Raw genomic sequence first — 288,358 nt, forward strand, 5'->3', positions numbered from 1 at the left:
GCCTGTTTTCTGCTTCATTAAGTTTAGCCAATAAGAATGCAGCTATGAGAGATTTGAGATGTCTCGGGGTACAATAGTTCAATGCCTCAATTACTTCTCGGACTGACCAGTTCCATGCACTAAGATTGTCAGGGTCACTATGGAGATACAGCAGAAGCTCTGCCAAAAATCTGACAGATTGATTATTTACACATTTTTAGAAATGCATTGTCATGAGGCCTCAGTTTGAAGATCTCAGACCTTGACTCGAAGCCCAAAGGGACCTCCTGCTGGCTTTACTTCTCCACAAAACAAATACAAATGCTTCATATTTGTGGAAACAGCTCTATTTCAATAAATTCAGGTTTGCTTTAGCCAAACTGTGGTATTACTTCCAAATGGTAATTGCAAGCTGTCTCTGCCCTAAGCATATGTAAGAGTTTGCTACCTGTTTTGATGAAAACTGAAATTTCTCCTATCTTCCCCCTGGGTAATCTGCCCTTGTTTACAACCGTTGCGCTGTGTGCCCTGTTGCCACTGAAATATTGCACGAGAAGCCTGTAAACATACACCTTACAGATGTTTCCTTCTCATCTGTGATCTCCAGAGAGCCTGTAAGCTTAACGCAGGGGCTAGTCAGTATCTGGATGCAAGACTCGGAGGACAAATCCAGTGTGCAGTGACAATTAAAGCTGGGAATCTGGTCAACGAGGGCTTCTTGAATTCTTTCACGGAACGGCTTGGCTGGCAAGCTTCACCGCAGTGCCTCGTGGGGTACCTGTCAGTCACCCTCGATGGGGTACCCATCGAGAGCCCAGCGCAACAAGCGATTGCGTGGGAACACATGCCGTCAGGAAACAAAGTCTCTAATGGTATTTAATCCAACAAATACTCTGTCCATTTTGAGGAAAGCACAATTTAGCACTGAAACAGCTGAAACAGTAGGACAGCACTATTTACTAAATCAAAACACTAACATCCTGGGTCTTCCTTCTCAGTCTCTGAACCAGACTGAAATACACTTTGTTTGCAAGAGCTGAAATCATAGCTCCAGATGGGATAGCTATGAGCAGCTGTATCCAAAAAAGAAACTTGTACTAAAAAATGCTTATTTTCAGATATTGCAACAAGGAGACATAAATATTGTGTGAATTTACATTACAATCAAACTGAAGAATCACCCAGGGGATCCTACCCATGCTGACATCAACAGCAAGTTTCCCACTGACTTAAATGGATAGAATGCCAGTTTTTATTTAGTAGTGGTATACAGAAAAATTGCACTTTGTTGGTGGGAGGGGTATTGTGGGGTGCTCTGTGTTAGGCTTTTAAACTGCCTGCTTTACCCTGATACCTGAACACCTCTGAGCCACACCTGAGTTCTAGTGTGTTTAAGAAAAGGCTTTTTGCCAGCAATCTTACAGGACCTGTAATGGTTTACAACAGCAGTGAACTGAAGGCAAATCTCTGAAATCTTTGGCAAGCAACCCAACCACCTTCTTATTTTGTATCACTACATTCAACGCCTTGCAGAGACAAGGAGTCACACGTTCATTTTGGTTTCTGGATTCTCATACATTAATACAATTTTTTTAATGCCTTTTGTTTGAAAAGCGTGATAAAACCCAATTTAAAATGTATTTACTCCTAGATTCAGCAGCAAAGAGATAAGCCATTTTTCCAAATTTGCTGATGAAGAGAGGGAACAGACATTTAGTTTCACAAAAGAAAATACAGTGCAAATCAAACAACTCAAGCAGAAAAATAATTTATCAGCTTATCCTCCTAATGAGAAAAGAAAGATATGGAAGTGCACATTTTTGGCAGCGTAACAACATTAGCTAGAGAACATTAAGTAATTAGTTGGCAGTGGTGGGCCTTTGATTCAACTTCTTTGCTATGAATGAGTTTTGCATTGCAAAGCATGTTTGTAAAATTTAACAGCATTTTCACACCATAAATTTTTTTCTTATGTTAAGTATCTCAAAATTAGCTGGGCTCACTGGACTTTAATGCTGTTGCACACTGGTAAAATAAAAGGGGAGATTTTCAAAGACACAAATGGAAGTTCAACATCCAGCTCCTGACTTTCAGCATGACTTTCAATGGGAACCAAGTATTTAACTACTGTTTATCTAGGAGAAAGAAAGTGTAACATGTACAGTGAAGCACAGCTAAAAGACGCCCTCCTGCAGATGTGGTAGCTCTTGCCGTATACCTCAGGAGGTGGTCAGGCTGTTCTGTCTGGACCATTGAAACACATTATTACTCCAAATCCCTTCTCAGCTGCTTGACCCATCCCTTGCTTTTGCTGCAGCATGACACCACATATAATCATACTCTAATGTTTTCCTGACAAAACGATCAATTTAAAAAATCCACTCTACTAAAAACATAATCTAGATTATTCTGAATGATTTGTGTTAGAAAGCAGCTTCATCTAGACGCACGTGCCAGCACACCTAAGAGGAGAATTGCCTCCAATAGGGAACGGTAACCAGCAGATGGACCATGCTGGAAAATAATCTCTTCAAGCTGGCCCAGGAGCACCCCAAATACAGCTTTATTTTTGCACAGCTGCTTCCAGGCCAGTGGAAGGGTCAGCTCCAGGAACATCTATTCCAGAGCAGTCACAGCTGCGTGCAGAGTCGTCAAACACAGCCTCCAAAAACTAGAGAGCTGGAGAACTTGAGACACTCGTGCAAGAAAAAGAAATCCCTGTTCCCTTCAATCTACAGTTCATGCCCCCTCATTACTGTGAAGGGCACAACCACCCCTATGACAAGACAATATCAAAGCTGAATTCACAACTCCCCTTCACAACAGAATGCTTGATGCAACAAAATTTATGCTTTTTTTGTACTTGTTATCTGGGTCTACTTCTATTTTCATTTCAGAACCATTTGATTTTTGTGAGGTGATTTTAAAAAAGCCTGCTTTTCATTTTATGTTGTGGTGACAGATCTTTACATTATGACACAAGAAACCAAAAATCTTTCCAAAAGTTCTATTAATAAAAATTAATAAAAATCCTCCCAGCTGATCAGTTAGCTTCACTAAGATTTAGGAAGAAAGCCAGTCTTCCAACTGTGATTTGGAAGCAAGCCTATAAATGGTCTAAATACCAACAAATCCAGCTGTTCCCCCTATCCCTGGAAGTCCATCCCATGAAGCTGTCAAATTGTACCATCTCAAGACCAGGCATGATGTCTTTCAAATATCTGATTGCTTCTCACTCTCAAGTACCTCAACCACATACCAATTCCATCTTCCTGCACAGCACACGTCCTTAAAATAGTGCCTGACCTAGAGAAACATAACGGGGAAGTGTGCTGAGAGCTGATGACATGTATTGCTCGAGACAAAAGCCAGCCCTGTTCTGAAATGTACTGCTTTGAGAAAACAGATTGTGATACATTCCCGTTGTACTCACTTATCACAGACCTTGAAGCAATTCTTGGTTATATCAAAAACATCCCTCTGTCTTTGTCTCAGAATAGGGGCAAAACGCAAAAGGTTTTCATCTGCAAAATCTCAACTGAATTATAAAAAAGGAAAATCCTTACTGAAAGCAGTCCAGCACTAGAATCACAGAACCTGTCATTTATTTTTTTTTTGTTCTCTTTCAATGATAAACTAACTTCATATCATGAACATGAAAATAAACTCAAAGCATGAGTATGGCAATTAGATTTCACAGTGAAATGTTCATAAACTGTTAAACATCAAATCATTCACCTCAGTTGCATAGGATTCCCCAAATCCCAAAGATAATTCAAACAAAATTCTAATAATAAAAAGGAAAATTAACTATGAATTGGCTCATTTAAGTCTATAATTTGACTGCTATGCATCTGTAATATTTTTCCCATTGGGTCATGTTAGTTTAATGGTTTCACTTACGCAAGATAGAAGAGATGCAAGTTATTTTGAGCACATCAGTTGCAGATTTTGGAGTTCGTAACTGGATTTCTGCATCCTCTGCGCCTATTCAAGGTCAGGTTGGACGGGGCTCTGAGCAACCTGATTTAGTTGAAGATGTCCCTGCCCATGGCAGGGGGGTTGGACTAGATGACCTTTAGAGGTCCCTTCCAACCCAAACTATTCTATGATGCTATGATTCTACTACTACTTTGTCAAAGGCAGCATGTTCTCCATAATAAAATGTTAAAAACTAGCATGAAAAATAAGGGAATAAGCAGCTTATATTGAGAAGGTTGAAGAGTGTCTAAAACAGTTCTAGAAAGTCAACTGTGTGATGAAAGGAGAGGAAGAGATAGGTTCTGGCCAAGCTCAAACCTCCCAACTCAAGCGACTTGCTCCAAGCGTTCATGGTAGAGCCCCGAGCTGCTCCCACTGAGCACCACAGCAAACCCCTTCAACACATCTTCTGTACAGTCCCCGCCTGAGACAGAACGGCAGCAGCAGCCACAGCATCTTCTATTTCCCTAAAAGGTGGAGCGTATCAGCTTTCACCTTGGCCACACTAAAGGACCCATTGCTCAGCTCCCCTCTAGGATGCACAAGCAGCTGTGACACAAGAGTGGTCCCAACCATCAGGTCACAAGATGATAGCCTGAGAGACAAAGGAAGCTGGCATAAATTAAGTTATGCTTAGGTGGCTCTAATTTAAAGGCTTTTTGAGCCCAAGATGTATAATCCTGTTTGAATGTAACAAATTCTCACCTAGGTGAGTCCAGGAAACCAGTCTAAGTTTAGAAACAAAAGTATAATGTCTACAGAAGGCCCTTCTGAAATTAGTAGGAAGCTATTCCTGTCAAAGGGAAAAGTAAGAGACAGCTTTTTATGTAGTTCATGAAAACATCTGTAAACCTATTTCTCTTCAGCATCAACAGTAGTACAAATAAAGACAGGTTGTGCATCTATTAAAAAAAAAAAGAATTGGTAATTTAACTCTCTACAGGAAGTGCTTTCTTCCCCCAAAAAAGATTCTTTTCCTATTGGCATTAACCTCAATCAATTCAGTGCTGTCACCCGTTTTATGAACGACATGATTCCCAGAAGCAAATAATGGGAAAGGGAAAACTTTCTCAGAAAAAAAAAGGAAGGATAAAAGCTAGCTTTTTCAGTAACAGTGATGAAATTTGTAATAAAGATCAGCTGCCACCGAGTTCTTTTACTATTCAAGAGATCAGTTGAATCCACCTTACGTTACACATATATTGTTATTTATATCTGCTGCCTGTCAGTACATGGCTAATTTCTACAGAGACGGCGACGTGATTTACTAGGCACGCTGAGGTATGCGGCGCAGCTGCGCAGTCAGGAATGGAAGTGCTGACTCTCTCGTGACTTTTAAACAACCGAACCACTGAAGGACTTTGTAGTCTTGAAGGTCAGACAGACACTACGCAATAACGTTAGAACAACAGTTTTCCCCAACGTTAGAGGAGCAGCCGTAAGCATACGGCAGTGAGGAAGGAGAGCTAAAAACCACTGGGGTGTTTGGCACTCACTTCAGGATAGCCTTACACTGCATTACTGAAAGAGCCGAAGATGATGCTGTGCAACGGTGGGCTAGCATGAGCACCCCAGCCAGTGCTGTTCCTCAGTCAAACGGGATCAAACGGATGAGGTTTACTCGGGCAAGTTAGCCTAGCAAGAATCAGGCCTTCAGAAGGACGCAAGTAAGATTATTACAAGGTTGTATTTCAATGGTATTATAATTCCATGTATCACCAAAAGGAAATTTAGTGTCTATACAGTAATAGAAAAGCTTCTACAAAATGTATGCGTCACTGCTGCAAACCAGCAATTTAGACAGAAGATACAGCAAAAACAATCCGAGAGAGTCGGTCTGAACGAATTGCCGTGGATGCATAAAAGCTGAGCCAGCTGTGCTACTTGTTAACTACAAGATGCAATGGCTGACTGATTATTCAGACTGTTTGTAAAAATATGATGAACCATTTAAAAAAATAATAAAAAAGACAGTGTTATCACTATGCAAATCAAAGAACACGGCAACCTAAGTCACTTTTCCATATGTGGGATACTTCTCCATGCTACTGAAAAGCAAAAGAAACCCAGTAAAGAAATGGGAAATCAAGGAAACTGCTTGTCTCAAATATAAACAGCGTATGACAAAAGTGACTCTTTAGAGGGCTGTCTGCACTTACTGTTACTGGTTATATCAATTGATATGGACTGTTGCTAGGACAGTAAATTGGAGCACAGTTTCAGCACAAGAAAGTCAGGTTTTGAGGCAACCTCCCTGTAGAACAAGTAACCTAATTAGTTTAAAGATGAAGCCTGGTAGATTTATGAATGGTATCATAGGCCGCAAGTTCCCATAACAAGGACCTGGATTTAATCACACGAGAATCCCCTTTTGGTCCTGCATCGCGAAGTAAGTGGGGACTAATTTCTTGTTACGTGCCTATAAAGTGCCATGGGGCTGCTACTCAGCCCTTCCACAAAAGTCACAGAAAACAGTAATAAAGCAGGTTTACACCACGCTAACAGAGTGGCAAGCCCCTTCTGGAGAGCTGGGCAAGGATATTTCTAGACTGCACAAACTATTTACCTTTTTAACGTTCTTTTCTAAGCTCTTGCTAGGTAGTCTGCTGTCACCGTTCCCAGGCCACTTTTAAACCATAAGAGGCCTGCAAATCACACTGCTTCTTGGTAGTTAATACTACACCTACACGTTAAGGTGCCATTTCTGAAAGTTTTATGAATCCTTGGGAGATGTATTATGATGTATATAAACAGCAGTGCCGTAGGACAGTATGACAAGGTGTTAGATAGTTTCATCTCATAAGCAACTTACTGACTTACTAGAATCTACTAAGTTTATCAACTACAAAAATTCTCCTTAATATCAACCTGTAGCAAAATATCAACAATGAAACTTTAGTAAGTGTGACAAAAAAATGCAAATTCTTTTCTTCTGCACCTGTACCAAGGTTCCTACTAGGGATTTTCTCTTTCAACTCATACATCTACTTCCAAATGTTTATCAGTCATGTAAAAAAAAAAAAGCACCTAACATCTTTATACACTGATGTATTCAAGCTCTATCCAGGGTATTCGAGCCAATGTATCATACCATACTATTTTGATACCTCAGCTCCACTGAGACCTGGGTCTTGGCTTGCCTTTTGTTAGAATTTCCAGTCTGAACCCTGCTTGCATATTGAATAGTTACATTAAACAACTTCATCTCTTTCTAGAGTCTTATGCCCTCATCTCTGGAAAGCAGGGACATTTCAGACACGTCGCTCTGCAAATTGATTCAGCAGGAAGTAGAGTACATAGTTCACTTGATTTGTTAATTCTAACATTTGCTGTTTAGTGCCAAACATCTACAATGCCTTTTTTTTCTTAAGTAGCATGAGTCAAGCTTTTTTGATTATGTCAACCTAATTAGCAATCAGAACCTACAAATACAGAATGAACCCTCCATCATAAAAAGCTCAACAAAAAGAAAATCCAACCCTAAGAACTTGAACTTACTGATTTATATGTACGTCTCTTTACACTCAGTCACCCTAAATAAGAAACAATTCCCATAATGTTTCACATACAGAGGGAAAAGATGAGAAAGCTCAAACGTACTTTCAGTTCTGTTGGACAGGAAAGATGTTATTTATGAATGTGAATTTATGTGGTACTTCTGTTCTGTGAGTGTTAATGACACATTCATGATTTACTGTTTGGTGACCCTACCTGTGCTACATATAATTTTGGCTGTAGGAGGATATTACCATTGTCTTTCACCTTCAAAGTGCTTTCTTAGACAGTCTTGGGCTTTTCATCCCGTTATATACACCTTATATTCACGTTAGGAGATATTTGATTGCCTGTAAACAAGGAAATAGAGTAAATTAATCTTTTAGGCATTCATGTAATTTTGCCTCCATTAGTTCCGTCTTACTGACTTCCTACTAACCTGGAAAAGTTTAAGTGGGGGTGATGGAGGGATGGAAATGCTGCTTAGAGAACAATGACTGGAATTGCTTTAGCTGGTATGCAATTCCCATAAGACCATATCACTGTTTCTGCACAGAAACTCTTATGACTAGAAAAACAGTGGGAAAACCATGTTTCTGTGTAAAAAGCTGCTTTTGATAGAAGGGGGATAAAATTTCATCATGAAAAGACATATTTGCGCCTGAACAAATTCACCGTTTTGCCCAGAGGGAGAAGTTCAGTCATTTACACCATGAATAGGAGTGTTGGCTGGCAGAAAGAGCAAACTATACACTGGATCAAGTTTTCACATACTTGCAAAACTATCAGTTTTCACATTAAGTGAAAATTGGTAGTTTTCTATAGCTCTGTTTTCAATATTCTCGATCACCATCAGTCCAGGAACCAGAAAGCCCAAGGTCAAGAACAAGCCCCCGCTTTCAGAGTCAAAAGTTCAGAATGTCCTTTTACAAAAACAGGCATCTTTTCACTAGTCCCTCCAGGTCTCCTGGAGTTACACTGCTTTTTCACAACGAACCATTTTGTAACAACTTCAAATTAACAGGCTAAATAACAGCTCTGTTAAATAAAATCAGATATTACAGGTGGAAATGCTTTTCTTCCCACTAAGACTCCTAAATCTTCGAAAACTAAACCAAGAGGAAGCTAAATGAAGAATTAGTTTGACTACACCATTCACCTGACTTAGTTTGCAGAAAGTTAATTTGCATCTATTAGTAGTAACCTACAATATTCTGCATTAATTGGGGCCTGCTTATAAGGCAACTGACATTCCTCTCAAAAGGTGTGCGTCTGTGGCTCACACAAAGAGGTCCCAATCCAGGACTAACACTTCTCAATGTTAGGATGATAATATTGATCATAATCCAAATTCCCTCAATACAATTCAATAAGAGGCTCTAGCTGACTTAGCGAGTTTTTAAAGCATCTCGTATTATGGTCGTGTCATCAGTCCTTTTTGTAGAAACTGAACAGAAAAAAATAGTGGTAATAAGGAGCTGAACCACCAACATCCACTCCAGCAGGCCTCCTCAGTCAGGCTCTCATGGGTTGCAAACCTCGGTGGATTGGATTTTTTTAAATTTGATTTGTGCTCATCTGAAAGTGTTAGCTATTAGATTGACGGTTGCGTTCTTGAACAACAGCAATATCTTAATGTCTTTTGACTAGTGGCAGTTTGGGGCTTTTCGATTTGGGGATAGCAAGTAATTATTTCTTTACAGAGGCTGATAGAGATGCAGCTGCACCCCTGCATGCTGCAGTAATTTCTACCTACAAAAATCAATCAATAATGCCAGGAAGAGAGTAAACGAAGGCTTGCATAAGGTACAAACACATGTAGCACTCTCACCATACCCTCTCCGCCCCTACTTGTTTCCTTCTGTTGCGTATTCGCTTTAAGCGCCTGAGCACAATCTTAACATATGCTGACAGAGCGCTCTGGCAGAACAGAGTTGAACGAGGCGCTGGTGCTCTCCCACTGCAATACAGTATTTTCTCTATCCGGAGTCCCCTTTAGTCGGTGTTTTCACACACACTAGTTGAAGTTTGTCACATCCTACACCTGCAGAAGTCGTTAAGACCACAGTATAAGGAACCAGACAAAATGTAGCAGCGTCGAGATCTTAAACTCTGCTTGACAGAACATTACTATTGACCAAAGCTAACAGAAGGACAAACTGCTGGTATCGGGCACAGCAAAGGACTTCAGCGCTGGTAAGTCAGTTTGCTGCTTTGCTGGTTTCCTGTCCTGAGAAAGGACCGTGAATTCAAAGTGAAGTTCCTGAGGGCCCATGTGGTCAGCATACAGGCACGGACAGTACAAGATTTCACAATCCTAACGTAGACTAAAGCCATCAAAACTCTGAATATTCACATATATCTGTATAGAGCAAAGGAAGAGCAAATACTGAGGCAAGGCCATAACCTCCAAACCCGAGGAGACCACTGATGCAGTGAGCACTATCTGTCCAGTCAAGGTAACAGCCAAGAACTCACCTGGGAGATTGGATGCACTTTCTTTCAAAGAACCCCAAGCAAGGCAGACTGCTTTCTGCCATGGGAAGTGGCACAGCAAATCAAAGTCTCTCCTTCACTAGAGGAAATTCAAATGCATAAAAGCTCATTTATGTTGGAAGAGACAGTCTCAACTTCCAGTGCTAAAGTGGAGCTGCTGTGCAGAAAACAAAAAAGTCTTTGGAGAAGGGAAGTCAAAAAGCGTGCATAAGAAAAATACACTTCATGGCAAAAGACAAATCACTCCTTGGGAACAAAGCCTTGATGTTATTCTTTGTTCTCCATTTTTGCCAGTGACTTGAGTAAAGAGGCCAGAACCAGCCAGCACCATACCTGTCTCCCTCCTTTCTTTTCTCCAAGTTCTCTGAATTCTTTACAGCTGTGATACATGCTGGAGAGGCAGGAAAGGTTCCTCTGACCCAGGATCAGCCTGTCACACACTTTTGAAAGGCAACAATCTTCTAGACAAGAAAAGGAATTTTAATTTGGGTCTCCTCTGTCTTCCCTGAGCACTCTTACCTTTATTTTATTTTTCTAAAGCAAAGTAAAACCCACTCAAGTAGAATGACACCAGCCATAGCAGTAAGGAAAGCAGCAGTCATTCCTTGCATTTTATTTCATACCTATTTCCAGGCCAAGCTCGTTAAGGAACCTGAAAAAAGGAATGCTAAGTTTCAGTATCTCAGTTGAGCTTAGGGCTGAGCTGCATGTTCCTGTCCCACTGAGGCATTTGTGGATATGAGCAGAGAATAATTTCCAGATGTTTGGCAAAACAAAATGCTGGGGGATTTCTGCAGTTCATCTACTATCAAGACGATGCAGCAAGGAGTCTTTGGCAAAACATAAGTGCCTAAGTCTCACTTTATACACCCAAGCCCTTTTTAGTCTATAGCATCAAGTGTCCAGATAGGTCCTCTTCAATCCCTAAATTTAAAGATTAAGTAGAAGAGGTTTTTTTTTAAGATTAAGTAGAAGAGGGGTTAACTGTAGATTTTACCTGTGCTGCATCAGAAGGAGGTATCTCTGTTTTCACACAACTACACTGTTGTGGTGCTTTCTATTCATGTTGAATGATGTGCTGACAGCAACAACTTGTAGAGTACCTAAGACTTTTCACAAAGGTGTTTGTCAGTAAAGTTTAAGCTTTGGTTACAGCACTGGGCATTTAGCCATCTGAAATCCATCAACTACAAAGGCTTACGCTTTTGCATAACTATCTTCTCTCTGGTCTGTAATGCCTGGAAACATCTTGGCTTCAGTGCTTATGCTACAAAGGAAGCTCTCCAGCTCCCAAGTTACTTAGGGCTGACATGCTGCTTTGAGAAACAAGCTCTTTCCAAGGGCTCAGAATAGCAAGGCAAAGCTCTTCCATCTTGTGCAGCTTGTTCCATCAAGTACAAGGGAACCTGGGCATGCAAATTACATAAAGCTAAGTTAACCAAACTCTTCATTTTGATATAAAATGAAAGAAGGCGATTCTTCTTAAATCAACCATTAGAAGCTGCACTTTAATCTATCGTTTTGATGTAGTACAGACAACTTCAGACATGGGGAGAAGGGCGCGAGTAAAGCAGGGCCTGTTGCGATAGGACAAGGGGGAATGGTTTTAAACTAAAAGAGGGTAGATTTAGACTAGATATAAGGAAGAAATTTTTTTACAGTGAGGGTGGTGAGGCACTGGCACAGGTTGCCCAGAGAGGTGGTGGATGCCCCATCCCTGGAAACATTCCAGGTCAGGTTGGACGGGGCTCTGAGCAACCTGATCTAGTTGAAGATGTCCCTGCCCACGGCAGGGGGGTTGGACTAGATGACCTTCAGAGGTCCCTTCCAGCCCAAACTATTCTATGATTCTGAAGTTTCTCATTTGCAGTCTTCCAGGAAAGAGACATTGTATCATGAGGACTTAATGATCGTTATGTTATGCTGCAGTACCACCAAGTCCGTAACAAAATGCTGCAAGTTTGGTACATGCTGAGGCCTGAATGCAATCATCCATCACAGCTCAAGAAAAACTGCAACATTAATCAATCTATTCAGTGATGCCTTCATCCAAACACTCCAGCAGACAGCTAATATTGACATACCACGTGTGAAAAAGCTCTGGTCTACATGCTAGGATCTACTGCATACAGCAATATTCTTCTTATTTCAGTGCAAATTTGCTCTTTGACTTCTAAATTAACACCACACAACTTCATCCCTAAACCTACTTAGGCATACTAAGCTATTTTCAGAACACTACTGTTAGACTATTCCCTGCTCTGGAGTGAGCTGATAGTTCATTTTTCCTTATGCAAATCTTCACTGACTAATACCTCCATTTTTTTTTTCCTTTTGTCTTGGCCTTAATTTCATGTAAGAGTGAATTAGCCAGGTTCAGTATGAAAACCATTCAGCCTTCTCTTAGATATAGCCCACCTCATTTTTCTCAGGGTGACTCTGCTGACATTCCGCTCTTACCCTGCCTTTAGCAGAGACTACCAGGCTTCTTGCTCAGTCACAAGAATGCTGTTTATTCTGTCAGTCAGCTCAGGTGGTTTGTAGATATCACTGTCATAGAAGCTTTTTTTGCAGTGCTGACTTCAGTTTTCTTGTAGAAAAACTGATGTACTTAGGTAATCTCGCTTTCTCCATCCATTATCCCTTTTAACACCAGAAGTCTGCAACTCAAACCATACAACCACTCACAAGGAAATAAGCATCTAGTAAATAGATGCAAAGTCAAACCATGAGGAGAGCTAGGCAGTTTCTTTGTTCCTTGTTAACAGTTTAAACCCACCCCCTTCTCCAATTTACTTTTGTATCTAGCTTCAGCAAAGAGGGGCAACACTGAGTGTGCCAACAGGCCTAGGAATTGCTGCAGCTTTATTCCATCTCCCTTCAAAGTTACATTTGGACACAAGGCTGAGGAGAAATCAGATATTAGGAAAGTTCCTCTACTCATTCCCCAGAACATGCAAACTAGAAAGACTGGATATAATTGAGTAGGATGCATATAGTATGTCATACCATACAGATTTCAGCTCAGAGCCTCATTCATCCCAGGGACTCAAATAAGCAGTTCAAAGTCATAGCAACTCCCTGTTTTCTCCAGGTACTGTCTCTTTGTCTGTATCCTTCTTTAGGAAGGGATTTACAGCGCTGAATCCCAATGTTATTTCAACTTTAGGAAGGAACGGGAAGCTTGGCAGATACTGCCACCACACATTGCCAACTCTCCATAATGAATAACGAGAGGTGTCTTTCATGGCTAGGGAGGAATAAAGCTCTAAGTTTCTCAAAGATTTGTCTGTCTTGAGATATTTGGGAAGAGGGGGTGGTTATGTCTTTTGGTCTTTTTCAGTAAGCCAAAACCCTCATACTTTCTTACTTATCTTTCAGTGTCTTTTCATGTCTTTCATCTCTAAAAATCCCATCCCTCCCAAATTAATTCTGCACACCTTTTCAGGGAGGGGGGAAGAGTGAGGTAAGTGACAGCCCAAGTAAAAAGCTCAGATCCTGAGAATTACAGAATGCTGTCCCACAGAAATACCCCGTCATGTCCGAGGACCAGTCTCCCTGCCCTGCCATAAGAAAACAGTTTTTTACCCTGGGAAAAAAGGTGATGGGAAGTAAGTATAGTTCTGGCTGAACTGAGCTATGGGGAACTGCAAGCACAAACTGGTTCACCCCTGTGTGGTTAAGGCATTTCAGTGTGTGTGGTTTTAACAGCTCTAAGCTGCTGTTGCTCGAGAGGTAATATTCCATTTACATCCAAGCTATAAAGTTTTGGCAATAGTCCCCTCAGTTTATAACAGTTTGGGACTAGGGCAGATATTCTTCTCTCTAATGGGGAAAGGTCAATATTTTTTATACTGGTTTTGTGATTTTTTTTTTTTTTTTAGTATTGCAAAGAAAGCACTTTAAATCTTTGTCTATTGCCTGAATGAATTAGGGAATAATATTGGACCACCCTACAAGCATAGCTGGATGGTTGTCATTTTTCAGTATTTTCCCTCAACTAGTCTCTTAGGAAAATGTGTGAATGACAATAGATCATTCTTGTTTCAAGTAATTCAAACCATATTCCCATGTCTTTAAACATATTCAGCACAAATCCAGCTGGAGCTCCCCAAAGCAACTTGCAAGTCATTCAATCACTGTGAAGGCCAGGAAACGTTTGTAGTGGCAGAGCAAGGTAATATAAACTCTGTAAACTTTTACTGATAGCTACATTTCAGAAGAGACAGAAGGGAAACAAATACCTCAAGGAATGACAGAATGAAAGCACCCGAGAACTATCAGTAAAATTCACCAGCTTAGAAGCAAATTCTGCTTGCCTGCCTTTAGCAGCCAGAGGGAAAAAAGTTATCTGCACATCATTAAGAATTATTTCCTGTAGGAAACAATGTTTGTGGACAGTGAAAGGAGTAACAACAGGATACGTGTCTTTAGCTATTTCCAGAGGATGAGGAAGGAAACCCTGATTTCTTCCCCAGACCACCTCTTGCTCCTGGATATGGCTGAAAATAGGGAATGCCTAGGGAAATCCATTGTGACTTCCCACAGAATTCCGTGCAGAATGTCCCACCCTCTGGGAAGAGATTCACACTTACTGGGGTTTCTTAGTAAGAACAGAGTTGTTTTTTTTTTCAGCAGTCACTTCCTTTTTCTATCCAAAGGATAAACTACAGAAACTGGAGAGAATTTTCTCTCAAGAGGTGTGCTCTCCCTTCAGTATCTGTATCCACAGGGCTCTCACCGACACTCATTTTTACCCGAAGTCTACTCCGAGTGAATATTGAACAGTCCTGAGAACTGGTCTTTTCTCTTTAGAACAGGGCAATCTGAGTCCACAAAAATGTTTCTATGGACGTTATCCTGGAGAGGCTGTTGAGGAGCTAGAGACAGCACAAAGCCAGATGTGGCCCTGAAAAGTATTCATACTATTACCTTCTCAATGGAAGAATCTGTCACAGCTAAATTGGGATAAAAATTCTGCAAAGCTGTACTTGGAGATCTTTATTCCCTTAGGGTGGGAATTGCTGGCAAAGGGGACCACTTTTTCCATTATCTTAAAAATACTGTTACACATCTAACCTCAGATGATGAAAACAATAATAAAACCAAATCACACATTGCCTTCTCATTCCTTCTGGTCTATTTTTACATGTTTCTTCTTGTTATGGCAAGGACACTACTTACTCTTACTCTAACTCAGATGTGTCAAAGTAACTTCCAGATTTTTTATGCTTTCCAGAGAAATTCTTAACCTGTAACTTGGAAAAGACAGCTTCTCACCAACAAGTTCCCTCGAAACATTTATGACACCTCCACTCATTATTCCCAAATCCTTGCTTAATGCAGAAACTTGCCTTCACTACATAAACAGTTTGCATACAGACAGAGTTAGATGTCACCTTGGAAGTGCTGGATTTTCCTTCTGTACCCATTGCTGCAACACTCCCTCATTTTACCTTTAGCCAAAGCCTAACCTGAGTGACTACAGAATGATTTCATGGGAGTCTCGCTGGACCTTAAGGATGTGAGATGGCTGTTTCTAAAGAGGATGAGGCATGTTTGTTGTCGCAATCCATTTTACATCTACAAAATCCTTTCCCTGGGAAGCTAGAGGAAGACAACTGTATGCAACAGGAATGCACTAAGTTGAACCAGCCCAGAAGGACGTTCCCAGTAACATTTATCCCAAGTCAAAACAGTAATCAATAATATTAAGAGAAATGGAAAAGGGGACGGACTGATAGTTAGGTAATTTGTATTTAACTGATTAGTTTGGAACATACTGTATGAACTCATTAAACTGCAGTACGGAACAGGAACCAATACAACTAAATGTAGCAGGAACAAAGTAACAAACAAGGATAAAATTATTCATATTAGTATAAGAATTGGCAAATTTCAGTCCCAGTTTAGGTCAACTGAAGTAGATTTACACCAGGAATCTCCTTGACTCCTTGCATGCTCCGTGAGAAAGCCATGTATTCTTTCCTAACGTCTTGGCATACAACAGTGTCATTCCTCAGACTCTGACAAAAATTTAACACTTGCAGAAAAGCAACATGTGGTATAAGACCTGGAAAAATTCAGATCAGCAACAAAATATATGGTATTGTTCAGTTAAAGTGATAAACTGCTTAAAGATAGATGTATGAAGGGAGATGTTGGAAAGACAAGTTCTTGGTATCGGTTGATCGGGAGAAGCTGGGGGGGGGCAGGGAAGATGAGCCCTAGTTCATCTTTTCTATAAATCCTCCTGAGAGAAGCCACGTGCACCCCACAAGCACAGGGTGATTAACTCCATCATAAACAGAGAGCCTAATCCTTATTAAACACACAGAAGAGATCATTTAGGTTGCCAGATCACGCATCCCTTTCACGTGCTGTTCAGGCACTCTGAAGTGCCTGCCTTCCTGCTCTCACTACTATTTAAGACTGTTTTGCATTGATCATTAAAAGCTTTCTTACATTCAGGGTAGATATAATAACAGCCAGCAAACAGTTCTTCATTTTGTAGCAGCAGGTCTTGTAACTTAATGCTTTCTCCCATAGTACTGAGTTTTTTCGTATGTAAAACCACCATATCCCTTTTCAGATTCTATTAGGTTAAGCTACAGTTTTATGCTCTGACAGGATACGCACACTTCTTTCCCTGATCAATTTTTATAACCTTCTCTTTTTTATAGCTGTGATGAACCAGAGCTGTGCACGTACCCCAAGTTAGGTGAGCCCAAGATTTGTACATACAGTGCTGTTCATGCTTCCCTTTAGCATCCTGGAACTGTATTTTTTTTTTTTTTTTAAGTAAGACGAGTAACAGTGATCATTATTGAACAGACTATACCTGGAGTCTTTTTCGTCTCTCTTCTCCAGCTAAGGAAGTGACGCTCCTGGCCTATAGCAAAAATTCTCATTAGTATTTTGTAACTGATTGAATATGCATTTTGCGCTGTTATTTAATCTTACTTTGCTAGTCATAGCAATCTTTTTTTAAAAAAAAATCATATTCAAAACAGTGTACTGCAAATTGTTTCAAATTGGTCATCCACAAATCACACTAATGCAGCCCAAGTCTTTCTGCCAAAACCATTGACAGACATAGTAAATACAATACCAAGACCAATTCTTGTAAAGGTCGTCTTCAGAGGTCATCAAGTACTTGTAGTATTCACTACCAATCCAACAGCTCCCATTACAAAACACTTTCTCTTTAGCTAAGATCTTACCCATGCTGGAATATCTAGAGATTTCCTTTGTGGCTCCACATCAGATAGTTCCACAAAAAACATATGGATTGGATCTCCTGCATTTACTTAATCTAAAATACAGATGGGTCACAAATAATCATCAGCTTATTTCAACATCATCAATTCTTCCTTATTGGCCAGTTACCGTATGTCTATAACATACTTTGCAGAAGAGGGATGTACTTAGAGCTCTGCTTGCTACAGACACGAGCCTGTAGTTTCCTCATTTAATTGTTTTCCCTTTTAAATACTGGTACTACATTACCTAGTCTCTAATTACATAGTGACAGTCCTAAATTCACAGAATCTTTAAAGTATTTTCTGCCACACTTGCGCATTGTATACCCGTTTTCAGAATTCTGGATGATGATCAAGTCTCAGAACAGACTGCTTTGGATTTTGTTTACATTCCAGATACAGTAATTTCAACATTTACATCCTTGGTCCGATCCCAAGTGTCTGCTGCAGGAGCAGGATTAGGAAAAGCTACCAACTTCTAAACAGCCACAGTTAAGGGAGGAAACACTCCCTTGGGTAGAAGTCTACCCAGAATTAGCAGTAAGTTTCACCATCTGGAGCTTGTCTCTGAAAGCTTGTCATTAACTTCACACAATTCTATCTTTAACAAGTATTAGCGAAACCAGTCTTAAGAGCATCCCTTGAAATATTCCATCTACAAAACCAGAAGCTCCTCCTCTCCAATATATCTTCCACAGTTAAACACACTGTTTTGTTTGCATCAATTTGCCCAGGAGAACTAGATTCCTGCCCTGGCATTTCCTGCCTTTGACAGAAGCTGTGCAAGAAGATAATGATGTTCTGAGTCAGCACAAAGCACACTGGCTGGCAACAGCGCGGAGAAGATGAGAGGAGTATTTGTCTTCAGAAGTACCTTTTTATTTTAGTGTTAAGTGCATTACCAAATTCAAGGGCTTTCTTCTGTGAAAGAGATCATTGCTAAACCTCACACGCTTTTAGGTTGCATCTACATCAGACTACACTACTGCATTGATGCCAAGCCCTAACTCAATTAGGAGTTTAAACATACCTTCATTTTACATACATGCTTTTTGTCCAGGGCAAGTTTAATTACAACCCCTCCGGCAGAAGGGGTTGTAAAGCAGCACGAATGTCAAAACATCCCCAAACACTTAACCTGAGCTCTGCCCTGCCAATCTGCCTCTTTCAGAGAGTTAAGTGGAAGATCAATTACAGACAGTTACAATTATGCCAGTTACGAGACATAATTTCAGATGTGTCAGGGATAAGCACACTGGTTGCCTGTACCAATTCCAGAAGACTGATCACCTCTAAGCCTGGCTGACCTGGAAGCCAGAAAGCCTTAGAAGCAGAGCAAGGTAGGTCAATTCACATTAACACCTACTGGAAGAAAAGAAAAGTTATCACAGATGTGCTGTTTTAATGCAAGTTTTGAAATAGTTCTGAATAGCTGAAAGAATCAAATCAGAGGCATCAAGCCTGGCTCCATATTAAAGGCTGCAAAGGATTCAGTTCCAGAACACACACTGACGGGAAAAAAATGCAGCACACAATCACCACCAAACAAAACCTACATACACATTTGCAGAATGATTTCTGAGGAAGTTCTGAGGACAGACTTCAGATCAAACAGCTACTGTTAAGAGAAACAAGATCTAATAATGTTTCAGATTCAAGGACTTGGTTATAACTGCACATGCAATTAATTCTGAACATTTTACGGAATTACTGCCCTTCATTTTTCTCAGCAGTGGTTTGTGCTAGCTGGGACTTGAAATGGATACGAGTTTTCTGATCACTAGTTACTGAATCTCAGTTGACAGACAGTAACAGTTCTACAGAAGTAACAGTATTCAAATCCAACTGCAAGAACACATCCAACTAGTTTAAGTCATCCATGAACCCCTCTCCAAAAATAACATATTATAGGTACAATACAGATACATTATTTTCAGCTACTGTAAAATGGCACAAGATGAAGTGATTCACTGGGATCTCCTCTGAATTGCTCATTTTTAATCACAACTGTCCAGGCACTGGTATATATCAATAATAAAAAAAATTAAAAGGTTAAAAATAGCATACAGTTTAGCACAGAAGGCAACGTTTGAATAGAAGCACATAATTTTAATTCGCTTTGAAGTTTAAAGCAATCCAAACAAAAAAGTTAACTATATAAATACAGAGTAAATGCACATAGTTTACAGCCAACTACATGTATGCAAGAATAATAGCAAACCTCACATGAGCACTGAAGTATTCTCAAACTGTCACTTGTGAGTGTTTAGCTATGACTCCAAGGGCATAATTATGTTCACATATGCAGGGTAGGCAGACTCTCAAATAGAAGAACTGAAAACTTACATAACTGAGTCTTAACAGACAAAGTTGAAAGAAGTAGTACATTTACCCAGGCACACTGCAGTGTTCAGCTTGTTTTCTGAATTTAAACAGTTTAAACAGGAAGCAACATTTATAAAGGCTCTCCAATCTTTTGTCTCTGGAAGCATTCTTTTAAAATGCTACAGTCTGAGGAATGTTACAAATGTCATTATAAGAACAAAAACAGAATAGCAGAAACTGTCATTAATAAACATCTCAATCAGAAAGGAAATATATGGAGTGCATTATGTAAACAGGGAACTAGATAGGTGCAATGTCAATGTACAAGTGGACAGGTTGATGTTTCAGTTACTATTAAAAGAACCAAAAAACTCCATAAATCCCTAGTGTAAACCTACTTAAAACAACACAGGCTAGCAGATTGGAAACTCAGACAGAAACAGCAGATATGTCAGTCGGTTTGAAGGCTGGGCTCAGCCCTCTGCAACACAAAACTCGCCTGTTTTTATACGGCGCTACAGGGACCAAACGGGTAATAGAGGGGCTGTGAAATGCAACTGCATTCACTGAAATCTGTTTTTTTTATGGCTTTCCAAACTCGGGCCACCCTTGCCACGTCCCCCCAACATGCCACGGGCACTCAGTGACAGCCAGTGCACCGTAAGGCACCGAGCTGGCCAGGCCCTGGCAGAGGAGCCCCTTTTCCCTCCGATGAATGCATGCTCCAGTGCCATCTTTTGACTGCTTCGGGAAACCGCAGTCTCACAGTGTTTCCCAAATCTAACCGGTTGCCGAGTCAAAATTAACAGCTCGCAATAACATTTAAGTTTTGTCTAGGCAAGGGAAATATGAGGAAACCAATTAATTACTGAGAGTTTTTCAGACATCCAAGACCTTTGCCTCTAGCACAGAAAAGTATGACATAAATACACTACATTCAAATATAAATCAGGATGACCATCTAAGTTACAAGAAAGTTTAAATGCACTCCTTTCAGTTCTGTAGTTAAGGATATTACTGAATGTAGCATCTTCTTATTCCCTTTGAGTTTTTATAATAAATATCAAGAAAATTATATAAATAATTTAAAGATCTTTGGGAAATATTTCAGAGGTAACTTTGTATGTACTGGTAGTTTAAAAATAACAAAAAATCTCAAGAGACTTTGGGTTTATGTTTTGTTATGTAAAGCAAGCCAAAAAGAAGATCACCCCTGAAGTTTAAAACACTGCTTAAACACCCATTAAAAAGGTGGAATAATAAGCTGATTGTCTATTTTTAGCTGTTGTCTCCCATATTCAGTTGTCTTAGTTAAGATTTTCTACTTAGCAACTCCAGGGGGTCTGTTCTCACCCAGACAAGGCACACACACGGTACCCAGTGAATTAATGGGAGATGAACACGTAACCAAGGGAGAACATATCCAATAAACAGAGGAGAGTAACTCTCATGAAGCCTAGGCTAATCCAAATGTTAATTGTATTCCTGAACTTCACAGCTGAATAATGTCTTTGCCAATTTACATTTTGGCTATGGCTGAATAATCTGGATAGCCTGAAGAGTACATCCACTTTCTACAGAACAAAAATTACAGTAAGTAGCTATTCCTGCACTTAGTTATCTCAACAATGGCATCACAGCAAGACTTAGCTCAAAGTCATGAATACTCCAGACTTTTCCTAGAGAGATCACTAGAAAAAGCCCACTTTAGAACACGCGTTTAAGCACTCCCCTCACTTCTTTAAAACAATCAAGTTCACCTTTGGTCACATCACAGACCATGCTATCTGTCTTTAAAAAGGTAAGAAAACATTTTCCAAGGAGAAGGACGTCAATACAGCCAAGCCTCCACGGCAAGGTTGCTGTACATACTATAGGTGGCTTTTAGAAGGATGAGCAATTAGTACAGAGAATTACATGAAGTACTCAAATACTCTGACACTGTGTGGAGAACATGACAAGGGTCAAAATAAAGGAGAGCAAGTGAGAAAAACCCAGACTGATTGTTCTGTAAGCTTTGAGCTTTTACATACAGCCTACAGAACTACTGCAACAGAGATGCTATGGATCTAGAGCATAAAATGTTTTACCCTGCACAGCTTACACAGAAATCAAACCACATGCTTTGTTTAAAACCAAACTGCATGTTCTGAACACAGATTGACTACAGATAACCAGTAAGAGGAAGAAAAGTCACAAGCCATAAGAAGGCCACAAAGTGCATAAGGAGTCATTCATAAAATAAAGCCATTGCACACAACGCACAGTTTAAATGTACTGAAGTACCACACTGGAAGAGTTGATAGCACAGTTCTGTCCACACCAGTGTAGCAGCATTTATATGTAGAAAGCTATTGCCCCCAATTTATAATGATCATCTTCCTCATAAGGATCATGGATGCAGACTGAGAAGTACTCAAGGTGCAGATAAAAGATAGATATCTGTTTGGAAAGCTGTACAAGTTCTTGTAACATTAAGCTTCTGATTTTGACACTCCAGCTGTATGGTTTTGGAAAACCCTGTAAATTATGGCAGAATAAACTAGCTAAGCCTCACTGCTGAATGCAAAGCATTGTTTTGCAATTGCCTTATAGAACAACAAAAACAATGCCTGAACATTCAGATAATTTGGAGGACAAGGTTATACTGTCAGCTGCAGTTCAGTACACAGGCTCAAGTTGGAAGAAGTGATACAGCAATTATCAAGGGGAATGCTTACAAGAAAAGTCTTAATTACAATTTTCTCCATTGTTCTACACAGAGGCTGTCTGCACTGAAAAGATCACAACTGTTTTCTGCTTTCTGGTCACCTTAGCCATGGTGATGTGTTCTCCCATATAGATACTGGTAATCCCAGTCAGGATTTGCCAGACATTTTAGGGTAATACAGCTTGTTCTTAGGTAGCATGAAACTATTTGAGTGAATCCTGTCTTCACAAATAGTAGGCTGGACTGGTTGAGATTTCTCATCACATTACGAATCCTTAAAAAGGCTATGAAGTAGCATTCAGCAGGTTCTTCCTTAGCTGTGTGAGTGACCTGACAGATTGGCAAGGAAAACTGATGATATAGGAGAACATTTCATAGGTGTCTCTTACTTAAAGAAGGAAAGTTCCAGAAAAGAAAAAGGATGATGTGGCAGAACTAAAAATCCACATACACCAATTTTAACAGATTGATAGCCTGAAGAGTTCAACAGTCAGATCCTCTCTCACTAACCTACAATACTGCTCAAACTTAAAAAAAAACAAAACACAAGTATCACCTTTTGTAGTGAAGAAATAACTCTGTTTGGGTCCCTGCGCCATATTTTGTCTTGAGGTAGCAACATGGAAAACTTTACACACTGACTACTACCTCAGTCTCTTTATGAATCTTCAGAGCAACTGAATGGAAGTTTTAGGTATGGAAAGGTATAAAAGTACTGTCTTCCCCATTCTTCCAACAGGTTACTGTGCAGTAAAACAGAACAAAAAGGATGTAGTTGAGAGCAATCACTAAGAGAAGTGAATAAGGCTGCCCAAGAATATATTTTACGCCCCCTCCCTCACCCATCAGGTCTCTGAAGATGACTGAATGGCCTTGTCTAGACTAACAGATGAAAAGAGAGTAACAATTTTGAATTAAGAGATGTATAAAGGCATTCCCTAAGGGGCAGTTCCCATTTGTCACATTGCCAAGAGACCATACAATAAGGCAGCAAAATTATTCAGTTGCCCACAATCAACCTTCTGTTTTGTCCATAGCTGCGTGTTCCTGATACAACTTTCCTTTTGCCCACCACATTGGCATTGACATTCAGTGGTCCACTCCAGTCTTTCCATCTTCCACCTTCTTCTAGGAAGCCTTGTCACACTGCTATCCATCGAGCAAGTAGACTACCACTTCATAGGTTGACATCATGATAGCCGTGTTTGGAATCTGTCTGATCAGATGTGTAGTTAAACCTCGGTAGAGGGATCCATACCCTTCTTCTCGCACAAGCAAAGATAGTGTCTGGAAGAAAGCTCTGTATTTTGTTCCCTCTTCTCTTAGTCTTGTTCGTACAACCTCTGTACAAAGAAAACCACATGTGGTTATGTTCACCACTTTTCAGACAAAGAAGCAAACCAAGTATGTGTAAGGAAAACAAGTTAAATTTTTGGCAGTATTAGATATCTAACTAAGCAAGGAAAGTTCATTTGCTTAGTTAAAATCCAGACTGTTGTTTGGGCTTACGTTTTAGCTTGGAAGTTACCACTAACGAAGTACTCAATCCATTAACAAACAATGTATACGCAACTACTTTGCAGGAAAATTAAGTGCAACTGAAAGTGAAACTAGTCTGGAAACAGGCTGTCAAGAACTTGCTGGCAAATTATGTGAAATTGCTGAGTATATAGAGAGATTGCAAATGAAAAAGGTACCTTCTCCTTAAGTACTTGGGCCATACCCTGGCAAATCCTTTGGAAAAAACAAACATCGCCTAAGAAGAGGCAATGCTAGATATCCACTTAAACATACTCCCGTTTCTGAATACTATACTCACGTGGACTCGTTGAATCTGACGAGAAAAACTTTAGACAAAGAAATAGTTCTTGAGCAAGTGAGCCAAAGTCTGCTACAAGTATCACTGAAAAGACTCCCTTTGATCAATTTGATTCAGGCTCTCAGCTGTACATGCCCCACTTACCATGGGGATACGCTATTGATGTTGCACAAGTTTTGGAAGTGGCAGCAGCCATCATCATTCCAACAAAGTCCGAAGCTTCTTTTGCCGATTCATCCTCATTGTCCATGGCAGAAGCAGTCTTATACTCCAGTAGTTTTCTCTTAATACTCTCATAAATAACAAAATGAATAACAGTCTCAGATATGCCTGCGTAGGATGCCGACATTCCTCTGTAAAAGCCTTTAATACCATCTGATCGATAAACTTTTCGGACACATTCAAAAGCACTCATTCGCTTTTCTCCACGATTCCTAGAAAGGAGAAAACAGGACAGACATCAAGCTAGTGCAACTTGAGACTGGAAAATAATTAAACAGTTCTGCCTGAGTGACAAGAGGACTTGGGAAACATCTCACACTGATGCTGAGGGGCTCCAGTTCAGATACATATAAGAACATGCAGAACTTAAAGTGAAAATCTCAAAGGCCTTCAGCACTAAACACAGGTGAAGCACTACACTGAATCCAAGGCAAAGTTCGTATGGTGACTAAAGAGTATCACGTGGACAAGCTGAACAGCTCTAGGCCTCCCCAAGTCTTACGGAATAAAGGACTAAACTGCTTGAAAACAGACTCCCAGATGTCAATGTCAGTGACTCATGAAAGAAAGAGACCGTTTTCTTCTGCATAATGGGAGTGGATTTCCCCTAAATTTTGCCTCAAATAAACAGCTCCATAGCATGTAATTACAGTGGCTAAGAGTTCGAACAGCAGGCCTCATAGCATCACAGCTATCAGCAAATAACTAGCACATCCAAAAGGAGCATACCAACCAATACAACACAGGTAGCTGTTATTTGATTCAACTAAGCCACTGCTGATGTCAAGGAAAATACTCATTAGACATGACTGTATCAAGCAGTATTTGGTAAATAAAAATCCTATTCCCATTTTTAGCTTGCTCACTGAATTGAATCATGCATATTGAAATACTTCGCATACTGTACACAGCTATGCAAAACCATTACAACACTGCATAAAATATGCTTCATTGCAGCAGCAAGTACAGACACTTGAAGCATATGGATTCTGCCAGCAGAGGTCTCCCGAGCGAGCAAGTCAGAATAAAACAGCAAATAACCTTGTAAGAAGTTACGGTAACTCATATGGATACTGTCAAAGCAAGACAGACAGTGGCAGCTGCTATCATGTAAGTAGCATGAGGCATGACTCGATGGCAGAATTTAAGTCCTGATGGTTTGAACCTGCAATGTCAGACAGCAATGAAACAAGGTACCAAGCACAATTTCCGATTCTCTCCCCCATCCCACTGGGGGGGAGTGAGCGAGCGGCTGCGTGGTGCTTAGTTGCCGGCTGAGGTTAAACCACGACAGTCCTTTTTGGCGCCCAACGTGGGCTCGAAGGGTTCGAGATAATGACAGGTTTGATTGGAATGTGCTAGATCGAATTTATACCTGTTATAGCTGTTTAGCTATTAATTGGCAGGCTCCTGTGCTTGCCATGGGGCTTGCTTGCCTTACTGTATATTAGAGTCCAATGCTCGTAAAAATGCAAAAATGCAAAATGCAAAAATGCTCCAATGCATCGCAAAAAAAATCTCACGGTAAAACTAGTTCTGGGACATATTTACCGTGGTCACCTTGCAGCTGACAATATGCCTGCTAAGAGGAAAAATGCTAATATGCACTCAATACAGAAAGTCCAACAGATCTCCAAAATAGGAATATGTGGCTCAATGTATTTAGGATGGCTGAAGAAAGGGTTTTATATTGCATGCTAAGTTTTCAGTAAGAAAGTCTATAAAATGAAGAGAGTTGCACTGAGACACTTGCATCGTATCAGTCTCTCCCTACAGTTTTAAATAGATGGGAATATAAAGGTCTTTCTTCCTCCCTGTTTGCATAGAATTCTACTTCCTTACAAGTTTCGTAATAATAAACAGTTTCTGTAATCAATTCTGTAATAAGCCCAAACAACTTCTAATGACTGTCCTGCATTAGGACAATTCCTGTGTTTTGATCCATGAAAGCAGTCTTCCCCTTTTTATAAGCTAGAGCTCATTGTATGTAAAAAATGAAAACCAGGATGTTTCAGGCATTTTTCTAAACTTTGTTAAAATACTTAAATCCTTATTTCAGGAAGGTTTAGCTCAACAGCTAAAAACAAAGAGAATGTATTACTGAAGGAGAATGTAAGCATATGGTTGGTAAAACATTATTTTAATAAGACTGTTAACCTTGTAATCAATTCCAAATTTGCTGGCCAGTCTACTGTAGGGCCTCAAGCATGCTTCAGAACAGAGACTAAAATAAAGAAAAATGATAGTCTAATTTGTAGATACATCAGCATCAACTTTCCAATTCAAAACATTGGATATTTAAAGAATCATTCCATTTTGGGATGCAGAACAGATTCACAACATTTAAGCGAAATCTTATCACAGCAGTGATATTTCCAATTGTCACTATACCTTGCATCAAGCTGTAATCGTGTCTTTACTAGCCAAATGGGATTAGTTGTTGTGATCGCAGTAAAACCTAAAATATTTAAAAAGAAAAGTTAGATGTGATAGTATCACAAGAGCAACTGCATCTAAGTTCGAAACGCACAGAGTAAGGTACAGTGGATGCAAAAACTCGGACTATACTGATTTTTAGAAAGTACCCATTGTAGCCCTTTACTGATATTTTATGAATCCATACAGCCAATAAATATTTAGCTTATTTTTTTAATTTTACATTAATGTTGAGTAAGTTTGATTCTTAGCAAGAGACGCCCCATATAAAATAAGCCCAATTGTGTACATTTCTCTGCCTACCTAATCATACCAACCCTGTTTTGACACCACAGAACAGCAAAGCTAGCTAGACTAATATTAGCCAATTTGGCAAACATGTCAATAAGAATGCATTGCGGATACAGCTATAGCAATTTGAGATGGTATAAAACATTGTGTCAATTTAATTTGCTACCTGAAATACAATCCGAGTTTAAAAGCATGCAGACTGAATAAATACTACTTTAGGTGCAGTTAAAAGGCATGTATTACTGTAAGTTAAGAGACCTTTTAATACTGAACTATAAAGAGCAGTTAAATTTGAGTGCTAAAGTTTTATTTAGTATTCAAAGCAGCGACTGTTGGTTGGCCTAGGAATACTTTTACAAGCATATGAGTGTTTAAATTGTTAAAGTAAATAGTATGTCTTCTAACTATCCAGACAGACAGCAACTATTCAGGCTTGCATAAGGGCTAAGGGTTAAAGCTTTGATTTTCAGTCCACTAAAGAAAAAGAAAAGGAAGAAAGAGAAAAGGAAACAAATTAAAAAAAAAGAAAGAAAAGAAGTAAGAATCACTCTTACTTCTGCACAACCGTGGAGAGAAAAAGAGCAGAGTGAAAGGCAGCTCTGAAAAAAAAAGTAAAATAAAAGACCATCTAGAGTTGTAATACCACACATGCACCATTAATGAGGTGTCATGTCTGCAGGAGAGAAGAGGAAGAGGGAAGAGCTGGAACATGGCCAGGCAAGAGATGATAAATTTAGACACTTGCTTTCTAAGTGACACACATCACTTGTATATCACTACAAAGACATGCTGCCCTCCTGCAAGGGAATGGACTGGGGTTGTGGGAAAGCAACAAAGAGTTACCTTGTTCAGTGCATATCTGGTGCACAATACTTATACAACGAACAGGCTATTGATAAGCTTGTTTATGGAGATCATTAACAGCTTACATATATATATATATTTAGCAGAACTGCTTGCATACATGTTACTTCTGTTCAATCACAATCCAGGTTTACATTGCACACAAATGACTGCAATACTCAGAGAAATGCCAGGGGATCTTAACTGTTTTAAGGTTTGTTCTACCCCGCTCCCAAATATTAAATAGGTCATTATGATTTTCAGTTACAGTTCTAAAGACAAACTACACAGTTTAGCAGCTACTAAGATTTAGCTATATTTCTGTGCCAAAATAGCAAAACCACGTTACAGATTTCAGTTTAATCTTTTGATTAAATAGATTTTTAAACTGACTCAAACCTCTTAACTAACTTCCTGTGGCAGATAACAAAGGTTTGGGGTTGGCTTTTTTTTTTATACACTACTCATTTTTTTCTATGACTAGGTACATATATAGCCCTTCATGTGATGGAGTGAAATGCTAACAAGCCAGAAGTGTTTTATATCTACATTTCATGTAGGTAAATAATTATATAAAAACTCAAAGCATCAGTAAACTACTCTGCCATAACAAGGCACGGATGTCTTTAAAACATACAGCATCCGCAAAAAAGGTTCTGTAGTTCAACTAGCCACAGCCCCTCTGACCTGCCACTTAATGGCATAAAAACTCCAGATTCCAACAGCACTTGACCCTGGGTGGAACTAAACTGAAAAGAAACATTGTTCTTGCATTTTTTATTTGTTTATGCTAGCACTAAGAAAGCTTTAATTTTCTTTTACTTCAAATCAGAATCCTTCCATATCTATAGTGCAGTGAAGGGCACTAGGAACACACAGGACTGCAACAAAGGCTTTGAAATAAGATGGGGAAAAATTACTAACTTCCCCTACCAATACATTTTCCAGGAAAGACTTCTCTCTACAAAACAAAATTAGTTCTTAAGTCCCTCCTAGTTCTTAATTACAAGTGAACAAGACCAAGAAATCTTTTGCATTCCTATTTAAGTTGCATGCTTTGGAATTTTGTTACTGCTAGGCTGTACGTTACAAGCATTATCTGCTCAGCCCTTTCTCCTTCCTATTCAGCCCAAAACCACAGGCTCTGTAGATCCTGAATCGGGAACAGGAAGCACACAGGTGAGATCAGAGGCAGCGTCTGCGCAGCAGCAGTGACTGTATTCACCCACAGCAGCAGCCTGGTACTTCTAGGCAGGCTGGGAAGAGTATATTGGGAATTGCCAGTGAAGGGTGGTTGGCACAGGACGCAGCCTATTCTGTCCGAACTTGTACTTCCTGGGTTGCTCTGAACATTATTTAAGCATAGCACCCCGAACAGTAGGATCAGACGCTTAGCACCATAGCCAATTTTTTCCCCTAGGGCTGTCATAAGCCTAAATTGCATGACAGTTCAAACCAAAGCTTTCAAATCAAAGAGCCTTCAATAATTCAGGTTTCAAGATGAAACTACTACAGCTCAATTCTTACAGGTAATGTAGTAAATACAGTTAGTGGAAGAAGAAAAATAAATTAAGAGTTGAGTGATGCTGACGCCAAGGAAAGCACTCCAAAACACAAAACATACCATTTCGGATCTTTGATAAGACAAGCTTTTCTTTTTAAATACAGAAAATCTGTAGCAAAAGGACTTGTTAAAAAATAAAGGTGGGGGGCTTTCAACAACTAGTATGAAGCTCTATCAATTGTTTCATTTTTCTTTTTTTTTTTTTTTTTAGAAGTCTCAGTGAACTTTATAATGCTTTACAATGCTTATCAACATGTTGTATCCTCAAGAAAGATTCTGGATTCCTTAGAAGTGTAGATCAATTTGGCAATACCAGAAACTCCTGTACTTCTCTATGTTTTATTTTCTTCTATGAAATTGTATCCCACTTTCAGACAGAAAGAATTATCTCAATCTACTTTTTCAGCTATACCAGCTACTGACAGGTAAGATCCCAGGTATTCCTATTATGCATAGTATTTCAAAGGTTAGAGGTTTTTTTTAAATCTATAAGCCAATGTAATTGATACAGACGCATGTGAATATGGAAGGCTGAATTAAAAATCCAAAGTAGTAAAATAAAAACAAACCAAAAGAGAAAACAAAGAGACAGAAAGGAGATTACATACATATTAAAAAAGAAAAAGAAAAGAGGTCTTTGAAATAAATGTGACAACACAATATCAGCTGCAGCATTTTAAAGGCAGCTCTGGGGCACTGGAAAAAAAAAAAAGCCTTGTTTAACCCAATAGGGACTTTCAATTAGCCAGAGCTAAGTAAAGTAGCAGCTATCAGTGAAAGGTATTTTCCACCTTTCCCTGAACTGCACAGAAAAAAATAACTCTTAACAGAGTTAAGGAGAAGTGATGTCTTTGCACAATGCACATCATCTGAGTTCAAGATAATGAAAGTGAATTCCCCTTATTTTGTTTATTTAATAGATATTACAAACCCAATGTGTGGTTCTTACACTAGAGGCTGCAAGAGACGCTCAGTTCAGTACTCACGAGGTTTAAGTTAGTCCATATTTCTGCAGGAAGTGACCTGCGGATGGGGAGCATGAGATGACACGATCTCACTCTTTTCACGGGAGAAATGTACAGTAAATGCCTAAAATAGACACAGGCTTTTCTGTATCATAACAACAAGCAGTGACCTCATCAGACACACGTGTACAAATCGAATCCCATTGGAAGGATTTGTGAATTAGTTATCGTGAGATCTAACTGTTTTCAGGTAAAAGTTTAGGAAAAAAAGACAGAAAAATAATCAGAACAGGCCACAGATATTAAAATAGTTGTGTAAAATGCACTGAGTACTGAAATTTCTGCTCATTTGCAGCAGTTCAATTTTATATCTCCAAATACTTACCTATATATCAAATTTACAAGTGAACCCTCCTCCTTCCCCACTCCGTCCCAAATATCATTCAAAAAAAGCTAGCCTTGTCTTAGGACTGAAAAAGCAAGATAGATGCCTTATGAAATCAAACTTTCTAGTATCAGTAATCAATGAACTAAATATGCATTTTATTTGGTATTAAGTAGCTGTGTACATACTACTAAAAAATTACAAGAGTAATAAAGTGGTCCCAATTTTTTTTTTAATAAATTAAAAAATAATCTACATTTGGGTTGGTTTGCCAGTAGAGTTCTAGAAAGAACAGCAATAGCATACAAGGCAAAGTAGTTTTGCAGCAGATTTGCAACCATGTTGTCTGAATGAGGCTATGAATCATTAAAAAGGCAAATCAGAAAGCCATACAGGAATTCAGTATCTCATTCAGTTTTCTCCAGTTTTTACTCTGTGGCAAAAGAGGTTGAATAAGTGCAATGAGAAGGCAGAGTTTGCAGTGAATCTAAGAATTTAGCCTGACTTTGAAATGTACAGAGATAAACTATCTTCACACAAGCAAACGCTCTCATTCTTGTAGTACGCTTCAGATATATTCACTGTCCAAGTTTGCGAAAAGAGAACCATGTGATATGCCGAGTAGTAAGCAAAAAAGATTGCCGAGTACTTATTCATGTCAATACAAAGATATTTTAGGTATGAAGGTGATGTGAATTATATGCTGGAAGCTAGCACGCAGCAAGAGAAAAACATTAATTTCTAATTGCATAAGGCATCGGTTATAATATGTAGCGTAATTCATCCTCCTTGGGATAAAACAAACTTACTAAAAGAATATTAATAAAACCAAAAATATATGTTTTATCTTGAGAAGGAAGAATCAGGCCTAAAAACAACAAAAAAACCGCTTAAAATACCATACCTCAGCTTCTCACTCCCAAAAATGCCATGTGCATAAAATAATCCTTATTTAACAATGACATCAGTCTAGCCTGAGATACTCATGTATTAACATATGATACAAGTAAACAGTATTTAAAGTTGACTAAAGTTCACTACTTACAGTACTTTCATAAAACAGTAAGTTACAGATTTTTTTTTTAAATTGTATTTTTGCATCATTTTTGTATTTTGCAACCTACAGGAAAAGCTTTGGAAGTGCAAACACCACCTCATGCTCCTTAGGTATTAGAAGCCTTTATGCAACAGAAAGGTCATATCCAAACAAACCCCCCCCCTCATTTAAGACTGAATTACTCAATTCCTTACTGAAACCAATGGCAGCTGCAAAAGAAAAAACCAATACTGATTATTTTTTGCTAATTATTAGAAGCGTTTATCTACCTTGCCAATTTTGAAATCTTAAGTTCCAAAGCAAATATTATGGTGATCTTCTGTGTTAACCTGTTTAAGTCAACCAATTAAGAGCTCACATTTGATCTTGTCCCTGTTATTTTGCCATTTCCTTAAGTTGATTTGCATCATATAGCAATACAAACCTTGCAGGTAAAACTGTTAATAGCTGGTTTAAGTGCATTTTCTGAAATATATTAGAATTACAAAAACAAGGTTAGCATATTCCCAAGAAAGTACTGTTAATTTTAACTGCAGTCCTTTTCATATAAATCAGAATAGCGCCAGTACTGAGTATCAAGAAATCATTTGTCAAAGAACCTTCTTTTAAAGGTCTTCCAGAGAATGTCTGTAGTACACAGTGCCAAGACATTTCAGGAGAGAAAGTTAGTTGTGACCTGTAGTGTGAACCCGCACTGGGCATTCAGTTTCATTGGCTATATGGTTTAGAAATACAACTGCAGAACTAGGTAAGTGTGAGAAAGGTAACAGCCACAAAAGTTGTTCGATATTAAAACTTGTATACAGATGTAAAAAAAGGTCAACAGCAATTACGGCTCAAATACATTTACCCCAGTCTCCTGCAGTCGTAAGTACAAATGCGTAATACCAACCTTCTGGAAGGGAAGCAAGTTAATAAGCAGATACAGAACTCCTTGACAAACTACAGTCTGTGTCTGCAAGCACTTGGGAAAAGTCACTACAGCGCACCTGCATAAATGTTCTTTTCATTACAGAATGAGGGCAGTAACTTCCAAAGATAGGGAACACCGAACCTTCGTTTGTCTGCAGCACTGCATGAGTTACACAAGTTGTCTTCAATTGAGGAAAGACTTGTTTCTATTACCCATATTCCCCCCCACCCCAAATTTAAAGACATGTTTTATCCCCTTGACAAAGAGCTGAAGACAATTCATTTTTCTTGGAGCAATTAACTGATTAGGATGAACTTTTCATGAAATCCCCTTCCATCCCATTCCCCATGCTGTTCATCTACAAACAAACCACACATTTCCAGGTGATAAAAAAATACTGCGTCATCTGAGCACCTTATTTTGCCCATCTAAGACAAAACAGTTCTCCTTACATCTCTAAGAAGATTAAAAACTGACATCGCATTTCTCATGTGCTAGAGATGAGCGTTAGTATGTTATTTAAGTACAAAGCTAATGTAACTTAAATTTTCTATGCTATGTAATGATTTCTTTGTATCAGATTATTAGCAAGTATTAAATAGAAAACTAATCCTATTCATTATTCTGACATCACCTTTGGCAGTCCATTCCAGATTGCTATTACTCACATTATGTACAGTGGTTGTAAAATTTGACAGGAATTAGAAACTTCAACAGGCTACCATAAAATTGTCAGAATTCATCTGTGAAGTGTCTATGGCCTATACAGAAAAAAAACTTTTGAAAATTTGCTTTTGTGTAGGAAAGACACAGGCAACAATAGGTAAAGTGTTGCCAGCCCAAGTTTTGATTTCCCCAGCACGAGTCCGTGACCATAACTCAGTTCAGTTGCCTTTAACTCCCCTTGTTAATGATACCAAAGCACAGAACATACAAATCAAGCAACAAATATTGGTAGCTGCTAAAATATACCAAAGTTACACTGCTGATATAAAATAGGAATTTATTTCCAGAGATCAAAGTATATGAAAACTACAGAAATCTGCTCTTCTATGTCACTTTAGTGGTAGAGCAAACTTCACAGACTGGTATTTGAACAAAGGAGAAGGGAGCGTTACATATACAAGTATCTGCAGACGTTTTTCAGAAAGACAAAAATAAGTTAGATATACAAAGCTGTAACAGAAAGTCATGGTAAAAAAACCAGATTAAGCAGCATTAAACCAGAGTTCAGTGCAAACAAGGTTGTTCATAGCTTGCAGAGCAAAAAGTTACTCTTTTGGAAGTTTTCATTTTACATTTCACAAATTTACAACTGAAAAAGCAGGCATGCAAGTTTTCCTAGAAAAGACTATTCACACACACAGTTAAAGATCTTCATTAACACTAAGTACAAAGTTTCATGCACATATTCACCAGATAGCTTGTTTAATGAGAGGCCAAAGAAGGTAACCACTACAAAAAGAGATCGTTCAATCACTGAACATTTTCTGTTTTGTTTCGTTTTCTCCACATTTATTGCCACCTCTCATTTGTAGATATGGCTCTAGAATGAAGCTAAAAAGTTACAGATCCTTACCTGCCACACCAGCTGAAATCATGTGTACCTGGGTAGAATCTGGATTGAAAATATTGTTCAACTTTTCCTTGCAGTTTGAGTAAGCAGCAAAATATATGGCTCTAAAATTAGAACAAAATCCAAGTTATGTTACATTTTATGTGTTGATACCCTTATGAGCGGTGCCATTAACTTCACTAACTCAAGATGATCTTGGTTCAAGTCTTGCTTCCTCAGTAAAAAACTACTCAAGGAATAACTCTTGCAAAGTAGCACGACTATTCTAGGAATGGTAAAGAAAAAAACCAAATCATACTTTACAACCTTTTCTTCCACAACAGCTCCAATTAACAATTAGTGAGGGGAAGGATAGATAATTAGAAATATGGCGGTGATTTTTGTGACACTAGGAAGTTTAGCCAGGGAAACAAAACACTGCTGAACTAAGAACTGAAGTTACAGTATTCTGTATTTCTTTAATAAGAGATCACATTTATTCTAATGGACCTAAACTCATTTCAACAGCATCATAATTTCAAGAGAACTAGCAAGTATCTAGCATTTTTTTAGAAAACCAAACAGCACACCTAATATTTATATTATTCTAGCATTTAAGATGTAAATATTGATAACTTGTGGTTATACTTTATAACTTGTAGTTATAAATATTTATATTTTACATGCTAGAACAGCTGTGAAGCTGGGATCCGCATTTTGTTTCTCTAGTTCTGTATTTGGAATAGACCAATTTTTTTCCCTGAATACACTACCAAAAAATTTGTAAACTTGTAACTACATTCAAGTCTGAGCTGCTATCAAAACAAAGCTAGACATAAAAGCATGCCAATGCAATATATTATGAAAAATGCCTGTTTTCACTCATTAAAACAAAAAAAAAATTATTTTAAGCACATCTAAACCTCATGTTTAAGGTTGTAACCCAGTTTTTTTTTAAACTTAGACACCCCTCTACAAGAGAAAAAATGAACATGCAAGTTTTCATGAACAGAACATTAACCTCATTAGCTGTGCAAACATGTTTTTCTTTATTATAAAAAAAGATAAAATGCTTTCTTCATGGGTGTAATTTCTAAAATGGAATCTGAACTCAGTTAAGTATACTGGATGTGTTATGAAACATGCTTCTCTACAGCTTATTTAAACAAAGAGCTGCTGTTAAATCCACTTAGCTAATGCTTAATTGAAACGAAGTACTGGATAAAGACTGAGTCAGCTGGAGGGGAATGAGGATGTGCTTATTTGTAAGACTTCACACATTATCCCAAGTTGACATTTTTAGTATGGGGCGGGGGGGGAGGACGACAAGCTAAGTATTTCACATGGGGGAAGAAGGGAAGGGAATTAGAAGATTTAATGAGCTTTTTGCAGTTGAGGATATTTTTCATTGAGGATAGTCCCTTATAAAATGGAATCCATTGCTGTATAAAAATTGCTGTTAAAAAGGTAGTATCAACATTGAACATTCAGACCAGACTGGACTATCAAACAAAAGTACAGGCTCTTCAGATTAGGAAGTGCTGATACCCCACAGGTGTCAAGAACAAAGAAAGCTACTAGAATTACTTCAGCTTCTCCAAACAGCAATGCTAAGTCAGTGATCAGAAAACACCTAATTCCTTAAAAAGTCTGCTAAAATAAAAGCACTCCAATTCCTGAATTATGTTTTTCTTATTCATGCAGACGATCTACAGAACACCACCTCATCTGTCAGATCAAGAAGACAGATCAATGCTGAATGGGAAGTCCAGTTTAATAAAATTTTCCAGAAGCAGCCAAAGACCTTAAACCAGAAAAGTTAAGATACTCTCCAGCTGGGTGTGCAGGAGACAGGAATGTCTTCTCTTCAGACAAAAAAAAAAATAAAAGCAAGCAGGGCACTAAGTCAAGGGAAGAATAAAACCTTTGTGGAATATATTCCCTCTGCATAAACACTCTTCTCTTAAACAGAATAGAAGGGAATAAAAATGGGCCAGAAAACAACTATAGCCTCATCCAGGAATAAGTAGTTATATTAGTTTTACACAGCTTTGTTTCCATACTCTTCCTTAGGTATTCTCCTATTTTTGGACTGAACTTAGGCTAACACTTGTACGTAAGGATCAATTCAGCCTGGCATAATCTGTACCTCACTGACTGCCAGCACCAGCCGAGTAGCTAGAGTATTTGTACTGATGCAGAGCAACTGACAGCAGCAATACCACTGCCAATTAGACCAGATTTACACCCTCGTTTGCTGCACTCTGACACTGCCCCAGTACCCTTTGGAGTCCAGCCCACTGCTGGATCTGCTTTCTCTGGGACAGCTGTTAAGTGGGTCATCCTACCCAGTCTTGTCCTTTTTGAAGTTTCAGAACAGCCCTCCTACTGCGGGGGGACAGTAGCCAGTGCTTCACCAGAATTCAAGAAGAAAGACCCAGTGTTTTGAGGCCACAGTCACACAATTGCTTCCTGAAGATTATGGATTAACTGAAAACTAAATCTACCTTTGTATTTTCAAAGGTACAAACTTCTTGTTTACATGTGCAACTCCTTAAGCATATTCCTTCTTAACTGGACAAAACTCTGCATAAGGGATAGTACACAACAGTAAATACTATTACAGTAGCATATAGGATAGTAAATGATGAGACAGTTGGTGCAGGGATGCGGGACTGGAGCTGCGGAGTACATGAGTAGCTCAATTTCTCAGACAATGAAATTACCCCAGGAACCAAAGGTTATTTGCTATTAAGTATTTACAACTGCAGATGCAAAACTCTCTTCAAATAAACCTTAAATCCCTTACATAATGTACAGCAACCTAAATTTCATCAAAATTATTTCATTTACTGTACACGTTTGTATTTACCTGGAAGGAGCAACGCCTACTAAATTAGGACCCAGCCCTCTGAACAGAGAACGAGGACCTTCCTTTTGCAAGATCATCCTAGAAAACAAAAAAAACGGCAATACTGTAACATTCACATCAAAATTAAGGAATGCACTTACCACCATAACTACATCATTTTAAGCTTCACTCTGTGTAAAACTTTCATAATAACTGACAATGCAGTGCTAACCACAAAAAATTAGTCATTTCCTAGAATCAGCATAAAAAAATTCCATTATTGCTTGGCATACCACAGAAATCCAGGAACTAAATGCAGAAGTAAAGCCTTATGATGTCCATACAGACTTACCTCAAAGATAGGAACACATACATACATGGAGTTATCTGTCATTAGGAAGTTAAAGAAAGTGTCCTTTTATCAGGGAGAAAATACTAAGCATGGAAACGTTCACATTCCTGTAGGTTGTAGATTGTTCAGGAGACAAAAATATTTGATTCTATTCTACATCCCTTTCATCACTCTTTAGCTCCCAATGTTTGGGAACTTTTTTGGGTGGGAGGGACAGGGGATGAAGGGCAAGAGAGGAGGAGAGGAGAAAGACTTACGAAGGTTCAGTTACGGCAAGTCATATGCCTTCTGAGAAGAGCTCAGGAAGATGTTAGCTCTACTGCTCATCATGCCCAGCCAGAGATATCTTCTGCAATCTGTTATCCACTATTCTCAAAAAGACAGAAACCTCAACATGGCTTTGCATGTGCTACCCTGGTTTGATCCTACACAACTCCCAACAGCACACTAAGTTACATGTCAGAAGTTAGAGGAAAGCAGCCTTTCAGATACAAAGCCCCGCCTTCCCCATCCCTGTAAATGATTTAAATCCACTAAGCATTCAACTAGGAACCCATTCTTAGCTTTATTCTTTCTGTAAGATACGGTGATTATTTTGACTACAGTAAAAGGACATGGAAACCTCCGATGTGCAAAGTGGCCCTTCCTCGAGGCTGGCAGGGATTCCCTCCTATCAGTTCTGAACGGCTGCCTGTGTGCTACTACCCAAGCACTGCTGCTGGGCTGTGGAGCCAGCGGTTTTTCCTTTTCAGCTCTTTCCAGAAAAGACAATCCTCACCTCCTCATGCAAGGTAACTCACTTAAGTTTGAGATTAACTGAAAAAGGAATGTAACCCATGCAAAGAGTACCAGGCACAATACAGCCCTAACATCTTGTGGTACCAGGTCCACTATAAACGCAGCTCTGGAAAGACTGCTTGGGTAGCAGGGGGGTGTCACCTCCCATCTTTGTGGGATTTACAGAGAAACAGAGATACGAGCAGTGAATTGAGACCTCAAATGAGGCATTACTAGTACTTAAGTGTTTGGAATACCGATCCCATGTAACTGTGGTTTTAAGAAAGAGTTGAAAATCACTATGCAGCAAGGTACACTGGCACAGTAAGAGGATATCCATTAATACTCAGTTTTAATGAAATCAATCTGTCCAACAATCTAGATGTTAATCAGATATGGTATTTTTATAAAGTGTGGTAGGACATGGGAGGAGAAACAAGGACTATCTGCATCCCATCACTGCAAATTGCTCTAGCAATTGCTTTAGAACCAGGTTTAAAGTTAAGAATTAACTACTTCACTAGATGTTGCAAAACAGAACTCTGTGCTTATTGATTTATAAACACTGGCCAATACACACAAATAGTTCTCCTGTATATTTCTTCTTCAAAAGAGACATGCAGGTTAATGACAAGTCAATTACTCAATAAAGCAAACTACCCTTCTATAAATGGCTAGTTTGCTTGGAATTTATTATCAGAACAAACAGGTGAAAGCCATCTATAGCACTGAAGGAGATTCCAAACCTATTCTGATTTCCAGCAGCTGATTCACCACAGTTCTGCTGCTAAATCAAACTGAAAGTTTACATTTGTTTTGAGTAAGCAAAAATAAAATGGTGGTTCTGCAGAGTCACCATCCCTATTTAGGAATGCTGGCATAGAATTATCCAGCAACATCTTAGCTTCATGTCCATAAGAATTAGATACGATTTCACTACATGGGTAGCGTTGCTGCACAGTAATAATTGAAGTATTGAACGCATACTCAAAAGCACTTTGGAAATACAAATTACTTAGACATGTCTGTCATCCTGAAAACATTTCTAACACTTACGGAAGGAATTATTAAAAAAAAAAAAATCTTACCATATTCCAGAGCTCAGCATGGGCACAGCATCAGATTACAGCAAAGCTGAACCCAATTAACATGATCTGTGTCCACTTAAAACACTACTTAAAATCACTATCACCACAACATCATGTGTTACACATGTATATATGCACATATAACATATGCATGTATATGAAGCAGCAGGAACCTCAGTGTCTTAAGAGAAACTTAGGCGTGAAGTGTACCAGGTCTGTTTGTTTCTTCTGGATCTACAATATCCCAAGACTTGACAGAGCAACAAAGGGTTAAAGAGAGGTTGCAGCAGACAGGATTATAATGGTGGTAGTTACTGATGCTCTTCTGCATTCACAGACACCAGCTGGAGGAGTTCCAGAGCCTACACTGAAAAATAAGACACCAACTTTTTGCATTAAAGAGCAGATTCCAGAGCTCGCACTGTTTTGAAAACAGTAAATACCAAATCCATGGTTGGAAGAGCAGCACAAGTGCTCCATATGGCCTCAGCTGACCTGCTTATGTCACATGGGGAAGCCTGCACTGGGAGGCAGGCAGGTCAGATTTCCATTATCAAGACCTCAGGTTTAAACTCAGCAAGGTTAGCTACGAGAGGCATCCGCAACATGATATACACCAGATATTTAAGAATAAGGGAATTCGCTTTTGTTGCCAGAGAATGCAGTCACCTGTACCAGTTCTTCAATGTTTGTTTCCTGACAGACATGCCTTTGAAGTCACCTCTGTTGACACTTAAGATGCAGAAGTGATTCCACAGCAGTCAGTTAATGGAAATTCTGACATTATTTGCCTGATTCACCCTGCTTTTAGACTGAGTATTATGAGCCTTGGAGCACTGCACCGAATTTGGTATGAGAAGAGACAACCAAACCCTGAAAATATCAAGTGACAGTAAAGGTGTCAGTAAAGAGTGACAGAGGGATCCAGTTTGATTGCCTCACTAAACAGCCCTAGTCCCTTAACTAAGAATAATTATGTCCTGCACCTATGTATTTTTACTGTCATAGTCCATTGCCATGTCATTTGGGATTTTTTTCATATTTGCTCTATTTAAAGAATCTAAAACCCAGAAAAGTTACTTGGCATCTCAGTTGTTTGATACTGACCTGGAAGAAAACACATCTAAGCAAAGAACAAAAGCAGCAAGAGAGACATATTCTTGTATCACAGATAAACAAACAACATGTCTAAGAAGCAGAATTTAAAAAAAAAAAAAACAACCACAAAACAAACAAGCCCTACCAATGAAGTTCATCATGGACTACCTCTACCTCAGTCTGAATTTGCTTCCTGGGAAGACCAAGCTATTTTAGGTTTTAGGGATGGGTGTAAAGCAAAGCAGGCTTCTAGCAGAGGGGCATACGAAACAAACATCTATTCATCCTGCTATTCATTCAGATACATTTCTAAACAGAAGATAAATTCATAACCAAACATTCAGGGAAGAAGCTGAAGGGCTCAACTTCCATCAAGAGAAGCCAATAAGGCAAGCGTTTTGGATAGAGCTCTCCTTCCTTGTCACAATTTGAGCCCTTCCTTCCCACATACCTGTTCCCAACATGTTCATCCATCAGACTCTTATACGTAAAAAGGCTCTGAATCAAAACTTCCATGGTAAGAACTATCTTCCATTCAAGGACCTATTTGGGTACAACCTCCATTTAAGCAAATCCTATCCTCTAACCAGATTAAGCCTAAATCCTACACTGCAACTGCCAGAAGGGGCTCTCTACAAACTACTTCTCACTGATTAATTGGGGATAGAAGATAACTGGTCTGAGTCTTATCAAATTCTTTCTAATGCAAGAAGCAGTAGCAGGTCCTTTCTGGAGGAAAACTCCCCTCATTCCCAAATACCAAATGCACCTCCCCATAACCAGCTAGCTTGAGTCCCCCAGAGTGAAATAAACCCTGCCTGCAGTCTGTACTAGCAGTTTAACCGTGGCCATACAACTTTCCTGCTGGCTACTGAACATCACAAGCACTGGTGGCAAGGAGAGGAAAGGCAATCCCCGTTCAGTGAGGTGCTATGCAAACAAAATGTCCCAGATCATGGCAAAATCTGGCCTTACGTATCTCTTACTAGCTTTAAAAGCGTTACTAGTCACATATCCAGCAGAAGATACCAAAAGGCAAGGAAGGGTATGGAGTGGTTGAGAGAGACTAAGAAACTGAGTTAATTTTCATAGGGCTTCTTGCCTCCATATTCAACAACATCTATGATTTGGACACAAAACACAGTTTAAAAAGTCTTATACTAACACTTTTTCAGGATGAAAATAGAGTCTGGCACTTAAGCGTTACAGTACTCCCAGTGAGTTCTGGGGACAGAGTTTGGAGCTGTGAATTGTACAGGGTATACATGCTCTGGATAATTCAAGGTACAAACTCAAGCATGACGGACATTCGGAAAAGTGGAATGTGAAACTTAATTACAGATAAAAGGCAAAATATGGAAAGTCATCTCATGGTAGCATCATGACAGACGTAAGTCTTAATCTTTCATATGGATTTGTCCAACACACCTCCCTCCTCCTCCCTCCCCAAAATGAACCAAAAACCTAGTAACATGTACACTCACTTCAAACAATGGAGAGGTCCAGGAGAAACTCTAGTTACTCGATTGACGCTAGCACCATTCACAGTGTTGAGATGGACTTCAGAGATGTAGAGAGTCACAGAGGAGGACTGCAATCGTGTTTTCACAACTTCCAGTGGACATGTCAGAATTGCACCAACAGTACCTCCACATCTGCAAAAAGAAATAGGATCATCACATTCTTAACTGCAAAGAAAGTGAAGCACACATTCACATACAATTAACATTATGCTCAACACAGTCAAACTGCAAAAGGTGAAGGAACAACTGGAACATGCATGACAATGCTGCAGTTACTTGCCCTTGAAGGCAAGCAAACTGTTAAGTCAGTTTGTTAACTCCACAACTTGGAGTGAAAATTTAAACAGACAAAAATAAAGTTTCCCAAAGTAGTGAAGGTGCACAGTCTTCAGTACATGCTGTTCAAATCAGTTCTGGAAAGTAGCTCAGTATCTGAAATGTTTAACTTCTTATGGTAAATTTTAACTTTTTTTGAATGTTTAGTGCACTCCTGACCACAAACAAGGTGCCAGAAATACTTAAGGGTAGAAAAGATTTATGCACTATGCACACAGGGCTACATGTAAAAACTAACTGTGGTATGGCAATTTAATAAAATTAAAATACTTATGAAGACATCTTCAAAACCCCATTTGTATTTTGGGCATTGTACCATGAAAGCAACGATTCTCTGAGTGTTTCCTGAGTTCTGCCCGTTACAGCAAGACAGACTAGATACTGTTGAGTAGAACTTGGGAAGACAAAAGAGCTTTAAGTGGCTAACCAGGTGAAGACTTGCAGGTTTTGCTTCAGTCTGCCACTTGTTTCCATGAGCAAGCCAAGGCAAGCCGTGCATGACTTGTGCTGACAGTGGAGTTACTCCCATTCTGACAGAGCAGAACACAGCCAAGAACATACTGCCTTTTAGCAGCTCTGCTCAGAGAATTCTTCTGGTGCTTGTTCATAACCAATTTATTAATATCTACATTCCTATCTGTTTAGCTACGATCACATACGGCCTGTGAGAGAAAAAATATCAAATCCACAAGTTCTGATTCCAAAGACAACTCCAAATTCCTTGGCCTTACCATTACAAGAAAAGTGCTTCTCTTGAACCTTCCCTGAGATCAGTATTCTTCACTTTGCCAAATACTCTTCTTAAAACTATGACCAGGACACTATATGCACCCTTTAAAAAAAAAAACCCACCACCAAGCAAAAACAAAAAGCCCCCAACAAAACAAAAAAACAAACCCAGATATGAATTAGGGTATTAATTAATGCTACCAACAACTCAGTCTGAAATCCACTAACACAGAAATACAATTCATACTAAATTCAAAGGGCCCAGCATTCACTTCTCCGACACAATAACTAGAGCTGGTGATTCCAACAAGATAGTTACCAGGAGCATTTCAAACACCCCTAAAACCTTTAAAAAGCTGTAAGACTTGTTCAATAGTATTTTTGAAATAATGTCTTCCAAAACACAAAGGAGAGTTCAGTACAAATTAGGAGTAATAGCTAAGACTCAAGATCTCCTTAAACTTTCATAGGAAGGTTGCTTTTAGTCTGTTGAATCTCTTCTACTGCAGAGAATACCAGAAATAATGGTAGTTGTTAGCACAGCACTGCATCCTAAAAAACTAATCTGTTTGTATGAATTGAACTGACAATACCAAACAGCGGCAAAGTAGGATAATGTCTGATGATGTTCATTTAACACTGTTTAAACCTAGTGACCTAGAGGTATCCTATTACTAAGACTAAAGGCATCTTGTCCCACCCCTAACTCCAACATCAGACTGAATTCTACTCTTCAAGTTTAAATTGAGGAAAGAAATCAAGTTTCTTTGTCAGTCTGGATAAAGTGTTCTCACAGGAAGATCGAAGACAGTCTTCCAGTGTGTGCTGTACACATGCAGTAACAGACTGATGCAGCTTTCAGAGTAGCATGTTTAAAACACCTCTGAATGAGCAATTCACTTGCTTACTCTTCTAATGGTAAGCCACAAATAGACTTTTTAAAATAAGAGTTGCAGGAAGAGACAGACTAGATGTGCTGATATTTATTTTAGCCAGTGTTGGAAGCAGTAGGAGCCTGTAACATGTTAAGGTTCATGACATGAATACCACATGAGAACCACAGGTAGGCCAGCCCTCAAAACAACTTGATGCAGAGCTTTAGAGCTTGAGCATCTTCTAGCCAGACAGCAAGTGACTGTGTTTCCTGCAGTTCAACAGCAGACACTGCTGTACGGTAATGTGCCTGTGCAGGCAATGTAGGAAGTTGGCTTTAGAGTTTATTTCCTTTCTTGCAACCCCTCTGTTTCTGACCCCCTCGAGCCTACTCTCTTTAAGATCTTTCTGCATTTGATTTTGGACAGGTTACATGAGGACTTGTTTTCAAGTAACAGCAAGAGAAAGCACGTGGTATGGTTTGTATTAATGAGGTAAATACTATGGAAGGGAGAAGAAAGGAGGAAGAAAAAACTTGGCCCGCATTCTTCAACAGGGCTCGGAATTAGGAGCCTTTAATGCTACTGGCTCCACAGCTATGTTGCACTGGAAAAATTTTCCAAAGTTGAAGATTAACACTGACCTGGAGCTTGTATCCTGCATGATCCCCTGCACCACACCCAAATCACCACAAGGGATGCCTGACTGCAACAGCACTTCTGTCAGACATTCACTGTGGATAGGTTAGAAATACTTCATTCAGAAATGGATTACTAGATTACTAGGGAAGAGGGCAGACATACAGCTACTCAATGCTTTTTCTTTTTAAGTCTGCCTACACCAAGCATTGTTCAGTGATAACCAGCTGATTTAACAGCAGCCAGCACGATTTTTACATGCATCATAAGGAAGCAGCAGACCACCCGCCTCCCTTTAAGAACTGTGCACCCTTTACTTGCACCACACTCTGCCATTCAAGCAATTTCAAATAATCAGCCTTCTCTGCAGTTTCTTACTGTTGGGTGGTTTGTTGGGGGTTTTTTGTTTTTTTTTTGTTTTTTTTTTTTTTCTCTTTAAACAGTTTAAGATGTCTCAACTGAACCTGAGAATATTTTGAATGTTTTCCACTAACTATTGATAGTTTGGATTAAAATTCTTCTCTGTCCCCTTATCTTCAAGATCTCAAATTGCTACTTACAAATGAAGAGAGCAGAGAAAGTTTTATAGTGCTATGTGGTTCTGTATTGCTCACAAACAAGTCTGCAAAATACCCAATTTCTACTTCTGTCAAAATGTAATACCTCACTCTCCCAGGCCTCAAAAAGCCCCATATAATAGAGAAGGAGTGAAAGAAAATGTCCCCAAATGTTGAGGAACCAGATCTTGCTCAGTAGTCACAAGATCCACTGAGTTTGAACTGAACCACTAAATGAAAGCATAATCCAGGAACTACACCGATTTATCTAGTTCACTTGAACTTTAAGATAAACACTGCAAGGCTTGACAAAAATCTGTTTATGAGAAACCGTCAGTAAACATAGTTTGTAGGTAAACAAACAAGAGAGACAATTCAATAACTATGCACCCTGTACAAATAAGCAACTTCTAAGCAGCATACCAGCTGTTCTGTCACCAGCATCAATGACAGTGTATTTTACTTAGAAATATATTTCCGGCCTTGCTTATTTAACACACTACTAGAAATACTGTGAAAGAGACAGCTACTTCTTTGTGCTCCAAGTCCTGGCAGGCCATTGACAGACAGCCACCAGCTCCAGCTTCGCAAAAAAGTGTTCTATAAATTGCCAGTAGACTGCCGCCACCATTCCTGCTACCCTACCCACCGGCTCAAATTAAGGGGAGTTTTTTTAGTTTGTGGCTTAACACAAATTAGGGAGTAGCACAGTTTGGAAAAACATTTTTTAAGACTTAGAAAATTATCAGATTTCTTCTCCTCAATAACACAGGTGGGATTTTGTAAACTACTTAAGAAATTTCTACTACCTAAAACCACTCTGGGCTTCAGCATCTCCAGTCATGTACTAGCCCCCAACAACTGTGACTTGTGAGAACACTTACTGATGGGTAACTTCTTCTCCAGGATCAGATGAGTTTCAACTGGTAGAATGAGTAGGTAAGCAGATACACTCCTCTGAGAGTATAAACTGGAAGTGAAGAAGGGCAAAACCCAAGACACTCCTGTGTCTGAATGTTTACAGCAGTTTCTAATGAGTGCTGTTCAGAAGACCACTTGCTCATCTTACCTATCCTGAATTTGACATTTGCCTCTAATCAATGTTTACTACAAGCCTTTTTCAGCTTTGCCAAGCAAGTATAAGACAGACTTGCAAAGCTGACTTTCATCAGAAACACCTGATCATACAAGGCCATGAGAATCCACCTGTAGGCCCCAAGTAATTTGAAGGGCAGAAGAGCAAAGATCAGTAGGTAAATCCACAAAAACAAACACACAGGTAAAAAAGGAAGATTAAAATCCCACTACTATTAACACAGTCAAGTTAGAGAGTTAAGTCTGCAGCTTAAACTGTACAAGAAGGCACAAGAGACATTGCACTCAGTGAAACAGAGACCTGTAGTTATCATCCAACCTGCAGGATTGTGACAAACTTAAAACTACAACAGTAAAACTAAGAACAGTTGTCTGCTTGACATCTCTTGGACAGAAGAATCTAGGAAGATGGCAATGCTCTCCTAAACTGCAGCTTATTCCAGAGAGCACCCATGAAAGGAATTAAATGATTAAAACCCCAACATTTAATTTGATCTCTAATGCGCATTTAGAAGTCCATCACCTCACTGGATTAACAGAAACAAACCTGGAACTATTTGGGCTTTAAACTCTGCTAGCAATTCAATACAGATACAGTACTGACAACCATTTTCCCCAGATAAACCTGTATTATTTGTGAGACACTGCAAGGAAAGAAATACGCACATGCTTCAAAAACCTAATCCTGTTTGGCATTTAAATCCCAGGTTCTATTTCCAGAGACGGCTGCACAAGAAAACCTTCTTTTATTATTGCAAGTGGAGGGTATCTGCTAAGGAATCACTGCCTTTGTCCAGAGTAGTTGAGTATCTTCTACTGTTACCTTACACCCCTGCAAGTAAAAGCAGAGACAGCTCCAGCATGGACATGGGTCTCAACTTCAGCCACTGGACTGTCCATAAATGCTCCAAAGCAGATTAATATTCCAATGCCAGTGTCAGCTGACATAGAATTGAAACTGTCAGTGCAAGAATTTTTTATTCCTTCAGATAATTATGTATTTTATACAAATAAAAGACGAGGCTGCATAGTGCTTGTCTCAGATTCACCTTTCACAGTATTTGTAACCACAGCCTCAAAGACTCAAAGATAACCCTTGACCCTGTTATCTCGGGTCTACATTAATTCGTGTATTTTACCAGCTGTTTCTCTTTCCTGTATGAAAATGAAAGTTCCATGCAAATACTGGTCGCAAAGAGAAACAGCAAGAAAATTGAGCTCAAAACTCTGTCAAAAGAAACAAAACCCAAGCCACTTGCAAACAGAACTCCTTCTAATCTCTTCACCAGTTACTGCAAATTCAGGTCCCAAATCTATCAGCAATTTCATAGAGCAGTCTTACAACACGAGTAACTCACATCAACAGATAAAGTTGCAGGTTTGGATATTAAGTTTACAGTATCCCTCTTTTTTGAGGGTATTTAAGGGCTTTAGCAAGCACAACTTTCAGAAACAGCAAGAATATATCTCATTAATCCCGAATTTTCAGGGTTTTCCTGTTACCGTACTGCTAGACTTGTGTATTATACACCTTTCCATCTTTAGTATTAATATGATGACTAGGAGTACTGGCAGCCAGAAACCCTTAACCCCTTTATTCACCCATTAAGTTTCTTTACTGAAACTTAGAAAGTATAAGTTAAGCTAACATCCTTAAACTAAAAATACTAATCAAACTTGCTATTTCTAATTAACAGTGTAAAAACATAAAATTCCCCTGATGTGCTGGCATATAGAAACCTACAAGTGAAAACAGGAAAAACACCACAAGGCAAACAAGCAGCACTGGGTACCATTATCCAAAACAAACATCAACATGTACAGTGTAGCTTCTATTAGGAACCAGGGTAAATAAATATTTACAATGACATTTGTATTAAGTAAAACCAGCTGAAAACATCGGTCATCTAGAAGGAAATAAGAGAAACACACAAGTTTCACAGTTTCTCAAGTACTGACAGCAATTTCCATGCAATTTAGTAACCTCATGGAGCAAAACCCAAACTACTCAGTGCTTTAAACAAATGCTGCCTTATTCCCCACAGAAGAGTATCAGAACACAAAAATAACCTGAAGTTTGGACAGGAAGGTACTAACCTTCTCCTGTGCCTTACAACAGGAAGAACTTGTTCTGAAAGACATCCAGGGTTATGGCAGGAATGTATTTTAGGGTAGAGGGGAGTCCAAGTGCTTGGCAACTCATTTATGGCTCAAGTGGCTATTTTCTGAAAGGGAGTAAAAAAAAGCCCCTATCATCACACTACCTGCTACATTATTAACTAATATCTTCTAAATCAAAAAACCCCAAGGGTCCTTCACCTTTACTCCATACATTTCAACAGTGTCTGATCTTTCTGAAGAATTCAAACATTTATCTTAAATATATTTCGGCCACTGCAGGGATTTGCCAAGAACCTCTGTCAAAAAGTGATTTAAGTTACAGATCAATTTGAGACAATTCTATAATCAGGACAAATAAACAGAGACTCCTCCCTGTACTCCCTCACACATTAGAAATCAGCCAACTTTCTGCAAGAAGCACCAAGAGTAAAGAAAGAATTAAGAAGTAAACCTGAGACTGTCCAATCCTGATCTCAGAAAAGCAGCTGTCCACCTCCTAATCCAAAACGGTCCCTCCTTTTGCTGAGGAAACAAAGCCCAGGCAAGTTCCCATGCCCTAATGGAAGTTTGTATGATACAGAATTACTGTCATAAGTTTTCTCGAAATGAAGAATAAATCATGAAAACCTGGAAGTTATTTTTGTAGCCAACACCTGAATTTCCATTCGATGTACCAATTATGATTGCAAGCAGGTACATCCAAAACATATTAATCTTCCCTATAAAGCAAAACATTAAGGTCTTTCTACTTTTTTTGTTGCTTTAAGTAGTCCAATCACTAGAAAAGCATGAACTGTGTAACTTACATACTTGAACTAAAATGTTCATCTAAAGCCTACATTTCAATCAGAAGACTTTATAATTTCAGGATGCAGAATGTTCAATTGATTCTGCTTGGTTTGGAATAAAAGCACCTGAGTTTATACTACCAACATGCTGTCTACAGTGACAACAGTTGCTATTTGACTAGGAGATGGAAAAACAGAAGACATGCAAAAAAGCTACAGTACAGAGGAGTTCTAAGCAATGCAACCGAGCAGCTCAGAAGGAAAAAAAAAAAAGAAAAAAAAATCAAGTTTTATCTGAAGCACAATTTTGTATCATGATCCAACAGTACAGGCACCCAGCTAGTTCCTGCTCCCACAAGGACAAGATACTATTAGCAAACAGAGCTGTGGTAACTACACGGTTTGCGGAAACACAGCCTGACAAACAGGGGCATCATGACAAAATAGGAGCTAAGTAAGTGATTTCAAACCTGTCACAGCATGAAACTGAACTCCAGGTACACTATCAATCCATTCAGATACGCTCCCTGCAATTACTCTTCAGTACAGAGTGCACGATGGCAGTTTTGAATATAGCCTAGAAAACCACACTTAAGTGTCTTTAGGTGACAGCAAAGTTACTGCATGGAACCAATTGCTTACAAATTCTATCAGTTAAAACTGCTTTTCTTTAAGGAATGTGTTCTTAAAAGTTAGTAACCTTTTTTTTTTTAATCAAAAAGGAATTCTTTATTTTTCTACCTTATTTCCTGCAAATGTGATGTTCTTCTTATGCTATGTATTTCCTACTTCTAAATGTGATTGCTGTTATTTTTACATATCGAACTTCAGAGAATATCCTATTTAAAAAAGTCAAGAAGGTCCAAGTAGTACATGAGGGGGAGTTGCACGTAACACAGGGATATCCCACACCACATGGCATCATGCTCAGCATATAAACAAAATAGTATTTGTTGATGTATTGGCTAATGCATGAACTAGTCCAGCAAAATCATTTAGATGAGCTTTCTTTTCTAGGAAAAAAAAAACCGCACCACTTCAATGATGGTGCTAGAAACATTAAAGCCATTCCAAAAAGGAATACTAAATTATTTCTTTTTAGACTTAGAACTAGTATTTCTATCACAAAATATTGGTTGTATTTACAATTAACATGCAGTTATGAAACAGAGATGGGAATCTTAAAAATGAAACTACTTGAGTAAAAATTACTTTAGAAAAACAAAGCAAGTAGTAATTGCTGAGCAATTCCCTCACCATCACTGCCCCAGCAGCCAGCACTGCTAAAAGAGTCTATCAAACCTGTTGGGAAGGGGTAAGGATGCAGAGATAGGAAAACAGAAATGAGGGGAAAAAAATTATTAGAAATATGAAACTAACTCCCAACACAAACTTACAACAGCCCAGAAGTATTGCAGTTTGACAGCTGTTGTTGAATTGGGCATGAAACAAGCTAGGCAGCTACAGAAAAATCCCAGGATGGCCCCACCTACTACATTACTAAAACAGCAATGTCATCAGTTACAGTTTCATTACAGAAAGCAGGAATTGAAGACTGAACTTAGACATTACAAAGAAGGCCAGCAGATTGAGATAATCATGTTGTTTCCATACAGTCTCTAGTGAAACCTAAAGGAAAACAAAGCTTCCTTCCCTTTAAGTTTCACTGAAGACTAAAGATCACTCAGGTGATCTGTAGTCCACCATGCTCGCAAAGAAGTCATGAGATGACCCTGAATAACTTTTCTACTGCCAAATGCGATCAAATATACAGTTAGCTGTGCTGAACTAAGGTTACAGGAAATGTGTGGCTGGCACGTGAGGAAATAGCATTCAGCATTTTCCTCACAGTATAACCCCTGACCCAACTGGCCAGCAGCTAACCATACACCAGACTTCTGTGCAAAAAATAGGAATGAACAAGCTGAGCTGAGCAATCTTCATCTGGTCTTAAGTTCTGGGTTTATCAACCTGTCTCTATCACGTGCTAGTTTTGGCTGGGGTAGTTAATTTTCTTCCCAGTAGCTGGTATGGGGCTGTGTTTTGGATTTGTGCTGGAAACAGTGCTGATAACACAGGGGTGTTTTCGTCACTGCTGAGCAGTGCTGACACACAGTCAAGGCCTTTTCTGCTCCTCACCCCACCCCACCAGCGAGCAGGCTGGGGGGGCACAAGAAGTTGGGAGGGGACATGGCCAGGACAGCTGACCCCGACTGACCACAGGGATATCCCACACCATATGGCGTCATGCTCAGCATATAAAGCTGGGGGAAGAAGGAAGGAAGGAGGGGACGTTTGGAGCGATGGCGTTTGTCTTCCCAAGTCACCGTTAGGTGTGATGGAGCCCTGCTTTCCTGGGGATGGCTGAACACCTGCCTGCCGATGGGAAGGAGTGAATGAATTCCTTGTTCTGCTTTGCTTGTGTGTGTGGCTTTTGCTTTACCTATTGAACTGTCTTTATCTCAACCCACAAGTTTTCTCACTTTTACTTTTCTGATTCTCTCCCCCATCCCACCAGGGAGGGGTGAGCGAGTGACTGTGTGGGGCTTAGTTGCCAGCTGGGGTTAAACCACGACGATCATTACTGAGCAGAATCATGCATAATCTCCCCTGTGCAGAGCTATCAAGTTGAAGTGCTATGCGGCATTCCTTCTACTGCTTTTCTGAATGTTTACAAGGATGTGAATTCTGAAGAAAGAAGTACACACTACCACATCTTGGGCCTCCTGCTGCATAATCCCTCTCCTCTTAAACAGAGTGCCAGAAATCAGGGGGGTGAAAAAGCAACCCACATAAGCATTAAGTCAGGTGTGTAAGAGTGAAAACCTGCAAAGTGTGCCAGAAGCAGAGAATGTGCTCATGTCTGTCCAACTCACCCAGACCTCCTCAGAGTAAACGCTACATTCCTCTTCCATCTCAAACACCCCAGTCCAAAGTCAGTGAGTAGAAATGGAAATCTAAGCTTTCAAGCTGTCTCTTGGGATGCAAAGTATGTTCTCAGTCTGCCACTTTGCCCGCTTCCATGCAGCCGTGCTCACTACTCAAATACACTTTTATCATTACGCCAAACAGGATCCCCAGCTTCCTCTTTTAAGCTAGGTGCTCTTCCCACGTTATCCCTGGAGTGACCGCTGGCTGTGTAACAGCAGGCTGTGTAACCACAGACATCCCCAGCATTACAACGCTTAAAAAGATGAAGACAGACTAACACCTGCAAAGGTACAAGAGTTACCTCAAACCTAACCAAGGCTACAAGGGCCCCATCTTTACTTCTAGCTATAGTCTTCCCTCTGATTTCTTCTGTCTTCGTAGGCGGAAAGCTGCACGACCGTGTCAAGCCCCACACCTAAAAGCAGCACACACCAGAGCGTTGAAATGCATTCAGGTAACACAGCGGCCCTTCGACACTGGCGTTACCAGCTAGCCATCTGTAGACTGCCAGAGGACTGGCATGTTTGGGCAGCCTCTCCAATGCGGCGGGGGAGCCCGTGCAGAGGGCTCAGCGTGTTTCTCCACGGAAACGCCGGATAAGGGGCAAACTCCTGGAACGGCGATCAGAGGGAACGGGCTATTTTTAAGGGAAACCTTCACCCCCGCTTTCCCCAAGGGCCCACGTACCTCCCGCACGCTGCCCCTGACAAAACGCAACACCCGGGGCCGGGCCTGGCAGGCACCGCTCGCCCGCGGCGTGCCCAGGCTCCCGGCGAGGGCCCGCGGCGCTTGCCCGGGCAGCCGGAGCCCGCCACAGGGCCGGGCCCAAACGCGCCCGACCAGCCCGGGGCAGGCCCGGAAGGGCTTCGGGGCATCGGGCGGGCAGCGGCGCTCCGGGAGCCCCTCAGCGCGGCCCGCCGTCCCCCTCCCTACTGCGGGGACGCCTTCTCTCCTCCCCCGCGCCCCCTCAGGCACAGAAGAGGGGCAGCAGCGCTCCAGGGCCGCCTGTGCAGCCCTCCCGCCCCGGCGGGGCCCCCGCGACGCCACTGGACGGCCCGCTCCAGGCCGCGGCCGAGCCCCCGGCTCCCGCACGACGCGCGGCCGCCCCCTCCTAGGCCAGGCCGCGGCGGGCGGGCTCAGCGGCGGGCAGGACCCCCGTCGCCCCAGGGAGGGGGGGACGGGAAAAACCCCGCAGGAGCCATTTCCGCGGTTACAGCGACAAGGGCGAGCCACAGGGCGGCACCCACCACACGTCCCGCTCCGCTGGGGCGGCGGAGCCTGTGGGGAAGCGAGAGGGGCGGGCGGCCCCACCTGACAGCCCGCGCGGAAGGGCCGGGACCGGTACTGTGCCCGCTGCCCCGCCGGGCGGCGGCTTCACCTACCCGCCGGCGAAGAGATGCACCAGGGTGTCCCTCTGGCTCATCCTCGCCGCCTGCGCCCGGGCGGGAGGGAGAGAGGAGTGCCGAGCGCTTCCGCCCCGCGCTCGGCCGCGCCGCTCCTCGCGGGGCCCAGCATAAATACGCACCGCGGCCGCGCGGCTTCCTCCGGCGGCGGGGCGGGGCGGGGCGGGGCGGGGCGGGGCGCGGGCGGGGCGGGGCGGGCGGCCTCGCTCCGCCTCCCGCTGGGAGCCGCTGCGGCAAGCGCCGGGCGCGGGGGCCTTCCTCATGAATATGTAACGAGTCCTCCCCCTCCCCCCCCGAAGTAAACAGGGGCCGCTATTGGCTGAAGGGGTGTGACGTCACCGGCGCGCTCCGCCCTATAAGCTGGGCGAGGAGGCCGTTAGCGGTCGTCCTGAGGCGGGAGCTGGGCTTGCGTGGCGCTGCTTGTCTCTCTGGTGTGTGAGGCGTTTCTGCGGGGTCCCTCTGTAAACGTCTCTTTTGGGAGCCTCCCTCCCTTCTAGTGGGCTTTACGCGCAGCCCTCTGAGGCCCACAGCCCACCATGGCCGCTGGCTCCCCTCCTGAGGTGTGTGCTGGCCCTGGGGGAAGGTCCCATACAGCAGCCACAGAAACTATGGGGAAGAGGGGTGTGAAAAACAACCCCTCTGCCCGTGGCGTCCAAAAGCATTGCTATTAGCAAGGCATGTAGTGGCCTCAGTTTTTGATTCCTCTTGTTTTTGCATTATAGGTCATATCCCTGGCTACTGAAGCAATGTACCTCTCCAAAGAAGCACCCAAATACTGGCTCCTTGGGAGTGTTTCTGAAGTGAGTATCATGACTCATTGGATGACTTCTGTTTTTCTTCAAAAATACATGGGTAAGGGAAAATAAATAATGCTACACAGGAGAATTCTTAATGTTATGTATAAAATTGTTGTCCAAGTCAACACTTAGACAATCCAAGCACCTAAAAGCAAATAAATGACTAGCTAAAATCTTCATGAATGTCCACATAATAAATACTGCTTTTTTCCAAAATATAAAGAGCTATTTCATAATAGCACAACAGTTTTTAACCTCTCTATTAATAAAACAAGCATGCATTTTGAAGCGGTCACTTCTTCAAACAAAAACCTCTGAAAAGGTGAACAGATGTGAAAGACACAAACTACAAATGTAATGTGAAATTTTGCAAGAGTGGGAGTTGAGGAGGAGGTTGTGTGGGAGAAGGCTTGGAGAAACATGTGAGATGTGGAAATGCTGGGGGAAAAAGTAGTTGTGAACTGAGACAATGATTTTGCATTGCTACTCCACACAGTATGTAGTTGAAACTAGTGAACAAATGAGTGAGAATTGTTCCAAAATAAAAAGATGGGCAAGGCTTTCAGAAGCCTGTAGTATACATACATGAGAGATGTTAACATTCAAGAAGTGAGAAAGGCTTGTGCAGCTTGGCACAAGGTGTTGCAGGGGAAAGAGTAAATGCATTCAGGTTAATTGGAACAGTTAAATTAATTTGAGAGTACTGGAAAACTCTACCACTGATTTTTATTAAATGCTGCATGAAAGATGGTCATATGCCAAATACTTTGTTTGAGGTCATGAGTCCAAATTTTTTCCAATTCTCTTAGAAGCTTAAGAGGGAAGAGAAGATGGGTTTTTTGCAGGCCATGTGATGCCTTCTAGCATGCACATGTCCCGGTAAACTCAAAAGAAGATTAAATGCCAGGCAAAGACTCTGCTTTATTCTATCTCTGTATAGGTGAACTTCTAATCTGGGAGCTATTAACTTCATCTGGCACTTATGGCTTGCACTGTGACAAATGAAAAACTGTAATTTGATGATTTTTATGAATGCTTATCGTATAGTAAGAATAAGTAGAGCTATTGAAACACTTTATTTACATTATTAGATGTTTTGTAATTTTTAAAAGTATCTTTTTATAGAAAGTTTAGGTATTCCATTGACACATTTAAAAGGCCCGAACTGAAATATTTTCAGTTTTTATTAGGAGTCTGAAGCACTCTTCAAAATTATTTTGCAGCATTTCTTGAGAGCTGTCTTTAACGCTACTTTTTCTTCTGTTCTCCTTGCTAGGCTGGACTTTCTGGCTGGACTGCATATCCCGTCACGTTTGATGGATATAGAGTCTTAGAGTGCATTTCCCCTTTCATCCATCAGGAAGAGGTAGGTGCGGAGAGGAAATGCCATGTGGGGTCACACTTGAGAGCCCAGAACATAAATAAAAGCATCCAAATTGCATGACTTCCCATTTTCAAAAGATTTTATTCATCTGAGACTTTGTAAGATTCTATTTTTCTTCCATAATTTTATTGCAAAACCTGAGTAACTTTCCTGCTGAATCCTCTCTCATTTTTACCTCTTGATTCTTTAGAAATAATAATAAAAAATATGTTCTGTTGGGTTTTGGACTTACTTTTCCTATCCTCTCAGCGTAACTAAGGCCTGTAATAGGACTCAACAAAGTTGCAATAAAGAGAAAAATGTGTGACAAAAAATTAAGCCCTTGTTTCTGTGTTTTCTAGCTCTGAATTTTTCTCAGGATACCATCCACATAGCATGTGCTTCGCTTTTTCTCTTGTAGCCTTTGAACAGAAAACACCCCTTCTTAAATTTCATCAGTGGCTTTCTGTGTTAAAAAAAAAGAGCAGTAGAACAACTTTCCTACCTTTCCTGATACAGCTATTTTTTTTCCTGCTCTTTTATGGCAGCTTAAGGTGGGATAATATATTTTTCCCATGTAGCAGAATTTCTGCTGCTATTTTTCAATTAGGTTTCTAAAAATTGCATTTGTCTTTCTATTCTGAACTACTGTGTTGGATTCTTGCTTTTATTAGGGTTGTAATGACCCGCTATTCTAATATTTATATGACCACATTACACAAGTTTAAAATGTACATAATGAGATCATAACTCTGCATTTGAAACATAGATTTAGTGTAGTCATGGCTTGCTTTGCGCTTTAGTGTTCTTTAAACAAGCACTTGCTATCTTTTGCCAGTGCCAAGGTTAACCCTCATAAAACAATAGAAAACAATTCCCCTGTGAAATAATATTTATACTAAACTACCTATTTTAAAATATTTAACATTCTTTAGATGCTCTGTTTATTGAAGTGATACATTATTCCTTTTCCTGACCAAGCTCACAGAAATATATTTTCTCCCTTCAAGAAATGTGAAAACAGGGTTTATTCAGTTGGGAATTTTGATTCTGAACTATTTTAATCCACTTCTTTCTCCAATGAAATTCTCCTGCTGTGGGATAAAATTATTTATTGATATCATGCTGTAATGGATGTATGTATTACATCCTCATGTGGAGAGAGGGAATTTTGTATTCCTGGGGGACTTGAAAAGTAGGTAGGATCCTTCAGTTTCTGACAAATTCCTCAAGTTGGTGTGAATGAAAAAAACCAAACCCAGAACCAAAACCCCTTTCATGTTGATGATTAGAGAACTGCGGTTGAGGAACAGAAGGCAGTGAGGGAGCTCACCTAAGGCCCCAGCTCAGGGGATCTCACGTGAATAAGGCATGCTGTGTACAGCCTGCGGTGCTCCCGTGAGCTGGAGGCAGAGGCCAGCCACACTTTCAAGGCCTCATGAAGCACAACATGTTATCAACTTGCCGGCCCTGAGCTGCTGAGTAGCGAGATGAAAGAAACCAACTTCCCCTGACCAAGGCAATCTACAGAAGTTGCTCAAAACACAGTAAGAGGCACAGCTGTGGCATGCACGTTTCTTCTTCCTAGGAAATACTGTTTCCTAACCTCTTTTATGCTGCCTTCAAATGACCGTCCCATCCACCGTGCTCTGTTTCTCTCCAATCATCACGGAAAGCTAGAGGAGATGTCTTAAGGTGTTCCATTGAAATGCATGTATTCAGGAATGATAAGATGTGTAGAATTAGAAATTACGAATACTCAGAATTCAGGACTATAAAGTTAAGTTCTTATTCACTTCCTTTAGTCTTCCTAATACTTCAAGAGCATATAGAAGAACGAATGAATGTAGACTATTCACAAAATTGTGGCCACTAACTTAATGTTCTCCTTTTTAAGTATTTTTTTATTCCTAGGAACTTAACCCATGTGACTTGAGAAATCGTCAGAGCACTTTTCATTTGGTAGAACACAGCATGTTTTCTTTAAATTTCACAAACTAATACTTCGTGTAATTGCACTTGGTATGGGCTATCCTGAAGATACGAGGTTCTCCTTTATTTCTTTCAGAAGGAATAAGATTGATTGTGTTGTGCACTGGTCAGGGAATGAGGTGGGAGTGGAGAAGGAAAATGCCTGCTGAAAGGCACAGTTTTCCGGGGCTTGTACCCACAGCTGCTCTGTTGCAGGGCAAGAGTTAGTACAGAGTTACGGCGTGTCTATTCTTGAAGCATTATCACAGATGTTGGGTTTGGGGTTTCCAGGGGATTAAGTATTGGGAAGGTATCCTATTAGGGAATCCTCGCATTTGAACTTTCGTAATGTTCCCCTCTCATGGATGTCATTACAAAAGGAGGCTACGCCTGAATTTTTGCTGCTTTCGGCAGTAATATTATTAGGAATGTTATTTCTGATGTATTTGTTCTTCATCTGAATGCAACAGATTTTAATTTCAGTCAATCACGTATAGCATTTCTGGGCCCAGATTTATTCTCCTTCCTTTCACTATAACTCCCATAGCACAGAGCAGGCATGTCCAAAAGGTATTCCCCAGCACCTTACTTAGCTACTTGCCTCCTCCAACTACCCTTTACATCAGAAGGCAAAGCAAAATGCCTGTATCTTGTAGGATGAAAGTTGTATCAGTGAGAACTAAGATGGCCTTGAAGGTTTATATACGTTCAAGTCTATTTTCCCTGGCTTGTTGGTGAAAATAACAGAGAACTTGTTTTCTTGCACAGTCTTTGTGCAAGTTAGGAATGGATTTTAATATCCAGTCAGTTTCCGGTGGTCCCTTGCGCTGATGGGGTCCCTTCACGTTTATCACCTGCATGTTTAACAGCTACCTTCTTGCTTTAGTGTCAATTCATTTGAAGTGAATAGTAGTCAGCTGTAAGGTGAAGAATTGCAAAAGCATGAGGTAAGGATTACAAGCTAGATTAATTATAAGATGAAAGGCAAGAATTGTGTCCAAGAGTTTTCCATTGAGGTTGCTTGAGCATGGTTTCATCAACTTCTATAAAGGATTTATCGGCTTTGTATCAGAACTTAAAAATGGAGTAGTTCCTTTGTGGAGGAAGGGCCCACCCTAAGGTAAGTGTAAACTTGGAGCCTCAGAGTGCAAAAGTCCTAGATCAAAGAGGAGAGGGAGGCGCAGGAGACAGTTTAGCAAGTAAGGTGGCAGAGACTGTAGGTGGTTCTGTGTGGTAAAATGCTAAACAGTGGAAGTTGCTTAAGAGCCAAATGAGGAAACTGGTGGGAGGGACAAAAATGGCTAACAGTAGCTGGTACTGCAGGGTCAGCTGTGGCTCAGATGAGGCCTTGTTACAAGTACGCTAAGTGAAGTAAAGCCCTAGGGCTTGGCAGCAGCAAAGTGTGAGTGGGGTGTTACTCCAAGGGGGAAAACAGTGAGCTGATCTCACAAGGAAGTCAGAAAGGAGACTTTAAATTACAAGTTTTGTGCTTTGGAAAAGGAAGAGTGGGTGACTAAGGCTTCCTGTTTTCATATGCTTTTTTGTGTTCTATGAAGTGCATTTTTAAAAGTCATTTTATTCAACATTTGTGAGGGGATGAAGTACAGCTTGTTAAACAGCCAGCGTTAATTTCCCTGTAAGTCTGGCTGAGAAATGAGGCTTGACCTAGTGTTTATTAATGACACTGAGAAATTGAACTGCTTCATTACTGCTAATGAAGACCTGGCAGAAGGGTTAAATCTAGATGTAAACTAAGCCTCTGGGAAGAAACTGGATGGGTTTCTTTAGTACTTGGTATATGAGATCCAGACAAGTTTTGTTTTTCTTTTAAATACCATTTTCCTGATGTTTTATCTAGTTTGTTTCCATAAACTGTTCAAAATGGAGGGAGATGATGGTTGTGCTTTCACATACAGTGTTCCTTTTCTCTCTGCTAATATGTTCAGAGAGCCTTTCAATGAAGAGAAAAGAACTTTAGACAAATAAAACCCAAAAACTTAAGATTGTCCTATAAATAACTAGTTTTCTGACTTGTGCGACTCAGACTTGAGTGATAAATACCATCAGCAGAAATGACGGGATTAGTTTTTTTGTTACCAGGCGTTGGGCATATTTTAAGTTGTGGGTCTGGAGTCATAGCAAGGCATTACGAGGAATGCTTTTAGCTCATAAAGTGTGCTGATTCTGAAAGTGAATAAAAGAGTGTTTGTGTACTGCTCTTTTGAAATGGTAGAAGTGAATTGGTGTAATGGTGTAAAGTACAGTAGTTGGAGGACCTCTACTCCATCCTAGCAAAAGCTGACCACTTAACTCTGAGAAATTAAAAAAATGCTGTGATACTCTTCTATCAATCTGTATATGAATATATTTTTAACTCCATTTCACAAATAATGAAGCAGAATGAGACAAGTCAGATGTTTAACTGAAACGTTGGACAGATCACTGATGGATTTAGAAATAATCTTTTGACCAAGAAAGCCAGCAGGGAGACTGTGGTAAACAACTTCCTCTATATTTTGTGTAGGCCTTCTTTTTCCTGAGAATGGAGCAGCCTCTGTTCCTTGAGGACATGTGCATTTGTATGCCTATTGCTCATGCCTGTTTATCTGAAGTTTGTAGCTTACAGAATCTTGTCGGAAATATCCAGAAGATAAATCAGAAGAGGACAGGGAAAAAGGATAATAAGTAGGGAAAGAAGAGAGGACCAGCTGATGTTCTTAAGAAAGGGGTAGGGGTATCAATAGCATGAAAATGAGGACTGGGAGAGTGTTATATGTAAGACTGAGAAAGAACAGAAGGCAGGATGGTTTGCAAACAAAGCATGAAGACAGGATAGGTCATATCAATACCTGGAGGTGCCTGTTAGGGAGGGTATAAGCCCTAGGTGTTGAAAATTGGGTTTTAGAATTGGGAACATCCAGATACTTAACGGAGAGACAAGGAAGTAGTTAATTCTATTGTACTTGGCCCTTGTGAGAGCTGTGGAGAACACTGCATGACTTAGGCGGTCAGTTTTCAAGACAGTGGTATTCAAACTGAATCAGGTGTACAGAAGAGCAATTCAGGTTATCTGGAAAATGGATGGCTTATCATATCAGAGAACACTTAAAAGATTTGGTTTGTTTAGACTGGGTAAATAAAGGCTAAGACAAGATATGATGGCTGCCTATAAATATGTCAAGGGAATAAACTACAGGGACCAGAAAAGTAAAATACTACGTAAGCTAAAGGTCAATATTAGCAGAGTTACCAGAGGTCATGAATAAATTCAGGTTGAGAAAGAGAAGTGAGAGTTCGTGATGTCGTTTTCTACAGCACCTGGAGTCTAGAATGGAAGATTTGAAGTACTGTATGCACCCTATGCTCAGATGAGTCTCAAATTGTGAGAAGATGAGGTAGGTTACCCTGTCAAGGCATCCCTCTTCTGAAAGATGCGAATCCATCATGCAATTCTGTTTCAGCCCATCTCTAAAGCACAGGCTTCTGACCTTAGCTTGCTTTGAGGGCGGTGCGTAAACAATGTCCCGTGGATTGGAAATGAGTTTCCTGATGTGAAAATTTTCAAAGATCTGAGAAATTTACTCACTCCTAAATAGAATGAAGCAGAACCTCTGCAGTTTTTCATCAAAAGGCAAAAGAGAAACTCATTTAGAAAAGGTGAATGTGTGACTGCATAGGTTTTGCGCAGCTGGAGTAAGCAAAATCAGGGAGCTTAGTAGTAGTGTGGTTAGTGACGGCACCTCACTGTTGTGTTTATTGGAAGATGCTGGGTGTAAGTGGAGAGGAGGGATCACAGCAGCACATGTTGGTCTCTGTGGTGTGTTGGCCCTCGGTTTAATGTAAGCAGCCTGATTTGGACAACTGAGCAAATCCAACCGTCTTAGATGTGCATGAAGGCTATAGAAGTGTTTTCAGGCCACTAGAAGTTGCCTAGGGAGTCAGCCACCTTGCTGCTCTCACTTGATAAATGTGGCTTAATAATTAATTTCCATCTGGAGGAGATGTTACCTCTCTAGCTTGTCGAAGCCTGGACGAGGGATTTGCTGACTCAGGTGTACATTAGGGAGCTAAGCTTCATCGTTGCTAATGAACCAATTAAGTATTGCAGGGAGGTTTTGCTTTTTTCAAGAGATAATGCATTTGAAGTATTGGTACATAGCTGTACAGTATAGTTTTTGTTTCCTGGGTTGTACCCTGGATGATATGCATATGACACAAAGCTCAGAGCCTCAATTTTGAAGTGTAGCAACTGTAACTAAAATGAAAACTGCTAGATTAGCTGCTGCTACAAATGGGAGGATGTTGAGCATTGTTAATAGGTTGTTTATCCTAACGAGGCAAATATTGTTTCAAATTTTATTTTCAATATATGAAGTCTTCATTATTTTCTGTAGGCTATGGAAATGGCTTGTCATGTTCCAGATTCTTCTGACAGTCTCTTCATTTATTTCGAGAAAGGGGGTGGGGGGCTGGGACACACAAAGTTTGGGTTTTTTTAACAAGGGTGATAAGTTATCAGATTGTAGTTGATTTTCTGCCCCTGAACAACCTGTGGGAGTGATTCCTTTGCCTAGAAAAGGCACTTACAAGAAATGGAGAGAACCTACTTACAGTGTAAGCAATGCCAGTTTAAAAGATGTTTAACAGTGCAAAAAAGGAAACTTACAAGTTAATCTATTTTATTCAAGACTTTAGGGAATACTGATTTACTTGACCTTTGAGAACATCTTAACAAGATTATGATGAGTAATTAATGGTAGCTCTGGGACAGGGCATCAGGTCAAACAGATGAAATCCTCACTTGTTCTGGAGTTTATATAACACACGTAGGCTCACGTAAGTTCTGGGGATAGATCACGGCCCCAGATACAAAGCCCCAGTAACTCTTCCTTTCTCAGAGCTGTTATTTCCTCTCCTGTGGAGCACAAGCTCACTTTTTTTTAACCTGTTCTCTAATCAAACACAATCCAATCAAATGAGTTATCTTCCCCTAGTTCTTTGAAAATACTCTGGAAAATCTTTTGCACATTTTTTGTAAGTTTAGACACAAGAAACCTCAAGTAGTTGCATTCATATCATGCTGTAAGTCCCTTAGCCTTGGTGAAATTGCAGCTTGGATGAATTTGGTCTGATCAGCCTTGTGGAAACAGCAGTGGGTTTTGTGATGTGGTATCAGTGAGATCTGATGGAGGTGGTTCTGACAAATTATTCTTTCAAGTCTTGACTGGATTTGGAGTTAGGTTGTTAGTAACTGTGGTGGGAAGAATTGTATTTAATTTTTATCTATGACATAAAGTGATGAGGAAATTTCATTGATTATCTTGATTTCATGATAAAACATGTGTAACAGGATGTATTTCTCCCCATAAATCAAATAGAAATTCTGTATAGCACAGCGTGCTTGGTGACCTACGTTTCAAACCCCCTATTTTTAATCATACTGTGAAATTTTCCCTCTCTCTTTTTAAAAAGAATCTTTTCAATTTCCATCTCTCAAAAGACAAGAATTTCTGGCTAAGAATATAATCTTTATTCTTTCCCACAATGTTGTTCCAGTTATATTTGAATCTTATCTTAGTTTGCCATGTGAGCAAAGCAGTAGTCTATTATGTGTTCACAAAGCCAAGTCTGTGTGTGATTATGTAATACACATGTGCTTCAAGTATCTCCAAATAGAATTCAAATGTTCCTAAATCCAGCTGTGTAGTACAGTGCTGACTTTGTTTCCTGCTGTCCTTCAAGTTCTGAGGATAGATCGGTAGAAGTTTGATTCCTTGTCTGTTACTGTGTTTTATCCAGACTAGAGCACAAGGTTGAAGTTCTGAGGTATTTGGCCACATTTTTACATGAAGTGGAGTCTGATGGGAGGTTTGCTGTGTAACTTGAGGCTTATGTCTGTCTTCTGTTAGAATAGATGTTTTGAATTATTTTTTTATAAGTTACTAACAGTTGCTATAAATCAAGTTCTAGTTACTAGCCACCACCTGTCATTGCAAAGAAAGGAAGGGACAGCCCCACTGTAATAATGGTATAAACTTAATTAACAGAGTGGGTGAGAGGAGCCTCTGTGTTGCAACTTTATTTTCTTTAGAGGTGGGAAAGAATGTCAGAGAGAAAAGGCCGAAGTTTGGAGAACCCAGTATGAGTTTGAGTTTTCAGCAGTAGGTCCTAGAAGAGATGGCATGGATCCAGCTATAGGGCATACCCACCACCTACTCATGGGTCCAAAAGCCTTATCTAAGCTTAAACCTGGGCCTTCAATCTTGGCCTGAGCTATATCACAGATGTTGTACCTGTTCCCAGTCCTGTTCATGAATTATTGTTTGTATTTCCCAGTTTGACCTTGGATCTGACTTGTTACCTTGCTTTTGCCTGACGATCACTGGACCGTTGACAGGACCTGTTGTCATCATCCACCTTGGGTGCTGTGGGACTGCGCCCTGTGGGTGAGCTTGCTGCCCAGCCAGTGCTGTGGTTGTCCTCGGCTCCCCCCTAACCTTCCCTTAGGGAGCAGCCCAGCTCTTACTGCTCCATCCCACTGTCCTTCACAGTCTTTTACTGATTTTTATGGTGTCAATAATAAGAATACTGAAATGATGAAAGTCATCATTCTGGATGTTAGAATCATCCTCAGAAATGGATATGGTCCATTCTGATATGTGAAGGAGGATGAAGAGGGAAGCATACAAACTTTGTTCAAGTAACTGTCAAATTTATATGTAGACCCTGCATCCGTTGGATGGTGGTGGACATGTTAACAGCGGATTCTCATTTTGACTTTGTTCTGAGATAAATGTTAATAATAAAATGGCAGTTTGTATTTAGCAATGTGTAAAGATCTCTTTTAAATGGCTTTATCTTCTAGTGTTGTTTTTTTAAGGAACAAGCACTGAACAACAGTACTCGGGTAGTTGGCTTTCTTCTTACGAAACTGAATTCATAGTGTTTAGCGGAAAAGTTGCTGTCCATTCTGCAACAATTATTTCCAGAACAGTAAGCTAATGGTGAGTTGGACCTAAGATTATAATATCTGCTGCTTCCTTAAGGTAAACTTACACTTAATTTAAGAACATATTATTCTCAGAGCTTGGCATGTAACAAGGATTTATCACAGTAAGAACACTGCCTGTTGTTCAAAAAAAAAAAAAACCCAAAACAACAAAACAAACCCTCTAGGTTATAATCCAACTCCCCTACAATTATCAGGCTGAGACCCTATAAAAGAGCTATTGATGTAACCCTCATAAAAAGTATGTCCAAACCGCCTTTGAAATATATGTTGATGTTGAGGATGTTGAGGTGCTGGAGCGTGTCCAGAGAAGGGCAACAAGGCTGGTGAGGGGTCTGGAGAACAAGTCTGATGAGGAGCGGCTGAGGGAACTGGGGTTGTTTAGCCTGGAGAAAAGGAGGCTGAGGGGAGACCTCATCGCTCTCTACAACTCCCTGAAAGGAGGTTGTAGCGAGGTGGGGGTCGGTCTCTTCTCCCAAGTAACAAGCGATAGGACAAGAGGAAATGGCCTCAATTTGCACCAGGGGAGGTTTAGATTGGACGTGAGGAAAAATTTCTTTACTGAAAGAGTGGTTAAACATTGGAAGAGGCTGCCCAGGGAAGTGGTTGAGTCCCCATCCCTGGAAGTATTTAAAAGACGAGTAGATGAGGCACTTAGGGACATGGTTTAGTGGGCATGGTGGTGTTGGGTTGACGGATGGACTCGATGATCTTAGAGGTCTTTTCCAACCTCAATGATTCTACGATTCTATGATTCTATGATATGTGTGAAAAGCAGTTCAAAATATACTGGTGAGCATTACAAGAAAAAAGGTATGTGGCATTTACAGGAAACAGTCATTCCATATTATGCAAGAGAGCTACCAAAACCAATTGCAGTGATGTATTTAAATTGTTTGGGGGAGTGGAGGGTGGGAATCCTGAGATCTGAACATATGTTAAATGTTAGAAGTGAGACTTTCAATTTCACCTAACTTATATTTAGTGTGAACAGATGGGATTTTTGCTTCCTAATTCTGTGAGTTGCCTTTAAGAATGCCATCCTGGAGTGAGTCCAAGACACTTTTTTTTTTCCTGTGACTTAGTCACATATTAGAAAGGACTGGGGATCTGAGGATGTGCTGATACTTTTCCTTTAAGAATTTCATAGAACAGCAAATGAATTGTCTTATGCATGTGCAAATTTCTTCTATAAACATAATGAAAAACTGTAGAAAATAAATTATGAAAACTGCTGGGTTGCCAGTGAATGAAGATGATAGACTTGACTTTTTCTGTTTCTTTTAAAAGACAGCATATAGAGGAACTAACAAAGGGTTGTTGATACATCATGGCAAATATTAACATATACTCATTGAAAACTGTTCTCTTCTGCACTTTTTGCATTCTCCTGCTTGTAGTTATTAGTGAGATTTTCTAAAAGGAGAAACTGTGTTTTCAAAATCAGATGACAAATATATCCTGAAACCTTTATATATGAAGAATTTTCCAGCACTGTCAGCTGCTGATGTCACTTCAGAAACATACTTAGTTTTGCTTGTGGTATCAGAATGGGTTGCTGTGGAAGTTAATTTTCAATCTCAGCCTAGTTCTGGAAAAAAATAGAAGAATAACTTAGAAATATAGATCCAATTTTTTCCTCATTTTTGTCACTGCTTACAGGAAACAAAATTATTGCTTAAGCAGTATGTTGCTCATATATGTTTAAACAACACTGGTGTATAATGCTGCAAAGGAGCATGTACTATGATGTCAACAATATGCAATTAGGCAGCAGTCTGTAAAAAAAACTATTAGGTGATCAGAAGACAGGCTTGTGTTTCACCAGGTCAGATAAGCATATCCACTATTTTGGCTACAGTTTCCGAGAACTTCAATAGCTGGAATTTGGGTTGCAATCTCAATAGAGGCTTGACTTAATTGACTTTAATGATCTTTGGCCAGGCACTAAACACCACAGATTTTGGCTATACCAAGTGACTTTGGACACTGAATTGGAGGTGATGCACGTGCGTGTAAAGGAAATACTTCAGTTTGAATGAAACTGAGCAATCCTCAAACAATGTGACACTTCCAGTTCCTCAGACTCTACATGGAACCTAATTCACACTGAATGTAATCAGTTACAGTTCAGTGTTGGCTAATCTTCAACTGAAATCAATAGATCAGACTGGACAGGGAGAGATTAGACAAGTCAGAAACGTACTGTGATGTTTGCTTTTGTAGTCTTTTTGAGAGGTCAGATAATGGAGACATCAATTAAAAGCAGGATAAACATCAGGCTTCTTCCAGTGCAATAGCCTTTTCCTTTCTTAAATGGGAGTGTGAATTTAGCTTTGGAGCAAGCTGCCAAATCATTGGTTTTGTTTATATCCAATATATCACAGACATGGCCAGTGAAAACTTCTCTGTTCAAACTCGTTTTATAGAAAGCAGTGTGGATTTTGAGTGAAAACATCAATGTTCAAACCTGCCTTACAGAAAGTGATTTTTTCAACCTCATTCACTTTCCAGTGTTTGTTCCAATTATATCAGCATGACTTCAACATTCAGAATGAAAGTTGGTTGTGATGCACATATGTGTGAAGGAAGTACTTCAATCTGAATAAAACTGAGCAAACCTCAAACAATGTGCCACTTCCAGTTCCTTAGGCTCTAAATGGAACCTAAGCCTGCTACCTCCTAAGATCCTTTGTCAACAATGATAATTTCTTCTGTGGGGTGAAACTGCAATATTTATCCATTGACCTTTATTATCCAGGCTGTTTCATGTAAATATCCTTTTTTCCTCCACTGCCTTGTAATCCAATAGACTTGGTAAATACCATGGTTTCATCTTGCTCAGATGTGGTTTTGTTGTGTGTATCTTTCTTCAGGGCAAAGGGGATATTTTGGTTCCCAGCCTTGTTTTATAGGCCCCAAACAGTGATGCCTCCCGTAGTCAGAGGTGCCATCACTGGGGCTGTTGTTTAACAGGTGAAGTATATGCTGAATCAGAATGTCTGTTGAGAAGTGGTTTGGCAGTGAGTTTGTCCTCAAAACTAGAAAGTAGGTTGGCTGTTCTGATTCTAAGGGCCTGTAGTCTTGGGCGTGTGGAGGAGAGAGAAGTACATGAGGGGCTTTATGGGGTTGTGTTCTGCTTCACAACAGATGCAGTCATTTGGCTGTAGCTCAGAAAATTTACAAGCATCTTATTAGAAAAGTGAGCCAAAATGCAACACTCTCTGGTAGTTGATGGTGATTTCTTACATTGTTTTTGATACTGCTCAATTATTATGCAAGAAGGCATAGCCAGCTGTGAGACAGATGGAGTCACATATGTTTCCATACCCAAGAGGGAGGTTTGTGTACAGAGCTACAGTCAGGAATAAGGCTGAGTGAATGATACCAAAGGTTATTCATACAGAGATGTCTGGATCTGTAGATAAATTCACTTGGATTGTATGGGTGATTGGTTGTTTTTGTGTTAACTTTCTGACTATAATGGAGTTTTTCTTGCATTGAAGTCTATAAAGCAGTAAATAGTGAAGAAGTACTTGGAGATTATTCCAGTCAGCAGTCTGAATTCAAGAATATTGTATGACTTGTGCATGCGGTCTCTTTCCCAAACTGGTGGTGGCAGTGCCACATTCCTCCTTCTCCCCCAAACCAATGGCACCTTGCCACCACCTAGAAAAGTCTAGTGTGAAAAGAGGTGCCACGTTCATTTCCTCTCTCACTTGGGGCAGCACTGAAAAGCTCTGCAAAATGAGATTAGAGCTGCTGCCGTGCTGAGCCTCCAGGATCGGCTGAATGTGAGGACGAATTCATTATTTGTGGGGCCTTCTTTTCTCCCCTAGATTAATCAGAGCACCGAAGAGTTGCAGAGGCAGGAAAGCAGAGAACAGTCACCAGCCAGGCTCCTGCTTGCTTGCTGTAGCCTCAAGTGGAGGGAAGAAGGTTTATTCAACAGTGCTCTGATTCCAGTCAGCAGTACCCTTGGACACTGGTCAGGGCTATAGGCAGGCAGATCAGGGAGTGCCAGTATTACCCAGGACAGCTAGAGTACATGCCATCTCATATCCAACATATGTAAAAGGAGTGCTGTCTTCAGTGTGAGTTAAAGTAGATTTTTTTTTTTAAAGTAAGTGTTCAGATTGTTATTCTCTGTTATAAGTTCCTTCTTTAATCTTTTGCCTTTTTGGAGACAATGGGACTAAAAAGATTTGTTCATGTTTCAGCCCTATTAACAGCCTCTTATGCCAACGTAAAATTAGAACAGTGCTGTGGAGAACTGAGCTCCAGAGTGCATACAGCTGGGAACTGTCGAAGGCTGAGTGAATGCACCAAAGGTAATTTGCAGATAGATAGATATATGGATCTTCCTAACACCTGCCCCCCCCCCCCCCCCCCCCCGTTACAGTCAGTCTAAGGTACCAGACTACTATTTCTTCCTTTTGTAAGTAAGAAAAATCACTGCTGGGATTAAAGCAAGCACAGAGAATTTCAGATGAGGGAGAAGACAGTAAAGTTTACAAAGCCAAATGTTGTCAGTAATCATAATTGTAAAGCTTCCATTCCTAGGCTATTCAGTCATTTCCAAAGTGAATTTTAAAAAGAATATAACATTTGAAGACAGCTGTTTTATCTTTTCTAATTCATCCTAGAACAAATCACATACATATGATCTATAATTTGTTTTTCTTTCTCCATTATGTATCACACGCACTTTCTTGAAGAGATGTTAGTCTTTGGAAGTACTAAACATATCTTCAATTCAAGCTGAAATCGAAGAGCTGCAGATAACTGGCACTGCTAAAAAGCAGGCCATATTGTCTTGGCTAAGACTAGTCTGCAAGGGATAGGTATTAATGCTATCAACAAAAGCAATTCTTGAAAGCAAGGGATCCTATAGGCTGAGGGATCCTGCTTGTATTGTATTGTAGAACATCTTCAAGAAAACTTACTGGCTAGATAAGAGGTTGAAAATGATTTGAGGTGGGCTGTAAATATTAGCATACCTAGCCTATTAGTGAGTGGAGGCACAATTCAGGAAGATGAATTAGGTAATGGTGTCCCAGTTTAGCTGTGCACGTCCTTCCAGCCACAGCCCTACTAGAAACAACGACCAATGAACAAATACGAGAATACAGATTCTGCTATGTGACATCACACACTGGGTGTGTTAGATGATTTGGGAGGTGTAGGGGTCCTTCCTTCTATTGCAGTGTTGTCCTAGAGAACCAGCCAGCTAGACTGTTTTTTTCACTATATCCTGTAACATGATTTATTAAGTACTTCTGAGGATAAGAGACCAGATACAGTGCTGCATTACCCCTGTGGTAGATTAGCTCACTTGATTTCTAATCAGGATGTGTCGAGCATTGTTTAAATTACCTAATATTAGATAGACGCTTTACTGTAAGTTCTCTAGATACATGAAGTTCTGCCTACTTCAGGAAGAGCTGGTAGAAAGGTACTTACCCAAAAGATATGATTCCCTTTACTCCAGCCTGTAACAGAAAAATAGGAGGCTGAACACCTGATATTTTGGCACCTATCTCTATTCTTGCTTTCTACCCTTTTGGCTTCCTTTTTGTTACTGCTGTGGTCCTGCAGTGACAGTAGGAGCTAGAAGAGCTGTCATATTTGGTCCCACTTGACCTTCCTGGTAGCTGAGCTGAGTAGCTGTTGCACCAGCAGCAAGCCCCCCTGCTTGGAGCCTGCCCAGAAGGATGAGAAAGGCAGAGCAACTAGAGCTACTAGATGCAGAGTAAGAAACATCTTCAAAATACCGAGCCTAAATGTATTCCAACAGATTTGCCACAATGTCATGGGAGTTTTTAATTGTGCTTAAGGATGTAGTTGAATTCAAGCAACTTGGAGATTTGCAGTCAGCAGTTACGTCATCTGCAGTCCTCCTTGAATGCTTCAGCAGAAATATGTTTGACAGAACTATACTCTGAAGGTCAACTAAGTGATCAAACTTCATAGGGGCAGTGGGAGAAACTAGCTCTTTACTTTGGAAGTGACTCTGTCCTTTTGTGAGTGTGCAGACACTGATAGCAGAGAATGCTGGTAGCACCAATGTAGCACGCTCCTGCATAACACCTCTCCATAGACTGGCTGCTTAGTTTGTTGCCGCCCACAGTTTCCAATATGTGCACTATCACCCCACATAAAGTGTGAGGTAGCTCTTCAGTTTTTAATCACAGATAACTAGGGCAAGGCCCAGAACAGAAACAAGCCCTTGCAGTCTTTATGTTATATATGGAGGGAAAGAGGCACTGTGGATAGTTAGTAAACTCCAGTAGCTGAGGGAACACCACTGTGATTCTTATTAGAGCTTTCATTATACCAAACTATGTGCCTCCATTTCGACAGAGCTGAACCTTAGCCACCTTTCTTCCTGTCCTAACATGTGCTGGTGAGATGCTAAACCATCTATATTCAGTTAGAGGGACCTACATGAAACTCATGTTGGCATTGCCACAAAAATCTTGCTCAGCAGTTTAACCCCAGGGTCTTTAAAAGCAGCAATGTCATCAGTCAAGTGTGATGGCATTCACCACAATTAGTCAAGTCAGTAACACCATTAGAGGTGGAGTATTCACGGCTGATGAGAGGCTTTCAAATCACCACCAGAGTGCCCAGTTATTTGTCTTCAGTTATGGAGGGGGTGTTCGAGAAACAAGGCCAAAATGGCCTTTTTACAATACTATGGTAGCAGTTCGTTGTGGGCATCAGGGAATGCTTACAGAGGTAAAGCTTGCTTCTCACTAGCAGTGCTTCAGGCTAGCAGGTTAGAATGATATTGCTAATGCTGTCAAATATTTAAGATGAACTTCAGAAGGAAATGAGTGGTAACCTTTGGAATAATTCAGTTATCACCCAGAAATGCATTTGGCATTTGTATATGAAATATACGTTTGGCAAAGTATGTGAAATACTTACCATGCCATAGAGCAGCTTAGCTGAGCCATCTCCTGTAAGACCAGTTCTGCTGGACAAGACTTTGTGTCTGGTATTGCTGAAAGCTTCTTGCTCCTATAGGAACTACAGTGCAGGAAATTAAAAAGCTATAGCTGGTTCAAGACAGACTGCAGTGGCTGCCACAACCATTTCATATCATTTTCAGAAGCTGTAGCATAAAAAAAATGAGAATGTGATACTGAGGATTAGATGTTATGCAGGGAGTCTAACCAGTTAACTTTCAGTTTTGCCATACAGAAAAGCAAAGGGGTTATTAAATATTACGCAAGAGGAGGAGGACAGCTTTTAGGAGGTTCTAAATTCACAGAAAATTCAGGGAGAAGTGGGACAGCTAAGCTCAGGCCTGACACTGCCTGTCCTCCTTCCTTGGCATTTACTCTCAGATAAAACCAGCTGGATTCAAAAAAGTGGTTCAGTGCAGAGTGCTTCCATGACCTGGAACTGGAGCGGTTGTAATTGACAATAGTTCCCTTTCTCATATTTGCCTTGATAGGCAAAATCCTTTTCCTTTCAATGATGTTTTCAACTTATCTAGGTATGTTGCTGTCATCAATATCAGTGACTGTTTGTCTGCTGGAGCCCTTTGGACTCTGCACCACTCCTATTCACATGATGCTCTCACATTCCTCCTGGAGGCAAAAATGCATGTTCATGCTGCTAGAGAGTGGAAACTTACTGATTGTACAGAGGTTGGCAGAAACTCTTATTCCGCAGCCTCCCGCCAGGAGCAAAGAGACAGGCTGTATTTTTGTAAGTGCTAAGCCAATAAAAGCCTTCCTATCTCTGCACTGATGTTTCTTCTCTTCCTGTCTGTCCCTTCCTCCAAACTCACGCCAAGTATGCAAAGCAAGAAGGCTTCTTGTTCCTGTGTCTAGTCAGTGACAGAGGCAAGGTTTGGAGCAAAAGGAGTCCTGTTGTAATAATATTTCTGTTAGAGCCCCGCAAGTGGAACTGCCTACGGCAAGTGCACAGATTATGTTTAATGTCTGATACATCCATTTATATTAACATGTTATAGCAGAAGATGGAACTGTTCCTGTGGAGTCCCCAAATGAATTAGCAGTGCAAACTGGCTTTCTAGTGCTTAAAGCTCTGTCCACACTCCTTGTTTTAACTCTATGCTAGCCACAATCCAGACCGTGGAGAAAGCTGCAGTGAAACTGTGAAGTGGCTGCTCTCTACTGTTACAGTTCAATAACTGCATGAACTCTTGTTTTTATCGTAATATTAATTTACTTAAGTTATTGTCTGTAGTGGAAGTAGATACCTGCATATTGCAACAGCAGTATCAATGTGTGGCTATATCATAAGAGAATAGCTCAGTGCATAGGGTATTTTTCCCATTTTCCTTTTTAAAACATTCCTACTAGTAAGCTTATTCCTACTAGTAAGCTTTAAGAAAGTGGTTCAAACACATCTGCTGACCCCAAAGCCGTAACTATACAGATGCTTTTGGGGAAGGCGTGGTGAGTTATTCCTGAAGGTTCAGAGCAAAGGCAGCCAGTTTCTACCTTTCCTTCTATCGCTTGATGCCCTTTTTATAAAGTCCTATAAAACATGCATTTTGAATGAGACATACTATGGGCACTTAAATAGTTAGACATGCACATTGATCAGCATTAAAGGTGTGTCTCCAAACTTTCATCAAAATATACAAGACTAGGTTGTGATAAACTTTTATTTTTGCAGGCATGCATTTGCATCCAGGATGCCTGAATTTATGATATATATAAACCTAGCAAAACAAAGCCTTAGTGATCTGTAATTGTGCTATTAAAACTGCCAGTCTGATATTTGGAAATTTAAATCTAAAAGTAGATATTCTTACTATAATTCTTACAGGATAGTAAGGAATAATAAAGAGCTAAGTCCGAGTTTGGCTAAGTTGTAGTGCAGTACTGAATGTAAATACACTGTCAATAAATCTCTGATGGGTATGAACGCCAAGGGAGAGGAGGATTAGCGCTGTACCATTAGTTATATTGAGATGTACTTTGAAGAATTAAGAATGTGAAAAACTATTTTTGTTATCAGCAAAATCCATAAGGCTTAGGTTCAGTTAAAAGGTTCTACTTTCCCAAGAAATATTTAAAACCCTATTAAACACAGGCTCCCAGCTTGCCCTTCCAAGAAGATAAGACAGATGAGCTAAGACTTTTCCCCTTCCTGTCTTTTTGTTCTTCTAGCTGGCTGCTGACTGTGGCCATGCTATGACTCACCAGCCATTCTCCATGGGGAGCATCTGAGCGGAGGACAGGTGGGTGCTTGGAGACTCTGCCCCACACTTGGCAGTCAGTTACTTCCTCGCTTTGGGAGAAGAGTGCACAGCAACATGGGAGAGGTCGCTACGCTGCTCTGCTGGACAGGCGGCGTAGTTACAGTTCAGCCCTGTATTAATTCAGAGAAAGAAGGTACCAAACTTGGTAGGTGTTTCAGGAGGACATTGAGAAAAGATTGATTCTGGATTTTTTTCCCCACCCTTGCCACCTTCCCCTCTCCTAGCCGCACACAGTCATTGCCGTGACGTCACAGCACATTTGTTATGTACTATCTGTGCCGCGTTGCTTTTCTAAAAGGCAGTTTTTCTCTGCAAGTACTACCCCTGCTGAGAACCCCAAACCTTTATAGTCTGTAGTCATTTCTAAGTGACAGAAATGCCAGAACACATGACAAGGAAGAGGCTAGCTTGGCTGAAGTTTGGTAGCCTCTGGTTATAACCTCTATAACACAAGCAGGGAGAGAGAAAATGTCAAGTAGTGGATGGATGGAAAGTCAGGCAGCTTGAATCCCAAGATGCTGTGTTATTGCTTGGGTTTTTTGTTCATGAGCATTGAGTACTTCCACTTTCTTTCAGTGGTTTATTTTTTATTGGCAAATGATTCTTGTATGAATTGTTTCATATAAGATATGAAATGATTTTTATGCAAGATAAAATATTTTTTTAATGGAAAGCAGTGGGAGAACTTAAAAATTTTAAAACAAAGAGAACTTGTTTTATGGAGCCGTGGCCCATATGGGAGATCATTTTCCTTAGCTGAAAATCCTGAGAACAAGTAAAACTCAGAGCAAATGGAGAAGTCTTCAATGCAATGAGTGGCTAGAGGCTTTGTTTTGGTTAGCTTGTTTGATTTCAAGAACAAAAAGGAATTTATGGAGAACTACAATGCTATGGAGACAGTTGTTTGAACTTTGGATTTGCTAGTATTATCAGCCTGCTGATATTCTTGAGAGGAAAATCCTTGGTAGTGGTGTAAAACAAGCCCAGTGCTTTCATCTGCATTGGGAAAAGCTTCGCTGAAAATATCACTGCTGTGAATAAAAGAGGGGAGAGAGAAAGAGTTATTGTAAGGTCTGCCTAGAAAAATAAGAGGTGAAGGAAGCAGTGTTCTGAGTCTGATACAGATGAAGTTAAGATTAAGATTGAGCACTTGGATTTGATTGCCCTGTGGTGTGGTGAGTTCCCTTAAGAGTTTGATTGCATCTTTATGGAAAGCTTGTATTTCATTCTGAGGTTAGATTGTACATTTCTCAGCAGGAGATACATCTTTGAGCTTATCTAGGAAAAGCATATAGAGGTTATGGGGAATTATGAGGTCTTAAAAGAATTGCAAAATGGGAATCTAGAAGTCCTAGTTCAGGCCAGAAATAATATTAAAGCCATAATGTAGGCTTCCCTTCCTTTTTTATACGTAGCAGGATTTGGATTTGGCCTTTGTGTTCAGCCTCCTATCTGACATGCCACAGCTCTCAAGAAAATTGTTGCATTGACAACTCGTGATAAGGCAAAGCAGAACTTGTACTGGAAACGTTCTCTTTTTCAGCCAGTTATCAAAGTCCTTGCAGCTTCCTGTCAAAGCAAGCGGATCCACAACAACATGTGTGGAACATGGTAGTTGATCCTGAATGCTTAAAAACCAACCGGCATAAAGACACCCACATAATTGCTTTGGCTGATGCTAACTGTTATTTAATTGTAATGTACATTTGCCACCCTTGGCCTGTTTCACTTCCTTGTCTTCCATCTTGCTTTCAAGTTACTATCTGCCAAGCTCCGAACTGTGCTTACCAGTTCCCTTTGAACCCAGTTTCAGCTGGAAGCAGGCCCAACCTGTGGTAGAAAGGGCCTAAAACTAATTTGTTGTAGCAGAGATGTATTTGACTAGAAGCAGACAAGGACGTGCTTTATTAAGTGTTAGGCTTTCATGCTGCCTTCCAGCAAGGCAGAGCTGAAAACTGTAGCCCTTTTAAAAGCAGTAATGCAATTATGTGTTTTATAAATGCGTTAAAAATCATTTAGTGACAAACAGCCATTTCTGTTATTAGCAGCAATGCTGGGGAAGGCAGTGAAAAGCACAAGATGGTACGTTTCGAGGCTCCTCAGCACTGGGGTGAATAGAACAACCAGAAACACCACCGTGCCCGAGACTGGTGTGTAAGGCACGTGTTGGGCAGGTAGCTACAAAAGCATTGTAACAGTACCTTCTATCTACTAAATATGCATCAGGTAATTAAAAACTTACTACTACTATACTATTTCTACTACTACCACCACTAAGCAGATCTTATCTTGAGGGCCTAACAACAGTGTAGCTTTTGGAAAGTTGCTACTTGTTTCTGCTGATGACTAAATATGTGGATAGGCACAAGCTATTTGACAGCATATTTTGTAAAATCTGAGACATAATGCACATTATAATCTGGAAAAACAGTAGTTTCATCTATATTCCTTCTTTGCTCCAGCAAAGGTCCCTTTGAAAGGGCTTGAAAACTGTGCTGTCTGCAGTCCATCTGGAGCCCCTGTAGTCAACAGGATTGTTTCTGCTGACTTCATGGGGCTTTGATATAACAGTATATATGAAATGGAATTTGTATATTTCTGTCGTGGTTTAAGCCCAGCCAAGCACCACCCAGCCGCTTGCTCACCCTCCCCCCTGCCGCTGGGAAGGGGGAGAGAATCGGAAGGGCAAAAGTAAGAAAACTTGTGGGTTGAGATAAGAACAGTTTAATAATTGAAATAAAATTAAATATAATAATAAATTGTAATGAAAAGGAAAACAACAAAAGAGAGAGAGAGGAACAAAACCCAGGAAAAAAACAAGTGATATAACCGCTCACCACCCGCCGACCGATGCCCAGCCAGTCCCCGAGCAGCGATCACCACCCCCCGGCCAACTCCCCCCAGTTTCTATATCGAGCATGACGTCCCATGGTATGGAATGTCCCTTTGGCCAGTTGGGGTCAGCTGTCCTGGCTGTGCCCCCTCCCAGCTTCTTGTGCACCTCCAGCCTTCTCAGTCGGTAGAGCATGGGAAGCTGAGAAGTCCTTGACTAGTGTAAGCACTGCTCAGCAACAACTAAAAGATCGGTGTGTTATCAACATTGTTCTCATCCTAAATCCAAAACACAGCCCTGTACCAGCTACTAGGAAGAAAATTAACTCTATCCCAGCTGAAACCAGGACAATTTCATAAGCATTAGACACAAATTTGAAAAAATACACACCCTCTGTTAGTCTAACAGATTATGTAAAGATGGAAACAGGCAGTTTTTTAAATAATCCCACAGTTCATTTCTAATATTAGTAACAAATTATATAACCCCTGTTATGTGAGTCATAAAGAAATCTGGATCAGAGATGTCATTTTCCAAATAATGACTGCTTAGAAAGCTTCCATTCATATGCTACCCATGTTTTTCTGCAGATTTTGGCTCCAACAATGTAAACTTAATATCAGAATAATTAGATGTCACATAGAGGTTCAAACATCAAATAGATTTAGTAGTGGCTGGGATGAGATGAAACTTTTTTAGCAAGAAAAAAAAAAAAGGACAAAGGAATGATGTGCAGCTTTATGGATGCTTTTCTGAAGCCTGGGGCTGGTTTGTATTCTCAGAGGTTGAAGTGCTTCACCTACTCTAGTCCCAACCACCTATTGCACTGTTTGGCTTGTCTTTGCCCCAGCACGGCAGCGAGCAGGACAACAGCAGCAGGATTACTGTGTTCTAATGATGAGGTGTGTCGGCACAGATGTCTGGGGTAGCTGTCTGTAACACTGTCTGCCAGGGTGCCAAATCCACACTCACCCAAGCAGCAGTTGTAGTCGCTCACATTCTGTTTGTTTAAACCATGGAGCTCAGTTTCTCAAGTGCTTCTCAAATGGAAGAGTTAAAAATGTGCATGGCAGCATAGGAAAAAAGGTCCATATCACTTCTGCCAACCAAGCTTATTTGAGTCATTAGGAAGGAAAACAAAAAGGCAGTTCATAAGCTAGCAATACTTCAGACAAATACAGATTTTATGCCAGGTGTGTACAAGGCTTCCTGTTTGCCTGGTTCTTTTGCCTCTAGAGGTGAAATGTTGTCTTGGATATCCCCTCATGACATGGGGCATGCAGACAGCAGCTGATCACTAATGCTGGGTGTAGCTTCAACGGCTGTTCTGATCTCTTCCTTTATCACCTCATCCCATTTGAAAAGTCTGTAGGATAACTCTGCGGGCAGGGAGGGATTCTGCTTCCTCAGAGAGACAGGACAAACGAACAAGCCTGTTTGAATGTGAAACATAGCTGAAATGGGCTAGGTCTTGCATTCAGATCCCAGTGCAATAGTGCTCAGTTGGTCATGAGAGCTTTCCAGTTAGCTGCAACAGTTAAAACTGCATCTAAAAGTGCTGTCCAAGGGTTATCAACATCAAACGTGAAGCATTTGCATCAGAGATGGAAGTTCATAATCTGTTTTAAAACAGGATTACACTGGTCATGGAGAACAGAATCATTTTACAATACAATTTGGGATGCAGAAGAGTCCCTAGTCTCTGGAAAGTGTGGACTGAGCAAAAAATCACTCTGCCAGCGTTTAGGATAATGCCAATGTTAATGTAGATATTTGTTGCATCTCAGGAGGAGATAGGATTGAAGCTTATGAGGCTTCATCACCAGAGGGGGCTGCGTACACTGGGTGGGAGTGGGTGAAATAGAGAAATATGTGTGCCTACATCCTGGGCGACCTCATGGTGCAGCTTTATGCTAGTCTCTGTGATACTGTATCTAAGCAGATCGGCCATGGTCGCAGTTAAATGGACCAAGAATACTTTAGGACAAATGTAATTGGCAAGACTGAGTAGGCTCAACCTACTTACTCATCTTGTCATAGAGGATGAATAAATATTTGCAAATGCATAAATGGAATTACTTTCAGCTGCTCACAACTTAGCTTTGACCCTCCCCTTTCTGCAAAACAGGATAGCCTAGAAGAACCATTTGAAATCAGGCGTTTGTATTCACAGAGCTTACACTGACCAATTTCTGACCCAAAACATGCCTCACAGCACGAGTTTCCAAACATCTGAAAACATAAAGCAAAACTACATAAATTGTTTGCCTTCACTCGGATTAACACCAGCATTTACAGGTGTTATTGCAGGTGTTTAACTAGAGGCATATGAACTGAGGCAGATGCAACCGCTTATTGAAAACTTCCCTTGACTCAGCCTGAGATCTGCTGGGCTTGCTCAGCTCTTGGAATGAGTTAATAGCAAGGCAAGGAAAAAGATTCATTTTGGTGATTCAAAGATCCGCAACTTGTGCTATTTCCCTTCAGTTCTGTGGGGAATAGGCAGAGAGGAATAGGTTGGTAATGTTGAGGGCGGTGTGTATGGTGGTGCTGTTTGCTGACCAAAAAGGGAAGGAAATGTAATAGTGTAGCTGGTTCTCAAAGTGTTAACAAAGTAAGACCCATGCTTCACTGAGCCCAAGGGCACACGGATGTTGCTCTGACAACAGCAGTTCTGCTTTCTGGTATAATCTACTCTCACCAATACCTGGTTTTATTTATATCACAAAGGCACTTTGTGCACAAAATGTGCTTCTGTGATGGCATTACCTGGCCACCAGATTGGGAAAGAAAGCAACCCTTGATAGAAAGTAGGTATGGGAAGAATGGTATTATTTCAGTTACATTTTTAAGAGAATTTTTTCACTCCAGTTCCCTGCTCTGTTCTGCTAGAAATCAGAAAGTCTGTTTAGCTTTGGGACAGGTTCTCTTTTCAAGTCTCCTTCCAGAATATATACAGTTGCATAAATGGTATGAATGAAAACAACTACCAAACTTTGGACACTGAGACAAACAAGGTGTGTGTGCAACCCCTGAGCCTTCTTAGCTTCCTTTGCAATAGTTTCCAGCATCCCCAGGTGCTGTGGTTGTGGTGTTCAGCTGCTGCGTTACTGAAGTTGGCCTCGCAGTTGCAATAGCTCACCAGAGTAGCCAGCGTGCATTTAGCACTCTGCACAGTGATGCTCATTGAAGTGACTTGCTTAATTCAGGTGTGATGCCCAGTTCTTTGTGTCGAAACACTTTCATCTCAGAGTAGGACCAGTGTTGATCCTCTTCCCATGAGGCAGAGAAAGCTAACACATTAGGAAAAAAACCCCAACAAACCAAACAAACCCCAAAAATGTTGAAGTTCCTTTTTCAATATTGTCATATCTGTTTTATAACATTACTTTAAGTTAATGGAGGACAGTTAGTGAGCCACATTCTCAGCTGTTGCAGGTCTCTACTAACTTTGGAAGTTATGCCCAGTTCACAGTGGTGAATTTGGCCTACTCGTATAACGCATAGTTGTGCATATGAATTTGGGTTCTGTTGAAGGGGGACTTCTTGCACCTGAGCTGTTGCCTAAGGGACAGCAGAATTTCCTCTAGTGTTCATAAATCCAGTCCTGGCTGGAGAATCTCTGCACAATTCACTTGACAACTTCCCAGCATTTTGTTTTCCTGCTTCATTGATATAGACCCTAAAACCTTACAGATATTTTAATTTATTGTAACCACCACTTTTGGCTCAAGAAAATCAGTTATGTGACCTTCAGAAGTAATCAGGCCTATCTTGGATCTCAGAAACTTTCCTGTAATTTTTTTTTCTTAAAGTAAAATAGATGTGTCTTTAAGAAAGATTATAACTTTGGCAGAACGGTTCCTTTCTGTGAAAAACATTCATCACTGAAGGATTCATGCCAGCTCTGAGGAAAGCCATACACTCAGGTGCAGTATGGAAGAATGGAAACAGCAGCTGGCAGTGCTGCAAGTGCGAGGCATTGAGAAAGTCTTGGAACTGGATCTCACACTTATCTAGACAGTATCCACTTCTGTGCAGGTGAATTTTTGTTTTCTTATATCCAGCTTCTTGAAAGCAGAGTCAGATTTCCTCAAATATGCAGAAACATGCAAAATGCATGTTCTAGAGAAAGTGAGAGCCAGCCTATTCAAAATCAAATCGGTGACACTCAGTATCGCTTCCATGGGAGTGACTCTCAGTCCAACCAGTTGTATTCTTCTGTCCTTTTTTGATCTGAGTCATTAATATTAAATACTGTAACTTATTTGCAAATAGAAACAAAAGGGACACTGTTGGTGCAGGGGGAAAAAATCACATTACTCCAACGTTTTTGTTACCCCCCTATGAAGGTAAAGTAGATTGTTTGTTCTAATCCATATAATCTAAGATTTCTGTTTATTTTGCATGTTTGGAAGAATTGTGTATAGACAACTCCATTCATTTTGCTTGGATTTCTCCACAAAGAAACATGAGGAAGTAAAGTTTGAGGCACGTACTCCTCGACTTCTCCAGAAGAGAAAATAATCTCAGGGAGACTAAATGGGAAGAGTTTTAGAACCCGCTGTTCTTTTTAATTGATTTAAGCTAATACGAAGATCTAATTTTCAGGAAGCAACCACACTAGTTTCAATCACTCGTAGGCAGACATTTGTCAGTCACCGTTCTTGGAGATATGCTACATTAGGAAAACCACATAAAAACAAAGAGGACAGAGAAAAGGAGGAATTAGCAAAGTTAAAATATAAAGTCCATCTTATGCTCGTGGGAATGCTTTCCTGTTATCAAGTAAAGTAGTAAACAATCCTCCCTGCCTTGTTAAAGAACAGAGGGCTGTGGTATTGGTTGTAAAAGCTGTACATGAACAATGTAGCTCTAGGAAATTAGGCACATCTAGGAAACAGTACTGCACATCCTTCTGATCTGTTTAGTCTCCCTTTTATTTACCTGCTCTTAATTCATCTATGTCTTTGGGATGCAGAGACCAGAACTGCATGCTGTACTTAAGATGTAGGCAAAGCAAGGATTTATACAGCAGCAAAATGATACTTTCAAAATGTTGTTGTTTTTTTTTTTAACAAAATATTTTCCACCTTATTCCTCTTTATATTCTGTTCGGAAATCAGAGTCCTAGGAAAGTTGTTCACACAGCTTTATTTCCTCTGATTGAGATACAGGAAGCAAAAATGCATCTAAAGATGTATTCAGATTGAATTAGGCAGCAGTAACGCCTCATGTATTATAGACCCTTACATCAGTAATTGGCAGGAGGAGGTGAAATAGCAGCTGCGTTGTTGCTGTACTTGAAGTGACTGGTTCCTCATGAGTGCCAGCGGTGAGACACATTTTCTCTGTCTCACTGTTTCCCTGCAGGACAGTCCATCTGATGAGGTATCTGGAAGATAGTAGATGCTTTTTGGTGAAAGTATATCCCACATAAACAGGATGTCTAAGTTTATGGCTGTTTTGTGGTGTTGAAGTAGCATCCAGCACTCTTAGTGTAAAGAACTGGACCCTGGACATCTACAACTGCAAGTCATCTCTGTTTGCACAGACTGTCTTGATGGAGCTGTGGCTCAATTATCTCTCTGATCTAGGTATAAGTAATACACTAGAAAAGAGCTTAGTACCAGCAGTTCCTGAGAAATCTGTCAGTGAATTATAACAATGTGTTTAATTAAAAGATTCATTCAATCTCATGGCCAGAGAGGCTTAGTGTAGCCCATCTGAACGAGCCAGAACCCGTTGAGACCAGTTTGCTTTGTAAAGAGAAAGAAATCCCTTTTGTTCTTATCAATGCAGGGCCTGTTGTTTAGCAACTTCTGAAAACTGTTTGACTCTTTCATGGGAGTAACATACATCTTATTGTCACAGATTTGTTTTATTTTTCCTTTACCATTACTACAGGAATACAATTTAAATGGAAAACTTTACTAAGTCGGACCAAATAGGACTTCATCTCAATCCAGTCCTCCTCCTACCTATATTGCCCACACCTAAAACTTCATTCTAACTCAGCATTCTAACTCGCTCTTTTACACAAGTTGACTGCCCAGTGAAGACATGAGGGAGCATCTGTATCAGTTCCAGGCCACTTTCCGTTGAGCAGAGATCAATGCATATCTCTGTTAAATAAAGTCTTGCTTCATGTCCGAAGTCTTGATACAAATCTGGAAGATCAATCATTGCTTCCCTTCCTACTTCCCAAAGATACTTGTTCCATACGATGACATTAATCATGGCTAACTTAATCTTTCAAGGTTTGTCTCCACTCTGCTTACACAGATTCCAGTAAGGATTCCACAATTACAGACCAGTGATTTACTGAGAAAGAGTTTTCTGGAGCAATGTTTCCTCTGAAAGGATATTGGAAGTTTTACTTGAAAAACTGATGGTACAGTTTGACTGAGTAAAAACTGGTAGATGTTTCCTTATCTTTGGCCCTAAGTCCTTCCAATGACTACTACACACAGCTTTTTTACTGTTATGTATTTACAATTCTTCTATCATTTTTTTCAGATCCTATACATTTATTTATGTTAGAATTCTTCCTGCTGTCTTTTTTCCAGTCTTTAGGATGGAGAAAGGAGAAAGATTGCACTTAATCTGCAGCTCTGGATTTACTTTTACATGTTCAAAGTCTATGTAGAACTTGACATGTGGACACAGAGAAACTGAAAGTTTAAGAAAGGAAATTCAGACTAATGACTAAAATCCCTGTATTGTTTTTACATTGATTATAGAAAAGGAATGAAGAAACTATTCAATGAGGACTCAAGCCTTAAGATCATGCAAAATATTTTTAGGTAGCACTGGAGGAAAAATTTCCAGGGTAGGTGATATGTATTGAGTTACCAATTGTGTCACTGATTTCTCACTATTTCACTTCTATCCATAAGTATTTATTGGTCTATCTTCATCTGGGGAGAACTCTTTCTGAGGTGAAAATATAGGTGAATTCACATTTTCACTCAAGTATTTGTCCACCTTTTGATACTGCCAAAATGCCACACATTTAATGCTAATTGCAGTGGAGGCAATTTGTCTCCTGAAAATTGGATTTGGAACATGAACGAGTTTATGCAGGTTTCAACATCAGCACCAAATTTCGTAACTCTGATTTTCAATATTATTTGAAACTGTTATTTTAGTGGTTTCAGTTCCCTCCTTCCTCTTACCAGTGGTAGAAACTCCATGAAAGAATGGACCCTTTAAATATCCCAAGAAAGATGTGCACAAGAACACTACTTTTAATTAACACAGCAACCTTTTCTCAGAGTAGCTGAGTGCTTACCAACCCTGAAAAGGCCCACTACCTCACTGTAATGCATTTTAAAAACCTGCTTTACAGACTGGTCAACTGAAGCATGACAAGTTAAACCAAGGCCAGAGTAAACCACAGCCAGAAATAAACCAAGACTAGAAAGCAAGTTATGTTTAGATTGCAGAAACAAATTTTAGAAATCTGGACTCTTAATCTGCCTGTATGCTAATTTCTGTAACACACATCTTTTTACTGCAACACACTTCTTTTTACTGCATTAGGCTCCTTCAATGACAATATTTGCAGCAGTGATTTGGAGTGGTGTGAATTCATTCCAGTCCAGCAGAATTAAGGGCAAGAAGTGAGCTCCTCGGAGGTCCAGTGCCTCACGGTGAGCTAGGTGACTTCAGCCTGCTTCTCACACGGTTTGTGTGCCTTTAGAAAACCTGGGACTGGCCTAGAAAGGTCTGTGGCCTTTTGGGATATACTGTGAGAAGAGCTCCTGCTATTCTCTTTCTATTTTGAGTTACCCATAAAAGGGTTGAGAACGTTCTGGCCTTCAGCCTGAGATGTTGTCTGAACATTATTCACTGCGTGTGCCTTTTATAATTTAAAGCTTGCTTTTAGATAGGCTGGTTTTTGCATCTGTCTCTTACAAAGTATGCAATATATCTTCTTATATGTGGGTGGGTGGATACAGATCACAGCAACAAGATGTTGCATACTTCCTTCCTCTTGCCATACGTACTAAACTTTCACTGAAGAGTTATGTTTCCTCATTGCCAGTGATGTGTGCATGAGAAGAAGAGAGCTCTAAAAAAGGGCAATTTGATTTTGTACAGGTACATTTGCAGAGGAAACATTTTAAATCACTACTCTGTGTATTCCCAGTTCCACGTGGGATCCCAGCAGCTAATTGTTTGGCTCCTTTACTGTATCAATTTATTTTAATTAGGACAGGCAGATGATTTAGTTATAAAAGGTTTACAAGATTTTGCCATATCTGCGTCTATAAATATGGGTGTGTATTTAAAGCTTCTGTTACATGAATTCAAAAAGCAAACCTGTTTGAAAAATAGATGGTAAGTTTGCAAGAATTTCATCTTCTGCCTTCAGGGGTTATTACTGAACAAATAGAATAATCTTTCTTACTCTACAAGGTGGTAGGCACCTCTCTTAAAAATACTCAGGATCCTGGGTGACTTGCGGAGTTAGAAATCATGAATGCTTTTATCACCTTGATGGAAGAGAGAGATAACCAAGCTGACAAGTGTTTTTGGCTGCGGTATTCTTATGTCTTGTTCCTCATCCAGTTATCCCTTATCTTCAGCCCACATTGCCAAGCTCTCAGCCCCATTGTTGATTTCAACAAAATGCCGTCACAGGTCACTGAATGGCAAGGCAGGAAAGAACATTCTTTCCACTCCTTGTTTCTATTTATGTCTTCCCTGTCATTCCTCTAAGCCAGTGTCTGCTTCCATTGCACCAGCTATACTAATGGTATAGCTGGTCCTACATAGAAAGTCTATTTGTTTTATTTTTCTACTAGCTACATAAATGGGATAAGGAGCATACATAGATATTTTAATGTCTTTACTGGGTCCTCGAGCACTTACACTAAACACTGAAGCAGTCCCTTGATCTTATGTGGTTACTAGATAGACTCAGATTATGAACTGTTTGAGGGTGGCACTTCTAACTGTTCTCATTTATTTTGAATTGTATTATTTGAATATACACCCTTAGATCCTTATACTTCACTTCTCAGTCTTCATTCACATTTTCTGCTTCAGAGTTCAGGTTAACACATCAAAATGTAAGTGAAGTATGTAAACAAATGGTAGGAACCAGCTGCTTTGCTTTTAGGTAAAGCAGACTCTTACTCCAGCTGGAAAGTAGATTCGCCACTGAGACTTGCCAGTATTGTTCAGTGTTTCAGGTCTCCCTGTTCTCGGGGCTGTGCTCCTTGCTATGATGTCTAAGCCCTGTCATTCTGTGGCAATCGGCCAGTTTCTGGGAAATGACTGTAAAGTCCTAGAAAGAGAAATATTGTCATTTTATGTTTGTTTTTTAATCGAAAACAAAACTAGTCAGTGCTAGAGGTAATGTAGCGTAGAAATGCCATGTTTCGTTCATTTCCTATTAAATTGTAGAAGAGCTGTTCAGTAAGGATATTACTGTGTGAGCTAATGTTTCTTTGGTTTTAAAAAGTTGCTGCAACTTGTTACTTTTTGCAGCAATTTTGAGCGCCATCTAGTATTTATCTAGAATGTTATGAAAGCAGAGGTAACAGTTTTCCCCAGGAACTGTATGTATGATTAATTCTGGGAATTAATATTAAATTATCTCTCTGCAAGTGAAATAATAGTCATTTAAAAAATTTCTGTCTGGGAAGTATCATCAATGCAAGAGAAAGACACGACCAGTAGCAGAATGCACCCCCCAGAGCTCAGCGTACCTCTTGGCTCCATGTTGCACTTTGGGCCTGAGGGTGCTTTAGAGCCATGTGCGACACAGTCCTCCTGCTTGCCTTTCCTCCGGGGCTCTGCTGGAAGAGCTGTGCTTTAACTGCAGTTTATAATGGCAGTCCACTGGAAAATGGTCTCTGGGAAGGACCTGAAAACGGCGATCCCACTGACACCTGTATCTCACAGCAAGTAGCTGGCTGATAGCTCCTACGTGGAAAAGGCTGCGCTGTAGAATAAGCAAGCTGGTGCCAGCACAGGTCCATCAAAATGTGCCCAAATATCAAAACCAATATGACATTCAGAAAGTGTCAGAACCTTAAAGTGCTTGTTCAGAGGACAGTCGTTCTCAGACTGCAGCGGTGAGAGAACCCTTGAAGGTGATGCTTGGTGAAAGTCAGGTTGTCCAAATACTGGGTGGGGGGGAAGGAATGTGGAGGGAGGAAAAACCTTTTCTTCGTTTATCGTGGCCTTTAAGCAAATACTTAATAAAAACATAGGGGAAAAATTCTCCTTACATCTGTGCAAATCTGATTTAGACTCATTACCAGATAGGAGATTGTGCGTAGAAGATCTGTTTATTCATGACCTATTGATATTTGGGGCATTAATTCAGTACCAAAGAACAAAAAATAGTATACTAAAACTATTTTCCTGAAGTTCAGACACAGACATACATCCCACAGGGCATTGTTACTTATTTGCAGTTATAGAAGAATTTCGTTTTAGTTTGATAACTCTAGAATAATTGAAAAATGCAGACGTAGGATCTCAGGCTAACAAGAGATGATATGGTTTCCCAAGATACATTACTTTTTTTTTTTTCTGTACCACTATTAACTAGTTAGTATTGTCTAAGTTTTGGGGACTATATTTATTCTTTCCTTTTCTTATTTGTGTAATCCTCTTGTTTTCAGGAAAGTTTATTTACTTTTAAAGTTAACGTCTTGTACGCATTTTTTGTTATTCTTTTGTTAAGCAGGTATATGAGAACATCTTGCCCTCTAGTGGTGGAGAGAAGTAAGACTAGGCTCAGACCTTGCAAGAGCTTTTAAAAATATGAAAAGCAATCTGCCATATTTAAAGACTGAAAAATCAGCTGCATAGATCGTCACCCTTTGTGAGCTATGCTTCAAGGGTCAGTGAGCCAACAGAATTAATGAGTTTTGAAAATGTTCTAAATACAAGTGATTATTTTATGCAAATAGTGAAAATTGTTCTAAAGTGTCCAAGTGAAGTGTTTCAGTATTCATAGTAATTTCGTTAAAGTGTTCTTTGTTGTAAAACAAAGGGAAAGGCTAATAGTAACAAATGCTCTTTAACCTATTCTAGAAAGCAAACAAGCATGCTACACCAGTGTTATAATCAGGCTTTAGACTGGAAAAAGAGAAGTTTAACCAAATTCTAGCCAAGAGATTTATAAAAGCTTCCTTTGAAAAGCCTCGCTCTGTGAGATTAATATGTTAATTTAGAATAATTTTAATTCAGTTAGTCAAGCTCAGAGTTCAGCTAATTTACACTAGAATGTGTCTTACTTTATTTGGTATTTTTTAGTATCTCTTCATAATCAGAGAGGCATTAGAGAAACTCCAGGATTACTGACATGCTAGTTTGCCACTGATGATGGTGCTTTTGGCTTCCACAGCACATAGAATTCCCTTTTGCTTATTCCAAAATATTTTCAGGCTTAAGGAAGTCAGAGAAATGAGTTGCTGAGCTGCTGGCAAGCTGTCCGCTACTCGACCCCTCAGCAGGGCCATGCCAGCATGGACAGGAGCCGTGTCTGGAGAGCTCTTTACAAATTGGGGGGGCTGTTCCTTTTACGCACAGCTGAGCACTAGCTAGCGTGCAAAGGAAAGGGCGCAGATGGAGCACTGGCAACGCGTGAAGTGGTTGCAGGGGACCACATATGGGGTCACATAAGTAATTTCCATTTACAGGCCTGGCAGCTTGTCTGCTGTGCTAGGTGTCTGCCTTTTCAAGGGGCGTACGGGCTATGAGTTCGGGACAAGTTCTCTCTATCCAGCACCGCATCCTGCTAAGCCAGCCCTCCCTAAAGAGAACCCACAAAGAAATCATGGGCCATCTGCACAGAGCGGAGCAGATCATACCGCAACCTTTTAAAAAAGCTGGTCGGGCAACCCTCGCCGGGGGGGGTTGCTTTGATTTTCAACCCGGCAGGGTTCGCAGGACCCGTTATGCTCTTCAGCCCTGCGATGTGCTATGGAGGGCACTGACCGCGGGGAGGCAGGGCAGGCAACCTTTAGTTACAGGGGAAATTTTTCAAAATGCCAAGTGTTTCTAGACTTGCCACATCCTAAAAACGCAGAAGGTTGCCCCCGTTCCTTTCAACGGCATATTTTGCTCGCGCATTTAAGAAAGACACAGAAAAAGGATATAAACAAGCGGTCAGATGTCCACTGAAACAGTGAGAGATGGGGTGGGGTTGCTTGATTTTTTTAAGCATAGCTGAACAGTAGCTGGTGTGCAAAGGAAACGATGCAGATAAAACAATGGTGATGTACACTGTGTTTTTTAGGAGACCACATAAGCAGCCCCATTTAGTAATTTCCATGCCATGACCTTCAAAGGCATTTAAAATTTACATGCAAGGATAGGCAATTACAAAGGGAGCTGGAGGCTGGGGGGGAGCGCCTCCCGGTGCACTTTTTCATTTTTGAAACTCTGCTCACTAGGGTTGACGCAAACAGCAAGGTTCCCCCTCACACATCATACAAACAACTACTTTTAGAAGTTACAGTTTACTATAGCTTCCCCTTTGCTAAATTAGTTACAGTCCTTGTGTTTCCAATTTTAAATTGAACGCAGGCCAAGATCTGCAATACATTCCTCTCATGACACTAAATCAGATGCCATAAAACCGACAGCTTCTTCCAGAGCAGCCTCCCTCAATCTACTGTGAAATAACACCCCCATCCAACATCTCTGAGGACAGTTCCGTGCCGTATTGTGACAAGGGTTTTCACTTGCAACCAAATAAGAATCGGACAGAATTTGGAGTGGTCTTCAGCTGCTTCAGTTTCCCCTTTAATTTGTTTGTTGGTCTGAGAATACGTAAGTGTTTGGCAGAGGAAAGTTGCTTTTGAGAATCGGTGCTGGTGGTTGTGACAGGTCTTTCTGCCTGTGTTAATGCCATTGAAATTCGTCGTTTGCTTTTTTCCCAGACTTGAAATACAACAGGCTCAAGTTGTGGCACTTGGAAGAACTGAGATTTTTATCTCACTAGCCAGTTAATGTTATACTTCTAATCTAATTTTATTCACACTGAGTAATGGGAGGGAAATAACGAACTGTTCACATGAGAGAATCCAATGCAACTTCAAGCAACAGGGCAGGATGTGTTGCACAACTAGAAAGGCAGTTTTGTTGTACCAGAGGACTAAAGGAATTGCTCAGTTAAGTTTTGCTTATGTATTCCTTAGTGTACAGTGGTTTTCTATAGGAGCACTAACATCTTAACTTGTCTCAGGCACAACGGACAAGGGAGGTGTTACATGAGGACGGCTGTTATGCAGCAGCACTGTCCTCCAAGTCTGGTGCTGTGTTAAACTGCAGTGTTAAGGGAGCTCTCCACAACATCTGGATCCTCATTAGAGTACAGTTCTTTGAACTTAAAGTGTTTGGACCCACGGCCTCAGTTCTTTCCAATCTGGTAAGAAGTTTCATGGCGCAGGTCCAAGTTGAATGACTTAGGTGCTAGGATTGGTTTTAAATCAAAGTAATTTCACTTTTTCTAGATCCTTTTCCCCAAGTTGCCAACTGACCTGTGTTCACAAACTTTAGCTACCTTGGAAGAAGCATGAATACTCCTAACCACGTTAGGGGAAAAAAAACACCCCAAAACCAACAAAAAACAAACTAACCAAGAACAAATAAAAACTACTGCTTTAAACCTACTGTCTTTGAAGATGACTATTTACCCCGTGAGAAAAATTCACCTGTCAGAAGGTGAATAACTTCTTACAAACAGTGACTGGTAGATTTTTCAATATATGTTTACAGTAAATAGTCATTTTAAGCCTTTCCATGCTGCATCATTTAATTCTAGAAATGCTTCTTCACAGCTACTTTTACTTACAGCATTGAACATTAAAAATAGAATTTTGTGAATAACATTTATTTTGCAGTGAAATAACAGTGTATTACAGAGGGCCTCGGAAAACACTGTTTTCCTCACCTTTCCTTGTCTGATGACTATGAATTCCATTAGGTGTCCATAGATTTGCCAACTCCTAAAAAAAAGGGTTTTTTCTACTTCAGAGAAAAGAAATAGTAAGGAAAATGGACAGAATTCCAGTTCTCACTTCCTTTTCTGGGTTCGTATCTATGCAAACTGGTCTCATTAAGGAAGAGATTGGCCTACTACATTCTCCTTTCATCCAGCCCTTTGTGGGGTATTCAGAGGACAGACAACAATTAAATGTAACAAATAGTGAGATAGATCTCAGTTTATTCCAATCACACTCATTTCAAAGGTGCCAGGGGGATTTAAGAAACCTAGATAGTATTAGAACTGTAAGGACTCCCAGATGATCTTCTAAAAGAATCATGTCGCGTCTTATTAGGGTCCAAGGAACGACAAGAAACACCAATTAATTGAAGCCTGCTCTAGGCGCTACATCCAAAAAGCTATGAATTCTTTGTAAATGACCACTTTTATGGGAAAGTTTTAAGGATAATTTTATTCAGACTTCAGGTAGTGATTGAAATGTTAGAGCCAGTTGATTGAAATGGCTTCCTGAGCTTAAGACAATTGTTCAAGATGGCAAACTACCGCTTCATCACTATAAAGGTGGCATTTACCCTGCAGAGAGATCTGAGAATCTGGGAGCTCTAAAATGTTTTTAATCATGCACATGCACTTTAAATAGCAGCAGTATCCTTAACCATAGCCATAGCTATTCTTAAACTTCATAACATCCTGTAATTTTATCAGCTTTTTCTAAGCTTTCAGGAGCAGGAAAAAGCGTGGTGTACGTAATCGTTTACACAGACTGCACCTTGTTATGGCGAGACATTCATTACCTGCCTCAAATAAGTGCAAGTTATCACTTCGTCTATTCTTTTTCCTCGAAGGAAAAGGACAATTGTGCCTTTGTTTTCTTTAAAAAAGTACCGGTATGCCCCATCTAATTTATTCTGACATCTCTTTTATACACATGTGATACAGCTCATTAAAATATCCATAGTGCAATAGGACATTTCTATAGCTGTCTCCCAGAGCCAGCTTCCTCACAAAGACCCTGCTCCCTCCTTCATCTAGCCTTAAAAAAGAATAACTGTTACTTACATTCTTATCTTCCTGAGAAATGTTTTTCTTGGTTGAAACACAGCAGAGTGGCTTCCACTTCTGGGGAGAAGTTATCGGACTGAGTAATTTACCACTTCAACAGTTTAAAGTACTAGCAAAGAAGCTGGCAGTGTAGGGTGGTGGGAGATTGTCTCCTGTACCGAAGGAGACTGGGATTAGCACAAACCAGACAGACAATCCTTGCCCCTGCTGAGGGAGAGGGTACTTTGGGAAATGGGCAGACATCTTCCTCTTAGCCCCATTTCTTTCTCAGCCTACAGAGCAAGCCCCAGCTCTTCTCAGGGCATTTCTGGTGGAGCAGTTGTTCTTTGCAGAACGGGCAATGAAGAGCAAGGAGCTGGATCTCCAGGAGAAGCAGTTATCTTACTCAAGTCTTTCAAAGCCTTGTACAAAGCCCCCAAAGCTTGCTGATGCGAGAGCTCTCGTCTGAAACCTTACTGACTGACTCTGCAGTTCACAGCTGTCCTCAGGCTTATCCCGAGATCCCAAATGACTCCTTGTCATTTTCCCTTTCCTCTTAGACCCTACTGACCATTTCTGTTCCACAAGATACCGTCGGCCTTGTCTCACTGCCACCCCAAACCTGCTTTATCACAGAACTGAGGTTTTGCTGCTCAAAGGGGTTTTGGGCCAGCAAAATTTAGTCTGATCTGTTCTTCTGGGGAGCTCTGAAGCCGCTCTGACCTGTCAGAACCAGAGTGGGCACCACATTGTCTCTTGGAATAACCCAACTCTGCCTAGAGAGCTATTCAGGCTGTTAAACAAAATAGGGGTCATCGGCTGATGAAATACAATTTGCAGCTATATACAGTAGCAAGTTTCAGGCAGGCTTCTTATGTGAGTTTCCCATACTCTGCTCCTTGCTTAGCTTGGCATTTCTATGGCGGAAGCTATGGTTCATGTTTTTCCCCACATCAGTGGTGTAGTAGGGAAGTAGGAGTCTATGCGATCCATCCACCCCTGCACGTTACTAGAAATGTGTCACGTTCAGAGGGCCCCTACTCTCTCAAAGAAAGAAAGACATGGTAAGGAAAGGAACTTCACAGGGTTTTTTCTGCTTCACTGTCTACCCCTCTACTCTCAGAGCAGCTCTGCTTTAGAACAACAGTTTGCTCAAACGCTGAGTTCCTCTTTTCTGCTCTGTTGGCCCTCTGAGGGGCCACGGCATAACACAACTGTCATTTATGCTTATTTCCTGCTTATGGCACTAGGACCTTTCAGGTTCAATATTCATATTTGCCTAAAGTCATTACTGCATCTGCTAAGTAGCGAGTAATGAGGTTGCCAATAGAGCAGCACTTTATTCATTTCATGAGGAAAATCTGCACTGACACTTAGCTGGGAGTCTATTTTGAATTTTTCTGACTATTGATCTACATTCTGAAGTGCACCTCAGACCTTCTGTCTCTTGACCTGATCATAATTTTCAGTCCTTCATTTACCATGAATTAAAGGATCGTTTCCAGTAAACCCAAGTATACCCCTGGAATGTTGCCTAATTTGCTGGAAAGTACTGTAACTGCTGTTTTCAGAAAGACATTTAGACTTACATCCTTAAAACAGAGGCTTACGGCCAAATACTGACTTCATTTGCACCACGGTAAGTCTAATGTAATTATTCTGCTTGTAGTGGAACCCTTCTCTTTTGTCATCCTCTCCCTGTTTGGGATTTGCAGAATATTTATCAGGAGTAGTAACAATTTCCCATTAAAACATCTCCAGGAAATGGTCATTGAGTGGCAAATCTCACATGATTTCCCTAAACGGGTCAATGAAAAGACAGATGCATCAAGTAAGTTATTGCTTGGCCTCTGGTATCTGATGTCTCAAGATCTGTGCTGTATAGCATTTCTCAAAAACTAGAGAAATATTATCTGGCGCCTACCTAACTCCATTTTTAGCAAAGAGGCTTTTTCCTTGTCCTCATTAGATTCTTATTTCCAAGCAAGAAACTCTGTCTGCTCAGAGAATTGGAGGAAATGGAGAGTTGCAGATATATGGTCAGGATATCACAAAGCACTGCGCCTCTGCTGAACTGTGATGGCTTAGCATAGATCCTTAGCTGTATTTGCAAGTATGAGGTAAATGACATTGAATGTGAAGGGAAATAGGGTGCCAGTGCAGAGGGCACTGAGAAGTCAACGCACACATTAGAATTCAAAGCACTTCTGTGTGTTTTCTGTCCCCCCGAGACCAGGCCACAGATGGCTTGCAAGATGTACCTCAGCCTTTTGAATATGAACTTAGAGCTGCCAGCTGATGCCCCGTTTCCCACTGCTGGTTGCAGAATCTGGCTGGTGGAGATCAGACAATATTACAACGTCAAATTGCCTGATATGCCTCCACCACATGCTTGGTCTTTAAAAAATACCCTCAAAAGCTCTGATGGTAAAACCATCACCACATATTCCTTGGGCTAAATCATTGCAGTTAGTGAGTGTGGGTAAGGGAGACCAACTTCTAGGGTTTTGTTTTCCTTGTCACAAACACCATTTTAATTACATCTCCTGTGGCCAAGCAGTGCCTAGAATACGGACTTTAAACAAACATGTCAATCGAGGGTTTAAAACTAATGCTTGTAGGTCCATTTTGGCTCGCTTTCTGGCTTTTAAGTGTAGGATTTGCTCTGATAATGTTTCCAAGTTTTGCTCTAAATCCACGAAAGCTTGAAAAGTTTAGAAATGCATCACCTAGCTCTAGAAATCCGGAGGCCCCTGGAACCAGGAGATCAGCAGCTTAAATTCACATCACTGCCCATGGATGAAATAGTCATCACCTTTTAGAAAAATACAGCTTGCAGAATCGCACACAGAAATTTAGTGTCCCTCATAACAGGAAGAAGAAATTGGGTTGAAAGAGAAAGAAATGGGGTGGCAAGAATAAAACAAAGGAAAACAAACTTTTTACATATGACATGGTAGTGGGCTAAGGGAAAGGGCTTGCTTTAGGAAAGGAGCTATGGTGAAGGGGAAAGAAGCACCTAGTGGGGCAGAAGAGCTTTCATTGTGCCCATCCGTCATAGGAACCAACCTAGCCAGAACCCAGTCTGTCTTCTGTAGTCCTGGCAACAGCACAGAGGTAGAAGGATAAAGCTGCCTTAAATCTAGCTCTGTCGTAGCTTATCCTAACTTGGAATAGGAATGGAACTAGTTAGTTGCAATCTCTGCGTGTGTTACAGACAAAGCAGGCTGCCAGGCGAGCAGATTTATGAGTTGAAAAGCATTTTGCACAACACTGACAAAAAGTGGCAGAAAAATCCTTGTTCTCATTCTATAGGCAGTAAAGTGGGCCACGCAAAGCTTCTTATTTCCTCTGCATGCCTTGCACCAGCCCTGAACCGCAACAGTCTGCACCGGAGGCCTGGCTGTGCCTGATTACCTCCCAGATGCTAATGTCAGTCTGAAAACCCCGGAGTGCCTCGCAGGGAGTCCTAGCTACTGTCTGCTCACTTGGTAGGGACGGGCAGTTGTAACCTGTCCAAAAAAAATTATATTCTCTAGGTTTGGTTCAAGCTTTAAGAGGAATTTTTGAAAAATTGGAAAAACCGTTCAGCTGGAGTTGCGTAAGGGAGGAGGCTATGCCAAGAGAGTACAAAGACAGCAACTGCACTTCAGCATTTGCTTTTGTCAGACAAAGTGACTGAGAGACAGGCATCTAAAACCTCCCAAACCAACAAACTAGTCTTGTCTGTGCTTTGTTTGCTAGAAATTTCTCATAATTTTCAGATCTGCTGTTTTAAGGGCAGCACTGTGTGTGGATCCATGTACAAATGCCTGTCTTTTCGATCCTGGTTATCTAAAGCCTCTGTTCTGTACAATCACAGCCCTTGCACTTGCTTTCTTTGTTATTTTCTCTCCCCACAGTCCCCATCTCACCCCCTGCCCACCAAATGCATGCAGAATGCCAGCTGAAGAGTAATAAAGAGGTAGGAGTCATTTCTAGTCAGGCTGTTACCGTATTGTGGTGTGAAATCCAAGAGGATTAAGATGCTGCTGCTACAGCCTACACTTGCTGTAGACAGCAAAGTTTAAACCAAATTAGACAGGCTGTCTGAATGGACTGAGCCACATAAACACATTTTGTCCTTCTTTGTTATTTTTCTGGAAGAAGTAAAATCAAAGCAATTTCGGGATACAAAACTAAATAGCTGCATCTGGCAATTAGGAGAATTAGAGGAATGGTAGAGGGTCTGAAAGAAAGCCAGTTTGATGGTCATATTCTTTACTGCTTTCATTATGTCACTGTTACGGAGATGGGAGCACAGTTGTGCTTAGTGCTTGTTTACCAACTCAGATCCAGCTGGGAGAATGCAATCAGTGCTTCCATGAACGAGAAGTAAAGTTTCTGGGTTTTGATACACGTCCCGTTTGCAAAGTGCTGAAGCTCTAAAATTCCACCTCTTGGAGGTATTTTCTGCTTTTCAGGCGAACTACACTGAAGAGTTCTGACATCCTTTTGAAGGCTTCCTGCAGGAAAGATGACATTTCAAACCTACGTGTTACCTGAACCTTGATCACATCTTGTCTGCTATTGAAATATATGAGCCAAAAGTGCTTCCTTATGAATTAGGCACTCATCATGGATTTTAACCTCCTTGGAGAAAATTATGCAGGCCTCCGAGTTGCCTGCGTGAGTTATCTTTTATTCATTAGAATCCTAAATGTTATTGAAATGTATTCTTAATTATTCCCTGCTGAAAACAGTAGTGTTCTTGAACAAGTATTTTGCATTTGTTATGTCCTGCTGCTAGCATAGTTAATAATGTATATAATAATAAAATAAGAAACTATCAGAGCAGAATAAGAGAACTTATTAATATGATTCAATTTAAGAAAATTGTTACTTCTGGCTTTCACGGCCTATGAACAACATTGTCTGAATACTTCAAGCATGCAGAATCTTTGCTGTAGGTCTAGCATAGAAATAACAACATTGCCGAAAGAGAAGCTGGTAAGATACCGCCTGCTATCCCTGCATTCATACCCTCTAAAATCACTTACTGTAGTAGTACTTTACTTAGTGGAACTGATGTTGCCAAAAGCTTTCAAAAGCAGTCTTTGGACATATTTCTGGAATTAATGGCTGTTTATTCAAACAGAAAATCACAACCCCTAAAAATTATATTTTTGCTTCAGTGTTTCCCCTGTCTTTCCTCTTTTTCTATCACTCTCCCTCTGTGTACACACACATACTTTTCATTTGCTCTTCTCTATATGGGAAACCAAAAGGTTTCTAAAAATTCAAAATTCTGAAAAACGGTACAATATTCGGGGTCGCTCCCTGGTAGGAAATCTAGAAGCATTGAAAGAGTCGGTAAAAATTACAGCCTTTTGTTGAGTTGTATTTCTTGTGCAGCTGCATCATACCCCTTTGACTCACCACACAGAGTGCGGGTGATTTGCCAGCATGTCCAGATCTTTTTACTTAGTCATTTCCAGCTGGCTGCAATTCCTTAAATACATGGCTTTGCATGCTGTGCAATTAAATATCATCCAGTCCCTATGCTGTCATCCCCAAGATCTTTCATTTCATTCTGTAGGTTATTTCAGTCCTCTCTGGTATTGATAACACGGCCCATCTTTGTCATTGACAAATATTACCTCCCACATCTTTTTAATGGCAATGGCAATATTAAATATACAAGAGAGAGGTAGTCCCAATTTCAGACCTTGAAAAGACCAGCTAGGAACCAATTTTCAGCCTTCTCTTTTCGGCACAAATTATCAGTTCCTTAGTTTAATCAGATCCCTCGCTGGTTTATACTTATTGTACTAAATGTTTTCCTCAGACTGAAAAACTTCCAACATAAAGTGCTATTTAAACACAGCACGTCTAAACTACCTGGAATTTCTTATCAAAGAAGATACTAGGATGATCTGAAGGATGTGCTGCTGGTAATCTGTTATGGGACATTATCTCAGTGTCCATTTATCACTTGGTCTTCAGTATTTCTTGCCTTTAAAATGTATCCTAAAGTCTTAAAACCTGTTGAAGATAGACCAACAGGCTCATAGTTGCTTAGATTGCTTTTCTTCCTGTTATTTTCCAGCCATGTGCAGGTTAGCTATCAACAGCTCCCTGTCGCATTTCTTTCTATATCTAGGAATCATAGCTTCATAGAATAATTTGGGCTGGATGAGACCTCCAGAGGTCATCTAGTCCAACTCCCTGCTCAAAGCAGGTCTAATGAGATCAGGTTGTGCCGGCATGTGTCCAGTTCAGTCTTAAACACCTCCAAGGAGGGAGGGAGATTCCACAACCTCCTGGGCAGCCTGCACCAGCATTTGACCACTTTTGTGGTAAAAAGACTTTCTTTACATCTAATCACTTTCCCATGTTCCAACGTGTGTCTGTGTCTCTGCCTCTCCTCTTACATCATGTTCTCCAGCCCCCTAACCATCTTGGTGGCCATCCACTGGACTCACTCCAGTATGTCAATGTCTTTCTTGTACTGGAGAGCCCAGTACTGGACATTATATCCCAGAGAGGTCTCACAAGTGCAAAATGGAGGGAATGATCACTTCCCTTGACCTGCTGGCTACACTAATACAGCCCAGGTTGAAGCTAGCCTTCTTTGATCCAAAAGCACACTGCTGGTTCATGTGAACTTGTCTACCTGGACCTTCAGATCTTTTTATGCAGAGCTGCTTCCCAGACAGTTGGCCCCAGCCTGTCTGGGTTGCAAGGGGTTATTCCATCCCAGACGCAGGAATTTGTATTTGCTTTTGTTGTACTCCCCAAAGTTCCTACCGGCTTGTTTCTCTAGCCTGTTCAGCTCCCTCTGATGAACAGCCCTGCCATCCAGCATGTTGACAGCTCCTCCCAATTTTGTGTTGCCTGCAAACTTGCTGAGAGTGCACTCTGTCCCATCATCCAAATCATTAAGGAAGACATTAGAACTGATCCCAGCACGGATCCCTGAGGGACACCAGTAGTTGCTGACTGCCAGGTAGACTTAGCATAAGTAGGTATTATTGAAGCCCCGTATGTGCTTTGAGCAATTTAAGTTTTGATTCTGCCGCAATGTGTAAACTGGCAGTTACCAGAGAGGACTTCTGATCAATCCTACCTTTTCATCTGTGTCCTTTATTGCAGACATTACTGAAAGCTGAGGCAATATTCAGCTTGTTTTTCGGCAAATCGAGTCTAGGGCAGTATTCAGTGCGTAGGGGCTGTTTGTATCGGGTTATTTGTCTCTGCGCATACTTTCAGAGTGTAATAAAACATATTACAGTGATCACAGCATGATTGTGGTATCCGTGATAACTTTGATTTAGCTAGCAGCAGTAAGAATGCAGCAGAGGTTTGGTGGCATGCTTTCCAGCACAGAATAGCAGCCATATTAGAGCTTGCTGTTGTCAGAGCTGGCTGCCACATCTTCATGGCAAACATTAGCAGAGCCAGCAAGGTAAGTGCCAATGTAATGATACCCCTATTTTGCCCATCCCATCCCTTTGCCAAGACATATCTTGGCTGCTTCTCTCTGTGGCTATTAAACTGTTTGACTGCAGCCAGCCTACACATGCCTGACATTAAGGAGGTTTACCTTGTCTTTTGCCACTTTTGGGAAGTAGGACACAGCAGTTCCTCTATTTTTCCCAGAAGTAAAACAGTAAACACAATGGCTGCTGAAACCTGACAGCTGCTGGCCAAGTTACCAATTTCTTTTAATACCTATTATATCCATAATGGATAAAGACTGATAGTACATGATGTTGTAATCAATCAGCAGAAAACAAACAAAGTCAACCGATGGAAGCAGTGGAAAAGATCTTTGGCATGGTTGTGGTTTTGATCTGCTTGCTTCAAGTTGTGAGCAGAACTTCTGTCATATACCTCACTGACTTATATCACAGAACAGTCCATTTTATTACCTTGGATATTACTCAGCTCTTACGATTTCTCTCTCAACATGCCAGAAGCCAGCAGATCTGAGAGAGATTCATGTACCTTATTCGGACTTGTAATGAGATCACCAGTGGTCAAGACAGAGATAGTTCACAAAAAGTACTGATTACTTTACTAGCAGTTTCCCAGTGGAGCTTAGTTTGAGTACAAAGTTCTGGGAACACCATTCAGGCTATACGATTTAAGTATGTTGGAAATATAAAGCATTGGCTAAAACTGAAGAACTTAACTCAAGACCACAGAACTCTTTCCAATAATTTCTCATATTCTACATATTAATTTTTTTTCAAACAAAATATGTACAATTAAAAACATTTTAATAGAATCCATCTGGAGATAATTGAAAAGGCCATCAAAATAAAATACAGCAGTGGCCTGAAAACAAAATATTTTTGTAATTGGTAATATGAAATGATCCTTTATACCATTGTCTCATGAAGGAAAACCAAAGGACAAAAAGCAAGAAGCAAAACTGAAAGCAGAGAATATTATACCATTGTGGACACTTAGGGAACTTTTGAGAGTTATTCTCACAGCCAGAATAACTGGCTGATGCTGAAATATTCACTTGCCAGAGTAACAAGAATCACTAGCCTAAAAAAATTTATTTTACAGCACATTTTAATATCAGCATTATTGGATATGGGACTTGTGTTCTGTCACTAGTTCTGACAAAGAAGAGAAAGCAATTATAGGGCTGAAACACGTTTGCCATCACTTGTATTTGAAAAGCCTTCAAGTTAAAAGTCTGTATGCCACCAGACCGGGTAATGTGTTACAACATGTTTAAAATGTACAGGAATAAAGACTGAGTTCAATTCTTTTCTTATAATACTCTTTAACATCAAGAAGTAGTCAAACTAATCCATATCTGACGTTAAGTAATACTTCTGCTCTTCCTCCATTCACAAATTACCTGAAGATAAAATTCTGCAAGATGACATAGGTATGGGGAGTTTGCTAACCCTGTAGGATTCTGGGTTAACAAAATAATTTCTCAGCTATACCTGTGACCTGTATCAGAAGAGAGAACCATACAAAGAGAAACTGAAATAATTAGAGGCAAGGCTGAGACACAAGGTGCAGTCTTTTGTTACACTGCCTTTTTGGAGAGAAAATTTGTAGGACAGCTGTTTCAGAGGCACTACCTAGGATCACATAAGATAAAACAATAACCTTGTGGGCAGATCTGTCTGACGTGATCATTTTCAGATTTTTAGAGCAGACAGACAATGAAGTTGTCTCTTCAGGCAAGAAATTCCTCAATGTACTACTGTTTCAGCTCATTCGAGTCTGAAGTTTCATCTGTGTTTTAACAGGGTGCTCACCAATGAATGCCTTTGTGCCTACGTTCTGTTGACTTTGAGGGCGAGAACAGTACATAATCGTATGTGACATATGGGCTGCAACTCCAGCAGGAGTTTGGCCTGTAATAACAATGATATGCTGAGGAAAAGGCAGAGGCATTGTAATTCAAACTTTATATTTGGTGGATTGACGTCTGATCCTTCTTCCATTTCTCTTAGGATTTTTTTTTTTTGGGGGGGGGGGGGGGGGGCTGGTTTACGCTAGATTGTGCAACTTTAAACCCACTTTGCCAGACTGCTATTCTAATCTTCATGCGCTGCTGCCAGCTGACACATAGCGAAGTCTTTCAGGGGATGAGATTAAACACACCATGAGTCTCCATTTCTATTGAAAGCTCCATGGGAACACCACTGGGATCCCTGCTACTTTGCTGCAGTGAAAGTTGTGTGAGCCCATGTGCCATCCCTTTGTGCATTAGGGAGACAGCAGTATCATAGATACAATGCTGAGTATTCTTCTTTCACGCTTTAGGGCATTCATTGCAAAGAATAGCAATGTTTTCCTCCTGTCCTCAAAACCACTTGTTTACCCACCTCCTTTGTTCAGAACTGAAATGTTTAGCTTTAGAACCGGAGAGGAAAACTGTCATTTTTTATTTATCAGCAGTAGGAAAGCCACACGAAATCACTGTCTCTTTTAATAAGCTTATTTGTTTAAGCATCCAGGGCGTCAAATTAGCTTTCTCATCTATATGTGGTTTAATACCCCACCCTATACTGACTGGACTATGAACTGCACATTTGTTATAAGAGTAAGTAATTATGTACGTGAGAGAGGGAAAGAAATATGCCCAAGACTGCTGGTGCTAGATTTTTTGGGAAAAGATTATACCTTTTACCAATTCTGCTGCCTGCTTACCATTTTCAATGAGAAAGCTCATAAGAGGCTGAAGGCTACTACATTTAATCAACAAATTATTCAGTGTAAGAGTTGGAAGACATAATGGAAGTCTACAGTTAAATATTTTCCCCTCTGCAGGGGATTTCTAATTTGCCAGAGTGGAAAAATCCAAAAGAAAACATACTTGCAATGCATTATAAATAGGGGCCTCTAAACCTTAGACAGTACCCTTACAGAAACACAGGTGGTTGTATAACCTGTTAAGAAACAAGCATTTGCTCCTCATGTGCAAGATATCAAATAAACAAACACGTACAAACAGTACAATCTCACTTTACTCACAGAAGGTTTAACCCACGAACCTGACTGAGACCTATACAGTGGTTTTACTTTTTTAAGCACGGGCGGTCAGAAAAAGAGACATTTAAGTTTCATAGCACATCCTGTGTAGGTCTGGTTTTAGTTGTCCTTTTTCCTCAATCGCACACGGTCCCCCCCTAAAGGGCCATAAAGCCTTAAAAGGATTTACCTGAGTTACCTGGCATAGTTGGCCTGTCTGGTTTTGATTGTTCCTTTGAGACATCTCAGCTCATCTTCGTAATTCCCATCTGGCTTGGTTTTACTTCTCATGCAGGGAGGTGAAGTAAATCTGACACCAGCATAGCTGAGAGCAGAATGTAAGAGGCAGCTTGCTTTGTATCTGTGCCAATTTAAAGGCAATTTGTTTTTTTAAATAGTCTTTAAACATGTACCTAATATTAGCAGCAGTTTAGTGGAACTCAAATATGTACCAAATGTAAGAATGCTTTCCTCATTCAGAACTTGCACTTGGCTGTGGGCAAGAGACATTCATTGCTATCTGACTTTTAAAAAAGGCTAATTCTCCTCCTCTTAGTCATGCTGATGAAATAACCCTACTGAGGTCACTGGGGAGATGGCAGAGTCCTCTTTGTGTATCTGAAATCAGCCTACAAAGTAAGCGCAACCGATATAGGCTACTTTAAAAGCTCTAAGAATCTACTAAGACTGCCATTGCATACAGGAAAAAAAATTCACTTAAATGCTGTTTCAATTTCAAATTCGATTTTAGAACATAGTTTTTGAGAAAAAAATGAAGGATGAATATCAAACTATTGGAAGTGGGGAAGGGTAATGAAAGTCTCAAAATAGAAAACTCTCTTCACTTGATGGCTGTCAGGAAGATAGCCCCCTGGTTTCCTGCAGCTGTGAAAGCAGCGAGAGCTCACTTTAATGACTGTCAGCGAGAGAGAGGCAAGTTGCTCCATTTTCTCCACGCTTGGGCTGCAGCTCACAGTGTGTATAAATGTTTGGTGCTGGGGTGCGGATCTGAACCCCAGTCCTCCCACAGCACAGACGTGGAGAGGAGGTTCCAAATCAGGAGATGTTTGTAGACCTTTGAAGAAGTGACAGACTGAGAGTATTCATGCTCTGCCCGTCTGCCTGGTTGGTAAGGTCCGTGGCATGTATTCCTCACCATGCCATACGTAAATAAGTAGTTTGATGGATCCCTCAGGCCTTGATCCCTAGGTAGGACCTGTGATCCCTCAGGTGTGATCCCTAATTCATATTTAAGGGGGCCTGCAGCTTTTTCTGGGTAGCAGTAGTAAAATTCTTCCTGTCTCTCCTATATCTGAAAATGAAGCTCTTAAGACTGCTGCAGCTGGGTCACTCTTCATTTGGGATGGTGGGATTAATCAGTTTCTTACTGACAGCTCCATTCATATGAATATGTTTGTTTTCAGACACGTACTTGAGCTAATAAGCATTTGGGCTGTTGCTTGGTTGATTCTTTTCATTATGGGCAATGTGATGCTCATGCATACAATCTGTGTTATTTAGCTATTCTCTGCAGTGACTATTATCAAATGGTCTTTTTTTACCATCACACAGTGCATAACTCATTTGTCTCTCCCACATTCCTGACTCAATACCCTCCCATCTTTTCTTGATCTTGTCCTGCCCTTGAAACATGCTAGTTAGCTGCATGCAAAAACTTACAAGACAAAGAAGTCGTGGGTTTTCTGAAAAAAACCCAACCCAAAACCCATCAGTTCTGAGAGTGACAATGACAAATGATTTATACTGGCAGGCACTCGTCATGAACACTGAATGCTGACACAGTCTGTATTCATCTAGATAGGGGTGACCGCTAGGGCCATCATTTGGCCTGTTATTTGTCTGCTTAACCTAAAAAAATTATGCTGTCTTTAACATACTAAAAATAAAAGTATTACATTTCCCCTTATGACATACACAATAAAGGGTAATCTCCAAGTAGTCTTTTTAGTGTCTATCATTTTACAGAGCACTTCAAAAGTCACAGTTTTTTCCCAGCAATCATCAGACCCACTGAAGTGGATTTTGTTGCCATCCCGTTGCAGGTACTGGGTCTTCAGCTGTGGAAGGCGTCGTTCTCCTGACCTGCTATCGCATTTCGGCTTAGCAGCCTGGCCCTTTGCCTCTTTTCCCCGTGTTTGCCACATTTCGCACGTATCTGAACTGATGGTGGAAATATCCTAAGAGCTGATTGTTGAGAGCTGGTGATGCTATTTGTAGAATATTAAAAGAACTGATTAATACACAACACAATTCACTGAGGAAGGTGTCACTGGGCATGACTGTAAACAAGAAACGTGGCCAGAGGCTCATATGGGAAGGAAATATGGCCTTGAGGGCGCTAACAAGCCTTAATGGTCCTGACCAGCCTCATGGGGTGCCCCCATCCAAACCCCTGCCCGTGGGCACAGGGGCCCACTTAAGCTCAGTCCGGGACCTTCAGGCCTGGCATGAACTGTGCTGTTGGGGTGCTGGTCTCTAGTTCAGCTCTAGCTCTGCCTTGCCATGGACCCCACGGATCTGTGGGCTGACTGTCTGGCTTGACTTTGGGCATGCCTTGTCACTATGGACCTGCCCGTCAATCACTTGGTCTGATTCTGACCTGTGGCTTGACCTGGGACCTGCTTCCTCACCACGAACTCACCTGAGGAACCCGGCCCCCACCTCCGGGTCTGCCCTGCTCCCCTTGCCCGGGTGCTGGGGGGGGGCTGGCCCCTGCCTGCGGGCTGTGTTACTGCTGCCTGCCCCATGGGGAGCTGCTGGCCCTTTCACTCCCCCAGCACGCAGCTGCGGTTCAGAAGCAGTGTGAACGGGGTGTGCGCCAAATGAAGTCATCAGCATCCAAGGTACTTGACTCTAGGATTTCAAAAGCCGGAGGTAAGTCAGTCTTTTTCTGATATCACTTACACGGCTTTAAATCAGCAGTAACTCTACTGAAGGTAGTGGAACTACCCCCTGTGTAAGAAGTGCTACTAAATTGTGTTTTCAGAGGAAAGAAGGGGAGCCTTAAAAAAGGAGTATGGAGACAACTTTAAGAAATAGCCCTAGAGTTCGGCAAAGTAAGGACACTTATGACCTATGAGGCTGTAGTGACCTATTACTAAATCGTTAACAAAACTTTAATGGCAAGAAACTGTAAACGCCTTTCTAAATCACGATTCTTGGACCTGCCAATTCTACTTCATGTTCTAGCAGAAATGAAGATCTGTCTAGGGCTTTACTAGTGAGGATTTGCCCTAGTATGCTTTTTCTTCTTCTGCTAGGAAAAATGATGTTAGAAATGGGCTTAGGAATTCACATCGGCGAGAGGGCCCTGCTTGATAATTTCTCAGCTGTTCTGAGCTGCCTAAGCAGTGTAGAACGCTCTGGCCCATCACCTCAGTATTTAAGTAAGCTTATTGGGATCTAGAAATTCTTTCCTAAAAGTCCATGCATCTGACTGTGTGCATGTTTATTTTCAGCTGCTATTTATTTACCAGTTTCTGTTCTATTTCAGTTATATTGTCAAAACCTAATTCTGATGAAGCTCTGGCTTTGATCCCTGAAGCTTCAGCTGTGCAGTATCTGAAAACTGTAAGTGGAAAAGCAAAGTATTCTAGTCCCTTAAAAAAGGCAAGGGAAGGATTAGGAATTACCTGGCTAAAGAGTCCATAGGTATAGAGTTGAATGGGGATTTTTTTTTTTTTTCCCCTCTCCCCAGAATGTACTAGGCGAAGATCTGTAAGAATAGAAGAAGCTTAAATGACCTGAAAGGAATCAGGCAGCGTTACAGTAGCAGTTTCCTTACCTAGATCTTCTCAGAATACTGTCTCTTGCCTGCTCATCACTAGTGTTCACAGTGAGCTCATCCAGGTTGAATCAAATATTAAAATATAGCTTTTTCTCTTCCTTGTCTGAAAGCAAGTTCTCCTAGGGTTGGAGCTACTCTTAAGGTTGCCAGATTTGTTCATTTGACAAACCTTAAAGTAGGGAGAAGGAAATGAATACTTGAAATACTCGCCCTATGTGGGCGTAGAAACAGAGAAGCCCGGCTTAGCCGCACTGACGGCTTCCTCTGTCACGCTGAGAAAACACTACACAACCCATTCACTCTCTACATTCTACCCACTTTCTTATTTTCTCCTACAACACTGGGGAAGTGCCTTCTGTATGTTAATGCAGAAGAACTGAGCTCTAAAAATGAGGTGTACTCCTGACATGAATATTAAATACAGTCAGAAATAAATTATCTTGAAGTGTCTGGCTTTGTATCTGCTTAGTACGTTACTATTCCTGCCTTGGAGCAATTGTATGTGTTCATACTGGAAGCTCATCTGATACAGCAGTATGTGCATGTATGTGTGTAGAAGCAGCCTTCTGCTGATTCACAATATATCAGTCTGTTAATTTTAGGAAGTAAGGATTAAAAGTTTGGGAAGGTGGGTCTTGCAGTACTATTTATCTTTACTTAAACTAGGACTCGGCTCCAGACTATACATGTCTTGCATTCTCAGCCAATGGATTTGTTCACAGAAATAGGAAGCTAAGACACTCAGATACCAAAATTATTTGGTGTTATTCATATTTCAAGTAGCAATGACTTAATATCCTTATTTGAATGTTGTTTCTGCTACACCCACCCATGTTACCCGTATTCATGTGTACATTCTTTCCTGATGGAACATCAGGCCAGTTTGCCGAATGCAGCTGTATCTGCTGGCTTTGACGCAAACCAGTGTTACGGACTCTAGGCTAAGGAGGCTGACATGTCCTGTTCCATATGAATTTTTTGGCTCCCTGGTGACAACGGGTACAGTATGAGTAATATTTGAATGTCAACATGAGCTTCTGTGTGTGTCTTCATTAAGTATCCCAAGGCATTTCTCATCTTCAGATTTTGGACAGCAGTGTGGGATGTATGTTTGCTACATGGGTGCCCTTGGTATTGGTTTTAATAGAAGGACAATGACTAAGGAGGAGCAGTCATCCCTTTTTGTGTCTGGCTGGGGCCCCTCATGAGCAGGTTTGCAGCATATCAGAGAATGGGATAATAAGGAAGCTGGTAGTGATAATGTCAGTGCCGAGGGCTTTTTTTCCAGGTAGGTTTCCCTAATTAGACTTTTAAAGTTGGCAGTGTCCCTGAGAACTAAATACAACAGGGAAATAATATAATGTGCTTAAAGTTCACCTAGCTTCATGAACAACTCTGTAGTTCCGCCCACCAGAGGGGTCAGAAATCTTCCCCAGCAAGGTACCTGGGTGTTCCCCGGGCGCAGGGAAGCATTCAGATACTCTAAAGCCAGTTTTGCTGGCATCTAACCATCTGGGCCCAACTCACCTAGCAACAGAAGGGCTAAAAGCTGTCACTCTGAATAACTCTGCTGCCTACCACTTTGGCAAGGCGAGTCTGAATTTAACTAAAATCACAGCTTGCAGCAAGAATATTTATGAACTAGGAAACCCTCCTGTGAGCGTATAAGGGCAATTTTATATATTCTTATAGAGATATATATAAATATATTTCCACACCCCCTCCCCTTCCTCCTATCTCCATGTAAGCAGCGCAGCAATGCGGCCACCCTGGTTGCCTAGGAAGCCGATTGCTGCTCCTAAGGGATCTGTTTAAAATTCTGATCCAGATTCTAGTCAGGTTCGTGAGACCCTGGGAATGGAGCTCTTGAAGTGGTGGGCACTTTCCATTTTTCCCCCCTCTCCTCAGCTCCTCTGGACTGAGAGAAGGCAGCTGTGCTGCTTTGCTAGACAGAGCAGCTGGACTTGGTTACCCCTAGAACCAATTAAGTGCTGTAAGAATGGCTTGCCTTATTCCGGGGAGACAGAAGGAGCTGTTTGGGATCACAAATGACACTGGAGAGTAGTTGTGTATGTACATGGTTATTTTAAGGGTTGTTTCTGAGGCTTTTTCTAAGCACCTGCTGCCTTTTTGGGCATTTGTACTTTCATCTGAGTTGTTTGAAATGCAAATAAAAGCAATGATACATATTCAGACAATCCGAGACCTGTGTTTCGGAGGACTATGCTAAACCCCTCGTGGAGTTTCTTTTCAGAAGCTAATCCTAGCGGAAAATTACCAAGTGGAAAACTACCAAATGGAGCTTTAAATAGGTGAAATGATAAGCTAGCCAAATAGCGCACCTACTAGAGTGGCAAAGGTGGGTGCTCTCTCCAAGTCGGTTTCCATCTCGTAGCCCTGCACTGCTCACTACTATTTGGAGAGCACAGTGGGGTGACTTAAGAGCAAAGCTCCTTAACATCTGATTTTGGTTTAAGGCCATTGTTCAAGAAGTTGTCTGTCACATCTCATTATATGTGCTATTCAAACCTAGATAGGTGTTCAGAATAACACCTGGAAAAAAATTTGTGAATAGAGTAACTGATTGTCAATGTAACCAATACTCATTAAAAGAGATCGTAGATGGTAACAAAAGCTAGCATTTGAGTCACTTGTTTACGCTCTCAAATGCGTGTAGGATCTTATTTAAAACTGCTTTGAAGTGTGAATTATGAACAGGAGCTCTTTGATCAGAGCTGATGTATGATGTGTCATAAGGCATTATGCCAAAAAAACCCAAGTCACTTGAGCTTCCTTTCCAGTGGCACTGAGTGAAATGAGAGCTGTGGTTCTCATACTGTGTCTTATGCTAGCATGTCCATGCTGAAGAAACTTGGCTGCAAAGACTACTGCCCAACCTCTGCAAAGTGGAAACAGGTGTTTGGTTTTCTGTTGGGGAGAAATCAGCAATGCATGATATGGGTATTTTCTTAGCATACTTATAAAGTCTATTTATATTGCACACATTCCTCCATGAGTGTGGTCCCACACAGACTTCCTCTTTCAAAAACTTCAGCCCCAAATTTAGTTTGTGGTTTCTGCTGCTTGCAGTAATTTCTCCATAAAGAAGTGGCAACAAGCTCATTTCTTCAAAATATGACACCCTGTTTACACATTTAGAAGAAGCACAGTTGGAATGTGGTGGGCAGCATTGCCATTTGGCGATACCTATCCCACAAATACTAAAACTGCCTTTGTAGGTAGCTGGCTGCTTTGTTGTTGAATGACTTGCTTAACTGGTCTCTGTTATTCATGGTCTCCTCTCGTGACCATGTAGGGTCCTGCTGGGATGAGATGCCCGTATTCTAATCCCATGGTTGGTACGCATCCAGCTGCATGACAGTAGGGCTTGGAAAAGGAAGGAGGAGGAACTAACGGGCCAAACTAACTATTCAAGTTATATTTGTTCAGGAGTCCTAATTTATTTTTGAAAATCCTGCAACTAAATCAGATGATTTTCCAAATGAAGGAGTATTATATACCTGGTTATACTCCAGGACATAGTCATGTGCAGACAGCAGCCTTCTGTTCACTCTGAAAAATTAGTATCATAAAACCCCGTTATCCAGAAGAAAGGGCAATACTGGCAAGTACAGCCAGATAAGGCATCTTCTGCTGTGTCTGTTTAATACCACCTAGAAACAATGTAGGATTTGTAATTATTATTTGGGATTTAATCAACCAACGAAAGAGTAGAGGAAAAAATAATGAAATATGTGGTAATACTCCTAGTACGTACTTTAATTGCTGATTGCTTGGTTACTGCTGAAACTGATGAGGCTGAGTGTGACGATGTTATCAGGAAGTTAAGCCTGAAAGCAAGAGATGAAAACGTAACATTTAACATGAACACGATACACTGCAAAGTAGCATGTTTGAAGGTTGAAATGAGTGACTCCCTGTGGAGATAATTTAAATGCTGTAAAGCCATATATGGAGAAATGCTGACAAATAAGATAATAGGCAGCCTCTGCTAGAAGAAAACAGAAGCTGCTGTAGTGCAGTAGAAGAGTTGCAGAAATCTGGGCGAGCGGCTGTGGCACCATACCCAGACCAATGGTTATGGCATTATCAAAAGATTCCAGAAGATCCAGTGAGGCTCAGAGCGAGGTAATTTAATGGGTAACAATACTGGCATTCCAGGAGGTTATAGGAATATAACGTTGAAATATACACAAGTCGTCAAGGCACTCAAAGCTATAAAACCAGGGCTAACTGTGTCAGGCGTTGGATAGATATGCCACATGACACTTGGAATGACGCAGGAACAGGCACAAAGCAGCTGAAAGAGGTGACATCAGGCTTCAGGTATGTGGTGGCAAAAAGCGGGCATAAGTAACTGTTTTCCAAGGGGTTTCCTTCCAGAACTGTCAGCAGTTTCTTTAAGTACTTAAAAGCACTAGGACTGAGACACAAAGCATCCCAGTCAGTAATTAGCAAACTGAAAACAGTGCTTGCTAAGAATGGGGTATTGTCAGAAGCGACCTTTTGCTAGATAAAGAGTCAGGACTCTCTAAAGCACTCAGGCACGCAGCTGAGAAATCCAGCCAAAGTCACACAATGGAACTGAAAGAATGATTCAGACCACTGAAACTCTTGTGTTCTTAAAAGAACACCCCCCCCCCCCAAGAATGTATAGGGCCTGAAACTGTTGGTGTGAAGAAGTAACCCTAGAACTGAAATACCTTATTCAAATATTACCTCGCATAAAATACTCACGTCGTTCAAATGTACAATAGCTTAGAAGTGCCTGAAACCCTCCTTGATGAGCGAAACTGACTGCAAACTTGTCTGTAGAGCAGTGACTTTCTTCTCTCTCTTCCCACTCGCTTGTGCTTATGTACTACTCCCCGTGGCTGTCGCGGCTTTTAGGAGCAGTAGCTGGGATCTAGCTGGTATTTTGGGTAAAGTCTTGGGGCTTACTGCCTGACTCTCATTTCTTGCAAAAGTATTAGCTATTGGATTAAACAGAAAATTGAATTAATTTATACTGTAAAACGTAACTGATTGTGTACTATGGGTGTTAGAATTTGGCTGCAGGAGAGCCCTGATCCAACCCTTACCTTCTCCCAAGAATCTCCCGTTCAAAAACTCTGGCAAGCAGAAGGATGTGTAGTTGCTCTGACTCTGTGACTTCATTTCTCTCTGAGAAATGAAGGAGGGGGAGGAAAAAAAAAACCCACCACCCAGCTGGAAAGGGTTTGTTTTTTTCCTTTAAAAAAAAAAAAAAAAAAAAAAGCCAGGATTAGGGTCAGGAGCTGGGAAATCTAAGTAAACTATAAAATTAGAACTGTCCTCCCCGGGTGATGGGGCTGTGATTCACCATGACCTGTCCTCTGTAATTCAGGTTGTCAGTTTACCTCTTGGGACCGAGGTCAGACAGAGGAACACTACAGTGTTTTGGCCACGTATCATCGTGGATTGTCTCATAGCGGCTGGTGGATGTTAGTGAGCGAGCTCACAGTTTTAGCGTCCATAGACGCTCACGGCTACTGTTTGGTTAATGCAACGAAATTTTTGTTAGCTCATAGCTAATTCACGCTACTGTAAGGTCATCCTTACAACACTTGCCGGAAGAGCAAATTCTGATGAGACGAAGTAGTATTTGTGCTATGAGAAGTTCATTGGATGCGTAACAGTATGTCTAGGAGAAAGCAGATCCAATTGACAAGAGTATCAAGTGAGGTGATGCGGTGGGACTGTGCATGACTCCAGGTCTCCTCTGAAGACAGTAGCTGCAGTTGCTCTGCCCTGCACGTATTCAGTTTGTCTCCTCTAATTTCATCTTTAAAATCCAAGCGTACGGGGCTTCTGCAGAGAAATTTTCAGGCTATTAACAACTTCTGAGTACATAGTCTTTTGTATTATAAATATCATAATGACTTTATCTCTGACAAAGTTGATTTCTTTTGTGTGTATAGACAACTGTAGTTTGTTCTCCGAAGCAAAAACGTTCTGTGAAGAAAATGAAATCCTCTTATTACATGGAGAACAGATTGACAGTTCCTGAATCCCAAATCCTTTGTGAATTGCACATTGCTCTGGATGGAGGTGGAAATGTGACTGCCCTGGCAAGCGTTTGCTCCCATGGTAAATCATTGTTTCCATACGGAGATGATTTTTCTGTAAAGCATGTGTTCCGCTTTCTGGGTAGGGAAAGGCCAGATTTCTTTGTGCTGATGTCGGGCACTACGCAATCCTAACGTGCCCGAAAGCGATCTAGTGAACGGCAGTCAGAAGTCTCACTGTTCCACACCTAGGGTCCCATAATTTGTCTTCTGCTCTTCTGCAAACCATTCTTTTTCAGATGGTCGGCACTGGTTTTCTAAAAAATAAGAAAATCACTGTGACGGATTAGCTCTCATCTGATGTGATGCTGGCAGCAGGGAAGAACAGCACGGTGTATTTGATGTGTAGCTGTCAGTCAGCAGGCCAACCGCCACGCTGCTGAGCATCCCCGGGTATGGTTTTTAAAGAGCAGCCGTTGGTAAAGGCCCCAGACTTCTGATCTGCAGATGGATGGCCACTTTCCACGTCACTGGGCAGTCTGTTGGTTAAAACTAGATTAATTCCTACTTCTTATCCCAAAAGGAAAGAAGATGGAGGACCTCAGCACACTTCCAGGTGAAATCACACCAGTCAGGCAAAAGTACTAGTCTAGCTAGAAGAACACGCCCAATCTTTTCGCTAGGTATGTTGACTCCGTGGATGCGCAGTATCAAAGTAAGCAAATCTGGCTCCATGATGCTATTTGCAGGGCAGCGACCACCGGTCGCCATGACCCAAGAGTAGAGGCCACGCAGATAAGTAGCTTGGCCGGCGGAGCGGCGTGACAACGCCGTTGGAAGCCGGCAGAAGTATCCAGGGTTGCAAGCGGAACCGCAGGAGTACGTGAACCACACGTGCTCTTCGAGGCGACTCCCGGCTGCAACAAAAAACCCTACAGCCATTTGTCATAAACACTGGTGCCAAACGTGTACTGTCAGCACGTCTGCTTTGATCACCCAGTATTTGCATGGCTTCTGCATAGACATGTCAAAGTAGGTGTGTAAAGGGAATTAAGGCGTTGCCCAAATCTGCAGAACTAATTTTAGCATCTGTTTTAGGGCTACGTGAAAAACTGGTGTATTTGAAGGATGATCAGCTTGTAGGATTAAACAAGCGCTCCGGCTGGTAGAGAAGAATCGGCTCCTGCGAGGGGAAAGGCTAACTAGCTGGGAGCTTCTTCGTTGGCCACAAATCCCGGCGAATACTTCGCAAGTTGTGAAATGACTTCGCTTGCATCAGCTCTACAAGGGAATATGTTTATCTTTTCATTAAAATTCGTGGAACTCCCCTTGGAGCAGGGCTCGAAATGGGCATTTCTTACGAAGGGCCGTGACAACTTCCAGCCGGACTTCCCAGTAAGTTAAGTATGGGAAGAACTGGCGAGCGGAGTCACTAGCAGTAGCCATTTTGCTCGGCTGCGGCAGATGTTTGTGCGGCATCTCCAGGGGACCGACGGCCATCGACCCCAGCGCTGGAAGCAGCAGGAAGCTGAAAAACAGGGCTCGGAGGCGGGGGAACTCGGACCGGCTGCCCGCTGTCGGTCACGGAGCCCCTCGCCGGTCTCCCCCAACCGCGGTCACGAAAGAAGGCGCCCTCGGCGGGCGGCCCGGGCACCGCCTGTGCCGCGGGCAGCCACGGGGGCCGCCTCCCCGCCCCACGCCCGGCGGTGGGAACGGCGGACCGGCCGTTCCCGCCGCGCTGGGCGCCGCCCCCTCCCGCGGCGGGGGAGCCGAGGGCGGGGAGCGCAGGGGGCGCGGGCCGGGCAGGCTCCGCCGTCGGGGCGCGGGCCGGGCCGGGCCGGGCCGGGCCGGGCGGGGCGGGGCGGGGCCCCCCCGCTCCGGGGCGGGCGGCAGGGGGCGCCGGCGGGCGGCGCGGCCGCTCGGGGGCGGCGCTCGCACGGGCCGGGGCGCTCGGCGGGCTGCCGAGCCGGAGCCGTGGCGTGGTGGCGGGCAGCGGCTCCAGCTCCGGCCCCGGCCCCGGGAGGAGGCGCCGAGCGCGGCGGGGCAGGTAAGGGGCCGCTGCGGGCGGCGGCGTCCCCCCCGGCCGGGCGGGCGGGACGGCGACCCGGGTGCGCTGCCGGGGAGCGCTCGGGCTGGTGCCCCGGTACCACCCGGCTGTATCTGCGGCGCTTCCCCCCCCCCCCCCCCCGTTAAATACTCGGCGGCTGCGGCGGGCGGTCGCTGCCGACGCCCGGGGAGAGAGGGGGTGCGGCCCGGGCGTTTACGGCGCGGCGGGAGCGGCTGCCCCGCGCCCGGCTCCGAGGGCCGGGAAGGGTCCGCTCCGGTCCCCCCTGCCCCGCGCAGCGGCGAGACCCGGGGCAACAGAAGTGCTGCGGGCGGCGGCGGCCTCGGCCGGCCCGGCCGAACCGGCCCGGCGGGCGGGGGTGGGGGTGGGCTCGGCCGGCGGCGAGCTGCCCCCGCAGCCAGCCCGGCCGCTCGGCGAGGCCTCGGCGGGTGAACTTCGCCTCCAGGGCGGCACCCGCAGGCGGACACCCGGGTCTGGGCGCATCCCGGCTGGGTTCAATGGTCGCCGGCGGTCCGTGCGGTTCGGCGGCTTCAGACGGCGCCGTCGGCGCGGGGTGGGAGGCGAGAGCCCGAGGCGGGCTCGTCAGCCCCCCGGCGCCGCTGCCGGGGCAGAGCCCCGGCTCGCCAGCCTTGCCCGGCCGGCCGGGCGGCGCTGCTGCGGGGCTGCCGTGCCTGCCCGGAGCGCCGGCGCCCCCTCCTCTCTCGGTGCGGTGGGGCTGGAGCGGAGCAACGGGCTTGACTTCGTCTTTTTTCTGATGCCCGTCGCCTTTAGCGTATCTGATAGCAGCCCCTGTCACGGTCTGTGCTTTAACCCAGGTATTTTTAGAGCCTTGAACAGACTTCTTGGCGTACGTCTGGGCTGCGGGTTCCTGAAGAACAGTCCTGAACCTTTCGACAAGCCTGGGCTTCCCGTCGGAAGCGTGTCCTGACCTGGAGATCGTCTTGGCCGTCGCGCAGAACGTTGCGCTTAAAAAAAAAAATAATAACTAAAAAAAAAAATCTGTGAGAGGAATTTTAAAAATGCTAGGAAGTAAGGGGTTAAACAATGTATTTGTAAATACCGTAACCCGAATTTCTGGACGGATCGCTTTACGTAAAGGCTGGGACAATGGAAATGACAGGATGGGAAGAGCGTGTGTGATGACCTTACAAGCCTTTTATTTTGCCTGGCATTGTAGTCTGAGCTGAGCATCTGGCTCAGACCTTAAATTTTCTCTTTTACAAATTTTACAAATATAGTTTCACGTGGGTGAAAAAACTACGGAGTAAGTGGCTCTATCCTCGACTAACTGCAAAAGCTGTCACATATAATAAGTTATTGTGCCAGTGTTACAATAGTAATGGGATATTAAACCAACACATTTTGGCAGTAAGTAGCTGTAATACTTATGCCCTGTTTTGACGTCTGTAGGAGGAGGATCAGCTCAGACAGAATTTGTAGTGGGAGGGTGTGAGTGGGATGAAAAGCAAAAGCTGCTTAATTTTAATCTTCTCAAAAAGGTAACTAAAAGTAGCGCACATGGTAAAAACACATATGCTCCTCTCCCTAATGGCTTTTAATTGTAGTGTCTTAAATATTTTATGTAAACTCAGTAGTGCTGAAACATTAATTTTGATAAGATTCGGTACGTACTAAACGAGCTCCCTGTTCTGCAAAAAAGGACGTACTGAGGAGTAGCGGGGCCTCGTGTGAAGGTCTGACAACAGCAGAGCTGTAAAACTGCATTGCTGTGGCTGAACCTGTGCATCTGTACCCACGTACCCGCGCAGCGGTGTACCCCTGGTTGGGCTTCAGGCATTTTCTTGTATTGTTTCAGTTTCAAAATTGTGAACTTGCTTTTTTCTGACAGCCTCCCTTTGTCCTTTGGGCTTTTTTTAGTTTAAAAAGCGGGCATCTTGGAATGAACGCATGCAAAAAGCAATGCTTTAGGCTGTGCAAAACTACTGTCCCCCGAGAAGGTTGCTTTCTCTAGTGGTTTTACAACGGGGTGTATATTTTTACATACTTACCTTCCCTCACGACCTCCTTAGACGAAAGAAGCCTTAAGTGTCCTGTGAGGTTTCTTATGTAGGTCTTTGTTCATTTTCATCATCTCATAGGAGACCTTTGAAACTAGACCTCGGCTGAATTTTTCTGGATGCTTTTTCTGCTGAAGTTGTAGACTATTTTTTAATTTTTTTTTTTTTTTTTTTTTTAGTTATAAAAGTCTTGTATCTTAAGTGTATCTGCGTATTATTGCCTGAAAGATGAATGATGAATTCATCTGGTCCCAAGTGTGGCTTTTATCTGGATTTATGGTCAGTTCTAGTTGCGTGTTCTCTTCCTCTCCCTAAGGTTTTTATTCTCTTTTAACTAATAAAAAAAAAAATTGGCAATTAATATGCAGAAAACCACCGTGAGATGCGTGCTGCTCACAAACGTACATCAAATGAGCGTAGGAATTAAATGCTAAGCCACCTACTAACATATGCTTTATGATTTAGATTTGATTTGATGGATGGTTTATGGTGGATGCTACAAAGGAGGTGGCGGTACCTTTGCTGCTCAAGAGGGTCCAACTGGAGTTGGAGTCTCCAACTCTGCCTCTACCAAAATGATGAAGGTTCTCTCTCAAGGAGTATTGGGAAGCGCACACAAAACATGCAGCTATTGCTTTAGGCGTTAAAGGAGTCATTTGGTGAAGGAAGTAGGACGGGATTAAAGAAGATGGAGTTTGTTGTAGGTAATACGGGAAGGTTTTGGGAGTTACTGGTAGATGCGCAAGATAGTTACCGATGAGATGCGCGAAAAGACAGCGTGGCAGCTCAGCTGCGCTGGCGAGCACTTGACTAGCACACAGGGATGCTGCTGGACGGCAGCCTCAAGGGTGAGGGAAGATTGGCTTAAAAAGAACCTCGGTGGTCCAAATGTTGGACAAACAGCATGGTTTGGGTCAAAAGCGTTCAAGCAGTGCGTCGCACTTGGGAAGTGTTTGACCATAGCCTTTAATCTTGACTCGCTGGGAGAGGGAGCCAGTGAGCGAGCTGTGCATTGATTCACATTCAGGAGGTTGTATTTAAAAGTACGGGTAGCTTGGGTGGTAAATTATATATAAAAATGAAAATTTAAATTGTGTAGCAAAAAGGGAAGAAATGCCAAATGCCTGGGAGGAGACTTTAAATATAGATTTCATGCAAGATTTCTGCTTGCATGGGTCTTAGCGTCATCGTAATTTCACTGGAATTCTACTAAAATATTGCAGTACTGATAAAAAGACTGTGCTTTAAAATACATCTCTTTTTTCTTCTTTGAAATGCTTTCCAGAATGCTGTCCGTAACGAAGGCAGGCCAATGTATGGTATAAATTACACAGAAATAGAAATGGAAACAGTTGATCATAAAGCTACATATAGGATGACGGTGACTGAAGGTTTATGTAGCAGCTTTCCAGAAAAATACTAGAAATGTCGTACAGACCATGACACGCTTCGTGTTCTGATAAAGTCAGGCTGCGCTTTGGTGAAACCCAAATGGGGTCCTCTTAAGCGAGCATTTGGTTTTGCAAACCATTTAGGGCAGAAGGCTTTGGAAATTTCACTGTCTAAAAATTGTAGGGGAGGATACATGAGTCTTGACTTACGTCTGGGCAGGAGCACGTGAGCTTTGCCCATGTGGTTTGCTTTGTGGCATCGGGTTTAGGTTAGAATTCAAAGTTAATGACTTTGTTTGTCTTGAAAGTATTAGGTGGTCTCTCGTTACAGCTGGGTGAGATGTTTTCTTGCTCAGTGAAGAAATAAAGAGTGGGAAGGTGTACTGTGACAATCAGTGCTTATGATTCTTTTTAAAAATCAGATAACGTCGTTTTACTGTGTCCAGGTAATGCCTGAATCATAAATGTAACGGTTCATCCTCAGCAGCAAAAAAGAGCATTTTTTTTCATTGTGCAAGATGACAATAGGAGCGTTTGCCAGGAGGGCTACAGAGGTGGATGGTAAGTGTGTGATTCTGCACTAAGTGGTTCTGATGGCAGGCAAAGGATTCAGAGCAAGATTGACAGGCTATTTTGTACTGATTAGAGAGGTAAACTGGGCACTGAAAAGCTAGATAGCTGGCATATTTCTTAAAAATAACTGATTTTTTGGAACCTGAAATAATTAGGCTTATTTGTTTGTGCCGCATGGTAAAGACATTGTTCAGAGATGCTGTTTGGAAATACTAGTCAGTGACTGTTTTCCAGCTGTTTCATCCATAGTTTCTACAGCCACCTTAAACTTTTGCCTGTACCAAGAATTAAGGCAGTTTCCCCTGGAAAGTTGTCACATTATTTATGGCTTCCCTTGTGAAAATAAAAAAAATAAACACCATAACTTTGTCTCAGTGTCTGCTATGATAAATTCCACAATTACTTATGTAGTGGAAGATACCATACTATGTTTTCCTAACGCTGATAGCCTCTGGTGATAAAAAGGGAGGCCCGGTGAATACCTGGTACTCTGTTGTTAATGATTGTTCTAAAAGGACGAGGCGATGCTGACGCTGGATCTTGCACTTTGCCGTGTTTTTCCTGCTTTGTTCATCTTCCTCACACCTACGGTTATGATGTTGGTTTACTGATTGCCCCTGAAGTAGAAGTCTGAACACAAGCTTGCATTTCTGACTAGGAAGACTTTCGGGTACCTTCGCGAGGAGCTTCTGTTGGGCCAATGAATTGTGAAAACAACTTCGTGGAACTAAGCGACAAAAATGTGGGCCATGGACCTTCCAAATGAAATGCTAGGACATCGTGTTTAATGCCAGCGCTGTTCACCTAAATCTATTTTTATTTTTCCTTTTGAAGAAATAACTCGCCTGCTTGCACCTTTGCGTCCAGGTTGCCTCTAACCGTAAGTTGGCGCGTTTCTAGAGGTTAGCTTGTGCTGCTGCTGTGAGGATCAAGGAGAAAACCAGGCATGCCCTTTTGCCAGCAGCACGGCAGTTTTCCCAGTCTGCTGCCTGTGTTATTCCCCATTCAGCTATCCAGCAAGTTCCATGGGGCGTTGTGGGGAAGAAGGGGCAGCAGAAAATCCCAACTGTCTGCTAATGCACCTGTGTAATCACCATTCTGGGGTTGGATTGCAGGAAGATGACAAAATTGCTGAATAAAGTCTGTTTAGTCTTTTTTTTTTTTTCCTTTTTTTTTTTCCCCCCTCTCCAGTATGAGCTGCCAGCAGTTGGTGCTGCAACGGGGAATAGCGTAACCTGCGGAGAGAAACAAGAGTTTTCCTTTGGAAGACGGGAAAGAGACGTGTCTGTCTACCTCGTAATTTTGAATCCTTGTGATTGTGTAGAGGTGGTTGAATACGAAAGTGTTGGGTGACCTGGCGTACGACGATAGGATGGAACAGATCTCAGCAGGGCCACAGTCAGGAGGAAAAATATTTTGGGATGAGGGTCAAAATATACCTTGAGCACAAGGATAGAACAGAAATGTAATCGGTGATGAAATAAACGTCAGCCCTTCCATCCCTCTTGCACAAACACCTCTAATGTCAGCTTGTTGCACCACCATTTTTCACATGTAGAATTTAGATAATTTAGTAAAATTGTGTTTTACTTCATGGAAAGCTCTCAGTAATGGCCAAATCACTAGATGTAAAATGCTGCGTTTTAGGGTAAGGTGAAGGCGTGGCTAGCTAATGGTTTCAGGTGGGTGAGTTGCCAGGGGAACTTAGTGGGTTCAGGTTCTAGCAGTTTTCCAGAGGGTGAGGGATAAAGGACCAGCTGAAGAGGGGATAGGAGATGGGATGGCGAGTAGGCTGAGGAGCTTGGAGTAATTAAGTCAGCGAGCTCTTACGACTTAACTAGAATCTCCCCAAATCAGTTCAATTTGAATACTGTGAGCAAATCAACCTAGCTGTGTGAACCCCTGAACTGTGGGCGTGTGACCTTTCAGCATTAGAATATATAGGTGTGCAGGCAGGTTATCAACAGACCCAGTGTGAGATCATCTGGAATTAAAGGAATAAGGACAGATTTGGGAGCTCAGGTCCTATTTTGAAATCCATCTAACCTGAGCGGAAGGGCAGACTTGCAGAGGAAAATACTGTCCTTCATACTAACATCATCTCAAACATTGGGTAAGATAAATCTGTCCTGGTGAGGGAAAGTAAACATTTTCCTGCATTTATGAGCTTGCTTCACTGATCTGTTTGTTCAACTTGACTTCGCTGGTTGATCACAACTAGCTTTGAGTGCATCCCTGCAATGTTTGCTTTCAGAGTTAGTGCCAGAAGAAGGTATTTGCAGCAGAGCACAACCCCGACACTGGAGCAGAGGGAGGCAGGTTCCTGTTCAGAGGCATGTTCAAAGGTCTGTATTGGAAATGCATGCGGAGGGGAGTGTTATACTAGGAGAGGGAGTTGTTCAAACAATTAAAACTGTAAAAAGTAAAAGCTTAACTAAAAAAAAAAGTATAACAATTCACGCACGTTAACTGCTTTGCCTTTGTGTGCTTTTTGGAGCTGTGATGTTATCTGATCAGCCACTGGCTGCGATCTGTGTGTGATTAAGATCTATGCTCATACAATTACGAGCATATGGTACACTGTTTCAGAATTGTAAGTTTAAAATAATTACATTCTGGTGCTGTTTTTTAAGATTTACTTAATTGTCTGTATGTTCTGGAATGGTTTTGCTGCGAGTTAAGATTCAGTTCTGGCCTGGAGCCATCAAAATCATAAGGTTTCTTTCAAGTTTCATAATAATGTTAAAAAAGAGTTGCTCAGTTTCCTTTAAGGAAGTCAAAGCACTTCCTTTGTTTTTGTTGTTACTTTCCCTGCAGTTCAGAGACGTGTATGAGCTGTCATTGCATAGGAAAAGGAGTAGGAATACGGTGACGTTCCTGAAGTGGATGACAAAGAGTTGGGCTTGTGACAGATTTTCCTAGATCTTAAAATTTTGTTTCCAGAGGGCCTCCAAAGTGACACGCTGGACCGGTGGGTTGTTACTGACTTCAGCTTTTTTCAGATTTCTACAGAGTAACGTGTACAGCTGTAGGACACTGACCTTATTTCCAACCAAAAAGAGGTAGTCAAGGCCAGATCAAAGCACTCGCTGAGAAGTTTGTCTGAATGGAAGGATCTCTTGAACTAAGGGTTTAATGGACCAAAAGAAACCAAAATTAAGGACACCTACTCCTTGAAATATTTCATGCTTTCATACATTTGCTGTTCAAACAAGTAAACCAAATGAGACCTATTGTGCTGGTTTTGGCTGGGATAGAGTTAATTTTCTTCCCAGTAGCTGGTATGGGGCTGTGTTTTGGATTTGTGCTGGAAACAGTGCTGATAACACAGGGGTGTTTTCGTTACTGCTGAGCAGTGCTGACACACAGTCAAGGCCTTTTCTGCTCCTCACCCCACCCCACCAGCGAGCAGGCTGGGGGGGCACAAGGAGTTGGGAGGGGACACAGCCGGGACAGCTGACCCCGACTGACCACAGGGATATCCCACACCATATGGCGTCATGCTCAGCATATAAAGCTGGGGGAAGAAGGAAGGAAGGAGGGGACGTTCGGAGCGATGGCGTTTGTCTTCCCAAGTCACCGTTAGGCGTGATGGAGCCCTGCTTTCCTGGGGATGGCTGAACACCTGCCTGCCCATGGGAAGCAGTGAATGAATTCCTGGTTTTGCTTTGCTTGTGTGTGCGGCTTTTGCTTTACCTACTAAACTGTCTTTATCTCAACCCACGAGTTTTCTCACTTTCACCCTTCCGATTCTCTCCCCCATCCCACCGGGGGCGGGGGGGGGGAGCGGGCGAGCAGCTGGGTGGGGCTTGGTTGCCAGCTGGAGTTAAACCACGACACCTATAAAATCATCACAGTTGGAAAACCGAAGCCCGAAGCATGGAAACTTTCAACAATTCCTAAAAGAAATATGGAAATGAGAGAAGAGGTATTAAGCTAGCAAGGGCATTGCCGCAGTCTTTTCAGTACTTAGGATTTGGGTATGCCATGAAGTCTGACTTCTTAAAAAGGGGAACGGTTTGTAATCCACAGTTACCGTACTTGGAGAAGTCGGTACTCACAGTCATTGCCAACATAGATCTCTGCTGAAGGACTGGGGTTCACAGGTTCCTGTGGGTGCAGCGCGGAGCTTTGCCTGTGTGTTTCCCTTAATGCGGAGCAGAATTCAGCAGAAGAGGTTCTTGTCTCGGCTCTGAGCCCCCCGGAGTGAAGTGATATGGCAGAGCATCAGTGACTAGCATGTATGACTAAAAGTACTAATCAAAAGGGAGAGAACGCCTGAGCTGGCAAGCGTGACTTTTGATGCTGACCGTCACTTTGTCCTCTGATCTAAACAGATGTCTGAATCTGGCACAAAGTAGAACATAAAGGAGGCTACAGACAGGTTGCGATAAACATTCCGTAATTGTTTCTATGTGCAATCCTGCTTTTCCTCTTTGTTTACAGTCAGAGCTAATTTAGACTCTTGTAAGTTCCTCCAGGCAGGGGCACGTCACCTCTGTGTCCTGCCTGATGGGAACGCTCGATGTTCTCTACAAATAGGCCAGTGAAGCTGGTAGGAGGAGAAATGCCTCTGCCGTCGGGATGCTGCCAGAGCCCGGGCACGAAGGCAGCAAAGTGTCTCCAAGTTGAATCTCCAAAGGGGTAAGCGTTCTGGGAAGAGGGGGAAAGGAGACTAAGTTTAAAATGTTTTTATTTATTTATTTATTCATTTGTAAGGGAAGGATGTGCAGGACAGAAGTTAAATTTGAGTTGCAGCTGTTCAGAACTTCTCTCACATGTATTGATAATTTGAGGAATAGCAGAGAGACTGGAGAAGGAAAAGAGTGGTCTAGGGCGATGGCATCATCCCAAAGGAATTAGATGTTTACAGTACCTTATATTTTGGCACTATAGTTTCCTTCATCTCTAAGTTAGTTCGTGCATTTACTTATTTTTTTCTTTATTAATAGTCCTAGGAACTATCGATTATGTAGAAATAACTGCAGTACTGACACCCTTTAGTGACTACACGTCAAAAATTATTGTTCTTAGTCTTAAAACATATACTGTTTTGGTGTTCAGGTGTTTTTAAGTGTGATTTTGAAATGTTCCCTTATAAAAAGGATATTTACAGGTCACAATTATGGTATTTCTTCCAAAAATTCGTTTGAATTGTCAGAAGCATTTGGTTCCTTGCAAGGTGATTAGTGGTCAGAGTACAGGGGAGGTGTGCTGGCACACCTGAATGGTATTCTGTGAAAGAATGAAAACGATAAGAATCAAACACTTAGCGATCTTTTCATGCTTTTTAACAGTTCCCACACCTCCCCCCCCCAGTTATCTTTGTTCAACAAAACATGGGCGTAATTTCATCAGAAAACTGATCTAAATCTAAGGAAATTCCAGAAACCAGGAGATCTCTGGCTGCAAAATAAGTCAACTTCCAATGCTGGAGTGGGTAGTTGTAATGTTATAATGTTACATTACATTAACTACAACATTAATGCACTAAACATAACTTGAATATAGATGGCTCTGCATGACTGTGTTTATTGCCCAATTTTAAGAGGTTCATAGACTTGTAGGTTCTAATTTAAATAAAAGAAATACTCTCTAAAGGACTTGGACTGACAAAAGTCAGCTGCAAACCTAAACTATGTTCTGCTTGCGTCTCTCAGCTGCTGATCTCTGAAAGAAGGCAACTCCGAACGGTGATTTGAGTAGGACAGAATTGAAAAGCTGGAAACCGTCTTTTGAAGGATGTGAGCTGAAGAGTGCTTTCCCAGAATTTCCAGAGTAAAGCTGTAGGACAGTCCTGCTCAAACCTGAAAGCTGGTGAGGAGAAAGAGGTGTTTAAAACGTTCACCGCGTTACCTGCTTGCGCACCTTGAGATTTAAAAGCTAAGACCTCAGAGTCAAGCGGACCTTTTATTTTGAGAAGAGCGGGTGATCTTCAAGGTGTGGTGGAACTTCAGTGTGGCTGAGGGTCCCTCCATCGCTTCTGAACGCTAAGCACCTCCTCACCTGTGCTTACTACATCCAGCGCTAAATTTGCTGCACAGTGAAGATAATGGGTGCTGTAGAGAGGGACAAAATTGAGCACGAGCTCTGTTTGATCCCTTAGCTGTAATGAAGTGAGAGCTTGTGCTGGTTGCTTTGGCAGGCTGGGCAATACCGCTGTGCCGTTTTCAGTGGCTTTTGCACATCTCAAGACCAGCTTTGCCAGTATGAGGATTTTAGAACCGACTGGATAAGGAAGAAACTTGGAGTAGGAGAAAAGAGAAATTTAGATGTAGGTGTTTTAATGTTCTAAATACTAAAATATATTGAATTTTAGTTTACTAAAACTGTTAGTTTTTTGGGTTTCTTTTTTGTTTAAATCAGATGCTTGCTGCTAAAATGTTAAGTAATTTGAAAATAAAATTATCTTATAAGTAGCTATTAGTTTTTACTTATCAACATGTAGCTACGCTCCATTGGATAAGTGCTACTTGGAGTGGTACGTGTTGCCTTTTTTTACCATGGCTTCCCTTACCTTCCCTTACATTTTGTTGTTGTTGTGAGGCTGCTGACCTGTTTGTGCTTGCAGTCAGGTTCCGCGTTTTCTGTGGTTACTAACTTCCAGCTGAAGTCATGGGGTGGGCTAACACGAGTAACGTTACTGCGGGTTTTATTTAATTTTTTCAATGATGAGCTGGTTTTACTTTTTTAGAAAGGCAGTTTTTTACGCCAAGTGATGTGACCTATTTCTCATAAATGCTTTTTTTTAAAAAAAAAAGGAATGCTTGTTTCTTTCTGATGGGAAAATGAAGAATTACGATTAACAGTATTGCAGATGCTAGCTTTGTTACTTCGTGATGCTATGCAAAATGCAACTTCAGTGTTGCAGGAATGTGTGTCCAGTTTAAATTGCTGACGTTACAGTCCGCTGCAGGGGTTTTGTGAGGGTTTCTTCAACGTGACGATTACAAGCATGAGTAACTAAGCAGGTCGTGCTGACCGGAGAATTGGTTCTGCTGAGTGTTCCCATTTCCTCCCTGTTCTGGTGCTTGCCATAGATCTTTGTAGCGCTGGTCGATTTGGTCATAGCCACGAGATCCCAGCCACTATTTTTCATTCCTGCAGGAAAAAAAGCAAATCCTTTGAAGCGCCAAAGAAAGGGTTTGGCTTGCGCCTCTTGCTGACACGGTATTTTCTGCAATTTCCCATTCAAGAGTATGAAGTTCTTCAGCTGTCTGAGAATGTCTGGATGCTGGACTTGTGGGTTTTAGTGGATGAAAAATGTACTGCCTGGTAGTCTGCTGCCAAATGGCTGGGGAATAATTGACGGGGCATCGCGAGTTAAAATGAAAGTAAAGGCAGGAGTCTTCATTATAGTTGTATCGGGAGCTGTCAGCTTCATTTCAGATGTCTTCAAAACAGGGTTTGTCAGAAAATAAGCCTGCGGATGTAGATGAAAGATAAAAGATGCATCAAAAAGCAATTACAATTAAAAACCCTCTTCTGCAGCGCAGAGGTATCAGACTCGTAAGTGGGTCCCTGTGTTCTTCCGTGACTTTTTCTAAAACTGTCTATGAATGTTACTCCAAATCAGCTTTACCTTGTCCGTAGGCTTTTTGCTCTCCCTCCTAGGCTCTATAAGCTTGCTACGAAATAGACCTCTGTCTGTCTTTGGCATATAGTTAAGTACAGACTTAATGCTGCCTTCCTTTTTGGGCAAAGTCCCCACTTCTCTTCGCTGATTCATTGCGACCGCTTTTGCTCGCTTGTATTTCAGTAGACATTGTCATTTTGATGTACCACATCAGATAAATACAGTCGTTTTATTGAGGCAGACTTTGAAGAGTACTATTGATTATTTATGGAGACATGCTATGTTAATAAAGTAAATTCATTTAAGCTGTCATGGTGAGTCAGTGTAATAATGCGCTTATGCTTCATGCTCGGTAGTAGGTTTGTATTTAGCTGGATACGGGTGGTTTGGAGGATGTAACCGCATCAGTCAATTGGCACAGAAGTTTGGCAGTGGTGGTTTAGTGCCATGTTTAGTGACAAGCGCTTTGAAAGCGTTGATGTCAAGTTTTTTGGGGGCCTGACTTAAAGTAATCAAAGAGTTTAGCTAGTCAACCCTGCAAAAAACGTCGTCTTTGTATTTTGCACAGGAGGAGGGGGTGCCGGGGGGGGGAGGTTCCGTGTGGAGCACTAGCTAGCAATGCCCAGCTAGTGCTGAACAAAAAGTAGGTTAGTCACGTCTGCTGGGAGCTATGTGCTTCCTCCAGGCTCCTAGCAGACATGCTGCTCGCCCAGCATTTCTAGGTAGTTACTGACTTTTCCAGTGACATGGCCTAGAACAGAGAATGTGACTTGACCGAATTTTTCCAAGAGCCTGGCAGAGGCTCGGCTAGTCTCCTGACTCCCCGGCCTGGCCTTCGGTCATAAGACTGTTTTTACCCTTGTGTGAGCATGCAGTAGCCTAGCACCTTACGCTAGGACAATGTTGGCGCCGTCTTGTGAGATTAGGTAAGAGCTGAGGGTGCTTTAAATGCCGTGAGTCATTCTGGCGTGTTTTGATGAGTTGAGGCTTTTGGATCATGTTTAAAAGAAAAAGATAAATCCTGTGGGTAGGTAGGTGTGCTGCAAAAGGTGGCTCAGAAGTAGCCTTTTAATTGTCTGCATTTCGATATAGGATGCTTTATTAACGACTATCCTTCAGAATATCTAGACTGCTTATGTGTGTCGCACTTACAATTAGTGTTGCCGAAATAAGTTTGGGGTTCTGTAGGTCGTCCTTATCGAGTACTGCATTCATAGCATCACAGGATCATTTAGGTTGGAAAAGACCTTTAAGACCATCGAGTCCAACCGTTAACCTAGCACTGCCAAGTCCACCACCACACCACCTCCCTGAGCGCCACATCTACACGTCTTTTAAATACCCCCAGGGATGGCGACTCCACCACTTCCCTGGGCAGCCTCTTCCAGTGCTTGACAACCCTTTCGGTGAAGAAATTTTTCCTAATATCCAATCTAAACCTCCCCTGGCGCAACTTGAGGCTGTTTTGGTCTTGAGCAAAAGACCTGTTCTCAGGGATGAGCATAAATCACTGCTTTTCTGGCACGCGTCAGGAGCTGCTGCCAGGAGGCTGCTGCTCCCAGGGCTGAGTTCCGCTCTTCTGCAGCGGTATGGTGCTTGCTCACCTTCAAAAGCAATAACTACTTACTTATCTCCGAAGCAAAGAACCGAGGCCCATACCTGGAGACTAGCGAGGCGGTGTTGTCAGTTGTTGATAGAGTCGACCTTTGAGTACCGAGAGCTTACAGCGCGGAGATGGCGAGGCTGGGGCATGACCTGCACTCTGGCCTGTGCGCAGAGTAAATAGATGAAGATCAATATTCTCTAAATGTCATGTTAGCAGCAGGTGCCCTGCCCCGCTGCAGCCTCTTGCTGTGTGGTAGTGTATTCTGAAGACCCAAAGCGTGTTTTGCTCTGTGGTTTGTTTTTTTGATCAGTCTGCATATAAAAATAGTTTTGTAGGGAGATAAGGTTGGTTAGCTCTTTATTCCCTCCCCCCCCGTCCCCGTCTCCGGGCTCCGTTTTATCTTTTTTAGCTTACAAATGCTCAGGCCAGTGAGCGCTCACAATGCTCATTGTACTGTCTTCCCTTCATACGTGCTGGCCGAGTGCTGCGTTTCCCTGGGAGCACCTCGTGTGCCAGCACGGAGGAGCAGAGCCTTCTGTCCTCGGTCTTACATACGTTCACCTGATTCCCGGCAGCTTGATGTCAAGCAGGAGCTGATGACGAATTGCATTGACAGGCTCTTACTTAACAGTCACTCGACAGGAGCTGTTCCCATTCCTTCTTCAATTTGCAACTTCTAATTTGTTAACAGGCCAAAGTATATTTAAAAGAAAAATCTTTCCACCTTATTTATAATTTCTTGAATATTGCGTTTCAAACTAAATGTTTTAAAACTTCTGATCTTGCAATTAAGGTTTAAAGCTAATTAAGCTTTTTCTCTAAAACATTTTGCTAACATGAGGTGTGTACGATCTCCTCCTTTCTTCCAGTCTTGTAATTTTTCCTTATTTGTGGCAACTTTTTTTTCTGCAGCAAGAGTATTAATGAGTGTAGACTGTGCACAAGACCTCTTGTTCCTGAGAGCTTTTTAATAGATTTTACCTTTTCCTCCCTGCTAAGTCTAATTTTGCTTTTTCCTGTGGTTCCCCTTCTGTTCTTCCATCTGTTTGGTTTAACTGCTTTATTCTCTCCTGCTGTTTTGTATACACTAATCCTCATACCTTCTACCCTTCGCAGCTTTGTTTAGTTTTAGCGGTTTAGTTCAGTTTAGTTTCAGCATACCTTTCACTGGGATGTTCCAGGATGAGCCATGATTTTGTGAAACTGAGACTGGTAAAATCGTTCCTTCTGTGTGTCTCTTCCCCCCCCCCCCCCCAACTTTATTTTTATTACTGCTTGCACATGCCATTTATGGTGCTATTGGCATTTTGGAAAAATGCTGCAATAGCTCCGGTTTCTTGCTTCTCAGAATCTCCAGTTCTTTCCATTTTTCCACAGTTTCCAAAAGCTGTAAAGGTAATTCTCCAAGTAAAATGAGATGGAAAGACCTCAATCCTGCAAAATGTACATGCATAATACATTTCACTTAGTGCAAGCCCCACTGCCTTCATTTCTGGAAGATGACCGCTTACGCTCTGGGTCCCATTGCTTTGTACTGTGGAAGTCACCTTGGGCCAGCTTGTAGATCCCACAACTCTTCTTAAGAATAACCACAATAGATAACATAAGAAATTCAGTGATTCGTGACACACTTTCAAATACTAATGAGAAAATTAATTGGGGGGGGGGGGAATCTGAATTTTGAGATTGTGATTTTACATGGTTTATCAGCGCTCAGAGATAGATTAAAATCTAAGAAGGTTGGTTTTTGGAGCGCAGAAGAGTTTTGATAAACAAATATGTATCAATTACACATATATGTAAGCCTTTTCATTCTCAAAAGCAGGAAAGAAGCAAGAGAGATCTCTTTCTGTGAGCAAGTAAGTGCTGGGGCAAAAAGAAACGTTGGTGGGGGGACAAAAGTTATTTTCCATCAACATGCTTGGATGTGCCGTCATAAACAGAGCTCAGTTCAAAGGATCTGGGAATCTCAGAAGATTTCTTTTGAGACTAACCAATTGCCTGCAACGTGCTGTCAGTGCTAGGAAGAGGCATCTCTTGCACGTAAGAGCAGCTGGTTGTTTAAAAACAAACAAACAAAAAAACCCCCCACCCCTTATGTAGAGCCATTTTCTAATGGAAAATGGACATCTGTGAAAACAGGGCACTTCAGCAAATTCTGTGCGCTTTGGGATGTCATTTTGCAAGGAAAAGTGTGTTTTTTACTAACGGTGCATGCTGCTTGTTTGGGTATTTTCAGGAGAGGGCTGGGGTTTTTTTGTCTTTTTTAACTTTTGCAATGAGTTATTTGAGTTTTGAAGTTTTATTAAATACTATTGATTTGAAATACATTGTTCTGATCCTCGTCAAAACAGTTGTTTAAAAATATTGTTACACAGAATTATTCCAAGTATTAATCTTAAGTCAATATCCTTTTCCATTTTCTGTGTAGTGGTATTGGTAATTTTTCTTACTCTTTCTTCTCTTAAATAAGAATTGTGAACTTTGTATCAGTGAAAGGGCTACCAGTATAGAGAAACTAACTTTTAACCTACATTTAAAAGTATGTGTGTACCTTTTTAACATGTTACGGGATTATTTTGTTCTAGCGATGATTTACCAAACTGCTGTTGAGAGCCCTTAAGTGATAATATTCTTCTTGTGATTTGCTTTGCACAGGGGCAAGAGACTTTTGTTAAAGAACTGTTGACAATGTTACGACATGAGCATTAACCTTGTGTTAGCAGGAGAAAACTTAATTTTATGGGAAATGGCAGGTTTTTTAACTTCCTTGAAAGTTCTGTCTTGTGGAAATATAGTGAATCTCATAACTAGGGTGTAGACAACTTATTGGTACTGTTGTTGCCAATTTGAATTGCCTCATGTGCTTGCCTTTAAGAAATAACTTGACACTGTCAAAAGGATAGTTGAATTTTCTTTGCTATAGCTGATGCTTCCACATCTGAAATATATTTGCCAATGTTTTGTTGTTTGCAGGAACCATTGATATATGACGAAACCATGAAGAGAAAGCAGAACGAATAATAATGCTTTTCCGAAACCGTTTTCTGTTCTTGCTGGCTTTGGCAGCCTTATTAGCCTTTTTGAGCCTCAGTCTACAATTCTGTAAGTGTCCTCCCCTTTTGTTTTCTATATATAGTGGTCTATAGGTGTGTTTGAAAATGCTTACATGTTGTTTAAGCATTCTTTTTGTATTTAAATATTTGTTGTGTTGTTTTGGTTTGTTTTTTTTTTTTTTTTCAAAAATAGGAAAATAAATGTAAGAATAAAAGTAGTTTTGTGTGCCATATAGGAATCTATACAATCTAGAGACTCTTCAAATCAGGCTATCTCAGAAAGAAATCGTAATTTTGTAGTGCAATTAAGTAATCGAATGTGATTGAATCTTCCATGAAGGTGACTGAATCCTTCCATGAAAGTAGACAAAACACATTTGAGTAAAAACTGCTGCAATTCCTATTTTACACTGCATCAGACCAGAGGGGATTGAGAAAACTGCTGTGAGAGGGTTGAGTGTTGGAACTTCTCCTTATTTGTACCCTCACGTGAGGAAACTTGAAACAGTTGAATTGGCCCATCACAAGTGACCGGTTCGTTTAAGAAAAGATAAGTTACGTTGTGCTTCAGATCAATTAATCATGGGTCGATCCAGGGGGCCGTCATTTACTGATGACGGAGCGGAAAGGTGGTGCTGGATGCCGGTTAGTGTACGTTGACAAATGAGCATTGTGCCGTATGACTGCTTATCGCCTAGTTCATGAGTGATAACATTTGCTAGGTGAAGTGATGTTGTGTGTAAACCTAATATGTACTAATACATGCCGATGTAATTAGTTGCTGTTGGAAGGCAAGGCAAAATGCATATCCATAGTATAGGATGACATTGGTCGTCGTCGTCGTCTTGCATCGTGTTTTAATGTAAGAGTGTGGTCCTTCTGGTCTATGCTTTTTTTGCATAGTGTAAAAAGCCAAAACAACCCCGAACCCAGAGGATTACTTTAGATTTAGAATGTGTCTTTTGCATATGATGGACAACTTAGTAAAAAAAAAAAGGGGGGGGGGGGGAGGGGAAAGAAACTTTGTAGTTTTATGTTGTTATTTTTTGTGTGTTTAAACTGATCTGCAGGTAATACAGGGACCTGTGGCTCCAAATTGCTTTTTCAGCCTCCTATGGGTACGTGCCAGTGGGTCTGATTGCAGCTTGCAGCCCGTTAGGCTTTTTATGGCTCTGCCCTTGATGTTACATGGTTGGTTACGAATTGTGCAGAGGGTGAAGGTCCTAGAGGAACTTCAGCTGACATGTGAAACGGAATTGTTAACAAAAATGAGCTGTATTTAGAGATGAGGAGGTAGGCAAATAGGAGAGTGAATCACATTTAATCAAAAGAGGAAGTTATTTTCCACTTTATTAGAACTTAACATTTGTGCAAGAGGAGTTCCCGGAGATAAAGATGTTTGAGGGGTGCTTTAAAAAGCACTTAAGTTACAGCAAGCAGCCATCATGAAGCTTAGTGCCAATACCAAAATACATACAGAGATTTTTACGTAATGAGAACTGCAGTACAGGCTAGCAGGAACTGAGTAGTGTATGATGTACAGGTAGCCTGATATTTTAACTTCTGCCAGCTTCAGCTTGTAGAGGGATTAGTTCAAACTTGGAACAAAGACCATCCCCAAAGCAAAGACAAAACTCTCTTCTTCTATCACCATGTAACACCATTTTGGAAACCAGATGGAGTTTGGAGAATTTAAAAACCAAGCCAAAGTCTTAAAGCCAAAACAAATTTTTCCCCTCCGACCCCAAAACAACCCACTACCTGCTAAATTATATTAGAGTCTACAAGTGCTGGGTGAGCTGCTTTCAAATTAAACATAGCTGTAAATCTTTAGTCTTCTCCAAATTATAGTTCCTGACTAGTTTAATGTTCAGCTAAGGAAACGCTTGATTCTGAACTTGAGCTTTTAATGAAATGGGCATGCAAGTATTTAAGGAAATACTAGCAATACGGTGTATATAATGGAAGCATAGTTTCAGTGCTGTCTTAGAGCAGGCTTTGGTCAGTCTCCATGACTAATATGAAGACATAAAATTGCTGTTTTGATAAAAGTGGACCACGTGCTAGCACATGGCGACCCACATGCTGACTCAATAAGGCAGTAACCCCCACCTGAGACATTTCAGAACACCCTTCAGAGGACGTCTGTCAGCCCCTCTGATACTGCGTGATATGGAGCACTTTACTGCGATAGAGCATTGAGGGACAGAAAATGTAAGTGTCTAGCTCCATGGGACATGGAGAATGGTTGGCTGGTATGTTAGTCTCCTTATGAGTAGTTTGGAGTTTATTGGTTTTTTTTGGAAAACCAGCAAAATTCCAATTACTATATGTATTTTTAGGGATGAGCTTTCTTTAACTGTGGATTTAAATACAGACTCTGTTTGTTGTAGCACTATGTACTTAGTAGATCTGTATTTGCTATTTGTTTCCTATTGCCACGTTGAAGGTCCTTCCTTGCTCTGAATCTGTTACTCTTAAGACATGACACAGTTCAGAGGCATGCATCCCTCATGATTTGATTCTCCCTGCTGCACAAAGTGGTAGCAGTGTAGTCTTGTTTCATGTATAAAACTTTTTTCTGGAAGCAATGTGCTGCTTTTCTTTTTCATCAAACTGTAAAACTTGGTTTCCAAATTTTGATCCCTTCCGAACTGCCTGGAGAAAAATTTTGGTTATACTGCTTTATAATTTGTGCCAGATCATGGAATGAAAATGAGAGTTTATACATTTAGAGTCAGGAAAATGCCCAAGCCACTGAATTTTTTTTTTTTTTTTTTGAAGGGAGTTAGCTCCTGAAGCATTTGGAGTGGAAACGGATGTTTTCTGCTGTTGTGAGATTGTGATTCTCTGTTAGCAAGCAGCGCACAGCTTTGTGGAGGAGGGCTGGTCGTTTTAAAACATACTACAGCTTTTCTAAGCAGTGAATGTTGAAGATGTCTCTTCCTTTCTGTGCTAAATTTGTTTAGAAAAGTGAAACAGTAACATTAAATGCATAATTATATAAATGGTACATATCTTCCTTTTTTAAACTTCTGCTTTAGGGCAGAGCATCGCTCCCGTAAATGCTTGATATTTTATCCCCTCTTGTCCACACCTGGAACAGCGGTGATTTGAAGCCAGACTTGTGAGTTGTAGCTGACTCTGAAGTGAAGGGCGTACTGAAGGCCAAGTTCAGCTGGTTTTCCGTAGGTTCTGACTCAGTATTAGAAACAGCCGACACTGGGATGGCTGACAAGATTAGTCTGTCCCATGCCTGAGCCGTGAGGGTTCAGGAATCGCTTGCAGCAGTTTGCAGCCCAGTCAAGCAGAAATCGATGCTGGTTTATTTTAACAGACTGTGCTGTGAAGGGGCTGGAACCGCTTTATGAGCAGTGATTTCTGCAGCCACGATGAAGTAGAGGTGGTGGGTGTCCTAAGTGTCAGCAGTCCTAATGCAAGTCCGTCCTTCCTTGTAAGACGAAGTCCCAAGGCAATCGTTTCGGAGCTAACAGTTGTCACACCTCAGGTTTAGACACAAGGAGAGAAACATTGGGGAAAACGACCAGTATTGGACCTCAGAGTCTTCAGTCTTGGTAGGCTGGGGATGGACCCAGGATCGATAGAAAACTTTGTCCTCTTCTGATGTTTGTTCTTGGTCCCTCTCTCTTTTATTGTGGTTTGAGTTCTGATCTAAACTAGTCTGCTTTCCTGTTTGTTTGTTTGTTGTTCCCCTCCCCAAGGCTGGTGCTCTACACGGATACTAATGCTGCTTAACTTACGGGCTAAATCATTGAGAAAGTTTCCCCCAAAATCTCTCTTGACAGCAACCAGCAGCTCTGAGTGCTTAAAAGTGTTCTGTCCCACCAGCAGTTGCAGTGGATAGACACGGACCAGCTGGCGAGGATCACTTTTACAAGAGCAGAAGCTACCCTCTGCCTTGTGTCTGCAGTGCCACGGTACCAGGGATGCGGAAGGCAGCTCTGTGGAGCAGCCGGTTCACGTTTGTCAGGGGCTGTGTGCTGGATCGGCTTGCTGCATCAAATGCCAGATCTGACTTTTCTCCTTGGTACGGCTGAAATTTCTTCACTTCCCTGTCCCGATGAGAAGGGAGTCACATAAGCAGACTGCGCTTTGCCAAATAGTTGGAGAAAGGACTTTTTTAACTGTATTATTCATTCTTCAAGGTGACGTAGGTGCTGTGGATCGCACAAGATGCCTGCCTTCCCGCTGCCTTAACCTGCATTTGCATTCCCAAAACCTCTGTCACGTAGGTTTTGGGCGATGAGGGACTTGAACAGTTCTGTTCTTTACGCTCTCGTATAGGAACAAAAGGCACGGGGTCCGAGTACGGTCCTTACGTATGCTGCTACCCACCGCATCAGGTGGGTAGCAGCATGCTCCTGCTGCTACATAAATAACTCCTCAGTTTTTGTTTCTGAACTTACCTGGTGGTGAGTGCTAGGAGAATGAGATTTGAGACATGTTTGAAAATTTACTAGAACGTTCCAGAATCTATTCATAGTTTTGCCAGGGTTGTTTGTCATTTCTAGTAGGCGCATAGAAGACTTAAAAAGTTTATATTTGATGAAAAAGTACAAGTCTTAACGGTTCTAGGCATCTTTTATATAATTGTACGGCCTGGACTTTGAAGCAAAGGACTGGGAGCCAGATGTGTTCTCAAATTCAGTTTGGCTATTAAGAAATTGTACAGTATGAAACCTGGACCAGATCAGCAATAGGAGGAGACTCTCTTGAATGGCAAATGCCTCCAGATTTTGTATGTGTTTTAATTTTTAAATGGCATACAAAAATGACAGTGTTAAAAGTTAAAACTCAAAAAATGTTCCACTGCTGACTGAAAGCTTACCATGATGTCTCTGGTGGATAAATACAGTGATGAGAGTTTTCGTTTGGAAAACCCATTGGATGGGGTGGCTGGTTGATGTCCAAACCAAATATGACTGGCAGCTTAAAGTTTTATTGGGAATTGTCATTGTTTCTCTCTTGTTTTATGTTTGGGGCCAGATCTATGGAAAAGAGTGGAGAAGTATTTTCCTTACAGTATTTATCACTCCACACGTGTTTTTGTTTTTCCCCTCTTTGTCTGTTTTTTGTAAATGGTCATGGTTCTAAAATGATTTAAATCTTCAGTACTAGAGACAAAAGGAGAACTAGTTTTGATAGACTTTTCAGTTAGACTGTTCTGAAATGGAATTATGTTGTTGTTCTCTTAAAAGACTTCAGTGTTTTGCTTTGTCAGAAAACCTGCAGAATGGAAAAATGACCTGTGCTAGATTGTGGGCTGTATTTTTGTCTCTGTAAATACTATCTGTAATGCTGTTGACTAAAACTGGGCAGTTTACTTCTGCACAAACAGAGTGAATGCAAGTTGGGATACTTTATATTCTTTTTTGCCAGAGGAAAAGGTTGCAGTGGTTGAGGTCTTCCTTCCTACTCTCTGCTGCGTAAAGTGCCCAGAGCGGTGCAAAGGGTTTGTAAATGCAGTGGTTGGGGGAGCTCCTGTAGTCCAGAGACGGAGGATGGCAGCGCAGCTACATTCAAGCCTGTTGTAAGGGATGCGTCAGAATCTGGCTGTGGTCCTGCAGCCTCACGCTGAGGGGAGAAGGCATAATTTAGGACCCTGCCAATGTTAATTACATTGGTTAGCCCTTAGGTCAGCTCAGGAACAGGAGGTTGCAAGTATGTCTGAAGAGCTGCTTTCTTTTTTCCCCTTAAGACTGGTGCAGTACATGAGAACCCAATTACCGGGCAAGCACAGACCTTCCAGTGTATTAGAACATCTGTGACTGACTGCGGGAGCCTGAAGGTGGGTCTCCTCAGGGTGTCTCAACTATTTATCTTTGAATTACCTTGAGTAAACCAAACTGAAAGGAAATTTAAAAGCTAGCTGTTAAGACGCCATACGTAATCTCTGTAAAGTTCACTTGACAATGACTCTGGATTTTTATTTTTTAATCGAATGCATGTAAATAAATTATTTTTCAACAAAGGAAATACCTTTGTTTTACTTTGGTTTTTATTTTTGTTTCCATTTACTGAAAGCCTAAGGAAAGTAACGGTCAACAGAGGAGGACTAAAACTATAGTGGAAAAGCATCTCTCTTTTACTAGCTATTTATCCCTGTGGCAGGCATAAATTACAGACTTCCCTCTTGAGCCTGCCTGTTTCAGGCACCTGCAGAATCGCGGAGTCCCTGGCTCTCAGGCAGATCCTGCATATGGAGCTTCTCTTCTGGTTTGGAGCTTGTTTCCCTAAATACTTTGATACTTTGGTCAGTGCCTCAGGCCTGTCTTTCGATAAAAAGAATTTTGGTATCTGCCGCTGCTTTTTAGGATGTCGGCAGCTACCCTGGCAGGGTGCTGGTTCCCCTCTCAAGTGTGGGGAGGGTTTTGGGTTTTTGTTTTTTTTTTTTTTTTCTTTTAAATACTTTCTCTGCCTTGATGGTTCAGGCTTGGGTGTTGGTGTTTCAGCGTGTCTGGAGATGACGTTTTGCTTTTCCAGTAATAATTTCCCTCTACTTTCTGTCATCTTGTTTTGCACTGGAGGTTTTGGTTTTACAGATGAGTCATAGGAAACAGAAATCAGGATTCTCCACACGGAAAAGTAGTAGAGTTTTTTATTTTATTGGCTTGAGTGCTGCGGGCAGCTCTCGTTTCATGAGGACGGTGTGGGCACCATGTGCAATCCCGCCAGGACGTTGCCTGTAGGAGGCAATTGCCGTGTTGCTACACAGCAACACGGAAGCTTGGAACTTCCCCTTGGAAGCCCGTTTCCTTTAATAATCCCAGCCCCGCTGGTGTGTTTGCTGCTGTTTGCATCCCTGCTCGGCGGCCCAGTACAGCTGTACGAGAGCAACGCTGAAGCGCTTGGGGCTCAGCCCGGCATCCTTGCCACTGCTTGCTTCGGCGCCTACTGTAAGACGAGCGGCGGTGCAGCGGGTGCTCGGGTGGTCCGGGAGAGCGTGGGCCGGTGCCAAACGCTCGGCAAGGACTTGCAGGTGTGAATAGAGGTGGAAGCCGAGGGGGCGTAGCATCCCGGTTCAGCCTTGCCGTTTGCAGAGCAGGATGTGCTTCCTCAGCTGGCGAAGCTGTAGCGGCGGCACCGCAGAGCTGCCACCGTCCCCCTGCCTCCACCCCGAACCAGAATGGGGGTGTGAGCTGCACCCGCAGCCCCTTGCCCAGAGACTGCCAGTGGGATGCCGAGAGGAGCCGGGATATGCGAAGTCTGCGGAAAAAATGGGTGAGTTGGGTTTTCCCAGAATTTAATTTCTGAAGGAGAAGGGGGAAAAAACCCTAAGTTATTAAGTAAAAAGATAATATAAGCTGCTGGCTGCTTCTGGACAGAATATCCTTACCATCTCTCTAAGGTGAATTCCTTACCATCTCTTACTGTTCCTTACCATCAAACAGTAACTACTCATGTTTCGTATTTTAAGAATATAATTTCTTCAGTGGAAGAAAAAAAAATTACAGTATTGCATTTTGCTGATTTATACAACTAACTATATTTAAAAAGCCGCAACTTTGGAATTCTTGATGCAGAGAACTTGTTTTTGTCATGTGTTACCAGCATACAAAATTAGAAGGAGATCAGATATCTCCCTTCCTGAATTTAGCCTTCAAGCTCGTAAGCATGGCAGATTTTCCACTAATGAGAAGTCTCTCTGGGTTTCTTGAAAGTACTAATTCAATCTGAATTTAAGATTAAAGGGAAAACCAACCCACAAATAATACATCCAAGGCTCTGTACATTTTAGTAGTGAATGAAGAAAACTAACTGTAAACACAGATTTTTGTTAAAGATGCTTTTTATGTTGTAACAGGAAATTTAAATAACTTTTTTGTTATTCTCAAAAGTGGTGGTATAATATACTGGTCCAGAAATTAACCCTTGAAGGAGGAGGAGACACGATGATGACTTGAGAATGATACTATGGGACAGTCTTACTTTCTCCCACAAAAACAGCGCAATCATTTTTAAATATCTGCTTTAAATATAGGTCAGGTTAAGTTGCTTCAGACAGGATTTGACCAGTAGAAGTTACTTGGCAGGCTACAGAACTCCATAAATCTTCTTTACATACGTATTTTGGCTTCATCCATGATGGTTAGTTGAACTCTATGTAAGCAGAGATTAATATGAGCTGTTAAAACATATGGTTGAAGGCTACTGTGAATAAAGCCTAATACTTCGCAAAAACTAATAGCAAGTTATTAGTTAGGCTTCTGCAAATCCTTACTACAGCGTTGGATTAAATTCTGGGGGGAAGGAAACAAGGCTGGAAAATAATAAGCGTTTTAACATCACTTCTCTCGAAATCCAACTCAAATCTTGGTCCTAATACCTGCGAGAAAGTTTGAAGGTGTTGCAATTTGTGCTTCAGTCTTTTAATAATTATAGTGATAGATACTGCAATTATTTTAAGCATGTGAAAGGGTCAGTGACTTTTTGTAGGGATGTCTCATGGGTACGTACCTGTCCTTAATTGTTTGAGTTTCGAATGGATAGTAAACAACAAAGGAAAATAAATATTCTCAGTAGGAGAAAAAATGTTATGCTTACAGTAATTAATGTTTCTGTCAGTCTTTACCTAGACTAATGCATTGATCTTAATTCTGTATATATATATAAAACTCTGTGTATATATATGTATATATAAAACTGTGTATATATATGTGTATATGTATAACTCTGTGTGTGTGCATATATATAACTGTATATTTAACCTGGGAGTGAGCTCTGTTTTGTTGCTAATAGTTAAGCTCTCTTTGTTGGAATACCTGTGCTGTAGTTAAATCCTCCCTGTTCCTGCTCCCTGCCAAACTGGGCTCTTGCGCTAATTGCAAATAATGCCCCAAATAGCTTCCACCAGAGGATGACTTGTATGTTATATGTCATTGTATGTTATTTAAACGAATTTGACCTACATTTCTTTCAAGGACGTGGGTAATACCTTTGTCCTTCTACATACCATGGAGGCCGGCTGCCTCGAGATACTTGGGTTTATCACCAGAATGGGGCTGTAAAAGTAAATGAGGGTAAAATAGGAAAAGCGGAAGGATATAAATTTTGTTCATTGTGACTGTGTGAGAGAGACCTATAGGTTTGTTCTGTGAAGATGCGAGTCAGGCCTTTGCTTCTCCTAAAGCAGCCTTCAAGACAACGGCCCTCCTCTTGTAGCGTGTTCTTGTGGAGGCCCAAAAGGCGGAATTATCTCTAGACCAAGAGGCTCCCCGAGGAGCGGCTGTATTCCTTCGTGACCTGGACTGCTGGGGTTTTTGCAAGTCAGTGATGTGCCACAGTAACTGCTAGAAGCTCTATTGCAGTTGAACTCATAACCCTGCTAGTTTCCTTGCATGAAAGCCTGTGGAAGTGTAGTAGACTTCTGGGGGAGCTAATAGAAGGTGATTGCGCAGTGTCGTCTTCTGATGACTCGCAATTTTTTGTAGTTTTTTTCCTACCTTTCAGATATTGCAGTCGTTTTACGGTCCTGTGCACTTGTTTATGTGGTATTAGTCGATTACGAATTCAGTAGTGGTTTTTTTGGAACCATTGCTTGGGACTGTCTGGCATTGCAGACAATTTGAGATATAGTACATAGAATAAGTAGCTCAGATTTTCTGTAGAGCTTTAAGAAACGCTCTGATTTTTTTTTTTCTTTTTAATATGGAATATACCTCTTGTTCCTATGCCACTTTTTCTTCTTTTTTTTCCTTCTATGAGCCAGTAGTTGCTTGCCTTTCTATGTCAATTGGATCTCTTCTCAGAAAAGGGCACTTTGTACTTTAATGTGTATCAACTTGGTGATGGCCAGTTTCAGTTAAGACATGGGACAGTGAAGAGATTTGGACTTTTTTTTTTCTTTTTCTTTTAAGAGTTGCTTAGTCATAACCAAGCTTTAGTCTGTCTACTATCATTCTAAGTTGTAGGTGGTTTTAGCCAACGTGTGTAACTTTTAAACTGTTTACAGTTGACTGGACGATGCCTTGAGCAACGTGATTTGAGTTAGCTCTGCTTTGAGTGCCGGCTTGGAGCAGATGACCTGCAGAGGTCCCTTCCAACCTAAATGATTAGTTTATTCTGTAGCAGTAGACCGGGTGATTTTATTTATTTATTTATTTATTTATTAGCAAATTCTTTTTTGTTGTTTAAAATTTCAGGAGTGTTACCCTTATCAACTCAACAAAACCTCATTAATCCAGTTCTCTGCCGTTCCTTTTTCATAGCTCTCTAATGCTGAGCCAGGCTGCCTCACAGATAACCGCAGATGTGTTTTGGATCGGCATGTCTGTCTTTTAAAGCCAAAAAAATTGTTTCTAGGATTTTTCCATGGGTTAGTTGTATACTGACCTGAGCTGTGTTTTAACACCTGTAACGTTGTTTTTAAGTTCTGAAATTCACCTTATTTTGTTTGTAGAAATAGTAAAGAGAGAGAGTTTTGTTTCTAAGGTGCAGCTGTTACGTTCTTTATAAATGTCAAATTTGGTTTGGCGATTCAGGGTTAGTTCAAGCGGGTGAAGCCTGCACCATACAAGCCCGCAGTTCTGACGAGAATATGGCCCCTCTGCGTGGGGTTTGCGTTCCGGCTCTTGCTTGGGATTTTCAGGATGACAGATTGCAGGACGCGGTCCCCGCAGCCCCCGGCTGCCAGGGCTCTCTGGGAGGCGTGCATTGGGCAGCTTTGGTCTTTGCCCACCTGCGGGCGAGCCGGCCAGCGCAGAGGTTGCCGGTGTCTGATTCTGCCTCTCTCCTGTGCCCTCCCTGCTGAGCTCTCCTGTTCTGGCTGGGCAGCGGGAAGTGATTCTCATCCCTGAAGGCTTTTTTTTCTTTTCCACGTGCAGTTCCTCAGCTGCTCATCCCCTCGCTCTAGGTGACTCCCTTTGTACCTTTTTTCCACGTGTCGTTACAGAGAGGATGGGATCGAAACAAACAAGGCGGGTTTTCCTGCCTTTTGGGTGGTAGCCCTTTGAGAGAAAGAGAAATGACTCCATCTGACCCAGGCGTGCAGACAGAGATACTGCCGAGACGTGCAGAAAGCAGCTCTGTTGAGAGGTGACGGAAAAATGCTTTTACCAGTGAGCAGATGTACAGAATTTGTTGCAGCCCAAAAAGCTGCTGATTTGGTGTTCTGAAACCTGGGGAGCAACGCTTGTAAAGCTGTAGCGGGCAGAGCAAAGGTGTGCTTTTAAGTCCTTTTATTTCTTCGTTTTTACCTATGTATTTTGCGATTTCTATTTCAATAGCCAGGTGTTCTAGTACGCGCCCTAATAAAAGTTGGCTTGTGTTTCAAAAGCCGTTCCAAGTATTTTGGGATGATGTCTAAGGAAAGCCCTAAGGAAAAGAGGCAATAACATGCACTCGAAGCTCTAGATGACTATATGTTCCTATCATTTGGTCTTTTAAGGGGGGGGGGGGGGAACATTTTATCTAGAATGACAGAAAACAGTTGTGCACGCTTCCTCTTCATACCCATTTGAGGAGCGAGAGCTTAGTAGCAAGAATTAGTGAATTCCTTAAAGAATAAGTGCGGGGGAGCATGCGTGTCTCAGCAGCAGAGAGCCCGTGTCAAAGGTGTAAAGTGTGAGTGACAGATTGCTAGATAACAGGAGCAATGGTTGAACTGTCTTGAATTCTACTGCATGGGGCGTATTTTTGTGCTGTTCTCAGCCGCTGTAGAGGAGAAGATCACAGCAGCTAGAGGATTTGCAGTCCATGTTCCTGAGAAAATACTTTCTGCCGTGTTTTCTTCTGCTGTGTTGAACACAGTGTAGCTGGCCTCTATGTTTGTGTTCAGTTCACATGCGAAATCTGCCAAGCGTCTCCTTTTCAGTCGCGATGTAATCACTGCTGCACGGCTTCCCACTCCAGTATTTGTGAGATCCAAAAAATACACAGGACAAAAAGAAGAAACAAAGGTCACCGTCCACAGGCAAATTACGGGAGTAGCATTCAGTGTATTGTGTCCTGCAGCTACCTTTTCACGCTGACCATTATTTTGAGACAATACGATGGAAATGGGAAGAGTTGCCAACAGTTTCTGAACACAGATGATAAAAGCTGTTTTGAAAATCTGTTCCAGGACAATTCAGCTGGATTAGTTCATTTACCAGTTGCTGAGTCCTGTAGACAGAAGCAGGACAGAGCTTTAAAATCTTACTGCAATGCTCATGAATCTTGTTAGATCAGTAACAATGGCTGGATCTACTGTATTTATAAAAATCATGCTTTTGGGCCATTAAAAGAAACCCTTACTTAGTCTTTGTATACTTAAGCCTTGTTTGGTAGCCTTCAGGACACTGATCTGCTATAGGCGAAGTCATCTCACAGCCTGATGAGACGTGGCAGCCACGCAGACACATCGATAGGAATGGCTTCGTTTACAGCGTCGTGGTGCCGTTTATGTAACATTTCTCATTGTGAATCTTGATGAGCCTGTGGCAGGCAAGGGACCAGCACAGAATCATAGAATCATTGAGGTTGGAAAAGACCTCTAAGATCAGCGAGTCCAACCGTCGACCCAACACCACCATGCCCACTAAACCATGTCCCTAAGTGCCTCATCTACACGTCTTTTAAATACCTCCAGAGATGGGGACTCAACCACTTCCCTGGGCAGCCTCTTCCAATGTTGAACCACTCTTTCAGTAAAGAAATTTTTTTAACTGCTTCATCACAGGTGGTGGTGGGCCTTTTGTGTTTTTTCTTTTTATTTTTGCATCTTGTCAGTAAATAACCGAGAGCGTGAGCAATATCTGACTTATGTGTTATAGAGCGGGAAATCTGTCTGCTTGTCTAGAGGTTAGCAGGAACTTCCCCCGCTCCCTTCAGATCGACTGGAGAGCCAAGCAGCGAGGTAGGTAGTGAGAAGCTGGCACGGAAAAGCTTTATTATGCATATATATTTATTTTAAAGAAAGAAGTGCATTTAACTGATGGAAATATAAATCTTTTCCACGTTAAACAATGTAGTGTTTCAGTGTAGCAGGAAAACAGAATAAAATACAGAGAGTAATTTTTCACTTTGGGAGGAGAAGTGGAAAATGACTGTCTTCTCTAGAACTTGAAAAGGCTCGGACTTGCAGTCAGCATTGCTGTGTTATTAATGTCAAGCTGAAAACCCTGGAAGCTATTTAAGCAGTGCCGTATGCCCTTCTGAACTGTCAACTGAAAAACAATTGCGGGGGGGGAACCCCTAAAACTATTAAGCTCTTTTCAGAGCCGTATCTGGACTCAATAAATGCAAGCACCCATTGTATAATTTAAGGTGTCTGATTAAATTTGGTCTCAGAAACGTAACATGACAAGGCCTGCCATGTTGTGCTTTGGTGCAAAAAAGGTTTTCTTAGCACATTTATTTTCCTTGTGTAAGTCACATTGGGACCCTGTAAAAAAATCAGCAAAGCATGCAGCTGGAAATAAGAGATTTGTTCTCAGCAATCCTGGCGTGAGTTGTTTAAAGCTGGTGGAGCTACCATGCACGGCGGTCATGTGTACTTGTTCTGCTTATTTTTGAACGTGAATACGCAGGCAAGGCCATCTGGCCTTTTCCCCTGCGGCTGGTAAGGAATAAGGCCCTGGGTCAGTACCTGCTACCTACGGCCGTAGGTAGCCATACATCTCCATGAGATGAGGAAAATAAGTTTAAAGAAGTTCCCAACTTGTGATCCAGAAAATAGGCAGACAAGTAGGCCGTGACCCGCTCCTGGAAAGCGTAGGGGATTTGGCTATTTCTGACCACGTCTGTGAAAAACAGCTGAAAAAGCAGCCAATTTACGGTAGTTCTGAATTGTCCACATGGAGATTTGCATCTCCAGGGGAGGGCTTTAGGGATCTGAAAACCAAGAAGGCTGAAAGCTCAGCTAGCGTTAGACTGAAGATTAAGCTTTTGGTTGCGTTTCGTGCGGTAAAATTACGTCAATGTTGATCAGTAAAGTTAAGACGCACTTACAGGTTGCAGCTACAATCATGCTATGATTGTTCCGGGGAGAAAGAAGGGACTGTGGTGTGAAAGCTCATACCGGGGCATATGTATAGACTTCCATTTTGTTCAACTAAAATTTAGCTTGTCTTGTATTTGAGCTTGTGCATGGCAGGAGACCATTGTGAAGTCTTTAGGTTTTTTCCTCATAGCCTAGTATAAATGAGGTTTTCTTAAAAATACGCACATTAATGAAACGAACACTTTAGAGCTCACACTTGTTTCCCCTCAATCAGATCTGACTTCCACTAGATTAGTTGAGGCACGTCTGCAACCTCCTAGGCCTTCCCGAGTTTCCATTTTCTGTCAGCAAACCTGTGATGTACAGGATGCTTCTGAAAACTTGTTTTTCCTACACTTTAAACAGAGAAACAGCATTTTTACTTACTTAAATAATTAAAAGTGGCTCAGACTTCTAGGGGGAAAATTGGCCTGTAGTACAGAAAAGCTATTGCAAAAAAAAAAATCAATCAAAGTTTAAGGAACTAGTGCAAAATAATGGAAAACAGAAAACTTTAGGTAGCATTTCTTTAAATTTCTTATTTCCAGTAGATACGTCCATCTCAGCCTTGGATAGGTGATTTTCCTTGGGTTACAAACAATATCAGAGAAAATGTAGCAGGCAAACCAAAAAGAGTGTTTGTTTTATTTTCACTGTGAGCTGAAAAATAGGGAGTTGCTATAGCTGTTGGTCTTGTTAGTTAGTTGTATTGTCTGCCGCAATTTTTTTCCTCTAACGATGTCTTTGACAGTCTTCAAAAGATAGCTGGACCGCCTTTACTTTTAAGTATTTATTGACAGCGAACGTGGCTTGGGCTGCTGTTTTGTAGCGGTCAACTTGATGATGATAACTTAGTGCTGAAGTTGAGTAATGTTAGCACGGTAGTAACGCGCTCGCTCCGGTGGGCAGTGCAGAATCCTGCAAGCGGCCGTCCAGGTTTTGCCGTTCCGGGGGCGCGCGCTGTGCTTCCTTGGTGAGACTCTGCCCAAGTGGGGACTGTCACTGGCTGCTGCTTGTGTCCTGGGTGATTAAAATAAGAAGCAAGGCTTCAGGGGAAGTTTTGGGGAGCAGTCATTACCTCTGTACCTTAATTTGAACGACAGTGCTCCTCTCATAGGCAAAATGTTATACCAGTGTATGACACTTGTGAAAACTGTGTCAGGCAGCAAGTGTGGCAGTGGGCTGAGCTTGCCTGCCGCGGGCTGCAGAGTGCTTTTTGGCTGAAGAACAGTTGAGGCGATGCTGAAGTTCTCTCTTTGGCCATGAAAAAACACTCTCTCTCTATCCTAAACCTTAATTCAAATTTCCCCTGAGCATTTTTCCCGTCGGAGGAGAGTGGTTCCTCGCGGAGCCTGCGCTGCTCCCATCCCCACCGCGTTTGGGGTTGAAGACTGACTGCGGCTGAGTTCTCCGGGTGGAGGGAGGGCAGCGAGGGAACTGGTGCTTCAGGCTCTGTGATGACTGGGGCTGCAGGAATGAAAGAAAAGGGAAATCCGCCTCGTGTCTTTATTAAATCGCAAGAAATAATTTGGAAAGGAAATGGGACTATAACTACTGTGTCGTCACTTTGAAACAGAAGATGTCGTTTAAGGAACATGAGGAAATACAAACATAGCACTAAAGAACAGAATTTTAAAAGCAGCACTTTTCTAATATTGACCCAGGTAATGCAGAAACTTACCCTAGAAGGATCAGTGCATTAAAATGGGGAAAAAAACCCCAACTTTGTGAATTTAATAAATTTCTCTTGGCAGGTTAATGTTTATATGTAAGAATCCAAAATATGATGTTCTGTTCCACAAGTCTGCTGCAGCATTCCTCATTGTCTTCAAAAGTAATTGATGTTTTTGCTGTAGGAAGGGAGATGTCTATGTTTACCTGATAGGATCAATAGAACTATTCTAGCGGGCTTTAACTTCTGGTGTCAAAATACGCTGTAATGAAGGCTATTGCAGAAATTTGTGGTTCTGCAGTATGAAGTGTGTGTATTCAAGGCTGCCATAGCAAGCATTTTTCAGTGCTTTTGATTAGAAGCACTGGCTTGAAAAGAATGTTTATTCAATGATACCTGCTACTTGGTTACTACACTTACAAATACTTTTCCCAAATGTTTTTCAAAGTCTGTCTTAGAACTTGAAACATAGGGTGCTGGCAATAGGATTGCGCTGTAAGTCAGCAGACTCCTTGAAAATTCTCTAAATTACTATGATCTCTCTTACAGAAGGAAGAACAGCAGCAGCAATCCAGAAACTGAATGTATGTCAAATTAGGTATATGTGTCTGGGCTCGTCTGGGTCCGTAACTCGCCACTAGTGCTGAACGTTTGCAAATTCTTGGAAACTCGGAGGAAGGGATCTGTAGTCTCAGTTCACTGTTTGCTCCCATTTGACTGCTCAGTGGAATCCATGAGGTTGGAAATTCCTGCCGGCTTCTGTAATGAGGCTGATGAATCTGTACTTTGGGTCATACGTTTTCGGACCTTTGGTTTGATAACATTTTTAAGTGTGTAAGAAGGGAAGCGTTTACCTCTGCTGCCCAGCTACCGTTCCATTCTGAAAGCTGTACCTATGTGACCTTGAAACATACCATTGCTAGGTTGAAGTATTGTGGAGAAATTACACTCCAAGGAACCTTCCTTAGCTTGTCAGGGATTTGTCAAGGCAGAGCTTGTTGCTGCTGCTATTCTAGGTTAAATTTAAGTGTGTGTCCCCAAGCCCCCTGCTGTTGTTCTTTCCGTTACCCACCTCCCCCATAGCTCCCTCCGCTCTTTTTTCTTTGGAGTGATGCTCGGAGAAGTTAGCAGCACTGTGGGAAGAAGACCTCGAAGCTTGGAGCCTGCTCTGCGGTAGAAAGGTCAGCAGTTGCACATGGAGCTTTCTGTAGAGAATACGTCCGTGCTTCGGGGGCCCCCTGCTCCACTTGCTCCTGAACGGGCAGAAGACGCAGCCGAAGTGGAGAAAATGGACGGGCGAATGCCAGGGGAAGCGGGGATGTGGTGGAAGAAGTAGGTTCAGATGTGGATGGTTAAGGGATAGGGACTGCAGAGGTGCTGAGGACTGTCTCTTCTTCGTGAGTTCAGTGTGGACGGATTTTATATAGATATAAAGTTTGTCATCAGGTTCTGTAGGGCAAGTGGTTTGATTTAAAATAAAAATTACTGGAGGTTTTTTGCTGAATTAAACTGCACGTGCTTAATAAATTAAAAGACTGAAAATTTAAGACGAACTTACGTAAAAGTTTAGTAGCTCCATTTATATTTTATATAAATATAAAATCTGAAGCTTAGAAGCTTATGTTCACAGGCTTAGAAGCCTTTTTAAAGATTTTTATGGTGGTTTTTCTTAATAGTACTTGATAGTTTGACCAGTGTGAGGCTAATAAACCTTTTTTTTGTTTGTGTGATTACTCAGTATTCAAATACAGCACATTAGTGATTGTGGCATTGTGCATTACGGATGAAGGCCCTCGCTGTTAATACAGATCTTACGTCTGAGACTTGCAAAGCCTTTATTTAAGCTGTACGAAAGAATAAAACGAGAACGGTGGATTGTGTGTCACGCAGGCGTACTTGAACTTCATTGACGTCCAAATACGCATTTGTAATCCCAAGCAGGGCCCTAAGAGCGACCCTGGGGATGGATGTGTTCCTCAGGCGCGAGGATGAGGAACTGCCTCAGGGGTGGCAGGGACCAAGCCCGGGGTGGCGGGACGTGCCCAGGCCGCCTCGCCTCCAAACTGACGGCGCCTGCCCTCGGTGTTGCACCACGTCCCCTTCAGCACACGTGCACCTTGTCCGCTTTGTCCAGATTGTTTTTCTTGCTGCACATGTCTTCACCTTTCCCCCCCCATCTCATTTTCTTTGAAGCATTCCTTCCTCTTTCTGGTGGTTCTTCCCTACGCTTCTCCCTTTCTAGCTTCCTTTTTTTTCGGAGAGAGCAAGTAGAAAAGTCTACATTCATCGTCAGAATTTCAGAAGGCCGAGTGTTCTCCTCTGTGCTAGGCAGCCTTGTTAGTGCCCTGCTAGGAGCAGAAAGGGGAGGGGGGGGGAAAGGTGGAAGAGGGATAAATAACTTTTTGTGCTCTCCGACATGCGCATTTGCTTTTCTTCACCCGTTAGCATAAGGTTACCTACAGTCGGGTGGTGGTTTGGTTTTTTTTTTTTTTTTTTTGCATTTCTGCTGTGTGGCTTCATTTCCATGTGACTGTTTTAAACAGTACGTTTGCATGGGGCTGAAAGAACCTTCTGTTTTATAAAAGATGAAGACTTCAGGTCTCTGTTTAGTCAGAAAATTGAGACTAACATGGCTACTTGTGCTGCTGCTTCTCAGACTGGCTGGAGCTACAAGGGAAAACAGAAGTGGAAAATGGTTTTGTTGCCTGTCTTTCTGGTTTTAGGTAAACGTTAGTGATTTTTTTCATGGATAAATCTTTTTCTTCTTGGTAGACAGTGGTGGTACCTTTTGTTTTTCAAGCTGAAACTAGTACTGTAGGAGGGAGAGCAACTGGTAATGGAGTGATTTAGCATTTAATTTGGTGTTTCTTCTACATGGACTGCACTTTGCTTTGCGTTTTGTTTTTCTGCTGTAGTGAATTCTGTCAAATTCGTGTCAGTTTTGTAGCCCTAATTCATATCAGACTGGCTCCCTGCTCGGGCTTCTGAGTACAATAGTTGATTTGATAAACTTGACATTCTTCCAGAGGGGTTTAGTTGCTCTGCAGTAATTGTTACAACCATTATACTGAAAGCACTTCTGAATGATTGTCTCTCTCGCTTAGAAACTACTTGTCTATTATTTGTCTTTTTTTGGTATATTTTGTGGCATTCAGGAACTGGGGGGGTATGGAAGTCAGACGAATTAGCTTCTTGCTCTTTAAATAGGTCATATTTAATGTACACTGAGAATAAAACCATACATCATAATATTTCAGGTGCCGTTGGTTTTGTTCATAAAGACGTTTCCTAGTCAAACTGTTAACTTCATTTTAAAACTTTGTCTTCAGGTTCTGTAGGGTAAGCAGTTTGATTTAAAACAAAAATTACTGGAGGTTTTTTGTTTAATTAACCTTAGTATCAGAGTTTGGATTTTATTTCTTCTTGATTTTGTTCGCTTAAACAACATCATATCTCAGTTCGGAGCTGCAAAAATTCTTGGGAGTGATTCTACAGCGGTATTTAGCTGTTCTGCCGTGTGGCCGGTGCCCCTCTGTCTCTCACAGGACAGAGTTTGCTGTTTGACTGTTCTACCAGGTCTTACTTTCGTCTGATACCAGCCCGTGTGTTTAGTTTTACTTTGTGTTTCAAACAATTTTAACTCGGTGGGACACGGAGCAGAGTTGCCTTGAGGTCTCTTTCATTTTATTGTTTCTGTAAGCCTTCTACTTTTTTTCCTAGATAGAACTTTTTCAAAATTAATGTTTCAAAGTAGTTTCTATGTAGCTGCTTTAGTTTTAAAAATAATTTATGAATATTGGGAAATAAAATATATTTTCTTTCCCTTTTTGTTGTCAAACTACCTCTATAATAATATGTACGTATTCTTTATAGTTTCAGTGTTGGCAAAGTTTCCAGTTAGATCACCAAATATGTTTCAGATATGTTTTATTAACTGCCCTGGCTGTGGGAAATGTACATTAAAATCATCTGTTTAATTTCTGGTTTATGTTGTTGTATTCCTGTCATAGTAAAACATGAGCTTTGAAAGGCAGAGCAGTGTAAAGATCCTGTTCAGAAACTCCCGTACTCAAAGATTTAAGTATGACTATATAGACGTTGGCAGACTTCGGTTTTGGGCCAGCGCATGTTACTGTGAACTAATAGAACAGGTCGTATAAAGAGTGCTAAGCTATAAAAAGTTGTGTGAAAACTACAGAATAGAATTCTGATCTTATAATGATTTACAGCTGAAAGAGCAGAATAGAGTTTGGTAAAAAGATGAATTTCAACTCTGTATGAGGGACTTTTTTTTTTTCTTTTTTTCTTTTTTCTTTCCTCCTCTGAGCTGTGTCAGTCCAATCCTCCTTGTAGGTTTCCTGGTTACCTATGGACCAGAAACCCCATTTGGGAGACAAAGGTGGGATTGACGCTGCAGAGGAGGACTTTCAGGAAGGAAAAACTTGGATACAGAGAGACAGTCAGCTCTTCAAAGAGCTTTAAATAACTGCTTTATGTGGCATAAGGGGTACCAAAACGGAGGAACAAATTGAGCCTTCCGTGCAGTGGGGAGCTGGAGAGGATGAGGCGTGCAAAGAAGGACTTGGCAGCGAGGAAGCGGGGTAAACGAGGACAGCAAGGGAGCATGAAGCCCAAGGACTTGAAATGAAAAGGGAGGGAGAAAGGAGAAAACATCATAAATACGTGAGGCACTAACAATGTCCAGGGAACGGCAGAAGGTGAGAAAACAGTTGAGAGACAACTGAGGCTTCAGCTGTCAGTATGGAAGACACTTCTGTTGCAGAAGTGCGAAGAGGGGCCGCGTTGCTTGGGGACCTCATCCCGAAGCACTGAGGCTGCAGGGTTGTTAGAGCTTGTGGGGGGCTTTCACGAGGGGAGAGGAGGACCAGCCTTGCTGGGTGGGCTCCTCAGGGTCACCGTGCTGATAAGGCTGAGCAAACAGAAGGCAGCTTTCCAACTGGAATTCGTTTCCCCTTTGTCTTGTTTTCCCTCTTTCCTGAAATACTTGCTATTTTTATGCGTGTACATTTGTTGGAAATTTCCAGTGGACTGCCTAGACTGGTGCCCAGATCATAAGATTTTTTTTTTTCTTCATTTTTCTATTGAACATAGTTAAATAGAAGACCCAGATATTTGCATAGGTTGTTTGGCTGATTTTTTTTAAATTATTTTTTTTTTTCCCCAATATGTGTTATTTCAGGTGTGCTAAAAGTAAATACCACTTGTTATGACAGTGCTTATTTAGGTGGCTGGAGTTTTTTGAGCTTGTCGATAATTTTCTTTGTCAAATCTGCAAACAATTTGAATGTCTTAAGTCGAACCATAGAATGGTTTGTGTTGGAAGGGACCTTCCAAGATAATCTAGACCAGTTCCCCTGCTGTGGGCAGGGACGTTTTTCACTAGATCAGGTTGCTCAAATACGTTCAGAAATCCAGACAAAGTGGTTGTGCCCCAGGCGGGTTCAAAGTTAGCAGCTCCTTCAGCCCGGTCCCGATCTGAGATACTTGGACGTGGGCAGGGTGGTAGTAGTTTAGTGGGGAAATGTTGTGTCCCTTCTTCTTTCCTGGTATAAGCCAAGCTTATTCACTATACAATAAGGGCAATATTTACCAGCTCCTACTAAGTAATTAATAAATGTAGTTAGCAGCAGCATTTAGAATAGGATAGTTTTTATTAAAATCTTTTTTAAAATGGTGACATGAACTGTTGTTATTCCTGATCTGAGTCCATTTCTAGTCCACAAAAGTGTCTTACGTTGCACCCATAACTGCTGTGTTGTCTTAAGAGTCTCCTTTAAGGGTGTTTTGGCAGTGGCTTTTTAAACTTCAAACATGTAACCTGATAATCCTGTAGGTGCTATTTTTAATATTCAATTTTATTTTTAATATTTTAAATAGAGTAGATTCTTCTCTTTAAGATTTAGTGCTTTTCCTTATTCTTAAATTTGTCTGGTAGCATTAAAGTATTCATTCAACTAGTTTGATTAGAAATGAGACGTGCTATCTGCAAACAATATTTGGCCCCATGAATCGTAGGGACTTATCTTAATAAGATAATGTATGCATCTGTTGACTGCTGCAGTTAATAGTCTCAGAGCGAAAATGTGATCTCTTCAGTCTTTTGTAGTTAAAACTGCCTTGGATAAAAAAATTAGGTTCCTTATTTTGCTTTTATATCTCCCAGTCAAATTTTAGCACCAGAGTTCCTATCTGTTGCTATTGGGGTATGGTTTCCCCTGTCTTCTGAAATGCTCATGGGTCAAAGCTGAATTGAGTTACATTAACTCCATGAGTATTTAAGCCAACTCTGTACGTTTTTGTGACATTAAGTGAGCAGTAGCAATGTTGTGGGTTGCTCTAGAGAAAATTGTTAACAGAAAGCCGAGAGTTGTTGCTCCTAACCTTTTCTGGCTAGGAAACTTGACCGATACAACATAACTGCTGTAATCGCCCATTTATACTCTTTAGGCAACTACTGTCTTGTAATGCTGTTTATTTGCAGAGGCCAGCAACTGTTGTAACACATTCTGAGGTCTGGGATTTATACCCCAAATACAAATTTGCTGCAAGCCCCCTTCAAGCCAGAGTTATCAGCGCCTGATAGATACTGCCAAGGCTCTGTGTTACTGCTGGAGTTTCTTGGTCAGTGGTTTGCAATGTCTCACGATAATGTGGAAGGAGCTAAAAAATGAAACTGATAAATAAGTGTTGGAACGGCAGCTGAGCCCTGCAGTTTAAGCGGCCAAAGTCAAAATTACAGTTTAATATTCTCGCCGAGCACAGTCCTGTGGGCAGTCGTATGCAAAATCTGAAACAGCTTAAGGAAAAGTTTAAAGTCACTGCAGTTTGCGGGTATTAGCCATGTCAACAGCACTAGCAAGGGTATGGAAAATGCTTGAGTTCTGGTTTTGGCAGGCAAAGAGAAACCGCATAAAAATATTTTATAGTAGTGTATTGTAGTGTAAGAATGAAGAGTCTGTGTTATATTAACGGCTACGTGCTCTTAAAATCTTTGTGTTTCACTTCAGTTTGCTGTCTTCATTGGTTTTTCTTTGTCTGCACAACTGTCTGTTGCAGAACAAATTCGCCTCTGAAATTAGGACTGGGAGTCAAGATGCAACTGAGGAACTGACCCAGAAGAATTAGTAAAATTCTGCTTTGAAATTTGTTCTCTCGTCTTTTCTTTCGGTCTTTTTTCTTTTTTTTTTTTCCCCTCTCGAAGGAAGACTAATAAGGGTAAAAATACCAACACTTTTCCTCCTCATTTTCACCTCTAAATCGGCCCCTGTTCAAATACCAGAAAATACTAATAGAGAAAAAAATGTGGGTATTCGTTATTACAAGTGCAGTCTTGTAAGGCTCATAAATTAACTGGTGCTTTCACATCAAGACAAGGTAAAAAGACATTGTCAGTACAACTCTGGCCTTAAATTCAGATATGCTTCAGCATGCTTCTACATGTCGGAAGACTAGTGGCGGTATTTCTGTTAATTTTCCTGCTGTGTGTAAGCGATAACTGCATTTCTTTGTATTTAACATTTTCGTGGCAGACTCAGTTACATTTCAACAAATACAGTTTGTGTGCCTTTTCTTTAGGTAAGTCAGACTATTTAAGGCTAGCAAGGTTGCCATGTAAGGGCAGGGATTAGTAAGGAAAATGATGGACAATCCAGCCCCTTCCATCCTGACTACTTTGTTTTCCCAGTGGTTTGTAGTACCATCATCGTAACTGTGCCGTGTCTTTTGCTGATGTCCTTCAATGTCAGTTTTTAAGCTAAAAGGATGAGAGACAGCTGGACCTGTCCTTCCTATTCATGCTCTTAGAGCTTCATGAGAGCCTGACAGAAAAAGCAGCTTCAAGAAGAGTGCAAAAGGCAGAGGTGTCCTACATCCAGATGTATTTTTGCAGTCTTAGCCAAGCATTGACTTTGCTAAAGAGCTCTCTGGGCTTGCCTTCTTGACTGGGTAAATCATGAAAAATTCACAACAAAGACCTAAACTGTAGAGTGGCATCTTTTCATGGAAACCATAGCCTTTGTGCATAATTACTTTAAAAAAAAAAAAAAGTCATAGTGCTATATGTCCTTCAAGCCTCCTAAAGGTATATGCTGTATGTTTTGTATCTTTCAGTGCATTTAATCCCGGTAAACCCCATCAGGGAAGATGGTTTGAGTCCTAAAAGCCGAAAGAGAATAATGCCCGATTTGCTGACTGAGCCTCCTGTGATAGATCCTGTTTATGAAGCTCATGTTTACTGCAATATTCCCACCATTGCTGAACGCAGCATGGAAGGTAAGCTTTGTGAATGGAAATTAGTTTAGTTGCTTGCTTCTACGTGCTGTTGTCGGAAACGATAACTTTGTGCATTGTCAGTTCTTTGGTGCTTGGAGAAGGTACAGCAAACGCCATCTGGTTGCTGAATTATGTTAAATCATTCAAAATACGCTGTTCTTCTTTCCTTCCCTTTGTATCCTCTCTGTTCTGATTTTTGGAAGTGATTCTGCTGGTCGGTGGTCAACTGGAGGCCTAAAATTGAAATTTGATACAGATATTTAATATTTGAATTGAATTATAATGCTTATTCTAAGTGAGCTGCGTTGCAAATTATATTATTAACGTCTGAAAAACAGTTGACTTGGAATTCTGGGAAGAAAAAACCAACCCAGAAGTAACTTGTGCTGGAACTCCAAACCATTAGATGTAGTCAGCTAGAAGACACATTTGTGTTCTTCACCCTATAGCGGCTGCAGCAGCAAGTTAGCCTGAATGAATTCCCTCATTAGCATATCCCATTAATGCATATAAAATAAATCACGAACAAGTATATCAAAAAGCTCCAAGTTGGGCGTGCTGCAAAATCTGTCATTATGGTGGGGGTCTGGAAGAGAGTCATCCTAAGAGTAGAGTAGCCTTATCGTGTTGGCAGAGATCAGTGCTTGAATAATGTCTTGTATGGTTGTTGGACTTCAGATGTGCTGTGGAGAATGTGCTAAGGACCTGAGCCTTGTATAAGTTGTCTTGCAATTTTAAGTGAAGTCTTTCTTGGGACAGTAAGTTATCATTTCTTACGGAGGTTTTCTTTCATTGCAACACCAAAGCTATCAAGCCAGTTATACCTACTTTTTTTTCTTAAAGGAAAAAGTGTGCAGGGGGAAGATTTAGGTAACGTTCACTTAACTTCTTACATTATTTTTTTCTCTCTTCCCCCCCTCCTTCACTTTAGGTCATGCACCTCATTATTTTAAGCTAGTGTCAGTGCAAGTGTTGATTCGACATGGCGATAGGTATCCGCTATATGCCATTCCCAAGACAAAGAGACCTGACATTGACTGTATGTTGCTGCCTAGCAGGTAAAATTCTTGGCTTTTATCATTACTAAGTGTGTTTTGCTTGATAATTATTTTGTTCCTCTTAAGGAAACGATTTGTGCAGCTTGAAGTACATTGTGACTTCTGATGTTTGTGTATTGTGGTGGATTAAAAAAACCAACCCTGTATCAGTGGTGTACAATATTTCCTTTGAAACAGGAACTATTACTTGCTACCAGTTTAGACCAGAAGAAATTATTGGTATTTCTGTAAAAAGCAAAAGCTATTTAATTGAATATTTAGGTTACCATTCCTCTTAGATAAGCTTCTACACATTTTCAAAATATAAGTGCAGTGTTTGAGAGTGTCTCTTCCATTTCAGCTAAGCATGCTTCCTTTTGTGTGAATACGAAAAGGACTCGGTCGCTGCTGTAGGAAAATTGATGTCTATATTTTATATTATTATTTTTTATTTTTCAGAAATATAGGTTATCAGAGTTTCCTTAAACTAATGATTTGTATCAAAGTACTTTTAAGGAACAAAAAAGAAAAGGAGGGGGGTTTTTACATTTAACTATCAAAATACGAGTTAAACAGAAAGTGCACTGTTTGCTATTTGAAAACTACCCCTTTCCTGTAGTTACCACTCGCTGTTTAAAACTGTCACACCTAAGTGATTTATGCCCGACTGCCATTAAAACATCATTTACCTTTCTGTTTCAGTATAGTGTGCGTCTGTCTAACATCATGTCTTTGTAGCTTGCTGATGCTTGTCTTCATACCTGAACCAGTTTGAGCTGTGGATATAGTCTGAATTGCTTCTCTTCCTTGTGGAAGAACCTTTCTTTCTTGTGTAGTTTACTCATGGATAAAGATGAAGTGTAGTGTAGAAATAAACAGTCATGATGTAAATCACCAACCTTTGTCCCAGCTTGCTTGATTACGTATGGTTTTTTTCTCCTTTTAAGTAGGATCTGTGGTGGTATTTATTTTTTTTCCAACAGAGGACTTTCCAGTGAACCTACTGAATGCTTTAGTTTTTCTTGGTATTTTTCTTTTAACTGTACCAGATGTGTTAGCAAAACCTCCAGGCGAATCTACAGCTTTGTAGTGCTGCCCACGCAGCAGTGTCAGGTGTGGAGATGTCAGTGAGTTGGGGGCTGCATCTGCTTTGTGTACCTGCATAACGTTACTCGGGAGAAGAGGCATGGTAGCTCTCCTGATCTACTGATATACAAAGCAGTGTAAATATACCATAAATGCCTTTTTCCAGAATAGCGTGGAATCTGCCTTCAAAGAGATGATGTTCTCGCTTTTCTGGTGTGGAGTTACTCAGAAGTGGCTTTACTCTGTCGTGCTGAAAGTGTTAACGGCGCAGTGAAACTGCATTTCTGACTTAAGATACATCAAATGCGTGTTTCTTGTTTTGATAGATTTCATGGGCTGTGTTCCTTAAAATTTTAGTAGCTTCCCATCATCATCAGCGTTTATGATTTTATCTTTTATATCTGAAATACTCTGTCCTTTCAGCTTTTCCTCAGTGGGCTTTTAACAAAAGAATCTCTCTGAAAGAGCAGATGGATTATGGGACACACTTAGGTTTGCGATTAGCAGTTCCATTTAGAAAAGCGAACCAATTTTCATACCTGGTCCTGAGTCAATTTCTGGCTCAAGTATATTAAAAACCAAACGCAGTAGCAATATTGCACAGTAGGAATGTTGCTAAAATAGGCTGAAGTGATGTGAAGGAATACCTGAAACTAATTATTAAGTACAGCTTCATCTCATACTTGTAAAGGTGATGGGAAGCTTGATTAAAGAGGCTTGCTAACTAGATACATACGGTAGCGGACACAAAGGCTGGCAGAAAACGATCAGCAAATTGGATCTTTCTCTGAAGAAAGCTGAAATATGTTGCTTTTCGGTATCTGGCTGCATGAAAGAAGTTGCCCTGTTACTAGTAGATGTCCTGAAATTTGCAAGGCTTGTAATGCTGTCTTCAGTTTTAGTCGGTGTTGTAACGCTATTCTGGCATGAGTAATTGAAAAGTAACCGTTATTGCTGAATCAAGGTACTGTCGTGGTGGTTGGGGTAACCCCACGAAAGTTTGAAACCACCATCAGTTTTAGCCCATCTGTGTGCCTACCTGTTCGTAGGAAACAGACTTAGGAGCTCCTAAGTTATGTTCAGGCTACCCTATCTATCTGCCTACGTTTTGTATGAAGATCTAAACAGAGGAAAATTTACATCTTTTTTCCTCTAAAGAGGAGAAAAATACAATATTCCACATATATACACTTTTGTCTGCAATACATACAAGTATACATAGAAAAAAAAAGTATGTATACCTTTTTAAGAGTAAAATGGGAAGCAAAATAGGCACTGCTTTTTATAGCTAACATGGTATTGGAATTTAGAAGATTCAAATAGCTTCTAATTTCACTGGTTTTAGAGTGTATATATGTACTTACATCTTTCTTAGCTGCTTGGTACAGGTATTAAAATCAGAAATTGAGCAAAACCACATCCTCCTTTTTTGAAAGGAGACTACTCTTTTGGAATGCCTGTCTATGAATACATCCCAAAATACCTGATTTTCTGACTATACTGAACGAGCTTTATAAGTGATAGTGGTCTGGGACCTTTGACACAGCGCAATTTAAAAAAAAAAACAGCAAACTAAAAAACTTTGCTATCATGTTGGCTCCTTCTTGTCTTTATTCATACTTCAACTTACACCAAAGTACTTGTTTTGTCCAGAAGTGGCGTTCAGTGGTCTGATCTAACATCCTCCAAGAGAAGTTTGAGTTCTTTGAGGGGTGCCCAGCCCCAACAGTGTTCCGTGCCCGCTGCAAGCCGACCGGCTTTCTGAAATGGGATATGCAGCCCTGAGATGGCAGACAGGAGCCCAAACTCCAGATACCTCTGCCTTAGAGTTGAGTGGGCAATTAATTTCTCTAACAAGATGAAAAATGAATCATTTGCTAATAGCTATGATAACATTTTTAATGACCTGCCTTTAAGGGGTGAGATTATTTTCAGCATGAAATACTAATTAAAGAAATATGATCCAGATTCTTTTTGGAGTTCTTGAAGGCTCTGATCTTCTGATCTTGCTCAATACCTGTCACATTAGAATGTGTGTGAGAAAACTTTATGCAAAAATGTTAACTGCAAGTGACAAAGCTGGACGAGTGGCTGCATTTCTCAGTATTACAGTGCCACGTGAGAGCTTAGTTTTGTATTTGTCAGAGAAGCTTTTTATAGCTATTTCCACTTCGGTTTCAGGCAAGGGATAGAACGTGAAGGCCCTGGAGTCAGGAAAACTAGCCATAAAAGGCAAGCAAGTAGTGCAGCTTTTGCCACTGCCAACAGAATGACCGAGTCAAGCAGTGAAGGGAGCAGCGTCAGGGTGCGAGGCGGCCAGCAGCGCAGACAGCCTCCGCTGCTACTGGCCGATGAAGCCTTAGAACGTCGGTGTATAGATCCACTACCATTCACAGCCACTAAAAATGAGCGGAGAACCAAAAAGACCTTGTTTCCTTGAGCACAAAGTTTGTGTAAAATAGAATCTGCTGGCCAACTTTGAAAGGGCGGCAGGAAGATTAAAGGAGGTGGCTCTGTACCGTTCTGTCCAGATGTGTTAAGGCTGACCTTTCTGGCTAGAATTGTTAGTGTTTCTGCCATTGTTTTGGATGGAACATTTATTACTTTAACATCAGGAAGCTATTTGCCACGTTTGGCTGTCAGGCTTATATTCCTTTGTGATGTAAATTTGGTGCTTGATTGTAAACGTATTTATATTGAGAGCATTACAAGGTGTATAATTGCTGACTTTGATCTGAAGGTTTCTTGATGCTGTGTAATTAAGTTGAGATGTCTGATTGAAAGTCTGGCTTGTTTAAGCTTTCTGGACTTTAGTTCCAGATAAGTATGCTGCTCATATTCAGTCTGTTCTTTATTTGACTTGGCATTCAGCTGATGGAATTCATTAATTAAGCAGATTATGCCACAGCCCCATGGACTTCTAATGGGTATGCAAAATAGCCTTGAGGTCACGCTTCGGTTTTGTGAATTATGGTTTGTGACATATAAGCGTGGAATGAATATAAGCAAATGGATTAAATGCTTTGAAGATTTCTTCCATCGAAACCCTCAATTGATAGTAGTGGTATTATTATTTTCATTGTTCTGGATGCAAATTTCCAAAGGGAACTTGGAATATAAATACTTTCTTCCTCAAGAAAATTAATTGAACGATGTTATGAAAATCCTTTCATCGTAGTGTTCGCTTATGGGGGGGGAATAAATTAATCTCCCACTTCTTTTTCCCCTTTGTATCTTACATTTATAGTGCCACAAGTAAAAAAATATGCAATGTTTCTTCATTGAGTTTGTGTGCAAGATAGAGAAGAAGTGCTTTTTGGAAGATGCTAAAATGATTTCAGAAGACTGCTATAATTTGATAGTGCGCTGGGTTAATTAGCATACGCTTTAAGGCATTTTGAGAGGTGTTGATGTTAATCATAAGAAGCTTAGTAACAAATATCTGACTTTTAGGTTCAATATACACGTCTTGAAACTGCCAGAAAAATGAGAGAGAAAAATGTGGCAAGTATCATACTGTGAGCTAAAGGAGGTGTGGATTTGACTTGGAGCGAGGTCAAAGCATGATCCAGACCAGAATTAGGGGAAGAAAGGTCTCCTGAGGCCTCTTCTGACTTCTCTAAAGACTCAGAAGAGCAGTGAAGTAGACTGGATCACTACAGAGTTTGTATATAAAAATGTAAAAGCTGTAAGACCTTTATGAATAAATAAGCCCCAACAGTACTAACGCTGTCTTAAGGGCCTCTTTTGTAGACTGCCATAATCTGTTGTTGGTTTTAGTGGCTCTTTCCATTCATTTGCCTTTTAAAAAGGAAACAGCTTGGTCCTTTGATCTAACGCTTTTTTTGACTACTTGAACTTCACCGAAAACACGTTATTTTTGCCTGAAATTATAAAATCTTTTTTTTTGCATTTTAAGTAAAGAGAAAAGGGACTTGCTTTTGGTACAGTTAGGAGACAGAATCTGGTATGATACGATTACAGAAAGGTAATGTTCATTTGTCAGTAGCTTGGTGTGTGCCTGGCGTGGTCGCGTTTACTCACCAGGTGACGCACTGAGGGTTCTGCAGCTCCTTGTTGAGAAGTTTGGTCCTCTTGGCTTTTGCAAATTCTGCATTTGCTAACAGGAGTGACATTTGCATAGATAAATGTCATTTGGGAATTTAAAAAAAAAAAAAAATCAATATCTCATTATATCAACGTCCACCTCCACAAGTTCTTTCCTGAGGCGTATAGATCTCCCGCAGAACTCTCCAGTGCTGTGAGAGGACAGACAGCACTGTGCAGTAACTCTTGAATTTTTATGAACATGTAAATTATAACATAAACTGTAGTTGCATGTAGTCTTGTCAAGATAATGTCTTTCCACATTTGTTTCTTAAATACTGTACTTTATCTTAATTAGAATAACTTTGCAATTTTTATAGATATGTAGTCTGAAATTTGTAGGTGATTCAAAAGAGTATTCGGTTTAATGAGTCGGAGGGCAGATTGAATGCTGTGTTTGTTGACCATCAGGTTTGTTGAAGAAACAAGGCTTACACTGTACTTCGTTTTACAGTATACACAGTAGGAATAAGGCAATAGCTCAGGGGTCCAATAGCTTTGATAGGAAAGAATGTTAAAGGAATCTCAGCCTGCTCCTGTCGAGGAATTAATTTTGATCAAAGGTAGTCCTAAAATTAATAAACTGAAGGATTGAGGGGTGGGGAATCTTTACCAAAATTGACCTTGTTGGGTCTGATTTGCAGCTTAGGTCTAAAGGAGGAACAAAACTCTGCTCTAGATCTGATTTCTATTTACGTTTTAATTCTTTAATAAAACTGGTTTCTGCTCACAAGGATCACTAGGGAAGAAAATGTTTCACAAATAGACAATATAAATCAATAGCAATATTTTCCTGAGTGGTCCTGAGACAAGTAGCCTTGCGGAGCAAGGATGGTTTTCTCCTTGCTCTGTGAATTAACTATCAAGTCTAGCAACGGTCTTCATGCTGTGATTCTTTATTATTATTTTATTTTATTTTTTAAGCGAAGGCAGTTAGCTCAAAGAACTAACCTCTTACCAAAAGAGGCTTCCATGCACTCAAACAGTCTGAGCATCACTTTATCCAGGGGCGGAAAGCCCCGCTGTCTCCCACAGCAGTTCCTAAATCCTCACCCTTGGAGTCCTGAATTCAGTTAGTCTCGTGGGGGTGGGGTGTGAAAATGTCCTATGACAAAGTTTCCGTGCTGCTACGCGAGATTTGAGGCTTTGCTGTGTAATATGTTTGAACTTAATGTTGAGCTGAGTTATATTGCATACCTTTGCACATACAGGTGCAATAAATGTATTTTCATGCATGTTTCTGGCACAGTATATTGTGCCATTATAGATAAGCCATCCAAAATCTATCAGCAGATTTTCTGAGGCGTCATGTGCATATGCTCACTCTGGTACTGCATTTCTCACTTTGTGCTAATTCAGAACCACCAGCAAGTTAGTGTTTGCTTCTCAAACAAAAATGTAGAGGTATTTTATTTTTTTTAATCTAAACTCCTCAAGGAAAAAGGAAATGTTTATTGAAGGATGTCAGCTCAGTTGCTGGCAGAAATACACATATAGTTCAAATTGTTGCACAGTATGATTTTTTTTCCGTGTACGCTGGTTACAGCGTGGCAATAAAGAGATGGCATTTCGGTATTAAAGCTTTTTAAGACCTTTACAAGTAAGATATTTAAATGTTGAATAAGGATTTAAATGTTGGTCCATTTTAATGCTAGTGCATGAAAACTACAGTATTAAATCTGGGATCTATTATCCCAGTGTTTAGTTTGTAAATAACAAAAAGACAAGCTGCGTTCATTATTTGAGGGAAAAGAAGCATCCTTAGTTTTGTTACAGGTAAAATTTATTTTATTTTACAAAAATAAAATCATTACAAGGCAAATTACCAGACGTTAAAAATGGGAAATAAATGTTCAAGCTTAGGAAGAAGTATGGCTGTTACTGGTGGTGTTAGGTGAAAAGCCACTCCATGTTCTGACAAAATTTGAAGTGTTTATTGTATTAATACGTTTCCCAAACGTGGTAGCTGACCGTCGTAATGGCCAGCGAATTACAGAAGGATCTCTCTTCAACCCGTTTTTATTTTCTGGTTGCTTTTATGGAAATAAAATTTTAAGGATACTTCAGTCTTTTCAACTACACAACTGAGCGATTTTCTTTGCTTCCTGCTCAAAGAGTCCCAGCAGTCTTCGCTGTGTTGCCTGGATACTCCATCTCCTGCGGCATCTGTAAATTGGCCAATTCAGCAGGAGGATTCGTATTCTAAATAAAAGAGAAATCTTGAGGCGGGGAGGGGGAATCATTTGTTAGCTAGTAGCCTGAGTGGGGCTGTAAATTTTGCTGTGGAGACAAGTAAGTTTTTAGTTGCTCGGTTGTACGGGTTAATCAGGAGACTTGCTGGTGTGTTCACAATTTGGTTATGTACGTGAGGATTACGTTCAGGGTAGAAGTATATCGTAGCCTGAGATGTCTGTCCCCTTCAGGCAGAATGGCTCTTATTTCTGTTGTTTGATTTTTATTTTTTTTTCTTCCTCTGGAATATATTTAACAAGTAGTAAGCTTTGAATTTATATTCAGAAGTATGTCTAACAGTCGTATTTCATAATTCACTTCTGCAAGCATGTGCTTAACTTGTGCTCACTTTAAAAATAATGTAATCCAAAGTTAAGCAACTTGCAGCTACGTATGTATGTGAAAAGCTATATTAATACATTGGCATATAATTTCAACAATTATCGTGCATTTTATCATTTTATCTTGGATGTTAGTTTATCTTGCCTGCCATTTTTTTGATAAATCTTTTTGCAAAGCACTGATAAATGCTTTTTTTTCTTCTTTCCTTTCTTCCTTCCCACAAGTGATTGCTGACAGTTTTATCAGTACAGGTTTGATTCCGTCAGAACTCCGGTTTTTGTAAGCAAAGCAGCAAAAGAAGCAGAATGGATAACACAGTTATTTTAGTTTTCTTGCACATGTATTTGCAGAACTTGCTAATTAAGTAAACGGGGTTTAAGGAAAATTACAACTGACAGTTTATTCATGTTCAGAGGGTTTTTTTAAAGTGCAAAGTTTAGAAAATTGGTAGTTCGGCCTGCTACGTCTGTAATAAGCTTAAGAAGCTATTTGCTAACGGGTTTAATTTCATTTTCTCAACTTAATTCTTCCATTTTTAGATTGTGCTGCTGGGCTGTGAAAACAGTGAAATGTACAAAAAGTTCTGTTTGAAATTCACGTCTGGAGCTGGACTAAGCTTCCTAATGTATGCTCAGTGCAAGAGGAAGCCGCCACTGCTTTAGAAAGGAACAAAAGCCTTTTTTGTGTACCTCTGCCTCTCAAATATTAATCTTCATTTGCCTTGTTAAAATTACAATATACAGAAGCAGCTGTGGATTTAGGATGTCATACGTTGGCTGCTTTTCCTTTCTCTTTGAAGTAAAAATGAAAAAAATTCTTTTGATATTTTTCTCTCATTTTGCTTTTTGTCTCATTTTGCATTTTTTTTCTTGCTGGCAGTTGTACCATAGTTTATCGTAACATTTTCCTCCCAAGATTTTTTTTTCCCCTGAAGGTAAATTAAATACTGGAAAAGTCAAGTTTTAGGAAATGACACGACAGTGAGCTACCTCTCTGTTGACAGAGGCACGGGTTCTGATGGGACCTCCTGTACGTGCATGCTGTGAGCATAGCTCTGCAAGAGGCGCTTTCTCATTTAAGAGTGTCTCAGTTGGCTCTTCTGTGTAAGCATGAATGTCTTTGTCCTAGTAAGCTGTGATTCCAGACACTTACTCATACTTTAGTAGTGTTATTGCTCCCTCTTGTGGTTCCTGCAACTCTGGAAGGTTTTTTTTTTTTTTTAGAGCTGAAGTTTTTGTACCAAAACAGTTTATCATTCTAGCACAGTGTTAATATGAACAGTAAACACAAACCCCAGACTTCTGTAAAAGTTCTATGACCAAATTTATCTTCTTTTTATATATATATATGTTTTTTTGTGAGCAACATAAAAATATTTACCGCATTCAGGCTGAAAGTCCTATTAAAACGAGAACCATCTGGGGCAGAGTTGGGTTGCCAAACAGTTTCTGATTTAGTTCTGCACAGAAGTAGAGGCGCGACTGCGTGACATTTGTGGAACCTTGACATTTAACAAAGAAATCCCTATGTAATGTATTTCTGTTGTGGAAGTGTGATCACAGATTTTTTTTTTAAAGGTTTAAATCCCTTTCGATTACGTTGTTTGTGGGCTGGTTTGTATATGTAGTTTTCATCACAACAGTACAACAGTGAAGGGAGTCTGTAGTGTGTTTGAAATTTGCAGAACGGTTTAGGAGATCTCAGCATTCTTTCACTGACTTGAATTCTGTTTCAGTGAGTTAACCTAGACTTTTTTGTGTGTATCTCTTTTCCAGTTGTACTCATTACTTGCATTGTGGGGGTGTCTCATCTGTTTAAGTGTCCAGCAGTGTTGGATTCTTTCTTCTTTGTGTAATAGTACAATACCCAAAACAATGACTTCCAATTTTAATGGGGCCACTGGATACTACTTTCCGGGTGCCGCTTAATTGAGGCTACGTGTGCTATTTGATTTGAAGCCTGAAGTAATGAGAAATAAAGGCCGAGATTGTAATCAGCATTGTACATTACAAAACTTGAGAATTCCTTCAAGATCATCTACTTAAAATACTGGTTATTTGAACCCCTTTATAGATTGTTAGCGCCTTTGGCTGTGGTGTTAAAGTGCAATGGTACTTCAGAAACTGGAGAGTATTTTTTTTGGTAAGGGTTTTTTTTTTGTTTTTTGTTTTTTTTTAAATTCACAACAGTATTAGTGACTGCATTCAAAGAAACCCCAAAAAATCTTTCCGAATTACTTACCGAAAGGTATCATAATTTTAACATGACGTCAGCCTCCCTGTAGCTCTTTGGTAGGTAGTAAGTAGTTAGATTTCTTTTGCATACTTGCAAAAGTCCTGAGGAAGAGCAGATGTTGTCTCAGTGGGAAATAACCTCACACCATGAAATTTCCGAGCTGACATACTTAGAATACTTGACTCTCTTGAGCTGTTTTCCCATATGCTTTTGGAAGTTCTCACGTTTTGGTTTACCTCCCTAGGAAACCTTCTCATCCTCAGCTTGAAGCTTTCATTAAACATATGTCCAAAGGGTCTGCAGCCCAAATGGATGGTTCCCTAAGCAGCCTGCCTCGTTACCCTAGTCATTCTTTGTGCGAAATGGGAGAGCTTACACAGACAGGTAAGTTCCACAGCAGCTCTGTCTTCTCCTCTGCTCTGTTAAATGCAGTCTGCTTGAAAAGGGATCTTCTATTTTTCTTTATATTGAAATACGGGCTTTTTGATGGGAAGCTTACAGTGTTGGTCATAGCCTAGGTTGTGCTGGGATATGAATAAAGTATTGGGCTCTCTACTGTAAAAGCGGTAACAGTTTTAGAAACCATGCTTTATCCTATAGCTTGCCTGCATTCTGTTACAGATAGATCGCCACGGCATCTCTCTTAACTTTTTGTAACAAGCCAGAACACCTTTCCTTGATGTTGCACCACACCACAAAATTGCTTTGTCACCCTTGTGAAAAATGACATTGCTCAGCCCCTCCTGAGGAAGGTCTGGGACTCTGTTACTGATGGGTTTGTAATTCAGAATGGCCCTGGAACTGAAGAACCATCACTTAGTTGCCAGTTTTTACCTGTGATGCAACTACTGTGTCCCCTGCAAGAGACTCCGATGTAACAGACACATTTGATGCTTGTATTACAGAAATTGAAAAACTTTTAAACATCTAGTCCTTTCTTCCTCACCCACCCCCCCACCCCCCCCAAGCTTTGTAACGAAGCATGTTTTCTAGCATATTTATTTATGTGTATTTTCACCACAGGAAAGTAAAGCTTTTTTTCTTATTCCATCTATCAGTTCTGCTGAGCTAGTTATTGGGACAAAAGGTGAAAATATCAGCAATTAAATTCCAAACAACTTCTTTAAAAAATGAAGTTTTGAGACTTCATCAATACTGCCACTGAGAGAAAGGCTGCTGAGCTCTGCTCGTGAACATACTCTTCAGTTTATACCAAAAGGGTAGAGGAGATGGCAGGTGACTGGAAGTGTTGCAGTCGGGGATTTGAGTACGTAGGAGAAAGTAAGCGGAGACCTGGGAGTGTTGTGGTGCTGGGGGCATTGGGAATATTAGGAAGAGACAAAGGGTTTGGGATTGGAGAGGGAAAGTGGAGGTGGTGCTGGGTCAGAGCCATTGGAAGGGATCTGGGGCCGCTGTCAGCAGGCAACAGATAATATGAGGGGAACAAAAGGTAAGAAGGCACAAGTGTAGAAAGCTGCCACTTTGTAAGAAACAGATTTTCACAGGTTCCACAGCTCTTGGAATTGTTTGTGTTCTCCACCCAGAATAGCCAGCTGAACGGTACGAACTGAAGTCCGTGTGTTTGTTTGCTGCACTAATTTTTCTGCATGTATTTGTATCAGTGCGTCAAAAACGAAAATACAGAAGTGCTTTCCCACAAACGTGGAAACATACTGTTGCACAACTGGGTAGAAATGTGATTGTGAAAAGGGTTAGTCATGTGGATTTTTCTCTTCAACATTCATTAATTTAATTTGAAAATTGACATTAATAATACTTTTCTGTTCTCCTGCGTCTTTTCAAATTTTAACGTCGATCCATTCCATTTTATTCCCACACCTTGCTTTTAACTGTGTTGCTCTTTTTATCTGAAATACCAATGAGTGAAAGAGCATATCACAGTGGATCTGGGTAGTCAACGGGTTTGGAGACTCACTGGGGAGACTGAAAATAGTGTTGAAGATTTGGGGAGTTAGCACCATTTTCCTTTTGACAACTGTCTTTCCAGGAATCTCCTGTATTTTGTAGTCCAAAAATTGCCTGCCAAATCCCCGTATGTTCTGGGATCCCGTCAGAAGAAATATTTGTGTTAGGCCAGTGTCAAGTCTTGCAAAGTGACCTCAGGAGGAATCTAGTCAGGTTACCAAGGAACTCTTCCTAACCCAGCACGCTGCGTGTGAAACGGGGTTCATCACTGCACACAGCTTGTAACCGAGTTACTAGTTGAGTCTCCTGTTCCCTGTAGCCAGTTACGTAGATGTTCTAGTGCATGAAGGGTTCGTGCCTGTTGCTTTGCTGTGGGATGGATGCTGGAGTAGAGGTTTTGGCGTGTGAAAAGGATACCGCCTCACCACTCTGTTTTGTGAGTTGACAGGCTGGTTTGCGTTCTGTATATTCATTTCCTGACTGCCGGTACTTTTGCTGGCTGCCGTAAACTTGCAGGGAGCGCAGCATTCACTGCCTGGCTGGAAACCTGACTCAGATGCAGTCTGGATCCATCTCGTAACCATCTTAACCGTGTTAGACGCATTCGGTCTGTGTCTCTAGTCCAAAGATCAAACATTAAACCACTAAGGTTTTAAACAAATTTTATGGAACCAGCTTTTTCTATCTGTATCTCAGTTTAGCTCCTAGAATCTGAGAGATGCTGAAGAATAGCAAATATCTCTCATTTCGTGCAGTTTTCCTAATGGCCAAGCATAGGTGAAGTTCAGTTTTGAATTTCGTAAACTTTTAACTAACTGTGCATTTATCATTAAGACTGCTAGCTGTGTATTTTATTTTTTTTTTTCTCCAAAACTAAGAGGATTCTAATCATGTATTGTAACTTCTTTAAAAAAATCTCTTCCAGGGGTTGTACAACACTTGCGAAACGGACAACTATTACGAGAAATTTATATAAACAAACATAAACTGCTTCTGAGTGACTGGACAGCAAAACACCTCTACTTGGAGACAACAGGAAAAAGTCGAACCCTGCAGAGCGCGTTGGCGCTGCTCTACACTTTTTTGCCAGATTTTGACTGGAAGAAAATTAACATGAGGCATCAGTGGAGCACCATTTTCTGCTCTGGAAGCTGCGACTGTCCTATGCGAAACCACTACCTAGAAGAGGAGCAGCGCAGACAGTACAGTTTACGGGTGAAAAACAATGATTTGGAGAAAATATATGTGGATATGGCAAAGATTGTAGGCATTCCCACCAGGCAGCTGAGAGCTTCTAACCCAATAGATTCTCTCTTGTGCTATTTTTGCCACAATGTCAGTTTTCCGTGTACCAAAACTGGCTGCATTGGTATGGAACACTTCAAAGTAATCAAAAGACATCAGTTGGAGGATGAGAGAGAAAGACAGGAAAAGAAACTTTATTTCTTGTATGCGCTATTGGCTACTCATCCTCTCCTCAACCAGACTGTTAATCGGCTGCAGCGTATTGCAGAAGGCAAGAAGGAAGAAGTATTTGTTCTTTACTCTGCGCACGATGTCACGTTGTCACCGGTTCTTAGTGCCTTGGGCATTACAGAGGCCAGATTTCCGAGATTTGCTGCCAGATTAGTTTTTGAGCTGTGGCAGGATGGGAAGAGACCCAAAGAACACTTTATCCGCATCCTGTATAATGGCGCTGACGTCACATTCCAGACCTCATTTTGCAAGGATTATTATAAACATTCCAGCAAGCCAATGTGCCCACTAGAAAAATTCGTTAACTTTGTCAAGAGGGATATGTTCTTAGTTTTTAACAGCACTAGTTATTATGATGCATGTCGTAGAAGACCACTGTAGGGAAGGAGAGTGAAAAGGAAGAAGCAATGTTAACTTGCGTATCGGTGACAGTCTGTAATCTGGTTGAGGTGCAGTTCAGTTTTGTCATTTCTTGTACTTGTATGTGTAATACGAAAGGATATTGCTTGAAACATTCTTCAGATAGTTTTATTTTCATTCAGACTGCAGATGGTCTCCAATAGAAGAACGAGTAGTGAGGGAGCGTTATGTGTATGCTCACGTATGCTGTGTTAACTGTAATGAAATGATGAATCACAATGGGCTACTGTAACCTGGACATCGCTTGATAAAGAGTGTGAGAGCTTAGACGTTGTTTCTCTGTATTCCAGAGCAATACTTGGATTCCCTAAGTTTAAAACCAAACCCATTTTTCTTCACCACCGTCTCGGTCGTTTTAAGCAGTTTGTATCAAGGTATTTATGAATTTCGGGCATCTGCATTAAACCATTTGTAAGGGATTCTTGAAGCTCCCTACTCAAAAAGAGGCATTTTAATATTTAGGGGCAGGTCTTTAAAGCAAAGTGCATGTGTGTATCTGTGCATACTTACCGGAGCACGTACAGATGAGCGTGTGCCTTTTTGACCTCACAGACCTATAAATACTTGGCTTTTGTTGCCAGTGCCAGAGAAGGGTGTACTGGAAAACGGATACAAAACTCTATTCTTTGATCGCACTTTCAGCACTTTGAATAGTTCAAACACAGTCTAGAAATATGTAAAGGTCTTGTGACATTAAAATAGATAGCAAACACTAACGTTGCCACTAAACTTGAGTGGGAAATTTAGGATTAGAAATCAGTTCTATGGTGAAGTGTTGGGCTCTTTCCCATTGTGAACACGTTCAAGCTGCTGTGCTATGGAACAAATGAGTGTTTTAGGAATTTGATATAGTGACTGCTTGAGACAGCTTGACTAAACAGGAAGAAAATTTTGTAGTTGAGTTAGTATTTTTATGGACTAGGAAGCTCTTATTTTGTAAGATCAGACTTGTACATATTGTACTGTGTGTATTTATAACACAGTAGATCTTTCTTGTTTAGTTTGTAAAGACTTGTGAAGCTGACTTTTAGACTTTTCCCCTTGATCAGGATGTTTAGACTTAAGAATAAACTGTCTTTTATGGGTAACTTGAACAGTGAGTAGATACGAAAATTTGTACTTCAGACTGCTTTCATCTCTAGGAGTAGTAAATTGAGAACCAATTGTTAATAGAACTCATAGAAATTTTATAATAGTGGAGGTTTTTTACACCTCTAGAAATAATTTAGTCTGTGACTTGTGATTCAATGGTGCTAGTTTATCAAAGAAAACATAACTCAGCATAAGTTCTCTGACTGTTGGCGTTCCACTCTCTCTGTTTTCAATGCTGCATTTGAACATGTTTCTTTAAATAAAATTTTGGGGACTCTTTGTGTACTTGTGTGTTACGTTTATTCTGACTTCCTTAGCCGTTTGCAGTAACGAGGTAAGTGTGTATCGTTGAGCTGCTTGTTGCATTAGTAACTTCTGCACTTAATATGTTCTGGTTCCCAGTCTGAGAAGGAGCAGGTAAGCATTTCATGAATACCGACATAGAAATCATGGAGAATTTGGGGCTTTTGTACCACATTAGAATGTGTAACTTCTGGAAAGGTTTTCTCTCTGTCTAAGAGACTAGCTCTGTTAGTCATCATACATGTTTGTGTGCTGGAGGGCAGACAGGAAGAGAGAATCTGAAAGTTGAGCTTGCTTTGTATAAATTATGTGAACTGGACCATTTGGCCAACGTAAGTACCAAATAGTCCAAAGAGCTGTTGAGCTATCTGCGAAAGGCAGCTATAGCTCTTCAGAGTGTTACCTGTTGGAGCTTTGATGCTGTTTGGTGACCATTTGCAGGAATGATGCTGAAGTGCAGAAAACGTTGTCATAGGCATCTATCATTGGTGTTTCAAGTGTGTTGTTTAGAACCTTTGAACCCTTAACAGCTTCTGCAAATGCCAGTCTTGGTGTCTTCAAAAGCCTGTGCTAGGAATAGCATCGAACCTTGCATCTTCTTCTGGAGACAGACCATAGAAGTGTTTTGTTTTGACGTCCTTGTGCAGAAAGATCCCCTTTGTCTGTTGTAGGGGTTTTGAGATGCAGCCATGAATTGGAGGAGATGTGAATTTGGATGGATTTCTCATTTGTTGTGCTCAAAGAAGCATTGAGATCGCAGATATTAAGGGATATTGCAGCTGTTTTCCAAACTTCTAGCTTAACTTTTTTGTAGAGCAGCAGAAATGCACTGATTTTGCAGACCTTTGGTTGCCGGTCAACTAACAAGCATTCTACTTGAAGTCTCAAGTAGACCTTGGGGTTAATCCCCCTCGGTAAATCAGTTACCTTGGGTGCCAGGGAGATGTGTTCATCTGTATAGTCATACATCAAGAAGAAAGTGAGACAGATGCAGAAAGATCAGATTCTGTTAGTAGCTGCAGTTCCTCAGGTTGCCCCAGATGTCACATACTTGTCCTTTCTGGATGGCTAATCTCAATCAATGCTGCGATGTTGCAGGGCATCCCTGGTAATGGCGGTAGTGGTGAATATGAAGTATTGCTGTCCTCTAGCCGTAGTTCTCTTTATGCTTAAGAGAGGTATGGGACCTGGTGTTTCCTTCCTCATTTCCCTTCTCTCTTCCTCAGCCTTTGCTTCACCGTTACCTGTAAACTTCTGTTGTGTTTAAGGAGGGTGGAAAAGTGGGTGTAGGAATACTTCATGTTCTTTCCAGCGTTGTTCGTGCCAAGCACCCCTCCTGCTGTCTCTCCTTACTGCACGGTCTCTGAATGAAGGAATGATCCTTAACATAATGTTTTTAAGAAAGTCAGTGTGGTGCTGAGTGACTTATAAAGAACAAACGAGTATACAGTATATAAATGGAGGAGCACAGGCTGAATGTAACCCTTTTGCGTAGAGAAATGTATAAGAAAAGAGGTGTGTGGACATAACGGAATGTAACAAGGTGAAAGAAACAACGCACTTAATAGTTGTTGATGCCTTTGTCTTTGTCGGTTTTTCTTCTGGCACCCAGTCTGTAACAGTTTGTACGCTCAGGGCCGTGGGTGTGCAGTGTCGTGAAAAGGCACCTACGTTATTTTGACTGTTTCCAGTCCTTGCTCTTCCTGCATGCTTTTGTCCTTCCTTTAAAGAAGAAATAAGGTTACGTGAAAATTGACAGGTAAGTAACTTCTCCTGTTTCTAGGGGAAATGCAGATCGTTGCGGTGTATTCTTACGGTTTGCTTATTTTAAACATACGTATGCTTTGCTGCTGATGGAACTTCCCCAGAACTCCAACAAGAATGAATGCCTTCGTAATATTGCAGTATCTCTGCTGTCCAGACAGCTTTTGAGTATCTCCAAGGGTGGAGACTCCACAGCCTCCCTTGGCAACCTGTGCCAGTGCTCGGTCAACCTCACAGTTCGGGGGGGAGTTTCCTGATGTTCGGGTGGAATCTCCCATGTTTCAGTTTTTGCCCACTGCCTCTTGTCCTGTCACTGGGCACCACTGAGAAGATCCTTCTTCTTTACACCCTCCCTTCAGATATTTATACACATTGATGAGATTCCCCCTGAGCCTTCTCCAGGCTAAACAGTCCCACCTCTCTCAGCCTTTCCTCGGGTAAGAGATGCTCCAGTCCCTTAATCATCGTGGCCCTTCGGTGGGGACTCTCCAGTAGCATTGATAGCTGTTTTGGCCAAAATGGCCTTCCACTATGGTCAGGGCAGTGGTAAGAAACCTGGATTGAGGAATTTAAGCAAAATCTGGAGCAAGATTTTCAAAGGTACAGAGGGCCAGATTCTTCATATCGTTTAGATGGAGAAGATGCAGATCAGTTACAGCAAAAGGTATTTTTTCCTGTCGTCTCGTATTTTTGTGCTAACATCATAAATCGTTTTCCTTTTTTCCTGTAGCAGTCAGTGTGAACAAGAACTAACCATGTTGCTAGCACCTGCTTACCTGTATGTCCAAGGGTCAGTGGATGGGCGTTACCAAATCTCGAAGGTGTTAAAAAAAAAAAAAAAAAAAAAGCTAATTATTATTCTGTATATACATCGTTCATTAAGATACGCTCATCTCTTCTAAGCCACATACTCGGAGGATCTGCGGCAATGAAAGACTTGATACACCTCCAGTGCCACTGGAAGGGCTAAAAGAAAGATCTGCAGGGCTGAGATCCTTCTCGCAAACCTCTGACTTGGCCGTGGAGACGAAATGATAAGCATTATCAAACTTGATTAATTATTTGGTTTTAAAGTTTGACCTAACTTATGATTCAATTTGCAACTGCGAGTGGATTTGTATTTGGACTAAGGTCATAAGTTTAACTACCTGAACAATGGAAAGAGGAATTGGTGGGAATTTATTTATCCTGGAATTGATGAATACTCTTTCTATAGGGATGGATTGATGAATTAGACGTACCAACTGGGAAGCATTGACTTGTGCGGTTGCACAGTTTAATCAAATGATAGAGCAGAAATGAAAGCCGCTGCTTTAAGGAATGCTGTTTGAGATCTTGTTGTTGCCTTGAAATTGGTGTAGGAGTGGGATGTTTTGTTTGTGTGCTAAACACAGTATTTAGAAACTGATGTTTAAACATGTTGAGTACTTGTAGCGTGAGTGAAATGTGTGTAGTGTTTCCTCATAAAATTCAGCATATTTTTCAGCGCAGTGCTGATGTGCAGTTTCTCCCCCCCCCCCCCTTGTTTCAGTTCTGATAGGTGTGATAGCTTTAGTTTCAAATGCTCTTTGAACATTATGAATGCCAAGTGGCTTGGTTTGAGCTGTCATATTCTACTTTTGTATTTGGGAGTGGTTGAGAAAGCATCTAAATGCAAAATATTCGGGTGCAAAGCAGTACAGAAAGAAGGTTCTCTTTGAAAATGCTGGGAGGAAGAGATTAGAAGAAAGAAAGAAACAGGATGCCCTCTCGTGGCGGTTTTCTATTGTACAAAAATGGGTTTGTGCGAATTAAACTGGGAAAAAATATGCCTTTGCTCTGAAACGGCATCAGTGTGGAAAAGTAGAGTTAAAACCAGGTAAGTTGTAGATGGATTTCATCCTGCAGTCAGAAAAAGAGGCCTCCTTCTCTGTGGTTTAAGTGAATGGTTGTTTATTTATAGAAGATGCTCAAAACCTTGTGGGGTGAAGTAGGAATAATGATGACAACTGTGATGGTTATTGTGAAGCAAGTCGTTCATATTGCTGAAGACAGGTGTATTCTCCAGGTCACTACAGCTTTGCTATCCTCTGCACCAAATTCAGCCCTACTTTTTTCAGAAGAGCAATTTTTGAAGTTAGTAAAGCCTGTATTTGTGGAATTATAAAGCAGAGTTTTTATTTCCCTGTCAGTTTGCTGGTTTGGTCTCGGGTAGTTTGCCGGCCTTGTGGTTTGGTTTCTTCCCCTTTTCCACATGAAAGGAGCTATGCCGCATGTGTGCACTATGTCGTTATTCAAGTGGTTGAGATATGACAGGCTCTGAACTTTGCAAAGTTCCTTCAAACTGAAAACAAATACCATTAAGCCCTTTGTTTCCAAAAGTCCTGGACAGCCATTTTCAAAAGTGATTTAGAACTACTCTTAAGCTATTCCTTTAGGATCCCTTGGCAAAAAACATCATTAAAAGCTTTTTCTTTCTTCTGTTGAAAGTAAAAAAAGAATGGTGAAAAAAGAGTGGTGGCATTTGAAATGCAAAGCAGTCCAGATCTCATTCTAAGAATAGTCTTTATGGTAGAGGGAAAAAAAATACATCTGTTTGTTAGTCTTTAAAACGGCATTGAAAAATAGTCATTGGAGAATGTGGGGAGGAAAAGTTTATGAGCTGAAGTTGTTGCTGGTGAAGGTCCTGGCAAAACAGGACACACAAGGTAAGAAAACTAGGTAACAGAAATAGAAAATGTGGCCTCTGTTGCAAATTCTTGCATGCATCTTCCCTGGAGCAGGTACAAACCGGCGGCTGTTTTAAGCATACTAGCCAGGAGAGTGGGGATCCCGGACCAGCTACGGGACAGAATGCGTGTCTAAGGCCACTTACAGGGGTATCCGTAGTGCCTGTGCGTGAGTGCTGGCATGTACGCTGAGTGTGTGGTAGCTGGAAGGTCAAAAGGTCCGGGGCCAGCTGCTGGATAGACCGAGACGTTGGACCTGGGTAGGCAGAGCTGCAGCAGCCTTGCTTCTGTAGGGCTACTGGATTGGGCAGCTCCAAACAAATTTGTCATTGGAAACAGAGTAATCTAAAAAGGGATTCTGCAGATTTAGATGATGGGAGGGATGACTGTAATACTGATTAAAAAACTGTTTCTTCTTTAAAAAAGTCTGTCCGCCCCAAAAGCGGTGAGCGTCGGAGAGGGAACCAAGCCTGGTTTCTGATGAACTGATATTGGCCCGCTGGTTGCTAATTTCGTTCTCCTTTTTGAACGGGTCACATACTTAATGTTCTCCTTTGGCAATGCTAGTCGTGACAGGCTTTTGACCAGTTCAGTGCCTCTCTCTTTTAAAAAGAAAAAACCCACCTTTGTAAGTAACAGCCTATAGTGCTTTTCTGCTACATTCACACACGCATCGTTCAGGCATCAGAAGGATAATTAATGGCTACTGACATTACTAGTTGTCAAGTGGGCAACAATGATGTCTTGAGCGTGTTCTTATTCCTATCTCAAGTGCCAGAGAGGTATCTTTTCGCTTAAGCCTCTTCCATAGGGGTTTAAATGATGTCCATTACTATGTAATAGAGCTGGCGCAAGATGACATTTGTCAGCAATTGCTGCGTTCCTAAGCCTTTAGATGTGAACCCCCAGTTAAGTAGGTTTATGGAAAGTTTTACCTGTAAATTATTAACTTCTCCTTCAGTCTGCGGTGCGGTAATTGGGTTTTTGGTAAGAAAGAACACTGAAATGCATCAGCTTGCAGAAGAGTGATAAAAATATTTTTGCTTTTAACAGGGGGCTGGAACCAGCCAGTCACGCTCCGAAGTGGTGGTTATAAGGAGGAAGGCAGCCAGCTTAAACACAGAGAGAGGGACGGGGTCTCATTAACCGTAAGGGCTTGCTGTGCATCCGTGCTACTTCTGGCAGTGCTTTGGTAAGGACATACAGTAGCAGGGATGACGGTCACCCAAAAGGCGAAGCCACGGGGAGCGTGGAAAGCTGTTGCCAAAATGTGAGACCGCCAAGTGGGAGCTGGGCCTGGGCAGACCTGCGAGTCCTCGCCGTGCCCGGCGGTGCCAGCCCCCAGCGCCGCTGCCAGCCGCCATGGGCGAGGGTGGGCTGGAGGCCCCCCGGTCCGCTCCCACCTCTCCTCCGGGGCTTTGAGCATCACTCAGGTTGGCACGGGACTTTGAGTGCCGCTGCAGAGAGTGGCACAGCTTTGTCAAAAAACATGATCAGCAAAAAAGCTAAGGTCAACCAGGGTTTAATTTTTTAGGTATGAAAATGGTAGTAAAATAATGTCTTAATCAAGCACGTTACAAAGTTGCTAGCATTTAAATTGTGACAGTAAAGAAATCATGGAATGCGATTCCGTATGGAATGTGATTCTGTGAGTGAACGATGGCCTAGGACGCGTCTTTCTTTCAGTCGTGTTTGCAGCCCCGTGTGTTTGTGTTTGTTCACTTACTGTGCGAGCAAAATCTTAGCAGCAATAACTTGTGACGAGATGTACAAAGCAGGGGTTTGTCTGGAGAGAGAGGATCTCTTCTCCCTAACTGCAAATCCCCAGAAGGTATTTCTTCCAAGTAACTTGAATGCCACCCCAATCAACCTTTTGCTTCATCCAGAAAAATCTGGATGCAGGTTGAGTTCCTGTCCTGTGTTGATGTACCCCAACTTCAAATGTTTGGGTTTGGTTTTTTTTTTTGAATTGCCTGAGAGTATTTATGCTGTAGCGGTAGAGGGAGCAAACCAGCACTGGCATACTTTGACAGAAAGTCATCAGCTTTTGTACAAATGTCTATTTCTCTATAAATACGGGTATAGATTTCATCCAACTTTGGCCATCGTGAAGGTATTTTGGTAGTTGTGTGGAGGACTTGGAAACTGTCTGATCAGGGAACAGAACTACGAATAGCACGTGCGTGAGATGAAACAGCTACCGAATGTCAAGTATTGAGAACTGGAAACAGCAGGTGCGGGGAAGAGTTTGCACGAGAGCTCAGAACTGAAATATGTCGTGGAACCCCTTTGAATACTTCTGGATGTTGCACATCAAATTAAAATATGGAATTGGTTTGTGGTTAATTTGGGGTGGAAAGATGATGAATTAATAAACGGTTCATTGTGAATACTTCCAGCTCCAAATATACTATGAGCAATTTACTTACTGCCGTGGAATGGGAGATGCAGTGTTGCTTTCTTGTCTTTTTAAAGTGACATTCCGTTTCAGCAGTACAGAATCCAGGTCATGTTTTCTCAGTCCTATGTGCTTTTAAATAGTGAATGTAGATAGGATGAAACATGGCTGTAGTTTTATCCTTATTTTCTTAAGCTTTCAATTTATCATGGAAACAGTCACAATTTCTCTTCCTCTTCAAACTCTCGAGCACAACGAAGCCTAATATTTTATCAGTATGAAATGGTGTTAACAGAGGAAATCAAAATAACTGGTGCAATCTTTGAAGATTTCTCTCATCTATATTTATTAAAAATAACTCTAAGGATAACTTAAAGATTAAGTGCTCTGCAGATGATAGTAATTAAGACAAAATATAAATATTTAGCAATAAAATTGACAAGGAAGGATAATTTGGGAGGAAGGGGGGTCTTTAGCAGAGCAGGGATGGGGCTACGCTCTTGAGGACCCTGAGAGATGCGTGAGAGAGAGAGAACCAGAGCCAAGCGATGTTCCTGTCTGTGGACTGCATGAGGGAGAGTCAGGGGGAGAAAAGGATGGTAGGATAACGAAGTAGTATGGCCTACAAAATGCGTGGAGTAATCCTTTCCCTTTTTTTTAGCACTGGTAAAGGACTTGCCTCCAGCGGCGTGTTCACTTTTGGACACAGAACCTCAAGAACAATGAGAAAGCTCAAAAATACGGTTGAACAAGCTAGAGTGAGAGAGACTGCAGAAGAGAAGACTGAAAGGGGAGAAGGACTTAATCAAATGCAAATATGATTACTGTGAAAAAGAAGGAAATAATCTCTTCTTCCTTATGGTTAGGACAAGAAGTAATTGTAGTAAAAAAGACTGAAGTTGGACATTTAAGAAAAAAATTGCAGGAGTAAGCCTAGTGGGATGTTGGAATGAACTGGTGGGAGGGGAACGGATGTCACAGGCCTTCGGTGTCTTCAGGAACAGGAGATACAAACATCTCCCCGGGAGCATTGGTTGATTCCCCCCCCAACTAGGAGATAAACAGGTGACTTCCAAGTCTCTTTCATCCTTTATTTTTCTTTGATTCTATGGAAACACATTCCTAATATCCATCACATAAAATACTGCTGGCATGTTTGCCAGGAGACAACCACGAACACTACTCGCGAATTCGGAAGTTGTACACTTCTTCAGAGTCTTCAAGTCATGTACAGCTAGCTATATGATGACTTCTCATCCATCAAAATGAAGCCACAGAATTTGGCAGGGCTGGGGTTTCTCTCGGTTCCCACTGGAGTGTGCAAATGTAGATTTCGTTCCTGGGTTCCTGCCAAAAACCTCCTCAGGGAAAAATCTGTACTGTCTTAACCCGTTACCTTTCATTACTTCCTTTTTTTCCCCCCCATTTTCTCTCTTTCTAAAGAAGTTGAAATATTTTTCTGTTAAATCAGTGACAGCTCAGGTGACTTCAAAAATATTGGCGTGTGTATGGGGGCTTCTTTTCCAGGCACAGAATTTAGAAGGGCTTATTGCATCTCTGATCCACTATTTTTAGAAATTTTTAAACTTCTTATTTTAAACTTCTTATTTAAACTTGTTGCAAAGTTTGGCTTTTCCAGAATCCAAATGGTGCCTGTGAGTTCATGTGCATTTGTTCATGTGTCTGCATATAAATATAAATTTTTATAGGGGATTCTTATAAGTAGGTGGGGGAAAAAGGCTTTATCTCTGTCTCTCAAGTCTGTCAAGTCAGAATTGGGCTTGAATGGTACGCTTTGCTCTGCATGTACTGCTCTCTTTCCTCAGGCCCTCCTAAATGTCAATTTTCAAATTTTCTTTATGCTATTTTCCAGCAGCGTTGCCTCTAGGGAAAGTAGTTTTTGTAATGAAAACACTTCCCTGCAAGAGGACATTACAGTCTGTCCTGTTAAATATTGATCTCAATTTTCAAGCTGTTACAGCGTTTATCAGTTCAGTTCCTATCAAAACTGCTGGGCGGTGTACAGTTTATCTGCACAAAGCTAGGCAAAGATGCTGGCCGTTACCTTCTTGAGATGTTAGGAACAGAAAATGGCTTTTGCCAGTAGAGTTGGGTGCCTCTTACCAAACACTTTTAGCAGCTGTCTTTCCTATTGAAGAGTTTTCCTCAGTCGGACGGGATGCCAGTATGCTGCTGTTACCCTGGCAGGCCAGCGCTGTAAATCACCTATTTGTTGGACGTAATGGAAGAAAAGAACATAAAGCTTTGGTACTTTAATCTGGTACTTGACTGAATCTGGTCTCTTGGTAGCATCTTAACACCGAAGTGAGGTTTTTTTGTAATCGCACCCGGCGTTGGTTTGGGCAGAGGTCTCCCCATGGTAACTTCTGAACCTGGGTTGATTTCAACAACATTTGACGGGGGTGTAGAAGTCTCCGAGTTCTACAGATTTTGTGACAATATATGACCAGGCGGAGGAAAGGGGTCCTCCAATTTCCCCATCTATAGGGAAAGTTAAAGCATGTTCTGAAGACACTGAAGTTGATCAGAGATGAGATAAAAACGCACAGACACCAGGCTTCTTAAATCCTGAACCTACTTTTTTCTTTGTTGTTCTCCATCAATAGGCATTTGTCCGTAAAGGTAGTGCAACTAAGCGCGTCCAGATTCGTGCCGGTGCTCTCAGATAGCTGATCTGCTCTGAGTAGCGTCTGTAGGGAGAGCAGGTGGGTAAGTTCCAAGCTATTTTTTTGACACGGCAGTCTGCTTTCTTGGTGTCAAGAGAAGAAGCAATTTCAAACGAATCTTGCTGGAAGGGTTAGCGTGGTATTTGCATTAAAAAATGATACACGCCATCCACCTGACGGACGCTGACAGTATAGGCAAATGAGCATGGCCCCTTCACAGCCACGAACCGAACTTCGAAAAGGCTCGTCTGCACCCCAATTGAAAATCCTGAACTCATTCCAACGGGCAATGTCTGTCGGGAAGCTCTAACTGAGAACAAGATTCCTCTTGTGATTTTCCTGACCACTGGAATTGCCAGCTGAGTGAAGAAATGTCAATTCAAAGTAAGAGTGGCTAGAGGGAAACCTTTTTATTAATTCAAGTTCTACAGACTTTTACAAGAAGTGGTGAAAGGAATTTTAACCTTAGCATTCTGATGAAATTCCAGACTCTGTAATTACATTGGCTCTGAACTCCACCTGCAGTTTTAATAGAAAAAGCTGTTCTGCTTCAAGCTGTAGCCTGCTGTGCAGCTATGCTGCTCAGTGTCAGACAGGTGCTAGAGTTCATCTGAGAGGTAACGGATAATATAATGTACATAATTTATACAGTGCTTTGTTGCGTTTTTCAAAGCCCCTTCAGGATTTCTCAGGATAAAATGCACAGCAGAAGTGAGATACTATTTGAAGAGAGACTTTTTATCAACCTGGTTGATGAGTTAACTTTTTGTGGATGCTAAATTTTTATGCTGAATTGTGTGTTTTGCTAAAACTTAAACCATAAATATACTATACGTATGATCAGTATATACATACATCAGTCCAGTGCCCTGGAACAAGTTGATCAGCAAAAAGGTCTTACTGATGGAATAGAGAATCCGTGCTGCTCATGTAGGAGCGACTGCTGAGTTCTGTTTGCTGGTTAGGTGTGTATGAGCTCTGCAAGAACATGCTCCCATTGCACAATTATCTTGACTAGGAAGGCTTTAATCCCCTAATTTGAGAAAAGGCAGTGAAAAACGAGGTAATCTGTAGTTGGGTGATGTCAAGCACGTGGCGTCTCATTAGTATTTTTGTAAATGCAGGCGTTACCCAGTATCTGTCACTCCGTAGGTCGCGGGGTAAGAGGGCTGCTCTGTGTGGTGCATTGCTGAAAGGCTGTTTGGCCTTACCAGATTTTTACAGGTTTTTCTGAGGATTTTTCTTCAAGGAGCCAGTTTGTAATTTATGGTGCAGCAGAGTTAAGAGATTTGCATTACTTTCTTTTTAGGTAAGTGTTTGCTGTTCTGCGGATAGGGATTTACAAATTGAACGCTACTCCTGACACAGCAATGCGCAGGACTTCCATCATCTATAGCCCGAGTTTTGGCTTTATACTGGATGTGAAACATTACAGACTGCATTAAATTCTTGTGTATAACTCAAAAAATTTTCCTGTTGCCCTAGACTGATAGCGGTGTGTTCTGTTGGGTCTTCTCCATTAATCCAACTCACATGATGATAAGAGTGATAATTTGAGTTCCCTGCTTATGACTGCCTTTTTTAATACAAGTATTTGTCTTCTTAGTCATGAGACTGCCAGATGAGATTAGATCCCACTGCCATAATGCCCGTGTGTATACTCGTGAGAGATGACCCTTTTACCAAAATGAACTGGACAAAGTGCTTTGCCTAGGCAGTGGAAGAAAGAAGTCTCGTCTGTCTGATCCTCACCAGAACCTCGGCTATTTCCCCTGGTGCCGGTGTGATGCTATAAAGTCTGCAGTACAGGAGCATCTTTGAAGTGGTTGTGTTTTATGTGCATCTTCCCTCTCTGATTCTTGCACCAGCAGTATCATATCGTAAAGCTCCATTCTTACTGTTTATAGACCAAACCACTCATTCTTAGACTTACACAGGGAAATGCTGAGAACTTTATTATTTTTTATAAGCCCCAAACTGTAATTGAATGTAGAACTGTTTGAAGCGACTGGAAGGCAACTGCTGAATTTAATCAGGACTTTAATGTATGTTATATATTGATGCAAATCTCACTCCTTCCTTAAAGCAATTCAGTATTCTGTAATGCCTGCGTAAGAAACCACTGTGTGTGTTGGGGTGGGGAGGGGGAGAGTAAATGATCTGAGTAGAATTCCTGACACTGGAAGATGCTGCTCAGTGTGAAATGTCAGCTTCAGCCTGCAGGTGACGATTTAGCGTTCGAGTAACTTGAGGGAGGGGATATTTTCCAGTGCGCCTGGGGCACTGAGAACCTTTGTGCTTAACGCATCTTAGAAATTTTCTCTGCAGACTTTCGAAGGGCTGCAAGGGCTTCCTAGGGGCTGCGGTGCCTTACCCTGGCTATTCATTCCTGCCTGGAGGCCAACAGTGGCTGAACGCTCCTTAGCAATCCCCCTTTGATCAGACGCAGCCTGAGCAGTGCGCTACCGCTCTCTTCTTCTGCTGACTCTTCCTAAACTGGGCTGCAAACTGAGGGAGGTACCTGGAGCTTGGTCATTTGTATTTTGTTAAAAACTTGTCATAGCACAGGAGGCTGCGGTTAGAAGCTCTCCAAATGAGAGAAATACGTTACCCATGTCAAATGAAATTCGGAACTCGCAGCAGTGACCACGCTGAGCTGTGACTTCTTGTCTTCCCCCTCCCATTCTTTTTTGCATCTAATTAAGGTACAAATCAGCAGTGTCCAGGTCAGAAACTTCACTGGGAGCGCTCTCCCGCTTTCTGCACACAGCACAGCAGCCAGCCACCTCAGGGCGTAAAAAGGAATCCTCTAGGTGTGTGTTCCACAGTATCGTACAAGATATTGTTACCGCTGGAAATATGCCACGCTGGAGGCCAGGCTGCTCATCTGGGAGCCCTGTGCTTACAGAGTTCTTTCATTTTTGAAGGCTACAATCAGTCAGGAACTGACGTTCTGTCACACTTAGTCCTGGTTACTGGCACCACAAATCCCTGCGCTATTCTCCTTCTTTTAAAAGGCCATTCCTCCACAGGCAGTAGCATATTGATTATTATTTTCGGGCTGCCTCTTGCAGGCATCCCTTTAAGAAGTTTCAGAGCCTTAACTTCTGTAAATTTTGCAGATGACATTCTAAGCAAATGTGAACGTATCAGTGAGAATTACCATACTCCATAAAGATGTGAAACCATGTCATCCTAAAGAAGTAGGAAGAGGAAATGTCTAGGACTCGGACTTCTAGCCAAAGAAAGTGACCCTGTGTTTCAGTCTGAGCTATTTTAATTTTTAACTTCAGGAGCTAGCCACCTGAAGGGTGGTCTTCTGCCAGATTCAGGGTGACGTATTTTGAAATGTAGGGAGTCGGTCAACCAATGCGGTTGGTTCCGCATCTCTTTGTGGAAGATCTGAACTTGAGTCAACTCATTTCATGACTGATTTCATCTAGAGATTCATCTCTTCTACTGTGACTCTAATACAGCCTAACGCTGTTAATTGTTTAAATGTGAATGAGTGATTTTTCGGAAGAGTACTGTATCTAACAGTGTCTTTGCCAGTCCTGGGAAGAATCTTGTGTATAGCAAGGGGGAACATTCCTAGTTACTGTCATTATATCAGGATTTGTTGTGGCTGTTTGGCCACGGACCCCAGGGATATCACTAGTTTCCTATTCTTAACCGGATGGAGCAGGGAAAGTGTGTCTCTTCTCCAGGAGAGGGTGTCCCATCACTGCGGGCCAGAAAGATCTTACGTGCTGGGGGCTCGCACATACTTTGGTCTACTTTTTCGCATGCTATCTCTCAGCCAAAAACAGCTTGGAGACGTGCAAAGACAGTAAATTTTCATGAAAGTATCATGTGTTTGAAAAGGGTGATGGAAAGACTGTATGTATGGCTCTTTCACTTAACTTTCAGGCATATCCATACTGACGAGACCTGTTAATGAGCTTAGCATGTAGCTTGAGTGCACTGGGGGCAATTGTGCCCGCCACAATTCTTTTTCCTTTTCTGTTTATGTAACAATCTATCCTATATGGTGTATTTCATGAGTTCTTTACCAAAATCTAACACCTGATTTGGGGGCCATATTTCTGTCCTTGTCTGATTTTGTTTTCAGAAACAAGCTGTGTTCTGTATAGCAACTGCTATATAATATACACCTATGCCGTGAAGTACCTTTATTTAATTTTTAGCTTCCTTTTCAACTTGAAAGCAAGATGCCTTTTTTACTCTTTTCTCTTTAAACAGCGACTCATTATTCAAATGCGTGGCAGCTTTAATGAAAATTTGCATGAGGCTGTGGAAGTCAGTCCAGCTGATGGTTATGGAACAAATGTCTGCAAAATTTGTTTGGGACTTCAAGTTCTTTGTTATAGTTTCGGTTGTTACTGCTTTAGCAAAATCCTGACAGAATGAGAAAAAGAATAAGCAGAGAGAGGATCGATAGCAGGAAAATTAACATCTAATATAAAATGACAGCTTGACAGTGAACATATTTAGCATGAATTGTAAATGCAGCAAAGACTGGGAACCATAATGTGTTTGGCTTTTTTTTTCCTGATTCTATATCATTCTTTTATAAAATGTCTTATATGTACTAACATCATTTGTGTCATAGGAGCCTTAATATAATCGATATTATATTGCAAAAGCGTTCTCAGGATAGTCACAAGTGTCTCATGCCTCCTCAGTGACATTTGCAATTAATTTTTGCAGTAGTAAACGTTAATTTTTGGGGGAATCCGCATAAGTTCTAAATCAAGGAAGTCTTCTGTACTTGATTGAGTCACTTCATAAGAACAGATAATCTCAAGGCTTCTGTTCTTTGGTGCTCAGATGTCACGGAAGTAACTCAGGTTGGTATTATTAGAACTGAAGCACTAGCTCTGACTTGGCTTGTGAGTTGTAGCTGCAATCAAATCCAGACCCAGATCGTCAACTCTTTTGATTTAAAGGGATAGCTGATGGCAGGGTACGTGTCGTGTTCAATTTCTACATTGTTGTGTTTGGCAATTGTGTTTCAGTTGTTTCTCCAAATGTTGTATGTAGTGTTTGGGTTTTTTTCCAGCTAATTCTAGCTCTGTTTTCTGGACCTGGTCCTTGCCCTCGCTGTATCTTGAAATAGCCGACACACTTTGCATCATGTGTGAGCATGGACGTAGCTCCTGATGGACTGTTCTTTTGTGGGTTCTTTTTTCCCCAGCCTTTGCTGTGTGACGGTCTCAAAGGACCACGTGCAGAATGTTTCTTATGAGATTCCTACAAAACAACCACTAATTCTTTCAGATATTTCCTACAACTGCAGAGCATTCATTTGAACCAAATGAACTTGATTGAAAACTAGGAAGGTGTTTAGTTTAGAAGCAATAAAAGGGTAGTTGTCCAACCTAAAATAAGGATTAGAACTAGATGTGGTTTTGTGGCATGAGCCTGTTCTACATCTGAAGCTTAACATTTAATAGAAGGCATGGCCGAGAGACTCACCTTGCTGTGTATCAAACACATTCCTATGCTTACGTGTGTCCAATGGAAAAGGTGACACTTGAGGAAGAACAACGCTTGGCTGTGTTCACTGAAATTTCCTAATGGGGCTTAGTACTGGTTTTCTGAGAAGGACTTGCAAATCCTGTGTATTACAATGATTCAGATCTTCGTTCACAGCTAAACCAGACCCGTCAATTACAGTGCTGCATCTTAAGAAAACTGATCATTCCCTCTGCCCCTGCTTGACTCTTCGGATATGGATCACAGCTCCTGTACTTGGACTTCTTTTAATTTCTTTGGTTGGTGGAACTGAAAGTTCATCAGCCAACTCATTATGAGAACCGTGATGACGTCTCTTCCAGAGGTTCACTGGCGCTCACTCAGCGAGGTCCCCTGGCATGGCTGTACTCTTTGGAAGTCGCAACCAGACTGCATGTAGGTGTGTAGCATGCGTCTGTCAGCAACACGGATCAGTCTTGAACAGTTGTGGTTCTTCTCTATGAAAAATGAGTATGAGATTCCTTTGCTGCTTCATGTCACACACACTTTATAGCACCAACAACACTTGCTGCACATAAGGAGTGTGCATAGGCTCTTCTACTTGCTTAAACAGCCTGAAATGAGACGGTGTTAGTGTGCTTGCTCATGTCCAAAATTATGCTGGTTATTTTGCCAAGTTAGAGACGTGAATGTCAAGACATTCCACAAGCCTAGAAAGGATAATAAAAGTATTTATGAATGTTACAGTTTTAACTGTTAAATTTTTTTTTAAGACCTCCACAGCCTGGACTGATTTATGGCTGTTCAGCTCTTTAAAAAAAAAAAAAAAAAATCAAAACATATTACATACAAAAGAAATGAAGGAAGCCAGAAGCTATGTGTTTAAAGAACTATCTAAAAATAAGAAGTACAGCTGTAAACTTTAATATCCTACTGAGCAAAGGAGAAGGTTTTTCTTGTCTGGCTACAGGAGTGTGTGCAGTTTTGCTGAAATGTAGTTCTCATTTTGCCTCATACAATCTCTATGGCAGTGACTGCTATTTTTATTTTAGACGTGGGCTTTTTAATTTCCTTATTTATGTTTTCATTCTCATTATAAGGGATGTATTGTAACTGTTCTCTGCATTCTGCGTGTTTAATGCTCAACTCTGACATGCAGCAGCCCTGGGTTGAGCTGTGGCAGCTGGAAATTCAGTACAACTGACATGCAGTCCCCAAGACAGTAAAGGGAGTTGAGTCACAAAAATACAAATTTCACAACAGAACAAACAAAAAAAAAAAGTGTTCATAGAGACCAGCTGGTGTTGTATTATACCCACATTGTGGGTATAATATATATTTATATATATATAAAAAATATAAATATATTATATATATATAAAATCTGTTCTCTGTCGTTGTCTGCATGCTTGGTATTTTTGTATAATTTTGGCCCTGTGTTCTCAGCTGGTGCGGCAAGGATTCGAAGTTACAGCACAGGTGTCCAGGTGGGAAAGATTCACGTCTAATCGTGGCACTACGGGGTGGGCATGCAGTGCTCTCTTCCAGAAGTGATGAAGGAAGTGTGTGACAGAGGTGAAACGCACCTTTTGGTAGCCTAGAAGAGCAATCACTATGAGATGGACTCTGGAAGTCAATTAGGAGAGTAAAGCGATAGAGTGAGAAACTCCTTGTTCCCCTCAAGCAGTCCACGGTTTTGCTGATTCTCCTGAAGCAGTTGCCATCTTGGAGAGAAAATTCTAGTTATTCCATTAAGTCCCTACCAGCAGCGTGAGGAAAAACTGATGAAAGTTTTGCTTCTTTTCAGAAGTGTACTTTTTAAAATTACTCCTTGTTTTTTTTGTCATGCTGATAGTCATGAGTGCAGTGGCCTGTGTGAGGAGAAATGTGAAATTTAATACTAATGTTCTTGGAGGTAGAGTGTAGAAAGCAACGGCGGATTTTGGCTGGCCAAGATGTTCTGGCACTTTTGAGAGGTCTGACTTTCAGAGAGAACAAAAAACCGAGTTTGTTAACAACCACTGAAAATGAGAGGTCAGAAATACAGTGAACAGTATGTGTACCACTTCAGGTTTAAATTTAGGATCCCAGTCCAGCAGTTTGAGCCTAATATGTGAATTAAATAACATAAATATTTATTTTAAAATGCTTTATTGACAACTCGTAAGAGACCAAATTCTTTTGTTCATCCACAGAAGATGCAGCTCTTGGAAAATACCCATGCTTTTTTTTTTTTTTAATTTAACATGCCTTCTTCCCAAGGTGATTTGAGTAGCTTCGAACAAGTTGTTTGATAAACAGAGCCTGAGATCTGGATAGATTTATGTTGCTGATATGCCTGCTTAGCCATGGCGAGAGAGAGCAGTGTGATAGTTTGTTAATTGTCTCCTGGAACCAGTTTCAAGCTCTCTTTGTCAATGCCTGATTTCAGCCATTGGTCAGGGAAGATGGTAGGAAAAAGGAGAGTTAAAATATCAGCCTCTAATTAAATCTGTTGGAGTTTTATTTCTAGCGTTGCTTTGTACGTGTGTCCCACAGCAAGTACGTGGGTCTCTTGGAGAGAGGCGTTGTAAGCGGTGCTCCGCAGCACCCTGAAGGTGTTCCAGTGGGAACCAGCGGAACAGTTGTGGACTCCTCTTCAGAAACACGGGCCAAACTCTGTTTCTAGAACACTTCCATGTCCAAGGTGTGCATGGATACATAAACTGAGGTGTGCTCCAGAAAAATGCTGGTGGAAATGATGTATTTGAAATGCTTAGGTACTGCAGTAGTAAATCCTATATAAAAACTATATTTGTAACTAGAAAAGAACACAGGGTAATATATAGACTTGCTTTAAGGTATTTCCAAAGGCTAACTACATTTCATGTTCTCCTCATTAGTCAAAGTTTCCTTTCATCTCCGTTATTCCATCTGTCACATGCGGCAATAGAAATCTGAGACTGGTTTTCAAACATAATTCTAGGAAAGTGTCCGCCCTTTAGCCTCCGCCATGAAATACAGCACAAAAGAACATTTTTAATGAGACATCAATTATAGAATATGTGCAAAAAATTAAATGCCATAGACCTTAGAGAGTGGGCTTGCAGACATCTGTTACTGTTGTAAAGGGAAGCGACAAGACCCCAAGTTGGCAAAAGCTTTGAGAGAAACATGCCAGGACCTTCTCTCATAATCTCCTCTCCTCAAAGAAAAACAAAGGCTTTAAGCTAACAACAAACAAACAAGGTCTATTACAACATAAGCTAGGATACTTAACTCTTTAATTAAACAAAATTCATAATGTCCAAGTCAGCCAGGATGTAAATAAAGGAGTTTATGTAAACAGTCGTGTTGCCCCCCCTCACCTGCCCCTTCCCACTTCTGCCATGGTGGTGGAAGGTAGATCCTTGCTTCTATGCTTAGTTTAACTCATTTCAGTTGTTTTGTGGACTGCAAAAAGCCTCTACCAGTCCCCCGTGGTCTCTCAGAAGGTTTAGTAATTATTTCTCCATTTCTTTCAGTGTGCATTTGTTTGCTCCCTGTTTGAGTTTAAGCTTTCCAGCTCTGTGCTGTGACTCTCGCTGGGAAGCCCACAGGGACGTGGCTCGGTGGCTGTTGTGCTGCGTATGTGGTGACTGAGCTGGTAGGATGCTCATGGAGAAGCGATTCCCACCCCATGGGCCCTCGGGCAGCTTTGGCCTGGCGATGTGGTAGTGAGCAGCTGCGCTGGAGGGATGGACGTGGGTAGCTCCCGTTGTTTTGACCTTTCTTTAGAAACCTGTTCGTATCTGTGGCTATGCCCATCACTGTGTTTGCAATACTTTTATTTCTGTTTATTCCATGACATAGTAAGAACATAACTGAGTATTCCACAGTAAAAGTTAATGGTAACTGATGCAATTTGCAATATTTTTAGTATTCATATCCCTACCATCCCTTAGCCAGCCCCAAGTTTGCTTTCTTAAACACTCATGCATGTTGAACAGAGGTATCTATTGATACATAGGTTTGGGGTTTTTTTTGTTTGTTTTGGTTTTTTTTTTGTTGGTGTTTTTTTTTTTTTTTCCTTCCTGAGTGGTTACAGTTACTTTAAAACCCAGTCATTTCTGTTCAAACGTTGAACTGCATTAGCAAGTGCAGGCTTCTAAAACATTCAGTCCAGAAAACTACCCCCCAGAAATGTAAATGACACTCAAACCCCTCCCCCCCCCCCCCCCCCCCCCCACTACTGGTAGTCTCCTCTGGAGAAGGCAACAAGATCAAAACCATATGAATGCTCCGGAGAGGGGGAAGGCACTCAGCCACCCCGCGCTGAGTCTGAAGTATCATTACGGGCTCGTTCGAACTGCTGATTATCAGTGAAAGCTGAGCCTTGTACCAACTTGCTAAAGGTACTTTTAAGCCATTAACACATCATCATAATTCTGTAGTGATCTGGAAGGGAGAAAATAAACCACAGAAATGGTTTTCCTTGACTGTAACTTGATCTGGTAAATGACAATATGTTCTGAATGCTGTTTGTGTAGCTCTCATTATGATTGTGGCCTTAGATAATTAGTTAATTAACAAGGCTATGGCAAAGCCTGTGTCACTACTTTCATCATAAGCTGTAAGTATTTCAGAGGTCAAGAATGAATGGCAGAGTCAATGAGGTCTCTTTGAACTCATTTGCCCCTTACTTCTTCCATGATCTTTAAATCTGCATTCCATTACCTCCAAAACATTTCCTCAACATGACTGTATCTCAGTTACAACACATATTCCTGGGTTCAAATAACCTCCGCTGCCCTCTCATCCTCTCTGTGGCCTCCGTTGGGTTCCACTTCAATGCATTTCAGGGTCTCCAAGATGTGGTAGCTATTTGTGGAAGCAAAATCATGCTATTTCTTCTTTTGTGATAACGGCTGGCTTCTTGAGTATTTTCTGTCATGTCTTTTAGTCTGTCTCTGGTCTTGATTTTGCTCATTTAGTTTTCCTGGTATTGATGGGTTTCTTTTTTCTATTCCTTATATGAAAGAACCGCTTTAATTTCATTCTTCTGTCTCGCCAAATTCTGTTCAATTCAGTGAAACTATTGACATGAGTAGAACAGAAGAAGAAAGACAGAACTTCTGCATGATGTTATGGGGTCAGTGTTTGGAGTTTGATCTGCAATGTCCATTCATCATACTCTTTTCTTAACCTGATGGTAAGTGATTGTGTAGTGTTGACATTACCTCTAGATCTAGCTCCTTTTTTCCGTGACCATGTGATATTTTCCATGTTTTTTTAATGAGAAATTTGTTTCCTGGTAGTTTGAGGGAATTTCTTCTTTTCTACGTTTGGGAATTGGAACCGGATGGGTTCTCAGTCTTGCTCTCTCATTGTTCCTTGGTCATTCTTCTTAGACTAAGACTGTGTTGTGTTTTTCATCTCTTGGTCCCCCTCCTGCGTGTTGTTACTCTATGGGTGTAGGCATCACATTCTCTTCCTCCTTGGATTTTCATTTGCCATCAGCCCCATTTGTGCCATATTGTCTGACGACCGCCCTTTTCTTGCACTCCAGCTACATCTCTGGCTGCCCCTTCTAAAGATTCAACTCAGTTTCAAGGGCTCTTATATGTGTTTGTATGTGGCGAGAGTCTGCCTCACCTTTTCGTGCCTTGCCTGACTGCTAACAGAGCAAGGCCTGTGCAAACAACCGAAGCGGTCCGTGTTGCTTCTGCTTTTTCATTGTTTCCATGGATTCTCATGTTTGTTGCGAGCACCGTTTCTGCCTGTTAGTTCCATTAGTCAGGGTGCTTGTGTGTGAACCTTGAGAGGGATCTCTGTGGAGCCAACTGTATTTGTACTGGATTTTGTACAAATTTTGAATGTGTTTTTTCTCATGTCTTTTGTACTCAGCCAGACATATTCCATTGTATTACGGTCTCTGGGACTAAATAACGTGAGCTCAGGGAGTGTTTCTTTATGACACTTCTGCTAAGAAAACAAAGATCCTCCAGTTTTCCAGAGTCTTTCATTCGCCTCAGAAGATCAGTTGCTGGATTTTGACTTATCCAACTTCCTTTTTAGCCCTTTAATACTGATATTATTGGTAGAAAATATGAGTTCTTTTTCATCTTAAACTAATTTTACACCTGTATATTCCCACTAGCATTGCTTTAATTTACTGTGAAGTGAATGAAATTAGACTCAGGACCACTGAATGTATAAAACATACATGGATTTGCAGGTATAATTAGCTGTGAAACGTTTCGTGGTAATTTTGAGTGCAAGATGGTATACAATGACACACTGTTTGATACTCTGGGAGAGCCAGGGTTGCAGAGCCCACAGGAGACAGGCAGCAGAGCTCTGTAAAAATGAGAGGGGTGACAGAACAGCAAGTGAGAAGAAGAGAGAGAGAGAACGTGAGGACGGATAGAAGAATGTGTAAATGGACTGATGAATGATGAGAGAATGTGCAGCTGAATTAAAGAACGTGTGAGCTGATAGATGGGAGATTGGGCAAGCAAACAGCAGAACCAAGTGCGTTTAGGGTATTAATAAACGTTCCAAAGTGCTATAAAGAGGGAAGGAGAGTGAGGGGATATAAAGATTAAAGGGCTCAAAAGACAAAGGCATTCACAACTGGGCTGGTAAACATTACAGTGAGACGACCCTTTCCAGGAGAACATTACTGAGCAATTAAGGAAAGGATAAAGACAGCAATGGCTTATATGAAAAGGCTTGAAGGAAACTTCTAAGTGACACCAGTGTGGCAGGGCAAATCTCCTAATAGAGCTTTGAATTGTCCTCTACAGAAGCTGGCTTTTCTTCTGGGATTGTCCAGGGTGGTTTTTCAGGCCACATATTGTCTCTATTCTGTGCGTGTTAACTTGGATGGGTGTGCATGCGTCTTCCTTATAACCCTCACTTTGGGGCCTGCCTTGGGAGCCTACCTGTTCTATATAGGTGCAGGATCTCCAAAGCTCATTGTATACTCAGGTATTCATGTTCCCTGAAATAACCTTGGAGGCTTAATGAACAGCTTGGGGGGTTTAAGGTCTTAATTCTGGCACTGAAATCAGTGACCTTAAATTAGACAGTGTAAACTCCCCAGGTCATGAGATGCAGCATCCTCAGAGCATGGAGCTGGAAGTGATCTCTTCTGTAGAGCTTTAGGGAGATTACTTAGATTCGGTACAGGGGACTGGGACCACTCTAATGAACAGTGCAAATCAGCATAGGTTTTTCTCTATTCCTTGTCTACTTCCTCCCCTTAGAAAGCCTTAGCTCATGAGAAATGCTTGTAAGAACGGTCTATGTCGTCTTTATATGTTTTTGGCTAGAAGACTAAGGCTGTCATCTCATATGCACTCTTAGCTGGAATTTACTAGTGGAAATTAGTCTGGGTTAAAATTAAGTGCTGTTTTTGACCGGTCAGTTTTTATTCTGCATATCTGTTTTGCCACGGTGCTGTACAAATGCTTTTGCTGGGATGAGGAATGAGGTGGTGAGGGACGGGAAGAAGCAGCTGTCGGTAAGGCTGCCTTTCGCCAGGGCAGTGCTGACTTTGAAGTGTGTGTGAATCTATAGCCAGAGACCCTCCTTACTTACAGTGATTTTTTAAAATTTTTTTTTTTTTTAACTGATGTTGTAATAGAGTTCACCACAGGAGGAAGGAGGAGGGTAGACTCTTCTTGGACTGCCGTCATGCAGCATATCATATGTGACAGTATAAACCAGCAAGGACAAGGGATATATGCCGGTGAGTGGCTACTGGCTGGCTTCACTATCTTTCACTGCACGGTAGGTGCAGGATGTAACTCATTCTTACTATTTGATCCCCAAAGGCAGAATGTTACTGTATTAACACGGAGCAAATTCATTGTAACACAATGCATCTGCATACATTAAGATTTGCAATCAACGCACATTTATTTCTCTTTATAATTCATGTGCGTTGTTTTACCGGAGTAAAGGATCTTTTCTGAGTTCTGAAGCCATCCTATCTGATTGCTGAAACTAGTCAATATCACTAAAAACATGAGCGTATGACAGTGATCGTTTATAAAGGCCTATTTCCTGCAGGTATTGTTCTGGTTGGCGGCAGAGCTGTAAAGGTTGTTGCATTTTTAAAGCAAACTTTAGGGTGTGAATATTAAAACAGCAATAAATTCAAACCCTACTATAAGAATTCTCTTCTAAGAAAATGGTTTTCGAAGTACATTCCTAAAAATTCTGTTCATCCCTATTACAGTCTATATGGTCTGCTAAGAGCTTTGTGAAACAGAACTGCTTCCTCTTGTGCGTGAGTGCACGCATCCACGTATGCACTACTAGGAGACAGGCTAAGCTGACGAATGCCTCTATTGAGGACTCTGTGAAGCTTTCTGGGCTGGTTTTCTATGGAGTGAGATGATATTTTAGTCTATTTTATTTGTCCTGGATTAATAGTCTTCAAAAGAATCCATGTAAAAAGAGGCACAAATAGAACTCCATGCTATTTTATTAAACTTTGCTCACTGTCAGGATGTTAAATAGGCTTTGATCATTTCACCTAGGAACTGAAGCTGGCGATCAAAAAATGTATGATCTTGGTTCAGAATAAGCATGGCGAACAAATTGTGCTCCAGGGAGATGCATGACTTGAATTATAGAAGTGCTGTAGAGGTCACACATGAGATATGTTAGTGAAGGTGATTTGTTTTGGTACAATTCTTAATACTAAGTTTACTTCTAAGTAGAAAGTACAGAAATTTTATTTTAATAAACTCTAAGACTTCTTTCCAACTTAAAAAAAGACTGGTATTGTCACACCTTCTGTGACTTCTGAAAAGTGTCTGTAAAATAGCTGAAATAGATTAGGAAAAAACCAATGCTGAGTAGTTGTCCTTGCTGATCTGAAGGGGGCGGGGGGAAGGCCTTAGGGGCACTCTGATTAATAATCTGTACGTCCTCACTAGTCATGCAAACCTCTGTGGTCATGCAAGATTAAAGGTCCTGGCAAGGTTAATAATGCTCCCAGGTCCTCACTCAGTTTTTATCCAATCTGTTGACCGAGAAGGATTTGTAAGGGGTACGCTGACACAACTGCAAGTCAGGACACTGCTGAACTTTAGAGTTAAGCGATGGGAAAAAGCAGCATGAACTCAAACACTCCAAACCCTTATTATCTATTTCTTTTTCTCAAAGAAAGGAAGCTAGCGCAGTTGGACCTAGTTTAGAATTTTATACAAAATAAAATGGCAGAGCTGGATGGATGTCTTATTGTTTATTCCTGTTAATTCTTTTCTGAATATTTCTCTGTCATGCTTTTACCGGGGCTGGCCTTTTATGCTTAGCAGTGTCAGTTACTGAGAACTTTAGAATGACCTGGTGAGACTTTCGCCCCTTTTCTGATCACTTAAAACTGGGTAAGCTGCCCCTTAATCCATAGTGACAAGTTTTAATGCTTGGTGGGGTATTTAGTGAAGTGTTCCAGAGAAGACCGCAGTATAACTGTTGTCTGAGAAGCTCCTTCCAGGTTCTGAGCACAAGAAGTGCACTGATGCTACTATTTCAGGGCAAAGCTGTGCAGAAATCCTGAGAAACTTTGCAGGTCATAGAATAACCTAGGGAAACCAGTGACTCAAGGCTGATCACGCCACATACTATAGCTTTCATGGTATGTCTGTACTGTGCGCTACAAGACAAAGCAAGAAAGAAATGTTAGAAACCACAGAGTCAGAACAGTCACTGAGAAGCAAATGGGCTCAAGGTAAATTAGGACATCAGTTAGAGTATTGTCGTGGTTTAACCTCAGTCGGCAACTGAGCACCATGCAGCCGCTCGCCCCCCTCCCCCCCTGTGGGATGGGGGAGAGAATCAGAAGGGTAAAAGTGAGAAAACTCGTGGGTTGAGATAAAAACAGTTTAATAATTGAAATAAAATAAAATACTACTACTAATAGTAATAATAATAATAATAATACACAAAGCAAGTGATGCTCAGTGCAATTGCTCACCACCCACCGACCGATGCCCAGCCAGTCCCCGAGCAGCGGGACTGCTCAGTTTATGTACTGAGCGTGATGTCACATGGTATGGAATGTCCCTTTGGCCAGTTTGGCTGTGCCCCCTCCCAGCTTCTTGTGCACCTCCAACCTTCTCACTGGTAGAGCATGGGAAGCTGAAAAGTCCTTGACTCAGCAACAACTAAAACATCGCTGTGTTATCAACATTATTCTCATGCTAAATCCAAACCACAGCGCTGTACCAGCTACTAGGAGGAAAATTAACTCTACCAGGACACGTACTCTACTGCTGGGAACAGCAGACTTGGCAGACATCCCTCCTTTCAGAAGCTGTGGTAGGCTCATCAATAAACTTCACCTCTGTCTCCCAACTCCAGTGGTATCTAGCCTCGCTCACCAGGACTCTGCGTTCAGGACTGTACTGTAGTACCGTTCTGTACCTGGACGGTACCTCTGTCCTTTCTCTCTTGCCCCCTGCCCCCTGCAGCCATAAGAACCACCCAGCCTTGTACCTTGGAGTCATCTCTAGAGGCAGGCTAATTAGTCAGAGCACAGCACCGTGTTGACGCAGACAGACTGCTGCTGGGAGCAAAAATGGAATCTGTGCATTGCACTGCAGACACATGAGCTCTCGTAGAGCTAGAGTGTGTATCCATGGAGTAGCATTATGCTGTGCCGTTGTTCTCTATCAGGGGCTGTGCTTGAGCTTTGGGTCAGCACAATTCCAGCCAGGGCAACAGTCAGATAAATTCAGTTATCACGAAAACAGCCTAATTGTCTGTTAGGAACTATGTATTTATCTTCTGGACTCTCTGCAATGCTAATGTTCATCTTGTTTATGTTAGATTTTGCCAATAAGGCTTCCTTTAAGCTTACACTAAAGACAAGCTATACTGCTCCCCACCAAGACAGATGTAAAACTAGCTCATTTGGTAGGCCTGTGTTTCTTCTACACACCTGCAAAGCAGGGCAGTAGTCAGTAGCTAAAAAAATTATGATGGATAGCAGCAATTATAAACCAATAATATACGGGAAACAGAAAAGATTGCAAAGAATTTCCTGCCATATGCATTTAGGAGGCATCTGGACTACATCTGGGAAAGCACACGCTCAGGGAACTGCAGCTTGCTGGAGGTGCATGTCTGTGCTATCAAGAATAATGATAAAATGGTGCTATTCATGTTTACTTCTTTGTGTGTTGAGGGGAGGGAAGGAATACTCAATACAAAGCATTTCTCCGAACAGATGGAGTACAATACAACATTAATTGACTGAGAAGTAGGGGAGATCACCTTGTGAGCTGTTTGCTCGCTTTATTGCTTAATCATATTCAAGATGATTGATAACATTCCTTAAAGAGTACGGTACTGGGATTGCTATTAGCATAAGTGGTGACATGTAAATATGACCGACCTTAACATTTACATTTTGGCTTATTGGCCATAGGGACAAGCTGATGTGTAGGAATGCATTTTGCTAATGAGTCATTAAAAAAGAAGAGGAATGGAACCCATCTGAAAGGTATGCCTGCTGATACACCAGAGCAGAGAAATTTCTAAAAAAGATTTGGATGTCTGCTGGGAAAATTGCGGAAGAAAGCAAAAAGTGATTTCTTACAGAGTATTTTCTAATGTGTGGAAAGCTTTTAGTTGTGTGTGTGGTTTGTTTTTTTTTTTTGTCTCGCCTCTCCCCCTGATGAAATGCAAACTGTTCCTTAAGGTTACTGAGCTGATTTTTTTAAGGGCTACTGAAAGGTTTGGGTCAACTAGTCTCTTTAGTTTATATGGACATTCCCATAAAGATTGAAACAACTGATAGTTGTCCGTGTGGATATTTAAAAAGAAAAAAACCCCCAAACCACCCAGGGTTCCTAATCCTGCTGAAATCAATGCAAACAAGCTGTTTTCCACTAATGGACAATGGTGTTTTATCCTGACCCGCTGATACTGTCTGTCAAAAGAGGAAGCTTGAAAGTCACTTGAAGCTAGACTGCCAGTAAGATTTTTCAGAAGCTTCAGTGCATCTGACTTCTGGTTGCCTTGAGGGTCGTGGTAAGGTGCCTCTCTTGCAGCCTTTAAATTTCTAACCTTCAGCTAATAAATTTGACTTCGTGAGTATAGTAGGGAGATAATCATGACGTGGCTTGACTTGGCTTGTATCTTTTACACAGGCCCTAGGCTGAGTCTTTGTTCCATCCAAAGCTGGATGGAACAAACCTCCATCTATTCTGGAGGTTACTGTAAAATACGTTACTGTTTGATCTTGCAAGGATTGCTATTACTCTCATATTTTCTTTCATGTTTACAACTGCACAAAGACTGATGCATGCAAAAAAGAAAATGCTTGTTTGAAAGCAAATTTATTTTATTGGAGGTGAGCAATAATACGTATCCGATGGATGTGTTATGTGACTGTTACTGATTATTCCAGAGCTTCAGATATACCTTGTGGGGGTCTAAAATGCATGTATGAGATTGAGGGCAAAATGCGGTGTGCTGCAGTTAATCCATACCTGTCAAGAAATAGCAGTGACTACACAGCACAGGTCAACTGCTGGATCCTTTAATAACGGAGATGTTACATCAACACTAATTATATCCAATCCTTTCTACTCTTTAAGTGTCCATCCCTGGAAATGATTTAGAATAATTATGCACCCGAGAACCATTTTGAAGCTGAAATTGAAAGACTTTCTACTATAAAAGCAATTTTTTTACTAGACCTCACTCAGGAAAAAATATCTTTTGCATCTGAGATCTTTCTTTTATGGTATAGAAGAATAAGTCACCATTTTTTTTTTCCTTGCCAGACTAGCCCCTAAACACAACTGGGTTTCAGTGAAGATGTCAGACTTGATACTACTTTTCGGTTGTAGCCTGCCTGTGGGGTAGCATGGTTGGAGTGGACTGGAAGATCTACCCTGTTACAGACCTCTCTGGTTCTTGGGAAAAGGTAATACGTTTAAAAGCTTTTTTTCCTTGCTTCACTGTGGGTTTGGTAGAGTGTTTGCAGGATTCTGTAGCCAGTTCCTACTGAGTGCTCAACTGCACCTGAATATAGGCCAGGAGGGCTGGGCTGTATTCACCTCTCCTGCCTCTGCAAATGGGTAGCTGGACAAAAATATTTTACTTCTTTCCTACTCTTCTGTTGGGGGAAAGAGCTTGAAAAGCCGGGTGTAGTACCACAGGCATTAGAGGTGCCTGGAGATTTATGTGAGGAGCACGGTCTCTAGTTATTCTAGCTCTGCTCCCTACTGACTTGACACTGTCTGTTTCTGGAGACTAAACTGGAAGTTGGTGACTGCAGATGTTGCAAGTCTGTCTGATGCATCCCAGTTCCCCCTGGACTTTCTGCAGAGGCACCTGCAGATTCTAAGGGAAAACAGCGTCCTCCCACAGTTGTGATCAGCTCCCCTCGGCCATAAAAAAAGAAGGTGGCTGGTCATATCTAAATACAGATCTCAAGGGTACATCATGCCTGGCAACACTTTCCATAGGGCCCAGAGAATTACACAAAAGAAGAGGAATCATTGCTAAAAACAAATGCAAATATTCTTAAAAAATGAAACTTTCTGATGAAAATTATCAACACAATGGGATATGCATAGTCACCTCGAGAGCAGATGACTTATTGTGGAAGCATTGCCTCAGTATACAATAGAATTAATTTTTTTCCCTTTCTCATCTTTAGGCCTGGTGATTTCTTGTGTACTGGGGAGATGGACTCCACGCAGACTTGCTTTCAACTGAAATGAAACAATTAAAGAAATGAAGGATGTGGATGTTTCATTATTTCCTTTCAAGGCTTTTCCAACTTTGTTTTTTTTCCTTTTTTCTTTTTTTTTCTTTATGACCACATTCTGGTGTCTTTCAGCTGTTGTGCAGACACAAGAGGAGGTGTAATTGATCAGTGAGGTCTTCTCCCAGCATCTCTGTTCTCTGTAAGTCCCATACATTGCTATAGGCAAGACCTGACACAAACATGGTAGGTGGCGGTGCCATCAAGTGGGCTGAAAAACTGGAAGTTACTCATGGAGGGCTTGGCCCATCTAGTCGTTTATTCACTGTATTTTACAGCAGCTTAACAAATACCATAGTCACTGAATTGGCAAACAAAAGATTTGCTTATTAATTTCTAACAGTTTTCAATGGAAGAGTTATAGTGAAACAGCCTTAGCTATGAGACGCAGCAAGAAGCTGTAGCTTTTCCTCACATGCATTCTAGTGCGCTGACGACAGGTTTTTCCCATGCAAAATTCCTTCAAGGGAGAATGAATCTTCTCGTTAACTACTAATACCTAAAATGAGGCAATCAGTAAGCAGAGAAAAGTTTTATTTGCTTGCTCCTTTTGTTAAAAGGGACAATGTTATAAGCTAACAGGCATGGCATTTGAAAAACCCAAAGTTAAAGACAGTCTGATTACCACGTGCCTTTAATCAAAACACAGAATTAGACTGACTTACTAGCTAGTTTGTCTTCCATTTAAAATTGCAGCCACCAACATAAAGCACATGCACCTCTTCTCTGTGTTGAATGATTGCATTCCCATCACAGCTGTCCGTTATATTCTGCAACTACATTTGTTGAAAAATCACGAATACCTGTGATGGGGGTACACGGAAGTAATTCATACTGTTTTCTGAGATATTCAGAATAAGTATTACAATCTGCGTTGGTGAAATGGAGGCTGTTGCTTGCAACAATAACCTCTCCAGAATCAAAGTATTTAAGTGCCCTGCACTCTACATCACTGCAACGGCCTCGGTTTGGCTTTCACGCGAGAACGCTGCTCACCATCTCCTAAGAGCAGAGCAGTGCGTAAGTCAAATACTCATCCTCTGGCACTCTATCCTTACAGGCCGAAGAAGGCAGTGACTACACTAAAGTGGTCTTCATCTTTTTATTACCTTTTAAGAGTCTAACTAACAGTAAGTCTGAGCAATGTTAGTTCTTGCAGTATAGAATACGATGAGTTTTTGCGTAAATCTGGGTCCTCCAAACTTCCTTGATTCTAATGGGTTTTTTGATGACAAATATTTTTCTATGGCAAATTCACTTGCGAGTTCTTTCGTTGTATAATTGTTATCCTTATTCCAACTTTGTTAACAAAAGAATATTTGAGACTCCATGTTATCTCATTGTCTCCCGTTCCTGCTACTTACAGGCTTTTATGTCTTGGTCCTAAACATACCTTAGTAGTTTGCAAGATCAAATGTGCTCTGTGTCTGAGCTACACAGTAAGGGGTGATGTCTTGGTCTTGCTGAGATAAAATAATAATAACAAAAAGAAACCAAACAACAAAACGGAGTAATATATTGTGTGACTATTCATGTGCCCGTCTATGAAAGGTTTTCTTCAGCTAGTTATGTCTCTTCACGGAATGCTATAAATAACTGCCTTAAGGAAGGATTCACAAACAGGTAAGAGTATGTATGGGTTTCTGCAGTGTTGGGAGACCGAATTGTAAGACTTAAAATTGGACCTTTTGGAAGAATTTAATCTCTGATTCATGCAGTTGACAAATTACTATTTTGGGGAGTTTCTGATACATCTGTAGACAATTTTAATAGAGTTCTTTTGTGAGACTTGTGTGAAAAAGTAGACATTTGGAGGAAGTATCCAGAAAATGAATGTTCCTGAAGAATGTTTGCAAAAGCAATTTCTGTTTGCTTGTTGGATCTCACACATAAAACTAACTTCATCATATATTAATATGCGTATCTTGTTGGGAAGAAAGGAGCTGAAAAATGTTTGCTCCTAGAGTGAGACTTGAGGATGATGTTTGTAGTTATTGTGCTTTAAATAAGCTATAAAAAAGAAGTGAGGCTCTTCCATAAGTGAGTTTCTTTTCTTTCCATCTTTTTCAAGCTTGGGGGATAAGCTTCTGAAGCACAAGGTTCGCAGGCCCTAAATATGAAGCCACTGGACGAGAGGAGTGCAAAAGCAAGCCAGTGTCCTCCTTTGGCTTACAAGGATGAGTCTGTAAATGGTACAGCAAGCACTGAACTCATTCGGGATACTTTAAACAAACAACAGAAATGTGTCAGACAGAACAAGGGTGGAAAACTTTTTAGCCCAAGATCAGATTCAGAAACTGATGTGCAAATGAAATTGAAGTGTGGGAAGTAGCTGGAGGGCCTAACTGTAGCTATTGATACCATTTCTGCTAACAAAGACAAAAAAAAAAGAAATCTCAAAGCCAAAACCTGATTGCTTTTCATAAGTGAAATAATTACCAGATCTGCAGATGACAATATTACTTCAGGAGACACAACGGCTAAGAATACCTTTCTCGGTGTTTTCACCTTTTATTCTATATTGAAGAAAAAGCTGTTTGTTTCTTTGTTGTTGTTGTTGGTTTGTTTTTGTTTGGTGTTTTTTTTTTTAATCACGAGCTGTGTGTGGCCTATAAGCATCTTTCTATGTTGTGCAGAAGATTTCTGATAGCTCCACTGCTTCAGCATGTTGTAATCTGCTGGTGATTCTTCCTTTGCAAGTTTGAGTTCCTAGTCACTTTATCACCCAGAAATGGCTCAGCCTTTGAATTCTGAGCTGTCAGCCACAAAAATGTCAAAAGGAAAGAACAGAAATCCTCTCAAAGTGTGTAGAAAAAAACCCAGGTCAGACGGAGGAGACATCCATTGCTGGGTAGCTATCGCCTTGGAACCACTTTGATGAAACCACACAAGGGAAAAGCTCACCGCAACAAGTGGTCATGCTTACTGCATGAAGAAGGGTGTCAAGTGAAGAGAAGCAAAGTGTGCCAATGGGCACGTCCTCCAGAAATGCTTGAGGTGCTCTTTCTTCTTTTAGTTTAATCTGTTTTCTTTCCTTTATTTTTTGATGTTTTTTTCTCATGTTCTAGTTTATAGCTATTGTAAAAGTTAACATCTACCTTTCCAAAAGTTTAATTAGAATTACAGCTTTGAACACACAAAGTTGGTGAATTCCAAATTCAAGTGATCCCTTGAAATGAGGGAGGCAAACAGCATAAAACAGAAAAGGAACATTCAAAAATTGGCAAGACACCCCCACCCAGTTCATTCTCGGAACATAAAGAAGGGCAACAAGAAGCAAATCTTCCATGTTCTTCAGTCATTGATTTAATGTGGCCTCTCATAGAAAGCTGGTAGAATTTGAACAACCTAAGTGACATTAAAAATTGTGAAATGTTTTAGCATGTTGTTTCAAAGGGTGGAGAGGTGGTGTAACGGTGTCTGATAATATTTAACGCGTTGTCTTTTTTGTATCTCTTTGAAGGCTCAAAGGTGAAAAAATATCAATTACATTTTTTGTTGTTGCTAAAAGTTAATTCCACATATTTTCAGCCATCTTCCCACAAGCATGTCCATGGAGCACAGAGAATAGGGAATGGGAATTGAAAGGCATCATTAGTTTGCTTTTGCTTAGTTCCACAACTTCAAGCAAATCCTATTTCCTTGTCTCTACTCTAGGCTTTACTTTTTCTTTTCTCCCCCCCCAAGTTGTGCAGGGACTCTTTCACCTGGTGTTCGTATTTGTTAGTACATTGACCCAACAGAATGGGTTCCCCATTACTTTGGGGATCTCTAGATGCACTTTTGTTCCAGCAATAACATCCCAGTTGCATTGATCCCGCCCCCCCCCGCCCCTCAAGTCAATACCGGGAGGTTCTTAAGGCCTGATCTTCTGTAAAAGATTACTGTCAGCCTAGGCACGGTTGAATTTTGTTCTCTCTCAGGTTTCACCCTTGCAATAAGACGTGCATGCTATACCCCTGGGTTTTTTCCAAATCAAACAGCCAAGTTTCAATGTTTAAATGGGCATTTTGTTCCAATTGAACAAAAGTTTACTTCACATCTTCACAAAAGTTTAAAGAATCAAAACATGTAACGACAATGATTTTTTTTTTTTCATCTTTTGGTTAGCTCTGTCTTTAATAACTGTGGTGGTGCTAGAAATGCAAACCTGTGTGATGATAACTGAGCTGCAGTATGTATCTATGAATTATCACATAAACCTTTCATAGCAGGTGGAAGATTGTTTAGTGTTACAGTGGACGTAGCTCGTTTCTTGGTGGTTTCCTAGTTACTGGTACAGTCTTGTGTTACAGGCTGTCCAAGTACAGACTCCTTTCTGGCAGAGGCAAGCCTTTAGGTGCTTTTTAAGCAATGCGTGCCTTTGATCTAGTTTTGTCTTGCTGCAGCTCTCTCTTCCAGCAGCTAATTTCTAATCACGTTTTTCCCAGTTCTTCCTTCCTACATCTTGAGGATGTGATTCATCCTCCTCACTCTGCTCCCTGTTGGGCAAGCGGCTAGATCAAAAAAACCCACCGCTAGAACTGGCCTAGTAGAAAGCCTTGATGGCTGCGTAGGATGGGGGACAATGGACATCCACCATCCTTTTCAATGGAAATCCACCATCCTTTTAGAGATGGCCACCCATCAGTAGGGCAGAAGAGCATGGAGCAAACTTGTTCCATTCAAGTTCCTGATAGCAGAGTTACTATGGCAGCATACCTCATGGGCGTTCTCAGGTATGACTCATTTCTCATTCCCGTTGCTCTTCTGAATGACATTTACCGCTGTTTCCCCTCCGTGCTGCAGGGGTATTTTTCTGTCACAGTATTTCTGTGGCATTTTGTGGTTTTCTTTTCACTGAGGGCGAGGGGGCCGTTTCTGCTGCCATTAGCCATTCTGAGTTGTGTGACGTGCTGTGAGGAGCCCAGTCCTAACCTAAAGAGCACAGTCACTCCAATAAGCAAACCTAGCAACGTGTTTTCAGACCAGGAAGGAGAGGATACGTTCTTATACTGTATTTTCTAAATCTGCTGCTGTCTTAACTCTTCCATGGTATTAATTTCCTATAGTATATTTTTTACATTACTTTAGTTAATCAATGCTGTCCATGAAAGCCTGGCCTTCTTGAAGTCCGTGCAAAACCCTGTACTGATCTCAGTGGATCCAGGCTATCACCCTATTTTTTTATTTTGAATTACATTAGAATAAGCACTCACAAAACGCGTATTTTGCAACCCTGTATTGTACTGCCGGTGTTCCAGTCCTGACAGTCCTCCCTGCTAGTATGAGAAACAGCACTTCAGAGATCTCAGTTGGCTTCCATGGCCTCTGCGGGATGGTCCCAGCCACACCTTCAGCAGCACAGCTAGCGGAGCAGACCGGAGCTGTTATGCATTTTTAAAAGAATGTGTAAACAGAACCAGCGGGTAGCTATGCAGTGTTTTTTGTGGTCTGTCATGAAATCATTAAGAGCTCTACTGCTTTGCCCTGACCCTGGAAAAGTCTCAGAGCCTGGGCCAAGAAGCTGTCTAAAGCTGCAGTTAATGTGGTAACATAAGGATTTAAAACAAAACAAAGCTAAAGATACAATCAGTGGAGAATGTACAGTGTGGATAGTGGCTTGCAAGCGATGAGATCACAAGGGCCTGATGTCCCTGTCTTTCTAAAAACTGTTTAGCAAATTGCATATCCTTCAAGCAGGTGTTGCCCTGCAACAAACGTGAGAAATGTCATAGATTTTATAACTTCAAGACTACTCCTCTTGTTTCTTCAAAAGCGCTATTAAAATTATTGATGTTGGCTTCTGAAATAATACACTAAAGTAGAACTTGCACCCTTCTGTTTTCTTTCGAGGCTCTGGTTTTGATTGTCTTCCGTGAAGCCAAAATGTTTAGTGGAGAACTTGCCATCTGTTTGGTTTAGCCTAGACCTCAGCAGTTTCCCTGCCTGGAGAGGCACGGCTGTGCAGGGTTCTCTCTCTGTTTATTGTTCTTGAAAGTTGCTATCTGAGTTTTGAACTTGTGACTGTTGCTTCAGGAGGCCTTGTCCTGAAGTAGGAGTTGCAAGCTCACAACATTTTTCAAAATGCTTTTGAATACGAACATGGTTCAGGACGTCATCTGTCTAGTTGCTTTAAGGGCCAGCGGAGACTTTGTAGGTTGCATTTTAGGGGAAGCCTCTGCTATTTGGTTCAACTGTAGCATACACCAGTCTGCCTCCCACACCAAGAGTTCTGCTGCACTTGTCTTCGTTTTGTTGTGAAGTCAAAGGGGTTTTGTTCTGTTGTTAAACTTTATTTTTGACCAAAAAAAAAAAGGTGTGGACCTCTGCATGCTTTATATGATTTTACTTTTTTTTCCACATGTAAGGCCACTCTGACAGAGGTCTTTGTTTTGTTTCTTAATAAACATATGGCTTCACCAGTCATCTGTTATGCCGTGCTCTTAGTAAGTAGATATTGTATGAAGACTCATGCTGTGTGCTTCTGCCCACTCTTAGACCTGCTCTATCTCAAGGAAAGGAGAATTTTTTGTGTCTGTTTGCTAGCATTCAGATTGTTTTTGTTGGTTAGACATTAGAGAATAATCAAGCACTTGTGGAGCACTAAAGGCCTCTTAGAATCATAGAATGGTTTGGGTTGGAAGGGACCTCTAAAGGCCATCTAGTCCAACCCGCCTGCCATGGGCAGGGACATCTTCAACTAGAGCAGGTTGCTCAGAGCCCCGTCCAACCTGACCTGGAATGTTTCCAGGGATGGGGCATCCACCACCTCTCTGGGCAACCTGTGCCAGGGTCTCACCACCCTCAGCGTAAAAAATGTCTTCCTTCTATCTAGTCTAAATCTACCCTCTTTTAGTCTAAAGCCATTCCCCCTTGTCCTGTCGCAACAGGCCCTGCTAAAAAGTCTGTCCCCATCTTTCTTACAAGCCCCCTTTAAGTACTGGTAGGCTGCAATAAGGTGTCCCCGAAGCCTTCTCTTCTCCAGGCTGAACAACCCCAACTCTCCCAGCCTTTCTTCATAGCAGAGGTGTTCCATCCCCCTGATCATTTTCGTGGCCTCCTCTGGACCTGCTCCAACAGGTCCATGTCTTTCTTATGCTGAGGGCTCCAGAGCTGGACACAGTGCTCCAGGTGGGGTCTCACCAGAGCAGAGTAGAGGGGCAGAATCACCTCCCTTGACCTGCTGGCCACGCTTCTAGGCAGTGGAGTTAGGAATCTATTCCAGGAGGCCTTGGGAAGCAATGCTGCTGGGATAGCTCATGATTTAGACTGTATTTTCAGGAACAGAGAGTAAGGGCACCCAGAAGCTACAATGCATTGGTGGGGTAGAAGGGGTGAGTGCTCAGTGTTTAGGTTTCCTGAAATGTGCAGCTAGTTGGGTTTTGTTGCTTTCAGGTGAAATCTGCCACTGCATGGAAGCCCTTGATTTGAAGTATTGAAATTTTGATCTGCAAAAAATTATTTTGTAATTCACTCCTTTCCCACCTAATTCTCCTTCTCCTTTTGCATGGCTATGGTAGTGCGTTGAAATGCCTGCAAACACACTGAACTAATGCAGTCCTAGTGGAACTACAGGCTTTTCCCCTCGATTTACAGTACAGTTGCTCCTTATCTAGGTTCCTAGATGGCGTTCACACTGTATCGCAGAACTGGCTGCCTGGGAGGAGCCGCGCTGCGAGCACAATACTGCGAAGTGTTTCACAGCACTGGGCGAGGACAAGAGAGCGAGTGTTGAGTGTGGTCTCCTAAGCTGGTGTGATATGCAGGTGACTTCATTGACCTTTCTTGAACCGTCCTGATTTACATTCCCGCCACAAGCAATCAGAAGGAAACTGGAGCCCTCCCTGCTTCTCGGTGGGAGTCTGCGCCAGGATCTCCCAGGTGGCAGTGACTTCACGTGCTGTGTCAGCAGCTCCTTCTGCTTCGGCGCGTGCCAGACTGCGTCTTGTGCAATGGTCAGGTGATGCAGGATTTTTCAGGCACTTATGGGATTAAAACGTACAGGGGTTTTTGTGTGCTTTTTTTGTTGTTGGTTTTGTTTTGGTTTTTTTAACCTTTTGGCACTAAAAAGTGTCAAAAATTTTTCAGAGGCAAGGTACAGAGTACCCCATATCTGAAGTGTAGAACTGGAACCGTCTGGACAGCTAAGGCTTGATTCTGAAACGACTGCAGTGGGCTGTCTCCAAAGACGTGGTATCGCCAGTCAGCAGTGCCTCGGTCTCTGCAAGACAGAGGCTCCTGGTCCCAGCAAGTTGGGATAATTACAACAGTGTTTCCAGAAACCTGTAATACCTACAGCAGCTCCAGCACGGCACAAAAGAGTTCTTTTATCTGAACAGCCTGGTAGCAAAACATCCAAATATCCTTTAGAAGTGTCCCCTCATCTTTGGGGCAGATTGCGCAACCACAATGGAATTCCCAGGATAAAATTTTGTTCAGCGTAAGTCTGGCTTTTATCGGAAGGCTACAACCACATTCAGTGACTGGGATTCATGGCCTTCGGCTGGGTCAGTGCAGGGTTTCTAGCACCTCTTTTAGAAGTATACCAGGACTGCAGTTATGCCCTCTTGCTACGGGGGCTGTAAGGAGTAAGATTCCTTCTTTGCTCGCTGGTATCAGCTCTGACTAGTCTTGTGTTCTGAGTGTATGGGAAGAAATAGATCCTAGCCTTTGTGCTCAGTTAAAATTTAGATGGTTTTCTTCTCCCTGTTCCCCCCATCCTAAACGTATTATGATTAGCACTGATTTTCCTTTAATCACCAGGTATGCCAGACATATTAATTTCTGATATCTCTGTACGTGCCTTGATTTATGTCATGTTGTCCTGAAATCAACCTGGGATGCTTCTCGTAGGACGTTATCTGCCAAGAATACCTGACTAAGTTTTATACGTTCTGTGCTACTTGTCAGGAGGCAGGCGTGAAGAAGTGAGTGTGGACCAGGGATTTTTGGAAGGTGTTTTGCTCTTGCTGATAATGACGACAGTGGTAGAAAACAAACTCAGAAGTCGCAGTTGAATTTGTAAGTCTATGTAATCATAGTATTCTGGTCTCAACTACAAAATTACTGAATATTTTCTAACTTATTTGAAAGAACTACAATATAAGGAAATAAAAAGCAGTAAAAATATACTGTATGCAACAGAACTTACATAATGTGTGGCAGGGCCCTTAAGCATAGCCTCCATATATTTTGACTTTTGATATGAATACTGAAATAGAGAAAATGTATTGTGATTTTTAGGAAGTGGTTGATATGTTGCACTATTTGTGCCAGATTTCAGCTTGGTGCGGTGCTGACATTACATGATGTTAAACTTTGGAGAACACAGAAGACAAACGTTTCTCTCTTGCCCTCTGTCCATGTTTCCTTCTGTCTTTTTTTTTTTTTTTTTTTCCCTTTTTCCAGTTCCAGATTGAGAGTTTGGTAGATTGGATTCTGACCAGAATTTGGGAATGACTTGTAAGACTTAAGCTTAAATTCTAGTTTCTGCTCTAGTATTATCAGACAATTTATATTCTTAAAAGGTAAGAACATGTTTTTTGGCACTACCACATCTGCTGAAAGTGAAAGGACAGTGGTAAAATGAGTATGTCTTTATTTCTACCTGATGAGAGAATTCTAGAAGAGGATAGACTTTTCCACATTTATTGATTTCCTGTATATAAAATGTGTTTGAAAATTTGCATACATGCAAAATCTTTTTCAGCTAGATCTATTTGTCCTATCAAGATGCTTTTCTTCTTTGTTTATTTGATAGTTTGAAGCATGAGGGAGTTTTCTCAGTGAATTCAGTAAAGCCAGGATTTCCCTTGAGTTCCACAAACTTGAAGAAATAAATGGCTCAATTCTAGAAAGTAAGCACCTTGAAAATATACATATCTCTGACTAGATCTGAGACTCCTCAGCAAAGTGTATGGAAACAAAGCAAATCCCCAGTGCATTAATAAATACCTGAATAATAAAGCTATTAATTAAAGTTATACAATTCCACATGTAAAATGACTATTGATAGACAAAGCGTTATCCAGCCTATTTTGTCAGGTTGGCTGTTAACGTTGTGGTTTGTGCGAGACAAGGCACACGGTTTCTGTCTCTTCCTCCCTGCAGAATCACCGAGTCTCTTCTGCTCCTGGCCGCGCTGCCCCTGCAAACCAGCCGTCCCCTCACTAACGAGTGCAGGGGCTGCATTCCGCCTGCGCCGCCTTCACTCCCTCGGAACGGAATCTCATCGCTCCGCTGATGTAAAGACACGAGGCTCTTGCTTTCGGTGCAAGTAGGATCAGGCAAGAAGTCTGCTGCGTAGGACATCCGTTAGCAACGTCTTTCTTCAGATAGATACTGAAAACTAGCATATTATATGTTATGACGCTAGTTGTTTTCTCCCATGCTGGAAGATGTCTGCATTTGTGTTTGAGGTGGTCTCTTTGATACCGATGTCCAACCTCTCTAACAGTTAATAAAACTTTGAGGAAAAATCATTGTGGTTTGGAAGTTCAGGAGAGTCTGACTTTAGTTTTGTTGCAAAGTTCTGTGTTTAACATTTTGCATTTGAAGCAAGCAGGCATTCATTTCTGGAAAGAGCCGGCGTGCATCTGATACCACTGTGCTCCATTTACCGGGCTCCTAGAGTCAACTGGAGTGTCTTAAGTCACAGCTGCCGGTTACTGGCTGTCTGTGCTCAGAGATTTGCTCTTGATAGATGTGCGGTTTACTAAAAGTAACTGCTACTGAGGTAGTAGTAGCTACTGCTTGATCCAGATGCTTGGCTGGCATTTGCATGCCGCCTTCGGGTTCACGCGTCTGAGCCTGCAGGCGTGCCCCAGAGTGCTGTTGTGCCTGCCTGCGCGTGGCTCAGGCAGCTGGGTCCCAAGTGTTGCCGTGGGATAAACTGGCATGCCCAAAGCCTGAAAGAGTTGTTAACACAAGCAAGAGTGCAGGCGAAACAGTTCCTGTGAACTGCAGAGCTGATGAAGCTTGATTTTTCTCGAGATTTATGTCCTGCGTGGGACCACTGGGGTAGAGTACCTGGTATCTAACAGCGGGCTATGATCCCTTTTGCAGTCTTTTTCTCCCCAGAACACTAAATCTCTCTCTCCTCATTCTAGCTGTTTTTTGATGTAATTTTAAGAAATTAACGTTATTTGGATTCCTACCTTTTTGTCAAATTGTAAACGGGCCAATAAGTTCAGCACTTACACTTGTCTACCTGTCTCTCCACTAGTATGTAGAATATGATCAGAGAAACCCTATTTTTTTTTAGGAATTCAGGCTAAGAATCATTTGCGCTTTGAATGAACCAGAACTGTTTGATGCAGGAAAATTTGCAATGGGATCTGCCTTGGAATTACAAATGAATGTGTCAGGAGGAGGTAGAAATACATAAACTCAAAATGGAGAAGGAAAGAGCCCCATATATTACCGACTGCAGCTGTCCGTTCCACAAAGTCAGTAATTTTTACCCATGGTTGTATATTACATTATTACAAAGAGCACAATTACGTGGAAGGTGATTTGAGATTAAACTTGCTTTTCTGAATTGCCTGCAAGTAAGGCATAATGCAGGGCACTTTTCTGCAGGGTAAATGGATGCTTGCTTCTGGGTTTGGTTTATGTTTTCGCGGGGTACTGAACTGTGGCAATCAGTTTAAGGGTATTATATTTCTGGAAGTAGCTTAGAAGTACATTTTCAGGCATACTTTTTTGCCCCTGTGTTCGTCCTGTCTCTTTAGACGTGGGGAAATATATATTTTTGTAGATACATGTAGATAAAAACCTTTTTTTATGTCATTCACAGCAAATGAAAATCTAATTTTCCTTATAAAATCTCTTTCATGGCAGAAAACACCTTCAACCGAACTAATTTTATGAGTGAACAAAAGCTCGTGGCAGACCCCAAAGGCATTATGCTAACATGGCAATGCAGCTCTAAAATGATGAAATCTTTTGATTTGAGAGTATTGTTTATTTTCCCCCCATCGTCCAAACCAATAGTCATAATGAAAGACTGAAGTGATCCGTTTGCCTTTGTGTGTGTGTGCGCATTCAAACATTGCCTGGCGGCTTTCTGAAATTCCCACACAAACAGCAAAATGAAATTGCTAATATTGGCCAAGACCATGTAACTTCTATGTAAGTTAATTCAGTTCTAGGAGGTAGAAAATGTGAAACCAGAAACCTTCTGGTACGGTTTTCTTTTTTTTTCTGTGGTGATTTCTTAAATCCTTTGTGTTGTTTTTCAAGGTTTGTTTAAAGAAGGTTTCTGTAATAGTAACAGAAACTGCGTGTTTCACTGTGTTAGTATTTGCTTTAAGCTGCGTGCTGACCGTGCTTTCTGTGAGTGATGGTCTTATTCATAGGGTTTTAATGCCAATCTAATCCTAACATGTGCCTGAGTAGCACTTCTTTGGGTAAAATCTGCTCTCCCCTTCTCCCACCCGATTGTTTTTTCACTTGCGTCTTTTAATTTTCAATTAAGAATTCTTTAGAGAATAAGGACCTGGACTAAAGCCAGTTTAAAGCCATTGAAAGTCTTTTCATTGACTGCAGCGGGCTTTGGATCAGACTGTAAGTGTGTTAAGAAATATTTATGAGTAGGTTGTATGTATAGCACAGTCATCTAACACAATAAAACCAGCGGCCACCTAGTCCAAATGAGACCGAAATCTGCATTGCTAACCAAAGGGAAGCTCAGCTGGCTGCAGGGAATATTTTTGCTTTTGTGGTATGTCCTCAACCAGAGAAAGCTTTTCTTGTCGACGTCAGCGTAGCCTGGTAAATATCGAAACAGCATATTGGCAGTTTAATTACCTTGGCACAACAGAACCTTTGTCCACAAGTGCCCATCACAGGAATACACCCATTGAAGGGAGACACTTCTGCCTGCATCAAGCCATTCGCTATAATACATTGGTGGGTAACACTTAAATTACTACCTGTCACGATGAAACCTGTTAAACCTCTTGTAAATCAAATGGTAAATTACAATAATAGGTTTAGCTGTTTAGGGAAAAGATGCATTAATCTACAGCATGATGGAACCTTTTATTTGTAGGTTTCATGAAAGAACAAATGTACAGGAGATGAAGATTTTAAAGAAATCACAGCAGTTACTAGCTCTTCGGATGTCTCTGGCTGTTTGGTAAGCAGCCTGTTATTCTGCGCACGATTCACTAGATGGCAGAACAAGATAACCTTGCTCAGATAGGCAGTAAGGGAATAGGGTAATTTCTAGGGGTTAGAAACAAAAAAACCTGGAGTTACAGTGAAATTGAACAATTTGGGATAAAAGGAATAAGAAACTGAAAGAGAGACAAAGTTTGTTTCCCCTTGATAAAAAAAAAAAATTAACAGATTTAGATTCTTAAACTGCCATTCCAACAAGTACAATACAGAATGGCTAAATTGCAGATGCCAGAGTGTGGAAAAGTGGAGTCTTTATTTCTGAGAGACAATGGAGCACATTATAAAGCAAATAGCTTGACAGTAATTTCTCCTTGTCTGTTTTTAGTGAAGACCCATATGTTTGAATAAGAACTTTCTTCATTGTCTCTAGCAGCTTCTCTTTCAGATAACTCACTGTATTCATAACCTTAAAGCTCTGTTGCAAGAAAATGGATCATGAGAGAGAGAGATGGAAACGGCCCTTGGGGTCATATTTTTATCTCAGCAACACTAGTGTTAATCCAAAGTAAGTGTGAGCCGAATCTACCCCATTATGTAGTACAGTTCATTCCCTTGTCAATAGAGGATCATTTCCTGCAGTGAATTTGCTAGCCATTTGTCTAGCATAGCTTTAGATGTCACCAAACAACTCGTTTTCTGGCACTTCCTCTGGAAGACTAGTCTACAGACAAAGATGTCTGTGACATCTGTGCCTTCACTCCGGGATCAAGCGCCGGTAAAATGTGCTTTCCAGAAAACACGTTTTTTCCCCTCGGTCCGTGAACGTACCGTTGCATCTGTATCCCACTCCTCACCTTGTTATCAGAACTGCTGAGAGGAACGCAACTGTCTAAACAGCAAATAGCTTAACTGTATCAGTACCCCAAAACGTACCAGAGCACACAACCCCGGACTCAGACGAAGATATTATCAGACTGTGAGTGTCTTCGGCTTTTTGAAATTGAAAAATTAACGACTTCACGAGATTTCCACAGCAATCGTGAATAGGTTTTATTCTGCACTCTGACAAAACTGTGATCTGCTGCAGCCCAGTCTGATTCCAGATAAGAAAAGCGGGTAGAAAATTAGAGAGGATTTTCTCTCACAGAAAGTCTTAAAGTAGTACAACTGAGATAGAAAAGACACCAATTAAACAAACAGCGAAGTACGAAGCTGTACCTGTCAAACTGCTTTTGTGTACTGTGAAGCTCTTGGGCCAATGACCTACATTCAGCAGCTTTTGTGTCCCCAGAACATGTGTACAAGGTCAAATTTGTGAAGCCGCACAGGAGATTTGAATTTTTGCTTCCCGCAAAAATGAAAAGGAAGTCAGGTATCACCATTCTTTACCAAATGCTTTTAAAAGTTGCCTGTAATGTGGAGTTTCACCCTATTTCTGAATGCTTCTATTCTGATTGGAAGTTTGGATTTATTTATTTTTTTACAGGTAAACAATATGGGAAGAAAGGGGAAAAAAAAAAATCACAATTTCCAAGTAGGCTTTATCTACATATAGCTATAGAATACTGTTCTGTTTGTCAAAATCTCCTTTGTCTTCATACACTGATGCTACCATATAATTTACATGGAAAAAGCAGGAGATTTGCATATAAATTGCATAATATAGTCGATTCTTCTGGGCCATACATAGACTAAGATTTAGACCACAGGTAGGAAAGCAAGCAGTTCAAAGAAAAAGGTTCTACGTTCTGAAAGAACAAGGTGATTTTAAAATAACAGTCAAAGTAAATATTGTTGGAGACATTTTCCTCCAAACTGGCTTGTAACTGTTCTTATAGTTCAGCCTGTCTGGTTTGAATCCCTGAAGGACCAAGCTACCAGCAGGGTTGTACCGAGGGCTGACAAATGTAGCTTCATTCTTCCACTGGCTAAACCAGCCTTTCCCATCCTAGCAATTCATGGATGTCCTCAGTTTTGCAGTGGCAAATAATTACGTTCAGTAATTCAGCTTCTGGTTAAATGTTCTTAACGCCTTGCGAACCTGTTAGTCTACTAGAGGAAGTCTAGGCATTGGTGCAGATCTGGTTTATAGGTTGTGACCTCTGAAAAGACACTTCTGTTTATTAACTTACATGTTGGGAAACTCAGGTTTTTTTAACACTTTAGAAAAATGTGAATGAGTGGAGCTGAATGACATCCTGGAGGAAAGACACACCCCCTGTGACACACCCCCCGAGGGTGGCCAAGAGGATTGTCATGGCAGGAAAGTCCTCAACACTTATGGGTAGCCATAGCTACAATTTTTATTTGGCTATCAAACACATGTAGAAAACACTGTAAAAGTCATAAATGCCCCAGGATAATCCAGCTCTGTGAGTGAAAAAAAAATTTTGTTAGTCATTTGAGAGAATTTGATGAGGCAATGGCAATCCAGCCCTGAGTTTAGACAGGTAGCTTGCTATTGAGGTGGCAAGAGATTTGTAATTTTCCCAGTAGTCTGTTGCGTTGGGTGTACTAATGGGGTGGTGGGATTTTAGCGTGCCTGCTCTCCTGCGGAGCAAACGAGCGTAAAATTTGTCTCCAACGCAAGGAATAGACTTGTAGAGGAGTTGAAGCAGAAAAGAAAAACTAGAACGCTTCTGAAGTGAAAACTTTGCACGTCCCATTTGAATTTCAAATACCAAGATTGTACTTAAGCCACAGGCTTAATGGCCTAAGACAAGTGTGTCGCAGATTGAAAGGAGAGTTTCTCATCCACATGTACTTCATGTTTATTTATAGTCAAATGGTTAAGTGGAAGTCAGAATCTGAGTTCAGAATATTGACCCTGTATGAGTAGTTATTATTTCTACACAAAATCACCAGTTGCTTCTACTGCTCTTGTGTATGTGGATCTGAAAACTGTTCTGATAATTTCATCTTTGACAGGAGACTGAGCTGTACCATTTCTAATGGAAAATAATGCTTAACACACCCTTGCTTTCATTTGCGAATCATTATGATGACTGCACTGTCATCCTCTTTTTGCAGTATTTTCATGGATGTTTGTGGTACTAATGTTTATGGATAACTGCGAATGTCAGAATGACGTATATTAATGTTCAGGACTAGGCACGTTTCAGCAAGTTATTCCGTTTATTTAGATATGTAGCTTCAAGGGCAATGGGCAATTTTTGACAGAGTTAATAGAAAACTGTCAGAAGTACTAAAAATAGCTCCAGTGCTGTGGTGGGAATGATTTTGCTGTATGATAATTGACAGGAGCTACAGGAGAAACTATATGGAGTATTTGTTACAAATGCGCCACTATGTGAGACTGTGTGTTAGGTTATATTGACATTCAGAAGTAGTTTATTTTTGTCCACAGGCCTACAAACATTTCAGCTTCCTCAGCTTCAACAGCGGCTACTTTTTACCATACAGGGGAGTTCGGATTTTGTTCCACAAATTTAGCAATGGACTTTTTTGTCGAATCTGGTTTATGGAAACGACAATAGAGATCTGGCATATTCATATCCGTCATTTTTAAAGGAAGATATAATTTGGGAAACTCTTGGTCAAATTGAGACCAAATTTTTATAATATACTGAACGCCTAATCCCTGATACGGCATAGCAGTTCTGAAGGTAATGGAATAAAATTTGTGAGATGTCGGTAGTAAGTTGTCTTGTAACTACCAAAAACTAAAAGCTTTAAAATTGTATTTCTTTGGACATTTCTAACCTGATCAATTAATTATTTTAATTTGATGAATTAGTTGTTTTATGATAATAAAATAATCAACCAGAAACCCAGCTAACAGCCGTTATTTTTACTGCTACTCACCTACATGGATTTCAGCATGCTTTGAAACATCGGTTCCGAACTGAGAATCTGTCGCTATTCTAGTTGCCCAGTACACTGAAATACAAACTCATGCGTACAGTGAACAACAGGAAATTGAAGATTAATGTACACCAAAAAACCCCATTTTTTTTCTTTAATGTTTTTGCCATCTTTCTTCTGTCAGTTCTGTCTGCTGCCATACCTGGCAGGGTCTTTGTTTGAGTGACAGGACTAATCTGGTTCCAACTCTGCCCTATTTGGGACCGGTCTTAAGATCTATGGGAATGTAATTACCTTTGAAACTTCCACACCTTTTCTGTATTTGATTTAAATTAGCTAGCAGATTCAAAGACTATTAGCAGGAATAGACAGCACAATCACACAAGTTCTATTTCATTAAGAAGTCAGGCTCAAAAAAGCTAGCAAATTGCCTTAAACCAGTTTAAGAATGTAACCAAAAAAACAGTTTATAGGCCTTAAAGTTAAAGCATTTAAAATCTTAATCCTTTTCACTTGCTCTATTTATCCAGCTTTTTTTTTTTTCCTTGTGGCTTGCCCTAGAGATTAACAAAAAATTCTCTCTGCTAGGATGTATTTGGCAACGTGATCTGGCAGGAACACGGAATATCTGGCTCCAGTTCCCCTCTGCTATGAAGAAGTCACTTTGCCTCTTTTTCTCCATTTGTAAAACGGTGATAATGGTTATGATGCCCTTTGTAAATATTTTATTTATGACAAGTCCTTTATAAGCATCAAATATTATTGTATTGTTCAGAGAGAAGGCTATGGAGCTCCATCCAACAGTGCCTATAGTTTTTGAGAGGCTGAGAGACACGTTGTACGAATGTGGGCACTGAGAAAATCCTGAAGCTCCTTCTAAACTTTCTGTGCGTGATTTTGTGATTTGATGGCAAAAAAAGCCTAAGTGAGAGAGCAGATCTGGTAAATGCAGACAGCTGGCCAGCCGGGGTTTACAGGCTCGGATCCTCTTGTTCTGGCTGGGTCAGGAATCCACTGCCTCACTTTTCCTGTCTTAAAGTTCCAAAAGGCCACAATCCGTCACTGATGTCCAAGACCTCTTCTACCTGAAGTCATGTAAAAGAAAGAACACAAGCTGCTGAAATGGCTTTCTTCATCGTGTTATACGTTGCCGTTGTTCACGGCTTGGTGATAGATTTGCTGTTTCCCCACCAGGGAAACTTCACAGCCTAAGAAGACTCCCTCAGACACGCTGGCCTCCAGGTGGGGGAAGAAGCGGGACACTATTTCCATCTCCGCAGCCCTTCAGTAGTTTCTGGTTCCCTTTTTGTTCACTCTCCAGGAGGTCACACGGTTGGAAAGAGAGAAAGAGAGTTTGCCCCATGGCTCTATTTAGACCTAAGCCTGGTTAGTAGAAATAGCATTCCTCGCAGTTGCAGGATAATGTAACATCATAAATAGAGCTATCAAGATTGTCAGGCAGCCTTTGTGGTTGTCAGAGCAGTGATGTTAAAAGAAAAGGGTTTCTTTTGTTTTTTTAGGTTTTTTTTTTCCCCCTTCCTAAATAGCTTTCCTCAAACTGTCAGGAGAGCACCTGATGAAATGAAGCCTTGCTTTTGCTGTGTAGCTTTTGTTCTCAGAGATGGTTTAAGTAATAAATATGATGAAATAATTACATAGAAAAATAACAACTTCATTTCCATCAGAACACTAAGGGGTGGTTGTGATTCTTCAAAATGTCTTGAATACTTGAGGAAATAATTACAGCTGGGCTACAGCTGAAATACTCTATGCGGTATCCCAATATCTGTGGATAGTAGAGGCTGTGTAGTACCTGAAAAAGCAGGGGGAGCGAAGGTTAGATGCTCACGCTAATTACTCTGGAAATGGTTGATTGGGAATGAATCACCTCTCATCTCATTAGCATTCAGCAGCACAACTGCTGGATAAAAAGGAAACAAACACTTGAAATTGCAAGGAGAGGCAAAAAGGGCTGGTTTTTCTGTTGATGTAAATCAGGGTGGTTTTACAAGGAATTCACTGGAGCTTGGAGTGATTTATGCCTGCTGAAGACCTGGCCTTAAGGAAGCAGCTGGAACAAAAGTTAGTTCTTAAGGGGGCTGTGAGGTGTCCCTGGAATCTCTGCAAAACCAAGCAGTGGGTTTCTGGCTGCCAGAGGCCTGCCCACATCTGTGTCTGATTTATCAGTAAATGGATCATTTGGTTATTGTTTTCTACAAATGTGAGTGAAGAGGACCATAAGGCTCTTAGATCATCTGCCTTAGCGGCCTTACTGTTACATCCCCAACCCTAGCCCCAGAGCTATTTGTTCTTAATTCTCCCCACAGGAGGTGGTTGTGGCTAAAGAAACAGCAAGGGTAGAAACGTGGTGCTTAATATAATCGCTAACTACAGCTATTTTGTGCTTTATTATCTCTACCGCAGGTTTTACATTTTGTGAGGATGGTTCTCGCCCCCTCCACCCTTCTGTGCTACCTCCTCCTTGCTGGCCACAGGATGTCATGGGAATGCAAAGCTAGTGGGAATTTCAAGACCAGTGTTAGAGCTGCTGTAATACCTCTGGAATAAAGGTACAGAAAATATGATGATGAGCTTGTTTTTCTGTGATGCAGTTGCCTGCTGGTAGGGCAGGTTCCCAGTACTAGGTACCGCTTCGCCCTCTCTCCCTTGTATGTGTACAGAAGCCAGAAAAAAGGGTCTTGCTTTGGGGCGGGAGCTTGTGTCTGCTACTGTGAGTAGCAATGCATGAACCTCTCACTGTGACCTGCTGCTCCTAGGCGCAGTTTGGTGTGACCCAAAGCATTTGTAGTATGCCAGAAGCAAGAGAAATCTCAACTGTCTCTTTTTAATATTATTCAGTGGTATTTCTCCGTTTTCTTAAACTGACTCAGCAGTGAAGCCCTCTGGAAGTGTGTTTTGGGTGACAGTAGTTTTCTAGTTCCGTAACAGCCATTCTCAATAGGCTAAAGACTGAGACAGAACGTCTGTGGATATTGTACACCATAGAGTGTTGCTGTTGGCATAAGATACGGCACTGGCATAAATCTGGTTTACAGCACAAAAAGTTGTAGTGAAGGACACAGAAGTATGGCAGGCCTCATTACTGTCACAGGAGAAATCTGTCTCTGCAAAATTTATGGTGGTCAAGGTTTTGTTAGCAAAATATGGAATGCTTACTATACTAGGGTAAGACAATGAATTTTTATGAATGTTTTCTTGCTGAGGAGAGAGGTATGATATATGTGTATGCTTCTGGAGGAATGGTCTTCTTGTTTCATGAGTTCCAGATAGTTTGTGTGTGACTAACAGAAGAGAGACAGTTCTGCTCTCTTACGTCAGCTACGAAAAGGTCAAGAGTAGCTCACACTCTCAGGGCTCAAATATGCCGTGTAGACCAGCCACTAGCCTCTAAAAAGGGCAGTAGCCCACAAACTGATGACCTACAAGATTGGTGAAGACAGTTTAGTGCCTTGCATATTGGACAGCTAATGTGGAGCCCAAATGCTTTCAACTGGTCTTTCTTATTTTCTCTACAGTTAAAAACAGACTTTTGTTTGCTGTCCCAATTCCACAAAGTCAATCCTTCCTTTCTTTAAAAGTTGCACATAGTACAGCTAAGCATTAGAGATTTGTAGGGTTAGTAGCATTGTTGGAGACCAACACAAAAATGTCAGGAACTTAATAGCAGACCTGTAAGTGATATGACGCCTAGGACAAACACTACGACCATTGGAATGGGCACAAACGTCCTGAATAGAAATTATTTAATTGGTAGAAAGATAAATTAAATTAATTCAGGTGTCAACTGATATTCCTGGTTTCTGCGGTTAAGTTTTTATGAATAGTAACTAGCTGTAATTTAGTATAATGTACCAGAGTGAAAGTAATAAATTATGAAGGCTTCTTTCCATCCTTTCAACATCCTTCATGCTAAGGTCAGTAAAGCTAGTGGGTTTGTAATTATGGCAGGGAGGTATAGGAGTGAAAATATTGTGGTCATATTGATGTTTTGTTACGAATTAGATGAATCAAAGAGGCTCTTTCTTAAAGAGCAGGAAAGCCTTTCATGAAGATATATGTTCTTAATACAGGAGAGGTATTAGGGCATTTTCCTCATTCCTCCCCTTCTTTTCCTCCTCTCCTCTTGTCATTCCCTCTGCCAAGTTCTTTTATACCTTCATGTTGTCTGAAAGCAACTTCCTCTTAATTAAAAATACTTCTTTTCTGAATGAATCCTTGATGCCAATATAACCTTGATTTCCACCACTTGAGTTAGTTAACCTTTCAGAAGGGAATGGGAATTCGAAGGGGAGGGAAGGATTTTAACTAGGCAGAGAAAGAAGAATGTGTTTTAAGGGATTTCAGAAGTAGATTGAGCTGGTTTGCAGTTCAAGACACCTCCCACTTGATGCCTCAGTGGCATGAAAAAGACCTGTTTCAGAGGAATACTACCTGCTTGACTACTGTGTAGGTTTTGGTTGCTGCTTGCAGAAATTACGGATTTGGGTGCTGCCCAGACATGGTCTTTCTTTCAGTTACTGTCATTGCAGCTGTAGAGCATTTGCATTGTTCATCTGTGTCCGCAGAACAATGGGTTCTTCTGACATGGGTATGTAAGAGGAGGACGATTTCCTTACCTCAGGTGCGTCCACCTGTTGTTTGACGCACAAGTGTGCGCTTTCTTCAGAGACATATTTGCAAATATGTATTTGCATGAGGATCATTTATTTCCTTGGGTGATATTTTTGTCCCATTTTATTTCTCGTCTGTGGGAATGGATGTGCACAGTGTTTACGGAGAGGTGAAGTAACTAGCATAAATGAAAGAGAATGGGTCTGGGCTGTTCATCTTGGAAGTGTTCGTACAGACGTCATGCAAACCTGGAGAATAACTTATCTCACCGATTGCATGTCACGTGTGCAAACAAGCAATATATGTGGCAACACAGCAACCCATGCATGAGAATTCAAAAAACTAAAATGCTGTTTTAAAATGAAGTGGGTCAATCTGTCTCTAAGAAGAGAGACTGCTCGCACAGAAGTGGCTAAAAATGTCAGATAAATTGTTCACTGAAAATGTTTGCTCTGCTCTAGCCTTCTTTCCTTGAGCGTGTAACTCCCATTAATGAATTTTTATGAAGACTTAATACACATTTATAAGTGAACGTACTGCTTGAACCTGGGGGCTGTATCCTTCAGCAGGATGCAGCTTAAGGCATGTCAGTTCTGGCCAGTTAGCTCTGCCCACTTCTCCTCATCGTAAGATAAAATTCTTCTCATTCCCTTTTTTAATAATCTGCGCATTACATGCTAGTACAATACTGTCACTCATTCAATAATGGGAAACAAGGGGGGGGGGAAAAAAAAGGTTGACTGCAGATGGTGTTATTTTATTGCCAGGGAAGCAGCAACTTGGATTCCAAGCCCCTGCTATCCTTTTTTCCCTTTTCCCTTGTGGCTGTATGCAACATCTACCGCTCCTTTAAGCTCCACAGGGGAAATGATGAATGGTGGATATGGAATTCACACTGGACACGTGCTGGGTCACGAAATAATGGAACGTAGTGGTATGACAAATAGGACATCAGGGTAAAAATAAGGAGATCGGAAGGGATTGGTGGTCTTTTGAGCTTGCACTGGAGGTGTGTGCTGTAATCAGTAAGGTTTAGTACCTCAGGTTTTTAGGCACTATTGCCTTATAGAGCAGACAGCCAATGTTTTAGCCGTGGTATGCGAAGTAGGGGTCTCAGTGCTGAAGCCAGGAATTAGCAAACTGGTGCCTGGTCAGTAGTCTGGGTCTGATCTAGTCAGTAAACTCTAAGTTAGTAAAGTAAATATACACATATTCTTTCCCTGTTATGGTTAAATAGTAAGTAGCAGAGGGAATCTCAGTCCCTGTCACCTAGGTGCAATTGCATTACAAGTAAGTTGTGAAACACGTAATCTATTTTTTGCTTGGTTGTTTTTTTGGTAGAGCAGTTTAGTGTTGTAATTAAAACTGCAAAGATAGAAAGAAAAATATTGTAATTTTGCAAATATGTGGAAAACTAGAAACACTAGAACATTTCACAATTTAGGTCACTTTGAACTAACTCAGTATTCACCACTCGTGGATTTTGCTGAGCTTGTCAAACAGAAGGAAATGACGTTTAAAACCTTAATGGTGAAGCAGCTGGAGATTGCTAGGCAATATAGTAGTTTTATACGTACAGTGTCACATCAGTTTTTAAATGTGGCTCTTTTTATCAGAAATATCTTTTGAGAGTTCACCAAACCAACTTTGGAGTTCCAAGTACAAACTTAAATCTGGCAAGGTCATCTTTTATTGCTGTGATTCCAAAGAATGTTTCTTTCTATGTTTTAAATTAGTAGTGCGTATAATTAGTGAATATGTTATGGGAAAGAAGGTATCCTTTGCTTTTTTCCACTAAAATGGGGAAATAAGCGACTCTCCTTTTGGTATTACTTTTATTTTCTGTTTTGTTTTGGTTTGTTATTTTTTGGGGGGGCTAATAAAACATCAGACGATAAATTTGGTGTGAGAATAAAAACTAGGCACTGAATGCAGCCAATTTTATGCTGCACTTGAAGAAACGTTTAATGACTCTTGAGAAGGATGTGAAATGAAGCATGGTTGGGTGGTTAGCTCAAAGGACTGAGTCAGGACTCTTTAGCCTCTATTTCAGAGTGACAGTGACTTTCTCTCTGACCTTGGGCCACTTGCTTGGGTGCATGAAATCAGGTACTTGGAGCCTCTACTCCTTCAAGTTCACGCATATCGACTGACTCCTGCAGTCACACAGGGCCTCACAGACATCAGTCCTCATGGCATAAATGTGCAGAAAGGTGTGTATTTTTTAGTGTTTCTTACTGTGTGACAAACTGCTATGAGTCAGTGCTACCCGTGTCTATATTACACTTTCAGCAGTGGGCAGTCAAATAAGCAGACAACATCACAGAGAAGGGGGAGGAAGCATTAATACTGAGTTATAATAGGCTCAGTGTCCTAAAATCTGCATAATTAAAAATGTTATATATATATACACATACATTGTGTGTGTTTTATAGTTTCTGGGTTGGACTGAAAACCACTGGACTCAATTTGGAAGAAAAAAATTCAAAAAAATTCCTTTTATCAGCTTTGGAAGTCTTCACATGGACTGGTTCACAGAGAAGACACCCTTTGTAGCTGTGTGTCTGATCTGGGATTTTTCAAAACAGTTCAGTCTTCCCATTACTTTCAGTGAGGAGGGCTGAAGCCCCATATGCAAGCTGGGATAGCTCTTGGTGCAGATGAGCTCTAGCACTATCTAGCTCCTGGATCCTAGTCTTGCTGTTTCACCATTAACTTAAATCTTGTAGACCTGTCTGTGTGGGAGGAAGTGGTACAACAACACTGAACTGACATCTCTGACTTGATGAGCTCCACCTTTTACGGCAGTGGATCCCAAGCTAAAAGTCACACCGGTTATTTCAGAGAGGGAGGTATGAGAAATAGGCCAGAGGTAGGTGCTAAGAGGACAAGTTCTGCTGTAGAATGACTACAGGCTGCCCTCTGAAAAGGTAGCAAATTGTAGGGTTGAGAGCACCACGCTGCCTAATTCCCAATGTGTGTGCTGGGGAGGTAAAATGAAGAAGGTGAGAGAAGAGACACTGCTGAGAATTGCTGTTTTAGAGGAGGCACTGCATTTTCATCCTCTTGGTAGGGCGTTCGGAAATTACATCAAAGCCCAACAAAGATTGACAGGTATTGACAGTAACTGGCAACAGCACCACCGCCAAGCTTTCAGTTCTGACTCAAATGTTTTCATATCTGCAGCTCTTCCTGAGTCATGAGAAACGTGTAAAATATATGCATGGAAGGCCAGCGTTTGAAAACACATACAGAGAGCACCGTAATTATCTGAAGATAAACTGCCAGATATTGTGATGGAGTGTTTTAAGTAGACTGAATTCCTGAACTGACAAGCCTAGGTTGCTGATCCCATTTACATGAGCATAAAATCTGAATGACTGTCTCCTGTCCACATTTACACATTCAGAATTTTATTATTTCAGAAATGTGTTGTAAGGTCCCCTGGGAAGGAACGTGATTAAACTTTGTCCTGGGATAAAACACAAAGCGTTATCATCTCCTCTTTGAAAGGCTTCACTAATCTCAAGACTTTAGCAAGGAGCTAAATTTGGAAAGTCTGGATGCCAGTGAAGGCAGCTCACGTTTTCTATAGACAGTGACAAACAGTATATTCTCAATCACTCACTTAGGTCAGAGTTCAGCTTTCATCCTTGCCTCTGGTCAGAGGCTGGATGACATCCTGAACAACTGGCTCCTTGTGGTTTATGATGCCAGCTGACAGTGGAGTAGTTTATTATACGATCTACGGCCTTTAATTGTCTGGAGAGACATGGAGTTGACAACATTTGATAAGCCATTCATGATAAAAGAATAACTGCTGCAGAGAGATGGAGCTGAAGAGGTGGCAACACAAATAGACGCTGTGTTTATTCTGAGTGCTCTAACTGTTAAGTCTGACCTGGAGGTACATGGTGAAAAGAATGAGAAAATAGAAACATCGCTGCCACTGTATAGGTCTCTATCAAAAGGAAACCCAGCTTTTTCTGGACTTTTAGGGAAAAGCACTGTGCTGAAATCGAATACTTAGAATATTATCTTATGAATTAACTTTCCTAGTGTGAGCAAGCATATACGTGTATATATAAATCAGTAAAGAGAATCAGTATTTGCATAGTATATTATAAACATGAACTAAATTTAATAGCTTCATAAAGCGAAAACTAAGGCAAAGATGTTAAAGGTCTACTCTTCATTTACACTAAAATTAGTGCCAAATTACTTGTTTTCAGTCTCCTTTATGGTGTCCTTGACTTTCTTGTTATTCAGTTTGCCCCCTTTATAGCGAGAGGCTGTGCTGACTGCTCAGGAGAGAAGCTAAACCTCCACAGGCCAGCAAAGGGCTTGCGGTGATTGTAACAGCAGCCACAGCGGTCCCTCAGACACTCTTGCTGTACTTGACACAAACTGGACTTCAGCTGTATAAAACCTGAGACTTTCATCGGTTGCTTGGTAAGGTCGGAGGGCGGGAGTTTAACCAGAAGGACTTTCACTATCAAAGAAATACTATGAGAAGATTTCAGACTTTAAGGTGTTCTGGGCTAATCTTCAGTTTTGTAGGGGAAGCCCTAAAAATATTACTTAAAAATCACGTATTACCTGTAAAATTAAAATATCGCTGAAAGTTGACAGATGGATGCGAAGATAGAAAGCCAGGTCTGTGTCCTTCTATTGCTGAAGAGAAGAGTTAGATTTTCACTGGTCAAGATATTCGTTCTTAACTGTAAATCCTCCACAGGTGGTTCGGAGATGCCTTTCCCCACCATAGGCATTACCCAATGGCTCTGACCCCTCGTTGGGAGATCCGGCTACACGGCAGAGGGACCTGGAACGAGATCTGACTGGTAGTGCTTTCTGATTTACAGCTTGTCCCCTTTAACAGTGCTTTGGGCAGGCAGGGACATAGCAGAAGAGAAAGAATGATGCCGTTCAGCGTTAAGTGTTGCTGAAGAATATCTCCGAGAGAAAAGGGAGATTTTTAGCAATGGTTTTATGTGTCAGATTAGCAAGATTTAAAGCAATGTCATTACCAAAAGTGACCCTGAATGTGGTTTCTTTGAAATGAGGTTTTATCATTGCCTTGAGTCGGATGAAAATTATTATACAGAAGAGCTGTTAAGGAGAAAAGATTTGCAACTGAAGCTGTTTAGTAGGAGTAAGATTTCTGCCCCATTAGCCTCTCCTTTAGTAAGACATGAATTTCATTGCATTTTTTGTGCAATATCAGTGAAGTAGGGTGAAATCCTGCTTTCTTCCATTAACACTCATAAGACATTCAGAATGAACTATATCCTTTTAATTAGAGTAGAACTACCATTGAGGTCTGGAGACCAAAAATACAGACTACATGGACCAAAATAAATAAGTGGTGATGAACGCACTCTTAAATTTTACACTTGAATATTAATTGAGTGTTTCCTCTAGATCTGAAGGTATACGTGTTTGAACACAGATCAGCAGTCAACGATTTTTGTAAGTAGTAAATCATGTGGAACAAGGAGAATCATCACCCAAATTTTGGCTCTTTTTGTCACAGCTGGTGGGAAAGAAGGGCTCTGTAAGCCTCAGACCTGCTTAAGCTCTCATGCAGATGCTGCATAACATAGCATAGCCATAGTGTTCCAAGAGCTGCCTTGCCTCGCTCAGTGTGCATGTGTGGGGAGAGAAAGACTGTGCTTCAGAAGATGTGACTTTCACAGTAGTAAGTAATGCTGAGATTCTGGGAAATCCTCCTTTCCTGGACATCCAAAAGAGGCTTCTGTAACTCAAGGCTGCAAGAGTCTCTCCGCCTTCTGGATCAACCAACAGCCAATGCTAAAGCATAGTCCGCACAATCTTCTCCAGACAGATGCGAGCTTACTCTGCCAAGAAGCCATTTAACTGCGTCAACCTGGGCCTGATATCAAGCTAATAAGAGAGACTGCTGAGAGGTAGCTTTATTAGCGAGAGATTTAGCGCAATAGCACCGCGTAACTTCCAGCAGGCTCAGAGGTGGGTGAAACAACTTCCCCTTTGTCTTCTAAAGCTACCTTTCCCACTTACCTCCTGGGCGGTATATCGACCTGTATCTCTTACCTTATATATCTGAAAAGTGTATCAGCTGGTGTGTGTGTGTCCTGGGCTCCTCTGGGCATTCCTGTTGACCTTTCCTCTCTAAGTAGGTAGTTTTCCTCTCCCCCCCTCCAATTGTTTGCAATTTGAGAACTTTGTTTAAGATCGTAGCCAGAATCTTCAGATTCTGAATTGTTGCTATGAACAAACCTCAGGGACAAAGGATGCTCTGTGCTTAGAAGGGCTGGTTTTTACATGCTTGTATTTGCAGAAAAATAAGAGAAAAAGCAGAACAAACCCAATGAGATTCAGGGCAGAAATAAAACCCAAGACATCCCCCTCTGAGAATATGAACAATAAACTTAAAGCAGCGTGATGTGCAGGTCAAGATCATGGCAAACTTTTAGCCACTTTGCAAATATTTTTAGCCAATGTTTGAGCCTAGCACTTACAATGTCAGTGGCACTCCTTCCCCCAGTGAATGTAAAAATATTTCACAAAGGTAGGGAAGTGTTATTCCTCTGTGGAATAAGGACAGTGTGTGTCCTTATTGTCCTTATTGTGTGTGCCCTTATGTGTTATTTTCTACCTGAGTAAGCTGATGCAGAGAGGTGAAGGCTGAGGTTTTTCAGACTTGGGTCCAATGGGAAATCTCCTGTGGGAGCTGTAGATATTCTGCACTTCAGATTGCTTCAGATGATGTTCAAGCCGAAAACTGCTAACTTGCCTGAGCTTTAGAGCAGGTCTTTACTCGGGTGCTTCATAAATACGCAGTGGAATAATTTGATTGAAATTTTGCTATTCCAGTTCAACCACCTTCTCAGGTGAGCTTCATTCCTTTCCTAGCAATGGCAAAGCATTTTCATTATCGAACTACAAAAGGCTCTATACGCCATCAGACTTAAAAAGTCAGTAAAATGGAAGATGCTTACATTAATGAAAATCACCTGGTAGCAATTAAAACAATACTTTCTAAGCAGAATAGCTGAACATGCCATTGATTTAATGATCCTTGGCAGTGACTGTTTAGCTGGATTTACAGGAAGCTTCACATGACATTTCATTAGTATCACAGTGAATTAACTTTATAGTGGTGTAGTGCTTAATCCAATTTAGGCTTGGTATTATTAATGATACTACTAGGGAAATAGTTTTTAAGGCAATTAAACGGCAGTATGTAACGTTGCCAAGCATCACTACTGATATCCGATGGCATCACAAAATAACACATTTTAAAAGGGAATTGAAAACGGAAAGATAGCACTTCCTGGTGATTTAATCCTTTGCACTTGGAAGGCTACCAAGCCACATAAAAATCCATTCTAGAAGATCAACTTTTGAGGGAGTGTAAGTAAATACATTCATCCTTCTGCTTGCTAGCAGCTTGAGCCACATGCAGTGCATGTGTTAACTCCAGCAAATGTTGCTTTGTTTAAAGAGGCGGGGGTGGGGGGTGTGTACTCTTGACGCCAGAGTCAAATATAATGGCAGGTTAGGACAAATCACAGCTGTACAAACTGGACATTGTTAAATATTAGAACACCTAGGCTCAAGCTGCTAGCAATAGACTGCTGCAATCTCACAATATTTGTGTAATGACTGCATACCTGTAGATATCTGAAGTCCAAAAATTATCAAATTCACGGAGGAATAAAGCCTCATCAGCGGAGTGTATGGAGCATGTAAGGCTCCGACTCGTGATTTCTAGAGTCACCCTGCAGGAAGGTAAGAGGCTACTGGTCATGGCTGTACGTCCTCCCCCTTTCATGAACTTTACTCTCCCTACAAAAAAGGTGGTAGTAAGGATATGGTCTCTGTTCAGCAAGTACAGTTCACTGCCTGTACTAAGATGAGCTGAACTGATGCTGATTTCGGTTGATACGCTAAACAGTGAACTTCAGTACATGAGGACGCTGACACTTTTTCAACAATGGAGGTACCTGAAAGCAGATGGGTTGGGCAATAGTTAGGACCAAGAGCTCCTTTAAGCACCCCATCTGAGTGCTTAAGAACTTAAGGCTGAAGGCCACAGTTTGATCTCCCCCCCCCCCCCCTTGTTTTCAACTTTCTCATTCCTTTTTTTCCAACTGATTCAAAAATTTGAGGATCTTAAATCAGCCCACTGGACAGCCAAAGCACTGAAGTGTCACCAGCTTCCCACGTAAAATGGGTCCATAATATTTATTTTCCCTGCTGCCCCCCCACCCCGCTTTTTGTCCATGTAGATAACTCTGTAAATCTCTTTCAAACTTGGAAGTAAGTAGTGACCTCAGATTTCAGAACACCTTTGGAAAAAAATAAATTGGCTTCTTTACTTGTATCTATTAGCGTTGCTCAGTAGAAGGTGCATGTATAAGGGCTCAGCCCAAAACTCACTGAAACTGATTGAAAACCTTGTTGCTGATGTGAATTCCTTGGGATCAGGAACGGGAACAGGTGTTTAGGTTTTTGGGGTTTTTTTGTTTTTTCCTTTTAAATAATTCTAGCATCGATTTGTATGAAGTAAAACAGGACATGAAACTACAAGCTCCCTTTGATCAAAATACCTGCTCACATCAATTGTAATTTTGCCTAATATGGGACAGCACCCATAATTACCCATAACTGCAAGGACCAATGAATTGGACCAAATGAAGTGACAAGTGCATTTTAAGAGATCGTAAAATTCCCATTTCCAGGCATCGTTGTGTTAATACCCCATGACCAATAACCCATATCACCATATACAAAAGTATTATTAAATATAATTTATGAGGTGGGCTGCATTGTATGGTGGACTAGTTAAGAGATCCTGCATTTGTATGTTGTTCTGGTTATGGTCTTTAATTTTGGTCACTGCCTCAGACTCTTTTATTTAAGTTGCAGGAAAAAGACCCTAAAATATGATGGGTAAATGTGTAAGATGCTTTAATGTCACAGTTTTAAGCAACAAGCTGTGGGTTCTCTTGAGACAGTTTCTTTTATCATCTTGCTGGGTTTAGGTTTGATTCAAATTCTGTTCCCTCTTACTGTTTGACATACAGCATGCTACAGATGTGTTTAAGTGATACATTAGTTCCAAAGATGATTCTTATGCTAATCCTATTGCTTGTTTCTCTCCTTGGTATTTATAGTAATGACAAAGTACCTTTCATCTTATTTTATGGCATCAAAATGTAGTAGAGAAAGGAAATAACGTCTGCACCCTTTACACTGTAGTGTTTTACTGCCTACACCGATGTGCCAAGGACATGTACTGTACTGTGTCGTATCATTTAATTTTATTTCCATACAGTGATTTTCCATATCACAAGTGGGTGTGCCCTTCTGCCAGTTTCATTTTGTGTAGGCACACTAATTTGTGTGGGTTTGGTGTTTTGGTTTTTTTTTTATTTTTTTATTAAGGAACAGAAGTTGCTTTTATTATTTAACATCAATATGCCCAAATATGTCACTTCCTGTGCTGTGACTTAAATCTAGTAGCTGATACTAACAGGAACTTAAATAACCGAAGTGACGAGTTCAAAACAAAGAGTGGGAGTTATTCCCATAATGTGATGTTAAGCTGTGGCACTCCCTACTGAAAGATTCAGTGGCTACGAAAAACTTACATGGTTGAAAAAGGAGACTGACTGCATTCATGGAAGAAAAATCTCTCAAGAACAACCAAATGCAAAGAAAGTGCCTCAGACTGGAGAGTCCTCGCTGCACAAATCACTGCGTTAGAGGGTGTTTCAATGCATGTTTTCCCTTTTTCTATACTGTTTTGTAGGCATCTATTGTGTTTTGGATTGATCCAATCTGTCAGCTCATATGGTCTTACAGTGTTTATAATGTAGCTAGACTGAAGAGGAAGAACGTGTGAAACGTATTTAAGCCAAAATGAACCAAACTTACTGCTGGAGACTAGCGAAACTGATAGTCCTTTCCCTGCCCAGTTCAAAGGCCCTCTAAAATCTGGTACAGGCTTTGCTCGCCCTTGTTATGTGCACCATTGTGTAGGCAAGTATGAAGTATATTTATATGAAGACTCTTGCGGTCTGTGCTCACTTGCACTAATGCAATTGATGATGTAAGCTCTAGACCTTAATAATGAAGCCCTGAGGAGATCGAGCGAAGTACTTGGGGGCGGAGTTTCTGCTCATGAAGTAATATTAAGGGGAGTGGAGATATGTACAAACTCCCAAGCAAGAGATTCTGGGAGGGCCTACTTCAACTCTGGACCCTATAGATGCTGTCTTCTGCCCCCAACGTACAGTGTGTGTTAATGTGGAGTTTGTTGTGGAGGGGTTATTTTGGAGAGAGAATAGGGCAAGTAAGGAGCTAACAAACCCTGTAACCAACAGCATCTTAAGAGCCCATAAGCGATGTTGAACTACCCCCTCATAGGCATTAGGGTTGGGGTAGCCTTTGCGTAAAGGGGCAGAATTTTACTTTCTAATGCCCCTTTCCTCAGATGAGCAAAAGTCTACACAGCACAGAGTTAACCTGAAGGGTGATCGCAATTCCATGATGAGTTCTGTTAAATGTCTTGCTTTCCTTTGTACCTCTGAAAACACAGCTTTTGTCGGGTAAAAGTTGTCATAATACAAGTTGAATCCTTGAGTGAGGTTAGAGAAATATTTCATTAATAATGGTCAATTAATGTATCAGTGGAGCACAATAACTCTATCTGATTTTATAGCAGAGAAACACCGCTTCCCTTCTTTGTAAAATGCTTTCTTTGAAAGTCGGAACACTCATGTTGAAGCATTGACCGACATGCTGAACCCAAACTGTGCTGTTACACCCTGCATATATGTGTTGACGTCACTGGAGGTATATGGGAGGTATCTGAGGACTTGGACTCGGCAAATTATCCTCTTGTAAGTTTAGTTCTCAGGTACGCTAATTCCCCTCTACTTTTCCCAGGGAGGTCTGTGGTCTGCAGTTGATTTAAGGGTGGGAAATTGTTGCAGCCTGTTGCCAATTTGGCCAAGGAATTTATGAATCTGGAATCCCTGAACAGTTATAGAATCCTAGAAATTACAAATGGAAAGGGACTATGAAGTATCGTTCGAATACACATGCCAAAGCAGGATTGTTTTGTGTAGTTAATTCTCCAGTGTTTTGTCCAGACAGATTTTGAAAAGCTGTTATATGATGTTCACAGTCAGTGCTAGGGAGTATTGTATTCCTTGACACTTAAGTGTATGCTTCTTGAAACTTGCGAAAAAGCATGTATTCACATCGCACTTATATTTGTCATGTGGATGAGCCATTTTTCATGGCTTTTCAGAAAAAATAAGCACTTTTCGATACTAACGAACTTGTCCCAGGCACCGGTTGTAGGCTGTGGAAGTTAAACGATATTTGAAACTGAGAGCCTTGGAATGTATTAACACTCAAATGATCATTTTCATAGAGTATGTTAAAGTCTGTATTTCAGAATCTGAGACTGCGAGCAGCTAACCCTTTCACAATTTAGTGCAGACTTAAGAACTAGGAGCTCACTTACAGAAAATGCATGGGGAGGGGGAGAGAGCGAGCGACCTGGGCTACCTCTTCTTCCATAGCCTTTGCCTGGCGGGCAGAAGTGGATGCAGTATAGTAGAAGTGGATATTTTATGAAGGATGCTTTTTGGGAGTAGGAATGAAATTTCAGGGGAATATTCTTGCTGCTGTAATTCTGTTTGAACCCCATCTACCTCTGCAAGTTTCGCATGCCGAAATGGTAACTCAGATTTAACATTCTCTGTCATTGATGGTTCTGGAGTTGATAGTGTCAAATTCACTAGTCTTGCTTTTGGTACAAAGACCAAGAACTTCCTTGACCTAGAGAATATTGTCCCGCTACCATCAAAAGAGGAGCTGCAACTTTTTCCCTGGAATATACGTACTCCTTTTCTTGTCTATGGGGTTATTCACAAAGGTGTTAAAAGTCTGATTTTAAACTTTGTGACTGAGTTTCAGACTTCAACCTGTCTTGTTACAATAGAATGCATCTTAGCAGGTAAAATATTTTGCAAAGTAGCAGAAAAACCTTTTTAATTCTCTCCTTTCCTAAAACCAAATGTCAGTGCTCAAATGTTGATCTTTTTCATGTGCCAGATTGTTATGAGCTTCTGCTTCACGTGAGTTGTCTAGCCTCTCTAGCTGTTCAGTTAATACAGAAAATGCCAGAAGATGCAGGTGCTGTACATGGAATGAGTAAACGCATATGAAATTCAGTCTTGACATTAAATTCCATTGTCTTCAACTAGATTTTAGTTGGCTAATGGCTAAATGAATACTGTCCTGGTTTCGGCAGGGATAGAGTTAATTTCCTTTCTAGTAGCTGGTACAGTGTTTTGGATTTAGGATGAGAACAAAGTTGATAACACACCGGTGTTTTAGTTGTTGCTAGGTAATGCTTACACTAGCCAAGGACTTTTCAGCTTCCCATGCTCTACTGACTGAGGAGGCTGGAGGTGCACAAGAAGCTGGGAGGGGGCACAGCCAAACTGGCCAAAGGGACATTCCATACCATGTGACGTCATGCTCAGTACATAAACTGGGGAAAGCTGGCCGGGGGGGCCGCTGCTCGGGGACTGGCTGGGCATCGGTCAGCGGGTGGTGAGCAGTTGTGCTGTGCATCACTTGTTTTGTGTATTATTATTATTATTATCATATTATTATTATCATTTTATTTCAATTATTAAACTGTTTTTATCTCAACCCACGAGTCTTTCTAACTTGTGCTCTTCCAATTCTCTCCCCCATCCCACCGGGTGGGGGGGAGTGAGCGAGCGGCTGCGTGGTGCTTAATTGCTGACTGAGATTAAACCACGACAAATACATATAGCTGAACCCAAATATTTAATCAGGTAATATTAGTAAGATCACAATCCCACAAAATAAGCCTCAGATTTCCATTGGTCTGTGGAATACCTGAATTACTGACTTCTATGGTTTCAACTAGACTTGCAATATATAAGCCAGACATATTTTTATTGAATCAGTAGGTATTTCAATGGAAGTGTGGCCTTTCTAAGGAAGCTTCGGTTTGTGAATATCTCAGTGGGTGAATTTGGTAGAAAAAGTGTCATACATTAAATAGCTGGAATAATACATGTATATCTTTGCACTGTATAAGACTGCATGAAAATAAAGACTTGGCAGACTATTTCAGGTGTTTCTTGCAGTGACAGCATGATTTGCTCATGCTACTTTTGACTCTTGCTATTGACTGCTCTACATTCAAAAGCAGACCCAAAAATAACTGTGCGGGAGCCTGTTCCTTTAAGATTCGCAAGATTGGTTATATTGTTCTGTGTTTGAGAGAGACAAATTGTCTCAAATATTTCAAAAATTATTTAGAAGAGGAAAGGATGGCTCTAGGGAACAGTTAATGGCTAGGTAAGGAAAGACATTTTTCTGAGGATGTTGAAACAGGAAATGTTGCAAAATAGTTTCTGTACTCTTTTGATTGACTCAGGCTCTTTTCTGATTTAGGCTGACTTAAGAGGGATTAAGGTAGTGATTAGGTTCTTGCAGGTTGTTCCTAGGAAGAGGTTAGTACCTAGTCCTTTGGGAAAATTTAAGGAGGACAAGCAAACTTGAACTCCTGAGGCAAGTCAACACTTGAGAACAGTGAGCCTGAAGAGAGGAGAATTGGTAGGAGTTTTTATAGTTCAGGGAAGTCCTGAACTTGAAGACGCCAGGAGCAGAAAGAAAACATGAAAGCCTAGATAAGCACACTAATTTCCTGACCTAAATGGAGAACACCTACTTCAGCAGTTCCACTGACCTCTGGAAATCCCAGGACATGGAAGAGAGAAAAGATATAATGAACAGGGCTTGCAATAATTTCCAGGAGAGGTGGAATTTGCTTTGCAGTCTCTAGGGTGTCTGTCATGGCCCAGGAGCCAAGGCACAAGCAGATTGTGCGCATGTAGGATCATCCCTGGGCATAATATGGCCTGAGGCAGCATTTATTCCTGCGAAGGCATCCAAATATACTCTTCTTTAGTAGGGAAGGAATGATATAAGTACATAGTGAGCTGCATCATGTGAAAGAAGTTTGTTGTCTCGACCCTTAATTACTTGCCAGCCTGCTTGCACCACAGGATGTTCAGAAAGTAAATCTCTGAGGCAAAATTCCCACCGATCTCTCCATAGCATAGGATCATTTTACCCAAGACTCAAACCCTTTGCATGGAGTTAGAAAATAAAATATGAGTTTTATTTTGTAGATCTGCTAGCCTCCTTGGATTCAGTAAGCTCCAGTTTGGAGAGGGGAAGCTCTCGAAAGTGGTAACAGCATCCTCTTATATCTTATCTCCTTTCAAGAAGCAGGAACTAAACTGAGTCTGACTGCAAACTTATACAGTCCATGCAGATTCTGAGATCACCCCACACTGTAAATTTTATGAATTAACCATCAGGCCTGATGAACAATGTGGAGAGAGAGAGAAAGGAGTTTCAGAATCATACTGTTTTATTTCTGTGTCTTTTTTAAATGCTGAATTTTTACCCATTAAATGCACTGAGCTCTGTGAAAATGCCATTGAATAAGCTAATTGCTTGTAAAAGTAAGGGCTTGTGTATTACTCTTTTCATTAGGGACAGATCACTTGTTACAAAAATATTATAATTTGAAAGAGTGACTAAATGGTCACTGTGGCTGAGGACTAGGCAAATGAAATTGGAAGACCAGTTTTTACCCCATTTTTGGGGCGACTGGGTTGAAGGATGACTTCTGATAAAGATGTCTTTAGATGATGACACAGTGAGATACTAGAACTCAACAACAGTCATTGTAGGCTTTTTTCACTACCTAAATAAATACCCTTTTATCTGAGACAAAGCGGAGCTTGGTTTCCCCCTCAGACCTGTGGGACAAGGAATCTCTTGGGTATCACACTGGCAGATATTTGCTGTGAGATGTGACACAACCATCCCGATGCTTTGGATACTTGGACAGAGCAAGGGTTTTCCACTATGAGTTACCTTTGTGGTAGCTTGTAACAACATAAACTTTGAGCCTGGTTAGCTGTGCTGAACAAGCCAGGTTTATAACTTGATCCTTTTCAATTTCATGCTTCTCTGTTTTCTGGGTTCTACCAGTAAAATAGGCTTTTAGTTAAGAAAACTTGAAGTGGAGGCTGGTTAAAGTGAGGTTGTGTACGTTGAACCCCCCTGCAGAGGTCGTAGGGCACAGAAGATGTCACAGGAAGAGAACAAGTTTACTTCATGGTTTGGGATGCCTTGAGGTTAGAGCTAACCTTTTCTCAGCTTGCTGGAGGGCACTGGAGAATATTTCATGGTACATGAGGAATCACGGAGAAGAGATTCCATAGGCCACACTGGGCTAAAAGTGTGGCTTCATGTGCTCAGTGGTCTCAGAGCCTCTGACCCAGGTGCTCCCTTTACAACCTTTGCCCCTACGAAAGAGAAAGAGTAGCTGGTCGCGGGTGGAAAGGGATTGCCTTTCTCCTTCAGGCAGTTTTGAAAAAAGGCTGTTTCCAAGTTGGTGTGGCTCTTGGAAGAATGCAATGGTTTGGGTAGTGCTAGTTTAAGGCGTATCTTCCTTTTCAGTGGAAGTTCATAAGGGTTGCCTACACACTGTATCAGTTGTTCATCTAGTAAGATCTTCATACAGCTTATAGAGAAAGAAACAAAGCAGAAACATTTCTAGTTTCTATACTCCTGGGAAGTCAGAATGATTTACAGAAAGAGAGAAGTACAGTTAATTACTGTTTGCAGGCTATCTTGCACGTACTCCACAGAACCTTCCAAGAGACTGGAAAGCAAGTGCTGGCCTTGCTGAAATAAATGGCAGTGCTCCCACTGAGTCCAGTGGGGCCAGTGTTTTACCCAAAGAAAGCATAAAATAAGCAAGAGTATTGCCCGGGACTGAAAGAGAGGCAGGAAAATCCGAGTTCAAACACTTCCTATTCATGTTCCCAAACTCTAATTCTTAATTTATCAAAAACAAACAGAGGAACAATACAAAATGCTGTTTCTAGTTATTCAAAGAACCTTTCTATTCAGGGGATTTGCTAGTTTCACAATATTTACTCCCAAACGTAGTTCTCCCAGGCTTACAAAGACAAATGTCTGACTGAAAAAAAAAGTAATGGCAATAGAGGTTTGGTCTTGCCAAAGAGTGGCGAATACCCCATATGCAGACATGCAAATCTGAGAATCACTCAACATACTTCTGTAACGTTCGTGAGAAAGGAAATTTTCAGAGTTCCTGAAGAGATGTTAATTAACTGCTTCCTAGGACCCTGGCTTGTTCTCGAAAAATTCAATGTCAAAACTCCCACTGACTTGAACAATACAGTTCTAAGTCCTTTGAGATTACTGTTGTTTAAGAAAGAACTGAAAATTTCTTACCTTGCAAGACCTAAGTTCAGGGCCTCACACTCCTCTGATTTCCCTAGAAGAGCTGGTGACATGAATAACCCCTGAAACAGCCCTGAGCTGCGTTCCTCCGAGTGCTTTAAGGTGTTAGGGAAGTCATCAAATACAACAGGCAACACAAAGTCCCTATAGGTCAGCTCTGGCAGGTAAGCAAAGGAGGCAAAGGATTTTTCAGACTAAGTATGTCAGTCTTTTCCCCCACCCTGCCCCCCACTCTCTTTTGCTTCAAACAATACACATTTTCTGTTAAAGATGCGAGATCTTGACAGCCTGTTTAGCATTAATGATTCCTTATTACATTGCAGACAACCCAGAAGTGTGCATGGTGCAAACAAAAATGAGGGAACCCCACTGGAAGGGTTTTAATTCTTGAAGTAGGATTTAGGTATCTAACCTAATCTTTGGAATTAATCCATTTCATTTTTTAAGCCCAAATTTGTGACAGAAAGAGGTGCAGAGTGTATGGGAGTGTTTTGGCAGAAGTGCTCCTGGGAGGAAACTGAGGATGTGGGTGGGCAGGGTGAAAGACTGGCAAGGGCTCGTGTCGCTAGAGTGAGCACGGTGACCCTTTCTTCTCATGGGAATGCTGGTGGGTCCCTTCCACCTCAGATCTGCTGGCTGCCCAAGTGCTGCAGATGCTGTAGACCCTTATTCACCTCTGGTTTTGGTGAGGGTGCTGTTGGTGGCTGCCCTGTACTCATTTCGGCTGTTGAGGATTTATGTCGCTATTACAACAGTATCTAGTTCTGGCTGGTTTGCTGTAAGGACGCGAGCTCGCTCTTACTTATACCTTTTCATGCCAACACAAGGACAGACGGTGCAAAAAAAAAAAAAGGGGGGGGGGGAGAAAAAAAAGAAAGAGAAAAAGAGGAGTGAAAAAGAGACAGGTATAGACAGGACCATGGAACCTGCAGGTTCCTAGAAAACAAAAGGATGCTTTTATTTATTTTTCAAGAAAATTCATTTTGGTCACAGCTAATCATTCTACCTGATATGGACAAACACAGGGAACACGTATAACACATACTTTGGTTCCTTCATGTGAAAAGCTTAAATCAGAAAGATATTGGAAAGAGAGGACAGCTCATTAGCTGTCACCTCCATCTGCAAATAAAATACCAAATATATAGAAGCTAAATCCTTCTTTCAGTATGTAAATTCTAGGAACAGCTTGTGCATTCCACTGGTCTAGCCACAAAGACTGAGGAGACCACATCCAATCACTGACTTATGCTCCATTGGCAGAGCGTCCAGTTTCATTGCAGATGGGAATAGGAAATGGAAAACAGTTTGTCTCTAACAGAGGCATTTTTTAATATGCAACTGTTGGCAAAACTAAGCTCTAGTAATAGTAAGTTCCATTTGGAAGAGAGATCTACAATGGATTCTGGTAGGAAAAAAGTGTTAGTTCATGGTATTTTGCTAAGGTTTTAGAAGAAGTCCAGCAGGAGGGTCAAGCACCTGGATTATCTAATCTCTTTCTATGACTGGTTGAAGATTTTTAATTATCAAGAAATGGATGATTTTGCAAAATACCTTCTGGCCAAGAAGTGAAATCACAAAAACAGCTGCATCATGTGTTTTATTGGATTGCTTTACTGCAAAGCCCTAATTTTTTCCTGCACTGTTTTTTGACTAATATGCAATAGCTTTGGAGGGAAATAAAAAGATACTTCTTGTCGCCTTTTTGTAAAAGACTAATATCTCACCCTGGTAATTTCTCTGGCTGCCGTCCAATGTGAATTCTGCTGTGTCTTCATTGCTCTAGGTAATATTTCTGTTCTGATCGGTGCTCTCTGTACTTGGCATTTCGAAGAATTTGGTGCACCCCAGGCCCTTTGCTTTGGCTTGCACAATTAAAGCATGAACGCTGTTGGGACTTAAATGATAGCCAGGCTGATGGAAACTGATTCTTTGTGGCCAACTGATCTTTCTGGGTGCTTTTTAGGCAGAATCCTCTCTGAGAGCTGGCAGTCAAGAGAGGATCCTGGCCACAGACCTTAGTTCTAAATATGACTGATTCCTTGTCTTCCAGCGTTAAAACCCAGAACATTGCCTCACAAGGACCCTAAAAGTACAGACCTGTAAGCAATAGAGAGTAAAAGAAGAGAGGAAAAAATTGTCAATATTCAAACCTGTTCTGCCTGACCAATGTGACCAAAAGGATTGAGAGCAGTGTGATTAGTCTAAAATGAGTTATAGATGGATGGCCAACAATCTTACTTATTGGGACCCTTTTTTGAAGCATGTGATTCCCTGTCAGCCAACCTCTGTTTCACCATCAAAGTTAAAATACTGCGTCTGTAAATTTTTGTACCTTTAACCTTACCAATAAGCTCAGTTTCATTTTATGTTTCTATTCTTCCCATTGTGCGCTGCCAAAGTGGTGTGGATATACGCCTGTCTGTTGTGTCTGAGGTGAAAGGGTATGTTGACACCTTGTTTCTTCCATCTGTTGTAGACTGTGACTTGTGGTCTAAGTTCTCCCTCCCTGGATCCTGTTATCGTTCATGAATTAAACTCCTAGGCTGAGCTGCAATTCTGTACTAAAGTCTAAAAAAATACATGTAATACTTGCATGTTATCAACTCTTCTCAAATTACTGCCTATAATAAGTAAGCAATAATTAGTAATAATTAGTGATAACATTTCATAGTTTATCTCTCTATTACTGATTTCAAAGCGCATCTGCAAAAGATAGGCAAATGTTACACCAGATGAGGCTTGGCAAAACCTGCGTTAGAGGTAGGTAAATATGGGTATTTTTCAAGCCTTTGCTAATTGCAGTGAGTTACTTTTCAATATCCCAGTGTCTGCAGGGCATGTGAGGCTTGAGGTAGGGTACTTGAAAGTGGCGCGGTGGTTGGTGCTGGCCAGTCAGTTATTTTTCTTTCTTCAGGAGTCTTATAATAAGGAGTAGAGGACAGGTGCTATTTACTCCTTACACACGTAAGTTGTAAGAATAGGCTCTCAGTATATTGAACAAAGCAAAGGAAGAGCCTTCAGAATGCATTTCAGAGATAGGAAGATAATTTGGTTGTTCTGACTTGGCCTCCAGAAAAACCTACCTTTTTCCCTTGAGTGCACAGTGAAGCAGGCTGCCTAACCTGGATTCCTAAATCATGTGCCTGAAAGCACATAAGCGAATACCACTATCCCACATAGTGATAGGGTTGGGATGAAGTTCAGCCTACATCCCATCTCCCAACTTTTACCAATAAAAAGATTGTTTTTTTGAAGTGAGAGTTCGATCTTTTTCATTGTTTAAAGAAAAAAGAAAGGAAAAAAACCAACCAGTCCCCTTCATATTCAGCCCCTCAACATGCCAGCTCTTCTGCTGGCATTCTTATTGAAAGGTAGTCCTGACAGTTATCTATGAGCAGCATAACTGTCTGTGGTGATGTACTGTTTGGTGAAAGTTTTGAGAGTTATAGATCCCCTAGAGGGTAAAATACCCAGTTAATGGAATTACATTAGTTCATACCAGCCGAGGATGTGACACTGTTGCGTGTTCTCATTTTTTTAATAATGTAAGTCATCTTTTCCACATGTGGATTGTTCCATGATTTCCTCCACATCTAGTAATACGGGGAAGGCAGGATGGTCTGATCACAGTTGCTGATCATAAACCCTGTGAGACTGGAGACCCTTGCTGGAAAGTCTGAGCCATGGTCTGCTCCTGAGTAGAAGTGTTCAGAGCAAGCCAAAAGGAGTCAGAGGCTTGGGAGACCACGCTAAGCCGGTCATCATCGCATGTTCTGCGAGTCCAAACAGGTGATTCCAGCCCTGCCACTTGAAAGCCACAGGGTATTTTGTGGAAGAGAAACAGTGAAGTCTGAGCACGGATTTCAGTAAGTAATCATACAGTACGGAGACCTGCCTTGAGGTCTACTTTACCGCAATTCAGGGGTACCAAAGTTTCAGCAAATATTTTTTCTGGTTCCTTGGCCATCCCCTTTGCAATTATATCTGTGGGTGGAATAGGCTGGATGGGTAGATTTGTGACTACCTAAAATTTGTTTTCCTTGCTGCAAATCCTATAAAAAAATATTTTTTTTACGAATTTCCTATGCAGCGTAGCTGGTCACTAACCACAAACAGGCACACATGCACGCACGCAGAGGAAGTTGCTATGCATGACTCCACAGTCAAGAGTTTTTTAAAAGTAAGGCAGACAAGACATCTATAGTTTTCACCAATTTAGTTCTTTTTGAAACAACAGCTGGTTTGGAACATCTGCAGCCATATCATGTCAGCTGATTGGGTCACTGAAGAGGAGAATAGCTTTGGCTTGACTGGCAGCAGCAGGCTTCCAGATAACATTAGTAACATCTGGAGTAGAGTACAATCAGTGTTTCCATTGTGATGAGGTTTGGCGACTTGTCGCTAATCGCAGTCTGATGCTTGTTAAGCCTAAACATGGTGCTTGGAGAGCTTTCATGTTTGTAGCATTGCCATTTGAGAAATTGCACTAATTTAGTCAACCTAAGCGCTTTCATTAGAGGAATCCTGATAATTCTGAGGAGAAACATGGATGCTTTGTTCCTAAATACCTATTGATCTTTTTTCCTAATGGTTGTATGCATGTCACAAACTCTTTGAACAATTCAGTAGCTGGACAGTCTTCAGGTATGCTTTTGTCCAACTTTACCAACAGGAAAATTGTGTCTTCAGACAGCAAGGCCATACAAAAAGAATGGTGTTTTGAGTCTTGCACTTGGGCTCTCTAAACACAGTACATTTACCATAATTCAACTGAAGAAATTAGAGGAATTAAACGAGTGGAAATTCAAGGAAGAGGAAAATAAACTGCTGCAGGCCTCCCTAAACCAAAAAACCCCAGATTTCTTATTAAGATGGGAAAGGGGAAGTGTCAGATTTTCCTGGTTTTTGTGGCATAAGTGGAGCAGTTTACATGGGTTAGAACTATTGTTTTTGGCTGGGTGCAAATTCAGGCAAGCTTTGTTGTGCTGTTTTACCCTAATTTCCAAGAAGCAGATGGGAGAATTGCATTTTCCCTGAAACCTACTCCTCACGCTTTACCTGTGTAATTATATCTGCCTGTTTTAGATTGCCTTGTGGCAAATGGACTGAAATCACTAACTAAAGGAAGGGGTTTTGTTCAATGCTAACTATTTACATGAAGTGAAAATAATCCTTTTGAGCAAAAAAGAAAGTAAAGATACCTTGCTTATATTTATTTCTCAGGTGACTCTGAATTTATTCACTGAGTGTTTGTATGTTACTGTCTTCTGGACTCAGTGAAGCTGGCTTCGGGACTTTCCCTGTGCTCCTCAAATATACTTGGCTTCTGGCAGAAACGCTTAAGGGGGATGAAGATGTTATTAGAAATGTGTCTTCACAGGGCTTTGTTGCCATGATGGGTTTAGCCTCTCCTTTCCTTCTCATAGGTGCTGTGAGGTTTTATTTTTTTAAAAGCTAAGCTGTTACAGGCCTAGATGATACCTTTTGCATATGGATAGAGGATCCTTGATAGCTAATTCATTATTCCAGATTGGGAACCATGCCCTCAACAAACATATTTAATACACATAACAATGTCTCTTGGCTGTCTACACTTCTGGTCCATGTGCTTGAATGGCATGGTGCCTGCTCCTTAGGGTACAGGTTCTAAGTGATGATGGGTTTAATTTGGCACGGTCTGTGACAGCGTAAATACCATCACCTCTTCAAGAGGTACTTCCCATGAGCTATACCATCTCATCAGGTCACTGAAACCACTTTAGAAGTTATTATACCTGTTGATACCTCATTCAGACTCTCTTGTAATAGGACTGGGAAAAAGAAAGACAGAATTCAAAGCCATTTATTTAGGTTGGTGGTAATATAGTTTATTTTTGTAGATGTCAGTTAAATAAAGTCCTCACAGAATATGAAAACGCCAGGCACTCAGTGTAACAAAATGTCCATATGTGATGATGGCCTCAGGGGACAGAACTGCCCTGGAGAAATCCAACAATCTTCGTCACAAAATATGTTAGCTACTTGTCTGTTACAGCCATTACTTAGTGAGTGAATTTGTTTCTTTTGAGTTGTCAGCGTCAGGGCATACATTATACCTGTCTATATTTTGAAAGTATATAGAATATGCTTGATTTGACCAAGTATCATCTCTGAAGGCTGGATTGAGAAACAGTAGTCAACCGCATGTATTTACTCAATTCAAAATTCTAGTCAGCACTTTGCTGATGAAGAAGCCGCTACTTCAGTAGATATGTCCTTTCTTGATAATTTCATGATAGGAATGAGATTTCAAGATGTTGGGAAAAGCAAAAGTAATGTCTCACACAGCTGGTATTTTATTATAGGGGACAACCCAATGCAAACCAGCTAAATCAGAAAGCCTACATGTTTCACGTGCTTAAAGCTCACCAGTGACATTTGAAGTCATACAAGAAACAGCCTGAAAGAGAATCAGTGCTGATGTTTGCACCAGGAGTTCCAGCCCAGTTCTGAATCTGTTTCTAACGTCTCCTAATAAAGGGACAAGACCACTTCCTTCCTTTATGACAGTAAGATATTCTGTCCTGTGCTGATGACCACTAAGTATGTCAGAGCGTGCCCGATGTCCTAACTAAAATAGGCAGGGTTACACAGTTCCTGTACCCAAGTAACAGGCAGAGCTGGTATGAACTAGGGTCCAAATTCCCATGACAACTTTGCACATTCCATCTGTGACATATATTGATAAAAGCGACAAGGGGTACATGTGTGTTGGTCGCTCACATCTTATTTTCTGTGGACACTGTATGTCTGTTCCTCCGGCTGGGCCAGAAGGAGAAAGGCTGCCTGTCTGGTGATGTGCTTTGGGTTTATGTGGAGCTGTTGGGGGAGAGAGGAGGAAAGACTGTGCTGTCCTAGTGAGCAGCTGGGTAGGCTCAGCAAAAGGACCTGCTGGAGCACAGACTGGGGAGCAGGGGCCCGTTAATGGGAGTGGAACAGGCAAGGTCAAGAGAAGAGCAGGGGACAGATGCAGAGACTCAGAGGTGAGTGAGGCCGAGGGGACAGTGTAGCGTTTGTGCACCTTGGGAATTGCTGGCCTGCTATGGAGATCTATTTGCAAACCTTTTATCTGACTGTCATCCAGCAGAACAGTATTTTCTGTTTTAAAAATGTCTTTACCTTAATTTGGATTTGAGTAAAACAGAGCTTTTGATACTGGAAAAACTGCAGGACATTTCTGATGTAGCTGCTTTAATGGAAAAGTGCAAGCAAAACTTCAAACTCCCCTTACACTTCTGGTAGCTTCACAGAGTCAGATGCACGCTCTACCTTTTGTCCCATTTAATTGTCCTGGTACATTAGTTTAGGCATTAATTGCTTTTCTCCCACACACAGTTTTGTGATGCTAATAGTCTTACTGGTTTTCTCCGTTATTAAGTGTGCGAAATACTTAAAAATCTATGGAATCTTCTAAAGAAGTGATAAAATTTAAAGTGCAAGAACTTAAATTTATTTGGTCTGTGCCGTCTCATGTTACATCAAAAATTGTGAACCCCCTGTTTCTTTGGGTGTTTGTCCTTTTTTTTTTTTTTTTTTTTTTTAGTTAAGCCTTTTTCAAAGTTAACAAAAATCTTCAGAGAGAAAAACAGATCTGAAGGTAAGGAAATCACGGGTGAGATGTAAAACCTTAGACAATAAATTGGTTGTCAGTGATTTAGCAACAGGTTAGTGTTTCTACCTTCTCAGTGCTCCTTAATTAGTCTTTGAAAATTGATAACATTTTAATGTAATTTTGATTGCTTTATTCTGGAGGTCAGTCTAATACTGTATTGCATGATGCCAAATTACTCTTCTCACAGTTAGGGGATATAATTAAAAGCACAAGCACGCTGTTTTTGATTAAGGGGGCTGAAAAGAGTTTATTTTCTTACTAACTAAGAAAAATTGAGTTTCATGGAAACAATTTTGGGTTTTTAGTTATGCTGTTTCTTAACCTCTTCTTTGCCATTAAACTACTTGTGTGTGACTGCTTGGAACAAAAAAGGTATCAGCAGACCAGATACACATGCTGTTTCATCTGGGGGCCTTTTTAACATCTTTCCCAGGAAATATATTGTGATCCAAGGTCGAGTGAATTTTACAGGACTCAGCTGGTAACTCCAATCATCCGGGGACTCTAGAAAAACTCTGCTTCTATCTCTGGCAGAGTTAGGTGATAAGTTCATCATTTCTATCCATAATAATGCAGTAATTTTACACAATTAAAACTTGTGCTGAAATACACTGACAGGCAGAGGAGCAAGAAGCTTGGTTATTTCTGTAAGGATAACACCCCCTCAACACTCGTGTCTTGTTGCATTCATTATTTTGTTTTTTCAAACAGCAGAGATGAGCACCGGGTCAAAGCCTAAGCAGAGCTCTCCTCTCCCAAGCCTCCACCTTTCGAACACTGGCAATTAGCATCTGTGCCATGGTCCCAGCCCTTAGAGTGTGTGATTGCAGGAGAATCTCAACTTTCAGTGAAAAAGTAAAATAAAGGAAAAATCTTTTTAGCTGATATTGCCATAGGGGAAATGTAGCTTGAAATGTGATCCAAGTGGCTTAAGTACACATAGGGAAATAACAGGAAACCCATACTATTTTAATTTTGCAAAATTCATGGTTCTTAAGCCATGTTTAGAATTCCTAGGGATCTGGCTCATGATTTGTGAATGTGTCAAGCTGGCAGTACTATGCTGTTTTAAGTAACCCAGATCTCACTTATTCACACAGTGTAGTTGCATGTCACAGGGGGCTGTTTTCCTGTTCTGTTTTCTCTTCTTCTTTCGAGTTCTGATCTGGAGCTGGATTAACCACATATTTTCCAGTGAAATAAGCACTCCATATCTCGGGGTGGAAAACTTACTAGTAAGGCACATTTCAAATGTAAAAAATGAGTTAAACTTTCTATCTATATATATTTATATGAGCACTGTAGTAAAAATTATTACAATGGCATGACATATAATATCCTGTAAGTCACAAGTAGGTGTATAGTGAATTTTCTAGTTAGAATAACATTCGTAATTACAGGAGATATTTGAACTGTTTCACATCAACTCCTTTGTAGCAGTGGAAAAGATCTCACTTGGTTCAGGAGCCGTTGGATGAGGCTATCAGGCTCAATACTTTTTCCTCTCACTGATAATCATTTTCCCATGCAACTGAGATATTCCTTGCTGTTAAGCAGCAATTGGTCAGACCAGCGTGGAGGTGGTCAGGTTTCTTCCTCTGCCCATGCAAGGGGGTGCTGCTTCTGTCAGGAAGGAGGGTGGGCGGATGGATGCCGTAGACACAGCAGCTCTGAGTGTTTGCTGGTCTCAGCACATGGGGCGTTTCAAACTTGCCAAGCTGTAGGAAATGAGTTAGGTGAGCCAACATCTCTGAACTGCGGTTTGAAGGTTAAAAAAGGCTTTAAAATGCTTTCCTGGGTGCGGAAATATTATAGTCTGTTTTGCTGCTGAAGTAGGTTTGGAGGGGAGCCAAAAAAAATCCCTGTGGCTATAGACTGTATATGAATTGCGTTCAAAAGAGAGATCACTTGTTCTTGTGGACTGACAGGTATTTTCAATTTTTTGCAGCGTGATTTCATTACTCATAGTTACCCAGATTTATTTTGTCCTCTTGGAGGCACTTATTGGGCACAGGGGTAGATTTAATTTTAATAGAGGTTTGGACCTGGCTGTAGTTATAGTACTATTAGTCTGGGGTGGAGAAGGGAAGTCAAACTCGGATTGTTGATTTGCCTCTTGGCTGAGAGCTTATCAAGAGGGAAATAAATTTGCAGTAATAAAAGCTGTTCTTGACATTCCCTTATGCAGAGGAGGCAAAGGTGATGATTAAATGGAGGTTGCACATTAAAATTTCATAGCCAGAGGAGAGGAGGAAGGACAGAGCAGGATGCCTGGCTGTCCCATTGGATGCTGCAAGCTTCTGGTATTTGGCTTTATTGTGGACTCCGAAGCATTCAAAGATCATCCTTTGACTTCTAATGGGTAGGATATGTGGTCCCAATTTAAATTATTTATGGGTTTTGCTGATTAGTTCAGTTGTGAGATTATGAAGACATCCATGGTTAGCCTTTACACTCTGGTTTGGATTTCTTTATAAAGGTTTAACCAAAAAGGTTAAACAAGACAATAAGGTCAAATAAAGATGTGGGCCGGAACTGACCGGATTTTTCCACTCGTTCTTGTGCTGAAGAGAAGAAAGTTTTCTTAGAAACCTTTTAATTTGCATCCAGACTCTTCTTCCCCCCCCCCCCCCCTTTCTTCTCAAATGAAGTTTTTTAGGATAATGAATGCAAACCTAGACTGGTTTAAAAGGGAAATAAGGACTGTGGTTATGCACACGTAACTAATAGCTTTGTTCTCATAAAGACTACAGCAAATACTTCAAAGAAGAATGAGCCTTACTATCACCTTCCTGTCCGGTGTCACGTATTGGGAATCAGTAGAGTAACACCAAAGGTCCTTTGCCTGCATTGTGTCTACTGCCTGAATCAGGCCATGATAAGCCAGCGTAGAAGCTGATGATGAACGTGTGATACACATGTGAGATACAACCGGCCTGAAAAAGACGTGACTGGAATTCCTGTGTTAGTAATGGCCCAGAAGGGGAGAACAAGGTTACAGTCTTCCACACTGAAGAGCGCATTTGTGTACACAGAAATGCAGCCCCTGAACTTTTTGCTTGCGCAGAAGGGTTCTGTATCTTTTGTTTTACAAGGCTGCGTTTCTGTGCTTTTTGCATTTCCAAGTTCCTTGCGCTACGTAATCCATTAAATGTAAATTGATTAGGGCTACTTCTTGCTGTATCTGACAAAGCTGTACGAATTTTACAGGAATGTTGATGAAAAGATGGGACCTTAGGAAATAATACAGTCCAAGGAGATGCCCATTGAACTGTGTACTGCTTCAGTTGTTTGTCTAACCTATCTTTAAAGATTACCCGTGATGGACGCTCCATAAACTTCTGAAGCAATGTGCTGTTCTGTCCCTGTGTTTAGAAAGCTTTGCCTTATGTCTAATCCTTTTACTTAATGTTTTATACACAAAACACATGGAAAGTAACATATTCCCTTCTGTTCAACAGCCCTTTTGTGTACTTGGAGGTTATCGTCGCAAAGCCCATTCACCCTCTCCTCTAGAATAAACAACTCTGGTCTTTCAGTCATCCCTTGCAAGTAATTTTTTCCTAGAAGTTAAAAGATAATGTACTCTCTTGACGGGCCACATGGGAGGAGGCGGCTGCTGAGTGAAATTCTGTGAGAAATTATTCATACTCCAAGATGTGCTAATGAAATATTTCATAACTTCATTAATATGAACCACCGGCATGGTATCTTTTAGATTCATGAGAGTTTGCATTCCTTCAGTGTGGTTGTGAATGAAGTTAAGTTTGTTTTACTGAGAATGAGTGTTGTAGCGTAAATTAAAAGAAATAGACTGAAAGTGTATGTACTAGATGTAGCCATAACTGTGCCAGCAAACAGCAGCACGTGTGGCAATGGCTCAGCGCGCAGCTCACCGGGGCACCTGGGTCTGCAAGCTGTAGAATATCCAGGTTCTACTGATATTAGAAATGCCAGTCTCTCCTTTTATCATAATCTCCATCCAAAGCCTGTCTTTCTCATTACAGCCCTGTTGATGCCATTGGTGATGCGAGGTTTTAAGTGTTAACTGTCCCTTTAGAAGGCAAACGAGACCACTTGAAATGCTCTGTTAGAGGCAACTAATTGCTTCTATTATTTTTGCCTTAGCAGCTTGACTCAGACATGTTGGTCTCCAGTCCTCTCCCTCCTCACAAGCTTTTTTCCAATGTTATCACTTATGTTAATGATGCAACATATGTATAAGTCCTTTTTTTTGTTCTTACCTTGGGACAGTAGAGTAAGATTGAGATTTTCCAGCATAGCATGAAAATAAGTAGTATTATCTTGGTTCCCATCTGCTCCTTTGTCTCCTCAGCGCTTTCTTTCCCCCCCCGTTGTTTTTTTTTTTCCCCCTATTTCTTTTCTTAACCACTTGTAATTGCTGCTGTACAGCCTTCCGGGAATGCCCTGAATTTGAGAGGGATTTGACAGAGCCTTTCCATCATGAGGTCTGCCAGAGATGTATCAAGGCATCTTTTTCACCCCTTGGGACAGACAGAAGGACCAATAGGAATAAAATTTGATCTCTTTAGAGAAAAGGAAGTGGATGAGCTGTTGCTGTATGAAACATTTTTCCCTTTACTTCTTTTTCTTTTCCCTGTCCCACATGCCATATGTAGCTGGTAGGTAGAGCAGGACCTCGGTATTTTCTCAGCCAAGAAGCAGCTGTCTCTGTAATTTATTTCATAACTCCTTTGATGCTTCCACAGAAGGAGTGGAGAGTCTGGAAGAGGCATGGAGAATTTCCCTTCTGATAAATAAGAGGAAGTTCTTACTGTTGTGCTCTTCAAGGGCTGGGCCACGGGGCTGATCTGTTAGCAGATGCTTATCAGCTACAGTAGGACTTCTTTATTTCTCTGAGTACAGGACTTTGCAATAACATGTTGTGTCCCTGTGGCTGGTAAGTCTGGCAGTAGCATGCAAAGCTGGCTTCGGAGGCAGAAGTGCTCTAATGTCTGAGGTGTCTCTTACCCCTCTTTATCATATGGTCTGCATCTATTCTGCTTAAGAAAAATGCCTTTATTGCTTTTGCTGACAGGGTTGAACAGTCTGCTTTCCTTTTGGAAAGGGCTTTGTTGTCCTTCGTGAAAGCTCTTGGTCAAATAATGACTGTCAAACGTAGGGCTGGCCACCAGGCTCTGGTTCTGCACTTGGTGCGGGTTTCTCCCACGTAGCGGTGATGTGCTTGGCCAATCCAGCTGTCCCACGCAGAGAAGCCCCGAGCTGTGTCTCAAGCTTGTTACTGACTGCTGTCGTTTGCACAAGGCGATGGCTTTGGCTTCTCCCTCACACATCTCGCAAAGAGAATTTAGAGTAAGAAAAATGGTCCAAACTATTTGAATCTTGTTCCCAGTGGGATGTATTTTTCTATGTTAATTCCTATTAAACTATCCACAGGCAATAGACAAAAGAATTAGAAACACATAAGGAGATTGATATAGAGCTAGGTAGCTGTTCCCGTTCTAATTGATTTAGAATAATTGAATCATTTTCCTGTAGAAATCTCTTCTTCCGCAGAACACTATTATATTCTGCAATACCTTTTGTTCCTTTAGTTAATAGAGCTATATAACAACTGCATATCTGCACTGGCAAATGCAGACCATTTGAACTCTAAAATATTAATTTTAAGTGTACCTATGGCTATTTTTAATAGTAATTTAACATGATCCTAAAAAGCACATGTTGAGATAATGAGATCCATAAATATTGGTTGGCATTATTGATTCACGTGTGTTGCTTCCATAGATTACTTCCATTTTCCACATTTCTTTTCATGTCTATACTAAGCAGGGGGCTGGATTTTAAAGGTATTTATTTATACTGAGCCTTCCGTAAATACAATGAAATAAAATTCTCCAGTGGGAGCAGAATTAAGCCAGGGTTTACCACTGTGGAAAAATTCAATCCTTAGTTTTTGTTAAAGATTAAGGGAAAGTGTTTAACTTATTATATAAGCAGGGAGGAAGTAATTTCCCCTTTTCCAAAAAACTTGGGGGAACATTCCTTATTTTTGCAGTCTCTGCAGAAGAATCTTTCTCTAGGGAATGGAAAGGCAGGAACGTGCTCTAGGAATGAAGAATCATTTCCAGCAGAAACAAAGCAAACTAGTGCAGGCTTGTCCAAGATAAAGTGTGTGACTCCGCTTCTGTAAGTGAGGTGCTCTAGCAGCTATGGGCTATGGATGGGCAGGACGTTGGAGTTACTTTTAACGTGTTTCAGTGTGATATTCAGTTTTCCCTCTCTCCCTGTGTAATTTATCCAAGCAAAACTGGGGCCTTATAAAAACAGTAAAGGAAAGACGGACCTCATCTACCCCGTGAACTCGAAGTGATTCAATTACACCCATTCACATTTCTGCAGGGATGCTCATTTTCATGTTGGGATTTTTCTGGTTACATATGAACCTTTCCCAAAGTGATTTTGAGATAATCAACATAAGCCACACTGAAAGATTGCTCAGACGAGTGTCAACTTTAAAGCTTTTTTAAGTTGCCTGTGGCAGCTGTCCTGTATTAACAAAGCACATCCTCATTAGAAAAAGTGAGTATATTCTTACCACATGGTTGTTAAAAACTAGTCATCTACTATTGGGTAAATACTCGTAAAGAGAACACAGGCTGTACGAGGGTTCTGAATGATGGACTTCACTGGATTTCAGTGCTGTCATGTGAAGGGTCATCATACTTGCTTGTCACTCCCACCTTTCTGCAGAAGAGCACTGCGGACAGAACGGGGATGGGAGAAATTGAAGTTTTTCCACACTTCTCATCATTGCTTTTCAAAAGCAAACCCGTTTGTCAGACTCTTGGGCTGGCTGGTTAGCTGATTAGGTTAAATTCTGTGGGGAGCTTTATGTTCCAAAAGTATTTTTGTGTCATACAAGTTTTACATTCTCTCAATTCAATTCTGCTAAAATTGTTTTAGAATGTATGTCTACATAGAAAGAGCACTTCCATTTTTTTACAGAAGAAATGTATTTTGTGATGTTTTGAGCTTCCTAAAATTAGTATTTTAAAAATACTGTCTTTCTATTTCTATGCTATGGTGCAAATGCAGGAAAGAAGCTGAATTCTAAGCCAATGCAGCTTATGTCTTTTTTGTGTTATTTGGGATTTTTGTTTTATTTATCATACTTGTATACACTCGACAATACGGGCCATGATCCCCACTCAGTCAGAGCTGACTTGCGTTGATGGTGGGACTAACATGATGGGCAGTGGGATGTATCGTTTGCATTACACCCCTGCCTGTCAGTGTTTAAGTTTTTAATGTAAGGGGCGTAAGTTTCATACGGAATTAGTCTCCTTCCTGTTTGTCATCTGCTTTGAGGTTGAATTACTTACCGTGCACGTTTTCCATTCATAAAGTTTTTTCTCAACATGGTAAAAGGAAAGCATAGTGACAAATCTTACGTGGAAGAGATGGCACGTCAGCATTTTGTTTTATTGGACATTGATGATACAGTATATCACTAAAAGCAGTTTTAGAGCCTAGGAAACAGCACTATTGATCTCCTGGAGTCCTGTTGCCAGAAATTGTATTAAAAAGCTTAACGCTATCATGTGTAGCCTTGTGGTAGCAATATAGCCAAGAATGACCTTTCCCAGAGAGCAGCAAGCTGAGAGTCCCAGTGATCGGTGCATTTACTGAGGAGGGAGGTATGTTGCCTATTTGCTGTCCTCCTGTAAAGCAAATTGCTGAGTATGAGGAGTGTGCTGGTTTTGGCTGGGACAGAGTTAATTTTCTTCCCAGTAGCTGGTATGGGGCTGTGTTTTGGATTTGTGCTGGAAACAGTGCTGATAACACAGGGGTGTTTTCGTTACTGCTGAGCAGTGCTGACACACAGTCAAGGCCTTTTCTGCTCCTCACCCCACCCCACCAGCGAGCAGGCTGGGGGGGCACAAGGAGTTGGGAGGGGACACAGCTGGGACAGCTGACCCCGACTGACCACAGGGATATCCCACACCATATGGCGTCATGCTCAGCATATAAAGCTGGGGGAAGAAGGAGGAAGAGGGGGACGTTCGGAGCGATGGCGTTTGTCTTCCCAAGTCACCGTTAGGCGTGATGGAGCCCTGCTTTCTTGGGGATGGCTGAACACCTGCCTGCCGATGGGAAGTAGTGAATGAATTCCTTGTTTTGCTTTGCTTGCGTGCACAGCTTTTGCTTTACCTACTAAACTGTCTTTATCTCAACCCACGAGTTTTCTCGCTTTTACCCTTCCGATTCTCTCCCCCATCCCACCCGGGGTGGCGAGCGAGCGGCTGGGTGGGGCTTGGTTGCTGGCTGGGGTTAAACCATGACAAGGAGAAAGACTTACGCATTTGGGATTTCTGTGTTTTCAAAATAATTATCCAGAGGTAGAACAATTTATGTGCTATTGCCCGCCTCTCCTTCCCTCCCTCCCCCATTTTATGCAATGTGGAATACAAGTTACATTTTACTGTTTATCATCCACTTTTAAAAAACTAAGCTATGGAAGGTGAACGTAACAGTGTACTAAGATTTCAACTAAATAATGGTTGGGATTGTCAATATCGGAAAGAAACAGTTTATTGCGCTTTATTAGTATTACAAGTTAGTCAGCAAAATACCCTGTTACGCAGCTATAGATGCAAAATTAGTCTATACCAGTGAATTGAATTTTTCTAGATTTATACATGAACCTTCAGTAAAAGGGGCTAAATAGCACTTACTTAAAGATTTTTTTTTTTTTTAAATGAGTTTAAAAATAAATACTGCACTTACTATATTGTTTAAATGCAGGTTTTAAGTTATTTAATACTGTATGAGATTTTAAATGTTTACATATGAAAGGCTGCTCATACTTCAAAATACTTGTACTGTAGAAGCACGTCCATGAAGAAATAATGCATAAATGCATACAGGTTTGGAAGAGTATGAATAACTTTATAGTTCAAGTCTTGTTTTAAAAAATGAATGAGAAGCCTACTGAGCTTCCTAAGAATCATGCTCCACTTGTTTCTAAATGGACCTGAGTTTCTTAGTAATTTGGGGCCAGATTTTCAAAATAAGTAGTCAACTGAAAAAAAAAAAATACAAACAGGCTTTTCAGAAGTTCTATGTTTCACACTCCTGACCACAGGTATCTAACTTGAGTATTTTTGAACTCCTTCAAGACAGCTATTGGTATCATTAGGCATTACGGTCTATCCGTAGTGTCCTTGAAACCTGCTTTTTAGCTACTCTTAAAAACATCACCTATTGTCTGCTCTAGAGATTCTACCTGTTGTAAATGCAAGCCACAAGATTTATTTCCAAGCAACCTTTTTTACAGTCTAAGCCATATAAAAGAGAGTAGGAAGCGTGCTTTTTTTTTTTTTTTTTTAAATGTGTCATGAATATAGCTATGCTCTGGTCCTGTAGTTCTTCACTGAAAGGGAATCGCTGCTGTTTCTCCTGCCCTGACCCATGGAGGATGTGTTTTGGTAACAACTGAGATGGGCAGTTCCCTTCGGCACCAAGCTCCTGGGTGTTTAGCATTAGCCACTGTTTCTGTTAGCTTTACAAATCACTTCATTTTTCAAAACTGGATGGGAATGCTCTTAAACGGGGTGGGAATATTCTTCTATTTTAGGTCCTTTGTTTCCATTTAGATCTTAGAAGGGGAACAGGTACAAGAAGCAAAAGATTATGGCAAATAAGTTAATAAAAGCTACTCCCATTTCTCAATTAAAGCCTTAGACCAATGCAAAAAGTTTTAGTGATTTTTTTTTTTCCTGTGATTTTGTTTTTTTTCTTTCTGTGCTAGTGTTTCCCCTCTAATAACAATGTGTTCTTGTTTTCACACAAATATAATTTTTATATGCTTTCATACAGCACTTCAAAAGCCATTCTGATTTATAAGGCAGCTGTCTTAAGAATTGTGACTTCTTTCCCATGTGCTTGCACGTCCCTTTCTACAGGGCACAACGTAGCTACAACATAATTGGAAAACATTTGAATCAAAAAATATGGCTTTATTCCCAATAACTGCTGTGATTCCTATTCACAAGTCAGTGACTAAAGCTAGAATTACTGCTCTATGGATTTCAACACTTCATCTCTTTAGTTTTCATTTCATTTCATTTAATTCTATGTTTGTTAGGAAAAAACCTGTATTTCTATTCGGAGAACAAAAACCTCCACATCCACAGTTCAGATCTACCTCTAATCATTGGAGAAACGGGAACTCTGGTGTATGTTGGTGCCATTAATAATATTTGAACGTGCACCAGGACTTTTTCAGTAATGATCTGTGTTTGCAGATGGCTGAGTGCACTGTTTTAACCAGGTATTCAGCATGTTTTTATTACATTATTACCCAGAAAACAGAATATGAAACAACCACGAGAAAACTGCTTTTCTAAAGAAAAAGAAACCAACCAACCAATCAAAAAAACCCAACCCAAAACCACCACCACAAAAAAAAAGTCCTTTCAGTAGGAGAAACATTCGTGAAGTACTGTGGCTGGTATTCCAGCTTTTCATACAGAAAGCAGCAGCAGCGTATTTCCATTTACACTTGTTATTCTCCTCTCCATCTCTTCAAGTGTCATAGAAGCTTCGGAATGCGTATTTTCAGGTTACAGGACCGAGGTATTGATTCTGCTACAACAGTAGTGCTGTTTCTCCTCAGTTGAAATGCGGTAGTAGGTTGTGCCATTGCTAGTCTGAATCCTTAGGTATGGAGACTTCAGCCGTATGGAACACAGACTCGGCCTTTCATTTCTGCGGGTGTAAGTAAGGCTTTAGCATGGGAAGAGAACGCAGCCGTGGGACAGAGACAGCCATAGCTGTACTCTGTATTCATGCTGTGTTCTATATCCTCTTCTGTCTGGCCTACAAACTGGAAACATGTGGTAATCGTGTCTGTGGATTTTGTTATTGCTGTATCCTCTAATTCTGTTTTATTTGTAATTTTAGATGGACTCAAAGCTCTAGTCCCAGATTTACAGCGACATGGTGTGCTGTTGATTTCTCACAAAAAAGTCATCAAAAACCAGCTCTGAGAAGCTTCTGCTGTGAAAGAAGTGACGTGTTTGCAACTCAGAAGCTAGGAAAGCTGCCAAAAACCATAAGGTAACATTTTAAATGAAAACACACAATTTTTTTTCTGAAGAATGGTTGTATGTTGGGCAGGCTCTCAATGAGAGAGCTTAGGAAAGAGTGGGTTCCCCCTGAGGGAAAAGACCGCTACTAACTCCGAGCACTTTTACCACATCAAGTCAACAGTTTTCTTTCTTATAAATCCATTTATAACTTGGGGAGTGGAGAGTGTTTTTTCTTTTCTGCTGAAAGGGTGGAAAAGCAGTGGGAAGAGTTCAAAGACTTGCTAAATTCCTTGAACTTTAATGGAATCAAAAGTATTCCTAAGAGATGGGACATACACACAAGCAACTGGTAGGGAGAGGTGTAGTCCTGTCTGCGGTCATCAGAGGAATGGCGAAGGATGGCTGTGCGATGCAGAGTACCACCTATCAAATGTATCGCCTCTCTCTTCCGTACTGGAAGTGGGACTGTGAAATAGGCAGGTTCGCTGTTGTGAGGGGTTGTGCCTGTGGTCCAAAGGCCGTAAGCGCTATAGCGTTGCCTAGGGAATGTCAGCCTAGATCTTTTGTTGGAAAAGGCGAGAAGAAGTGGTAGGAGCCTGGGTATTATTCCTTCGGCCATAACTCGGTGTGTTTGTGTTCGGAGAGAGTGTGTGCCTGTGCAAAACTCTTACGGAAGCTCTTGCTCTAAAGGCGACGAGATGTCTTTTACGCATTTTGTGCGGGAGAACGATGCAGGAAAATTCTCTTGGTGTGCTGGGCCTGCTTCGCAGGTCAGTGTGGCGGGAAGGCGAGGCCGCAGCCGTCTCTCCAGCCCAAGTTATTCTGGGGACTGTGCAGTCTTAGCAGCACGCGAAAGAATCACCCACTAAGAAAGCCCATTGTGTGGGGTCTGGAAGTTGATATGGAGGCTCCTCACTTTTATATCACCCTGACATGGATCACTCGGTCTTGGCCAGAATCACATTTAATTGTGACCTGATTTTGAAAGGTCTGGGGAGTCTTTTGGAGAAAGTTGAAAATGCAACAGCCATGGGTAGTCACTGTCTTTAGAGAGATAAGGGATTCACATAGAGATAATGTTACAAAGAATTGAAAATAATTGCCTGCAGCAATTATAAGGGCATTTATTTGACAGTTTCCCCTAAAATTGTCTATATGATTACCCATTTTACAGGTGCAGTTTCTGATCCGTTTTTGCTGTCACAATCAATTGACTACAATTAATGAGGTAGCTAGAGAGTTATTTAGACCGTACAAATAAGGCAGTTAGTCTCTAGCTGCTAAGATTAACCCTTGAAAAATGGTATGAGTACAAAAATGCAGGTAGAAATATTTTGTTGCCTGACTCTCATCTCTCTGCTTGCTTGTTCCTTTTCTTGTCCTCCCTCCTCCTTCGAAGACAGAAACATACACGTAAGGCTTGGCTGAGGCACAGCTGAAGACTTCACTTTAAAATAAGTAAAAAATAAACTGCTGCCTAATTCACTGCAGCCTTTGCGCGTAAGCAAGATGTTATGTTTCATGTTACGTGGTATAATCACTGATCCCTGAGGTCATAACGCCTTGTGTGTTCTTCCCTTTCAAACCGTTAATGTTTTACCAATCCCAAGTGAATACATAAACCTCTGGAACATTTTGAGTGTGGTGCCATTTTAACATGGTTTTTTTTGTATGTAAAAAAATATAGATGTTTCTTTGTCTTCTCTGTGAAGTCCTAAGATCCGGTCTAGGTATTTGCAGCGGAGGAAATCTTGTGGAGATGTTTCCATTTCAGCTTAGTTCCCCTTGAAATGTATTTTGTAAGGAGGAGACACTGACTCATACTTTACAACTTGTTAGTTAGGGTGCTGTCCTGGGATGTGGGAGAGCCAGAGGAATATCACTGTAAGTCATATGCATAGAGACCTTGCCAAGAATTGGGCAGAGCAGACTTGCAGCTTTCCACATTCACAAGGCCACACACATTCTTGTTTTGACAAAAGTTTCAAGGCGTAATGGAAGCCTTAAGCTTTGACTCAAAATGGAGCAGTCATTTTGCTGTCTCCAGGCAGTATCTCCATGCCCCTTGTGTCACTTCTGTCACTTGTTACGATACATGGGGCCTTGCTTTGTGAAGGCGGCATTAATTGCTGTCTTGTTAAATGCCCCAATTTTTCATTCCTATTAATAACTATTGAACTGTGAAGAGAAGGTGCCCTGCAGGAAAAGAAAGCTAAGGAGGGAGGCATTTAAATGAAAATTCTCCAGGAACATAGTCTCTTCCCTTAGCAAGAAAATACTTGTGAAAATGAATGAGATATATTTTGGAATCTCATTTGGAATTAAGATTATTTTCCTGCTGAGATGTTTAAATTAAAATTTTCAGCTTCATAGCTCTATATGCTTATGTGATTTAAGAAGATCTAGAATGAATGGCTCTGCTTTTTGATATATTTTAAGTAATCATAATTTAAAGAATTAGGAGGTTTTGCAGACATGAGCATCACCTATAAGACATGAGCATTCTGAGGATCATCCAGGAAGAATTCAGTCACTTTTTTCACTTCATGAAATAGAGGAGATGTGCTGGGGGATATCAGCATCTTCACTTTCCTATGAACAATGGTTCAGGAAGAGAAATGAATGAGTTAATTGAAATGCATATGTTGCTATTGTAGAATCATGTTCTGTTTTGGGGATCAAATTACACTGAACTTAGCATTCAGCAGTAGACTTGCTGTATAAACAATCAAGCTATGCTGACTTCTCTGGTCATTTCATGCAGTATTATAGGACAGAGCTGTTGGTTTTCTTCACCCCGGCTTTTAGATTTTGTTCAGTCCTTATATCGTATTTCCTGAAGTCAGGAGTCATCAGTTTCTTTGATGCTTCTTTATTTCCTTCCACACTTTCTCTACATTTTCATGCTGGAATTATGTCCACCCCTTCCTCTTTGCTCTTATAGAAATGGACAAAGTGTCTGGATTCTCATCTTACTGTCATTTTAAATCTGTATAGTACTTTTGACTTCATTATAATTGTTTCTAATTTACTCTAATGCAAAGGTGATTGGAACTAGGCTCCCAAACCAAATTCTGTCGAACTACAGCCGTGGTATATCAGCGAAGGCAGAGAAGCTGGCTGGTTGCATGGTTTTGAAACAGTTCTTGTTCTTGCCAAAACCTTCACCCATGGTCAAGATCTATAAAGAAGCACCATCAAATAAAGAAACTTTGTTTTGGGCGCTTTGAACACATTTGAAAACCAGGCCCCTCCCGTCTAGATTTAGGCACCTAGATTCAGTGGTTGGTTGTGGCGGCGCTCTAGGAGAGGCAGGTGGTTGTACAATGGAGTTCTTGTGTAAGATGGTGCTGATAATTGGTCCAAGAGGGTTGATCCTCCCTCTAAAAACCACTCACTGCTTAACTCGTACAAGTATATTGCTGGCTGCCTCTTTGGGTGCCCGTTGCGAAGACATGTCAGCACTCCAGGGGAGCGTTGATGTTTCGGGGGGGCGCGTTCTGCTGCAGTAGGACTTCAGTTGAAAGGGTGCTGTGAACCTGACTTCCAGCAACCGAAGCAAAGCAGTCTGATTTCTGACCAACAGCTTCTCTTCTTTTAAAAGTAGTTCCTTGTGCCAAGTCTCCTATGTCTCCTGCATCTAGAAGTGTCAGAAGTTTAGGTATGTATAAATCGGGCACTGTACTGTGTCTGTCATTTATTGTGGAAAAGGTCTCATTTTAAATCCTCTTATACCTACTCCTCCTTCATAAACAAAACAAAAAACAGATGCCATAGATTTGGCAGTAGACAGCAAGAATTTAAAATTCCTGAACAGAGAACAAATGTACCTTAAGGGACCCTATTTACTTTCAAATAATAATAATAAACATTTTGGTTTTATATTGCCTTTCTCATCAGTAGTTCTCAAAGCACTTTTTATAAAGAAGTTTGGCATTACTGTACTGTCTTGACAGTGGGAAAACATATGGACGCCATAAGATCTGGCACCAAGATCACTTCATAGCTGGGTGGCAATTAGAGCCTAGCACCCTCTTCGAGACTGAAATCTTTTTCTTCTTTTCTTTCTTTGGTAGCTTTGGATTGCCAATATATTTATTTAGGAGATGGTAACTTGACTTCACTGGCATTAGTGTCCAAATACTTAGAGAAGGATGTTATTTTTGGAGTAAAGTCCGCTTGTGTCTTGAGATGCCAAGACATTTGCAGGCCAAAGAGTTCATCCGACCATTTAAGCACGAACACGGAGAGGCTGACTTTATGCAGCACTGTGAGAATTAACTGCGCTGCTATTCTCAGCTGGAGCTGCTTATTTCTACCTTCTCCTAAAGAGCTGGCTTACTTTTAAGCATCGGAGACGTTCTGAAGGGAACTGTACTTTTGAAAATTTGGTCTGGCATAATAAATATTTGAGTATTAAGGATAGGGGTGGATCAATCATAATTGCTTTCATAAAATATGGAGACAAGCAGTCCTTTTAATCCATTATTTACTCAGTAGATGGTATCTAATTATTTAGGCAATTTTTAAAGTCAGTAAAAGGCTTAACTAATTACAAACTGTATTTTGACTCATGCTGAACTTTCTTTTGTCTGGGTAAAATATGAGAAACTTTGACTCTTTTATGAGTAAAATACCTTCTTGTTGTCAGTGAGAGCTCTCCTAATTTAGCCACTTAGAGTTCTGGGGGCGGGGGAGGGAAATAATTAAATATGGTGCTCTTTACAATGGTCTCTTCACTGGTTCATTCCATGTTGTTTCTATCGATTTCTGGAAGCTGTATGGGGAAACCAAAGATTCAGAAGCCTATAGGGCAGCTTTGTGTCCCGTCTAATATTCCTTCTTTCAGTTAAAAAACTATTTACATGGACCACAAATGATCATACTCTATTACTACTAATAAAACACAGTTATCAGTATAGTGACTTGGCCACAAATAATTAACTCTTTACTTTCCTTGAGATTCTTTGGGCATATAGAAGTAGGCTGTGATAAAAGTAGGCTGTGGGCTGATTTCTCAAATATGTCAGATAGACCTAACGTACTTTTGAGCAAGACGAGTCTTTGTAGCCCTTGATGTTGCTGAGATTAGTCTCAGGACTACCTTAAATTGCTCTAGCTAGTAGCTTAATTGTTTCCATATAGAACAATTCCTAGTATCAAAGGAATTTTGAATTAGGGTAAATGTGTGATAGAATAACAGATTCAATGATAAGGGTGTTCTGCTGCATATCTATATAAAGACAAACATTTATCCTAGCAATGAGCTTAGATCTGTGTTTTTTCCCACGTTTTCAAACATTTGGATTCTTACTTCCAGACCTGTTAAGGTTGTGGTGGTCTGGCAGGTTTTGGCTGCGTGATTTGAGCCATAGAGCCACACACACCTGCACATCAGGAACGTTAGAATGCAGAGTTTTGTTTCGGACCTGTTGCTGTTTAATGTTTGCTAGTTTATTACGTGCAGAAGACGCATCTCTGCTGAACTTAGAGAACTGCTAAACATTAGAGTTTTGTCGTGACTCAGATAATTGCAACTACCTGAAAATGCTTTTCAGGATTCTACAGTAAGAAAGTATTTTCACCAGTTAATTCTAGCCCCCCCTTTTTTATTTTTTCCTTTTAATTTTTCCTTTTATTTTTTTCCTTTTATTTTTTCCTTTTATTTTTAATATGGAACATGCATGCGGGCTGACAAGTTTTATTTCAACTGTAACCCCATGTGACCGAAAAAGAGCTGAGATATAAACCCCTAGCGATTGCTTTTACAGTGGAAATCTTGACAGAACTTTAGGTCTGGTATAGTGACGCTAGGAGAATGCTACTATAGCTGGTTTTATTATATGGTAAAGAAGAATCAAATTCTGATTACAAAAAAAGTTTTATGGAAGGGTCACTCCTACTGCTGATGTAAAAAACCAGGAGCATCATTTTAATCTGAATTTTTTTTTTTGTATTCCCAAGTAATTTTATATGAATCAGGAACAAGGGTGAAAATAACAGGAGCAACTGAAGAGCCTGACCTATTGTAGGGGAATAATGATACCTGTGCACATATCTGTCATCCAGAGGATTGTTTCATCACCCCAAAAGCAAGGGGAACTTGCCTGCAAAATCAGTTTTCTCCTGCCCTCTTTTCCCCTACCATCCTTGTGTTCATTTGGAACATTTTAAATCAATTCTGCACATATTCAACAGCATTAGAGCAGTAATAATCCTGATCCAGGCCCCGAATCAATTTGTAGTCATTTAGAAAAGAAAGGGAAAAAAAAAAAGAAGAAAGGTTTATTTGGTGTTTTTTCTTCTTTTCCTTCCCCATATGGACAGAACTCTGGTAAAGGAGCTTGTAACAGTACCCGCCTGCAACCTTAGTCTGGCTATCAAACTGTATGCCTCTCAGTATTTTAGAGCCATCTGTAAATCTTGGGTCTCGAGGTTCCACCTTGAACCCGATAGAGAGTAGCATTGCATAAAGTCGTCGTTAGACGTCCCTTACATTTAATGGATAAGCAGAAGTAGGTGGTAGAGTTGTGATGACTGAGTGTAACAGAGTGAGAGTCTGCCAGGCTTCTCCTTCTCCTTTGTATGGACTGGGAATGGTGAAGATTCCCCCTCATCACTAGGAAAATGGTTCCAATGCCTAGTTTTCCCAACTGGTAATTTAAAAAGAAAAGAAATGTTTTATTTCTAGGGAAACCTGTCTCACTCCAGCTCTCAGCTTTCATTTTTTCTTGTTTTTTTGTGATTAAAGAAGCACCAGGTATCGGACTTTTTCCCCTTTTATTACATGCTCTTAACTATCTCTTGATTAATGAGATGCATGGAATTTGTCAAATTTCTCATTGTGAGATAAGGCCTTCTTATTTTTTAATGTCATGTTTATTAAACGAATACTGGAATGGACATAACATTTTCTCGAAAGGTCTCGCCCTGTAGTGAGTGCACAGGACTCATGGACCTGTGCTTTGCAGTGGGTCTAGGATGTACAAGTTGTAAATGTGTCATACAGAAGTTCACGCTAAGCAGTAGCTATCGTGAATTTAGGCATTGAAGAAAGCTGCTGCCTTCTACCAAACTTTCTTGAATAATTTCTAAATGATGTGCTGAAAAGAGTAAAGCAAATTTAGAAAATAAAACTCTGAATGGAGAACTGAGCAGTCAGAAGTCTCATCAGAGCTGTACAGAACAGTTAAATACAGCTTCAATTTTAATTTATAAGCACTATTGGCCAGCAAAAAGGAGGTAGTCAGAGGTTAGCCTAACTTCTGACAACAGTAGATTCTTAAGCAGCTTGAAATCTGCAATATATTTTGCTAATTCTGGTAGAGTAGACTAATTATGAAACCGTATGGGAGACATCAGAATGCTGTGTTACACATATATTTGACGTGGAGTGATGATGTCTTGTAAACAGAACAAAAAAAAAAAAAAAAACCCACTGAAATTTCAGAAGACTTCATTTCATCAGTCATAGATCAATCTCAGTGTGGTAAAATGGGAAGAGATCTTCCCAACCCAAAAAAAGAAAATGGACTGCATCTGTACTCTCGGAGACACTACTGAAAGGCCTCCCAGTAACGAGACCAAGTTGATAGACTTTGACAGGGAAAGGAAAGAATTCAGTCAAGACTGAAGCGTGTGACACTGGGAGAGTTGCTCAGCTAGGTTAGTGAAGGACTCAAATTTAAATGCTTATACTGGATGATATATTACTCATAAGTTTGGGGTTTTTTTGTTAGGTTCACCCCCCAAACCTACTCCCAAGAATAAGTTAATTAGTTTTTTGTAAGTTTAGTAGAAATTACAGTGACATATCCCACTAATTTTATCTGAAAGTTGTGAAGCTCTTCACAGTAGCTATCATTTCTCAACATATAGTAAATTTTCTTGTCCATACTGTGTTCCCATCAAGAAAAGACAGGTCTGACCAAGGAATGGAACTATAAAGCTATGTTGGCTGACATCATTAATCTTTAATTATTTTTCACTTCCTTTTCCATGATTTTGCTGAGGGATCGTGTCAACCTGCATCAAGTTGTTATTTGTTCATTCTCCATTTGTTTACCATTCCAAAACATTTTTTGGTTGCTTTCTTCCTCTCCTTCCCTTTTCTTCCCTGTTCTCCAGAATTTCTCATGTTCCAAAAATTGCCAAACTTAATTTTAGACTTCCACAGGTTATTCTTTTATTTTTCTTCTGAGGGGAAATTGTCTGATTCTGTAGAGTTAAGAACACTGAGTTACTTTTAAGCATCTTTCATATTCACCTGCAAAATGGAAAACAACGCTTAGCCATAAAGTGGGAGTATACTGCCTTGGGTTTGCCCTTATACTAATAGAAATATTTGCCTTTTCTTAATCTTAATTCCTGTTTGGTTTTCCTGTACCAATATCAGAGCAGTACCTTTGAGGGCTAACAGTGATAATGAGGAAGATGACCAATGCAGAAAACCAGGATGCTTTTACAAGTCATGCCAGCGTGTGATCGTATAAGTGACAGATTTCCAAACTTGAAGACCAGAGCTAACACCATTGACAATAATATTGTTCCAGAGTAAAACAGCATAAGTGAACTCAAAATTGAGCCCAATTCAAATGACTGTCACATGACAATGAATGGTTTGAAACATTCTAAATTTAAGTGAATTCCTGATCGCTGTACGTGCATTTTTAACAGAGTTTAAAACTATAAACTGTGAGAACGAAAGTTTCAGATTTCACTGTGTCTAATAGCTGGCTAAAGTTCTTGGACTGACACACAAAATCATCCTTGATAACGTATAAACTGAAGCAAAGTATAATCAACTTAATTTTTTTCTGTTACTTATAACTCATCTAAGGCTCCTTCTATGTGCTGTGTGGCATATTTTACTATCTTGAGTGATGAATATATAGGTGTAGCAGCTTTTAGGAACCTTTGGGTTTTTTTTTTTTAGGATAAAGAAGTTTCTCAAGGCCCTTCAAACAACTATCATTCACATAATACTTGTTGTCTTTAAGTTATGATAACATTCCTTCTTGTCACATCACACAGATCGTAATGAAAGGGAAAGATTAACCACCTGGTTACCAAGGTCCATTTACTACTAAATGATAATAACTGCAAATCAAAGTGAAAGGCATTGTACGCTTCAGCATGGTACATTACAGCAGTGACTTCACTTAACAGGTATGCCCGTTATCACCTTAATCCTCAGTAGAGTGTCAGCATGAGAAAACTTGTTCAATCCGTAGTTAAGCAGTAATTCTGGTTACCGTATTTTCTCATTGCAGTAGATATGTCTTCATTAACATCCTGGATTTTTTTTTTTCCATTCTACCTACTCTTGTTTGATTGACACCAGCTTTGTAGCTGCTCAGAAGGTGGGTTGTATCTAAGCATTCAATTTAGCCCTTCAAATGGGTTCCTTCTTTCCTTTTTTTTATTAATTAAATGCAACTTTTTGAAAGTTGATGTTCCTTTCCTACAGTATTTTCTGAGACTTAAAGCTTTAAGACCAACGATATTATTACATCAGTCAAGTGCCAGCAGGAAAGTCTCTTAAAAAAGAAGGAAAAAAAGTAATCTATAATCCACCTTGACTAATGTTTGTCAGACCAAAGAAAAGGAAAATTTAGCAAATAGAATTTTTAAGGACTGGGGAGGTGGGGGAGGGAGGAAGGGGGATATTTAATAAAGATCAGGAAATTCAGAAGAGCTTGGAAAAGAGTTTTTTTCCAGATGTTGTAATGTGAGGAGGCCACATGGTATGTTTATTTGCAGAAATTCCTCTCGCACTGATTTCTGTGTTTTGGAAAGAGCTTGTTTTGGTATTTGTTTCTGTAAACATCTTGATTTAAATATTTCACAGATATCAATTGCAAACGTGTTGAAACAAGAATAACATAGAGGCAGTTACGAAAAGTAAGTTTGGCTGTTATATTAAACATGACATTTTTCCTTCTGTCCTGTCCTTTCGTAGAGGTGGGCAGATGCCCGTGAAGGCTCTGGTCTTTGTCAGGGTCGTGTGGGTAAAACAAAAGGTGGGGCTGAGTCTGGAGATGAATCCTCTCAGGAGCTGCGTGGGGGAAGGGGACCGTTGGCTCTTCTGTCGAGGAACGCAGGAGTAGCAATACCCGCCCCGGGCCTGTTGGGGAGTTTTGTAGCATTCGAAGCGGATAAGGGGAGGGAGAGAGGGATGGAAAGACCAGGCCTTGTACAGAGCCAAGGATGCTGAAGTGGAGTGGCTTGGGCTGGTGTTAAGGCTCTTTAACTCTGCAGCTGAGAGCGTTCCTGGAACGGGAGGTTCAGAGAATCGTAGTTACCATCTGCTCTAAGTATCGCTTCAGAAACTTTGTTTAATAAACAGGGCAGCAGGCGAAAGGTGCGTGCTGTGGGGCTGGTGGCAGAACATAATGACAAAAGGATTATGGGCAGCCCTGCCAGACGTCCCTGACTTGCACAGCCTCTATGTTCTGTCTAAATTATCCCTAGGATGTTCTCGGCGGTGCACTTCTGTGCTGTTGCCTGCTCCTTATGAGCCTTCTAGTACCCAGGTACCAGGCCAGGCCCCGCCTCAAATCAAGACATGGAAAATTCCACAAATTTCACTTGCTGTGAAAACGTTGAGTTGTATATTACATTGTCAAACATTATGACATGTCAAAATTAAACAAAAGATAATGCAATATAATATCAATTTTATAGAAATTAAGATACCACGTCTTGTAATTTTTCTCCAAATCCTGTATTTTTATATCACTTGCATTATCGTAATACTCCAGAATATTTTTATTAAGTTAAACATTTTATATGGTAAGATTTCTTTTCTCCAAGGTATTTATTTTAATAATGTAATCAGCAGTCACATGGTGAAATTATTTTCAACTAGCAGCAGAGCCACCTTCATTTAAAATTCACAGTTGACTTCGCTTCAAAATTAGGTGGCTGACAAAAGGCTGCAAATTTTCACCCTTTTTGCTTTTTTTAAGCTGTAGGTAAAAACAGATCTCTGCGTTCTTTTTGTTTAAATAACTCTAATGAATTCTGTTTGTCTGGAATAAGTAGCATAGTACCCAGAAGTAGACACTATGCTTTTATCTAAGAATATATAAAGGCACAGGCCACGTTGTTTTATTTGAAAAATGGTGTGTAATTATGGAAACAAAGAAAACATTAGAACAGATGAGGCAGTCACATGTACGCGCTCAGCCTTTGTTTTCTGATAAATTGTTAGGATTTCTCAGAGCGTAAATTCTTTACTTATGAAATTGTGAGGCTTCTTCAAAAGGATGATCCAATTTTCCATTTTTTTTCAAAGAAAAGAAAAAAGGAGAAAACTTCCCTATAAGGTGGGCTTTCCAGCATGTGCAGTACTGCGTACCTTACAAGTTTTCTAAAAAAAAAAAAACCCAACCAAACCCCAAAAGCCCAAACCAAAAATAAACCCCACAACAGCTTGTTGTGCAGTTTCCTGCTTCCAGGACATTTCTTTCCGAAGAGGTATTGTCAGATGTCACATTTTTATGAAACAGGACAAGAGTTTCTATTTATGTCCTTCGCTAGGCTTGGCCTTGAAGGCATATTGTGGCATAAGATGTATTGGATTAGTATTATTTTGTGCTGCTTATTCACTGCTTACAATAAATGTGTTTGATGTTGGGCAGCTACTGATTGAAAAACTCAGCGCTTAGGAACCTGTGTATTCCCTCGGGAAGCACTGTGCTTTTGAAGCAAATGTCCCTACCATCTGTGGCTGGCCTATCTTATGACAAGATGGTGGCACACCTTTCTTTCTGAAGAGGTCTAAAAAGCTGTAGGAAGCACGATTTGGTCAACTTCTGTCTATTTATGGCTAAGGACACCATAATGCTAAGTATTCTGAGAGGTATGGGGACTGAGGACTTTAATCAGTATTTTTCAAAGAATTAGACAAAGCAAACTCTGAGTTTAATTTTGAATTCCTTATTGAGAGCTGTAATTCTGAGAGATGAAATGTCATTGTGGGAAATAATCTTGTAAAGTATGGGGAAAGGACCCCAAAATTTAAAACCCAGTCCTGAAACCAGTTTTTGAGTCCAAAAAAGACTGTTACTGTTGAATAAACAGAAAGAACTTGATGGGAGGCCTTATGTTTTTGAGGAGTCTTAGATGCTGAGGCTTAAAAATCATGTAGCAGTCTTCTCATGTCATGTTCTGTACCCTCTGATAATTAATGTGGTCCAGCACAGATCTCATTAAATTGTATATAATTTGTGCAATATCCAAAGGATTTTGACTTGCTCATTTTGAAAATCCTACATAGGCTCATCCTAATTACAGCTACTGTGTCTACATTTTCAGGGTCTGTCTACATTTTCAGTGTTCCTTAGAATTAATTTTTAAAAATGCTACCGAGAAGTTTGGCGTATTTTTCTGTTTGTACTCTGGTAGCATCTGAGGGCCCTTGGAAAGACACCGGGCAAACACATAATAGCAGAGCTGATTAAAAAAGGTTCACCTTAGTGTTTTCACATTGAGTAGTACTGCGTTGCTGGAACAAAACTGTTTCTCAATATCAGGATGGGATGCTGGTGCTGGGAGAATCAGAATAACCCAGAATCCCGTTATTAAGATGTTCACTAGAGATGTGGCATAAGCTAAGCTCAAGTTTCAAGGCTCAAATCAGACGTTACTTGAACTTTCGTCTTCCACGTGCTGCCTGAGTGCCATAACCACCAGGCTATTATGGGGCATACGAGTGTGTCTTTCTGGCCTTTATACAATTTTGCAATGATCTCAGTTCTGTCTTGATAGAGCAAAGGAAGTGCTAAATTGCCATTATTCCCCCTGCCTCCCCTGCCAGTGGAATTGTTGTGCTCCCGCCAGCCAATTCCCCAATTACTCTCCCACTGAGCGATTCAGTAACTCGTCAAAGGTCTGTTGTATAGGCGGGAGCTGAGCCAGGTTCTATGTGCCAGTGCAGAGTATCAAGCCCACAGCAATTCCTCGTTCGTTCCCGTTTGTCTTCCACTGTACGATGTGGTGTGTCTGATCATTTAAGGTGTACAGTATTGTCCATATTTTCTGAATTATTAAGTAAAACTTTTAAATGAAGAATGATTGTTTTTACAGTTATGATTCCCCCCCCAGTAAGTATATCGGCATAAACCCCAAGCATGCTTGCAGAATTGATAATTCCATGCACATCAGTGAAATTCATGTGTTCCTGAAAACTCGTAATACATTTTTGTATTGGTAGACATTTGCGTTACCTGGGTATGGTACTGAACCTATTCTCCAGAACAAAACTAGACTCCAGACTTCAGTCACGAAACAGTCATATTTAAATGGGAGACGGGACTTAAAATGCCCCCATCTTATCAATACTTCTCAGTACAATTTGTACTTTCATTGTTTGCTCTTTTTAATAAGAAACCTTCCTAAATTCTAAGACTTGAATAAATTAATGTTTAATTTAAGTAGAATGGTAAACTATCCAAAAGTTTGCGTGTGCCTGGGGTTATCCGTTGGTTACTACATCTCTGAAAGTTTACTGTGAAGCACAGATTAAACTACCAAGCATTCATTTAAATGTTATGGCCTGCCAGATAGACTCATCAGGCAGCTGGAGGGATAGATTTAGAGGTCTTTAGCTTCTGCTTAGAAACACAGCACAAATCTGCATAGCGATTCTTTACTGGTGTGATAGAAGTGGAACCTCAGAATTTGTCTTTTCAAACAGAAATGGGTTATATGCAGACCATTTCCAATTCTCCTTCTAGGTACACTTCTCTGATGTGATTAGTGTCAGCAGTGTGATACCTCAGCTTCCTCTGTTACTGTAAAAGCAGCATGTATAATCAAGGGGGAATATCATCCGTCTCAGTCAAAATGATTGTTGGGGTGAGAGGTTTCTTTGGGAGAGATGTAGGATGAGAGCATGTTGCGCTTTAGTTCCTCCATGAAAGTAATTGCAGGCCTCTGCTCTGATAGCACCCTTTCCAAAAGGGTGCCAAAAATCCTTTACCAATTCCTTCACCAGGCCTGCTGAACAGAAGAGCTGGAAAGAGGAGGCGGACCCACGCATCGGGCTGGAGAGTATTATCCTTCATAGGAAGGGCCAGACTGACAAAATCTTGAATAGGTTACAGCTTGCTTCTGGGAAGGCAAAAACCAGCAGGGGAAGGCAAAAACCAGCAGGGGAAGGCAAAAACCAGCAGGCTGCCTCTAGGATGGGTGTCCTGCTAACACCACAATTGCTTTGCAGTTGAAATGCAGCCACCTCTTGTTTCTTCTAAACTCTTAGGCAAAAGTAGTGAGTAAGTACAGACCATGGGGTGGAGAACTCACTTTGGAATTCCTGGAGGAATTTGCTCATGAAGAAAATGATTATCTAATGATTATCTGGTTATCTAAGCTGCATTTAGCTAACCCATCAGAATGTCTTCCATACGCCAAGTTTTGACCGCATTTTCCTTAAACAGTGTGCTGGTATGCCCCTCTGACAGTCAGTACTTCTGTACTGCCTTTTGTTTTCTTTCTTTTTTTTTTTTTTGGTTAAAATGACACAAAAATCTTTAAAGACTAGTGTGATGTTATACTTTTTACTTGTTCATCTGGTTACATGAATTTTAAAGAATTTTTTTCACAGTTAAAATAGTACTTTGTTTTGAAACAACGTTCTTGGAGGGAATTTGATAATGCTTCTTAAAAATGTTTATAAAAAAAGACTTTTAAGAATAGTTTTTTGATGATTGAGATCTTCATAAAAATCTCTTCTCAACGCATCAATATTCATTGAAAAATGTTTAGAAGAAAATGAACAATATCTATTTTTTGATGGGGATAATACACTTTTGCATCGTTACTGGGAGACATCGCAGACGTAGAGGGACTGTTGCTGTTTAGGAATGTATATTTCAAATGCTTACATTTACAACTGGGTAAGGGCTTACCCCTTCCTTAATTTGTTTTCCATGTGGTATCATTTGTGCAGCCAAAGATGGAGATGATGTATGATTTAGGCACTAATTTGATTGTAGTTTTTAATCTTGACCTGAGGATAAATTTTTTTGTGAGCTTGGTTAGCCCATATAATTTAAGACATTGTATTTCAGACCAAAGTTTGCCTCTTTCTATGAATTTCTTTTGGGAATTGTGAAAGTAAAATGAACCCCTTTTTTGGGGATAAAATGATTCTTTTCTTGTTCATATGAGAAGTATCATATTGTATCCTTTATAAAAGAGTTACAAAAAGCATATTTACTTGCTGAGTGGATTCAACCTTTATGGTTTCTATTCACCATGTAAAATAGTGTAATTACAGTCCCCTGATTAAACTGGAATAATTCCCTTGATTTAAAATATAATATTTCTTATTGTATTTTATCTTCATTTTTAATTTAGATTAATCTGTAAATGAAACACCATTTTGAAACAAAAGCTCCAAGGTTTGCTGTGAAATCATTCATGTTGAATTGTCAGATTAAAAAAAAAGTTTTTGTTTTGAAATTCTTAGAATTTGCACCAATTTACTCATTGCTTAGGGGTCTCAAAGTCCTTTTGAGTAAACTTACTATTAATAACAGATGAAAACATGCTCACTTTTCCCCAGATGAATTGGCAGAGAGTCTGTGGATTCTGTGTACAAAGTACATAATCTTAAATGGTACATTATTACCTTAATTTTGAATTGTGAGGCACTTTATCCTATGAAGTATGAACAGCTCCTGTGCACTGCTTCAAGCAAGGAAACTGAAGTAAAGCTCGGGATTTTGGCTGTAAGAAAACTTTATCCTTGATGGGATTCTTTCGTTGTTTCTTTTTTTTAAACCTAATAATGTCATTTACTTCAGAAATCTTTCTACTCCGCTCCTCAACCTCTGCCAATCAGGCGGTGTGATTAAAGTTTCTACTCTGATTTTGTTTTCTTGGATGTGAAGCAAGGGTGGCACAGAAGCCCTGTAATCAGCAGAACCTGGCTGGGAGGTAAATCCCCCGCAAGGACTGGCATCTTTGCACTGTCACTGCTTCTCAGTGAAATGACAGGCGAATGGCGTTTTGGATGGTTAGTCAACCTCGACAGGTCTGTGGCAGAGCTGGTTACAGAATCTATTGCAGAACTTGAGAATTTCTGTTTGATTCTAAACACGGAGACGAACCAGAGATACTCTATCTGAAACTTGATTTTAACTCGTTATGGTTTCATGCACACGTCAATATTCTCTGCTCTGTAATGGTGATCGATAGCTAAAGAAAAAGGTAATTTTATATGAAAAATTATCAAAATGTTTGTTGTACAAACTGTTCTTTCCTAGGCTTGCATCATCAAATGAGATTTATTGGCTTTAATTGGATACTGCTGCATACTGCATTCTATGCAAAATGGTTCTTTGCTATTATCTGCCTCTGTATTTGCTTTTCAAATTCAATTTTCTGTACCAAAGAGAGTGAGGAGGCTATTTAACGCAGATATTTGTTCAGAATGTTGATTATATAGCATTTTCTTCCCCCTCCCCTCTTTGAGACACTTAATTCCCTGACAAATTATGCCAGTAATAAGAATCATAAACTGAGTCAGTAATAGACAGCTGATAGGCTTCATATATGGGAAAATACCTTCTTTCAAGTTCTTTCATCATGATAAACACAGAAATTAGGATTGAAATAAAAAAAAACCCCTCAGGGATATTTTCTTTTCTAAAAATGCCTCCTTACATGACTTGGTTTAGTTATTTTAGCACTATAAATAAAGTGTATTTTTTGTTGTAAATAGCATATTAGTTGATGTTAACGGGGAGCAACAGTATTGCAAATAGTTTGCACTATGGTACTAAGTTAACATCTACCCTCCAGCTACAAAATTTATTGGTGTGCTGGGCCAGCGTTACACACTCGAATGTTAGCTGTTACTTCAACTACAGACACTGAAAATGGGGATGAAAAAGTGTGCGGGTTTTTTCGTTCCCTGCTTCTCTAAGCAAAATTCTTCTCTAACTATACTTAATGCTACCAGGAAATGCTGTTAAAATATAGGATCGTTGCAGAAAGTCTAATTTCCCACTTATGCTGACATTGTGCTCTACAGTGGACAGTGTCATACGAGAGTAAGATTAGTTCAACGGTGTCTAACAGCTGGCTCCAGTGCAGGCTAAAAATCCTGCCAATGTGCTAGAGCCCTTTTCCTGCAGAAAAAAAACCCCTTTCCAGTCCTCTTTTAAAGAACGTTATTGTGAAAGTTTGGTTCCTTCTGGCTTTTTCATGGGTATGGAAGGGGAGAAATTGTGTAAAGATCTCATCATCTTATAGCCAATTTATTGCTCTGACAGAAGTGGAAGTCCTAAAGTGCACATGGATTCTTTCCTCCATATTTCCTGGAAGGAATATATTGTCCATTGCAATGATTTTGGAGAGTGCAGAGCTGTAATTTCACTGTAATTTCCTCCTGAGCAGGGATGACAAGCCTGCGACCAAATAAAAGTCTGAAGTTCACTCTTGGTCAAAAAAGTTCTCCTAGACTCCGAAGAGTGATCCTGCTACATCCACAACTCCCCTAGCTCCATACAGCTATATGCCTCACAGTTTTCTGGGTTGCTCAGTCCAGATCCGAGGGATTTACTGTTTGACAGCCAGCAGCTGTTTGCATGCTTCATGGAGAATCTGAAACATTGGAGAATTCCAGGACGTACTCTACAAGCAAATAACGGCCTGCTCCGGCAGGCGTTTGCCCATTGAAGGCAGTGCGAAGTGCTTCCTGGGATGAGTCGTCTTGGTGAAGGAAAGGCAACTGCTTCCAGAGCTCACCACTGTGTCTTTCTTGATGCACAGCAGTAATTTCTTGAAGCAAACGTCTGTATTTGGAAAGTTTTCCCCACTTAGTTCTGCTGCACCATAATGTGGAAAGCACAAATTCCAATCCTATTAGGAGGACACTGCCAGGGTACAGTTTGGTGGTACAGTTGTATGGTCACAGAGCAGTTTAGAGCTGAACATTCAATACCTTTGTTTTCTACTTAGGTCAGATTCATTATTTGGAAATAGAACGTCATTTATACTATCAAAGAGTCTGTTTTTATATATCCCGTTAATCTAGAACTTAATGTTGCTTTACGTCATTCTGTATTTCCCAGTGCTGATGTAATACATGGATTCAGTATGGTTCCAACAGGGAAAGTAGCATAACTATTATTTCATGAACTCCTTTAGAATTATTCTATATTTATTTTCTATGGTTTTCAGGCTAGTGTAGCCCCGATTTTTCTTGTGTGCTTGCAGTATGATAAAATCAAAGTAGCAGGATTGCAAATTGTGACCTTTATGCCTTAATTATGGCACATATTGTCTTATGTCTTTGAGCTCTTCTAGTTAGGGAGGAAGTTAACCGTGGTGGGGAAAGCTTGTGCCAAATGCACTTGGCAGCTTAATAATTTTCACTTGATGTCCTCAGATTCTGGTGTGCATTTTGTTCTGTTATAGTGCTGGAGGAAGAGTGTACAATACGTTGCATGCTATCTTCCTGCAGTACGGTAGAGCGCATTTTGCCACAGTAGCTCGATGACGAAGGAGGAGGATACTACAGAGCACCAGGAGCTGTGTCTTACTTTTTGAGTAAAACAGAAAATATCTCCGTTATATGTTGTCGTAGAAAAGAATCTGAGTCTCTATTTTAATACTTGACATGGAACTTCTCTAAAATGAGGAAAGAATTTAATCTTGGTTATAGTTTCTCACTCTGCATAATTGTTGTATGCAATATGTTGAGTTGCTGCATCATCTTGTATGGCGTTTTTCCTAGCGGCAGGTTTATAGGATTAGTGCACACATCCTCATGCACTACCATCTTAGCTTACAGATGAATACCATTTTTTGTTCCGTTAGATTTTGAGTAACAAATCCATAAACACACTAAAATGTCTGTACCAAAGACATATATCTCAGCCTCTCCACTTTTGTCTTTATGCTTTATTAAGCTTACGTGTACCATACATGGTACAACCCAAGGAGACAATACAAGTAAATGATTCAGTACCTGTGCAGAAATTAAGACGGGAAGGATGTTTGAAGGATGAATGTCAAATGCTCTTTTAACTGTTTAGTTCACTCTTCAGCTACTGGTGGGTTGGAGAGAGGAAATTAGCTGGAACTAAAGGATGATTTGAACAAAAGACTCACCTGCTGAAGGTCATGTGAGAAGAAGTTTAGACAGAAGCATCTTGTTTAATACAAAATGTATCTATCCAAACTAATCCACGTGGATAACACATTTAGGATTCTCACTGACAGGAGGTCATACGCCAGCTGTATTTGATTGAATATCATTGTATCAAAGTCAACATGCACAGGGCCTACTAGAAGTTATCAGAATTATCATTTCAATTAAACAGATGGCTGAGGAATCAAATGAAGAGCCTTTGAGTGATGGCTACAGAATCAATAATGTCTTTCTGAGCTTTATTGATTTATCTTTGTCCAGGCGGTAGAATTGATTTATGTCTCCAGCTTTATTTTGATAAGTCAATGATAGCTCAACTATTCCTAAATTAATGTCTTCTTTTTGTGGGGCTTACATTTTTTTTTTTTTTTTCTCCTGGTGAAGAGAGAGAATTTTACATCAGGCCAAACTGATTTTGCTAAGTAATTCTGTGGCTAACAGGGTATCATAAATCAAGCAGAAGGATGGTCTCTGTAGTTTCACACGGGATGGATGACTTAGAATTGTGGAAAAGGCATTTATTTATTTAACCAGTCAGATGGTATTGCATTTTTCCTCTGTGTGCTAACAGACCAGTTGACATTTGTAAGCAGACAGGATTCTTGCTGTGAAGAATGCAGTAGTGTGAGGATTGTAACGTCTTTCCACAAATAACAGTTGAAAAAGAGGAGAAAAATGTGTCTGTGTGTGAGAGAAGGAGAAGAAAAGGGCAGTCCAATTCCACAAATAAGCTGCTTCTACCATATGGTGCGTTCCAAATGTGTGTAAAATGGCATAACGTGGAACTCATAATCTTGTGTGGTGTGGTTATCAGAGCCTGGTGTGGTACTAGCTTGCTTTTTACGAACCTAGATCCTAGTCTTGGTTTTGCTGCTGTTAGAAATGTCCATGTTAGTAAAAGTTTTGATTTCTGGGTCATTGGAATATTGATAATAGTTTTACAAGCAATGTAAAGAATGTTCACAGCTGCTTGCTTGCTTTCTTCTTTTGGAGTACGCGCCCTTTAAAGCTCCTGGGAATAGTTATGGTTTTTCTTTTTAAAAAATGTAGAAATGAAAAATAATGGCAATAACTAACCCCTCCCCCTCACGATCTCCTGTCTACCATTTTTCAATACCAAACCCTGGTAGATTGCTGAGTAAACTCCAAGTAAGTGGAACCTGTGGCCAGATCTGCTGGTAAATGAACCTGGGAGCTGCGGAGGCAACGAGGAATTATGGTTGAGACTTAGACTTGTCTTGGTCTAATAGTTGGATTGTAGTAGCTCTCACAGGACCTAGCCGAGCTCTACCTCCCTGTTAACATATGCTTTAAAAAACTTGGTGCAGCCTTGTACAATTTCATATATTATGTAGACCCTCTCACGATTTATCCTTTTGAGGATCTTCATATATCAAGCAGAACATGGCTGCAAGTTTCTTCAACAATTTTAATCTGTATATATTTTTTAGAAATGGAGAGGAAAAAGTAGTATTGAAACGCAGTGTGTTTGGAAGGAACATCAGGAGACCTGGGTCGTAATTCTAGCACTGGCTGACTTGAGTACAGAGGTAAATGACTTCATTTCTCTTGTCTTCATCAGTGATTAAAAGGATAAGTAGGTCCAGAATTGCTAACTCCTACGTGTTTTTTTAAATCCCTTTAGTTTTGGTGGTAGTTTAGGGTCTGAATTCCTTTGAACATATAGTTTCATATCTTTAATTACCTTTATGAAGGAGAGCTTTGTGGTTTAATTTGTGCCAGGTTTTTTGAACGTCATAAATTCAAAGCACTGTTGTTACTGGGTAGGCAGAATAGAACTTTCACATTAAAAAAAATCTACTTTTGAAGAGGGGGAAAAGCTTAAAAAGCATAGGATCTTAAAAAGCATAATAAAGGAGAAAACAATACATGAACAAACTAAAAAAAGATTTCTTGAAATTGGGAGATTAGAAGAAAAAGCACTTTTGCAACCAAAATACATGGTTGCAAAACCACTGTGTCTTTTGATTGATTATTCATCATAATTATCATTATTAAGTGGCATTTGAGACTTGTGTAACTCAATATTCCAGATTAGCTTTTCTATGAAAACATAAACAGATAACTCTAATCAGAAGCATCTAAAGTCAACATAAACATTGTAGATCAACCTACATTTTTCTTTAGCATTTAGTGCTCTGTTACTGTTGAATGTTTATATGCTGGATGCATAATTTCTTTGCTATTTGGGGCAATAAATATATATACACATACAAGCACGTCTTCAAAGTTTTGGTCTTAAGAGACTAAATTAATGGTAGTACAGATTCTTTAAAGGCGGACATTACCTAAACGTGGAACAGATCTTGCTAGTTTTTTGGTTTTATCTGTATTTTCATGTATTTACTGCCCAGTCAAGTCCACGATCTGAAAATAATGTCGCCTTTTGGTGTCTCAGAATGCTAAGTAATAAAAGGCGTTTAAACATCAGTTTGAAAAACGAGGTCCACTGGGGGGGGGGTGTTTGAAAAGATACATTAAGGAGATTTACAATGCAAGTAAAACAATTGTGTAAAAACACATTTTTATTACAGCACTATGGGATGGTCAGTCATTTTTAACTTAGGTGATGTAGTAAAGTTATGTAGAAACACAATAAGAAAAGGAGATAAAAGCATTCCAACTGTCATTCCAGTATTATCACTTCAATCAGATTTCAAGCACAATGTAACTATGCTGAACTACGGTTCAGCATGTCAAGCCATTGTCTGGCATTAGCATCTGCATAGCTGCTATTGTTTTACTGAAGCAGCTGCCATTCAAACCTGTGATGGAGTAGGTGGCAGGCATTCCATAGTTACAGCTGCATTGTGCTAGACAAAAGAGACCTACTGGGATAACTCCCCCCACGTTTTTTTAACTTTGCATGACTTTAATACAAGAAATCTTTTATTTGAAATATTGGACAGGCTGATAAGCAGGAATCTGGAGATGAGAATTACAATACAGAAATGTCTATAGATAAAAAGGTCTGTGTGACAGGGTATAGATGTACAAGTTGTACTTCTCATCATTTCTGCTGGTGGGTGGACATAAGCCTCTAAACTGGAAATCTCCTCTGGTTCTTTATAGAGATATTTCATTCATGTGTGTGTTGGGTTATGCATGAAGGAAATTAAATGTGTTCACCTTGAGAGAGAATGAATATATTTTTGTAATCTTCTGTATTCAGACTATCAGAGAGAAAGACAATACCGATAGTTCAGAGGATGGCAGATGTAGGTCTGAATCGAGCTGAATGGTCAGTGTTTAGCAGCCAGCTTGAGGTAGCTGTTAGGCTAAAGAGAAATAAGTTGCTGATCTCAACTGAATCCTTAAAACGTTGCAGCTTTAATTACAATATTCATTAGAAGTAAAAGGAAACGCCAGAGAGAAAAGGAGTGAAGAGAGGGGATCAACTTCCCCCCTCTGAATCCCTTTCTCCCAGAAAGGATGGTGTTTCTGATTCAGGACTAAGGTTACTGGACCGTGCATGAAGATCTGAAGTCCTCCCACTGTTCACGCTTGTGGATGGCAGCGTGTATGACGAAGACGGAGTGGTGGTGTGGACACCCTGTGCTAGAACCTCTCTGAGAATGTCAGAGAATAGCTGAAACAAGGTTTCCATCGAAGTTTTAGCGTGAAGTTAGAGGAGGTCCAGCATGTTGAGAAAGGCATCTATATCTCTAGGACACGTATCCGTGCCCCTGTGGAGCCTTCCTAAACTACCTGACAGCTCGGTTTGTCCTGGGTCAAGTCTCAGGAAAAAATACCCTACTTGTGATGGCTCAGCAACTTTTCCTTTGTTTTTGGTGACAGTCTGTGGGAACCTAGTTAAGCCTGTGTCTCTCAGGTAGCCTTTAATATAGGCCTTAATACTTATTTCTTGTAGGAAGGATAAGTACTGAAAGGATAAATTCTCTTGCATGCCTACTGTAATTTTAAAACAGCATTTCAGATGAAAAATCTGCTGTGAGGGAAGGCTGCTGGATTTAAGTTCAGCTAGGACAATGGTGGGAGTAGTACAGTCCACGTTAGCAAGGAGAAGGAAAAAAAACCCAACAGTAAAGAGGGTTGTTTGCCAAACCGTCTATCAAGCTTTTGCATTCTGCCGCTCTTGTCTTGTCTGGAATTTCTAGTAGCACTGATGGTTTAGCACATTCTTCCCTTTCCCTCATTGCTTTTTATCTTTACTTATGTTCAGAGCTAGAAAACTCCAGCCTTTCCTTGTCTCCAAGCACTCTGCCTTTTTATGGTTTTTTTCACTTTCGCATTTGCAGTACTGTTGCTTTTACTGTACCGGGGAACCCCAAACACGCAAACCAACCCAAACTGCGCTGCTCTGACTGAGGGCAAATTACAGTTTTACCGTTGTAATCCTAAAGTCTGTGACTTTGTAATGGGAGTAATAGTACCTGGTACTGCGTGAGGAGGAATTCCATGCCATACACATGATCCAAGGCACAACAGGGCTTCAAAATCTCACTAACGCTACCCTTGCCAGACCCACTGTGGGGTCGGTCTCCTTCTTCTTGTGAATAGCCATGCATAAGCAAGGATTGTGGGACCAAGGCCATGTTTTGCAGTAACCTGGTGGTAAAGGGGTCTAGTTTTTTTTCAGTTCGTTTGCACCAAATAATTGTTTTTAAAGTGTAAACTATTCCTACTTACTTGTAAAAAGGTTACTTAGCTGAAATACAAGGCAATGGGCACAAATTGAAATACAGGAAATTCAACTTAAGTGTAAAAAAAAAAAATCTACTGTGAAGAGTGGTCAAACACTGGAACAGGGCACCCAGAATTGTGAAGTTTCCATATCTGGAGCGACTCAAAACCTGACTGGATGTAGTCCTGAGCAACCTGCTGTAGTGGACCATGCCCTGAGCGCAGGGGTTGGTTGGAATGAATGATCTCCAGAGGCCCCTTCAACTTCTGTGATTCTGTGACAAGGAGAATGAGGAAGGCTTTTCATTTTCCCTACTCCATGATACATTTATGTCAGCTTTAATTTTCCATTGACTTTAGTGCCTTTAGGAAGCTCAGCTTCCACTTCAGCTTGGTGCCTAGCTGACCACAGTGGACTATTAGGTAATGTCTCTTTCCTTTAATGTCCTCCAGAAGTGGAAGGGACAGATAATATCCATAAATAGTCTCTGATAACATATCATAGTGATTAAATAACTTTCTTTTTCACTGAAAAATCAAAGAACTTGCAAGGCAGTCTTTTTTTTTTTTTAATTATTATTAATGCCACAGGAAGGCACAGTGCTCTTCTGCGTCTCCTGAATAAATCTTTTGCAGGAATTTAGCTGGAAGAGAATGGTTCATTAGCAATGTCTGTGAGACAGCAAAGCATGTATTGAAGTGTTTCTTTAGACCAACTTTTGTAAAAGGCAGAACTTCAAGGATTTTTACCTTGGAAAGTAAAGGCTGCAATACATTTCAAATTGAAGTCCAGGCTTTGCAAGTGCATTATCAGAACAGTTCTTGATAAAATGCTAATAACTTGAAAGAAAGGGTAATCTCTCGAACAAAAAAAAAAAGTTTCCTGTCATTACGAAATTTCTTTCTGGATTGATATCTTCAGATATTTCAAATATTGGATAAATTCTTATTTAAACATATAGCTGCAAGTATGCGCTTGGTTAGTAGGTAACAAGGGGCCTATTGAATCAGCAAGAGATTTTTTTAGTGAGTTCTGTTTGGTTTGGATCATGTGAAGCCAATCAAAGGTAGAGAGGAGAGAATACATTATGCCTAAGCCTTGTTATTAAGGTTAAAATGAGATAAATGGAATATTGAGATTTTAATTTCCAGCCCTCTCAATCCTGTTTCCTGAAAGGAAAATGTGCATGTGGCTTAAATTTGAAATTTTTAATGGAAAGAAAAGTGATCTGTGCAGAAATTCTAGCATCAAAGGTTTGACTTTACCATAAGCCAAAGGAAAAGAATAAGACAAAAACCATTAAACAAGTTGTGCCAAACCACTCGAATTCTGTGGGAATAGAATCATATTCTCAAATCCAAGTAGCTCAATGTTATCTGCAGTGCTAACAAGGTGACAAGTGATGGGAGCAACAGCTAACAACCTGCTGTATCGGGGGCTGTACTAGTGAAGTATACTGCTGCTACAGGACCGCTTGCATAATTTCATAATTTTTACATATCGCTCTGTTACGTTTCAGAACATTTTCATGTTTCTTGTTAGTCCAAACGGAAAGAGTGGCGTTTTGTTTCCCCTCTCCTGGTGATAGTTTTGTCCTTTGGTTTCTATCGTTTTGGGCATTCGGAGCATTTTGGCACTTCTAACATGTTAGCTCGCCTGTTTTGGGGAGGTATCATGGCAATGCAGAGATTTTTATAAAGGTCTACAGGCCGATATGTGCCAGTTTTTAGGTTATTGCCATTTTGGTAATATTGGGTCACGAAAGAAGAATATTAGAAGGGTCAATTATGTCAGCTGTAATTGCCAACGTCATTTCAGCGTGAAGAGAATGCACAGAGACGTGAGGCGTTGAAAACAATATTAGTGTTCAGTGCAAGGAATTGTATTGCTCCATTTATGGTACAGTCTTAATTTCCAAGGTCATATGTTTTGTCAGCCTCTTGAAATACTCATGTACACATACTCACGCACACACGGAGAAGTTATAAACATGTGTCATTATGACGGCTACAGAGTTTACATCAATATTTATAACGTGGGCATTTCTTTATATAAGGCGTCGCCAAGCTGAAGCTGAGGAGTGCTGCCCCAGTCCAGTGCACACGATTGTTTGGCACGCCAAATGATCTGCAGGCAGGAATATAGCCTATATTATAGGCTGACAGAACGTGTGCCGTGCATGCTGTCTACCTTAAATTAGGCTGAAAGGCAGGCATCAGCACATGAGCTGCTGTTCTGTAAAGTCATCGGTAAACTGGAAACTGATAAAATATAATGCTGCTATTTATATTTAGAAGAATATTAGAAATATATAAATAAATATATATATTTAGAAATATTAGAAGAAAAACAAGGAAATTCAGAAGGCCCTAATAAAATATAAATTCTAAGGTGCTACCGCTACCTCGGTTTCACTGGGAAAGTTAAAAATAAAAAAAGCACAATGGAACCTTTGGGAGTGAGATATAATGTGGACTAATGCAGAAGAATTCATATAAGAAAGTACCATTTGTACAAATACAGTATTGAACCAATTTTAACTTCATGTGGGAAAGACGTGAGTACTTCTGTAGGCAACTCATTGTACCACAGGGACCATAAAAACCAGTAAGAGTCTAGGCTGATGTAAAAACATGAAACGGAGCTAAAAGCATAAAGTATGGTGGCAGTATTTATATGGCAGTGTACTAGATCTTGCTTTGAATAATGTGCTCAGTGATGCATCCTTTGCCGAGACCCGGAGGTGGAAGGTGGAAAAAAGAATGGATCTGAATGGAAATAAATGAGTGTCTCTGCTGCTGCTCTCGTAGTTCCCTGTTCCCGTGCTCGGAGCACGCCGAGCCCCTGGGGTGGGCCACCGCTGCATAACCGCAGAGCCATTGCACGGCTGTATTACCTGACTGGAGGTGTAGTTGTTTCTGGCCTGTTTCTTCCACTTTTACAGAATCTTGAAATAGTAATAGAACTGGGTAGGGGTCAGAGCGCAGCAGAGAGCAGGTCCTCCAAGACGTAGTGCTGGTGGTAGAGCAAAGATAGGGAAGGAGAGTGAGGGAAAACATGATCGAGAATTATATGAACAGCGAAGGCCGCCTGGCGGTTCTTTTCGCCATGCTCTGTAACAGAATAGTGGATGAATACCAGATGCAGTAAAAGGGATGGAGGAACCAGCAGGACTTGCTTACTCTTTGAAGCCTACTTGGTGTGCTTTTGAGACAGGTCCAGGAAGGATTTGTATTTGTATATCCGTAGGAATCATCGGGTTTTTGTGGTTTAGCTGACATTAGGAAGAACAATTGTGCGGCTTTCTTGCACTGGAACGGTGAGCTCGCTTCTTTCAGAAGCGTTTGCAAAAGCACCCAGGCCTGCAGCGGTTGAGTGATTCATCTTCTGCTATAGCCAGTACCGCGGTTCTGTGCGTAACAATTGAACCCGTACGCTTTTCCCACTCCGTGCCTGCATCTGGACATACAACCCAGTGATACTGCTGATATTCTTTCTAATCAGGTAGGAAACAGAAAAAAAACCAATGCAGAAGTATCATTTGTTGAAAGGATGTCGTCAAAGCAAGGCAGGAGAAGAACTTCCATAAGCTGAGAGCTCTCTTCCCGCCGCCTACTTACTGTTTTAATGCAAGTGGTTTGGGAGCTAAATATAGCGTGAATCCAGGTACAGGGTTTTATAACTGGTAGGCTTGCTGTTGGTAGCTAGCCACGAGGTGGCAAGCACAATACTGTTTTCATAAACGCAGCTGGGTTTTCAGACCTTGTGGGTGCCTGCATCTCGATAAGCCCAGGCTCAGCCATTCATTTCAGTGCCTGAATCGGAAATGCAGGGTGTGTGTGTGTGTGTATATATATATTTTTAATTTTTAAGAATTCTCTAGCTTTACTGAATGCAGTCTGGGCAGGTGTTTGGTGCGGTAGTTTGAGACCGGCTTCCCTTTTTGATCTCTAGTCCTTGCTCTTATAAAGTCATTCAGGTAGACTTGAAGACATCAGCTTTTTCTTTTAACAGTGCATCCCGTATTTTGAAAGGGTTAATATGGGCTGCTGTACCAAGGCCTTCCACGGCAAGATAGATTCATCGCTGTAAGTGTATTTCTGGTGACTTGCAGGCAAGTAACTGAGCAGGGATTATACTTCTGATTATCCCCTTGATTTAGTTAGAATAAAAGCACCAGTGACATTGCCAATGACCTAGATGTTTGAAAAAGCTGTAGATTAAGCTATTGAGGCCGTACCTCCAAATCCCACAATACTACATTAACGCACGTTCAGAAGCTGCAGAATTGGATTTAAATCCAGCTCTTGAACCCCCTTCATAATCTTATTTTGTACTTGGAGTGGTGAAAATAACAGTAATGCAGCTGCTGCAAGAGTGACTGTGTGAGCGTTTTTCACATTATAAAGGCTTTTAATAAAGTAAAAGTTTTTGAAGTGCAGAAGCATCTTTCCTTACTTTTCTGCAGCCTTGGTAACAATGAAAAAATTTCAAAGTATTGTAACTCACTGTGGGCTGGAGATTGGTGGAAAAGGGATATGGTCTCTGACTCACAGTGTAGTATAAGCTTCACATATTAAGGCCTCATTAAAGATTGGTGATGTTTACGTCGTTCGCGGTTACTTTCAATTTTTGTTGCACATATGACTGTCAGATGGCATCACAGATGAAGATCAAGAGTGAGAGCAGTGATTGCATCAATCTCAATTTTGATCCTAGATGCTACCTTAAAAAAAAAGAGAAGAAAGGTGGGGGGAATAATAACTACATGTATTTATAAAGAAATCCTGAAGCGGGTTAGTATATCATGTACTGAAGTTCCTCAGCAAGGGTCATTAATAAATGTAAATGCAATGGCTTACATCCAAGTCCATTTCGCCATGATGCAGGCTTGGCACACTTCTTGTACGTTTGATGAATGGGTACCAGTGTAAGAGAATGGACGCTGAGCAGTATGCACTACAGGCATGCTCCTGGAGCAAAAGCAAGCGCTAAATCAGATAGTGCTTCATTGTGACTTACATTGCTGATTTACCTCCTGATGCTGGAATTGGAAAATGGGGTTTCCAGTACAGGTGATCCTTTTCAATGCTAATTTACCATCTGCTAGGAACAGGTGGTGTTTCCCTTTGAACATGTTTCTATTGTACATAAATGAAGTGATGAATTTCCATTCCAGGACATTTTGTTCAAAGAAAAGTTAATAATCTGCATATTTTTCAATGGGTACAGGAACCTGCCAGAGAATTACAGCCTAGGCGGAGAAATAGCTCATTTACAGTAGCCGATTCACTTGGAACATAGGAGATAAGCTTTGAGAATCTGGAAGGGGAATTTTCCAATATTACCATTGGTTTCCTTCCCTGCCATGCTCCAGATGTGGTAGTTATGAAAGTGGTTTTTTTTTGAGTTCTGTATCCTGAAATAAAATGCTGAGAACAAGCTCATGATTTAGGCCATTTTTCATCTGAAAAAAGAGGCAGCTCTTTTACAGGCTGTTGTTTTACTGGTAGAGGATAGGTGGAAGGCAGAAGTGAGGATTAAAGATCAGCTGTGTAGTTATGGGTTACAAAGCCTGTAAGCACAGGAAGGATTATCCGTGAACTGTGGACAGCTAAGGCCAACTGCCCAAAGTCAGGTCTTGCTAAACCTAGTAGTTTTTTGAACAGATTACCTTTTTAGCAGATCATGGCTATTGTGGGGCGTTTCCAACAGCTACTGAAGGGACTAGTTTTTCCCCTCTTTGGAAGACATTGGAAAGAACAAAACAAAAAAAAGCAATATACATTGCTGTGCTAACTCGTGCTTGGTTTATGAGCACTTTCCTCTGTTTGAAATAGAGGGCTAGTCTACTAAGATCAACAGAGAGATAAATTAGAAAGAATTTGTATATTTGTAGCAGTCAAATGAAGGCTTCTTGCTTCCCCTATATGGGCACGTGGACAGTTTGGGCAGAGGGCTGGGGTGTGTGATCAATCTGGTGAGCATCTCAGGAACGTATGTATAGCTTAGAAGTCTTACTTGGCTTTGTCCTATCCTGATGCTATTTTTTTTTCTTCCACACATCTCAAGTGTTGAGCTGCAGCTACTGGGAGCATACTCTGGTTGACCGCTGATCTGAGGAGCCACAAAGACACCTCAGCAGCACACCCTTTCTGCTGGCTGGGCACTTTCCTTCCAGAGGAGAGCAAGGGGGTGTGCTGCTTGTGTATTGAATCTGCGCCTTGGCAATTCGTTCTTTAATTCGCTTCCTTCTAACATGGATTCTCTCTTCAGGGAACAGAGGTCAGAAATGAAGATAGGAATGATGAAAAAGCAAAGCTGGTGGTGCAGCTCCTTCATTCTTTCTGCATATCATTTGGGATTAAGTCTAACGTTTTGCTTGTGACTGTAGCATAGTATTTGTTCTAAACAAAAGCTGTGAACTGCTGGAAGTTGTCTTGCCGAATCAGACTGTGACATCGGTAGTTGCCTCTAAAGAACAGTATACAAGAAATCTCTCAGTAAGTAGAGGTGGCAAAATTTACTCCCTTAATGGTTGTGTCCTGATCTATACTACTCAGAGAACAGTTTAAGAGAGTCTTAATCTCAGAATTCTGAGATTCTTTTTCTTAGTGTTGGCTGTCATAACTGTTGATATCCCTGTTGAGGAGTAAATGATCAATTAAGTAGCTAGAAGACCAGGTAGTTGTTTTAACAAGCATAGCTAGATATGTATTAAGCTTGAAAGTGGTCTACCATTAGTTTGATAAATGCAGTTTTCTTAAGAGATGTCCTCCCTGCTCAGGAATGTTAAAATATGGAGATTTTAAACCACCTGTGGAGAAATACAGTAAGAAAACACCCAGAAGTTAAAATATAAATTTTTTGAGGGACTGCTTCTTTTTATTTTAATTTTATTTGTGTCACCCTTTCCATTACAGCAACAGTATTGGTGTCTAATCAAGTTTTTGATTAATACCTACAGATAGTAGGTATCAGGGAACTGTGTTTATGGGAGCACCAGAAGCCCCGTCCTTTTAAAGACCCTTCCTGCCCATTATATCAGCAGTCAGTGTGATCTAGAAGGCTTTTTCTGTGGGCTGACGTGAAGGGGCAATGGATTTGGTACATATTATAACTCTGGCCGCCTCATTTTGGAAGAAATGAGCATCAGAGACTGTGCTGCCATGAAGGTAGGAACCGCAGTCTCCTGCTGGAACATTTAGTGAGCCGGGCTTGTGCCAGCTGCTCAAGGGCAAACAATCCAGTTCTAAACCAACTATATCCAAAATAAGACCTCTATTAATGACTTTGCCTAGGCATTTAAAGTCAAATTCTTATCTGAATTAAATCCACAGCACTCAAGGTTTACATTACTTTCTTTTTTTTTTTTTTTAATTGGGATTTTTGTCTTCATACTGGGAGTCAGAGACTCTTAACACTTGTATCACTGGCGCAGATGGAAATGCTGTGTTGTGTGGTTTAGTTGTAAATGTTTAATCCTGTGTATACAGGAGGGATTTGTTTTTAATAAAAACGTTACTGACTTTTACACTTTCCCTTCCCTTAATTTTTTTCAGTATTACAGATGGTTTTAGTATTGTATACTTTTTGAGTTGACAATTAATTAAATCTTTAATAGCCTACCAAAATCTATTGCTCACTTTTGATTCTTTCAGTCTGGATATTTGTCCTGCACTACTTATCCAGCTTCCCTTCATCAAAACATTCTCATTTGTTTCAATTCAATTCATCGTCAGAGAATTTAATTTGGTGCTTACATCAATTATTAAATAAAATACCTCATGATGATTAAAAAAAATGTAACTCTTTCTTATCTGAGTTGGAAGGAAGTATAAAAACCCCGCTATGTGTGGAAAGTTCCAGACCATTTCAGATATATTTTTCCAGAGTTGTTGCTAATTCCTCAGAATGCATCGCTGTATGTATGTGGTTGTATTATATCTACTGAATACATTGCATAATCCCAGACAGTGCTTTTGGGGTGAAGATGAGTCTCCCATCATGATGGAGATATTGTAACTGTGCAGTTTTCTGTCATAATGGAATCCATGCTTTAAAATGCTGTAAGCACATAAGACTCTGCTGGGCCTTTCTCTAAAGAGTATGGCAGAATTTATTTTTTAATTCATTACCTTCTTCCAAGGTGAAATGTTTCCTATTGTGGAGAAAGCTTGTCTCAAATTAAAGAATGTGTTTTAGAGCTGCTGTTACCAGGATACTAAGGGAAATACATTCACTCATTCAGCTAGCATCAATAAGTCTGATAGGACCTCATAATGAAGTGCAGTTACACTTCTAACTATTTTTGACTACCGTTCTACAACTTCAGTATCTGAATGACCGCTATTGATTGATTAAATAAATGTAAAACAAACACCTTTGCTGTCAGATTTTTTTAAATAGAAATCGGCAGTGCAACTGAAATGCTCAGCAGCAGCTCTTGCCTGAGGTGATGTATGCTAATGTCTTTGCCTGGGCACTTTGAA

At 41.0% G+C, this 288,358-nt stretch overlaps 2 protein-coding genes across 6 annotated transcripts; one reads left to right on the top strand and one right to left on the bottom strand.

Moving 5' to 3' along the window:
• Nucleotides 1-19,307: 19,307 nt before the first annotated feature.
• SLC25A36 (solute carrier family 25 member 36) lies at nt 19,308-53,588 on the bottom strand. The gene is made up of 7 exons (XM_076340853.1): nt 53,438-53,588; nt 41,949-42,119; nt 37,171-37,248; nt 34,323-34,423; nt 26,681-26,747; nt 24,212-24,501; nt 19,308-23,591 (listed from the first exon to the last, which is right to left on the bottom strand). The coding sequence occupies exons 1-7, from the start codon at nt 53,476-53,478 to the stop codon at nt 23,398-23,400; spliced, it is 942 nt and encodes a 313-aa protein (XP_076196968.1). The 5' UTR covers nt 53,479-53,588; the 3' UTR covers nt 19,308-23,397.
• Nucleotides 53,589-53,839: 251 nt separating this feature from the next.
• PXYLP1 (2-phosphoxylose phosphatase 1) lies at nt 53,840-170,514 on the top strand. Of its 5 annotated transcripts, none has more exons than XM_076340849.1 (8): nt 53,840-53,889; nt 54,181-54,310; nt 55,532-55,621; nt 130,258-130,386; nt 154,121-154,282; nt 155,214-155,340; nt 165,566-165,705; nt 168,173-170,514. In XM_076340849.1, exons 4-8 carry the CDS (start codon nt 130,308-130,310, stop codon nt 169,102-169,104), a joined length of 1,440 nt encoding a protein of 479 aa, XP_076196964.1. In that variant the 5' UTR covers nt 53,840-53,889; nt 54,181-54,310; nt 55,532-55,621; nt 130,258-130,307; the 3' UTR covers nt 169,105-170,514. The 5 variants fall into 5 exon arrangements, with proteins under 5 accessions (XP_076196964.1, XP_076196963.1, XP_076196967.1 ...); XM_076340848.1 differs by having other exon boundaries at nt 54,181-54,258; XM_076340850.1 differs by lacking the exons at nt 53,840-53,889; nt 54,181-54,310; nt 55,532-55,621 and adding an exon at nt 114,035-114,099.
• The last annotated feature ends 117,844 nt before the right edge of the window (nt 170,515-288,358 follow it).

Source organism: Aptenodytes patagonicus, chromosome 6, assembly GCF_965638725.1.
Source record: "Aptenodytes patagonicus chromosome 6, bAptPat1.pri.cur, whole genome shotgun sequence".
Lineage (NCBI taxonomy): Eukaryota > Metazoa > Chordata > Aves > Sphenisciformes > Spheniscidae > Aptenodytes > Aptenodytes patagonicus.

Bases quoted from the DNA above. Each gene is read 5' to 3' on its own strand.
- SLC25A36 (XM_076340853.1), bottom strand. From the start codon at position 53,478: ATGAGCCAGAGGGACACCCTGGTGCATCTCTTCGCCGGCGG. The intron at 34,424-37,170 runs GTAAATACAAAC...TTCTAATTTTAG, and splicing joins GTAGGCGTTGCTCCTTCCAG to AGCCATATATTTTGCTGCTT. The intron at 24,502-26,680 runs GTATAGTGACAA...TCTCCTTTCTAG, and splicing joins CGATTACAGCTTGATGCAAG to GAATCGTGGAGAAAAGCGAA.
- PXYLP1 (XM_076340849.1), top strand. From the start codon at position 130,308: ATGCTTTTCCGAAACCGTTTTCTGTTCTTGCTGGCTTTGGCAGCCTTA. The intron at 130,387-154,120 runs GTAAGTGTCCTC...TGTATCTTTCAG, and splicing joins GAGCCTCAGTCTACAATTCT to TGCATTTAATCCCGGTAAAC. The intron at 165,706-168,172 runs GTAAGTTCCACA...AATCTCTTCCAG, and splicing joins GGGAGAGCTTACACAGACAG to GGGTTGTACAACACTTGCGA.